Source organism: Ursus arctos, unplaced genomic scaffold (assembly GCF_023065955.2).
Source record: "Ursus arctos isolate Adak ecotype North America unplaced genomic scaffold, UrsArc2.0 scaffold_4, whole genome shotgun sequence".
NCBI classification, from domain to species: domain Eukaryota; kingdom Metazoa; phylum Chordata; class Mammalia; order Carnivora; family Ursidae; genus Ursus; species Ursus arctos.
The window spans coordinates 15271744-15557802 of record NW_026623056.1 but is presented as its reverse complement, the minus strand read 5'-3'; the positions used below and the strand labels follow the sequence as shown (position 1 = coordinate 15557802).

At 37.5% G+C, this 286059-nt stretch overlaps 2 protein-coding genes across 9 annotated transcripts; both read right to left on the bottom strand.

Annotated features, from left to right (window-relative positions):
* Nucleotides 1-47990: 47990 nt before the first annotated feature.
* ATP11B (ATPase phospholipid transporting 11B (putative)) lies at nucleotides 47991-162560 on the bottom strand. Of its 5 annotated transcripts, XM_057306639.1 has the most exons (31): nucleotides 162280-162560; nucleotides 138712-138828; nucleotides 133271-133360; nucleotides 131565-131645; nucleotides 127064-127171; nucleotides 126743-126871; nucleotides 125987-126090; nucleotides 122796-122843; nucleotides 120708-120772; nucleotides 117669-117750; nucleotides 111027-111177; nucleotides 109719-109916; nucleotides 103223-103462; nucleotides 102450-102625; nucleotides 101942-102010; nucleotides 100526-100599; nucleotides 100349-100452; nucleotides 97786-97967; nucleotides 96427-96630; nucleotides 91218-91371; nucleotides 89483-89585; nucleotides 85865-86010; nucleotides 84627-84686; nucleotides 82982-83109; nucleotides 81805-81943; nucleotides 70244-70309; nucleotides 69595-69698; nucleotides 69229-69394; nucleotides 66630-66715; nucleotides 63608-63733; nucleotides 55822-55879 (listed from the first exon to the last, which is right to left on the bottom strand). In XM_057306639.1, exons 1-30 carry the CDS (start codon nucleotides 162304-162306, stop codon nucleotides 63649-63651), a joined length of 3486 nt encoding a protein of 1161 aa, XP_057162622.1. In that variant the 5' UTR covers nucleotides 162307-162560; the 3' UTR covers nucleotides 55822-55879; nucleotides 63608-63648. The 5 variants fall into 5 exon arrangements, with proteins under 5 accessions (XP_048070778.1, XP_048070781.1, XP_048070780.1 ...); XM_048214821.2 differs by lacking the exons at nucleotides 63608-63733; nucleotides 66630-66715 and adding an exon at nucleotides 47991-51614 and having other exon boundaries at nucleotides 55746-55879; nucleotides 162280-162558; XM_048214823.2 differs by lacking the exon at nucleotides 63608-63733 and having other exon boundaries at nucleotides 52662-55879; nucleotides 162280-162559.
* An 8720-nt stretch (nucleotides 162561-171280) lies between these two features.
* On the bottom strand, nucleotides 171281-227541 carry LOC130542662 (uncharacterized). 4 transcript variants are annotated; one of them, XR_008957372.1, is made up of 7 exons: nucleotides 226857-227541; nucleotides 226180-226308; nucleotides 224376-224501; nucleotides 186241-186320; nucleotides 185732-185790; nucleotides 184908-184993; nucleotides 182589-183079 (listed from the first exon to the last, which is right to left on the bottom strand). XR_008957372.1 is itself a non-coding variant. In XM_057306831.1 (4 exons), the coding sequence occupies exons 1-3, from the start codon at nucleotides 227325-227327 to the stop codon at nucleotides 186285-186287; spliced, it is 636 nt and encodes a 211-aa protein (XP_057162814.1). In that variant the 5' UTR covers nucleotides 227328-227541; the 3' UTR covers nucleotides 171281-171511; nucleotides 186241-186284. The 4 variants fall into 4 exon arrangements, 2 of the variants coding, with proteins under 2 accessions (XP_057162814.1, XP_057162815.1); XR_008957371.1 differs by lacking the exon at nucleotides 224376-224501; XM_057306831.1 differs by lacking the exons at nucleotides 182589-183079; nucleotides 184908-184993; nucleotides 185732-185790; nucleotides 224376-224501 and adding an exon at nucleotides 171281-171511.
* Between the last annotated feature and the right edge of the window lie 58518 nt (nucleotides 227542-286059).

Below are 286059 nucleotides of genomic sequence, written 5' to 3'. Positions count from 1 at the left end.
CCATGACGTTGGGTCATGGAGGCAAGGTGCCTCTTCTTCCACTTTATCCATAGCTTCCTACTTTATCTCTTGTAGGTTAATGGCATTTCATATGAAATTTGGTTTGGGGAAAATGTTTGGTTAAAAGAATTTTTTTTTAAATGCCTGGCTTAAGCCAGAACATTACCACTTTGGCAGATTCTTCAGTGGCATGGAAAGAGATGGAGTTAGACCAGAATTAAAGCAGGTCTGATCATAGAAGACAGCAACTGCTTTGAAAGGAGAATCCATCAAATAATTTTAAAGCAAAGAAGAATTTTGAACCAAAGTAGTGAAAGCAAAGCTTGATTTGAAACAGTGAAGTTTGAAACTTGTCAGGGGCAGTATGTGAATGACTTAATGATGAAACAAAACAAAAAAGGATAATATTTTATATTTAAAATGTATATATTTAGAAGCATGTTCAATATAAATATTTAAAATTCTAGTTCAAGTGATGAAATATGCTGAGAAAACTTTGTTTTTAATGGAAAACTGGGGCAATACCAAACAAGATTTTTACAAAAAGTAATAGTGTTGGGCATACGTTTAGGGGGGAAATGGCTAAGAGAAAATGCTAGTGTAGGCTGTAGACAATGATTTGTCTTATAGTTAACATGGCACATAGCTAAAAGAGTAATACTTGATCGGTAAAGTTTAAAGATGTATGTACTTGGAATCCTTTAAAAATAGGTTTCAAGCAAATGCTAATGCTATTTTTAATCCTGGGAGTATGTTAGAACTCATTCTATTGAAATTATATGAAATGAATAGGCTGTCAGCCAGAGCTTTAAAATAGTCGTTCCTTAGACTTTGGTGTAATGGTACTTAAGAAAAAAAAAAGCTTTATTGAGATATAACTTACACATGATAGAATTCACTCATTGTAAATATAGTTTGATGGTTTTATAGAGTTGTGCAACCATCTCACAATCCAGTTTTAGAACATTTCCATCAGCCCATAAAAGTTCCCCTCATGGTCCTTTGCAGTTGATTCCCTCTCCTGCCCCCCAGCCCCAGGCAGCCACTTTCATCTGTTTCATGAATTTTCCCTTTCTGGAAATTACACATAAATAGAATCATACAATTTGAAGTCTTTTGCTTTCAGGTTCTCGGCATGATGTTTTTGGGGTTCTCTCATGTTGTAGCCTGTGTCTGTACTTTGTTCATTTAATTGCTACATAATCTCCCAGTGTATGGCTAGACTACATTTTGTTTATTCACCAGTTGATGGACATTTGGATTGTTCATATTTTTGGAGTATTATGAATAACGATGCTATGGACATTCTACATATTTGCCTTTGTGTGGACATACGTTTTCATTTCTCTTAGGTAGATTCCTAGGAGTGTAATTGTTGGGTTGGTTGGAAAATTTTTGTTGAATTTTCTAAAAAAATTGCCAAACTCTTTTCCAGAGTGGCTGTACTATTTAAAAATATTCCTGCCACAATGCATAAGCATTGCAGTTTCTTCACATCCTTGTGAATACTTGTCTTTTTATTATAGTCATTCTGGTGAGTATTTTAAGTGTGCAAATTATACCTCACAATCCTAACTCGTGTGTGCGTAGATTGGATATGCAGTTTGGGTGAGTATAAGGTGGCCTGAGGGATCACTGTAAAATTACTATAGACATATACTTAGTTGAAGGTAGTATTTTCTGTAGCCAGTGAGAAAAGTGACTGTAGCCTTCCAGGGGGAGTGCTCTGGTCGCTTAGAGCTCTGCTGAGGAGATCAAGTGTGTGGGTGAGTAGTGCTCGTGGCTGGTGCTTGGTGCTATCGTGTGGATCATAGTTGATAAAGCTGCTTAGTTAGCCTGTGACTGGTGGTAATACTTAGAACATTGTACAGACATTGCACTGCACAGATATGCCACAGTCTCTTTAAGTTTCCCAGAACTCTTTTGCTTTAAGATAACTGGGAATTTCTTAAATTTGTAAAAATTTAGTTGGTATCATTTAGTTGCCGCCAGCTACTGTGCTCTTATACATAGTGGACATTGGAGTAGAAAATTTCAGATATACACAAAAGTACAATAGTATAATGAACCTGCTTCAACATGATCAATTTATGACCAATCTTGATCTATCTATATGCCACCCATCTTTGCAACCCTGATTTATTTTGAAAGCAAGTACCACATAGCAAATAATTCCATTTATGTTTCAGTATTTATATCAAAGAGATAGGACGCTTAAATATAACTACAATACTATTATCACTCTTGAATGTTAACAATTTCTTAGTAATTATCCAGTCAGTATTTTAAATTATCTCATAATTCTTTTTCCAGTTCAAGTCAGAATTCAAATAAGGTCCATACATTTCATTAATCTCTGTAAGTCTTTCCACCTGCGGGTTCCGGTATACCTCCCCCCCCGCCCCCACTCCTTGGCTTGGAATACATATGTTTGAAAATGTTGTGGTTGCTTTAAATTTTTAAGTATCTATGCAATTTAAGGTGACATTTAATGTGCTTAAAGAATGTGTTCTAACTTGAAAATATTTTTGAAAGTTAATGAAGTGTGATATAAAAAGCTATAATAAATCAACAGATGTTTCCTTAATTTAAAAACATAATGGGTCTTGTATCCAGAATATATAAAAACCTCTTACAATTTAACAATAAAAAGACAACCATTTTACAAATGAGCAAAGAATCTGAATAGACATTTCTCCAAAAAAGATAGACAAATGGCCATTATGCACATGAAAAGATGCTGAACATTATTAGTCATTAGGGAAATGCAAATCAAAACCACAGTGACTTCACAGCCGCTAGGATTGCTTTACTCAAAATGATAGACAATAGCAAGTGTTGATGAAGATGTGGACAAACTGGAACCCTTGTATATTGGTGGGAATGTAAAGTGGAGCAGCTGGTTTGGAACACAGCTTGGCTGTTACTCAAAAAGTTAAACAGCATATGATCCAGCAATTCCACTTCTACCAATATAAGAGAATTAAAATATATATTCACACTCCAGCCCCTGGAAAGCACCTACTTTGTCTGAATTTGTTTACTTCAGATACCTCATGTAAGGGAATCACGTAATTTGTCTTGTGATCGTCTTTTATTTCACTTACCATAATGTCTTCAAGTGTCATCCATGTTGTAGCATGTGACAGGAATTCTTTTGTTTATCACTGAATAATATTGTAGGTATATACAACATTTTTTGTCAGTGGACATTTGGCTGTTGTGAATAATGCTGCTATGAACTTAAGTGCACACATATCTCTTCGAAACCCTACTTTCAGTTCTTTAGGATAAATACACAGAAGTGGGATTGCTGGATCATATGGTAGTTTTGTGTTTAACTTTTTGCAGACCCCCCCCATACTGTTTTCCATAGCAATTATACCATTTTACAACCCTACCGACAATGCACAAGGGTTCCAATTTCTCCACAGCCTCACTTTTTTCTGTATAGCAGCCATCCTAGTGGGTGCAAGGCAATATCTATGGTTTTGTTTTGCATGTCTCTAATCAGTGGTGTTGAACATCTCTTTATATACTTGCTGGCCATTTGTAAATCTTTGGAGAAATGTCTATTCAAGTTCTTTGCCCATTTTTGAATTGGGTTATTTGATTTTTTTGTTGTTGAGTTGTAGTTCTTTTGATATTCAAGATATTAACCATCTGGTCTAACATGTTAAGTCCATTGTTTCCTTATTGATTTCCTGCCTGGATGATTTACCCATTGATGAAAGGGGGATATTGAAATTCCCTACTATTATTGTATTGCTATCCATTTCTCCCTCTAAGTCTGTTAATATTTGCTTTTTAAAAAACTGTGGGCATCCTTGTGTTGTTTCTTTTCTTAGAGGAAAAGTTTTACATCTGTCACCATTGAATATAATGTTAGCTCTGGGTTTTTCAAATATGGTGTTTATTATGTTGAGATAGTTTCCTTCTATTTCTAGTGTGTTGAAGTTTTTTGTTTGTTTTAAATCAAGAAAGGGTGTTGAGTCCTGTCAACTGCTTTTCTGCATCAATTAGGATGATCATGTGTATCGTGTAACTTCGTTCAGTTAATGTGTATTAGAATGATTGAGTCTCATGTGTTGAACCATCCTTGCATTCCAGGAATAACTCCCACTTGTGGTGTATAATTCCTTGATGTGCTGTTGAATTTGCTTTGCTAATATTTTATTGAGGACTTCTGTATCAATATTCTTCAGGGATATTGGTCTGTAGACAGTCTTGCATTTCCTTGTTTGGCTTTAGTGTCAGCATTGCTAGCCTCACAGAATGAGTTTGGAAGGATTCCTTTTCTTCAATTTTTGGGAAGAGTTTGAGGAGGAGGATTATTGTTCTTTAAATGTTTAGTAGAGTTCTCCAGTGAAGCCATCTGGTATTGGGTTTTCTTTGTTAGGATGTTTTGATTACAGATTCAGTTTTCTTACCAGTTATTGGTCTGCTGAATTCAATTTTGGTTATGGTCGTATGCCCATTTTTATATTGAGTTCATATTATTGACGTGTAAGTGTTCTCTATATATTCAAACTGCTAGATCTTTACCAGATATATGATCTACAAATATTTTCCCTTTTTTTTTTTAAAGATTTTATTTATTTTTGGGGGAGAGAGAGCATGCAAGTGAGCACACAAGCAGGGGGAGAGGCAGAGGCAGAGGAAGAGGGAGAAGCAGACTCCCAGGTAAGCAGGAAGCCCGATGTGGGGCTTGATCCTGGGACCCTGAGATCATGACCTGAGCCAAAGGCAGATGCTTAAACTGACTGAGCCACCCAGGCGCCCCGCTGCAAATATTTTCTATTCTGTGGGTTGTCTTCACTTTTACAGTGCCTTGTGGCACAAAAGTTTAATAAGGTCCAGTTTATTTTTTTCTTTGCTTGAACTTTAGATATCAAATCTAAGAAACCATTGCCTAATCCAATGTCAGAAAATTTACATTTATGTTTTCTTGTAAGAGTTTTATGGTTTTAGTTCTTATCTTTATGTCTTTGACCTGTTTTGAGTTAATTTTTGTATGTTGTATGAGGTAGGGGGGCAGATTAATTCTTTTGCCTGTGAATATCCAGCTGTCTGCTTACCACTTGTTGAGAAGACTTTTCTTTATTTCCCCATTGAATGGTCTTGGCACCCTTTGTTGGAAACCAATTGCCCATAAATGTATGGGTGTGTTTCTGGATTCTTAATTCCCATCAGTCTGTATGTCCTTCCTTATGACAGAACCACATAGTCTTGATTCCTGTAACTTTGTAGTTAAGTTTTGGAATCAGGAAGTAGGACCCCTCCAAATTGTTTTTCAAAAAATATTTGGCTATTTTGGCCCCCTTTCATTTCCATACAAATATTAATATCAACTTGTCAATTTCTGCAAGAAAATGCAGCTGGGATTTGGATGGTTGTGTAGAATTTGTAGATCAATTTTGGAGCATTTATAAGTTTTGTGTCCATGTGATGTTCTTGATTCCCAGTGTCACTGTCTTTAAGTTTTCATCAGGGGATTGCCTAAGTTCCTGTGGCTTCCTATATACTTTTAGTCTGTTTTTCTTCCAATCACTTATTCTTGCTGTTATCAGGATGACTTACCTGAAAGGCTTAAGTTAAGCTCCTTTGGTGACTCCTCAGAGCTTTCAGAATTTATTCATTCATTCAAATAAATGTCTGTAATCCCTTAATGTGTCAGGCATTATCCTAAGAATACAGCAGTGAACAAAAGAAAAACAATTGCCCTCATGGAGCTTACATTCTAGTATAAAATATATATTGTGATATATAGTGAGAAGTGCTATGGAGGGGGAAAAAGGAGAGGACAGTGGAATGTGCCATTTTAAATAGGGCAGTCAAGGAGAGCTTCATTGAGATAGCTGAATACCTACAGAAATGAAGTCCTAAGCCATGCATAGATCTAGTGAAAGCCTGCAGTCATTGCAAGTATCAGCTATAAAGACTGAGCTGGCAGCACATTTGAGGAACATCGAGGAGGCTAGCTGGCTGGAGAGGAGGGTGTGAGGAGAATAATAGGAAATAAGATCAAAGATAACAGTAGTGTGGTGCCCGACTGGCTGAGTCAGTAGATTATGTAGTTCTTATTGCGGGGTTGTAAGTTTGAGCCCCATGTTGGGTGTAGAGATTATGTAAAAACTAAAAAAAAAAATTTTTTTTTAAAGATTTTATTTATTTGACAGAATACAAGCAGGGGGGCACCAGGCAGAGGGGGATAGAGAAGCAGGCTCCCTGCTGAGCAAGGAGCCTGATATGGGACTCAGTCCCAGAACCTTGGGATTATGACCTGAGCCGAAAGCAACTGAGCCACCCAGGAACCCCAAAAAATAAAATCTTAAAAAAAGATAACAGGTAGCAAATCTAGTGGGGCTGTGTGGGCCGTTGTTAGTGCTGTAGCTTTTACAGGGAGGTGGGAAGTCATTGGAGAGTCTGAGCTGAGTCATATCAGGCCAGTACTTGAGATTTAACAAAAGTGCCTTAGCTGGTGTGTTGGGAAAAGACTGTGTGTGTGTGTGGGGGGGGTGAGTGAAAGCAGGAGACCAGTTGTGGTAGGCAGCCTCTAAAACATCCCCAATGATCCCCTGCCTCATGAGCTTCACACCCTTCCACTTGAGTGTGGGCTGGACCTAGTGATTTCCTTCTAATGAATAGAGTATGGCAAAGTGATGGGATATTATTTCTGAGATTAGGTTATAGTCTCCATTTTGCATGTTCTCTCTTGCTCTCTCACTTGCTCGCTGTTGGAAGCCAGCTGCCATTTTGTGACCTTTTAGATAGACCCATGTGGCAAGAAACTGAAGGTGGCCTCTGGCCAACAGCTGGTGAGGACCCAAGGCTCTTGGCCCAACAACCCACGGAGAACTAAATCTTGCCCATAACCACGTCAGTAAGCTTGGAGGCTGATCCTCTCTCAGTTGCGCTTTCAGATGGGACTGCCATTCTAACAGCTTGACTGAAGCCTTGTGAGGGGCCTTAAATGTGAGGTACCCACATTGACTCTGCACTCAGATTCTGGATCGGTGGGTAATGTGGGTAATGCCTGTTGTTTTAAGATGATAACGTTTTGGGATAATTTGTTACACAGCAATAGATAATTAATATGTCAACCAAGAAGTTAATGCAAGTATCCTGATGACAGGTGATGGTGACTTAGGGCAGGGTGATAACAGTGGAGCTGTTACAAAATAGTAGTTACATTCTGGATATATTTTAAAGGTCGATCTAACTGGATTTTCTGAGAAACGAGGTGTAGGTGAAGGAAGGAGTGATGTCATAGAAGAGGAGATATTGTCACTGTATAGCAAGAAGGAACTCAAAGATTATTCTAAGGTTTTTGGCCCGAGAAGTTGGAGGGATGGAATCGTATTAAACAAGACTTAGAAGATATGAGAAAAACAGGTTTTGTAGGAAAAGATCAGGGGTGCGGTTCAGGGTACGTTTATGATGCTTATATGAGCCAGTGAAATTCGGAGTAGGTAGATGAGATCACCAAGAATGAATATGGACAGAAAAGAGAAGTTCAAGGTCTGAGCCCCGAGGCACCCCAATATTAAGAGATCGGGTGAGGGGTGCCTGGGTGGCTCAGTCAGTTAAGTGACGAACTCTTGATTTCAGCTCAAGTCATGATCTCAGGGTTGTGAGATTGAGCCCTGCGTCTGGCTCCTCACTCATCAGGGAGCCTGCTTGAGGTTCTCTCCCTCTCCCTCCTCCCTTCCCTACCATGTGCACTCTCTCTCTCAAGTAAATAAACCTAAAAAAAAAAAAAAAGAAAGAAAGAAAAGATCAGGTGAGTGTGGAGGAAATAGCAAAGGAAATGGATGAGCTACCAGTGATATAGGAGGAAAAACAGCAAAGCAGTGTAGGAGCCAAGTGAAGAGATTATTCTAAGGAGGAGGGAGTGATAAACTATGTCAAAGGCAGCAGATAGCTCAAGAAAAATAAGAATTGCAAATTGAGTATTGGATTTAGCAACATGAAAGCCATTCTTGACCTTGATGAATAGCTTCAGTGGAGTAATGGAAGGAGAATGCTTGACTGGAGTGGGTTCAAGAGAGAATCGGAGAAGAGGAGTTGGGATAACGGGTACCGACAACTCTCAAGTAGTTTTGTAGCAAAGGAGCGAAGAAACTGTGGTAGCTGGAAGGGGAAGAGTAGATTTTGTGGAGACGGGAGGAGAAACAAGATGGTTGTATGAGAAAGAAGCGCTAGGCAGAAGGATGGATGCTGTAGGAGAGGTTTGCGGTAAGTTGTCCTAGAGTAAGCACGATACAGTTCTGACTGTCCACCTTAATGTCCGACAGCCTCTGCCCACTACTCTCTGCCTGCCGCCCAGCTCGTATGTGCCATTTGTGTAGCTGGGTTTTGGAGGCTTTTCATGTTCTTTCCCCAGTGTGCAGTAGTTTCCACTTTCTATACTTTTTCCTTTAAATAATTCATATTGATTTTTAAAATAACGCAGGTTGAGTGTCATCACCCTGGGAGGCTTTCTCTGGTGCCTCAGTCTGATTTAGATGGTTTTCCTCTGTGCTCCTATACCCTTTCCCTGTATTTATTCTTTCTTTCTTTCTTTTTTTTTTTTTTAAGGGAGAGTGAAAGGGAGATGCAGATACCCTGCTGAGCAGGGAGCCCTACATGGGGCTAGATCCCAGGACCCTGAGATCATGACCGGAGCTGAAGGCAGATGCTTAACCGACTGAGCCACCCAGGTGTCCCTAAAGTGTCTTTAAAGAGAAACACAAAACAAGTTTATGTATTGATTGGTTGATGAAAATGTGACCAGAGGCTTGCAGGAACCTAACCCCGTTTTCTCTAGGAGCAATGGTTTAGTACTTGCAGCAACTTTATAACATAACTACTGTGAATGAGAATTGACTGCAGTTTGGCCTCATGCCAAAGTTGTGGGTCACAGTCTTCCCACTGCTCCCTACAGACGGGAAATAGGTGAGGTTTTATTAGTCATTTTTAAAAAAAATTTTAAGTTCAATCAATTAACATATAGTGCATTATTAGTTTCAGAGGTAGTAGGTAGTCATTTGTGAAGTAGCCCAATCAAAATGACTTTTCATTTAGAACTTTCTATCATGAAAATCTGGTCTGAAGCTACGGTACTCGGGCTGAGGGAGAAAGGCAGTGCAGTAATTCCAAAGAGATCTAATATCCTGGAGATACACGCGGTAGCCATGACGTTCTCTTATTACAGGCAGGTCAGACGTGAGTGCCTAAGACGTTCTCAAGTAAAGTTGCCCAGAGGCTGTGGTTATCTTTGGCTTCCCAGACTCTAGAGAATTGGAGTCATCACATGCCTGAAGAATGAATGACATTGGTAATTACTTTCACATAAAAAGAGAATTAGTATTAGTGTTGAGATTTTGAAAAACATTCCCAGCATTAAAAATACAGCTTTTCTGGTGAAGTGCCCCTCCTCTTTTGTGTTTCGCCTCCATTTTTTGAGCACTCACTAAGCTTCAGTTGTGCCGAGCGCTTTACTGACACTCTATTGTCCAGCCTTCACAACACTATGAAGTGCAGGTATTCTTCCCCCATCTTACAAGGAGAAAGAGGGGGCTCCAAAAGGTTAAGTAATTTATAACTAGCTATTAAATTGCGGAGCCAAGATCTGAACCTGGGCTTAATTCCAAAGCCTTTAAACATCGTCACAGTTTTCCAGTTTGTAAAACCTGATTTCTACCTTACAATCAGCACAGGAATGAAAAGTCCAAAAAGTCCTGAAAGAACCGGAACTCTACTGCAGAGGAACTATTTCACGCTGCATCTCGTAGACCATTTTAATTTTTGAATTACTAAATCCTCAGTACTTTTTTTCTTTTAAAGGAATGGTTGGATTTACTTTTTATCAGGAGGATTTTTATATACGGAATAGAGACATCATGGGATGATTTCAACTATTTTCCCTAAGCAGCTTCACAGGTGGTTATATGAATAATCATTTATTTAATGTGTACATCTGGATATTAGCTTAGCAGGGGTGGCAACTGTTGAGAATGTGGTTGTCTTTCCATGGTTACGTCCTGGCAAGTATCAGAGAAACAGATATGGCCTTGATTCCTCTACTGATCATTGTGACCTTGAGGGTAAGTGTGTTTCAACTGAATCTGTTTTCACATCTGTCAAACGAGGGTTCCTTCTCTATCAGTAGTCTCTGATTCCATGATGTCTTCACGTGAGACACATGTAGCAGACTATCTTCAATCTGTTGGATCATTCTCTGGTGGAAAGGATGTAATTGAGTAACTTGAAGTATTAAATAAAACCTAGTTCCAAAAACACTGTGACAAAGCCCATCCACATCAGTTCTTCTCTGCTTCCATAGTTAACTTGTAGCTGGTACATGGTTACCTGTCTGGGACATTGCTTGGTTCCTGCCTGTAGTTAGGTGGTAGTTATGTTGACTAAGTTCTTACCAATAGAATAATCAGATTTGATGTGTCTTCGTTCTGGATTAGTGCCTTAACCATCATTATTTTTCCACATATTCTCTTCCTGTCAATTAGAACCCATGTCAACACAACCCCACACATTCTGGTGGTGACAATGCCCTAGGATAGAAGATCTAAGGACAAAAAATGCAAATCCCTTGCCGGAACAGGGCTGGCCGCTGACTGGAAGTCTCCATGGATTGTAATCACAAAATGTTATACCTCTGCTCTCTAATCCTCTTTACTGTTGTTGGGTGTCTGTTGCAGCAATATGGCCTTATATAACCGCTACACGTGCTGAATGTGAAAGAAATTTTTCTAAGGGAAACAAGAAAAATTTTGAATTGGATACTCCTATGCTTTGTATTTCCAGATTTATTAACAAATCTGTAACTTGCTTATAGACATGAAGAAAAGAATGTTTAGCTCACTTGTTCACAAAATTCAGTGTATCAGAGTTATTTTAGCTTATTTATTTTTAATGTAATCACGTAGTCCTACTTCTAGAGATTCTGAATTGGTTCAGCAGAGCTGGAGCTCCAAACGGAAAGGACCTGGCCACATGAAGACCTAGCAGAGAACATTCCATGCAGAGAGAACAGGAATGCAAAATCCCTGAGGCATGAAAGGATTTGGTAAGTTTGAGGAGCAGAAAGGAAAGCAGCGAGGTGGAGCTCAGTGGGGGAGAGAGAGAGCGGCAGGAGATGAAATCGGAGGGGCAGGCAGGAGCCACATCAGAGATTATGATTTTGTGAGCCAAGGGGTCTGAGATTTTTTTTTTTTTGAGTCTGAATTTCTTTTTTTTTTTTAAAGATTTTATTTATTTGACAGAGATAGAGACAGCCAGCGAGAGAGGGAACACAAGCAGGGGGAGTGGGAGAGGAAGAAGCAGGCTCCCAGTGGAGGAGCCTGATGTGGTGCTCGATCCCAGAACGCCGGGATCACACCCTGAGCCGAAGGCAGACGCTTAACCACTGTGCCACCCAGGCGCCCCTGAGTCTGAATTTCTAAGTGTATTGGGATACCTTTTGGGATTGTGAAATAAGGAGCAAAATATTTGAGTTTTGCTTTTAAAGTATGACTCTAGAGGTGGCCTGGCCGGCTCCTCTAGAATGTGCCCACTCTGATCTTAGGGCCATGAGTTCAAGCCCCATGTTGGGTGTAGAGCATACTTAAATGAAAGAGGACGGACTCTTGCTGTGTGGAGAGTGGTTCCCCCGTAGATAAAGAGATTGGTGTCTAGACTAGAGGTGATGCTGGTTTGAACTGGTGACAGTGGTAGAAGAGAGGTGGGCAGATTAGGGATCTATTTTAAAGGTGGGATCAAAGAATGTGATGATGGATTGTATGTCAGGGGAGAGAAGGAAAGAAATTTTTAATTGGAACAGTTGTGTGAATGATGGTGTCATTTACTGTGATGGGAGAAAACTGGATTAGAAATGGGAAGAAAATCAAGAATTTTGTTAAGGTTAGACATGCATGTTTCTTATTCTTTTCTCAAAACAAACAAGTCAAAATAATGCCCCAAAGTACAGCCAGATCTTTTTAATGTTTCTTGTCTGGATGCTGTGAGCACTCTTGGACAGGACAATTTTTTTTTTTTTAAAGATTTTATTTATTTACTTGAGAGAGAGAGAGTGCAAGCAAGAGAGCACAAGCAGGGGGAGCGGGAGAAGCAGGCTCCTTGCTGAGCAGGGAGCCGGATGTGGGGCTCGATCCCAGGACCCTGGGATCATGACCTGAGCCGAAGGCAGATGCTTAACTGACTGAGCCACCCAGGTGCCCCTGGGCAGGACAATTCTGCACTGGATCTGAGTCCTGCATGTTTTACCCCCAGAAAATGAATTCCTAGTAGATTCCTTCCTTCCCAGTGTGACAATCCAAAATGCACATATTTATTTCATTTCATTTCATTTCATTTCATTTCATTTCATTTCATTTCATTTCATTTCATTTCAGTAGTTCTATGCCCAATGTGGGGCCTGAACTCAACAGCCCCAAGATCAAGAGTCTCGTGCTGTACTGACTGAGCCAGCCAGGCACCCCACAAAATGCACACATATTTTAAAATGCACTTGCAGGGTAGTTGTATTCCAGGTTTTAACTCTAGTGTACCTTTGCTAGCGCAAGGGGTCTTCATATTCCTTGATACCATAAATTCTGTAAATTTTTTTACATTAAACTTCTTTTGCATTATGCCTATGGGCACTTTGTCCAGGCCAGTTCATTCTATTATTGTAATCCTTAATTATCTGTCTTATGCCACCACAATTAATTATTCATTTTTACTAACAAATTTAAAGTATTAGAAAAGGAACCATGTAAGAATCACAATCTGTTGACATTTGTTAGTCTTTGAAAGTACAAATCTAGAAAGAATGAAGACTGTTGGAAATGGTTAATGTGGATAAATATAAAAGACTTCTTAAAATATTAATTTCTTAAATTGTTTAAAAGCAAAAAATGTTTTGTTGGGTTTATAAAATGTAAAAGTAAATATATATGACAATAATAGAAAGGATTGGAAGAGGGGTAAATGGAGTTATACTGTTGTAAGATTCTTACATTATAGATGGAGTGTTGTAATAAATCAAGATAGACTGGTTCAAAGTAAGGACGGTATGTTTAAATCCTAGGAGTGACCTCTGAAAATAGAGGCATAACAAGAAAGCCGAAAGAGGAGACTAAATGCCGAAAACTACTGAATCCAAATGAAGGTAGGAAAAGAATAAGAAAAGCCCAAAGTAGAGATGGAATAAATAACAAATAAGGAGCAAGATGGAAAGTTTAAAGACAAATATATCAATATTTATAGTGAACATCTATGGGCTAACCGCTCTAAAAGAGATTGTTGGAGTAGATACAAAGGAAGACCCACGCAAATGCTTTTATGTGAGGGTCGTGCTTAAATATAGAGACACAAATGGGTCAAAAGGATAGAAAAGGATGTACCATGTAAAGAATAAGCATAAGAAAAGTAGTGTGGCTATATTAATATCACTAATTAATAAAGTTAAAAAAGAACATTTCATAATGATAAAAGGAACAATTCATCGAAACATAACAATCCTAAATGTGTATGTACCTAATAACAGAGCTTCAAAATATATGAAGCAAAAACTGACAGAAATGGACAAATCCACAATTACACTTGGAGATTTTCTCATTCATCATGCAGAAATTGATAAAACTGACCAAAAACAAATCATAAAAATAAAACAACCAAAACAATAACAAAAAAAACTAGCATAAATTCAGAGCTGAAAATCACTGTTACTCAATAAAATCAAGTTTTTAAAAACGTTTCAAGTTTTTATTTAAATTCTGGTTAGTTAACATATAGTGTAATGCTAGTTTCAGGAGTGGAATTTGGTGATTCATCACTTACGTGTCACACCCAGTGCTCATCACAACAAGTGCCCACCTTAATGCCCATCACCCAATTAACCCATCACCACTCACATCCCTCCCATAACCCTCAGTTTTTCTTTAAGAGTCTACTTTATGGTTTGTCTCCCCCATCTTTTTTTTCTTTCCCCTATGTTCATCTGTTTTGTTTCTTAAATTCCACATAGGAGTGAAATCATATGGTATTTGTTTTTCTCTTGTTTTGCATAGCATACTACACTCCAGCTTCATCCATGTCATTGCAGATAGCAAGTTTTCATTCTTTTCTATGGCTGAGTAATATTCCATTGTATATATATAGTACATCTTCTTCTTCTTCTTCTTCTTCTTCTTCTTCTTCTTCTTCTTCTTCTTCTTCTTTTTTTTTTAAGATTTTATTTATTTATTTGACAGACAGCCAGCGAGAGAGGGAACACAAGCAGGGGGAATGGGAGAGGAAGAAGCAGGCTCCCAGCGGAGCAGGGAGCCTGATGCGGGGCTCGATCCCAGGACCCTGGGACCATGCCCTGAGCTGAAGGCAGACTAATGACTGAGCCACCCAGGCGCCCCTACACTACATCTTCTTTATCCGTTCATCAGTAGATGGACATTTGGGCTCTTTCTATAATTTGGCTGTTGTTGATAATGCTGCTATAAACCGTGGGATGCATGTGCCCCCTGGAATCAGTATTTTTGTATCCTTTTGGTAAATCCCTAGTCGTGCAATTGCTGAGTCATAGGGTAATTCTGTTGTTAAGTTTTTGAGGAGCCTCCATACTGCTTCCCAGAGTGGCTGCACCAGTTTGTCTTCCCTCCAACAGTGTAAGAGGGCTCCCCTTTCTCCACATCCTCCCCAATATCTGCTGTTTCCTGTGGTGTTAATTGTAGCCATTCTGACAGGTGTGAGGTGGTACCTCATTGGAGTTTTGATTTGCATTTCCTTGGTGATGAGTGATGTTGAGCATCCTTCCATGGGTCTGTTGGCCATCTGGATGTCTTCTTTGGAAAAATGACTCTTCATGTCTTCTGCCCATTTCTTAACTGGATTATTTGGTTTTGGGGTGTTGAGTTTGATAAGTTCTTTGTAGATCTTGGATACCAAACCTTTATCAGACACATCTTCTGCAAATATCTTCTCTCACTCCAGAGGTTGCCTTTTAGTTTTGTTAATTGTTTCCTTCACTGCGCAGAAACTTTTTATCTTGATGAAGTTCCAACAGTTCATTTTTGGTGTTGTTTCGCTTGCTTGCAGGGATGTATCTAGTAAGTTGCTCTGGCCAATGTCAAAGAGGTTTCTGCCTGTGTTCTCTATGACTTTGATGGTTTCCTGTCTCACATTTAGGTCTTTCATCCATTTTGAATTTATTTGTAAGAAAGTGGTCCGGTTTCAGTCTTCTGCATGTAGCTGTCCAGGTTTCCCAACGCCATTTGTTGAAGAGACTGTCTTTTTTCCATTGGATATTCTTTCTTGCTTTGTCAAAGATTAGTTGACCACATAGTTGTGGGTCCATTTCTGGGTTTTCTATTCTGTTCCATTGATCTGTGTGTCGATTTTTGTGCCAGTACCATACTGTCTTGATGACTACAGCTTTGTAATAGAGCTTGCAGTCGGAATTATGATGCCTCCAGCCTTGCTTTTCTTTTTCAAGATTGCTTTGGCTATTCGGGGTCTGTTGTGGTTCCATACAAATTTTAGAATTGTTTGTTCTAGTTCTGTGAAAAATGCTGATGGTATTTTGATAGGGATTGCATTAAATGTGGAGATTGCTTTGGGTAATACAGACATTTTAACAATATTTGTTTTTCCAATCCATGGGCATGGAATGTCTTTCCATTTCTTTGTGTGTCATCTTTAGTTTCTTTCATAACTGTGTAATTTTCAGAGTACAAATCTTTTACCTGTTTGGTTAGGTTTATTCCTAGGTATCTTATGGGTTTTGGTGCAATTATAAATGAGATTGATTCCTTGATTTCTCTTTCTCTTGCTTCATTTTTGGTGTATAGAAACACAACAGATTTCTGTACATTGATTTTGTATCCTACAACTTTACTGAATTTGTGTATCGGTTCTAGTAATTTTTTGGTGAAGTCTTTTGGGTTTTCTAGATAGAATATCATGTCATCTGTGAATAGGGAAAGTTTGACATCTTCTTTGCCAATTTGGATGCCTTTTATTTTCTTTTGTTGTCTGATTGCTGAGGCTGGGACTTCCAGTACTATGTTGAATAACAGTGGTGAGAGTGGACATCTTTGTCTTTTTTCTGACCGTAGAGGAAAAGCTCTCAGTTTTAACCCATTGAGGATGATGTTAGCTATGGGTCTTTTGTGTATGGCCTTCATGATATTGAGGTATGTTCCCTCTGTCCCTACTTTGTTGAGGGTTTTTATCAAGAATGGATGCTGTATTTTGTCAAATGTTTTTTCTGCATCTATTGAGAGGGTCATATGGTTCTTATCATTTTATTAATGTGGTGTATTACATTGATTGATTTGCAAATATTGAACCATCCTTGCAGCCCAGGAATAAATCCCTCTTGGTTGTGGTGAGTGATCAGTGTATTGTTGGATTTGATTTGCTAATATTTTGGTGAGAATTTTTGCATCCATGTTCATTAGGGATATTGGTTCGTAATTCTCTTTTTTAGTGGGGTCTTTGTCTGGTTTTTGGAATAAAGGTAATCGTGGTTTGAGGATGGGTTTGGAAATTTTCCTTCCATTTCTACTTTTTGGAACAGTTTCAGAAGAATAGGTATTAACTCTTCTTTAAATGTTTGGTAGAATTCCCCTGGGAAGCCATATGGCCCTGGACTTTTGTTTGTTGGGAGATTTTTGGTTACTGATTCAATTTCTTTGCTAGTTATGGATCTGTCAAATCTTCTATTCCTCCTATTTCAGTTTTGATAGTTTATATGTTTCTAGGAATTTATCCCTTTTTTCCAGATTGCCCGATTTGTTGGCATGTAATTTTTCATAATATTCTTATAATTTTTTTTATTTCTGTGGTGTTGGTTGGGATCTCTCCTCTTTCATTCATGATTTTGTTTTTTTGGGTCTTTTTTCTTTTTGATACATCTGGCTAGAGGTTTATCAATTTTATTCTTTCAAAGAACCAGCTCCTGTTTTCATTGATCTTTTTGTTATTGTTTCTATATCATTTATTGCTGCTCTAATCTTTATTATTTATCTTCTGCTGCTGGCTTTAGGCTTTATTTGCTGTTCCTTTTCTAGCTCCTGATGTGTAAGGTTAGATTATGTATTTGAGACTTTTCTTGCTTCTTGAGGTAGGCCTGTATTTTTATGTACTTCCTCCTTATAACTACTTCTGCTGCATCCCAAAGGTTTTGGAGTGTTATGTTTTCATTTTCATTTGCTTCCACGTATTTTTAAATTTCTTCTTTAATGTCCTGGTTCACCCATTCACTCTTCAGTAGGATGTTCTTTAACCTCCATGTATTTGTGGTCTTTCCAAATTTTTTCTTGCGGCTGACTTTAACTTTCATAGTGTTGTGGTCTGAAAATATGCACGGTATGATCTTAATCTTTTTGTATTTGTTGAGGCCTGATTTGTGACCCAGTGTGTGATCTGTTCTGGAGAATGTGCTGTGTGCCCTCAAAAAGAATGTGTATTCTACTGCCTTAGGATGAAATGTTCTGAATATATGTTAAGTCCATCCGGTCCAGTGTGTCATTCAAAGCCGTTTTTTGCTCATTTGATTTTCTGCTTAGATGATCTGTCCATTGCTGTAAGTGGGGTATTAAAGTCCTCTATTATTGTATTGTTATCAATGAGTTTCTTTCTGTTTGTTATTAGTTGAGGTATATATTTGGGTGCTCCCTAGTTGGGGGCATCAATATTTACAATTGTTAGATCTCCTTTTGGATAGCCTCTTTATTATGATACAGTGCCCTTCTTCATCTCTTGTTACAGTCTTTGTTTTAAAATCTAGTTTGTCTGATATAAGTATGGCTACTCCAGCTTTCTTTTGATGTCCATTAACATGATAAATGGTTCTCCATCCCCCCACTTTCAATCTGCAGGGGACTTCAAGTCTAAAATGAGTCTCTTGTAGGCAGCTCATAGATGGGTGTTTTTTTTTCTTTCTTTAATCCATTCTGATACCCTATGTCTTTTGATTGGAACATTTAGTCCACTTACATTTCAGAGTGATTATTGATAACATCAATGTTCATAGAACATTACATTCAACACCTGTAGAATACACAATCTGGTACATGTACACTCTACACATTCTATCATACTCGGTGCGATTCTGATTGGGATTGCACTGAATGTGTACATCAGTTTGGGAGGAACTGACATCTTGACAATATTTATTATTCCTATTAATAAACATGAAATATATCTCCAATCTATTTAGTTCTTCTTTGGTTTTGTTCGTTAGAGTTTTATAGTTTCCTCATTTAGGTCTTGTACATATTTTGTTAGATTTATTCCTAAGTACTCCATTTGTGTTAATGTAAATGGTATTGTGTTTTTAATTTCAAATTCCACTTGTTCATTGCTAGTAAGTAAGAAATTAATTGACTTTTGCATATTAATCTTGTATCCTGCAAGTTTACCATTACCACTTATTAGTTCCAGGTTTTTTTTTTTTTATGGATTTTCTTCATAAACAAAAATGTCATCTATTAACAAAGACAGTTTTATTTCTTTCTTAATGCGTTGCTGGAACTTCAGTACAATGTTGAAAGGGGTGGTGAGGGGAACGGCTTTGTCTTGTAACTGATATCAGTGGGAAAGCTTCTCCCATTCTGTAGGTTGCCTTTTCATTTTATTAATTGTATCCTCTGCTGTGCAGAGGCTTTTGCATTTGAAACAGTCCCATTTGTTGATTTTTGCTTTTGTTGCTTGTGCTTTTGGTGTCACGTCCAAAAAATCATTGCTAAGACCAATATTGATGAGCTGCTTCCTTACAGTTTTCTTCTAGGAGTTTTATAGTATCAGGCCTATGTTTAAGTTTTTGATTCATTTTAAGTTAATTTTTATGAGTGGTATGAGACAGTGGTTCAATTACATTGTTTTGCATGTGTTCTCCAGTTTTCCCAGCACCCTTTTTGAAGAGACTAATTTTTCCTCTGGTGTTCTTGATTTCCTTGTTGAATATTAGTTTACATGCTGAGATTTAATTCTGGGCTCTCTATTCTGTTCCATTGGTCAATGTGTCTGTTATTGTGCCAGTACTATAAATTTTTATTAGTATGGATTTGTAGTATGGTTTGAAATCTGGAAGTGTAATACCTCAGACTTTGTTCATTTCTTCAGGATTGCTTTAGCTATTTGGGGTCTTTTATGGTTCCACACACAATTTAGGATTGTTTCTTTTATTTCTGTGAAGAACGCCTTTGGTATTTTGATGGGGATTGCATTGAATCTGTGGATGACTTTGGGTGGAATAGACATTTTAACAATTTTTCTGATCCAAGCACACAGATGCCTATGCATTTGTTCGTGTCTTATTCCATTTCTTTCAGCAAAGTCTTGTAGTTTTCATCGTACAGATTTTTTACTTCCTTGGTTAACTTTAGTCCTAAATATTTTATCGTTTTTGATGCTGTTGTGAATGAGATAGTTTTCTTTATTTCTTTTTCAGTATTTCATCATTAGTTCAAAGGAATGCAACTGATTTCTGTATGCTGATTTTGTATCCTGTCACTTTACTAAAATCATTGATTAATTCCAACAGTTTTTGGACTAACTTTTTGGGATTTTCTATATATAAAATCATATTAGTAAATAGTGACAATTTTACTCCTTTTTCATTTGGATGTCTTTTATTTCTTTGTCTTGCCTAATTGCTCTAGCTAGTACTTTAGTACTACAATGAATAGGAATAGTGAGAGTAGGCATCCTGGTCTTGTTCCTGATCTTAGAGGAAACACTTTAGATTTTTCTCCATTGAGTATATGTTAGATGTATCTTTGTTGTATATAACCTTTATTATGTTGAGGTAAGTTCTTTCTATACCCAATCTGTTATGGGTTTTCAATCATGACTGGATGTTATATTTTGTCAAATGCTTTTTCTGTACTTATTGAAATGATCATGTGATTTTTGTCTTTCATTTTATATATGCGATACATTATACTTATTGATTTGCATATCTTGGACCATCCTTGCATCCCAGGGATAAATCCCACTCAGTAATGGTATATAATCCTTTTAATGTGTTCTTGAATTTGATTTGCTAATATTTGGTGAAAATTTTGCATCTATATTCACCGGGGATATTGGTCTGTACTTTTTTTGTGGCATCTTTATCTGGTTTTGGTATCAATATAATGCTGGCTTCATAGAATGAGTTTGGAAGTGTTCCCTCCTCCTTGATATTTTGGAAAAGTTCAAGGAACACTGGTGTTATTTCTTTAATAAATGTTTTGTAGAATTCTCTAGTGAAGCCTTCTGGTCCTGGAGTTTTCTGATTATAGATCCAATCTCTTTACTATTGGTCTGTTTTGTGTTTTTTTTATTTTTTATTTTTATTTCTTCCTGATTCAGTCTTGGTAGGTTATATGTCTGTAGAACTATATCAATTTCTTTGAGGTTATGTAATGTGCTGGCCTATAATTGTTCATAGTAATCTCTTATGATCCTTTGTATTTTTGTAGCACCGGTTGTAATGTCTCCTCTTTCATTTCTAATTTTGAGTCTTTTCTCTCCCTTTCTTAGTCTAGCTAAAGGTTTGTCAATTGTCTATCTTTTCAAAGTACCAGCTCTTAGTTGCATTGATCCTTTTCATTGTTTTTCTGGTCTCTATTTCATTTATTTCTATTCTGATCTTTATTATTTCCTTCCTTCTGTTAACTTTGAACTTAATCTATTCCTTTTATAGTTCCTCGCAGGTATAAAGTTATGTTAAGATCTTCCTAATTTCTTAATATATGTTTATTGCTCTGAAGTTTTAGTATTATTTTTATTGTATCCCATATTTGATGTTTTATTTCTATTTTCATTTGTTTAGTTATGGTTTTTTATTTCTTTTGTTTTCTTTTTTTAGTAGACTCCATATCCAGTGTGGGGCTTGAACTCACTACTTTGAGATCAAGAGTCATACGATCCACCAACTGGGCCAGCCAGGTGCCCCTCATTTCCCTTTTGATTTCTTCTTTGACTCATTGGCTATTTTGAATTGTGTTGTTTAGTTTGTACATATTTGTAGGTTTCACTTAACTTCTACTTTTATTGGTCAGAAAAGATAGTTATTATTGTTTCTATCTTCTTAAATTTCTTAAGAAATGTTTTGTGTCCTATCTGTCCTGGAGAATATTCTATGTGCCCTTGAGAAGAATGTGCATTCTGCTGCTGTTGGATGTAATGTTATGTATATATTTGTTAAGTCCATTTGTTTTAATGTGTGGTTCAATTCTAACATTTCCTTGTTGATGTTTGCTGCTTAATCTATCCATTGCTGATAGTGGGATATTGAATTCCCCTACCATTATTGTAATGTCGTATATTTCTCTCTTAAGAGCTGTTAGTATTTGCTCAATACTAAATATTTTGGTGCTTGGGTGTTGGGAATGTATATACTTATGATTGTTATATCTTCTTGATATGTATTGACCCCTTTATCATTATTTAATGACTTTGTTTTTTGTTACCCTTTTTTGCTGGAAGCCTATTTTGTCAAATATAAGTAAGATTATGCCCACCTTCTTTTGGTTTCCATTTGCTTGGAATATCATCTTTTATCCTTTCATTTTGAGCCTATCTGTGGTTTTAGAGCTAAAATGAGTCTCCATTAGACAGCATATAGTAGAGTCTTTTTTTTTTTTTTTTTAATCTGTCCAGCCACTCTGTTCGTTTTGATTGGTGAGTTCAATCCATTTACATTTTGGGAGATTATTGATTGGTAAGGATTTACTACTGCCATTTTATCTTTTGCCTTCTGGTTATTTTATTTCTCCATTGTTTTTTTCCCCTTGTTTCTACCTTTGTTAAGTTTGTGGCTTTCTATGGTAATTTGCTCAGACTCCCTTGTTTTGTTTTGTTTTGTTTTGTTTTGTTTTGTGTTTCTGCTCTAGAATTTTGCTATGTGGTTATCATAAGGTTTACATAAACCTTATCATAGATACAATAGCTCTTTTTTGGCTGATAGCAATTTATCTTCATTTGCCTTTTTCATCCTTTAACTCTTTATTTTTGGTGCCACCAATTGTCTCTTTTATGCTGTGATTTTATTCCTTATAGTAATGATAATTTAAATGTTCTTTTCCTTTTACCTTTGTGTTATAATTGTTTAATATACTATTCTTAAAAAGGACTATGGCTTTCTAATTCTATCACCTTAATCATCATTTCGTGTACTTTCTTCATTTCACCTTGAAGAGCTCCCTTCAATATTTCTTTAAGACAGGTGTAGTCATTGTGAGCCCCCTCAGCTTTTGTTTATCTGGGAAAGCCTTTATTTCTCCTTCAGGTATGAAGAATAACTTGCCAGATAGAGTCTTCTTGGCTGGAAATTTTTATTTTTTGGTACAGTGAATGTATCATTCTACTGTCACCTGGCCTGTAGCGTTTCTGCTGAGAAATCTGTTAATAGCCCAGTGGATTCCTTTGTAGGTTACTGTCTTTATTTCCGTGCCTGCTTTTCAAATTCTTTATCATGGACTTTTGATGGTTTTAACTTAATGTGTCTTAGAAGTCTTTTTGTGTTGAGATAAGGTGTCCTATTAGCTTCGTGGGCTTGTATATTCGGTTCCATCCCTAGGTTTGGAAAGTTCTCAGGTATTATTTCTTTAAATATGCTTTCTGCTTCTGTTTCCCTCTTTTCAAATCCTGATGTATCATTAATCTTGTATTGGCTCTTCTAATGGAGTTTGAACGTTTTCCTAGGGTTTCTTCATTAAAAAAATTTTTTTTTCTTCTCTTCCACCCAAAACATTTCTGTATTCCTATCTTTGAGCTCACTTATTCTCTTGTCCAACTGATCTACTCTATTTCCAACGCTTTCTAATGCATTCTTCATCTATTGAGTTCTTTAGCTCGGGATTTGATTTTTGTTTTTAGAATTTCAGTCTCTTTGGTGAAGTACTTCTTCTGTTCATTAATTGTATTCCCGAGATCATTTTACTGCCTTCTGAATTTTCTTGCATGTTATTGAATTTCTTGGTAACAGCTCTTTTGAATTCTTTATCAGATCACAGTATTCCATGTCTTTGGGTTTGGTTGCAGAAAAATTGTCATCTTCTTTTTGCGATACTATATTTCTGTGATTTTTCATGGTGTTTGATGAAAAGTGCCTCTATCGCCACGTCTGAAGTAGCACAAACACCGTTCATATTTAGGTAAGGCTCGGTTTACTTGGATTCTAACAGCTCAATAGGTCGGCAGTTAGGAGCCCTCCTTCTGTTTTCCAGAAGGTGGCATGATAGCACAAGTTTTCAGTTTCGTTTACCAGCGCTGACTCCTTGCTAAGGTTGGGAGCAGCATTCATATGTACTACATACATAAAGGGTGGCAACAGAGTCAGGGGAGGTAGGAGGTGTGTCTTTGATGTTTGGGGCTTTGAGTGTGCCCACAGCCCCACAGGGTACCCTCCAGTAGTGGGGACTCTCAGAGGTTCACAGGCAGTCTTCTTGCCATCATCCCAGGGCAGACAGCAGGAAATGCATTCCTTCAGTTCCCTTTGCCTTCTTCCTTTTCCCTACTCCTACCAACCCCAGTCACTGTAATCTCTCCTCAGAACAAGTTTCTCCAGCTGCAGCACGTGTGGCCACGTAGACCCCCCACTCACTACTTTCACCCTCCACATCCACTGCCAGAAAGGTTGTGCTAAGCCTGCTGCTGCCTACCACTCCCCTGGATCCTCAGTCTCCTCTAAGGTGCACAGGTTCACCTTAGGTGTCCCTTTTTTTGTATGCAGAGGCCCTGTTTTGGGGGTTATGGATGTGATTAGTTGTAAATTGAGGGGGAAAGAAAAAAGACACATGCTGCTATGACACTGACGTCACTCCTGATTTGCTAAAATTTTGATTTTTTCATGTATGTTCATAACAAATATTGTTCTGTAGCTTTTTTCTTTCTTTCTATGTTTTTGGTGTGGTATTTGGGTAATGCTAGGTTCATAGTATGAGTTAGGAAGTATTCCCTTTGCTTCCATCTTCTTCTTCTTCTTTTTTTTTTTTTTTACTTTTTTTTTTTTTAATGATTTTTTATTATATTATGTTAGTCACCATACAGTACATCCCCGGTTTCCGATGTAAGGCTCGATGATTCATTAGTTGCGTATAACACCCAGTGCACCATGCAATACGTGCCCTCCTTACTACCCATCACCGGTCTATCCCATTCCCCCACCCCCTCCCCTCTGAGGCCCTCAGTTTGTTTCTCATAGTCCATAGTCTCTCATGTTTCATTCCCCCTTCTGATTACCCCCCCTTTCTTTATCCCTTTCTTCCCCTACCGATCTTCCTAGTTCTTATGTTCCATAGATGAGAGAAATCATATGATAGTTGTCTTTCTCTGCTTGACTTATTTCACTTAGTATTATCTCCTCCAGTGCCATCCATGTTGCAGCAAATGTTGAGAACTCGTTCTTTCTGATAGCTGAGTAATATTCCATTGTATATATGGACCACAACTTCTTAATCCAGTCATCTGTTGAAGGGCATCTCGGCTCCTTCCACGATTTAGCTATTGTGGACATTGCTGCTATGAACATAGGGGTGCATATGGCCCTTCTCTTTACTACGTCTGTATCTTTGGGGTAAACACCCAGTAGTGCAATGGCTGGATCATAGGGTAGCTCAATTTTTAACTTTTTAAGGGACCTCCACACTGTTTTCCAGAGTGGCTGTACCAACTTGCATTCCCACCCACAATGTAGGAGGGATCCCCTTTCTCTACATCCTCTCTAACAATTGTTGTTTCTTGCCTTGTCTATTTTTGCCATTCTAACTGGCGTAAGGTGGTATCTCAGTGTGGTTTTGATTTGAATTTCCTTGATGGCTAATGATTTTGAACATTTTTTCATGTGTCTGTTAGCCATTTGTATGTCTTCATTGGAAAAGTGTCTGTTCATATCTTCTGCCTATTTTTTGATTTGTTTATTTGTTTCTCCTGTATTGAGTTTGAGAAGTTCTTTGTAGATCTTGGATACCAGTCCTTTATCTGTAGTGTCATTTACAAATATATTCTCCCATTCTGTGGGCTGCCTCTTAGTTTTTCTGACTGTTTCCTTGGCTGTGCAGCAAGTTTTAATCTTGATGAAGTCCCATAAATTCATTTTATCTTTTGTTTCTCTTGCCTTTGGGGATGTATCATGAAAAAGGTTGCTTTGGCCGATGTCGTAGAGGTTGCTGCCTATGTTCTCCTCTAGAATTTTGATGGATTCCTGTCTCACATCGAGGTCTTTCATCCATTTGAAGTTTATTTTTGTGTATGGTGTGAGAGAGTGGTCAAGTTTCATTCTTTTGCATGTAGCTGTCCAATTTTCCCAGCACCATTTATTGAAGAGACTGTCTTTTTCCCACCGGATGTAATTTTTCCTGCTTTATCAAAGATTAGTTGCCCAAAGAGCCGAGGGTCCATTTCTGGGCGCTCTATTCTGTTCCATTGGTCTATGTGTCTGTTTTTGTGCCAGTACCGTACTGTCTTTGTGATCACAGCTTTGTAGTACAGCTCGAAATCCGGCATTGTGATGCCCCCAGCTTTGTTTTTCCTTTTCAACAGTTCCTTGGAGATTCGGGGTCTTTTCTGGTTCCATACAAATTTAAGGACTATTTGTTCCAGTTCTTTGAAAAATGCCCTCGGTATTTTGATTGGGATAGCATTGAAAGTGTAGATTGCTCTGGGTAGCATGGACATTTTAACTATGTTAATTCTTCCGATCCATGAGCATGGAATATCTTTCCATCTTTTTATGTCTTCCTCAATGTCTTTCAATAGTGATTTATAGTTTCTAGAATATAGGTCCTTTACGTCTCTGGTTAAGTTAATTCCAAGGTAACGTATGGTTTTTGGTGCTATTGTAAATGGGATGGATTCCCTAATTTCTCTTTCTTCGGTCTCGTTATTCGTGTATAGAAATGCAACTGATTTCTGAGCATTGATTTTGTATCCCGCCACGTTACTGAATTGCTCTATAACTTCTAATAGTTTGGGAGTGGCTTCTTTTGGGTTTTCCATATAGAGTATCATGTCGTCTGCGAAGAGAGACATTTTGACTTCTTCTTTGCTGATTTGAATACCTTTGATCCCTTTTTGTCGTCTGATTGCTGTTGCAAGGACTTCTAGTACTATGTTGAATAATAGTGGCGAGAGTGGGCATCCTTGTCGAGTTCCTGATCTTCAGGGAAAGGCTTCCAGCTTTTCCCCATTGAGAATAATATTTGCAGTAGGCTTTTCATAGATGGCTTTTATGAGATTGAGAAATGTACCTTCTATTCCTACACTCTGAAGGGTTTTAATCAGGAAAGGATGCTGTATTTTGTCAAATGCTTTTTCGGCATCGATTGAGAGGATCATATGGTTCCTGAGTCTTTTCTTGTTGATATGATGTATCACGCTGATTGATTTGCGAATATTGAACCACGCTTGCATCCCAGGTATGAATCCCACTTGATCGTGATGGATAATCCTTTTAATGTACTGTTGGATTCTATTAGCAAGTATCTTGTTGAGGATTTTGGCGTCCATATTCATTAGGGAAATCGGTCTGTAATTCTCCTTTTTGAGGGGGTCTTTGCCTGGTTTGGCGATCAAGGTAATATTGGCCTCATAGAATGAGTTTGGTAGCTTTCCTTCTGTTTCTATTTTTTGAAATAGCTTTAGGAGAATAGGTATTATTTCTTCTTTGAATGTTTGGTAGAATTCCCCAGGAAAACCGTCCGGGCCTGGAGTTTTGTTATTTGGAATGTTGTTCATCACTGACTCAATTTCTTCATAATTAATTGGCCTGTTTAAGGAATCAATTTCTTCCGGTTTCAATCTTGGTAGTTTATAGGTTTCCAGGAAGGATTCCATCTCTTCAGATTGCTTAGTTTATTGGCATATAGCTGTTGATAAAAATTTCTAATAATCCTTCCAATTTCAATGGTGTTCGTCGTGACCTCTTCTTTTTCATTCATAATTTTAATAATCTGGGTCCTTTCTCTTTTCTTTTGGATAAGTGTTGCCAGTGGTCTGTCAATTTTATTGATTCTCTCAAAGAACCAGCTTCTAGTCCTGTTGATCTGCTCTACTGTACTTCTGGTTTCTGCTTGATTGATTTCAGCTCTAATTTTGGTCAACTGCTTCCTCATGCGTGGATTAGGCCTGTCCCTCTGTTGCTGTTCCAGCTTCTTGAGGTGAGAATATAAAAACTGCATTTTAGATTTTTCTATTCTTTTGAGTGAGGCTTGGATGGCTATGTCTTTCCCCCTTAGGACTGCCTTTGCAGTATCCCATAGGTTTTGGACTGTTGTATTTTCATTCTCATTGGTCTCCATAAATTGTTTAATTTGATTTTTGATTTCCTGGTTTATCGAGTCATTCCTGAGCAGGATGGTTCTTAGTCTCCAAGTGTTTGAGTTTCTTCCAAATTTTTCCTTGTGGTTGAGTTCCAATTTCAGAGCGTTGTGGTCTGAGAATATGCAGGGGATAATTTCAATCTTTTGGTATCGGTTGAGACCTGTTTTGTGTCCCAGAACATGGTCTATTCTTGAGAATGTTCCATGGGCATTAGAATAGAATGAGTATTCTTTTGTTCTGGGGTGTAGTGTTCTATATATATCTATGAGGTCCAACTCGTCGAGTATGGCATTCAAAGCCTTTGATTCTTTGCTTAGTTTTTGCCAGGGTGTTCTGTCTATTTCTGATAGTGGAGTGTTGAGGTCCCCTGCTATTAATGTATTTTTATTTATATGTCTCTTTATTCTGGTTAAGAGTTGGCTTGTGTATCTTGCTGCTCCCCTGTTGGGGGCATATATATTTATAATTGTCATATCCACTTGTTGAATACTTCCTTTAAGAATAATATAGTGCCCTTCTGCATCTCTATCTATAGTCTGTAGTTTAAAATCCAATTTATCTGATATGAGAATTGCTACCCCAGCTTTCTTTTGAGGTCCATTTGTGGGAAAGATGGTACTCCATCCCCTTACTCTCAGTCTGAATGCATCTTTGGGTTCGAAATGAGTCTCTTGTAGACAGCAAATGGATGGGTCATTTCTTTTTATCCAATCTGCAACCCTGTGGCGTTTATGGGCGCATTTAAGCCATTCACATTAAGACTGAGTACTGAGAGATATGATTTTAATGATGCCATGTTGCCAGTAAAGTCTTTGTTTGTATTGGCTGTGACTTTCTGTTCTGCATCACTCTTGGGGCCTTTTTACCTTTATAGAACCCCCCCTAAATATCTCCTGTAGGGCTGGTTTCATGGTTACGAAATTGGTTAATGACTGGCGATTCTGAAATGTCTTTATTTCTCCATCAATTCTGAATGACAGCCTTGCTAGATAAAGGATCCTTGGCTGCATGTTTTTCTCTGAAAGAGCTTTAAAAATGGCCCCCCAACCCTTTCTCTCATTCCAGGTCTGTGTAGACAGGTCTGACGTAATTCTGATGCCTTTGCCTTGGTACGTGAGAAATTTCTTTGCCCTGGCCACTTTCAATACTGTATCCTTGGATCTAATATTTGCGAAATGCACTATGACGTGACGTGGCGTAGGTTTGTCGTGGTTGAGCTTGGGAGGGGTCCTCTCTGCCTCTTGGACACGAATGTTTGTTTCCCTCGCTAGATTAGGGAAGTTTTCAGCTACAATTTGTTCAAATATCTCTTCTAGACCTTGTTTTTCTCCACCCCCTCGGGGATGCCGATGATTCTAACATTGGATCGTTTCATTGAGTCAGTAATCTCCCATAACCTACATTCGTGGGCTTGGATTTTTTTAAGAGCAGCTTCTATTTTCATTTTTTCCTCTATTAACCCATCCTCCAATTCACTAACCTGTTCCTCTGCTTCCGTGACCCTGGCCGTCAGAGCCTCTAGTTTTGCCTGCATTTGGCTCATAGAATTTTTAATTTCTGTCAGATTCGCTCTCATTTCTGTCCTTAGGGATTCTATATTCTCAGTAACCTTTTTGTTAATACTTTTTTCAATTCTACTCATCATTTTGACCATTATTACTCTGAATTCCATTTCTGATAATTTGGTTACATCGATATCCATTATTTCTGTGGCAGAGGCCACAGACTCCCTGTCTTTTCTTTGCTGGGGGGCGGGGGGGCTTCTCCTTCTTGTCATTCTGATGAGGAGAGGTTGCGGGGTTGTCCAGAGCCCAAATTATTGACTGGGTCCCAGGCCGTGCCCCTTGTTTTTTAGGGATCTTAGGGATGTGGGCTTCTTCTTTAAAGATTTTATTTATTTATTTATGTGGCAGCCAACCAGCGAGAGAGGGAACAGAAGCAGGGGAGTGGGAGTGGAAGAAGCAGGCTCCCAGCGGAGGAGCCCGATGAGGGACTCCTTTCCGGAACGCCGGGATCACGCCCTAAGCCGAAGGCAGGCGCTCAATGACTGCGCCACCCAGGCACCTGGGTTGTGGGCTTCTTGATTTTTCAGCCTGCCTTCTGGGGGAGGGGTCTGCCGCGCCGATACTCAGGCAGCCCTGTTTGGGTAGAGTCTCCGTGTCCCCTGCGAGGGGGGATGGGGATGGGCACTCCCTGAGCCGGTTTTTCCAGGCTTTTGTTCTCTGGCGGCTTTCCCTGGCGGTTTGCTGTGCCTCTTCTGAGAGTCAGAGCAGCAGCGGCCGAATTTCAGCCTCTGTCACAGAACAGAGGGATTGCGGCCCGTTCTCTACTAATGTTCTGGCCACTTTAACTCTGTTTCTGTTGGTGCTGCTCAACCCTGCAGCGTCCCGGGATGTGCGCCCCACACCCGGCGTCCCAGCCCTCACTTCCAGGGCCGGCGCGTCTCTGTCCTTTGTGTTTCTAATGCCGCCAGCCGCCAGCCGCCCCGCGCGCTCCTGGAGCTCCCGGTCTCAGTCTGGATCCAGTGAGCGCACCGGGATTCCGGGGTTCCGCGAGATGCCTGGTGGCGCGCGCACCCGGCTCACGGTCTCAGTCTGCTGTTTTGCGGGTGCCGTCCGCGAGCCCCGCCCGCTCTCCCGTGCAAGTGGCTACCGCTTCCCGGCGCCCGAACGCGGCGGCTCCCTCCCCCTTCCGTTTATCTTCCGATATCTGTGCACAGTTTCACGGCTCCCCGCTTCGTACCTCAATACTCAGCGCTGGAGATGTTCATTTGTAGAGATCCAGATGCGTCTTCCTGCGTCTCAGGCTGGTTCCGTGGGTGTTTAGGCTGGTCTGGTACCTATCCAGCTCGACTCGGGGGACCGGCTGAAAAAGGGGTCCCCTACTCCTCCGCCATCTTAACCTCCTTCCCTGCTTCCATCTTCTGAAAGAGATTGTAACGAATTGGTATAATTTCTTCCTTAAATGTTTGTTAGAATTCAGCTACCTGGGCCTATTGCTTTCTGTTTTGGAAGTTATTGATTGATCCCATTTCTTTAATGCATATATGTCTATGCAACTATTTCTTGTGTGAGTTTTGGCATATTGTGTCTTTCATGGATTTGGTCCATTCATAAAGGCTATCAAATTTGTGGGCATATAGTTGCTGATAATATTGCTTTGTCCTTTTAATATTTGGGTTCTATAGTAAATTCTCCTCTTTTATTTCTCATATTAGTAATTTGTATTCCCCCCCCCCCTTTAGCCAGGCTAGAAGCTTACCAATTACATTGATCTTTTTAAAGAACCATTTTTCTCTATTGATTTCCTGTTTTTAATTTTATTGATTTCTGCTCTAATTCTTATTATCTCTTTTCTTCTGCTTACCTTGGATTTAATTTGCTTTTCTTTTTCTAGTTTCCTAAAGTAGAAACTTAGATTATTGAATTTTTTAAAAAAAGATTTTATTTATTCATGAGAGAGAGAGAGAGAAAGAGAGGCAGAGGGAGAAGCAGGCTCCCCACAGGGCAGGGAGCCCAATGAGGGGCTCAATCCCAATCCTCAGACACTCAAGACTGAGCCACCCAGGCACCCCTAGATTATTGATTTTAGATATTTCTTTTCTAATATGCATCTAATGCTATTTCCTTCTAAGCACTGCTTTTGCTGCAGCTCACAAATTTTGATAAGTTGTTTTTCATTTAGCTCAAAATATTTTAAAATTTCTCTTGAGATTAACCCGTGTGTTATTTAGAAGTGTTGTTTAATCTCTATGTATTTTAGGATTTTTCCAGTTATCTTTCTGTTACTGATTTCTAGTTTAGATACGTTGTGGTCCAAGAGTAGACTTGTATGATTTATATTTTAAAATATTTGTTAAGTGTGTTTTAGGGCCAAGAATGTGGTCTGTCTTGGTGAATGTTCCATGTGAGCTTGGGAAGAATTTGTATTCTGCTGTCATTGATAAAGCAGTCCATGTATGTCCAATTATATTCAGTTGATTGATGGTGTTGTTTAGTTCAATTATATCCTTACTGATTTTCAGCCTGATCTGTCCATTTGATAGATTCGTCTCTTTCTTTTTGCAATACATAATTAATTTGATGCTCTGTTGTTAGATTAAGATTGTTATATCTTCTTGGAGAATTGACCCTTTCGTCATTATGTAATGTCCTTCTTTATCACTGATAACTTTCCTTACTTTGAAGTCTGTTCCTTTTGAAAATTAGCTACTCATGTTTTCTTTTGATTAGGATGGTATATTTTTCTCTAACCACTTGCTCTTAATCTATATGTGTCTTGATATTTAAGGTGGGTTTCTTGAACACAACATATAGTTGGGTCTTGTTTTTTGATCCACTCAATCTCTTAATTGGTATATTTAGACCAATGATATTCAGAGTGATTATTGATATAGTTGTATTCATATCAATCATATTTGTTACTGTTTTCTATTTGTTGCAATTGTTCTTTTTTCCTATTTTTGTCTTCCATTCTTTCTCTGGTTTTGTGTTTTAATTGAGCATTTTCTCTCCTTCCTTGCATATTGGTTATATTTCTTTTACAAATATATATTTTTAGTGGGTGTCCTAGAATTTACAATACATATTTGCAGCTAATCCAAGTCAACTTTCAAATAACACTTCACAGGTAGTGTGAGGACCTTATAATAACACAATAATCCTTCTTCCAGTCCCTTATGTCATTGCTGTCATTCATTGCACTTATGTATGTTTATATATAGCATACATAATCAAAGACATCGTTGGAATTTTGAAACAACTGTTAGATTAAGAATAAAATTTTATTTTACCTTTACTTATTCCTTCTTCATTGTTCTTTACTTTATGTAGATCTGAGTTTTGACTTGTATTATTTCCTTCTCTCTAAAGAAAAAATGTTAACACTTCTTGCAAAGGCAGCTCTACTGGCAACAAGTTCCATTAATATGTTTGTCTGAAAGTCTACTTCTCCTTTACATTTGAAGGACAGCTTTGCAGAGTACAGAATTCTAGGTTGGTAACTTTTTCCTCTCAACACTAAATAGTTCAATTTCTTCTTTGGTTTCTGAGTAGTTGGATGTAATCTATCTTTACCTTTGTTCCTCTGTAGTAAGAGGTCTTCCCCTCTGGCTTCTTTCAGGATTTTATCTTTGATATTCTGTAATCTGAAAATGATATACCTAGGTGTAGTTTTTCTGGCATTTATCTTCTTTGGTATTCTGAGTTTCCTGAATCTGTGAGTTGTCATCTGACATTAATTTGGGGGAAAATCTAAGTCATTATTGTTTCAAATTTCTCTTCCTTTCTTCTTTTGGCATTGCAATCACACATACGTCATACCTTTTGCAGTTGTCCCATAGTGCTGGGATATTGGGTTTTTTGTTGCTTAGTCTTTGTTCCCTTGCTTTTGAGTAGTCTATTGATATATCCTCTGGCTCAGAGATTCTTTCCTCAGCTGTGTCCAGTCTAATAAGCTGACCAAAGGCATTCTTCATTTCTGTTAGTGTTTTTTAACTCTAGAATTTTTTTGATTTTTTCCTAGGATTTCTCTCTGCTTATATTGCCTACATTTTCTTGCATGCTATCCATTAGAGCCCTAATCATATTAATTAGAGTTTAAAATTCCTAGTCTGATAATTCTAATACCCCACCATGTCTGGTTCTGATGGATGCTCTGTCTCTTCAGATTGTATATCTTTTGCCTTTTAGTATGGCTTATAATTTTTTGATAGCTGGACATGATGTACTGGACAAAACTGCTGTAAATAGGCCTTTAGTAATGTGGTAAGGAAGAAGTAGTCTACAGTCCTATGATTAGGTCTCAGTCTTTTAGTGAGCCTGTATCACAAGACTATCAACTTTACAAGTGTTTCTCAGTAGCCCCCTCCCTGCTTAGGTGGGACAGGATGGCTAGAGTGGGTTAGAGTTGGGTATGTCCCTTCCTCTGTGACAGGTTCTGGTTAACTGGTTTCCTTTGAGGGCAGGCCTTCTTAAAAAGAGTACTCTGGCATATTTCAAAGCTGTTCCATCCACCCCTCTCCCAACACACAAACCCCAACTGCTAGAAACACAACAGAGTTTTCCTCTTATATTTCCTGTGGGAACCTATCCAAGCCCCTGAAGGTAAATCTCACAATGTTTACAGAGCCCCAGCATGACTGGGTTCCTTGGAGTTTAATTCTCAGATTTGTCCATGCTGAGCCTCCAGCATTTTGCCAATCACAATTCAGGTTTTCTTACTCCAGCACTGGTTCCTCTGTTGGCTTCTGCTCCTGCATTTTTGCTTTCAATCTGTTCAGCATTTTACTGGTTGATAGGATGCGGTGGTGACTTCTAAGCTCTTTACATAAATGTGGAACCAGAGACAAACTCTACAGTGCATTTGGAACACTCACCAAGAAAGATCAAATGCTGGGTTTTTTTATATTCCCAAGGATTGAAATCATACAGAGGATGTTCCTGACTGTAAAAGAAAGAATTGTAACAGGTGAAAAAAAAAAAAAAGTCCCCCAAATATTTAAAAATCAATCACTAAAACACTGATAAAACATTCAAATTATTTAAAGCTTAATTAGTATAAAAATTAATACTTATAAGGTTAAAAGACAAAAGTAAAAAGGGATACACAAAAAGATACAAAAATTGACATCAAAAACAGAACATGGTAGGAAGAGAGTAAAAATGTAGAGCTTTAAGAATGCATTCAGGGGTGCCTGGGTGGCTCAGTTGGTTAGGTGTCTGCCTTAGACTTGGGTCATGATCTTGGGGTCCTGGGATCAAGCCCCACATTGGGCTCCCTGTTCAGCAAGGAGTCTGCTTCTCCCTCTGTGCCTCCTTCTGCTTGTGCTCTCTCTCTCAAAAAAAGAATGCACTCAAACTTAAGTTGTTATATGTAAGCCTCACAGTAACCACAAAACAAAAACCTATAGTAGATAAAAGAGAAAGGAACCTAAGTATACCACAGACACACTAAATCATCGATCAAATCACAAATGAGTACAAGAGAAGAACAAAGTAACTACAAAACAGCCAGAAAACAATTCACAAAATGATAAGGACATATCTATATCAATAATTACTTTTAATATAAATGGACTAAATTTCCCAAAAGACACAGTGGCTAAATGGATTAAAAAAACAAGATCCAGCTCTACAAGGCCCACAAGAAACTCACTTCAGATATAAGAACACACACAGACTGAAAGTGAAGGGATAGAAAAAGCTATTCCATGCAAATGGAAACCAAATGAAAGCCAACACTTATTATATTAGACAAAATAGACTTTAAGATGAAGAGCATTACATAATGATAAAGGGGCAATCCAATATGAGGATATGACATTTGTAAAGATTTGTAAATATGCACCCAATATAGGTACACTTAAATATATAAAGCAAGTATTAACAGATTTAAAGGGAGCAATTTACAGTAGCACAATAATAGGGGACTTTAATACCCCACTTTCATCAATGGATAGATATCTAGACAAAATCAATAAGGAAACATCGGCCTTGAGATATACAGGACTTTCACCTAAAAGTACAGAATACACATTCTTCTTAAGTGCACGTGGAACACTGTCCAGGATGGATCATGTTAGGCCACAAAAGTCTTAATAAATTTAAGAAGTTTGGAATCATATTGAGCATCTTTTTCAACCACAATGGTATGAAACTAAAAATCAATTACAAAAAGATAACTGGGAAAATCACAAATATGTGGAGATTAGACAACATGCTACCTAAAAATCAAAGGGTCAAAGAAATTGAGAAATCAAAAATACCTTGAGATGGATGGAAATGGAAATATGACACAGCCAAACCAGCTGTCAGATGGAAGTTCACAGTGATAATTATATTAAGAAGAAGAATTTCAAACAAGCAACCCAACTTTACACTCCAGTAGAAAATAAAGAAAAAAAATGAAGCCCCAAGTTAGTAGAAGGCAATAAAGATCAGAGTAGAAATAAATGAAACGGAGATTAAAAAGACAGTAGAAAAGATAAAAGATCAAAGAAAATAAGCAGATTCAATGAAAAGATAAAATTGACAAACCTTTAGCTAGACTCACCAAAAAACAAGAAAATAACCCTCAAAATCAGAAATGAAAGATATTACAATTGATAACATAAAAATACAAAGGATAAGATACTCTGAACAATTATATGCCAACAAACTGGACAACCTAGAAGAAATGGATGAATTCCTTGAAACATACAACCTACCAAGACTGAATTAGGAAGAAATAGAAAATCTAAACAGATGATTTATGGGTAACGACATTGAATCAGTAATCAAATATCTCCCAACAAACAAAGAGTCCGAGACTAGACGGCTTCACTGGTGAACTGTGCCAAACATTTAAAGAAGAATTAATACCAATCCCTCTCAAACTCTTTATGAGGCCAGCATTACCCTGATACCAAAACCAGACAAGGACACCACAGGAAAATAATTACAGGCCAATATCCTTAATGAAAATAGATGCAAAAATCCTTAACAAAATACTACCAGATTAAATTCAAGAATACATTAAAAGCATCACACACCATGATCAAGTAGAATTTATTCCACAAATGCAAAGATAGTTCAACATTTACAAATCAAACACCACGATACACCACACTAACAAAATTAAGGATAAAAACCATATCAATAGATACGGAAAAAATATTTAACAAAATCCAACATCCGTTTACAATAACAACTCTCAACAAAGTGGGTAAAGAGGGACTGTACCTAAACATAATATAGGCCATATATGACAAGCTCACGGCTAGTACCATATGCAATACTGAAATTCTGGAAGCTTTTCCTCTAACATCAGGAACAAGGCAAGGATGTCCACTCTCTCACCATTTCTATTCAACACAGTATTATAAGACCTCATTGTAACAATTAGGCACAAAGAAGAAAAGCCATCCAAGTCAGAAAGAAGTAAAATAACTATCTGTAGATGACATATTTTATACATAAAATCCTAAAGACTCCAGCCAAAAACTGTTACAACTAACATATGTAGTAAAGTTGTGGGATACAAAATCAATATTAAAAAAGTCTGTTGTACTCCTGTACACTAATAATAAACCAACATAAAGGGAAATTAACAAAAACTATCTCATTTACAACTGCAGCAGAAAGAATAAAATATCTAGAAGTAAATTTAACCATGAAGGTGAAAGACTGAAAACTATGACGTTGATGAAAGAAACTGAAGACACAAATACGTGGAAAGATACTCCATGTTCATGGATTAGAAGAATTAATATTGTTAAAATGCCCAAACTAACCAAAGCAATCTACAGTTTCAGTGCAATCACTATCCAAATTCCAATGACATTTTTAATTTTTAAATTCAATTAACATATAGTACATTATTTGTTTCAAAGGTAGAGTTCAGTGATTCATCAGTTGTATATAACACCCAGTGCTCATTCCATCACATGCCCTCCTTAATGCCCATCATCCAGTTACCCCATCCCTCCACTCCTCTCCCCTCCAGCAACCTTCAGTTTGGACTTAAGGTTTATGGTTTGTCTCCCTCTCTGATTACATCTTGTTTTATTTTTCCCTCCCTTCCTCTATGCTCCTGTTTTGTTTCTTAAATTCCAAATATGAGTGAAATCATATAATTGTCCTTCTCTGATTTTGCTTAGCATAATGCCCCTAGTTCCATCCAACCAAATTCCAATGATATTTTCACAGAAGTAGAATAATCCTAAAATTTGTATGGAACCACAAAAGACCCTGAATAACAAAAGCAATCTTGACAAAGAAAAAAGCTAGAGGCATCACATGCCCTGACTTCAAGCTATATTACAAAGCTATAGTAATCAAAACAGTATGGTATTAATGGGACAGAGTAGAGTACCCAGAAATAAACCCATGCATATATATGGTCAATTAATTTACAGCAAAGGCGACAAGAACATACAATGGGGGAAGGACAGTCTCAAATCATGTAGGGAAAACAGAACCACTATCTTACACCATACATGAAACTAACTCAAGATGGATAGAAGTCTTGAATGTAAAACCTGAGATCACTGTAAACCTCCTAGAAGGAAAAAAAAGGCAGTTAAGTTCCCTGACATCAGTTTTAGCATTGAAGTTTTGGATTTGATCCCCAAACCAAAGGCAACAAAAGCAAAAATAAACAATGGGACTTACATCAAACTAAAAAGCTTCTCTATAGCCAAGGAAATGAACAAAATGAAATCAACAAAATGAAAAGGCAACTTACTGAATGGGGAGAAAATATTTGCAAATCATACATATGATAAAGGGTTGATATCCAAAATATGTAAGGAACTCCTACAACTCAATAGCAAATAAACAATGTGATTAAAAAAGGGGCAGAGGATCTGAGTAGACATTTTCCCAAAGAGGTTGACACATGGCCAACAGGCACATAAAAAGATGCTCAACATCACTCTCTGGGAAATGCAAGTCAGAACCACAATGAGATGTCGCTTCACACCTGGTAGAATGGCTAGTGTCAAAAAGACAAGAAGTAACAAGTGTTGGTAAGGATGTGTAGTAAAGGGAACCCTTGTGCATTGTTGGTGAAAATGTAAATTAGTGCAGATACTGTGGAAAACAGTATACAGGTTCCTCAAAAAATTAAAAATAGAACTACCATATGATTCGGCAAGTCCACTTCAGAGTATTAGAAGAAAACAAAAACACTGACTTTTGGGGAAGATGGCAGAGTAGGAGGACCCTAAGCTCATCTCGTCCCATAGATACAAATAGATAATATTCCTGTCAGTGTAAATAACCCAGAAAAACGACTGGAAGACTGGCAGAACAGACTCTTCAAGCTATATAGAGAGAAGAGGTCCCATGAAAGAGGGTAGGAAGGGCGGAGATGCAGTTGGGAGCTAATGGGACCTATGTGACTGTCAGCTCCTGCTGACACTGTAGGCTGGAAAAGAGTGAAACAGACTTGCACCAGGGGACCCACAGAGGAAAGATGAATCCTCGTAACACTTGGGTTTGAAAACCAAAGAGGCTCAACTTCATAAATTCTTACAGTCAGCAGGACTTAAAATCTAGAACTTTAAAAATCTGTGCACTTGGCTCTGAGAGAGCCAGGAGGGCAGGAGGAAACGGAATCCCTGCCCTTAAAGAGACAGCACAACAGCTTTGCAGAGATGCAGCGTAGAAACAGCAGTTTGAAAAATGCCTGGAGTATACTGGAAGGAAGATTTGTTTACTAATTTCAAAGCATGTGCTAGAGGGGCAGTGATCATTGGGAGACTTCTCCAGGAAAAAAAAAACCTGGCAGGCACGATTCCTCCCCACCTCCCAGCCAGCATAAACACACAGCCACCTGTGGGAACCAAGCAGTACCAATACTCCGTACCTAACTTGCTAACAGTGCACCCCATCCCACTCTCTCCTGTGGAAACGCCTCCTCCAGACAGGCCTCTGCTCCAGATCTCCCACAGCAGACCCACACAGAACTTGCTAACGCCGCCGCACATCCGACCCCACGCACTTCTGATCTGCCCCCTCTAACATGCTCTTGTTTGGAGCCCATCCAAAGCAGTGCCACGAAGCTGTGCAAGCAGCCCTGATGGGGCCAGTACTACTCTAAAGTGACTCCTGCCCCAGAGAGTGGGAAAGATAACCACACACAACAATCAGACTGTGGCCCCAGCAGTGCACTGAGGGCAGATAGCTGGTCTGACTGCAGGCTCCGCCCATCAACAAAAGCTTCTCAGAGGACAAAACAGGGAAAGTGCCTTGCAGTTCAGTGCTACTTGCATCTCTGATGCAAGTAGCACTGAACTCTGATGCAAATGCCTGGTCTGACTCAAGTGAAGCCCAAAGGGGCCCCAGACTGACCCATTAATAACATAGGAATCAAAGCCTGCCCACAACAGGCAAAGAGAGCCACTGCAGACAACTGGACTGAAGGAAAAAGTGGCTAAGCCACAACAAACTGGACAACTTAGAAGAAATGGATAAATTCCTACAAACATACAATCTTGCCAAACAGAACCAGAAAGAAATAGAAAATCTGAACAGTTTACAAGTAATGAATTTTAATTAGTAATAAAAAACTACCAAAAAATAAAAGTCCAGGTCCACATGGATTCATAGGGGAATCCTACCAGATGTTTAAAGAGGTTAGTACCTATTCTCCTCAAACTATTCCAAAAAATAGAAGGGGAAGGAAAGCTTCAATACATCCTACAAGGCCAGCATTATCTTTATACCAAAACCAAAGACACCACAAAAAAGAACTACAGACTAATATCCCTGAGATCATAGATGCAAAAATCAACAAAATATTAGCAAACTGAATCCAACAATACATTAAAATACATGATCAGATGGGATTTATTCTGGGAATGCAAAGATGGTTTGATATTTGCAAATCAATCAACATACACCACATCAACAAAATGAAGGATAAAAATCATATGAGCATCTCAATAGCTACAGAAAAAGCACTGGAAAAGATTCAACATCCATTCATGATAAAAACCCTCACTACAGTGGGGTCAGAGGAAACATACCTCAATATAATAAGGACCATAGTACGAAAAACCCAAAGCTACCATCATATTCAATGGTGAAAAACTGAGAGATTTCCCTCTAAGGTCAGGAGCAAGACAAAGATGTCCACTCTTACCACTTTTATTCAACCTGGTATTGAAAGTCCTAGACACAGCAATTAGACATGAAATAAGAGTATTGGTAAAGAAGAAGTTAAACTGTCACTATTCACAGACAACATAATACTATATACAGAAAATCCTAAAGACTCTCCCAAAAAACTAATAGAAGTAATAAATTCAGTAGGGTGAGAGGACACAAAATTAATACCCAGAAATTGGTAGTGTTTCTATATACTAATAATGAAGTTGTAGAAACAGAAATTAAAAAAAACACCATTTACAATTGCACCAAAAAGATTAAAATATCTAAGAATAAACTTAAAGAGGTGAAAGACCTGTACTCCAAAACGATAAAACACTGATGAAAGAAATTAAATATGACACAAATGGAAAGATAATCAATGCTCGTGGATTGAAAGGACATTGTTAAAATGTCTGTATTACCCAAAGCAATCTCCACATTTAATGCAATCCCTATCAAAATACCATCAGCATTTTTCACAGAACTAGAACAAACAATTCTAAAATTTGTATGGAACCACAACAGACCCCGAATAGCCAAAGCAATCTTGAAAAAGAAAAGCAAGGCTGGAGGCATCATAATTCCGACTGCAAGCTCTATTACAAAGCTGTAGTCATCAAGACAGTATGGTACTGGCACAAAAATCGACACACAGATCAATGGAACAGAATAGAAAACCCAGAAATGGACCCACAACTATGTGGTCAACTAATCTTTGACAAAGCAAGAAAGAATATCCAATGGAAAAAAGACAGTCTCTTCAACAAATGGCGTTGGGAAACCTGGACAGCTACATGCAGAAGACTGAAACCGGACCACTTTCTTACAAATAAATTCAAAATGGATGAAAGACCTAAATGTGAGACAGGAAACCATCAAAGTCGTAGAGAACACAGGCAGAAACCTCTTTGACATTGGCCAGAGCAACTTACTAGATACATCCCTGCAAGCAAGCGAAACAACACCAAAAATGAACTGTTGGAACTTCATCAAGATAAAAAGTTTCTGCGCAGTGAAGGAAACAATTAACAAAACTAAAAGGCAACCTCTGGAGTGAGAGAAGATATTTGCAGAAGATGTGTCTGATAAAGGTTTGGTATCCAAGATCTACAAAGAACTTATCAAACTCAACACCCCAAAACCAAATAATCCAGTTAAGAAATGGGCAGAAGACATGAAGAGTCATTTTTCCAAAGAAGACATCCAGATGGCTAACAGACACATGGAAGGATGCTCAACATCACTCATCACCAAGGAAATGCAAATCAAAACTCCAATGAGGTACCACCTCACACCTGTCAGAATGGCTACAATTAACACCACAGGAAACAGCAGATATTGGGGAGGATGTGGAGAAAGGGGAGCCCTCTTACACTGTTGGAGGGAATACAAACTGGTGCAGCCACTCTGGGAAGCAGTATGGAGGCTCCTCAAAAACTTAACAACAGAATTACCCTATGACTCAGCAATTGCACGACTAGGGATTTACCAAAAGGATACAAAAATACTGATTCCAGGGGGCACATGCATCCCACAGTTTATAGCAGCATTATCAACAACAGCCAAATTATAGAAAGAGCCCAAATGTCCATCTACTGATGAACGGATAAAGAAGATGTAGTGTATATATACAATGGAATATTACTCAGCCATAGAAAACAATGAAATCTTGCTATCTGCAATGATGCGGATGAAGCCAGAGTGTAGCATGCTATGCAAAACAAGTCAGTTAGAGAAAAACAAATACCATATGATTTCACTCCTATGTGGAATTTAAGAAACAAAACTGATGAACATAGGGGAAAGAAAAAAAAGATGGGGGAGACAAACCATAAAGTACTCTTAGCTATAGAAAACACATTGAGGGTTGCGGGAAGGAAGTTGGGGGGGGGATGGGCTAAGTGGGTGATGGTGTATTTAGGAGGGAACTTGTGATGAGCAATAGGTATTTTATGTAAGTGATGAATCACCAAATTCCACTCCTGAAACCAATATTACACTTTGTTAACTAGAAGTTAAATAAAAATTTGAAACAAAAAACCACAACGAGAGATTACCCTACAGAAGTTAGAATAGCTAAAATAAAAAAGACAAGAAATAAGAGGTGTTGGCAAGAATCTGGGGAAAAAGGAACCCTTGTGCATTTTTGGTGGGAATGTAAATTGGTGCAGCCACTGTGGAAAACAGTATGGAGGTTCCTCAAAATTTAAAAATAGAAATACCATATGATCCAATAATTCCACTACTGGGTATTTACCCAACGAAAACAAATACACTAATTTAAAAGATATATGCACCCTATGTTTATTGCAACATTATTTACAACAGCCAAGATATGGAAGCAACCTAAGTGTCCATGAATAGATGGATGGACCCCCCCCCCCAAAATATCTTGCCATTTGTAATGACCTGGATGGAACTAGAGGGTATTACGCTAAGCAAAAGTAGTCAATCAGAGAAAGATGATTATCATATGATCTCACTTATATATGGAATTTAAGAAAAAAAACAGAGGATCATAGGGGAAAAGAAAGAACAAGATTAAATCAGAAAGGGAGACAAACCATAAAGAAACTCTTAATCATAGGAAACAAACTGAGGGTTGCTGGAGGGGAGAAAGGTGGGGGGATGGGGTAACTGCTGATGGACATTAAGGAGGCCATGTGATGTAATGAGCACTGGATATTATATAAGACTGATGAATCACTGACCTCTGCCTCAGAAACCAGTAATACATTATATATTGAATTTAAACTAAAAAAATGGGGAAAAAAAGGATGGATAAGGAAAATGTGGTAAGTACACACACACACACACACACACACACACACACACACACACACGCAAATGGAATATTATGCAGTCATGAAAGAGATAGTGCCATCTGAGACAACATGGATGGACATAGAGGGTATTGTGCTAAGTGAAATAAGTTAGACTGAGAAAGATGAATACCATATGATTCTACTCCATAAGTGTAATCTACTAAAGAAAATGGAATAAACAAACAAAAAGCACAATCAGACCAATAAAGACAGATAATTGATAGATGGGGAAGGGGGTGGGAGGTTTGGGCAAAATGGGTGAAGGGGAGTGGGAGAAACAGGCTTCCAAGTATGGAATGAATAAGTTATGGGAAGGAAAGTCACAGCATAAGGAATACGATGTAATGGGACAGATAGTAGCTACACTTGTGAACATGGCATAATGTATAAGCTTGTCAGATCACTAAGTTGTACACCTGAAACTAATGCACCACTGTGTGTCAACTACACTAAAAAAAAAAAAAATCTGTAAGCCTTAGAAGACAAATATGGTCCTGCTCTCACATCTTAATTTTATTCCAATGACACTTGTGTCAGACTTCTACAGAATTTGGGTTAATAAATTTGAGTTGTTTTAAGCTATTAAGTTTGTGGTAATCTGTTGCAGCAGCAATAAAAAGTAATACCTACTAAAAAATATTCCCACAAACAAAAAATTCTAGGCCCACATGACTTCAATATTAAGATATATTAATATTATTAATATTAAAATATTAAAAGAAATAATACCAACCTTACATAAACTCTTTCAAAAAAGAGGAGAGGAGGGCATACTTCCTAAATTGTTTTAAGAAGCCAGCATACCCCAAAACCAAAACCTAATAAAGACATTATAAGAAAATGAAATTACAGACCCTATATCCTTCATAAGCACAGATACAAAAGTCCCTAACACGATATTACTATGCCAAACAGCAATATATGAAAGAATAACATTTTATAACAAAGTGAAATTTATTTCAGGGATGTAAAGTTGGCTTAACATTTGAAAATAAACTGAGGTAATTTACCACAACCAAACTAAAACAAGCAAACAAAATATGATCATCTTGATAAATGGAGAAAAAGCATTTTCAAAGTTTAACACCTAGTCACAGTTCCCACCATGCCTATCTATTTATTTTTTTTAAAAAAAGATTTTATTATTTATGTGACAGAAAGACAGCCAGTGAGAGAGGGAACACAGCAGGGGGAGTGGGAGAGGAAGAAGCAGGCTCCCAGCGGAGGAGCCCGATGTGGGACTCAATCCCGGCACGCCAGGATCACACCCTGAGCCGAAGGCAGATGCTTTAAGGACTGCGCTACCCAGGCGCCCCCCACCATGCCTATTTAATTAACATTTCACAGGAAGTTCTAGCCAAAGCAGTAAGACAATAACAAGAGACAAAGAGCATGAAGATTGGAAAAAAACACTGAAACTGTCATGACATGACATGACTGTGTATGTGAAAACTGAAAAGAGTCTACACAAAATTAAAAAATCTAGAATTGAATGAATTGAGCAAGGTTGTAGGTTAGAGTCAAAAGTACAAAAATTAATTGTATTTCTGTATTCTAGTAATGAGTAATTTAAAAATAAATGAAAGAACAATTCCACTTACCATAGCATCAAATTCCACTTACCGTAGTATAAAAAAACATAAAAATTCTAGTTTAACAAAGGTTTGCCAGATGTCAGCATTGAAGACTATGAAACATTCCTGAGATAAATTAAAGACTGAAAATAAATGAGGAGATATATCATGTTTATGGATTAGAAGACTGAATATTGTTAAGATGTCACTTGTTTTCAAATTGAACTATACAAATCAAAATCATGATTTTAGTAATTGATCATCTGATTTCAAAATTTATATGGAGATTAAAGGACCTAGGATAGCCATAATAATCTTTTTTTTTTTTTTAAAGATTTTATTTATTTGACAGAGATAGAGACAGCCAGCGAGAGAGGGAACACAAGCAGGGGGAGTGGGAGAGGAAGAAGCAAGCTCATAGCGGAAGAGCCTGATGTGGGGCTCGATCCCATAACGCCGGGATCACGCCCTGAGCCGAAGGCAGACGCCTAACCGCTGTGCCACCCAGGCGCCCCAGCCATAACAATCTTGACAACAAAGTTGGAGAACTCTGATTACCTGATTTCAAAGTTCGGTATAAAATTGTAGTAATCAAAGAGCTCCTGGGTGGCTCAGGCAATTAAACATCTGCCTTCGTCTCAGGTCATGATCCCAGCATCCTGGGATGGAGCCCTGGTTGGACTTCCTGCTCGGTGGGGAGTCTGCATTTCTCTTTTCCTGCCCCTTCACCCTGCTCATGATCTATCTATCCCTCTCATTCATACGTACGTACGTACATACATACATACATACATACATACATACATAAAAAAAAATCTTTAAAAAACCCCGAAAACTATAGTAATCAAGATAGTGTGTTACTGGTGCAAGGATAAATGAATAGATCAGAGAGCCCAAAAGTAGATCCACGTTTATATAGTCAGTTAATTTGAAAGATTTTATTTATTTTATTTTAGAGCAAGAGAGAACGAGCGTGCAGGAGCAGGGGGAGGGGCAGAGAGGGAAAGAATCTCAAGCAGACTCAGTGCTAAGCACAGAACCCCACACAGGGCTCTATCTCACAACCCTGAGATCATGACCTTAGGGGGAACCAAGAGTTGGATGCTTAACCAACTGAGCCACCCAGGAACCCCTACAGTCAGTTAATTTTAAAAAGAGACACCAAATGAATTCAATGAAGACACAGAATATATTCAACAAATGGAGCTAAACCGAACAGCCTTATGGGGGTTAGGAGGAAGGAAGATCCTTAGTCTTTGCCTCACACTGTACACATAAATGAATTAGAGACAGATCATAGGCCTAAACATAAAAGTAAAACTGTAATGCTTTCAGAAGAAAACATAGGAAAATATTTTCATTACTTTGGGTTTGACAAGCATATTTTAGACAAGACATAAAAAACATGTAACCATAAAAAGAAAAAAAAAATGGACTTCATCAAAATACAGCACTTCTTCTGCAGCCCAAAGTCACCATGAAGAAAATACCCCATGAACAAACAGGGGTCAAGGGCACTGACCTCCTGTGCACTCGAATATCCACTTATAACTTTTGACTTCCCAAAGCTTAACTACTAACAGCCTAACTGTTGGATTGGACAGCTTTACTGATAACATAAAGTCAATTGACACATATTTTGTATATGTATTATATATAGTATTCTTACAATGTTAAGAAAATTGTCATAGAAAATACATTTACGGAACTGTGAAATACCCATATAAGGCGACTCATGCAGTTCAAACCCATGTTTTTCAGGGGTCAACTGTATATTGGCAAGCCACAGACGGGGGGGTGGGTGAGCAATACATTCTTATATAAAGGATTCTAGCCATTCTGTAATGAGACAAGCAGTCTAAATGAAAAAATGGTCAGAGACATGAACAGGCATTTCAGAAAAAAACCCCACAAAAAACAGAAAACCCAAACAAAAAGCTGCCAGTAAGCATAAGGAAAGGAGTTAAACATCATTAGTCATCACGCTACAGATATACTAGAATTGGAACTCTCATAATTGTATACAAATGCACATAAAATGGCATATACAATACCTCTGGAAAACTTTTCAGCAGTTTCTTATAAAATTACACATAAACCTTACCTTGTGACCCAGCAGTTCCAGTTATGTCAAAAGAGAAATGAAAACATGTTCAGAAAGAATGCTCATAACTTTATAATTACAGCAAACTGTTAATAACTCAAAGGTCCATAAATAAGAGAATGGATAAATTGCACAATGTTCATGAAATGGAATACTACTGAGCGGCAAAAAGAAACCAAGTATATATGCAACACTGATGAATCTCACTCATTTTGAGCAACAAGGCCTGATGTAAAACTGGACATGTATAATCCCACTTACATGAAATTCAAGAACACGTAAAACTACTCTATGACAATAAAACATAGAAAAATGGTTGCAAAGGAGAAAGGGAGGAATAAATTCATTGTTAAGTGGCATTAAGGAACTTCCTGAGATGGTGTAAAGTTCTTTATCTGGATTGGGGTAAGAATCACACAGATGCATAGATTTGTCAAAAGTGATAGAATTCTAAAATCTATGCACTCCACTCTCCACAAATTTTACTTGAAGACAAACCATTTCCCCTGATTTATCAGAGGGCCATCTACCACTTTCAAAAAGGTGTTCACAGAGACATATTTACTTATCTCCATTTACACAGCTTTGCCCTTGAGTCAGCTCTTCAAAAGAAAACTTGAATTGTTTCTGAATTTGCTAAATTTTCTGGTGAAATGTTGCCCATAAAGTTTTCTTTTTTGTCCTAAACCTCTAATTCAAAGAACATTACTCATCATATTGTACCACAGAAGTTAAACACCAAAGTTACCCTAAAGATAGCCCGAACCCTCAGCTACTTTTTATTTATTTTTAAAGATTTTATTTATTTGACAGAGCAAGAGAGCACAAGCAGGGGGAGCAGGAGGAGAAGGAGAAGCAGGCACCCGCTGAGCAGGGAGCCCAATATGGGGCTTGATCCCAGGACCCTGACATCACGACCTAAGCCAAAGGCAGACGCTTAACCATCTGAGCCACCCAGGCGCCCTGCTCAGCTATTTTTTAAAATAAAAACAGATACCTAAATTGATTTGTCCAGGATCATATTATTTCATTGCAGAAATAAAGAAATATATATCATACATTGTCACTCTTTGCATATACTAACATTTGGGCAAATATAACAGCTTAACTTATAATAAACGTATATTAAAGTTGTGTGTGCTTTAAATGGCAACAGAGGAAGCATAAGGAATTACGATTGCCATTAGGAGGTTAGAATATTTTATATACAAACAGACATTACAGCAGCTTTGCATTTTTTAAAGAGCACATATTTTCATTTCCACGTTCATATTGGCTGGCTTTTCATGAGTGATGCAATTTCTAGTCGAAGCGTGCTGTCTTTACAGCTGGGACATTTCTATCATGCCCCCTTTCAGGAGCTGTACTGATGTGCTATAAAATCTGGGCAAACCAAAAACTTAAGATTTTTGACACCGGAGTCAGTGAATGGCGTAAGAGCATTCCTGTACTATATGGAGGGTAAATGTAATAAAATGTCATCAAAAAAATTTTTGGCCGTGTTAGCTGTGACAAGCAGAGAGAGGCTTAAAACGCTTAAATAAAGAAAAAACACTTTTAATTATGTAGGAAAATTTTTATTCAATAAATATAATTTCATAAACTTTAAAAAATTACTGAGAGCTATACAATAAGTAACTACACTTAGTGACAATGCAGAGAAATTTCCAAGGGTTTTATTAGCCAGCCCCAGTGTCTGAGGTCCTCGATTTTAAAACTAAGTGTTGCTACAGTATTTACAGCTACTAATTCCCCATAAAAATCTAACAATCACCATTACTATAAACATACCATTAGGTGTGATCTACTTTTTGTAGGAAAATCATTCAAGTGTTCTCACATAAACAGCACTTTAATAATGTTCTATTTTTATGAAAATAGATGACTCATTTCAAGATAGAAATAAAAATGTCTCAGAAGTGGGACCAAAATTAATAAAACATGTTTTCATAACTCTTTGGTGTGTTTGTTTTACGAATACCTGCTTATATCATACCTCAATGTGATCTTTACAGGAAAACATAAGCATAGATGACTTTCCCTTTTCCCCTGCCCCCAATAACTTCTCAGAGTAGCATATTTAAAATTTTTTTTGGTATTACTATAAATTTTTTTAGTGGCTTTGACTTCTGCCTATCAGATAGGAGTTTCAAGCTTCTCACACAAACCCAATTCCACAATCCACAATCTTACAGCAGAAATGACCTGGTCTGAGTAAAGAAATTTCCTGATGTGGTGATTTGCCTCAGTTTAATCTCCTACTCAGGACACTGCCCGAGTTCGGATTAGGTCTGGGAAGACTTTGGACATCATGGAGATTGAGACCCAAGGAGGAGGGTAGTTAAGAGAAAGTCAAACTGTAAATTCTCCCCTTCTTTCTTCTCAACTCCATGGCAAGCTTGGTAGCTGTCGTTCTCCTGGCCATACTCTTAATCCTCCTAAGGTGAGCCTACTGCATGCTAAAGCTGAGGCAGGGTACTGAGCTATCTTTTAAAGCAGATGGGCAATTTTGAAAACCATCTTGGTGCCTGCTACTATCTTCAGGGCTACAGCCTTCAGACTGGGTAGGTAAAGGTAAGAAAGTGAGGCAAATAGATTTGAGACCATCAATTAGTAAAAACACACGTAGCACCTTACTCTGGTTTTGGCAGGTTTAAGAGTAAGTTAATTGCCAACATCATACTTTCCAAAGAATTTTAAAGAAATATGCAAAGGGGATTACTGGCCATGTAATAAGTTTTAAAATATGAGTATTAGCACTAGAAAACTATTTAAAGCTTGTAGACAACAGTTACTTTCTTAAATTGAAGACAGCTCTTTTCTTATAATTATAGTTTTCCCCTAAAAAGAGGTTTTCAACAGAGTAGAATGAGCATGTCGGTAGATGACATTTACTTTTTTTGATATGAAGTTCTTAAATAACTTGAAATAGTCAATGCAGACAACTGACACCAATCCCGCCTTCAGTACCATATAGGCTGGCTGACCCCCACTGCCGCAGCTGGTCAGAGACTGCTTGATGGCTTTGTGGTCCTTCTCTAGTGTCAGTATCAGTTTGGTTTATGGCAAACAAAACTGTAAACTGTTAAGGAAGATGTAATGCAGGACTATTACATGTCATTTTGTTATATAAATAGTTTATAAGACATTCTAAGAAAAAACAAAATCTGAGTTATCTTCCACTAAACTACCCTAACTGAATATTTTCTGAAATATTTCTTCTTTCGGAACATGAATTGGTAAGTGTATACGCTGTACACTGTATTATCCGCTTTAATGTATTTCCAGAATCACAGTATATTCCTAAACTCAAATTTGGAATATCTAAGTTAAAGAAGGGCTGGCTATTAATGAAAATTAATATTTAAGCTGAAATTCATCATCTAATATCCTTGCAATACTGAAACAAACGTTATATTAGCAAGAAAATAAAAACTGAAAAAAACAGTTTACCGGCAAACAAGGTGAAGTCTTAATTCTTACTCTACCATTCTTTCCCTATCAGCCCAATTGAAGTCTTATATTCACGAGATGGGTAAGAGGTGGAAAGTTGCAGAGTAAATCTACAGAAAGGAATTATATTCTCAAGAGAAAATTTTGGAAAACCTTATTTAAGTATTTCCATACAATTTTAAATGTATATGCACATAATCATATACTTAGAGCTTAGTAAGTTCTTTAACCAATAATCATTTCCAAATTTAAAAATAACATTACTTTTTATCAAAACAAATGACAACACTGATCATATGATAAACTGAGGATGGAATTAAGTAGTGAAGTACAGTGAGTCAATTGCAGCAATATGTACCTGATTAGTCATTCTTAGCATTTTAATTTATGCTGCCATTACCCCTTAAGAGTTACCATTTTAAACTTTGTTTCATTTTCCATCCTGTAGCCATGCCTGAAAATATACCTTGTAATGGGACACTGGACAGATTTCACTTTACTGTGGTGGTCTACTGTAACTTAGATAACATATACTAACCTAAAAATAACAGGATTCTTATCTGAATCCTTTATTCTAAACGCTAGCTTACTAAAGGCAAGAGCAATTCTAAATTAGCCACAGAAAGAGGCTCTTATCTTTTTGTTTTCATTACCCTAATATTTTGATTTATATGATTAAAAATATTTGCAATATTTAAATACTGTCCAAACTTGTTTTTTATTGATATGGTTGAACTTTACAACAGTGTCATAAAATACTTTATAAACAGAGCCTTAGGAGAGGGAAAAAAAGGCAAATTTAAATATATTAACCAGATTAAAGCATGCAAAAGATCCAATGATAAACACATTAAATAATAATATGCTAATGGTATGTAATTTACCCACTATAGGTTCTTTGTATTCTGTCACAAAAATATTGGTAAACATCAACTTCAAATTTGGTGAATGGACTTGATTCCTGATTTACATATATAATATACCCTTTGCAAGTATATGGTTAACTTTAGTGGCTGAATTACAGTATTTAGAGAAGTTTGGTATTGATATATATTTACTACCCACAATGCAGTAAATAATGGTGGGAAATGCATTCTCCTAATTTGCTCTGTGAACTTAGAAAGCACTAAAGAATTAACAACATGGGTCACTGAGAGACCAAAATTCCTTTCTATTCACATTAACTTTTCGCATGAAAAGCTTCAAATATAACTCTAATAAAAAAATAGAGTTTTCAAGGCAAACTTTTCAGCATAATTTACAGAAGCAGATTTGAATAGAAGACTCGATAACCAAGCTAATACTAAAAAATACAATTAACTAGGAATTACCTCCCTTTTCTACCTTGATATTAAAATATAGTGGCCTTAGCAAGAGGCTGAAATGCCACTTGGAGTACCCAGAGACAACCCAGGAGATGGAAAATGTCTCTTTCACAAATTCTAACATGTTCAGATTTAAATTAAAGGGATTGAAAGGGGTTTATGTTACTGCTTTTTATTTGTTTGCCATTATAACTCTGAGTGGGTATGAAATACTTGAGAAATTTCAGAAAGTAATTCTGCAGAACTAGTGTGGCCATTACCAGGATGATCACACTGAATTTTAGGAAAGGAGTTGAAATGGTTCCCATAAAGTACTACTGCCCCTTTAACAAGTAGATGAGTCCATTGTGGAGAGAGTCAAGATGCTCCTGTCGTTGGTATAGAAAGGATCCGATGCACTCCAAGATCTAAAGTAACAATAAGAGAAAAGTTTGGCTCACCAGGACCTATGTTTTAAGTGAGACAAAAATTTACTCTAAAACTTAGGATCAAAATGCAATTTGAAATTTAAAATAATCACTTATTGATTCATTTTTAAATGCTAAGAGAAGTTTTTCATACTAGCCTTGAATGACCAGTCTATTTATATAATACAAAAACTTGGAAAAAATAATGCTCTAGTCATTATATAAAATATTAGCCAAAATTCAGATATTCATTAGCATTAAAACAATTTCTGTAAGTAGTAAAGCATGAGATGCTCTTAAAATCTTAACAATACAATAAGAAATAAGTATGTTACTAAGAGTTATGCACAATCAGTTTTACTGAAAAGCAACTAGGCTGTATTTCGACATTACAGAGCAAACAGACATCCCACTTACCAAAAGCTTTGGAATGAAATAGTGATATGTTCATATTATACTATTTCTTTTCAGCTATCAATTCTATTCTAAAGAGTAGCACAACTAGCTTGAATGCAGTACATGGCTTATTCAATAAGGTATCAAAGACAGCTGTGACTCAGTAGGGCCTTCACGTAACTGAGAACAAATAAATCTCTAATGGTCTGGAAAATTTAACTACTGTCTGAATAATAAGGCCTATAAGCAATTAATTACATAATGCTTTATTTGCAGCTCTATTAATTTAACCTAAAATAACTCAAGACCAGAAATAGCCTTCCATGCTTAAAATAGCCTAATCCATTTCAAGGACAGTATCAGGATTACCAACTCAAAGGTGGCTTTTCTTAGAAGACTAAAAGCACTAAACAATAAATACCCCTTAGGTAACTTTTCCCAGGGTTCCCACTTTCCTAAACAAAGATGTTAGAGGAAGAGACTAGCATTTAAAATGGCTTTTAAATTCACTCATCAAATATCCACTGTTTCCTTGGGATTCTGTATATAGTTTAAATCAATTAAGTAGGCACAGTGATAATGAAGTTTGGAACCTAGAAATTTTACAAAGTTGGTAAAGAGGAACACAAATAAGCTACAACCTGACTGGTAGTTTACAAATTCTCTAATTTTATTAGTTTTCGGAAAACCTTGAACACTTTGTTTGAGGAAGGGCCTGTACACTACCATCTCTCTCTAGTACCTAGAACTGCACCTAGTACACAGCAGGCGGTATTTGTAAAATAAATGAATGAAATGAGTCTATGAACATTTCTTAAAAGTATCCAAGAAAAGGTAGCTTAGATACATATGACAAAACATAACTCCCAACACCCTAATTATTGGGAGTCAAGTTTCCGTTCCCAAATTGCCAATGTTTTATGTCAGTTTTTCCTCTTTTCCAACCATTGGTTACATAGAAGAATTTTATTAGGTAAGGTTTCCTTTGTTTTTGATCTTTCCAAAGCACACCATGTGCACTCATATGTTAAATATCATATTTGACAGAACATTAAATACTAGAACTATATATTAAGTCCTTTCTATTTAGAAAATAGGTTTGATTAGAATAAAGTAGCTGTTGGTAAATGCATAAAGAAAATAATTTATTGCTGAAGTACAGCCCTTTAGTGTACAACATGGCATATCCCTCATATAGCACCATGACGCTACATTTGAAACCAAGCCTGCAATATGGCATATTCCTTTGAAAACATCAATTAATAAAATATAAGAATTTTTGTGCCCGGACATTTTAATCAGCAGAATAATGTGCATATGAAAGCACCAGTTGTATTTCCCAAGTGATGCTCATTACCTTTTATGTTTAATAGGTTAATAGAACAAATATCCAAGGGCTTCTACATCTTGTAACAGAAGGATTAGTCTTGCTTCACCTTTTAAGTTAGAACATGAAATAGAAATGTGGAATAAGGCTGTTCCAAAATCAGAACAGAAATGCCAAATGTCTTTCACTAATACAATTACATGTACAAAAGAAAAAAGCCAAAACTACATATCAAAATGACTTCCGAAGTTTAAATATAATGTTAATGGATCTCTGGCAATTTCCATGTAGCCCTTTCAAAAGCACCAAGTGGTTTTTCATACTGTATGATTTTTATCCACTAGGAAAAAACTGAACAGATCTTAAAAGACTTTTTAGATTATTCATTTGAAGAAAAAAGGAGGATAATGACAGTACCAACCAATAACATAACTTGAGATGTTGGACAAAACTGTTATAGTCTGTCAAATAAGATATTACTGTTAAACATTTTATTAGGAAAATAAAAAAATAAAATCTTACAAAAGAAAATATTATGATACAATTTTAAGTGAAAAAAAGTACAGATAATAACAGCCACCTTCAGGAGAATGTGCTGAAATAAATCCCCTATTTTCCAGGGGCAGGTTCAAAGGGGTAAGGTAGTATAAAAATGGCTACGTAAAGAAAAATGGGGGCATATTACCTGAATAATGGATACAAACAATGAGAATATGTATAAAGGAAAAATATTTTTGGCTTATTTAAAATTGATTACAGTTTTTTAATAGTTAGTGAAGATGTATACTGCCATTAAAGAGAACTTCCTGGTGAAGCAGAAATTTCAAAAATCCTGTGGAAGTTCTATAGTAGTCTCTTAGGCTAACTCCCACCCTTAGTTCTATACAGTAAAGTTGTCTTAATAAGTAAAATAATACTATAAAGTGGGTCCTTTTGGAACTTCTTTTGGAAAACTTGGTGGCTTGGGTACATGACAGAGCTGCTTTCTAATAATTCATTTTATAATACAATTGTGTAAGTCAAAAGACGTAAGTCCCAATAAATTTAACTGCTCATAGAAATTCTTTTATGTAGAATAAAATAACTACAAAATGATACCACAGCATTATGGAAATATTTCTGATCACATGTTATAATCAATCAATGGAGACGGAAAACACAGACGTTTTAAGAATGCTATTTATAAATGCAACTGTACTATAAAGACATGGCCATAACTAAAGGCAAAGTGGGAACTAGTAAGTTGGCCAGTAAATGTTACCTGACTTTTATGATACATGAATGATAATTACTCATCATTTTTAAAACAGAAAGCTAAGCAAATATTAAAAATTATCAGCAGATAATAGTGCCTCCTCCACCCTCTCTTCCCTGCCCCTGGGGTATTTTCCAGCCTTTTCCATGCCATGGCACATGTAGAAAGTTTATTCACGTGGTACGTGGTGGACAATGGAAATCACCATCTACCTATCCCTGCGCATCTGTAACTCTTCACGCACCCCAGTGCACTGCTGCTCTCATTTTAGGAATATGATATAATTCACCTCGAGAACACCAAAGCATGAAAAAAATTATTTCTACTTCTTAATGTCCCCTGAATAATAATAATATGTCTCTTGGGGAAATACATGAAGAAATGAATCCATTTCACTTTTAAATAAATTTAAGAGACATTTACCAAAGCACGGTATTTTCTGTTATGACCCACAAAGGCAAGCACTGATAAATCTAATTCAGGAAACAGATTTGGTAGGGGACAGAAATGCTAAGATTCTCCTAAACCATAATTTAACGTGCCTGTTCTAACTTATAAACTTTTAATTAGACCATGAGTACCAAGTAAAAAAAAAAATCACAACTGATTTTAAATACCTCATTACAGAGTAAAATGGTGTAGGAGAGCAGAAATACAGCCTTTTGTGTTTATAAATACCTCAGAGTCTCAAATGACTGACCAGAAAATATACATGAAGAGTAAGAGAAGCAAAATCCTTTGATTTTACTACTATGTGTAGACTATTTTGTAAATACAAAAAGCAAACAAAAAAAATACAGGAAATAAAACAGTAATATAGGGTATAATCAAAAAAAGAAAGTTATAAAAACCAAACAAGTATCATATACACACTCCTATTCACCACATTTTAGAAAGACTGTGAAGCAAAATTTTTGTTCATTAGATAAAGTCTCTTCAAAGGCGCTTTCTCTTCCTTTGTTAGTGAAAGAGCCCCTACCCCCAAGCCATAAAGTGAAATCTACCATCAAAGGGTGCCAATAAACAGCACACCTCCCGCTTCAGTTGGTAAAACCAGCTGCTGATTTATCAGGTATCTAGAGATGCAGGTTCCTCCTGTTCCAGTTTATAGGACACTCATCTGCAGCAAAGGCTACTTAGAGAAATTTCACACCTGCTGACACGGGTTGGACTACATCTTCCTACTACTCGTTCCAGCATTCTTCCAACAGATGCGCACGCTGTTTCTCCTTCTGAGAAACAGCACATGGAGTCCAAGCACTTGATACCTGAATTTGTTTCAGTAAGCTGAAGGGGTTGAAGCAGAAAAAAATTAGTTATTTACGGATCTGGATTTCCAAAAAGCATTAAAAAAAAACCACAACAAGCACTTTAAAACCAAAAATAATGTATATAAATAGGTTTTTTATAATATGAAAATGTATGGAAGGCTTTAAGACTAATATACAAAAATATTTAAAAGGCACTGTGTCCTAAATTAGAAGATGAATAAAATAAATATATAAAAATAAGTAACTGGTTATTATTTAAATCTGCAAAGATTTTGGATTTTAATGTCTTATTTTAACAATTTATCATAGCCAAGATGATTTTCATCAACCAAATTGAATGAATTCTAATTCTTCTTTGAGTTTTTGTTTAGGTGAAATGCTCCTGCAATTTCAGTGAAAAACAGCAATTGAGAAAAACAGAGTGTGAACCATTCTGAAGACTGGGAAATAATAACCAGGCAGGACGTAACCCCAATCTTCAACAACAACAACAACAACAGCAGCAGCAGCAAATACTTATGTAATGTTTTCTATGTGCCGGGTTCTAAGCACTCTACATATATCCACTGAAATAATCCTTGAAAATTTATTATAATTTTATAATTATCCTTGAAAAAAGCATCATTTATCTTAAATTTGCTAAGCAACTATTGTCAATTATGCCCATAATCAGCTTATCTTGCCTTTTAAAAATTTACTGATTAAATTAATTTACTGTATTAAAATCTACTAAACAAATGACTTGTACTACTTTTATTAATTTCTGAAGGTATGCAAGATTTATACTGATTCAGGCATAAATAACCCAGCAAAATAACTTAAAGCCATTACTACTAATAATTTTAATCCTGTTAAAATGAGGGGAAGAAATGGTATGATCACATAGCCCAATGAATCCCAACCCTGGTTTTGACACGGTAAAATTTCTCAGGGGGTATCATTTTAAACAAACTTTTTCATTCACTTTCCTTTATATAACATACTGTATAACAAATCTTTGGAAGTATAGAGAAAGGAGAACAAAAATAGATTCATTAGAGTGTTGCAATTCACAAAGGTTGGGAATCACCAAGTGCTGAGTGTAGGCATGGCAACAGGGACATTTGTGGAGACACACACAACGGACAGAAGACGGATATGATGGAACATAAATAACCTGCAGCTCGGAAGATAAGGAATGGGCGAGGTCCTGCAAAATCCCTGCTCAGAGTAATCCTGCCAAATACCAAGCAGTGCGAGACAACATGGTTCCTGTCTGGCAATTACCTAATTGCACCAATGTCCTAGGGTCTGGTAAGCTCTAAGAAATAGCCAAATTTTACTTGTTTTTTCATTACAATACTCTTGTTTATGGTACTGTTTCTTAAACTGTGTTTTGAGAGATATTTACAGATGTCTCATGAAAAAAGGTTCTGTGGCCAATTAAGTTTGGGAAACACAATTCAATGACGGTCTAAACAGACTTTCTGAGTAAGTCAGGATACATGGTCAGTCTCCAGGGGGAGAGCTGGACATAGTGCAATTCCCAAACTGGTTTGTTTTTTTTTTTCCTTCTTCAGTAAAATCTTCCTCCCTACCCCCACTACCCCCGGGAGTCAATTAACACTAGGAAGAACATTAATATCCAGAGGAATAGTTTAGGAAATGCTGGTTTAAGTAACAGGATTTTATGGGTCTCCCAGTCTCCTCCTTGGGTCCTTGGGCTCCAGTTTCTTCCATCTCAAAATCACCCTCTACAGGAAGCAGGATTCAAAAGCTCCCACATGCTCAAAGGTGAAAGTACAATACCACAAGGAGGCCTTAAGGCCCTTTATAACCTGACCTTGGGCTGCCTTTCTTACTCAACTTCCCAATGCTCTTTTACAGTCTTATACAGCCAACCAGTGCAGTGTTCCTTGCCTTCAGGCATATGTCAGGGCCTGTCACCAATTATGGTCAGAATGCTGACCCCTAGTTTCAATAGCATCATCTCCATGAAACCTCCCTCACCTCTCCAACTATCAGTAATCTCTCTCTGGATTTGATTCCACTGCTTGTTTGCATAACTTAAATGGTACAAGCACTTAAATTCAACTTGGATTTATTGAGCAAGGCACTGTGCTGGTTCCCAGAGGGGATGGCAATCTAATGAGTTAATAAGGATAAAGAAAGGATGGGAGATAAGTCAGGAACAAATAATGGCAGTTACATTAATGGAATGCTTCCTATGTATGTGCCAGTTCCTATGTAAGATGCTTCTCATGGATTATTCTCATTTAAAATTTATAACAAACTTTTGGGATAAGCACCATATTCAGAAATATTTTACAGATGAGGAAACAGAGACATTGAGAATTTGTTCAAGATCACCCTGCTGAGGCTTGAGCCTTGGTTTCTTTAATTCCAGAGCTCAAACCTCTTTATCATGCCATTATACTGCCTTCTTATAATTATGGTAATGAGGCTGACTACAAATATTAAAAAAGAGGAGGGAAGGCTCAAACCCAGCTGTTGTTGTTGGTATTGGTGGGAGGGCATGAAAGAGTTTATGAAGAAGACAGAATATGAAACACATTTTAAAAACTGGGTGGGATTTCAGTAGCTGGAGATGGGAGAGAAAGAGCATTCTAGGCTAAGCAAAGAGAATGAGTAATTATGTGTGGGTAGAAAAGTATGATGTCTATTCAGCACATGGTTAGCCTAAGTGTAAGAAAGTAGTTGTTACACCTGCCCCTTGCAAAAAGACCAGAGCGACTCAAAGTGTGATCCATGGATCAGTGTTGGTCCGAAAACATTTTTTACTGGCCTATGAGGAGATAAGCATTTCTGGTGTGTACGAATAAGAGGTTAGAAAATTCTATGGCAGTTTGACAAACTACTTTTATCACTGCTGAATCTAATAATAATTTAAAATCAGGGCTTATTTTATATATCTTTTAAATTTCATTTTCTAGTACACAGTTTGACCCTTAAACAAGGTGGGTTTGGATTGCACAGGTCCACTTACACATACATTTTTTTCAATAAATACTCATAGAGTACTATAAATATATTCTCTTTTCCTTTTGATTTTTTTTCTCTAGCTTACTTTATTGTGAGAACAGAGCATATAATACCTATAAGATACAAAATATGTGTTAATTGGCACTTTTATGTTTTCGATAAGGGTCCCAGTCAACATAGGCTATAGGTTTTTGGGGAGTCAAAAGTTATACCTGGATTTTTTACTGCATGAAGGGTCAGTGCCCCTAGCCCCCACATGGTTCAAGGGTCACTGTAACTCATTTTCATTGTATTTTACCAAAGCATTGGTCCGTGATGGACTGGAAATTAAAAACAACGAAACAAAACAAGAAAACAACAAACTGGTCTTTCACATTTGGCTGAGGAACACTAAACTAGACCAGAAACTAGAGAGAGCAAGGAGTTTGCCTGGTACTTCTTAATTTAACAACTTGTGCTTTGCTTATATAGCTGGTGCTCAACTTTCGAGGAGTCACTGAAGATGAAATCCATAAGGTCAGCAGCATTTAAGTGACCACATATGCACAGAACACTGCTTAGGTCTGGATCTGACTTTAGGTAATGTTGCTTTGCACTCATTACCTCTCACTTTAAAATCTAAGGACAGGTATTAATACATGGACAATCCCAGAGACAGTAAACATCTCGAAATATCAAAAATATTATAAAGAAATGACTTAAGATCACCTTTTGAACTAAGCAAAAATATGTTTCCTTTTTTTCTCTAAAGGGAAAGAAAAAACCAAAAAACCAGCTGCTTTAAAAATGCTGAATGCTGGTTAACTGTGCTTCTGTAAAGCTGCTATTTATATAAAAAAAAATACACTGTTCTCCAGCAAACTTCCAAGCTCTACCACTTTCCCATATACATATCTTTGATCTCATATTCAGGGACTGGGAGACCAGCCAGATACATGTAGCCACAGCTGCCAATTAAGTGGGAGTAGGAAAAGGGTGGAACATTTAGATCCCATTTCACTCAAAGTAAGGAGAGGGAATCATTCCTTTTGTGCGGGGTTTTTTTTTTTTTTTTGGATTGCTCATAAATACTAGACAAGAAAAAAAAGCAAAGTAATGGGAGTGAGACCCTACCTGGTGGCACTTTAACTTACCAGAAATTTTGGTTCATTGGTAAGACCCTCTACCACATTTTCTCCCCAGGAATAACCACATACCTTAAAGCTGAAAGGGCTGCCAAGCAAAACAACTACAGAGATTCAACATAACTATGTATGCCTGATAAAAATTTTCATCTTTATAGAACTTGCCATTTGAAATAAATTCTCACTGCTCTTGTTTCCATTATTTTCATTTAAATGATAGTAAACATCTGAAAGTTTCTCCTAATGATTCTACTTCTTTCTTGAATCTTCTAGATGTAAGAAAATTGTCATACATCTCTAAATTTAGTCTTTCCTATGACATCTTGCCTATCAAATCAAATAAAGTCTTTTTAAGTTTAGATAAGAATTATCATACTATTAACCATATTTGTTCTTTTGTCTTTAAAACAGTTTTATAATAAATATATAATCAAAGTGAGAATCTTGTACAGCCTTAAAGGAGATCTGGAAACTGTAGTTATGGGAAAAAAACGGTTGTATTCAAGGAAATGTTCTTCTTTTTAATGTGAAATCAAAAGCCATCAAATAGTACTGATTTCCAAATTTGGTTAAGAATAATAAAACCCTTAAAACAAGTAATGGCTTCAACTCATTATTCCGAAATGCAAGAGGTAGCTGTTCAGTGATGGCATTTAGAAGACTGCTGTCCCATTTCTTCAAAATATGCCTAAAAGCTCACATTCACTTCTCTACATTCTCTTCCTTCTTTCCTTGATTCCTCAAGGCAAATAAACAACTTTGGAAGATAGTTATAAATATAAATACCTCCATACTATCTTTTGGGGATCTCCAGAGAGGAGGAGATTTCTGTATGTTTTGCCTAAATTTAACAATGAAAATAAGCATACCATAATAATTACATTTATCAGGTATGGTTATTTTAATAATTTGGTTTATTCTTGTTTCAGAAATAACTGAGGCCCCTTTATTTTAATGATGTGGTTACATAAATAACAAAATCTGACTAGGAATTTGAAGTTTAGGTTAAGAAGAGTATCACTATCTGTAAAAAATGATAAAATCACCAATTTTAATGGAGTGGGTAAATCAGAATAACACTAATTAATGAACTAAACCATGGTACAGCTGATGTTAGGAATTCAGTTATCTAAAAAAAAAAAATTGTTTTCTAAGTATGAACCGTTCAAAGAATGTCAGAGGGTAATTGTTTCATATTAATAATGTCAACACTAATATTTTTCTTCATTTCAACCCCCAGATGAAAAAGCTGCTCAAATGAGTCAGCACAGATTTGAAAATAACGTCAGTTTTATAAAGCGTTGTATTTGTCAGGTGTGCATGCAGGTCTTGCTACTAGTGGCAGCCTTACGACTATTAGCTTTTTTAAATTTTCAGTTCTGTTTGCTCACAGAATTTTACTCAGCAAAGTATAGCTTTTACTGGCAAACAACTGAATCCAGGCCACTAAAGTTTTCTGCTCCTTTTGTAGTTCAATACTTTGTTAAATGAGACAGTAGATGTATCTTTGTCACAGAAGAGGAAGGTGACTTGTAGTTGGTTGAAACTACTCAAAATTGTTGTTGTTGTTGTGGGTGGTGGCAGGTTTCAGGTCTGGGGCTTAGCATCCAGGTCCACAATGAGAAAGGTCAACGGCCCTAACATCCTGTTGACACCCCTATAGTTGCTAGGTATAACTGAAAAGAGAACATCCAGAGCAGGCCAGGAATCTAGGGACAGAGAAATGACAAAACAGTGGAGGCCAAAGAGGCCAGTCAGTGGAGGGAGATGACTAGAAGGTGCTTGCCCACGACAACATTTAGGGCTCAACATCGTCCTCTGCCTGATTTGGCAAGGCTGACCATATTTCGATTAGGGAAAAACAACTGCCATGTCAAGACAGGAAAAATACAAGAGGGATATTATATAACGCTTATTTTTTTGAAGTGATTTTTATTTCAAAATATATGCCAAAGGCAGAGATATATAAGGGAAATAGTCAAGGTATACTTCACTCAACCAATGAAAATTTAGTGATAAGCAGAAAAAACTGGCAATTTTACTAAAACCATATTCATGGTTTCGGGGTTCTTCTAACTTTCCGTTTATAGGAAGAAAGATCAACTATCACAGGATAATGAGAAAATTCACTCATCTCCCTTTTGTAAAAGTAACATAACAAGGCCCCTGTTATTAGGAGCATTCTAAGAACCCATCTCTCAACTATGTTATACATTTTAATAGACATATTAGAGCAAAGCAGTACCAGATCCATGTTTTATGAAATATCCACTTGAACTTGAACCCTTGGGGAACTTCTATCACAGAGGACATAGTTCTATAGCTTTAGTCTAGTCAGGTCCCAAGTGGATTATCTGCTTTGGGGATTATCCAGGGCATAACATAAATCCGGGCCAGCTCCCCATCTTTACTCAGTGAGCTCTTCAGCTGAATTTTCTTTGCAGCTCAATTAGGGCATATTTTAAGAACTAAAAATTTTTCTATATTTATCAAAGCAAAATACAGGAAAAATATACAGTAAAAATAATCATACAGAGCATCCCAAAACAAAAGTTCAGAGTTCTTTTGAATTTCTTTTCAATTAATAATAATAATGAGTTGATCTTCAACATTTTTCAACATAGTTAATCTTCAACATTTTTCATTTAGGGCAGTTCACTAAAGGAATCTAATTTAACACTACATCAAAAACTAATGATGTACTCCTGTATGGTGACTAACATATCGTAAAAAAAATTTATGTCTTCCAGAATTCAGGTTTTTCAAATTACTGTCCCTGTTCTATGGTCTGATTCCATGGTAGAGTTAAGATTTATAATTTTCAAGTAGTTTTGTTTGCAAGTTTCACCATTTATGACGTTTTATCTCAAATGAGACAGTAGCACTTATTGACCAGTAATTATAAAAATGGCAAATAATCCAAGTAAAAATATAATTATTAGCAGTAAGAATTTTTATCCTCCATAATTATTACCAATCAAAATATTTTGCATATTCCAATAAGGTCTAAGTGGTTGTTAGGGTTTACTCCTCAAGAGGTGAGTGAATCAAGTCCTCATCAATTCATACTTTTCTTTATTACAAAGATCTAACTATGAAAGTTTATGAAAAGTAAAAAGTGAGAGTCTGATGAATATCAGTCAACAGAAAATTATTCAGTACCACATCTAAGCACTCATTCATTGGATCATTCAACTCAAGAGCTAAACTTAGATAAGTAATTTGGCATCTAACTACATTAAGATGTATAAAATGATACACAACTACCACTTCAAATGGGAAAACTGACTTCAGAAATAATAGAAATAGCATGGCATATTTTCAAAAGAAGTGAAAAGGAATAATTTCTTGAATATAAACAACAGGTTGTGAGAATACCTTACTAGGTTAGAATTTGAGGTGAAGTATGATTTAACACTGTAACTCCAAAGGAAGACTAATAAAATATTCAGGGATGGACATATAAAAAATGTAAAGATCACAAAAAAGGAAGACAAGTAAACAAAAACAGTAAACATATGAGGAACGATGACGGATTAGTAAAGTAAAAGCTGAAAGTCAGGCCAGTTCTCCCAGAGCATGCCCCAAGCATGAGAACTTAGCAGATATGTCCCCAGGAAGGTCCAGCGCAGTACTACCTAGTGCACGTAAGAACTGTCCTGCTGGCTGCAAGCCTCAGCTAGCAGGTGCCTACTGTCCTCCCCTCTGTGCTTGCTTTCAGCAAATTCATATGCTGAGCTGACTGAACCCTTATCTTCTTCCATCTGGAAGGACAGAAAAGCAATAAGTCTCATATTACAGAACAATACTCTCACTGTAAAAGAGGTTTAGAATCAAAACAGCAAGTTGGGGTCCACAATCTGCGAGGCACAAATGAATGTTCATACAACACCACATTCATTTACTGTCACAAAGGAGAGCTAACAGCAGCTTCTTAAGGGGAATACAACAAAGCACACAAAATTAAGCCATGATTTTCCAGTGCACAGAGTTAGATTAAAACCAGATTTCCTTCAATAAAATTCAATTTCTTCTATTAAATTCCTTGCCACCGAGATTTAGGATTCTTATTGCAAAAGTATGCATGCCCTTTTTCACAACTCTCATGCTCCCTTCTCAAAAGACTACTCTAAGTGAACTTTAGCAGAGCAGAAGGGTCACTCACATGGCCTTTCAAATGCTAGACATGTCGGTAAGGGGGGGCCTTGACTTATTTAACAAAATTAATTTAATCTTTAACTTGAAATATATCTTTTTAGTGAGTGCTAATTTACACAAATTTTTATTCTTTGCTTTTTATTTTCTTCTAGGGAGTATGTTCCGATAGCCATGCTAATGTGAAACTTTTTTAAATTATAAGAAAATGTCCTCAATGAATAAAAAACAAATTTTTCCTCATTATGTGTTTTCTCAGTCTTAGGACTGACCAATAATTATTTCTATTAAAAAAAATGCTATGGCAAATGTCTTACATGTATAAAAAATATAGTAGAAGTCCTTGGTTTCAAGAGTACAATAAGCTTATGTGAAGATAGCTTATTATTATTATTATTATTATAACTCTGCCTATAAGACAGGGGATGGAAAAATACTCAAAATGAATTTTCTTTCATGAAAAAAATTAATAGTTTTATGTTACTGGTTCTTAAGAAGTACTAACCTGATTAAAGATTTGAAAACTCTTAAAGATATTTTATATCTGTATAATTTTCCTCTGTCAAAAGAGTACACAATTAAGCTACCATGGATCACACCCAGGAATACTGTTTAATGCAATTCAAAAAAAAGATGTATTCAAAATTCACAGGATGCATCAGCAGATAGATGTACATGAGCACTTGTTCTTCACGCAGCCATGAGCAAATGCCCACCCAGTGGTCACTCACTGCTCATTTAAACAACTCGTATTTCTGCCTGGCCTTTGGTTGAGCATAATATTTTTTCTTTCTGTTCTCTGATGCTGACAATAAGTAAACAGACCACAGTACGTAAAATGATCACCTGATAGGTGAAGAACCTGGAGGCTCAGAGAGGTGAACTGATTTGGTTAGGACACACAAGCTGTGGTACCAAGGGCATCACTAACACCCAGGTTAGTGTTACTGCTGTCTCCCCAACAGGGCTCTTCTCCTTTTGCTACCCTATCTGATTGGAGAGTGGCTTGCAGCAAGGGCTACCTGACAAGTAGACCCTGCTGTCATTGTGTTTTTTTCACAGATGAATGTTAGGCTTGCTACCTTATCACACTGTTACAGAAACTGGGATCTCTCTAATTTATGATATCCTTACCTCATTTTTTTTTAGTCTATTATTGCTCAAAAAACCCCCACATGGCCTGATTTAAGCCAACATGATATGTGAAAATATGATTTCATAAAAACAGCAAGATTATTCACAATGCAAAAATTATCTTCACTTGACCAAAGAGTTTGCCAGATGTTCTTTTAAATAACAAATTCTCCTACTGTCTTAGAGTTAAATAATTAGATGTTCAAAGGCACGTATGGATAAAATGTGCTATACACATTTGACTCAACCATAGGTAGAAGGCAAATCCTCAAGTTTGTTTTGATTGTAGTTATTTTAAACATAAAATTTAGTTGACTACCACTTAAACACCCATTTTTATATTCATGTACAATTATTACACTTTTGTAATTCAAAGTAGAATATTTCAAAAATCTGGAAGATAATAAAATCGAAAGGTCTGATAAAACTTTAGAACAGCTCAAAATTGTGAACTCACAGAGTTCCATAAGACATTATTTAAGCAATGTTTTGTCAAGGTCATTTGCTTGATCAAATGAACACAGATCAGAAACCTTGAGAATAAAAAAAAAAATTAAAAAAAATATAATTGAGAATACACAAGATACTGACAAGGCGAGAAACTGAAGAGTGCCAAAAGTTAAAAAAAAAATTTTTTTTAAGTTATATTACTTTTCCTCTTCAAATCAGACTGGAGTTAAACTTAATAAATAATTCTGGTATCTTAAAATCAAATGTTTCAGGATTTAAGCTTTCATTCTCTTCCATTAAAAGACAGCTCTATACTATTATTTTTGTGGAAGCTGACAGAATGGATCTGTCTGTGGAGATAAAGATATATGTTTGAGAGATACAAAATATATTGTGCAATTTACAGATGCACTAAACAGTAGCAAGGATACGAAATGCTTCAGCAGCCATTACAGTGTACAAAGACAAATACACACATGTACTTACAGCACAGAGTAAGGCAAGATAAAAAATGGGCAACTCTCACTTCCAAGTAACTGAAACTTAAAACTTTAAACTTTATGATGAATTTCTGTAGCTTAAGTTACTCAACATGCAGGAGCATCCTTAATTATGACAATTATATGACAAGCAGAAGCATTAGAATTGTACTATAAAAGGTAGTTAAGGTGTAAAATATGTAATAAGATACAGATCTCTGTCCTGTTATGCTGAATTTTCATCTGAATTTTCTTCTCCAAGAAGAAATGGATATATATTTTAAGTTTTAATATACATATTAATAAAGGTCAAATTAGAGACAGAGCTGTGCTAACAAAAATGCCCCACTCTTAATTCATGCCTCTGCCCATCTTTTGAATATTGTTTCATTGACCTTTAGCATGCAGAAGAGTTAACAAGGTTCTACTCCTCCTACTCTACCTAAGTTTGCTCAGCTGATTCCTTGCCCTCGACAATGGCTGCAGTGCGATGAACTCGTCACTTAAAGCAACTGTGTTGGAGTACATCTATAAGTGGACAGAAAAGGGATGGTACATATAACAAGTCAGTGAGCTGTATTCATCACCTAAGAGACAGACACAGGACAAACTTTGTAAAGACATCAGTTCCTCCAAGAATAGGAAATATCATACATGGTACACATACATGACTGACATTTGTAGGGCTGTTGGCTTTGCTGTCAAAATAATTTATGCTTCACTCTTAATACCACATGGCTATTCTGGAGAAAAACAAAGCTAAAATAAATGCTGACAACTCTTTTTTTGATGTTTTTTTCTTGCTACTTTAGGTAAACAATGAAGTACCGGATAACTTCCTAACCATTTCTTCATCATTTGAAATCAGTGGCAATAGTATGTAAGTCTGAAGTAATAAAGATTACTGCATGTAGCAAAGGAATAATGTCACACGTAGGTTGTGAATGAACCATATTCTGTTTCAGCAAAAAAGAAAAAAACCCAAAAAACCCTTCTAGCAGGCTAGAAGATCTCTGAGTGGGAGTAGAGATTTCCTCCTTGGATCAGACCACAATAGAACATCGGTCAAGTCATTTAAAAGCGAGTTTAGTGGGCCAAAAGGGAGATTAGCTGTCACACCCAGATAAAATGATTAGTTTACCACACATTTTATTTTTAATCAATTTTAACCTATGGTAAAAGAACCAAAATATACAGAAAGTACTTTTAACTTTTTCTCGTCTAAGGGTCCACTTTAAGGTAACAAATATCTCCTATGTAATCCTTTAAAAAGAAGCTATAGAAAAGGTAGCAAGAATGAATATCACTTTTTTTTATCATTAAGAAAGCTCTACAAATACACATAAGTTTGCAAGTGCTGTTACGTAGATTTCTAAAGATAAATGTAAATAAATCTGATTATTCACTTTTATAAAGAATTAAGTTTTCAAAAGTGATGTTGTTAATATATTTTGGTGAAATAAAACTTTATATAGGCCAAGAGGGGAAGACAAATATGTTATCTCTAAAGGTCTAAAAAAAGTATAAGAGACAATGTATTAAAAATAGTACTCTCTTACTGTAAATATTTATGTCTGAAGATTAGAAAAAAGATAGGCAAAACTTTCTGATATATATTTAAGCAATACATTGCAAAGTAGAAAAGTTAGTAGCATACTGATATAAATATATGCATAGGCAGACAGAGTAATCAATTATACACATTTCTCCAGCCCCATTTGGAGATCAGTATCATAGAGCAACATCCTCGTTGTCCTTATAGTTATGATGCTTCTACTGAGGCCTTACTACATACAGGCCCAGGTTTGGGTGCTTTATATTCATTACCTCAATGATCACCTAAGGTAGTAATTACTATTCTGATTTTATAGAAGAGGAAACTGGGGCTGAGGGATGTAACCATTATACAAATGGTTAAAATATTATTTGAATTAAGTTTTTCAGGCTTCAAGAGGCCTACGCTGCTTCAGTGGTGTTAAAATGTATATTGGCTAGTATTGAGTTACGAAGGCAAATAAATGCTAAAGAAATACTGACATGATCAATGAAATTAAAGTCAATACATTGTTTAGGAAGCCTAACTCAGACCGCTAAATACTTAAGGAACAGTTATTCTATTTTTGAATATGCAACTAAATTTTCAAAATTTAAACAAAATTTGCTTGGCATGTAGCAAACATGCAGAAAAAAATCTCAACCTAGTACCAGTCAAAAAATCTCAACTATGTACAAGTCAAATACACAAAATGGCACATTCAACCAGTTACCATTCTTGAGCATCTACTTATTATTAACACTATTTCATTTAACCCTCATTACAAAGGTAATAAAATAGATACTTCTATCATAATTTTACTGCTCCTGAGGAAACTGAGACTTAAATTTACAGAGCTACCAAGTGGTAGAACTGGGTTTTTGAACTGAGAATTGTCAGGCCCTAAAGCCTGTATTCTTACACACTATGTAACATACTGTTAATATTTGCTGTAGCTTAATATTTATTGATTAATGTTGAGTAAGAAAATATATTTTACAAAAATCCATTCTGTAAAAATTATTTAGGTTAAAGTACTTATTTCATACTCTTGTTGAAAACAATGTAACCTGAAAAAGTATTACTAGAATTCCAATGTTTCTAAAGATATAGATATATATCCCAATTATATACCTCTGATTGAATGCTGTGATAATGTTACTTAAAACATATTTACTACCATTATCTGGATATAACTTGGTAGTCTTTTTTTTTTTCTTTTTTCTTTTTTCTTTACTCGATAGTCTTATATTTAAAAATCTGGAGTTCCGTGAATAACAATTAAAAAATTTTTTATTTTGTCAGGAGTCAAAATTAATAGAAATAAGAAACAACTAAAAAAATACCATATTTACCAATATTTGTTTTGCAAAATACTTGATACAAGAATGGATAATTATCTACTCTGTGATATAAGCAAATTATAATGACAGTTGTTCATTGTTACAGAACTGTTGTTACAGAACAGTTCTAATTTAAAAAGGTATTATATATAAACAGTGGGTACCTGTGCCTTTTCAGTATTTGTAGGATGGATCTGTTGGTCAAATATTTTCTTCACAATATCAAGAAATAGACACATAACAACCATGAGTATTATGGCAAACCAAGCAGAACCACTTGATAGGAGCTGAATAAATACAAAGTACATATTCTGGGAGCCCAAAAATGGCCTGCAAAGAAAGAAGGTAGAACATAGAAGATACTCAGTAATTGTTAATTTTTCTTCTCCGTATCAGTAAGATCAACCGAAAGAAGTAAATTTATCATCAGATAGGGTCTCAAAATTATTCTGAGTGGAATTTGTTCACAATATAATCTATTACAATAAACAGCTGAATCAATATAATTAAAATATAATATAATCACTTACCAGAGAATGCCTCCATAAAACAAAGAAAATATAAAATAGAATATAATAGATCCCCAGGTAACAAGATGGTTGATCCAGGTCCAAAAATGAGTTTCCAAAGCCATCTAAAAAAAATTTTTTTTAAATCCTTAATACAAGATAATAAATATTTACTTAAATTAAACCTCTCAGATAAAATTCAAGAGCAAAATGTAGAATTCTAAGTGCTTAAAGTTCCTATGGCAAAGTCCCTCAGAAGGTAAATACTAATGAAAGGGTTCAGTATGGAATTGAACAATTTCAAATTTATAATGTTTTTCTTCTATGAGGAAGCAGCATTGAAATTTTCATGAGTACTTTATTCTCTACTCCATGGCCTAAACAACCCATGTTGTCTAGCTTTATATACAGAGAAGTAAAATTTCAGAGATGAATATTGTGGGGTTAACCTTTATTGACCATAAAAATCAGCTGAGGCTCTCCAAAATAATGAACTTAATTTTTTTTTACGAAACTAATTATTAAAATAGCAATCAATGAAATTATTCATGACTGAAAAAGGAAAAGTAAAAAGGGAAAAATGTCTACATACAGTTAAAGAAACAAAGAAAATTAACTATGCATTGTACAGATGCAAACTGTGTCCGTGTTTCTAATTTCTGCATCATACCTTTACTGTGACTGTAATAACCATGACTGTGAAAACCAAGGTGCCAAATGTCCAGTTTCCAAACATCTAAACAGAAAAAAAAACCAAACAAACCAAACCCATTACTGCATTATGTGTTAACCTGATGCTAAATTAGATGTAAGGCAAAAAGTACGAAAAAGCACTTGCATTATTTAAGCCAATTACATTTGAAATCTATGACATTAGTACAGTTAAAGCAGTATGAAAAAAACCACCATAAAGCATTATTATGTTTATCATTATCACTTAAAATGATCCTTTGGATAACATTATCAGATTGGAAACCCAAAGATGGCTTTGAGACTGTGTGACACAGAATGTTTTTAGTTAGAATGATGTAATTGTTAGTGACCGCTTTTATTCCTGTCACACGACAAAAATGATAATTCTTCAATCACAGTTATTTTCTGAAACCACTCCAACCAGAAGTTACGACAGATCACTTGACACCATATTTCCGGTCACAGTGTAAGCAGAGCAGGAGAAAAGAAATTTACACACAAAACCAATACCTGAAAGGAAAAATAACGGCCAATGGAATTATTCCTCAAAGGATTCTATGTAAAAATGCAGTTAATGCCAGTCAAGGTATTCTTCTGGGATTTATAGACAAAACTTTACTTAAAGGTTTATTAAAAATGCTGAATCCCCAAAGAATCTCAGGATTTAATTTCCACAAATAAGAACAGAACCAGAAGTTTATGTTAATTAAGTGTACAAAGTAGCCAGTTTTTATCACTGGTTTAAAAAATTATTTAAAAGGTTATGTTTCTTTTTATTACTGACGTCTAACAAAAGGGAATAACGTTTCTTTTTATTACTGATGTCTGAAAAATTACTTAACCTCTCTGCATCTGACTTTTTTACTTGTAAAATGGGGGAAGAACTTTACAGGTTTCTATAAGATTTAGGATAAATAAAAATGACAGGATGCCTGGTATATAATAAGCAAACAATAAATAATAGTTACCATCAACAATGAAACATCGATGAGTAATCTTTCATTTGAGGGTATATTGGGAGTTGATTTTCAAGAGTAAAGGAATGGAAAAGTCATATTAAACCCCTCATTTTCCTGTTTTTATCATCTCTAGAAATGACCTGAAAAATCAATTGGTCTCACTCAACTTTGCTCTTGGAGGAATGCCTGCTACCTCTTTCAGGTTTGTTTTCTATCACTTCTTCCAGCTGAATTTGTTACCTAATTATTTAATAAAGCCAAATTTGTATTCCAAACTAAAAAGGATCATTCATTATATATTTGTATACTCAACAAATAGTAGCTGAGCATCTATGACATACCAAGTACCATTCCAGGCCTTGGGAACAAAGCAGTGCTAAGAAAAAGTTCCTGACCTCATGAAGCTTACACATAGTGGAGGAGACATATAATAAACAAACCTAAAAATATATACTTTCAGGTAGAGATTAGTGCTATGAAGAAAAATAAATGTAGGGGAGGTGGGTGTCAAGAAGTGATGGAAGATTGAGGGAGATAACATTTTACTGGAGGGGAGTCAGTCACATGCCCATGTGAGAGAAAAGCATCCAGGTAGAAAAACAGCAAATGCGGAGGTCCTAAGGCAGGAACAAATTGATCTACTAAAGGAACAAGACAACTAGTATGACTAGAGTGAATAAAAGAAAGGTGGTAGGAAATACAGTCCAATAGGCAGACGGCGTAGGGATGGATGAGATGTTTTTATACTGTAATTAGTCACTGGATGTTTTGTGCAGGTCATTAGATATACGATCAAATTTTCATTTTTAAAAGACCACCTGGGCTGCTGTGTGGAGAACAGAAAGTAGAAAAGGGAATAATAAAAGCAGGAGCAGGCAGAGGCAGTTACTACAGTCCAGAAAGAGATGGTGAGATCTGGACTGTGGGGAGAGAAGTGGAAACATTCAAGATATATGTGACACTAGAACCAATATGACTGCGTATCAGTTGTGAGAGAAGGGAAATAAAAAATAATTCCTGGACTTGCCTGAGCAGTTGGGTAAAAAGTGGAAGGGAAATGGGTTTACAGAAGATATAAAATTCTGCTTAGCTGTGTAAATTCTGAGAGTTCTCTGTGATTTGTTCAGTGGAGAAGGTAGTTATTTGAATCTGAGGAGAGACTGGCAGAGATGTAAATTTAGGAGTTCTCAGCATATAAGCAGTATTTAAATGCTGGGAAAAATGAGCTAACCCTATACATGGATAAAGAAGAAAAAACGTCATAGCACTGAGCTCTAGGCCACTACTCCATTTAGAAGAGTGGTTCTCCAGTAGGGGTGATTTCTCCTCCCAAGGCACATTTGGCTGGGTCTGGAGACATTTTTGATTGTCATAAATGGGGAGGGCATGCATGTACACTACTTGTATCTAGTGGATAGAGGCTAAGTATGCTGTTTAACATCCTACAATTCATAGGATGAATCCCAACAATAAAAAATTATTTGGCTCAAAATATCATTAGTGCAGAGGGTGGGAAACTCTGATCCTGAGAAGATAGTAAGAAAGAGAAGACTGAAAAGATAATAAGAAAGCCAAAGTAACTAACAGAAGCTGAGAGAAGATAACGTGGCAGGTAGGAAGGCTTTGTAAATTGTGCCCAGTGGTTGAGTTCATAAGGGTTGAGACATGCTTTTGGATTGAACAATGTGGAGGTAGCTGGTGACCATAAGGAACATGGTTTTGATGGAGTGCTGGGAGTGAAAGCCTCATAGGAGTATGTTCAGGGGAGAAGGGAAGGCAGAAAGTAGAAAGAGCAAAAAACAGTAACTTCTTCAAATTTTGCTCTAAAGATACACAAATAAAAATACAGCCAAAGCAGTGCAGCAAAGCAGTAGGTCAAGGAACTGTGGTTTTTATTAGAAGATGGGAGATACTGGAACATGTCTGTATGTGACTGGTTTGATCTAATAGAGGACAACAGGTTAATGATGAAGGAAAGAGAAAACATAATTGCAGAAGTAAAGTCCCAGGTTAGGCAAGAAGGAGTTTAAGAATAAACAAGATGAAAATTTTTTCTATATTAGATTCAACTTAACTATACAGTGATCTATAAATGAATTAGCTTCCTTATAATTAATCAGTTGTTTAGTTCTCCAGCACAAACTCTCTTTATTATAGATTTTAAACATCTGACCAATTGCTGGGTGATACCACAAGAAGAAAGGTATATTTTTCTGTTCTCTAATGTATACTACATTTCATTTTCTATCAATTGCCTGGAATATTACTAGTTCTTTAAATATTTGTGTCATGAATAAGTGAACATACTGGGAAATTCTATAATGAACTATGATAAAGTTATATTCATCATATAATCTTTTATTCAAAGAAATCTGTATTTACTCATAGGAATTAAATTGCATACATGTTCTTGAATGACCTGACGGGTAGTAACAGTGGTTAAATCATTTACACTGAAATAAAAGATACTGTATTCTCTCGGGAATATAGATACAAAATGGTATATTTCTAGTCTTAATACAGACCTCTTGCCGTTTGATCCTAAGTTAGGTTTCAACAGCTGATAACATGTATAGCATGAAAAAGAAGTTAATTAAGGACAGGAAATAAGGGGGAAAATCACTATAATTTCAAGAAAAAAATAGTAAATGGTATAAAAAGGTTTATTTTTCTTTCTCTCAAAAGGACAACCTGAAATTTCATCTGCTCATTCTACCTAGTGTTGCTAGTTAATCTGGCAAACGGTCCAGACCTAGAAGGTTTGATGAAGGGGTGAATTACTTTTCTTCCTTAATCCTTTCTATCTCATTAAATATTTAATGAGGGGAACAGTATACAATATATATTTTAGAAGGGTACTATGGCTCTAACAATTCCAACATCTCCACTGGAGAAGTCTAACTGGAATTAGAATATTCTAATAGCTTTTCCCCTTTTCTTTTTTTTTTTTTTTAAGATTTTATTTATTTATTTGACAGAGAGAGAGACAGCCAGTGAGAGAGGGAACACAAGCAGGGGGAGTGGGAGAGGAAGAAGCAGGCTCCCAGCGGAGGAGCCTGACGTGGGGCTCGATCCCAGAATGTCGGGATTACGCCCTGAGCTGAAGGCAGACGCTTAACGACTGAGCCACCCAGGCGCCCCAGCTTTTCCCCTTTTCTCCCAATCCTATGTTTTTGGAATTTCAATTACTTTAGTTTTTCAAATTGGGTATAATTTCATAAGGAGCAAAAATCATTTATGGTAGACATTTTCCTTTGAGTTCCTACACACATCATAGTACAAAAACAAAATGAACAAGCAAATAAAAAAAAAAAACCCTTATTTGGGCCAAATATCATTTTAAATAGTAGTTACATACTTTGTAGTTTTCACATCAGACCACTGAGAATGAGTGCAGTAGATATTAGAATTTGAGTTCCTGAGGTAACAGGAACTGTTTTTCTTTAATCCTCCTCCTTGTGAAGCCTTTGGCTGAAACCACCAGAGAAGCAGAAAATCATGTAGGGTTGGGATGGGAACTCAGCTAACTCTGAAACTCTTCTGATATTTTCCTCCCTACATCATAGTTTTCCCCTTTCACCATGCTTACAATTCCCTCCTTTCTGTTTACTTCATTATAGGGTTTTACTCTTCTAATACACTCTTATGCAAGCCGGTATGCCTTCCTTTGCATCCTATAGAAGGCTGCTTTAACTGGAGGTGAAGTCTTTGAATCTGAATTGTTTCTCCACCTTCTTTTCCTTTCTATAATCTTAAGTAGCATCTTCCCCATCTGAAATTTTAATAGCTTTTTCCCTGAGAAAGTTAGCTTATATTGTCTTTCTGTGATCTCAGCAAGGTATTTCCAAAAATACTCTGAACAGCAACATTGTCAGAGCATGTGTGTCCCAAGATGAGGTGACTTACTCTGCACAGATCAACAGAGGAGATAAAGTCTTCTTTAAAAAAAAAAAACAAAACAAAACACAGTCATTTGTTTTAATACCTCTTAATTTACTCAAATAAACATTCTTCACTGGTGTTTACCTCCCAGTTATTTAGCTCTTTTAAAAAAGTCATTTCATAGGTAGTCAAATTCATAGAAACAGAAAGTAGAATGGTGATTTCCAGGGGCAGGGAAGAAGGGGAAATGGGTAGTTGTTTATAGAGTTTCAGTTTTTCAAGATGAAAAAATTCTGAAGATCTGTTGCATAACAATATGAATATACTTAGCACTACTGAACTGTACTCCTAAAAATGCTAAGACGGGTAAACAAAAAAGCATTGGATTCTTCTATAAAGCAGGAAAGAATATCCAATGGGAAAAAGACTGTTTCTTCAACAAATGGTGCTGGGAAAACTTGGACAGCAACATTCAACATAAACAAACTAGACCACTTCCTTATACCACACACAAACGTAAATTCAAAATGGATGAAAGACCTAAATATGAGACCTGAAACCATAAAAATCCTAGAAGAGAACACAGGCAGTAACTTCTTTGACATTAGCCTTAGCAGCTTTTTTCTATGTATGTCTCCTGAGGTATGGGAAACCAAAGCAAAAATAAACTGTGGGGACTACATCAAAATAAAAAGCTTCTGCCTAGAAATGGAAACAATCAGCAAACCTAAAAGGCAACCGATGGAATGGGAGAAGATATTTGCAAATGACAAAGTCAATAAAGTGTTAGCATCCGAAATATGTAAAGAACTTATAAAACTCAACACCCAAAAAACAAACAACCCAGTTAAAAATGGGAAGAAGACATGAACAGATATTTCTCCAAAGAAGACATCTAAAGGGCCAAGAAGACACATGAAAAGATGCTCAGCATCACTTACCATCAGGGAAATACAAATCAAAACTACAATGAGGTATCACCTCACACCTGTCAGAATGGCTAAAATCAACAACACAAGAAACAACAGGTGTTGGTGAGGATGTGGAGAAAAAGGAACCCTTGTGCACTGTTGGTGGGAATGCAAACTGGAGCAGCCACTGTGAGAAACAGCATGGAGTTTCCTCAAAAAGTTAAAAATAGGACTACCTTATGATCCAGGAATTTGCACTACTGGGTATTTACAAAGAATTAAACTAATTCAAAGGGATACATGCACCCCTATGTTTATAACAGCATTATTTACAACAGCCAAATTATGGAAGCAGCCTAAGTGTCCACTGATTGATGAATGGATAAAGAGGAGGTACATATATACAGTGAACTATTATTCAGCCATAAAAAAAGAATGAAATCTTGCCATTTACAATAACATGGATGGAACTAGAGAGTATAATGCTAAGTGAAATAAGTTAGAGAAAGACAAATACCATACAATTTCACTCACGTGGAATTTAAGAAAACAAAACAAAGAAGGGAAAAAAAAGAGAGACAAAAACAAGAAACAGACTCTTAATTACAGAGAATAAATTGATGGTTACCGGAGAGGAGATGGGTGGGGGGATGGGTGATATCGGTGATGGGGATTAAGGAGTGCACTTGTTGTGATGAGCACTGGGTTTTGTATGGAATTGCTGAATCACTATATTGTACACCTGAAACTAATATAATACTGTATGTTAACTGGAATTAAAAACCTTTTAAAAAGTATCAAATTATATATATGTATATATATATAATTTTTTTTAAGAGAGAGAACACATTATGCACATGCAAGTGCATGAGCCAGGGTGAGGGGAACTGGGGGGAAGGGCAGAAGGAGGGGGAGAGAGAGAATCTTAAGCAGGCTCCAAGCCCAGCATGGAGCTAGACCACGGACTCAGTCTCATGACCCTGAGATTATGACCTGAGCTGAAATCAAGAGTTGGATGCTTAACCAACTGAGCCACCCAGGCATCCCTCAAATTATATATTTTTAAATACGTGCAGTTCACTGTATATCAAATGAAACTCAATCAAACTTTTATTTTTTATTTATTTTCTAAAAAGATTTTATTTATTTATTTGTCAGAGAGAGAGAGGGAGCACAAGTGGGGGGCAGGCAGAGGGAGAAGCAGGCTCCCTGCTGAGCAAGGAGCCCAAGGCAGGACTCAATCCCAGGACCCTGGGATCATGACCTGAGCCAAAGGCAGATGCTTAACCAACTGAGCCGCCCAGGTGTTCCTCAATCAAGCTGTTTTTTAAAAAAATGCTTTCATGGAAGTCAGTTTTTCTATTATTTTTAGAGTACTTAAAATATTTTTTAATTAATTTTTTCATATTTTTAAGTAATCTCTACACCCAATGTGGGGCTTGAACTTATGATCCTGAGATTGAGAGTCAGATGCTCTACTGGCTGGGCCTCCAAGGGCCCCTGGAGGACTTAAAAATTTTTTAAGTTATATCAAGATCTGACTGACTCACTCATTTGTGCAATTTAAGAAAAAAAAACAAGCAAAGGGGAAAAAGAGAGAGAAAAGCCAAGAAACAGATTCTTAACTATAGAGAACAAACTGATGGTTACCAGAAGGGAGAGGGGTGGGAGGATGGGTTAAATAGGTGACGGGGATTAAGGAGAGCACTTGTGGTGATGAGCCCTGGGTGATACATGAAGTGCTGAATCACCGTATTGTACACCAGAAACTAATATAACACTGTATGTTAACTAATGGGAATCAAAGTAAAAACTTAAAAAAATAAAATAAAACCAAAGTTTTTGTCAAAAACAAAGTAACATCAAGATCTCTAACAAATATTTTATAACAGTTTTACCTTTTGTCAAAATTCTTTAAGTAAAAAGAAATGGTGATCCTGTTGGATCACAGAAATAATTTAAATTTTTATGTTAAGCTCATTTTTAGCTTTGAAAATAAAATGAGATTACCCACATGATATATTGACCAAATTACTAATCTGTAACTTTTGCACAAATATTTGTGATAAAATGACACTACTGCATTTTAAGAGAAGCCCAGGTTTTAACTCATATTCCAAACACTATAAGTATCTTAAGCCTGCATAAGGCTAGGCAAATTTTACATGAATTTAATTCTTCTACTATTTTGGAGAAAAACAATTAAAAATTAGTCACTATGTCTTTTTTAAATGGTGCTCTGAAGGTAAAGATCTGTCCACAGGAAAGCACCTTTTTAGACACACACACACTGAGCCATGTCATATGCATTCTTCCAGTCTTTCCAAATCCCAGAGAAAATTTATCAGGATTTTTGTATTTTACTAAGGGAAAGGAAGACCTGTTAAAAAAGATCTGAGAATATATGAAGAATGAGTAGTTCTTTCCTAAGTTAAAAAGAAATTAAGAATGAGGGAATACTTCAAAAATACTTTTTGAAAATTCACACCTATAGTAGTTATGATACTGCTAGGCCCTCATACAAAAAAAATGGGAGTAGAACTTAACTTCCCCTGAACTGTCCTACCCTACCTGGACTCCAAACTATTTCAACTCTTTCCTGCTCCTCTCAGGATCACTTATTTGCATCAACTTCATCTTTACCTTGAGCCACTCCTCTCCCAGTACTTCCCCCTAACAATGTTTTCTATTTCAGGCTTTCAACTGTAGATTTCTTGGGCATACAAGAATAATTACTGGAAAACAGAAAGTAGTGAACACATTCAGTGCTGAACAATGGGATATGGGATAGATGTTTAAAAAGATTTTCCAGACCAGAATGAGGTAAGAGGAGCAAAAGGGCAGAGCTCTATGGGCTCAACCCTGAAGAACTGACGGTCATAACAGAGACTTTTGGAAAAAGAGGAAAGACACCCTAGAGGAAATGCAACAATGGCTTGGAACTAGAAACCACAGCAGCATGTTCTGAGAAAGCCAGCACGGACAGTTTAACTTACACACTGAAAGAGGAAAGATTCTGGGGGAAGTAGATCAGAAGGGAATGGGAAGGACAGGGTCTTCAAAATAATGACTGGATGGTAAAAAAAACAACTAACACTGCCAAGACTTATCGAGTACTTCTATATGGTAGCCACTATGCCTGATGCTCTACATATACCATTTCATCCTCATAGCAAACCTATAAAGTAAGGATTATGCTCCTATAATTTTGCAGGTGAGGAAACTGAGTCTTAGGTTAACTAACATCTCAAATCATTCAAATAACTTCAGGTGTCAGGATGTGGATTTGATGCACCTGATTCCAATGTGGGCTTCTTTTCCACCTAGCATTGGTGGCAGGGAGTAGTAGATTAATTTCTAGTGGTATATAGCAGAGTGGTAGAACTGGTAGGCTAAAAGGGAAAAGAAGTCAATGATTTACAATTTGAGTTAAAAGAAAAAAAAAAAAGGAAACTGATAATACGTGGTAAAGAGAAAAAACTTTTGTACCAGAGGCCAAACAATTTACCTTCATAAAGATTTTCTCTTTGGGGGCACCTGGGTGACTTAGTCTGACTCTTGATTTTGGCTCAGGTCATGATCTCAGGGTCTTGAGATCAAGCCCAGAACTGGGCTTTGCACTGGGTGTGGAGCCTGCTTGAGATTCTCTCTCTCCCCCTCAGCTCTGCCAGCTCCCCCCACCCCGGTGCTCTCTCTCAAATTAAAAAAAAATTATCTTCTGTATACAGTATGCTGAAGATTTAATTTTAGAAGAGTCACTAAACACAAGAAACAAATTTAAATTCTCGAATTAAGGGAATACTTAATTATGTAATAGAATATTATGCAGCCATGAAAAAATATTTTTGAAGTATTTTTAATAACATGGAAAATCACTTAGGCTATAATGGGATAATTATAAGGCTATCATTGAGAAATAAGGGGATATAAATTATGAGGTTAATGGAAAATAGCAAAAAATAAAAAAGAATGGGTGAAACATGTTAAAATCATAGAGGTAATTATACTTAGGTAGAAGGACAACAGGTGATTTAATTTTCTTTATATTTTTTCCCATATATTTCAAATTTACTACAATGGACACATACTACTTTTAAAATCAGGAAAAAAGTAGTAACTAGCAACAAAAAATTTAATTTCCTTTCGTGGATGACATGTTCCTTCTTCCTCTTTTTCCCTTTGTCCAGTTTTCATCCTAATATTTCAGGTGGAAATGGGCATACTTACTCATCTAAGTTTGATGATCCTTGAATAGGTGGCACTTTTATGCAGAAAAGCACTGGGCTAATAACTTGTTTCTCAAAGGAACTTAGGATCATGGCTAAGCACACAGGCTTTGAAGTCACACAGATCTGAACTGGAATTCCATTCTTGTAATTTACTTATTGTGTGACCTAAGGCAAATTTTTTAACCTCTCTCAGGTTAATTTTCTAATACGCCAAAAGTACTGATGATATTTTCCTTACAGAAGGTTATTATAATTTAATAAGCTACCACATACACTTGACACAAAGAAACAACTCAATAAAAGGTAGTTAGTATTTGAGAAGTGCTGTAATCTCTATGCTGCACAAACTAGGATCATATTTTTGTCCAAAACAGGCTAAAAAGATCCTCAAAAGTGAAGTGGTAGCACTATGTATGTTCTTGCGCTACATCCTAAAGGGATTTGCATGGTTAAAATCTCTACAATTGAAATCTATTTCCATCATTCTGCTTGCTGTATTTTGTTATTATTTCATTTGCTTATTTTTTGTATCTCACACAAGATTAAGCTCCATGACTGTGTTATATATCCAGAGCCTAGTATAATAACACACATGCATGGCTTGTCCTCAGTAAATGTTTGTCAAACAGATAAAACTTCATATTCTCCCAATTGCAAATCTTGTATCTCTGTGTCTCAAATTATTTTCCAATACTTAAGTACTGGAAAACGGAAACTTAAGGCGACAAGCATTTCCAACCTACCATGGTACCACTGCTATCACTTCCTTTCCTCCTAACTCATGCAGCTAAGCCCAGAGAGCCCTAATTCCGCCAGGAGTCAATATGAGCTCTCCAATCAGGACACAGTAACAATGTACTGTGTACACTCTTTCTCAATTTCACATTTCAGAAACGTGGCCATTCTAAATAGTAACTTACAACATTCTCAGAATTGCTGTACTGAAGAGTAAGGCAGTACTTCCTAAGCATACCAAAAAAAAAAAAATTCACATAATTAAAAGCAAATACTAAGTCCTCATTTCTCATATGAAAAACAGAGGTCATAATTTCTCTCCAACAGGATTACTGAGGATTAATGGAGATGGACCATATTAAGCACTTAGCAAAATATTAAGCACTAAGTAGACAATAATTATTATTAAAATACTATCTTGAAATGAAGAGCATTCAGAGGTATATTCCCTTGTGTGAATTAATTTTTTTTAAAGATTTATTTATTTGAGAGAGAGAGAATGCGTGCATGTACGGGGAGGGGAAGAGGGAGAGAATCTTTAAGGAGACTCCCCACCAAGCACAGGACCCCGAGATCATGACCTAAGCTGAAACCAAGAGTCGGATGCTTAACTGACTGAGCCACCCAGGCATCCCTGAATTAATTTATGAATATCAAAACTGCTTAGTAACTTGAGTTTCTTATTAAGATTACATTGTATTGCCTTTAACTTTTATTTGAAATCTTTTAATAAGTGCATTTTACTTTTTTTAATGAAAGTTATGAAAAATCAAACTAAATCAGGTTATTAACAAATATTCTTTAAAAAATGATATACTTTACCTGGCCATTTCCAAGCAGAGACATATCTTTTCCTATTAGAAAATAGGATCCAAAAAAGAAAATAAAGGCATGACTGAAACCCAGGATGGTCCAATAAAGAAATGTTTTAATGCTTAGTTGACGGTTTTTACTAATGTCTCTGTATTAAAAAAAAAAATAAGAGAAAAAGGAGCATATTAGGATTCATATTTATTATTTACCTACTAAATGAGTATTACAATTTGATGGTTAAAAGACAAGATGGATTTTTAATTTAAAATTGCTTGAAAATATTAGCAGAAAAAATAAACCCGAATTTACAAATCACTGTTTATAATAAACATCTGTGTAACAGTTTACAGTTCACTTATTGTATTCAAATACCTTTTCTCAATTAAGAAAGGAACATAATATAGGCACAATAGTTCAGTTTAGTTGTGAAAAGTTGATCTATCTGTATTATATTGTTGTAAACTCTAAGACTGTCTCTTTTTAGTGGAGTCACTTGAGTTTGGTTTAGCACTGAGGCTCCTAATCAATTTCATGTCCTCAACAGCTATTATGGGAAGAACAGCCTACTCATCTGAGGCCAAGCCCAGTTCTAGGTATCCTGGGAAATGAAGGTGAGTTACTGCCATTTCTGGATGACTGAATACCTTTATAAGAGGGGACATTAGGTTAATGAGGGAACCATAAGCAAGCTGGTCCTGAGGAACAATTCCACAACTCTGTGATTACTTACTTGGTTCTGAAGAAGCAGGGATAACCCAGAAGATCTGGAATGGGAATTAATGTCCTAAACCCCACATTTTGCATTGATTATGACTCATTAATTTGCTAGAATATGAACTAATTTTTTAGAAATTCTAGAGACAACCAATTACTGAATAACTTTTGTGCACAAAAAATGAATATTACTGGTTTTCAACAGTAAATGTAAATTACACAATTGCCCAACTCATTCCTATTATGAAAGTGTTCATTCCTAAAACCCCGAGAAAAGTTATTCAAATTTTTTCTTTGATGTTCAACAATCATAAACCATAAACTAAAGTACCTCCCTTAGTAAAGTATTAATCACCAAGACACTACCTAATATATTTGCTTATTTATAAGGTGCTTTCAAAAATTGCTAATTATGTAATATATTATTTGCAATCAAAAGTGTTATGGACATTTAATACTGGAAAATACTTACCGATAGAGGGTGGGCTTGCTCTGTAATACATGAGGATCTATATGCTGTTCCAACAGACTATATATCAGAATAGGTAGGGAAGTAAAACAAATATTGTATAAAGTCAGGTACACGCTGTCATATAGTGTCTAGAAAGAGAAATTGGTAGGAATTTTGAGATTCTAAACTATGCATTACTGTTACGTATAATATCACAAAGAAGTATATTAAAAATAAGCATCAGAATTATATAGCTTTTTCAACTTACACAAAAATCCATTTTAATAATTCCAATTTGTTTCTTATATAAACATATAATATTCAGATTTATATTCTTGTGGGAATTGGAGTATTTTGTTATGTCAAGTGATCCGTATTTATTGTGACTTGGACCTACATTTCAAGATTCTTCACAATTTGGTCACTGTGATGTAATTTTACACAATTCTCCTACGTGCATCCTAGGCTTTTTATTATTCCTTTGGTATGCTACACATATAGCTTTTGCTTTTATGGCTCTGTCTTCTTATCTACGTCCTACATTTCCTTTAAGGCATGATCCAATGCCCAAGCAGATATGTGGAATTTAGAGTTACAGGCTGTAAACAGAAGTGAAAACAGTGATTAAGGATAGAGACAACCAGGTTAGAAAAACCTAAGATAATTAAAAGCTCTTCCTTTTTTTTTTTTTTTTTAAGATTTTATTTATTTGAGAGAGTGTGAGAAAGCAAGAGTGGGAGAGGGGCAAAGGGAGAGGAGAAGCAGACTCCCCGCTGAGCAGGGAGCCTGACACAAGGCTTGATCCCAGGACCCTGGGATCATGACAGATGCTTAATTGACTGTGCCACCCAGGTGCCCAAAGCTCTTATTATTTCAATTAATTAGAACAAAAGTCTTGATCAATTAGAGATGTACAGTGTGGTATGTGAAAAGGATGCTCAATTAGTCAAAAGCTGTAGGTCCTAGTATGGTATAGTTATTAACTTAGCTATGTGATCTTGGGCAAGTTACTTAATTTCTGTGGATTTCCATTTCATTTTCTATAAAGTAAGACAGAGTAGATCACGAATGGCAAATATGTGACACATGTACAACCAAAGACCCACATATGCTCATTATAGGTTACGACTAACCAATTACAGGGTTTTCTCTCTGAGCCTATAGCTTTAGAACCCTTTTCAATGTAGCATTCCTGGTGGTCTCTATCAATTATTTAGAATTAGCTTCTGAGATAAAGCCTATATGTCATTCCTGGACTCAGTCACTAAGCTTTCTTCCCAACCCAAAAAAATGCTGTCAAAAAATAAATGAGGTAATCTCCCTATTAGTTACCCTGACATGGCTTGATACAGAGTTTACAGATATATTATACATAAGTTGAAAAAAGTTACCCAAATTTTCTCATAAGCTGTTTACAGTTAATATCTATTTTTAAGAAAGCATCCAGAATTAAAATATATTTTGGTATTAATATTCACTTCAACTTGAAAATCAGAATAAATATTGTCAATGTTATACTGATCAAATGCACGGATTAGGAAGTTTTACTTATTTATCTGCAGGAACAGGAAAAATGTTAAAAAAAATCCCTCCAACTATCTATCAAAAATTGAATACATATACCTTATTCTAAAAGGATAAATCAAAAGCTTCTATTTTTACTTACTTGTTGAGAAAACAAACAGTAGAACTGATATAAAAATTGGGGTGTTATAAAGCACACATTCTGAAAAACAAGATTAAAAAGAAATAATTGAAATATTTGGGTCTAAAAGAGAAATGATTTTTAAAAATGGTTATTAAAGAGTCCAGAAACACAATCCCATTTGATATGGTAAGAAGAAGATTTGCTCATAAGAACTTGTGCCATTATTTTAAAATGTCTAAAAGAATTCTAAGCAGCACCTCATATGTCAGAAGGAAAATACCTTGGACTCTTATTGCTAAGCAATGCCATAATTTTGAATTTACAACTTTCCAGCTATTATTTAATACTTTTCATATACAATATAATAGTATAGTTTATTTATTAACTTTAGGCTATAATAGCTTTAAAATAAAAAATATTTAAAACAATAAATGGAACTAGGATAACGTCTTTCCATTTCAATATACTTATATCACAGCAAAAGCTAATAAGGTAGAGAAAAACTGCCATCATCATTTATTAGCAATATGCAATCTACCTGTACCTGTGTTCTTTCATTGGCTTTTGGCTACTATTTATAGACTATATGCAACATAGGATATTCTGGTGTACTAAATGTCTTGGTACTCAGGAGCTCCTAACATGGGTTCTGCTGAAGTTCACCTTCCCCAAAAGGGTTAAGAGATAAAACAGTATTTCAACATAATTAGTTTCCTTGTAATCCTATGTATTTTACTTTATGCATTTAAAACCTCTTTAATAAGTAGTTTCTATATCTCACTAGACTACCAAAAGGTCACTCATGGCCCAAAAAAGATGAAGAACCTCTGCTTGAAACCACTGTATTGGACTTAAATTAAAACTTATTACTGGTTCAGGACAAAATAACACGAAAGAAATAAAATTAATTACATTCTAATTTGCATAGGATAAAATGTATCAATTTTAAGTGAATTATGATGCTGACAAATGTATATACGTATGTAACCACCCCCACAATCAAATCAGAGAACTTCTCTATCATGCAAAGTTCTCTTATATTCCTTTCCAGTTGGTGCTATTACCTGAACCCTTGGCCTCAGGCAACCACTGATTTGCTTTCTGTCAGTAAACATTAGATTTATGACAGAAATCTTGATATATTCCATAAACAGTTATTTTACTTATAGAAACAATTTTTAAAAAAATAATTTGAATGGTGATCGCATCTCCTAAATTGAATGTAAATGATTGTAAAATATCTCCATGAAACTCACCTTATAAAAAAAATACTGTACAAGGGTAGCTATTCTAATATAATAAAAATGACCATGAACAAAAAGCAATTTGGAAAGGAATTTAAATCTAGCTATTGCATAGTCACTGTTTCTTGCAGCTTGTCTTCCTTCTTTACCCATGATTCCTGTAATAAGACAGAACGACAAGGTCATTGGTAACTGTTAAGTATGATATTCATGATTTATCTGCAATATTTTAATTATCTATAGCAGCTGAATCTGGACTTAGGATCACTATATCCTAAGTAGTAGAGTAGATTCCCAAAAGGTGGTTCAACTTGAATCAAATAGGTAATTAATACAAAGCTACAATATATACCAGGCATGTAACATTGAGTTTCAAAGACTCAGGGTATAATAAAATACAATTAATATAAAAATAATATTCAAAGTTCAGGATCTAATAAGAACATCAAGTTTTACACTAATAGACGCAGAGTACTAGTTAATAGATTTCTAATGATAAAACAGCTTGAACTTTGTTATTTCCAATGAACATAAAAAATATCCAAATTGAATGATTTGAACCTAGCAAAAATGAGCATGTTTAATGGTTTTAAAACTTTGACACACAAGTCAAACAAAATGTGCTCTTTATTTATTTATTGAATTTATTTAAAAAGGAACCCCTGATTTTATTATTGGATTCAACAGGCACAAAATATTTCAATAAATATAACTGGAACAGACCTTATATATAGCAAACAAGAAGACTTACAAAAATTGTACGTAAGGTTTGCTAAAAATTCTTGCATAATTAATAGTGAGAAAAGCTATCACACTCATAACTTTTTATCTTTCCACAATTGTACCTAAAGAAAAAGTTACACGTGAAGTAGCAATCCACCATATTAAATGTCTATGTGCACATTTTGAACAAATGCCAAGTATATAAATATTTTAAATGTTTAAAATTGCTACCTACTTGTTATTTTATCTAATCGAGGCTTGACAAAATGTGCTTTTTAAAAGTGCACAGAATCCTTGAAATCAGTACATAATTTTATCTGATAAATAGGACTACATTTTTAAGGTTACAGTAATCCTTTAGGTTTCAAAAGAGTTATTGCCAAGTTTGTTTTCTGAATCTGGAAACAGCTTTGAAAAATTATTTTTTTAAATTATAATTTTTTATTTTTGTCATAAAGGATTAAAATTTCCCAAATGTATAGGTAAAGATAATTACATTTATAACACACCTAGAGAAGACCACTATTTTCAGTCTATATTCTTTTAAAATTTTTCCTTCTGCATTTTTTGGTGTTTAATATATATATACACAAACAAGTGTACCAAATGAGATTATTTGTTTTATAATCTGCTGTTGTCATTTAATACGTTATGGACATTGTTTATAACATGTGTTTTGTCAACATATTCACTTATTTTCTTAAAAAAAAATCCCTGGACACATAATTGCCAGGTCAACAGGCACACATTTAAAATTCTGTTATACATAATAGTGCAGTTTATATCAATTTACACTCCCACTAATATTGTATATAAGGATTTGCTAATTCTAAATACCTTTGCCAATTCCAGGTTTATCATTTTTTGTAATTTTTGCCAATCTGATAGGCAATTTTAACTTGCGTTTTTTGATCATTAGTGAGATTGAACACTTTTTTCATGCATTTAGTATTCATTTTAGATATCTTCTTTTGTGACAACTGATGACTCACATCCTTCCACATATTTTACCAAAGTGTTTTTCTTATACTCCTTAATTTGTTAAGACCTCATATACCAGAAATATTAAGACTTTGTCATCTATTTTGCAAATGTTCTTTATTAGTTTCATGTTTAAAATTTGCATTTGGGGGTTTTACTTCTGCCACACATACTGATCTCTTCCCTTACAATGCCTTGCTTTCTTTGATATTTTTAATAAAAAGAGCCTTCCATGCCCAAATTACAAGATTACTCATTAAATCTTTTCTATTACTTTTTGTGGTCTTTAAAGTTTTTTTTTTTTTTTTTTTAAGATTTATTTATTTGTGAGATTGAGAGAGAAAGAGAGAGAGCATGTGAGCAGAGGAGGCGCAGAGGGAGAGGAAGAGAATCCCAGGCAGATTCCCTGCTGAGCGCAAGTGCAGGCTCAATCTCACAGAGCCTGACATCATGACCTGAGCCAAACCAAGAATCCGATCCTCAACTGACTGAGCCACCCAGGCGCTCCTCTTTAAAGTTTTTTTAAATCTTTAATCCATCTAGAATTTGTTTAGCTATAAGCAATGGAAATGAATCCAACTTCTTTTTTCCCCCAAATAACCAGTTATATTAATATTTTAATATTAATTATAATTATATATATATTTTTATAATATATATTTTATTATAAATATATATAATATTTTTAATCAAATAATTGATTACTTATTTGAAACATCTCCTTTGTTATGAACTAAATTTCCAGATGTTTGAATCTATTCTGTTCACTGGTCTGTTACCATACTAGAATCAAACTGTTATAAATACTGTAGCTTTTTATGTTTTAATGTATGGTATAAGAAATTATCATCAAATTGTTAGGTTTATGGGAAACAAGAGTATACAAGTTAGAAAGAAAATTAAGTTATCATAATGAAGAGTTAATTAGCCCAGAGTAAGGAATTGATTTGAGGGCTACACTGGAAATATCAGACCTGAGAACTACTTCACAGGACATTACAGACGTGATTCCAGAACAGGGATTAGCCTCTTTTCTAACTCTAAAACTTTATCCTTCATTAAAAAAACCTCAATACTTTTCACCTTTGCTTCTGTATATCTATAATAAAGTTATTTAGGAAGACAGGTCAGAATATGTTTTAAATATGAAATGACTGATAAACATAATAAAATGATATTAGTATTATAAATCCAACAAAAATTTTAGGCAAAAACAGAAATTAGAATAAAGGTTATTAAATTAGAAAATTATTTGAAATTTTGTATTTATTATTATAGTTTAGTATAATTTCTTGTTTCTAAAATTGTCATTAGAATGAGTTGCAGAATCTTTAGATTGAAAAAGAGTTAATAATAACACTCTAAAAAAATGGAAACCATGAGAACTATGTAAATCACAAATTTAGAGTTTAAAAATGATAAAGTAATGTGAGAAAGTAACTTTAAAAGGTACAAAATGGCAAGTAAAAATAAAATTATTTGTTATGAAGGAGAATCGGTAAAGATAAAATTCACTAACATGGTATTTATTTCCTTGAAAATCTGTAATTAAAATATCTTAGGGATGCCTGGGTGGCTTAGTTGATTAAGCATCTGCCTTCAGCTCAGGTCATAATTCCAGGGTCCTGGGATCAAGTTCTGTATCAGGCTCCTTGCTCAGCTGGGAGCCTGCTTCTCCCTCTGCCTGCCACTCCCCCTGCTTGTGCTCTCATTCTCTCTCTCTGACAAATAAATGAATAATCTAAAAAAAAAAAAAATCCTAAAAATGGGGCTTAAGTATAATGGGTTTCTAAAGGGGATACACTGATAAAATACTACATTGCCTTCATATATTTGATACTGCACTTTAGTCCACAAAAGGAAAATTCAAAATCACCAAATAATTATACCAACTTTAAAAATTCAGGAAAAAAAAAAATCAATCACCTATGCCAACATGTGCTTCTTGTATCATGCTTACATCATTAGCACCATCACCAACAGCCAATGTTATAGGTTTCTCAGGTGAGATTTTTATCAGTCTTATTACCTGAAAGACATACAACTAATTAGTTATTTATCATAAAATTTCAATTCTCTTATATAGTCATTTATCTGAAATGACTGTTATAACAACAGTTGAAGATCGCTAGGAGAAGAAAGGGAAGAAGAAGGGGGGGTAAACAGAAGGGGGAATGAACCATGAGAGACTATGGACTCTGGGAAACAAACTGAGGACTTCAGAGGGGAGAGGGCTAGGGGAACGGGGTAGGCTGCTGATGGGTAGTAAGGAGGGCATGTATCGCATGGTGCACTGGGTGTTATACGCAAGTAATGAATCATGGAACTTTACATCAAAAACTAGGGATGTACTGTATGGTGACTAACATAATAAAAAAATATTAAACAAACAGTTGAATAATGAAAAAAATTAATTTTGTACTAGACAATAATATGCACTGGGGTTCATTTTCTGAGGAGATGTTAGGAATGTCTTTCAGAAATGTCATAGCAAAAGAGAATATCATCTTTGAATTTTATGATGGGAAGCAAGAATCTTAAATACAGCTTAAATGTGTAAAAAACTCAATAATAATTGTGTTAGAAAATAATTACACATAATTGAACTTTGTCAGGCAAATTTTCTCAGGAAATCATTCTTTTCATTTGAAGTAGAGGGAGGATAATTATTTTCTCTTGTCATAAAATTTAAGAAATTTAAAAAAGCAACTGAGATTAAATTCAATAAAATCAAAAGAAAGGTTTCTTCGGAATTCTTGAACATACTTAAAGAACCTAGGCATTAGCTCTCTTTGGTCTCCAGTTTTAGTCTCCACAGACTGGGGTACATGGATTATAACAATACAGGCATTTTAACAAAATCCCATTAAGACAAAAAAAAATGTTGATGTCTAATTTATTAGACCCATATGAGAAACAAGCAGTGTGCACATGTGGATTTCAAAGGATACTTGTGAAAGATACAGTATAAGACCCAAATTTTAAAGCAAGAGCTATAAAAAATATTTTTATAGGCTTTCACTTGAATCACAGCTGAAATTTAAATATTTCTTGTATATACCTTCAAATCACAAGAACTGACTTTTCAAGTTTTTACTAAAGTTTCATCACTTAAGAGCCACTTTTAAACAAAGAATTATCATTTATGAGAATGCAAGAATAAGCAGAGATCCACAGAACAACCTGAAGTGGCAGAACTGAAGTCTAACAGGCTTCCTCACTAGCTAAATAACTTAGGAAACTGTAGTTATCATAGTTCAATTTGTGTCTCAGCAAAATCATAAACTGATACCCATCAAAGACTTTGTAGGTCACTATGAATAGTTGAAACTAACGGTCACTCTGAAAATTCCAAAGGTCTAATGTACTTGGTTAACATTCAAAATGTGAGAAGTGACTGACTTAGAAATATTCATATACTGCATACTACCAAATAGGTCGAGATAAGGCATTAACCTTAAAGAATACTTTTACTTCTTTTTTTTAAGTAGGCTCCATGCCCAGCATGGAGCCCAATGTGGGGCTTGAACTCACGACCCTGAGATCAAGACCCGAGCAGATGTCGAGAGTTAGATGCCCGACCAACTGAGCCACCCAGGAGGCCCCAAGAATACTTTTAAATCTAAATATCTTTCTGGAATGTTTTATAACACAAACATACCTTTGCTTTTTGCAGTGGTGCCATACGACAGCACAATACAGCTGAACAATTTCTGCAAACTTCCATAAATAGTTTTTCATGCTCCCTGAGTGCAAGAGACAGGCTGGTCCCATCCACCACCAGCCCATGCTGAATCACATGATCCTCTTTAATTCTAAGAGAAAATAGTTATATCCTCTGTTAGATACATTGAAGCCATATTATTTATACTCATTTAGAAAACAAAAAATTCTTACAAAAAGATGGACCATTTACCCATAGGCTTTATTGTTACAAAACTGATATGCCAGGGAAGAAACTGAGTTATGATTACCTGAAAGCTGAGATTAAGCAGAACTAAGAGTGACTGATATCAATGATGAGTAAAATAAATGATATTCAGTTTTACAATGAACTGATACAGATACAGTAACTATACTAAAATGTGAATTATAACACATAATCAGAGGGTAGTCTTCCTAATTTTAGTATGAAAAACCTTATAAAAATAAGAACATTATTAGCTATACATTTTAGAAATCCTAATTTTAAAAAATTAAATGCAATCAACAATGTTCAGGAAAATTCATGAGCTAGATTCACCATGTGAGCAGGAAGGAATGAAGGAATCAAAATTGTCTTTTGATATTAACCCCTTCTATGTAACGCCAGATATTACTATGGTGGAACATGGATAACATCTCTCTGTGGGCATATGCTATATGAGTACCACTCAAAGTATGATCTGATTACGGACAGCTGGGCAAACTGCTGCCAGGAAGAGGCAAAAAGCTTGCATCAGTATGTGAATCTACTACAATACTGGGCACACTATTTCATTCAACTCTTTCTCCCCATTCTCCCTTAGTAAAAAGACTTTTATGATAAAAAGCAGCAGTGTCTAGATCTATATTCTGCAGCAAACTCCTTTATGTAGTTGAACGCTAGCACTCAAAGTAGCACTGTGCTACATCCATATGGAAAATACTATAGTTCACCACTGGGTTCACAGTATATCAGTCTGTTACTGAGAAATATCCCTCTATTTTTTTTTTTTCCCACTTGGTGCCTTGTTTTAATTTTTATTTAAATTCAATTAATTAACATATAATGTATTATTAGTTTCAGAGGTAGAGGTCAGTGATTCAGCAGTTTTATATAATACCCAGTGCTCATTACATCACATGCCCTCCTTAATGTCCATCACCTGGTTACTCCATCCCTCCACCTCCCTCCCCTCCAGCAACCTTTAGTTTGTTTCCTATGCTTAAGAGTCTCTTACGGTTTTTCTCCTTCTCTGATTTTGTCTCGTTTTATTTTTTCCTCCCTTCCCCTATGACCCTGTTTTGTTTCTTAAATTCCGCATATGAGTGAGATCATATGATAATGTCTTTCTCTGACTGAATTATTTCGCTTAGCATAATACCCTCTAATTCCATCCACATCATTGCAAATGGCAAGATTTTATTTTTTTGATGGCTGAGTAGTATTCCATTATATATACCACATCTTCTTTACCCATTCATCTGTCGATGGATATATCCCTTCATTTTTATTTCATTTTTCCCAGCTTTGTGGAGATACAGTTGACATATAACTTTATTTAAGGCATGCAATGTGATGATTTGCTACCCATATATATTGCAAAATGATTACCACAATTAGTTTAGTTAACACCTCCATCCCCTCATGTAATTACCATTTTTTTGGTGTGGTGATAAATTTAAGATCTACTCTGTTAATAATTAAATATATAATACAGTACTGTTAATTGTTATCATGCTGTACATTAGAATCCCGGGACTTACTCATTTTATATATAAGCTACAAGTTTATACTCTTTAACCATCATCTCTCCATTTTCCCCATACACTGGCCTCAGAAACTACCATTCTACTCTCTGCTTCCATGAGTTCAGGTTTTTAGATTCCACATGTATGTGTCTTTCTTGGTCTAACTTATTTCACTTAGCATACTGCCCTCAAGGTCCATTCATGTTGTCACAAAAAAAATTTGCTTTTTTTTATAGCTGAATAATATTCCTGTGTGTGTTTACGTGTGCGTGCACACACACACACACAAACACACACTCTTTTCTTTATCCATTCACCCAACAACAGATACTTAGGTTGTTTCCATTCTTGGCTATTGTGAATAATGCTGCAATGAACATGATGGGGGTGCAAAAACCTCTTGAGACAGTGACTGCATTTTCCTTGGATATATATTCAGAGGTGGGACTGCTGGATCACACAGTTCTATTTGTAGTTTTTTGAGAAACCTCCATATTGTTTTCCATAGTGGCTATTCCTTCCATTTTTAAAACAAAAGTGAGAACATTATCAAATGAGCAACAAGCTTATTATAAAAACTAAATATATATCAACGGATTTTAGTCTTATAAAAAATATGTTGAGTTAAAATAATGTCTTTCACAGTATGCCTAATCACTATTGTGTGGCACTGTAACTAATAAGTGGTCAACAATTATCTTTTACAATGTAAAATTTTTAAAAATGTATTTTTCTTCTATTAATTGCCTAGTATCTGAGAGTAACACCACACTGACTGTTCTTCCTCCCTATCGGCTAAACTTTACTTAGCAACCTGTGCTCCCTCCAATGTGCTCAGTCTAAGCACTGCCTGAGTACATGTCTCAGAAGAAGGGGGTAGCAAGCAGCCAAGAGTGGGAGAGATCAGATCAGTTTTCCTCTGGAAACTTCCCAAGGCACACTAAATTATGTTCTCTCTGGACAGGCTTTATAGGTCATCATATTATTTTACTATCCACGAGATATTTATGAAACATGGGAAAGTATCTCACAGTTCTGGCACATAGTAGGCAGCACCTGTTCATCTCTGTGGCTTCACGTCTCCGTACTTCCCATACCCTCTTTCCATCTATTGTGTTCTCTGGCCATACTCAACTACAATCACCTCTCTCTCAGCTCTGGAAAGTTACATATGCTGCCGCTTTTGCTTTTTCATGTCACTCTCTGACCAGTTAACATTTCTTTTGGGAGAAAACACAGTCTTGAGTTTTTCCATAGAGCTCTGTTGCCTAGGCTAAGCTTCCCTCTTCTATTCACCCACAGCTTTCTGTTCTTGCCTGTTACAATCCCGTTGTGATAGGTCTAGGACAGTAAATCTACTTCAGTTTTTCCTACAAACTTGAAGTATCCTGAGTAAACAATACCAGTTATATGACTCTCTATTCCAAATTCTAGATACCAGACCAACAATATATGTTTGTGAAGGAAAGGTATATAAACTAAAACTTCCAAAAGTATGTAATTTGTTCTACCCAAGACTTTTAGAATAGACGTTTCCTGGAAGCCTGTAAATCAAAATCCTATTGACTTATCTGGTTATTTCAGGAAACATATTCTACCAAAAAGATGGTATCTCTAAAAATGTAATATAAACTTCATATAGCAAGCCTAAAAAAAGACTTTATAATATAGTTTTTGTACGAACAGGGAAATAAATGATATTCATTATCTTAACAGATTCACTAAAAGCACATATATAGAAGAAGACTTAAAGAAAACATTCTAAAATACAATAATTATCTTTAGATGGCTGTATTATGTTATGTTCCATCATATCTTCTTTATCATCTTCAGTATCTTTTAAGTGGCCACTTATTACTTTAAAAATTTTAGAAAGCATATATAAAGTAAATGATTCTGAGCAATTAATTTCTATGTTTTAGGGAGTTCTTGTTGACATTATGGTACTTAAATGTTTAAGCAGCCACAATGGTGTTGTCACTACTTCCAAGCTATAGTATAATTACCTAGATCAATCCCCTTTTTAAACTCAAGCAAAGAACTTTCTGAGAGTTGTATTCTTTAAAACATTCCTTAAATAAATTTTCCTTTGATGAAATTGAGTTTAGTACCACATCAATGCCTGCATAACAAATGTGAATAAAGCTCTGAAAACACACTGATAACTGGCACTCTTTCCACATTTGTTTTTCTGTATCAGCATCACAAGACTACAAATGACAGGCACCTGTAGGAGACTTAAGATGCCGACATATGAGCAACCCTGATGCTTACACTGAAGCACTCCTTAATCTACTGTGAAAAATCAGAATGTTAAAGGGAGGTTCTAAATAAAATTGATCTATTAAAAAAAGACTTAGAAAAAAAGAGAATGAATTCAGAGTATAAATACTTGGGTAATTATCTTTGAACAATAAAATGCAGATTAGTTTCCCAGTTTAGTTTTATAAACTAGATCAGGGTTTGGCAAGTGTCTTCTGTAAAGAGACAGAAGTACATATTTCAATTTTTGGTTTTGTGCGTCAAGAGGCTAAACTGGGGATATAATATAGGTACTTATATTAAAAGAGAGACCACAGATTTTGACAAAAATTTTAATTGACTGAGTAAAAATGTAGTAATAGTAATTGAGCACAATTTTTTAAGTAACATAAATCTACCAATGAGAAGAATGGAAATCTTTTCTTTGGGGGCGGGAGGATAACCTTTTGCTTAACTGGGGTTTAAAGTTACTGTTCTCTATCATCAAAATCAATTGCAAATGTTCACCTTTTAATGCTAACCTATATGAGATTTACATTTTAACACAATAGAACTATCTTTAATAAGATTTTGTATTTCATCTTTGAATATGTCTTTTCAATAGTATATTAAAGTGTCACTGATTAATAAATACAATGCCATCTAATTTGATAATAATATAATCAACACTCCACTGTGCATTAAAAGTATGATATTAAAAGTCCATTTTTCTTTTGTTTGGCTATGATAATAAAATACTACTAATAAAAATACAGTAAAATGTCATAGGGCAATATGGGTGGCACTCAAAATACTATTGATTTAGAATAGTGTCACTGTAATCTGTAGTATATCAAGCAGCAGTGAGAAATCATAAAAGTGCTTCCTAAGGTCTCTGTCACAACTATCCAACCAGACTACTGTAGTGCGAAATCTTTTACTGATGATATGTAAATGAATGAATGTGCCTGTGTTTCAATAAAACTTTATTTACAGATTTAAAGGTAAATTTAAATGTAAATTTCATAGGTTTTCACATCACAAAGTATCACTGTTCTTTGGATTCTTTCTCTTCCATTAAACAATGTAAAAATTATTTTGAGCTCATGGGCTATAAAAAACAGGCAATGGGCCATCTTTGACCCATGAGCCATAGTTTGCTGACCCCTGAACTCATGAGATAATTACATTCTTACCTTCTGGCAAGCTGCCTTAATTGTTCAGCACATTCGCTGTCTGATTTCTGGTTTATAAGTTCAAGGATGTTCATGGTTCTGTGAAAATGTCCACATGATAAACTCACACTAACAGCTGTTTCATGTTTATCACCAGTCAATACCCATACTTTGATACCAGCCATTCTCAACGCTTCAATAGTTTCTCGAACTCTATCTTGTAGCCTGAAAATAAAAGAAACATTAGCAGTAGAGAATACTTCTTTGACTATTTTAAATATAAACCAGATAGTACATGTAGGGTAAATCCTAGACTCCCTGACTTAAAAATATTATAGTATAGTGATATAACTGAATTTTTTCCCATTAGGGAAGAAACAGGAGTAATCAAATTAGTGATCATCTGGTTAACGTAACATCTAGAACTTTATATTTTAAGAATATATCTTCAAAGTTGATTTTTATAGAACCAAACTAAATATATGGTCTTCATAAACTCCTATTTCATTTAGAAAGACTTAAATTTGAAATCAGAAGATTTTTCTCACTTTTCATAAGAAAATTTCTCATATCAGTAGTTTAACAATCAAATTATGCACAATAAAGGATGATGTAATTTCAGGTGAGTCTGAGAAATCTCATGAGGACAACTGAAAGGTAAATGAAAACCTTAATTTAAAAAAATGCAAACACTCTTAGAGACAGATGGTGGGGAACAAAGACAAAATGGACCTCAAGGAATTCACAAACTAATAGTGGAGAAAGTCTTTAAAAAAATAATTGTAATATACTGCCACAAAAACAACACAGAACTACCTACAAAACTAATACTTCTCAAAAAAGAGAATTTTTAATCCTATTGGGGTAAGGAAAGGTCTTACTGGAGTGGGGGTACTATCTGAGCTATACTTTGTAAAGACATTCACAAATGGGTAAAGGAAAAATTATCCAGACAGAAGGCACAGCCTCGCCAAAGAACAAAGGCACAAAATAGAATAGTTTTAACTATAGTTGTTCAGAGAACTACATACAGTTTGGTATGGGTGAAACAGAAAGTGGAAGTAGGCAGTGGTGGGAAATGAGGCTGGAGAATTAAGCAGATGCTTAAAGCCTTTGTATGGCACACTGAGGAGTATTCTAAAAATCCAAGCCTACAGGCAAAACTATACATAGCAGAATTCTTTCATCTATTTAAGACCTCTGGCTAGAATAAAAATTGTATATACTGAACAGGAAAAATTAAGGCTTTAACTCTATATTTTGATTTAAAATACATTATTATAGGATGTTAATAAATGGAATTTGTCATAAATTAGAAACACTTGGCTAAGAAAACTCTTACAAGAGAAAAAGGATATTGCCTGTTTGTCTGATGCTTACCTGTCTTCCACTGCTGTAGCTCCAAGTAACATCAGGTCTTTCTCTATGAACTGGAAGACATCTGCCAATTTCTCTTCCCGTTGTTGCAAAGCAGTCCTGGCTTCAAACAGACGTCTATCTATTTCTTCATACTCTTTAGATGTCAACTGTTTATAGGCCATACACAGAGTTCTTAGCCCTTTCTAAAACAGAAAAATTAAAGACAAAAATTGAACAAAAATAATTAAAGAGAAATTAAGAAGTCACTGAAATAAACTGAGGATGCCTTACCAAAAATCAATTATAAATAATTTAAAAAGTACTATCATTTAGCAATAGGAAATAAATGAAGTGTCACAAAGCCCTCATGACCTGAGTTATGGGACACATATTATCATAGCTCTTATAATTTCTGATGAGTTCTTAAAAAGTTGCTAAAAATAATTAAAGTTTTTAAATTGTAGAATATTAGAGCCTAGACAGGATCATAAAGATTATCTTACTGTGGTTTTAAAACTGTTTTTCCTGGAAAGTCAGAAAGTTCTATAGGGGTAACTTCAAGACTGTCAAGAGAGAGGCAGCTCCAGGTTCAACTCTCTTGTTTTAACACTTACAAATCCACTCTTACGTACTTTGTAAGAAATTTTTTTAAGCAAAGGGGACCATAATTTCCTGAGAGTTCATGGTATGATGAATTTACAGTTCAAATAACCAGGTCTGTAAGGTGGCCCTTATCAAATAAACAATACTTTCTATAGTCACCAAGTGATTTTAAACTCTACCATTACATAACTTCACTGGTGAAATGGAATTACACAACACTTAGGAATATATATTTGATTATCTGGTTCTCCTGGGCACAAATTTTTCTTACGGTGTTACTATTTGAAAGTTGGCGTCTACATTTAAAAGTTACACAAGTTCCTTCTCTTGCTGTATTCTCCCCAGAAAAACCCAAAATAAATATATTTCTTAAAGATTGTATTTATTTATTTCACAGAGAGAGAGAGAAAGAAAGAGAGATAGTGAGAGACAGCACAAGCAGGGGGAGCAGCAAGCAGAGGGAGCAAGGAGCCCAACTCAGGGCTCGATTCCAGGACCCAGGGATCATGACCTGAGCCGAAAGCAGATGCTTAACTAACTGAGCCATCCAGGCACCTCCCAAAATAAATATTCTAATAACAGAACTTGGAAAGGGTACATTTTAAAATACTACATGACACTATTCAGATTTCTAAATATTGATGCTCGTTGATTCATAAATGACCCACACCTATAAATAACTTTTTCTTAAACAACAGTTAAGGAACCATGAGAGTTATTAATATATGAAACTAATTCATTTTACCACAAATATTTACTGAATGCCAACTATGTGCCAGTATGGTTCTGAATTAAAATGAGTGTAAGGTAGAACAATGTCTTTGTTCTCATGGATGTTACCTTGTGATAGATGAACTAGATCATAAACAATTAGGAAACAAGTAATGGGAGAAAATAAACCAATGTAAGTAAAGGAGGCAGGTGAGCAGAGATGAGTATAGAGTAATCATTTATAGAAATGCAGAAATGACAGATCATGAGTTCTTAAGACTGAGAGCTGCCTAAAAATTTTCCTCTTCACATGAATTTTAGCACTTTGTTTTCGTAAGATTCTCCGACATTTTTCTAGTGAGAGAACTAATTCACTAAACCATAAAATTCACTCCTTTAAAGTGTACAATTCAGTGGTTTTTTAGTGTACTCACAGAGTTGTACTATTACTATCTAATTACAGAACATTTTCATCATCCCCAAGAGGAATCCCACATCCATTAGCAGACACTCCCCTTTTACCCCTCTATCTAGCCCCTGCCAACCACTAATGTGCTTTTTGTCTCTATAAATTCCACTATTCTGGATATTTCGTAAAAATGGAACACGTGACCTTTGTAACTAGCTTCTTTCACTACGCATAGGAAGTTTTCAAGGTTCACCCATGTTATAGTACATGAGTACTTCATTTAATGGTCAAACAACATTCCATTATATGAATATGACACACTGTTTAATCAATGCATCAGCTGATGGACATTCGGATGTTTCTACCTTCTGCCTATTTAGGAATAATGCTAAATTTCTGTGTGAACATATGTTTTCAGTTCTCTTGGGTGTATAACTAGCAGTGAACTCCTGGGTTATATAGTAACTATATTATTCTATGTTCTATGAGAAACTGTTAAACTACTTTCTAAAGTGTTTGTATCATTTATAATCCCACCATCAATGTATGAAGGTTCCAGTATCTCCGCATCCTTGGGATTCTCCTATATTCTTTAACTAAACTCCTCTTCTTAATATGTTAATTTGAATGATCTTTGCAGCCAACCAAAAAAAGCTGACTGTTATAGGTTCAAAGAGAAGACTTGTATTTTAGCAGGTTGAAAGTCAATTTTTCATCAAAGAATGTGGAAGCCAACACATAATGTAACAGAGCTGCAGAGTTTCTATACTTTTTGATAAACTACTAATGCAAAAATGAAGCCTTAATTCTTTTGTATGTTTATCTTTTAGAGTTTTATATATCTTAGAAATTTACACTCACCAAAGCAAATTCATCTACATGAATTCTGGTTTTTTCTATTTCTCCACCTATACATTTAGGAAGAATTGATGATTCAGCTCCTTTAGCAAATAAAAGCTTCTCACCTAAAAAGAAAAATCAGTTATCAAACTCTTAACATTAGATAAATAAAAATTCATAAAAGTTTAGGTAGGTTACCTGAAGGTGACTGAACAATTACACTCATTCTCCTACGATCTGAATCAAATTCGAGAATATGAAGCAGTTTGTACCTAAAGAAGAAAAATAAGAAAGACCAAAAGTTTACTTTTTTTGGAATAATATTAAGTGAATATTTGAAAAGAATTCCTATAAAAGATAAGATTTAGAACAAGAAATTAATCTCAACTACATTTTCAAGATGATGGGTTATGAATCATTAATAACAACATAAGATAGAAATAGAAGAAACTGACATTTATTGAGTACTTACCAAATGCCATGTATTTTACATACCTTATGTCATTTAATACCCATGAGAACCAAAGAAGGTAGGTCTTATCTCACTTTACAGATGAGGACTATTAAACTCAGAAAGATTAAGTAATTTTCCTAAAGTCAAATAAGCTTGTGAGTGGCACAGCAAGGATTGGAATCCAGATCTGCCCAGCTTCACGTTTTTCTCACTAAAAAAGGTAATTGATTCTCAACCCTCTTTTCTGCCCAAACATACCTGAGAAATACAACACACTCACATTAGTAACAGAGGATCATTAAAGCAGTGATTCTGAACCTGACAGTGGATGTATGTACAAGTGGGGGGAACAAATGCCTTTATCAGCAGTAGTAAAAGAATTTGTGTGGTTAGGTCAGGTGTGGCTTGATGTTTTCTGGATGGATTTGCATAGTGATATACATATGGAATGATGTGTACATCTCAAAAAACAAAACAAAACAAAACAAACCAGAGTGGGATGATGGTTCATAAGTTGATGAAACGAGCTAGACAGGATTGTACATGAAAAGAGACAAAGAATGGCCTCTATTTTAGTTTGGAAAAGCATAGTTGGGAAAAGGACAGTTGGAGTTGAGATATGACTGGAATTGGTATGACTATGAAAGGTATGAACAGAACAGGAATGGACTAATTTATCAAGCAGTGTAAATATTGGAAATAGGCAGTTGTTCCTTAATGTTTGAAAAATAAAATCATAGGAAATATAAAGAAGTTTTTCTTTATTTAGTGAGAACTCATGAAACTCATTACCCCAGGAGTATAAAAGAATAAACATATGAGTAAATTCAAGAAACATTAAGCTAAAACACAAATGAAAGATTCAGAGTAGGATACTGTTACCACCGTGATGAAGTACGACATAGCATTACATCATTCTAGAGCAGGGGTCAGTAAACTTTTTCTATAAAGGTCCAGATAGTAAATATTTTAGGCTTTGCAGGCCATATAGAGTCTCTGTTGCATTAAAAAAACAAAAAAACCCACAAACCCTTAAACAATGTAATGAGGTTTGCAGGCTGTATAAGCCAGCTGTAGGCCAGATATGATCTACGGGCCATAATTTACAGATTCCTGTTCTATATTAAATACAAAGAATACTACAGTATAAAAAAAATTACCGTTCCAGTTTTCCAAGTATTTTAATTTCCATAGTTTCTTCAGAATTGCCAATAAATACAATGCCAATTCTAGGGATTAAAAGATAAAGAAATATAAAATTTAAGGATGATATTTCATGTTTTATTTCCTTATAACTTAGAAAGAATAAAAACATTTAAAGTATACATTTAAGATGTATTTAAAAATATTTCTTTGAATATGGCATTGTTTCTAACAACGTGAAGAATCACAGTAGGTCCAAAACAACACATACGCAAGTATTTCTCACAAATTATATTATTCATATGTCATAGTAACCAGACTTCTAAAGATCTCTTCAAAATATGATTCAATGCAAGCTTGACAACAAAATTAATGACACATAAAATTCTCATTTACAATTTAAAGTGCACTTCTACTTTTATGTGTTTATGAATTTTGTCAAACAATTTAAAGTAATTTTCTAGTATTTACACATTCGTATTTAAAAGGTGTTTTTCTGAAGATTTGGAAATTAGATCAAACTACCTTGCAGCAGCTTCCACTAGAGCCTTTTCATCTGGTGAAGATGCATAGTATTCCAACTGGGAGGGTGCAAAGTTGGATTGCCAGGGACCATCACCAATGCCATCGGTCTGAACATTGCTAATCTGTACAGTGTGACAGAGACTAACTGCTTTAAAGAAGAGATCGTGTTCTTTAATCTGTAGAAAGGTAATATTCTCAATAAAAATACCATTCCCAAGTAACATTTAGAAACTGTAAGCAGGATTCAAAAAAAAAAGTCAATAAATACAGTTAATAATTTGGCTCTCTTAGATCTACAAGAGAAATGTTACAATCCTGAACTGCCTGAATGCTAGCTGGTTGCTTCTGACTCCAAAGAGTAAAATGTCACATTTGCTCATGACCCTTCAACACAAAAGTGTCTTTTTAGGAAACACAGCCAAACTGTAAGTAAAGATGAAAACTCTTTTGTGGAAAAAGTGAGATCTCAAAAAGTATTAAATACATTTAAGCTCTATTTCTTAGCAAAGTCTTCTTTTCTTCTTCACTTCAAGGCAGTAAGCGTTCTCCACTTAGTCTCATTTAAATACTCAGAGAAGTAAGGCAGACACATATTAATTTGCAAGTTAAACTGGATTGTGACTACAAATTCTCAGTGCTAAATCAAAGGATATACATTTCAAATATATATTGCTTGCCCCACTAACACTTAAACTTTTCTCCCACAATCCAGCAACTACCAAAGAGAATTATTGCAAATGAAATTTCGATTTATTAATTTAAAAGTTGCTTACTAGTTCAGTTTCATTTTCAGGACTGGTTCTGAAAGAACTGGTTGTAAGATGGGATAAGTTGTTAAGATGGGATAAACTATTAAGATAAGATAAGCTTCCTTCTGGAGAGTCTGGTGTTGGTCCTTCAGATACAAGTCTACCGTTGATTTCTTGGTATTTTATGCCATTAATTGAACATTCCCGAAACTGCATCTCATTTTCTGTCAGTGTACCAGTTTTATCTGTAAACACATACTCCACCTAGGGATGCAAGATAAAAGAAAACAAACTTTTGTGCTTATTGTCCTACATTAAACAAAAAAACCTTGTCCTCCTCTGTCTCCTGAAGTCAAGCTTACCTATTAACATTAGTATACTGATGCTGAGATTTTTTATAATCTAAGCACAAATAAAGATGCACAGAAACAAAACAGGGTAACATAAAACATTTCAAATCTATATAAACTTTGAAGTTTGTGGCATTTTTAGGTCCATGTTCATCTGCAGAGTTGACGGATAATGTGGGATTAATACTTTTTTCCATCTCCTGAGTAAGGTGTTTTGAAGTAGTAGGACGAAGAATGATCTTTGAGCAAGGGTGGAAGGGATGCTTACTAACCTAGAGTGTGAAAGGGTATGTGGTCCAGAAGAAATGGTACAGAACTGGGAACAGGAACACAAAGTCATAGCAACACAAGAAGTCAGAGATGGAAAGTTGTCTAAAATATAAGATAGATGGAGGAAATTGAAACCAAGGGTAGGAAACAAACTCAGTGAAAAGGAAAGTGTTTAAATGAAAAAAATACATATGTGTGTGTGTGTGTGTATATATATATATATATATATACTGTATTATAATATTATAATTATAAAATATTATATATTATATATATTTCATATATATTTTATTTATTTGAGACAGAGAGAGAGAGCAAGCGCACAAGTGAGGAGGAGGGATGGAGAGATAGGGAGAAGCAGACTCCCCACTGAGCAGGGAGCCTGATGAGGGGCTCCATCTTGGGACCCTGTGATCATGACCTGAGTGGAAGGCAGATGCTTAACCGACTGAGCCACTTAAGTGCCCCCAAATGAAAATATTTTTAAAAGTAGATAAGACAATTTTATTACTCTTTTGAGACTAATTCTGGAAAATTAACCCTATAAGAAGGAAGGTCCAAAAAAGAGAAGGATGAAATAGTCAAGTCTTGCTACAACCAGGATTATGGTGAGGATGTGATGAATGCAATAGAGATCTGAGAAAGTTGTTATTTAAAAAGGGAGGTACACATCACAAGGAAAAACAACTATAGATCAATATCCCATATGAAAATAAACACAAACCAAATCTAGAAACATATAAAAAAAGATATACACCATGAATATGTGGGGTTTATCCCTGGAATGCAGGATTGGTTCAACATAAATCAGTCAATGAAACCCACCACAATAATGAATTGGGACTTATTTATTCTATTATTAAAACGATCATCCTGACAGATGCAAGAAAAGTATTTAAGAAAATCCAATCCTCTTTCATGATAAAAATATTCAACAAATTAGGGATAGAAGGCTATTTTTTCAACCTGATAAAATGTATCTACAAAACCCCATAATTAGCATCCTATTTAATAAAGACTGAATGCTTTCCCCTAAACTAAGTTCAGGAATAAAGGAAAGATGTTTGTTCTTGCCACTTTTATTCAGCATTGTACTGAAGGTTCTAGACTGGGTAATCAGGGAAGAAAAAAGAACTAAATGTATTCAGATTGGAAAAGAGGTAAAGCCATTTGTAGATGACATGACCTTGGATATAGAAAACCCTAAGGAATCCACTAAAAAACTACTAGAACTAATAAACGAGTTCAGCAAGATTGCAGAATAAAAAAACCAACATTCAAAAAGGGAGGCAGAGTTAAAGCTGGAAAAAATTGTTTGGACCAAGAAATAAAGTGAGAAAATATAGCTTAAAGTTCATTTTCTTGCAAATAGTAAAGATAACTACAACATCTGAGATGTAGGAATTCTGCTATGTAAAGTAATAACAATAAAAGCCAATAATTGTACAGCAATCACTATGTTGCCAGCACTACTAAGTGTTCCAACTCATTTAATCCTCTCAACAATTCCATGACGTAGGTGCCTATTATTATGTATATTTTACAGAAAAAGAAACAAAGGAAGAGTTAGGTTAAATAACTTACCCAGTCATAGAGCTAGCAGATGGTGAAATTAGAAATAAAGGATGAAATATTTTATCTTTGCTATGTGATATTGAAGACTGCCCACCACTTACAGCAAATGTTGAATTATAAAGATGGATACAGAGAGATGTGACTTACCTATACAAGTTAATAAAAAACTTTTAGATCAGGAAGAATAATAAGGTATAAAAAATTACGATATAAAATATGTCAGCAGTCAAACAGAAATAATATTACAAAGATGATTAGAACAGACAGACCTATCAGTCATGGAGGAGTCTTCAGAATTTAGATGACGTGAGATAAATAAAAGAAATTAACATTGCTTTTTAAAGATATATTGGGGTGCCTGGGTGGCTCAGTGGGTTAAGCATCTATTTGCCTTCGGCTCAAGTCATGAACCCAGGGTCCTGGGATTGAGTCCCACATCAGGCTCCCTGCTAAACAGGGAACCTGCTTCTCCCTCTCCCACTGCCTGCCGCTCCGCCTTCTTGTGTTCTCTGTCAAATAAATAAAATCTTAAAAAATAAATAAATAAAAATAAAAACATATAAAATCAAGAAGTTTTAACTTTAGTTATAGAGAGGGCACTGACACCATCATAAGAGCAGATAGTACAGAAATGAAAGGACACAGAATATGACAAAGTAGATTTCATCGGCATAAAAACAGATAAAAGAATAGAGGCGATAAACATATTATGAAATACTTGCAGGCTTAAAAGTAAAAAGACTTAGAATTAGAAATTTTAAAAAGTTATCACTTAAAGTTTCTTAAAGAGAAAGCAAGTAGGGGTATGCGTAAACAGTGTGAGGTTCTAGAAAAACAGTATTCTAACATGAAGAAGAGGAAGAGGGGAAAACTGGGATAAAAAAGGTCAAAGGAAAGAAAAAAATGGGAAAAAAACGTGTTCAAAGAAGCAGTAAAAACAGCCTATGCTTTTAGGTCTTGAATATGTGATACATAATTAAAGACATGTGACATGAATTAATATTTAGCATAAATTACTAAAATCTCTTAAATGCTAAAAATAAATGGATCAACTTCTGGTTTAAAATAGTAGGCTGAGCAAATACAATTATCTCTGTTCCTATTGAGACTTGACTAAAATGAGAGTAAAGGAAAAAAAAAACAAAAATAAATGGCAGATGAGACAACATGAAAAGGGAGATATGACAAGTTTGGAAGATGGAAAGGAGATGAATGAGTGGTAAGTGACTTAACAAAGAATATGAAACTTAAGCAATGGGGGAAACCCTTTCCCAAAAACTCGCAGGAAGTAGATGTACCAACTACTACTGAACGTGAAATTATAGGATGACGCTGAAAATGGAAGTACCAGAAACAGTCTGAAACCTGAAATCCCCTCATAACTTGCAAACCTGAGACTGCCCTTCTTCTATCTGAGTCATAGTTGGAAGGTTTATTCTCTAAGAAGGGGACTGAACCAGAGAGAATCTGACCCCATGGAAAGCTGAAAACAGGTGTGAGACAGCTGAAAACATAAGTGTGACAGTACGCTAAAAACAGGGAGACTTCTACTGGATGGCTCTAACAATCACAAGCAGCAGAAATACTAACTGTAGTAATTCTCTTTGGGGAAACTGAGGAAAGACCAGTACTGACACTAGGGAATATGTCAAAAAACAGCAGGACGGCTAGGCTTTTCTAGGGAAAACTTTTAAGCTTGTAAGGAAAACCACAGATTAGCATTCGAGGATCACTCCTTAAAAGAAAGGTAGAGTCTAAAACAAATTACAGTCAGTTCTGCTATAATACTGTCTTATAGATGAATCTACATCAATGTAACTGATATATAAGGGAACTTGAGCATAACGTGGACTTTGCACTTGGTTATGCACAATTTCCTCTGTGAGAAACACCAGCAAATTGCACAAGGAACACATGAAATGTACACATCTCAAACAGCTATCGGCCTCCTCAGGTCACCGTAGGTGTTATAAGCCACACCCATCTACTTCTATTTTCAGATAACCTTCCTTTCAATACTTCACAATGACACACAGGTTGCAACACTTCTCTGGATGGTCACTTCCACAATTAACCTTCTGGTCTTTTTCAAGACAAAATGCCACATATATTATAGTACTTATGTATTTTTTTTAATTAATTTATTTATTTGAGAGAGAGTGAGCATGCAAGGGGGAAGGGTTAGCATGTGAATGGGGAGGGTGGGGCAGAGAGGGAGGGAAATAGAGAATCCTCAAGCAGACTTGCCACCAGCATTGGAGCCCCACGTGGGGCCTGATCCCAGGGCCCAGAGATCATGACCTGAGCAGAAATCAAGAGTCAGACACCCAACCGACCAAGCCACCCAGGTACCCCAGTATTTATGTATTTAAAATTTATTTTAAATGTGTTATTAACAAAAATTTTTGTTGCACTCCTAATCTCATTAGCCCTGTGGTTTTTTCTGAGTAATTTTACACAGCACAGTCATTTTTAGGAATACTTTGTCACATTGTAGCAGAATTGACTGTATTGAAAAAGGAACCAGGAGCGAACAGAAAATGCAGGGAACAGAAGACTTTAAATACCCATCATGAGAGACTGTGGACTCTGGGAAACAAACTTAGGGCTTCAGAGGGGAGGGGGGTGGGGGATTAGGATAGGCTGGTGACGGGTATTAAGGAGGGCACATATTGCATGGTGCACTGGGTGTTATATGCAAGTAATGAATCATGGAACATTGCATCAAGAACTGGGGATGTACTGTATAGTGACTAATATAACAAAATAAATTTTATTAAAAATAAATAAATAACCATCATTAATATCCTCAGAGAGCTAAAAGAATAGATCATATTCAAGAAAAGGAATAAGATGCAATTAAAAGAAGACTATTCAGATATACTGGAATATTATAAATTAAAAATATTATAACAGAAAGAGACCAAAAGATGGGTAGAAAGATAAAGTTGACAAATTCTCCCAGAATTATAAAAACAAACAAGTAAATGAAAATTGAAAGTCAAAGAAAGAATTAGAGAATCAAGATAAATGGTCTGAGATAGCCAAATGCTAAATTTAAAAAAAGACATGTTATCAAAGAAATAAAAATTCCTAGAATTGAAGTACATGTATTTCTAGACTGAAAGGGCTCACAGAGTTCATTGTCCAATGAAAGGAAAAAACAAAACAAAACAAAACAAAACTCACACCGAGGTACATCATCATGAGATTTCAGAATTATCACATAAAGAGAAGATCTTAAACACTTCCAGAGATAAAATAACAGATCACACATAAAGAACTGGGAATCAGAATGGCACTGGATTTCTCAACAGCAACATTGGAAACTAGAAAAAAAATGGAGAAATGCTCTTAAAATTTGGAGGAAAACTAATTTCCAACCTGGGATGCATTACACAGCTAAATTATCAATCAAGTGCAAAAAAGGAATAAAGAAAAAAAGGGAATAAAGATATTTTCAGCCATGCAAAAAAGCCTCAAAATATTTTCCTCTCATGCATTCTTTTCCAGGAAGTTATTAGAAGATGTATTCCACCAAAATGAGAGAATAAGCCACAGGTGGGCCAACACAGGACCCAGGAGATCCAAAACAGGAGAGAGGCAAAGGAATTTCTAGGGTGATGGTAAAGGGAAGTCCTTGGGTGACAAGTGAGAAGCATGCCCAGACATAAGTCCATACTGAAGAAGACAAAAGTCTCCAAAAAAAGCTGCCACCAGAAAAAGAAAAAGAGAGAAAAAGAAAGGAAATCCTAGATTACTTGATGTGTTTGAATATGTAGAGAGATGTTTCATATATTCATCAGAAACTTGTTTGTGGTATACAGAAATTAAGCAAATGAAAAAACAGAACAATTAATTCTAGGGAAAATAATATATAAAAAAGAAAATGTAATTATAGTATCATAGAGCACACTTAACTAGAAATTAGTGAGCAAAGCTAAAAGAGTCAAAATAATGTCAATAAATAAATATTTATTAAATCCCTAATTGTGATATAAAAACATCAGGGGGCTATGAGGAGGCAAAGTAGTATACATCTGGGTATGTACATATAAAACAGTACCATAAGATTATATCTTTATATTCCATAATAAATGTCTAAAATTTAAAAATCAAGAAAGAATACTATACAGTGCTAACTAATGGAAGGAACGATTTCAGGTTTAAAAGTGGGAAAGAAGAGTTAGGTGTGGAGGAAAGCAGAGCTATTTTTTGGTACAACCCTCATAACGTTTTTCTTTCTATATAATATTAGCCTTGGTACATGTACTGTTTCAAGAAAAATAACAAATTAGAAAAACACAATAAATGGATCTTTTTACCTGTCCAAGCTCTTCATTCAGATCAGAAGTATTGACTTGAGCTTTCTGATCTGATTCTTCATGATAGAGATCAAGATCCCAGCCAATAAAAAAGGATCCAAGAAATTTCTGCATTTCGACTGTCACATATAATGAAATTGGAATGATGAAATTGTAGAGTACCAAGAAAGCAAGGAAGTCTGAAATGAATCTCAGAATCTAGGGAGAAAAATGATTGTTTGATAAGAGAAAACAGATGAGAATTTCCTTAGTAATACTGAAGAAAATTATCAGAAAGTTTCATATCTAAACAGACCATCAACTATATTCTGAAGCAGAAATGTCATGAACTGAAATTCACTTTTTGAATTGTTTAATACATTTCTTTTGGTTGTTTTATTGTTCATTAGAACCTTGAACAAAGTGAAAGAAGAAAAGGTTAAATTTGAACTACTTGTTACTTTTTAGAGGCTACCAAAAAGCCTGGTGTGACTGAAACAACCTTTAGCAAAACTGTAATTGTAATCCCTGGAATATACTTACATTCCACTTCCACCCTTCAAAATCACAGATAACTAAAACTTTACTGCAATTTAAAAAAACTATTTTAGAACTGCTAGGCCAGAACTACTGGAAATGAAAACACTTACAGATTATATAGTAAGAGCTTATTTCAATAGCATAGCAGTATCACATTTTAACATGTATTCTGTGAAAGGTAAAAAACCTAATTATGAATGATATGGAAGATATGTTCTGTGATCTGCTTTATGGTTTCTTGAGATCCACATCTGTCTTCCAATATTTGTATTTTAATCTAATGTGAAATCTGGAGAATAATTATTTACCAAAATTGCAGGTAAAATTTTCTTGGTAGTTTATATTCATTCAGTTTCAAACTTTGTATGGCATATTTTGTGTTATTCATACCATCAACAGACTGACAGTAAGACTCCTTGAATTATTCTGACAGAACTGAAAATCAACTTACTTTTTCATTCACTTATAACATACAGTAAATGGAATAAAAAACTGAATTTGTAGTACTGAAGGGGAATGCCATTACAGATGATTTAAATTTTTGTGATCTCTTGTAACTATTCAAGTCATGCCACAGGGAATACAATTGCTTATGCCCTAAAATGCAAAAAGCATACCAGTATAAACATGCTGGCCACTCTTCACTTACACTGTCTTTTTGTCACCCTTCAGTAGTAATGGTTTTAGGAGATCACAGTGGTCACTCCTATCAGAAGTCACTACCAAATCAGTAACTGTGCCAAAGAATAAAGTTTCCTTTACAGCAGAGTCAAGAATACCATAAGATACCTTACTACTATTTCTTTGATGTTCTGTTTTTTGGTTATACCAAGGTTCATCCCATTTTTCTTCAGCTTGCCATGTGTATTTCAAGATAGTACTGATGATGGCTTCAGAAATAAGGATTATTAGATAAATTATCAAAAATGTATTCATTGACCTGCAATGAGAAAAAAAAGAATACAAAACATGTCAATTATGTGTTACTATATTCATCTGCCTGGAAATTTTATACTGGTATTAAATAAGATATAAAAATATATAAGATATCATGGTAGCTATTTGAAGGGAACAGCCTTTGTATTTTAAGATATGACCATTCAATAGAATCTATTTACCAATGATAAAATAACCAATATATAAGATTATAAGCCTATTTAAATTAGTTTTACTGTTCAAAATGCTTACAGTAAATGACAGCTTTGGCCAGTTATTCTCACCATAAGTAACTATTCTAAAATTTTTTACATTTTCAGGATCTAATTTTTTTTTTTAAAGATTTTATTTATTTATTTGACAGAGATAGAGACAGCCAGCGAGAGAGGGAACACAAGCAGGGGGAGTGGGAGAGGAAGAAGCAGGCTCACAGCGGAGGAGCCCGATGTGGGGCTCTATCCCATAACGCCGGGATCACGCCCCGAGCTGAAGGCAGACGCTTAACCGCTGTGCCACCCAGGTGCCCCTCAGGATCTAATTTTAAGTGTAAATATAACTAACATTTGTGTAGCATTAAGATTTTACAAAACTTTGTTACATCCACTAACTTGTCTAATCTTTGTAAAACCTCTGTGAGGAGATCACATCCTTTTTAATGATGAAGATCAAAGCCCAAAAATCATTCTATAAATTAACCCAAATCACACAAGTCAGGATTAACCTTAGAATCCCTGTTCTTTTCACCAGGCGAGCCTGTTATTATAATATTTCACTAGGCAAGCTTAACATTACTGATCTTTCATCAGCATTTTGTAATTTTCAGATCGTGTATACATTTTGTTAGATACACAACTAGGTGTTTCCTTTTTTGAGAATGACTGCAAATGGTATTGCTTTTAAACTCAGTTTCTGTCCTTGGTGTTTCTTTTCATTTTTTTCTTTAAGATTTATTTATTTATTTTAGAGAGAGAGCAAGCACGAGCAGCAGGAGGGGCAAAGGGAGAGAATCCTCAAGCAGACTCCCTGCTGAGCACAGAGCCTGACGTGGGGCTTAATCCCAGAACCCCGAGATCATGAACTGAGCTGAAATCAAGAGTCAGATGTTTAACAGACTGAGCCACCCAGACACCTCTGGTGTTTCTTTTCTAATATAAGTATTTAGTTCTGTGATAGTTAATCTTATGTGTCAAGCTGACTGGGCTAAGCAATGTCCAGATAGCTGGTAAAATATTATTTTTGGGTGTGTCTGTGAGGGTGTTTCTGAAACAGATTAGTATTTGATTCAACACACTTAGTAGAAAGATATGCCCTCACCACTGAGGACCCAAATGAAATAAAAAAGGCAAAGGACAATTTTCTTCTCTTTTCTTGAGCTAGGACATCAGAGCTCCAGGTTTTTTATCAGCGGCCAGCTCCCTGGTTCTCAGGCCTTTGGATGCTGACTGCATTATACCATCAGCTTTCCTGGTTCTCCAGCTTGCAGATGGCAGACTGTGGAACTTCATGGCCTCTACAACCACGTGAGCCAATTCCTATAATAAATCTCCTCTTTTATATACCTATATATATATCCTACTGGTTCTGGAAAACCCTAACTAATACAAGTGCTATAAATCTCCTTGTCAGCATTGCTTTATCTTATAAAATTTGATACTGTATTTCCATTAACTTCTGGATATTTTAAAAAATGTTCTTTGAGATTTCCTTTGATCCTTGATTATTCAGAATTAAGAGTTCCAGCTGCTCCATGTCCTTGCCAATACTTGGAACTTTTAGGCTTTTTAATTTTTGCCATTCCACTAAGTATACATTGGTATGTATCTCTTTGTAGTTTTAATTTGTATCTCTCTCTTGACTAATGATGTTGTACACTTTTTCTATGTTTATTTGCCATTTGTCTTTTTCTTTGTGAAAATTTCTCTGCTCCAGTCTTATATCCATTTTTTACATTGTACCGTTTTTCTTTTTATTATAGACATATTATAGACACATGAGCTTATTATACATTCTGGATACAAATTCTTTGTCAGATATATGTTTTATGAATATAGTCTCTCAGTTTGTGGCTTCCTTGTTCATTTCCTTAATTGTGTAGTGTGAGAAGTTTTTAATTTTGAGGAAGTTCAGTTAACCAATTTTTTCTTTTGTGGTTATTGGTTTTCTGTCCTAAGAACTATTAACCAGGTTGTGAAGATATCTTCCTAAGTTTTCTTCTAAAAGTTTTATAGTTTTAGCCTTTATATTTAAGTATATGACCTATCTTCAAAAACCTTTTAGTGTATGATATGAGGTAGGAATTGAGATTTATAATTTGTTTCCCATATGGATATCCAATTGTTGATGCATTATTTATTGAAAAGACTATCATTTTCTTCATTGAAGTTACTTAATGCTTTGGCTGAAAATCAACTCACCATATATAATGGATCTATTTCTCAACTCTCTATTTTATTCCACTGAAAAAATGTTTCAGTGTAGCTTTATATTACTGTAGCTTTATATTAAGTCTTAAAGTCAGATAATATAAATTCTCCCACTCTCTTAAAAGACTGTTTTCTTTATTCATTCTATATGCGCTTTTGGCTACTGCCATTTCAATATGCATTTTATTTATTTAAATACTTTATTTATTTTAGGAGGGAGAGAGCACAAGTGGGAGGGGCAGAGGCAGAGAGCACACTCCGTGCCAACCACAGAGCCTGAGGCAGGACTTGATCCCACCACCTTGAGACCATGACCCAAGCCAAAATCAAGAGTCAGAAGTCTAACTGACTGAGCCGCCTAGGCATCCCCAACATGCATTTTGGAATCATCTTGTCCATTACTACAAAAAAGCTTGCCGGGATCTTAATTAGTATTGAAAGACTCTACACACACAAATCAACTGACAGCTTAACAGCACTGAGCCTGCCAATCTATTCATGTGATTTCTCCATTAAATAAACATCTCTCACCATGTTTTGTAGTTTTGACCTTGCTAAAACTCACTTATTAATCCCAATGGTTTGGTTGTTGAATGTGTACAACTGTCTATGTGAAAATCATGTGTCCTCCCGTAAGAACAATTTTATGCATTTATTTCTTCGTCTTGTGGCATTGAAAAAGGCTTCTAGGGGGCGCCTGGGTGGCGCAGTCGTTAAGCGTCTGCCTTCGGCTCAGGGTGTAATCCCAGCATTCTGGGATCGAGCCCCACATCAGGCTCCTCTGCTAGGAGCCTGCTTCTTATTCTCCCACTTCCCCTGCTTGTGTTCCCTCTCTCGCTGGCTGTCTAATAAATAAATAAAATCTTTGAAAAAAAAAAAAAAAGAAGAAAAAGGCTTCTAGGATAATGTTTAAAAGAAGTGGTGAAAATGCATGCCTATTCTGGATACGAGTCCTTACAAAATATGTGCTTTGTAAATATTTTTCCTAATGTGTGGCTTCTCTTTTCATTTTTTTTTTAACAGTGTCTTTTGGAAATGTAGAAGTTTTATTATTATTATTTGTAACAGTAACATATGGTGTTATATTAGCTTCAGGTATGCTGAAGTTTTAATTTTGATTAAGTTTATCAATTTTTTGTTTTGTTTTTGATTCCTGTTTTGTATGTTTCCTATCTAAAAAAATCTTTCCTTAACCCAAGGTCACCAATATTTTCTCCCACGTTTTATAAAGTTCTTATGTTTAGATCTTACATTTTGAGCTAGTTTTTTGTTTGTTTTTTAAGATTTATTTATCTTAAATAAATAAGAGAACGAGCAGTGGGGAGAGGGAGAGAGTCTCAAGCGGGCTCCATACTCAGCATGAGGGGCTTGATCTCATGACTCTGAGATCATGACCTTAGCTGAAACCAAGAATCGAACACTTAACCGACTGAGCCACCCAGGCGCCACTAAGTTTTTGTATATGGTGGGAGGTAAGGGCTAAAGTTTGGTTTCTAGCATATGGACATCCAATCATTCCAGCACTGTGTGTTAAAAAGACTATCCTTTGGTGTGGACCTATTTTTTTAAATAATGAATTAAATCTCTTTGATAGATAATAGGGCTATCTAGACTTTCTGTTTCATCCTGTGTCAATTGTTGTAAGTTATATTTTCAAAGAATTTATCCATTTCATCTAAGTTGAAAAATGAAGTTACATAAAGTTGTTCATAATATTTATCTGTGGATAAAGTGACCACAGTAGATAGGATCTGTACTGATACCCTCTCTTTCATCCCTGATGTTGGTAATTTTGTAGTTTTCTCTCCTACCACTTCTTTTTTCCCCTTAATCCCTCAATCTAGGTAGAGATTTATCAATTTTGTTAATATTTCTGAAGAACTAAGTTTTGGCTTTGTTAATTTTGTCTACTATTTGTTTTCTATTTTTTTAGTTTCAGCTCACATCTTTAATATTGTTCTCTCTCTTCTCTGACTGGGTCAAATTGCTCCTCTCTCTCTAGCTTCCTAAGGCAGAAACTTAGATGACTGATTTTAAGCTTTCCTTTCTGTCTTTTATAAACATTTATAGCTAGAAATTTCTCAACTTAGGCTTTGCCTTGAACTCACAAATTTTGATTTGTTGGATTTAAATGTTTTTTCCTCAAATTTTAGAAATTTTCCATTATTTTTTTCAAATATTTTTATTCTGCTCCTTTTGCTCTTTCGTCTTTTGGATTCAATTAGATAGTTTAGTATTGTCTCACATGGCTCTGAAACTATGTTCATTTTTCTTCAATCGTTTTTCTCCCTGTTCTTCAGACTGAATAACTTCTATTGCTTTTTTTTTAATTCACCAACAATTTCTTCTGCTGTCCTCCATCTGCTGTTGGGCCCATCTAATGGCACTTACATTTCAGTAATTATATTTTCAACTCAAGAATATCCAGTGAATTCTTTTTTATAGTTCCATTTCTTCCCCCAAGTTTTTATTTAAATTCTAGTTAGTTAACATCAGTGCAACACTAGCTTCAGGGGTAGAATTTAGTGATTCATCACCTGCATATAACACTCAATGCTCACCACCAGTGCCCTCCTTAATTGCCATCACCTATTTAACCCATCCCCTGCCCACCTCCCCTCTGGTAACCATTAGTTTGTTCTCTATAGTTAAGAGTCTGTTTCTTGGTTTGCCTCTTGCCCACCTCCCTGCCCCACCCCCATGTTCATTTGTTTTGTTTTTTAAATTCCACAGGAGTGAAATCATGTGGTATTTGTCTTTCTCTGACTTATTTCGCTTAGCATATTACTCTCTAGCTCCATCCACATCGCTGCAAATGGCAAGTTTCATTCTTTTTATGGCTGAGTAATATTCCATTGTGTATCTATACCACTTCTTCTTTACCCATCCAGCAGCTGATGGACATTTGGGCTCTCTCTGTAATTTGGCTTATTGTTGATAATGCTACTATAAACATGGGGGTGTATGTATCCCTTCATATCGGTAATTTCGTAACCTTTGGGTAAATACCTAGTAGTGCAACTCCTGGGCAGTTCTATTTTTAACTTTTTGCGGAAATTTCATAATGTTTTCTATAGTTTCCATTTCTTTGCTGATATCTTACATGTTTATTCACATCTTCCTTTAGGTCCTTGAAAATACTTAAAATATCTGCTCTAAAGACCTTGCCTGCCAACTGCAAGATACAGAACATTATGGTGACAGTTTCTATTGAATGCTTTTTCTCTTAAATACAAGTTACATTTTCTTCACATGTCTACTTATTTTTTATTACATTGGATTTTATAAATAATTGGTTGTACAGATTCTGTACTCTTTTATGTTCCTTACAAGAATGATTTTCATTTTAGCAAGAAGTTCACTTGACTAGGCTCAAATATCAAAGTCTGTGTCCACTGCAACAGGCAACAACAAAATTCTCTGTTCTGTTCTTTCAGCTTCCTGATACTGTTTTTCTGCCAAGCCCACTGGGGTCTCCTCTGCACATGTATAGTTCTAACAGTCAGCCAAAGATTTGGGCATAATTTATGTACAGGTTTTGGAGTTCATTCCCCTCTGTGGCTCCCTCCCATACCTGCTTTTCCTCATCTAGCTGTTCTTCCAGCTTTAAACCTTGTCCTCTAACACTTAAATCTTGTAAAGCTCAGGCTCTCTGATGCCCTACGCAGCACATAAATTGGGGAATGCCTTCAGGCAAAATCTACACTCTTAAATCTTTCCCCTTGCTGCTGCCACCTTTCAGGAGTTGACTCTGTCATTTTCTGTCTGTTTTGTGTCACTCTCTTGTATTTTCAAATACTTATGTAAAAAAAATTTTATCTAAATTTTATAACTGCTACCTGCAGGGGGTTAGTTGATCAAATGATTCATTATCCAACAGTATTTATTTTAAAGTCATAACGTAACACCTACTGTATGCCAAACATTGTGCAAAATGCTACATGCATACATCCCTATCCTCAAGGATACCATCTTTTGTTGACTGACATACATTTTTATATAGTATTTTTAAACATATATGAATAATACAAAGACGTATTCATGTGTAAATAAATGAAAATAGTTTTCTTACTTTTCTACTGCAGATCGTTTCTGTGACTTGCTCTTGTAATTTAATGCCATCTTAGTCTCCATTCCAGTGTAGATAGCAACTCCTGCAAAACAAAACAGTTCTTTAAAATAATCCACTGGCATATTTCAAAAGAGAGATGTACTCACTAGCACGAAAGGAAATGTATTATCTGATCATTGTTACAATTTGCCTTTAAGTCTTTTTGGAGTTTTTAAAAGGCTTTCCAAGCCCAATTTTGGGGAACTCCAGTCGTTCAACCTGCTGGATGGGGAAGGCATGAGGGTTCTGTTTCTGAGTTATAATAATATATCTGAATGAAAGAGATATTATTAGAGTTGAAACTGATAGAGGAAAAGGATTTGGATAAAGATAGTAGGGAAGGCCATTATAAACAGAGTAAACATTGTTAACAAAGACAGAAATGGAAAAGCACTTTGAACAATGGAATGCAGTCAGAGTTTGAAAGGCCCTGAATGCCAAAATCTGGGGTTGAGACATAATTTTCTACCACTGGAGAGATAATATGGAATCTGTCAGAGTAAATGAAGTAAACAAAAGGAAAGTGCTATTTTAAAAATGTGTGCCTATGTGAATGACTGAGATGAGCAAGAATGACAGTAATAATGGCCTAAAATTGGGGACTGAATGAAATTAGGTAAGACCAGCTTTATAAAAAAACATTGGAGTTAGACCTCAGTTTGAGTGCTACCTCTGCCACTTATTAGTTCTGCGTCCTTGGGCAAGTTATTTAATCTAAGTCTCAATTTCCCCATCTTTAAATAGGAAAAAATACCTCAGAATTGTTGTGAGATTTGTATGACAAAATAGCAAAATGCCTAGAAACAGAGAGATAATCAATAAATATTCACACCCATCCTTAAATAGTGAAATCTGAGAAGCAGTGCAGGATTCATCATACTCTCTTTCTAAAGATTGGTCCTGGAATTTTCACCAGTATTCTTTAGCGGCAGGGATTATAACTCAGATGACAAAGGGCACTGAAATTACAGAAATGTGAGAAATCAGCCAGAATGATATGCAATAGAGAGGTGGTGCTGAGGCAGACAACAGCAGAACCAAGCTAAAGGTATTCAAATATACATTTTATTTTAAGAATGTGAAAGGTGTTCTTGCTAGAGAGATGAGTTAAAATACAGCATTACATGAGAGGGTCTGAAAGCCCTGGGGATGTTCTCTGGCTTTGGCCATCAGAACATGATTATGGTTTTCTTTTTTTTTTAAACTATAATAAAATATACAGTACATACAGTTTACCATTTTATTCATCTTAAAGGGTACAATTTGGTGGCCCTTAGTACAATCACAATGTTGTGCAACCCTAACTTGATAACATTTTTATCATCTTCAAAGAAAACCCTGTACCCATTAAGTAATCATTCCCCATTCCCCTCCACTCCCCACCCCCTGGGAACCATAAATCTACTTTCTGTCTCTATGAATTTGCCTATTCTGGGTATTTCAGGTAAATGGAATCATACAATATATAGTTTTTTGGGTCTGGCTTCTTTTACTCAGTATGTTTTCAATGTTTATCCATGTTACAGCATACATCAGTACTTCATTTTTTATGGGTGAATAATATTTCATTATATGGGTATCCTACACTTTGTTTATCCATTCATTAGTTGATGGATATTTGGGCAGTGTCTACCCTTTGGTTATTGAATAGTGCTGCTATGAACATCCTGTACAAGTCTTTGTGTGAACATTTACTTTCAATTCTTTTAGGTATATATCTAGGAGTAGAACTGCTGGATCATATATAGAATTGGTGGGTCATACAACAATTCTAGGTTTAACTTTTTGAGGAACTGCCGCACTATTGTTCACAGCGGCTGTGACATTTTATACTCCCACCAGCACTGTATGAGGGTTCCAAGTTCTCTACAATCACATCAACACTTGTTGTTTTCTGTTTTTTTTTTTTTAAGGATATACATATCTTTATCAGAGAGGCTCATATTGAGAGATAAAATATAGCACAGTTAATAGGAAAGAAGAGAATGAAAAGAACCTCAAACGCTGTAACCATTCAGTGAATAACACAGGCTGGGCAGTATATGGAGGCCATTTCTAAAATGGGAGGAGCTAGCTGACAGCTAAAGGTTATCTGCACTTCACAATACGCTTAGAGTTGACTCAGAACATGTGAGTTAATTTAGATCTCCAACACTAGACCACTATCTATTCATCCTTTTGATCCAGTCAGTCTACATTCCAGTAATATTTGCCATATAGTCAGAGATCAGTAAGAATTTGTTGAATGAAAGGATGAAAGAGTGAGGCAGTGGTTTTATTAATCCAATCTAACCATGTTGCCAGATTATATTGGTTCTCAACCACCATTAAAATCAGAGTTATCTTCTTAGCAGTGTTTCACAAGTATCCACAAACAGAAGACCAAGGTTCTAGTCTACTTTTAAAAAAACAGAGATTAACAGCAAAAAAACACAGTACAAAATTTTATTAACAAAGTCTTTGTAAGAAAATTATTATGGACAACATTTGACTAAGTAAATTATTCAACCAAAAGACCACAAATGCTATGCTTTAAAAAATACTTTATATAGGGGTGCCCAGGTGGCTCAGTCAGCTGAGTGTCCAACTCTTGCTTTCAGCTCAGGTCATGATCTCAGGGTTGTGAGATCAAGCCCAATGTCAGGCTCTGTGCTGGGCATGGAGCCTGCTTAAGATTCTCTCCCTCTCCTTCTGCCTACCCCCACTTGTGTGCGCTCTCTCTCTTTCAAAAAGAAATACTTTATATAAAGCATCAACATGAATCTATAATTAAAAATTTTCAATATAGGGCACTGGCTGGCTCAGTCGGTTAAGCGACTGCCTTTGGCTCAGGTCATGATCCCAGGGTCCTGGGACTGAGTCCCATGTTGGGCTCCCTGCCCAGCGGGGAGTCTGCTTCTCCCTCTCCTCTCCCCCTCCCCTGCAAGAGCTCTCTCTCTCTTTCTCTCTCTCAAATAAATAAAATCTTAAAAAAAATTTTTTTTTTCAATATATACAAACCAAAAATTTCTTTTGTGTTTTTTAACCTGGCTCCACGAAGCAAGAGACTCTCCGGCCCCAGAGGTCTAAGGAAAAAAAAAAAAAGCATTGAATATATTAAAAATTCAATTAAATTCTAAAATGGCATCTTCAGCAGAAAATCCCTGAGCTATAGGTACAACACTGCTTCCATATAAAACCAAAATCTTCGTTACTATAAAGCTGTTTTAGGTCAATTATGATGTTTGTGACCGTAACAACAAATTTGTTGTTAGCATTTCAGGCACTTTCAGATCAGTGGCTCAGAAATAAGATTATACCTATAAATAAACTCACAAAGCCATCAGTTTTAAGATTTTTAAACATAAAACACAACAAAAGATTAACCAATGATTTAAAAATGTTTGACATAATGAAATTTAAAAATTCTGTGCAAAATTGAAGTTTTTAAATGGAAAATACAGAATTAAATGCAATGTAAACATGAATTGTGGTATGAGTTGTATATAAATGCACCAATTCTCCATAATTAAAATTACACTGGATAATAAAACATAATGTAGTGAGTGAGTTAGTACTTTCTCTAGGCAAGATCGACACTACAACTTGACTACTTGCATTGCATACTTGGAGCATGGGTCTTCTTGCTGTTTGAATTTCTCTCCATAAAGGGGATATAAAATGAGAAGGAATAACTAGAAAGGAAACTGTATTTTCTTAGTGATAGCAAAATGATAAGACTGTTATGGATAAGTAAAAAAAAAAAACCCTTAATTTTGTTGCTATTCCTTATGTTTTTCTGAAACATACATATACAGTTACCTAAATCAAACAGAATCTGAACCAATTCTGAAGACATCTGCAAATCCAAACACTAAAAAATCCAATGAAGGAAGGAGGATCAAGTGTTTGGGACACGGTTAACAAGCATGGTTTTATAGTCATATTTAGAGCACACTCCATGGATATTCCAAAATCAATTATTCAGGAGGCATAAATTTTTCAATTGGTGTTGGTTCCAACAATGAGCAGAAAAACTCTGAGCTCACATTAATGTATAAAATTGGGATATAATGATAGAAAGCTTCAAATTAAAAGATAATTCATCAGTTCACTCAGGCTGCTTTAACAAAGAACATGGCTAACCTTTTTAACCATTTTAGGTGCTGGGTAACATAACTGATCTTTTGCTTTACCAGCCACAATATCTTAGTGAAATTCCGATTATGTATCCACATTTTTTCCCACTATATCACTCTTGAAATCAAAATAAAATCTAGTCATAGTTAGTCAGCAGGGGGTCCTATACTTACAAAGACTTTGTTAAGGAGTTTACTGAATGTGTTCCTATGTTAATGTTTATTAAAAATGTGAATTGGTACTGAAGTATCATGGTATTTTTGGAGGTTTTTTTGAGGTCTTCATTTAGAAAATGTTTGACTCTTCATGTTAGCGACTTATTTCATGCAGCCAATATTAACTAAACACATCTCCAGAAAAGTGGTGGAATGTTAATTGGACTAGAAGTTCAAGGGCTGATTCCAAGATATATTCTCAATTTGGCTTTGTGGTCATGAGTAACAATATAATTTCATCATATCAACACATTTCTGAAATAACTCAAAGCCTTTCATGCAGGAGCCAGAAATTAACCTGAATATTGAGGGCAAACACACCAGAACAACCAACTAAACAAAAAACCAATCAGAAGAGTAAATAAGAGGTTCTAGATTGGCCACTAAATATGACATTTATACTTGTCACACATTATATAAAACATTTTTTGTATTCTAAACTTTAAGTTGGTGGTTTAAATGGGTAAGAACTTGAATAAGAATGGCTTTTATGTTACTACCTAATACTACCAGAAAAAGAAATACAAGTATACAAATAATCTTACTAAACTATTTTGATATCATTTCATGGGATTTTTTTTTGTCCTTATTCATTGCTCTACAAATTATTAGAAGATGAAATGTTAAACGCTTTTAAATTAATGCTTTTCCATGATGCGCTGCTTACTTACCTAATCTCCCTTTAACTGGATTTTAGTCCCTCCCCAATACAATTCTCACATAATAGTAATTGGACAATGCAAATTATTCTTACCTTACAATTTCTTCCATTTGTTGAGTTATTATCATTCGTCCCATGAATCTATCAAAGAATTCACCATGTTACCAAAAGTGCAATGATTCTTTTTCGGACATCAATGGGTGAAAATTTTTTGATAGTTTTGGCGCTTTTCTTATACATGAAACAAAACTAACCTTTTGTATTTGGAATGGTCCATTTTTTATGCTAGAAGTTACATAAGTAAATGCTTATCAATCATTAAGCTTTAAAAAACTCATATTCTTGCCATCTCCACTCCAGCTATGAATGAGGTAATAAATGAAAAAATGTTTTCAAAATGGCAATGAAGATGTCATCTTATTATTAGTTTAGTCGTAATTCATAATTTCTACACAAAGCTGCATATATTTTTAGCCAACAATGGATGCTCACACATACCATAGTTTATTAAGTAAAGTCTCATACGTTCACTAATGACTCATGCATGAATTCATAAATATTCACTGAATGACGACCGTGTGAGTTAAGTGGTGGGGATAGAGTAGTAAGCAAAAACCAATCAGTGAACTCCAGAGCTTCTTTAACTTTTGGTTGCCTGACATCTAGAGTAAGTGGCCTGTTAGCATAATGGATTTTCACAGCCTAGCCTTTTGGTTCCAACTTCCACAACCAGAACAGCTCCATAGCACAGAGTCAATTCAAGTGTACAATCACTTTCTACCATAGTGAGGTAAATTCTAAGTTGAAGCAAACTCTTGACAGAACTTTCACGTTAATCATTTCACTAAGCAAAGAAATAAGCATTCCTTTCTAAATGTCCCTATTATCCCTTGTTTTCAGGTCACAGATGCTTATAGACTTTGGCTTCATTGTTTCTTGCTAATCTACTTCTACTTCCTTCAACTCCCTGTATCAGTGAGCAGCACTGAAATTTTTTTATTATCTCCACTTAATGGAATTTTATGCAGTCCTGATTGCAGCCTCAACTTTGGATTTAGATTCAAAGAACCAATTCAGCTGCTATTTCCCTGGGTATCTTTTGGAGATGATGTGTGATCACAGTCTTTCAATTTCCCCGAGCTAAATTCCAACAAGAGACCTATTTTCCTTCATTTCATCTGTCCTGTCATCCTTGATTCTAAGGTACTCCTATTCTTTTTTTTTTTTTTTAAGATTTTATTTTATTTATTCGACAGAGATAGAGACAGCCAGCGAGAGAGGGAACATAAGCAGAGGGAGTGGGAGAGGAAGAAGCAGGCTCATAGCAGAGGAGCCTGATGTGGGGCTCGATCCCAGAATGCCAGGATCCCGCCCTGAGCTGAAGGCAGACGCTTAACCGCTGTGCCACCCAGGCGCCCCATAAGGTACTCCTATTCTAAGGTACTCCTAAGTCCTGTTAATATTTTGGAGTATTTTTCCAGATTTTTTTTCCTGTATATATCTTAAAAACAAAATGGAATCATGCCATAAATACCGTTGGTAACATTTCCCCTCATTTAACATGTCCTGTCAAAAACACAGATCTACATCATTATTTTTAACGGCCACACACAGCATTGCATTTTGGAGGTTACTGCATAATTTAAATAATTCACCACTGATGGAAGTGGGTTTTTTCCCACCTTACTGATAAACAATGTAGCCCTGAACAACCTTGTATATGTATCTTTTCATGTTTTCATTAGATACATTCCTAGGAGAATTTCATTATTTCATTAGAAAAAATTTCTAGAAGTGCAGGTGCTGAATCAGAGTTTAAAAAATTAAGAGTTGTAAAAACAGAACTAAAGGAGCAAAGGAGCCCATCCCCCTCCCAACTCACCTCTGACAACCACCAGTTTGTTCTCTGTACCTAAGAGTCTGGTTTTGTTTGTTTTGTTATATTCCATATATAAGTAAAATTATACAATAGTTGTCTTTCACTGGCTTATTTCATTTGCTCTAATGCCTCTAGAGGTCCATCCATGTCGTTGCAAATGGAAAGATCTCATTCTTTTTTATAGCTGAGTGATATTTTACTGTATACATAACACTGTATCTTCTTTATCCATTCACCTATCAATAGATACTTAGGTTGCTATAAATGATACTTCATCTATTCATCTATCAGTACATCTTGGCTACTGATAATAATCATGTCATATATCTTTCAAATTAGTGTTTTCATTTTCTTTAAATACCCAGGAGTGGAATTACTGGATCATATAGTATTCCTATTTTTAATTTTTTGAGGAATTTCCATACTGTTTCCACAGTGGTTGCACCAGTTTATATTCCTACCAACAGTGCACGAGGGGGTTCCCCTTCTCTTTACATCCTTGCCAACACTTGTTATGCCTTGCCTTTTTGATACCAGCCATTCTGCCTGGTGTGACATGATACCTCACTGCGGTTTTGATCTGCATTCACTCGTGATTAGTGATGTTGAGCATTTTTTCATGTGCCTGTTGTCCATATGTATGTCTTCTTTGGAAAAATGTCTACTCAGGTCCTCTACCCGTTTTGTTTTGTTTTTTAAAGACTCACTTATTTGAGAGAAAGAGTGCACTCACGTGGAGGGAAGGGCAGAGGGAGAGGGGGAGAGAGAATCTCAGATGACATCCCCTCCACCCACTCTGGGCTGAGCAGGGATGGGCCTCGATCCCACAACCCATGAGATCATGACCTGAGCTGAAATCAGGAGTCAGTGCTTAACCGACTGAGCCACCCAGGGGTACCCCTCTTCTACCTGTTTTTTAATTTTTTTTTTTTTTTTTTTTGGTGTTGAGGTGAATTAAGTTCTTCATATATTTGGATATTAACCACTTATCAAGTATATCATTTGCAAATATCTTCTCCATTCACTAGGCTCCCTTTTGTTTTGTTGATGGTTTCCTTTGTTGTGCAAAAGTTCTTTATTTTGGTGTAGTCCCAACAGTCTATTTTTGCTTTTGTTTCCCTTGCCTGAGGAGACATATCTATAAATACGTTGATAGAGGTGATGTCCATGAGATTACTGCTTATATTTTCTTTTAGGAGTTTTATGGTTTCAGGTCTCACATTTAGGTCTTTAATCCATTTTATTTTTGTGTGTGTGGTGTAAGAGTGGTCCCATCCTAAACTTATACTTTGTTCATGGCAATAAAAATTAGTCCAATGTTTTTGTAATGTGTCAAAGGCCACAGATTAATTCTACTTCTGCAGCTCTGTCTTTTCTTAGGAAATAATCCACTACTATACCATACCTGTACAAGTCTGCTTCTGGTTGCTGACATTCTATCACAGCTATGAGAGTGTCCAAACTGGCAACTGTTTGTAATACTGCTGTTTCTGGAACTGCCACGTGTGTCTGGGAAAATTGAAAAAAAAAAAAAAAAAAAAAGAAAAAAGGATTACACTGCAGTTTCAAGTTCCAAATGGGACTTTAGGTATCATCTATTTCCAATCTCTTTTCAGATGAAATCGTAGTACACTGTACTTGAGATCACTTAGCTAGATAGCAGAGAGGAGAAAGATTACAAAATAACGAATAGAAAAAGGACCTACCTACTATGATTACCTGTCTAGACAAGCCATTTGCACATAAAAAGATTAAGTCTATATTAACAGTCACGATTTGCTCAGTCTATTATACAGCAATTTATTAGGAAAAAATATGAATTTTCACTTTCATATTCTGAAAACTGAGAACAATTTAAAGGTGTCCTTTATCTAAAAAAGCATCAAAATATTAAAGGATTACATTTTTCCTAAAAACACTTTCCATTTTTCTTTAACTTGATTAAACCACATGAAGCTGTCCTTGAAATAAATATATAACATAATTTCTTTTAAAAAAGTTATAATTTTTTTTTAAAAAAGTTATAATTTTTAAAAGCTTCAGTGATTTAAAAAATTCCTTCCTTAGCAAGTCAAACAAAGGAAAATATCACTTATAACCGACAACGTTTTGTTCACCTGGAGCAACACTAATACTCACATACAAACACACATGTACAAACCTTCAGGTTAGTTTCTCCATCCAAACTAGCAGTTGTAACGTGACAAGAACCATCAAGTCGATCTGAGGACAGAAGTACCAAATCTGCAGGAAAAATTTCATCTTTGGCTATTCGAACAATATCACCCACCTATAAGGAATCATGGGAGAAAAGTAAATATACAGATTTTATGAGGCAGAGATTTATTTTTACTGAGTTCTAAACAGGTGACCTATTATAATATTTTAATGTAGGAAAGTATGCTTTTAACTAAAATATAATCAAGATTAGAATTTGTGATACCAAAATATAATTGATTTCCATTATTTACTAAATGCATACCCGAATGTTTTTTGATCTAGTTTTTACAAGGCCACCACTTCGAACAACATAAACAGGAGCTCCATTTACTTCATTATCTGAGTTGTGTCGTAACCAATCTTCATATCCCTGTAAGTATCGAAAGAACAAAAAAAATACTCTTTTTAATGTAATTAGAAGATACTTTTATTGCATGAGAAAAAGAAAGAAAAACACTTCCTCAAAACATTTCATTTACCAGAATTATATTAGGCTAGTTTGATGCATATAACTCATGGTATTTGACATTCATTTCTACTAGAAACACTCTCTTCTCTTGGTGTCATTACACTGATATTCCTGGTTTTCATAGTACCCCTCTAGTTACTCCTCAATTTCCTTACAGGAGACTCCTTCCATGCCACCTTTATGGGCCCCCTTTTCACCCTTCTCTTTCTCACTATAAGATTTCTTCTATTCCCGTGTCTTCAAAAAGTCCTGAAATTTGTATCTCTAGCCCATATCTCTCTTTTGGACTCTAAATTTGAATATCCAACTGCATTCTTATATCTCCATTTTGATGTGTCATAGCAAACATTTCAAAACTAAATTGATGATGTTATCCTTCGAAATCTGTTGCATTTCCAATGTTTCCCATCTTGATAAATGATATCAACGTCTACTGAATTGCTCTTAGCAGAAATCTGGGGAGTCATTCTTGATTCTTATCTTTTCCTAACACCTATTCAATCTATAAGTTCTATTGCTTCTATGTAAAAATGATATTTTAATCATAAAATATAAATTCACAGAGCATTATTAGAAACAATAGCCAAAAAAAGGAATGGATTTTGAAACTGGGTTGAGTTTTTTCACTTTCTTAAACAACTGGCCAACAGAACTAATTATAATACGTACTTCAAACAAATATGGTAGGCTACATGCATCATCATTAAAAGGAGGCACAGATCAGCATTTCAGAAAGAAACCTTTGATTAAATGTTTAAGGAGTTGCAATTTTTTTTAAAGTGGAAAAGGCTTTTTGTGTTATTTTATTTTATTTTTACAGATTTTATTTATTTGACAGAGCGAGAGAGGGAGAGAGAGAACACAAGCAAGGGGAGGGGTAGAGGGAGAGGGAGAAGCAGTCTCCCCACTGAGCAGGGAGCTCGATGTGGGACTCAATCCCAGGACCCTGGGTTCATGACCTGAGCCGAAGGCAGACAGACACTTAACCGACTTAGCCACCTAGGCACCCCTTCTCATGTTATTTTAGAGAAAATTCAAGAACTCAGGGGGATAGCATAAGTACAGATAATGGAATAATATCCAAGAGATAGCATTAAGTGATAAAAATGAGGTACAGAATGTGTGTGTCCTATGCTATCATATATGAAAAAAAAGATATGCCTGCCCATGTGAACATTCTGCATAGATATCAGGACTGATGTACAAATATATCAGGAGAGGAAAACAGGGGACTGGGGGGTTAGGAATATAAAAAACTTTTACTATATGCTATTTTGTACTATATCTGTTTTTGAAAAATATGTGCATCTATTACCAAAAAATATAACACTATAAAATATAAAGCAAATATTAAGGATTGCTTTGAAGGTCTATTTTTTTTTTTCAAGGAGAAACCTTTTGGGAAACCATTCTTAAGATACTTAAATTACACTGACCTCATTTAAGATGTGGTATGTCAATTTCAGAGAAATTTAACTGAGAGTCAAAATATCTTTTCTGAAACTATCAAAAAGCACAATTCCTTTTATAGTCAGATGACATTAATAGCTGAGCAAAGACGATAAAAACATTATCTTTTAAAAAACAAATTCACAAATTCTAATCCACCCCATATACTGCCAGATTAATGTTTCCAAAACATGGTTTTAATTCACGATCTTGCTCAAAACCCCCTCAATAACTCTCAATGCTTACAACAAAGAATCTTCCAGCCTCTTTAATTTAGTATCAACCTACATTTCCAGTATTATCTTTTAATACTTTCTTCTACAGGGTCAAACATTTAGTCAGACATGTCATTCCCCAAAATAGGTCTTGGCTTTTCCTGCATTTAGCCTTTGCCCGAGTTGTTCGTGTCTATCTCACCTTCTTCACCAACTGTCCTTTTACCAATATTCCAAGTTTCATTTCTATTATTTATTCCACAAAACCTCCCTGATTATCAGATGAAGTGTTCCATCCTTTCTCTGAATATCTACAGCTCATTGGCTCTTATTAGTATCTTATTAAACTGTAATTATTATTGTATTTGGTCTTACCTTCCCTACTTCATAGGGTTTAAGTGCACAGAAGCAAAGACTTTGATACTTACGAGAGCACTATATCTTACATTATGCAACCAGAGAGAAGACTTAATATGTAAGCATGATTGGAAGCAGTTAAAAAACAAAATAACAACTTCATTCATATTAAAGTGTAAATAACTGATAATAAAGCTTTTCCTCTTTTGATAAAAGTGCAAAGGCAGACTAAAAGGGGAGAAGACAAGGGAGGAAGAGTGGAACATGGCAACTTTCACTTTTATAATTTTTCTAAAACTTGTTCCACTAATCTATAGTGATGGATATATAAAGCTGAACAGTACACACTCTGGTATGAGTGTGTTTATTGGATGAACAAAACTTAGGAACAGTTACTGCATTAAGAGAAAACTCTAAGTTCTCAAACTGTTCCTGAACAAGGGAGAAAATCCTTACAGATCAAATTTTCTCTCTGAAAATTATGACCTTTCATATTTCTTCTTTTGCCTTAGTTGTCAAGAAACTCTCAAGTAAATTTAGTACTCAACTGCAATAACCATACTAACACAGGTTTGAGGTATAATCTTCCTACTTCCTAACTTTAGATTTTATGTGTTTTACTTAACTCATTTGGAGAAAGACAGGCTGTCAATTGTTATTATCATATTAAACTCTTTCATTTTGCAGATGTAAATTCACCACTATTTCTCAATTCAGTTAATGACATCACATTTCAATTAAACTCAGTCTATATTTGGCCAAATATATTGGGAAATCAGGGCTTCACAACTTTTTACATTGCTTTAAAAAATATTCAATAGATTTATTCATTCATTTATTCATCTATCAAACAAATATTTCTTGAAGGCCCAATATGTGCATGACTTTGTTCTGGTCACTGGAAATAATCCAGTATATAAAACAAAGTCTCTGCGCTCATAGAGCTCAACATTCTAATGAAGATAAGAGACAAACTAATAAACATTTATTCAACAGAACAGGTGGTGACAAACGATTAGGAAGAAAAAGACCAGATCAGGAAATGCGAGAGTGACATGGTGGTCAGGAAAAGCCTAAGATACCCATGTGGAAATGTTGCACAAGCATTTGTATATATGTGTCTGGAGTTCAGGGAATAGTTTTAGGATACATATTGATTTGAGAACCATCAACATATAAATGGTAAATAATTCACTAGACTAAATGAAGTTACCTAAGAAGGAAAGTATTTATAGAAAAGAGGTCCAAAGAACAAATATATGTTACTTCAATGAAATAAATGACATCTACAAAACCAAGTAAATATGTAACTTTATGAAATGATTTGGATACTTACTGAGTTGCACAAATTCTAGCCTCCAATAAAAGAGTAAAAGCAAACCTAATGAAAGCAGTACCATGATATTCTGACACACCAGATTTATAATGTAACTGTTAATCCATATAATGTAACTGTTAATCCTTGTATCCTTCTATGTAAGTAATAAAGAATATACTACAGCTCAGAATTACAGAATATTTGTCAATTTTATTTCCATGTCTATTTAAATCTTATCCCTAAATCTTATAAGATGGAAACTTATCATATTTACAATTATAATTTAATTAACTCTCTTTCAGGTGGAAGGATCATCTATTTAACTGGGCTCCTGACAAGATTTTTTGAGAAGTGATAGCTATACAGATAGGACATTTCTATGACTTACTTTATTTCTTACTCAGCATGTATATCTAATAATCTAGCTTTTCTATACCCACATTTTAATATCAATTCAAGATTTGGTTGAAGCTGTTTCCCCTAGGGTATTTACTTTATATAAAAATCAACATCATCAGGGAAAGTTGTAGAAAGTAGGAAAACACTATACAATTTTTATTCAAAATGGTCGTGCCAAAAGTACAAGCTTCACTCCCTAGAAATATATCCCTTTTGAATTGTACTTCCTTTAAATATTGCCAAACCTACCAAGATGATTATAATAATTAATCTGTTTCATATATAAATTGGTTTGTACATATAAAATGCTTGTTTTTGGATACTTCCTAGGTGTGTCAAGGGAACAACATATTTTAACAATGGTAATCATTCCATGAATTCCTAGTACCTGAAATATAAAAGTGGCTTAACTCAGTTTAATTTTACCATATGAAATATCAAATTTGTTGCTTTCTTATGGAAATTATTTTCATAACAATAAATGTTAGTTTGAGGTAGAAATACTTAGCAACTTCTAAATAACTTCGGGCGGGGGGAATAGAAAGTATTTTCATACCTGCTTTATGGCGGTTACTGTTATCACAAAGAATAACGGAAGCCCACTGGTAATTGGACTGGTAGGTGTATCAATCATAAGCTAGATTTATAACAACAAAAAAGAATGCAGAATATTAATATTTTTATACTGTACACGTCACACCTATAACATGTAAAATCTCATACTTATTGGGAATTCTGAGAACACTATAAAAAGTGTTTATCATGGTCCAGAGTGAAAAATAATAGGAGATATCCACAGAGTTTAGTCCGCAGTTTCACCAAGTTCATTTTGTCAGCTGTTATATGAAGTTAATCGAGTATCTAAATCTATTGCATACCCACAAATATTGCTAGAATGAACTCAGTCACTCTGCCTTTTAGCACAGAGTACTTAAGGTCTTCCTCCTCAGTATTTGCCTAGAAGCAGAGCTACAGCTGCTCAGAATCTCATTTTACATTTTTTTGCCCATCCTGGTAAATGCTGAAAAGTTCGTCAGCAATTTTTACGCTGGAATTCAGAATAAATTCACCACTTACAAGAGAGAACAAGGAATGGGACTAGGAAAAGGATTTTTTTCTACAGTGATTTTGTTACATCTACAGAGCCAGAGGGGTAAAGCTCAGAAAATGATGCCATAATTATGATCTAAATCATACAACTGAGGTTTCAATAAATTGCTGGAGAAGTAATTTTTGCAGTAATTATGTTCGGTTAGTTAAAAAATGGATCTAATGGTTTATTAATGTTCCTTTACCCTGAATAGGCCAATTAAATTGTTCTATTCCACAGACAAGCTGGATTCCTGATCTTAGCTAGTAATTTCACAAATGCATGTGTTATGTGGACATGGTTAATATAAATTCTCACTTTTCCAAGAAAACCAAGCTGATGTTCTATTGACAGAAAATCAGAAGTTCCTTCTCTGTTCATGAAGGAAAGCAATTTTTTAAAAAAGTAAATGTTTCCTCAAGCTTTGAAGTAATCACTTGACAAGTTTTTTTTCCTTCTGAAATTCCAGGTTCTATGAGAGTAAAGTTCAGTTTATACAAAAATTCAATGCCACACTGAGATTGCTAACATCATCAGAAAAGAATAACCCATTTAAAAGAAAATGGCAATCACTCTTTTTAAATCTTTACTTATACTCAAGTTTTATAAGCTGTTCTCTTGACACTTTGATATTAGAAAAAGAAAGCATAATGTGAAAATTAAGAAACTGTGAAAGAGTTTATAATGAATACAGATTTAAGAAAATGGTCCCCATAATAAAAATCCATACTCGTGGGGATTCTTAAAAATTAAAATTAAAAAAAAAACTTAAAAGTAAAATTTACAATGAAAACAAAGGAAAAGCCAAAAAAAGATTTTCATGGACAAAGATAGTTCCATAGGCAGAAATGTGCCAAAAACACGTGCTGTATATTAAAAGCCAAAATATTTATGTTCTGAAGGCAGAGCAACTGAAATGTAAAATTGGCTTCGATTATGGTTATCTACACCACAGCATATCAGTTATGAAACAAAATAAAATTAGTATTAAAAATTCACAGGCTAATTTTTAGAAATCTGTATGTGGTTTAAATCACAACATTCACTGATTACAACGGGGAAGCTCTGCAGAAAAAAAAAAAATGGTCCCATAGTAGAATGCAATGTAACTTTTCCCTGAAGACATAATTTTAGCAATCATTCTATAAACTTTATTGAGTGATAAAGCTTACCTGAACCAAAAATATAATAAGAAAATAAAAGTTTGCCACTCTTCTGAATTGTTCAAATAAATTTTTTGGAACAAAATTCCACACAGTATACTAAAAAAAAAAGAGAGAGAGAGAGATAAATTAATATATAAAGGAATATACACTATATTGATGTAATAATAAGAAAAGTAAAATCAGATTTACTAAGCCCTTAGACAAATTATGTAAATCCTGATGCTACAAAAGCTATCTGGCTTTTAAGAGTTTCAGAACTTTTATTCTATTCTTTTGTATTTCTTATACTATTTATTGGCAATTTTAGTGTAATTTAAAAAGATGAGATAAACTGGAACCTATCAGTCTTGCTATTAAATTCTTGATTTTTTAGAAGTTGGAGATGACAGATCTAAAACAACATTTAAAAATTTATTTTGGACTCTGGTTACACAAAACTAAACTAATGTTAAAAAAAATAAGAGCTGGGGCGCCTGGTGGCACAGCGGTTAAGCGTCTGCCTTCGGCTCAGGGCGTGATCCCGGCGTTATGGGATCGAGCCCCACATCAGGCTCCTCTGCTATGAGCCTGCTTCTTCCTCTCCCACTCCCCCTGCTTGTGTTCCCTCTCTCGCTGGCTGTCTCTATCTCTGTCAAATAAATAAATAAAATCTTTAAAAAAAAAAAATAAGAGCTGATAAAAATGCTGACACTAGATACAATTTATTTTCTATTTTATGGAGCTCAGTGTCTGAAATAAAGGAAATAGTATAATTATTTGATTATTCTTTGTTAAGTACAGAATATGGAAAAATAACCTAGAATGTGAAAAAGATTAAAAAATACTTTATATAAGTGATCACTGGTATAACCATCAAGAAAATATCTCATAAAGGCATGAAAATCTGTCACAGTGTCAATTTTTAAAGTAAGACACTTAAATGACCTTGGACTAATCTCTCTGCACCCACTTTGTGCCTCTATAAAATGAGGACCATAATAACCATAGTGTATAGGGCTGTTATAAGGTTTACATGAGCTAATAAATTTATGAAGCACTTAGGACAGAAACTGGCTCATATTAACTGCTATGTGTCTCTTATATTATTAATCAGCATACAGCCTATAATGCTATGTTACAGGGGTAGGGTAAAACAGTACAAATTTTATGTGCATCACTAACTATTCACAACACAACTTCATATATGAAACAGGAAAACACTTTGTAGTACTGTTACTTTATCCTATATACATTCTCTCAGTAGAATATAAGATCCTTGAGGCTAGGGACATTGTTTTATTTACTACTCTATCTCCAGCACTTACCACTACTACTCAGCACATAGTTGAAGATCAAAACTGTAGCAGAACAGATGAATACACACATACATACATACATAAGGTTGAAATGAATTTTTTTTCAGATAACTATCCTGATGTCAGGCAATGAAGCCTTAATGGTTATTGACCATTTCGAGATTTCTAAGGAGGCAGTTTACCTAATTTCCTCCGGTGCAATGTAAGATGGTTCTAATTTCTGAATTTTCTTATTTCAAAAATTCACTTCTTCATAAGTTGTTTGAGACCTGAAATGTCCTTTCCCATATGAACAATTTTATAAATAGGGTTAGGTTCCCAGAAGAGCCCACAAAAGCCTGTTTGACCCAAGGATATATAAGCAGTACAATACCTAACAACATTTCTCTCAGGTGAAATTATATTTTCAGTTCATATCTGAAATATCTGAAACATATTTTCCTGTGGTAGGGGTACCACTGTGGTTCCAGAATCTGGGAGTGGGGATTATGTTCAGGGTTCTGGAGAGAAGAGAGGCAGATGCTTTTTATTCACCGCTCTATGTGTACATATGAGATGGTAACTTTGGGTCATATCATCTCCAGCTGATCTTAACTGGGAATAAAAAAACAGCTGTCCCTATAGGGGTCAGAGTATTCCAGGTAACTCCCTTAGTTACCAAATCAAATATATAAACCTGCATAGGAATCAAGTTGGCAACGTCCTAAGTTTACATCAATCTATTTAAATCATTAACAGTGACAATATATTTTGTCTTCCAAAATCTTGAAAAAAACAATTACATAAATTGGAAGTAAGGTAATTGGTTTCAGGATATTTTCTTTGGCTAGTTCAATAACACATGGAAAAACTCAGAATAAATAAAAATTTATTAGGAAAACTAGCTTACAAATATTAGGAATTTTTGTTTCCAGGTCTTCTAAAATATAAATAAATTAATAGACTGAATGAGCCTAAATTCTGTGCTTATTCTATCATATGTAGAGGAGGAACTATAGAATATTAAGCAATATAAAAATATTCTAAGAAAAAGAATGATTTATTATGCTTTAAAATTATTTTAGTTATTATGTAATAATGGTCAATAAAAATAAATTAGAAGTATAACTTCTTTAGAGCTATGTATATGACTATACAATTGACCTTTTTCCTCAAATTCTGACCTTAGTAAGAAAACCAAGACGTAGTTATGAAATTAAATCTTTTGAAAGAAGTTGAAATTTAAGATAGTTACTATGGTAAATTAAACGGAAATATCACGTATCTACAATGTGCAAGACACTTGCACTGTGAGAGGAACAAAGAAGTTTTAATATTAGAGGAAATTAAGAACAAAATATCAATAGCTATATTCAAAGATAAAGTAAATGGAGGAATATATAAAGAACTAAAATGAAAAGCAGTCAGAAAGAAAAATTTAATGAAGAAGGTCATATTTGACATGGCTTAAAGAGGGGAATATTCAATAGGCCGAAAATAGGGGACAATTAAAGGGAGACCATTTCAGGAAAAAAAAGACAGCATGTACACAGGCAGAGAGGAGGAAAGTTCATCGTGACTTTGTGGGATAGAAAATAATACAGTGTGGAAGAGTTTAAGGGAATAATAAGGGAGTAGAAAGGTAGTTAAAAGGGAATTTAGAAAAAGCCCCATTTATGGTCAGGAAAAAAATGGACACTGTCTATATAAATACCCACATTCCTGAATCTGTGGTCAAAAACATGAATTTTACATTTCCATAAAAACATGAAATCTACAATCTCTGCAGAAACATAAAATGTACATTTAAAAAAACATGGTATCAACAGCACAGCAAAGGCACAGTAGTAGGGAAGTTCAACATGGGTTTATGGAATAGCAGGTAATCTGGTTTGTAAGGAGTATGAGAAAGCAGTAGTGGAATAATTAGGGAGTAATGAGAGAAAGAGTCCTCATATGCTTAAAAAAAAAAGCAATGTTTATTTAAATATCTACATTTTTTTTTAAAGATTTTATTTATTTATTTGACAGAGAGAGAGAGACAGCCAGGGAGAGAGGGAATACAAGCAGGGGGAGTGGGAGAGGAAGAAACAGGCTCCCAGCAGAGGAGCCTGATGTGGGGCTCGATCCCATAACGCTGGGATGACGCCCTGAGCCGAAGGCAGACGCTTAACGACTGCGCCACCCAGGCGCCCCTAAATATCTACATTTTTTTTTTTAATGTACATTTTTGAAACTGTGGTCAAAAACAATAAACCTAACACTGCTGCATATGAATACAATCATATAAAGATATTTAATACCAGTTTTCCAGGACACTCAGCTTTCAATACTGGCAGAGGACTAAAGTGGTCCTATAACTCCTAGCAGATAAGAATTACAAAAACTAGATTTTAAAAATGGATCCTGGAAAGTATCCAAAATATAGATAGAAACTGGAAGAGAGTTTAATTTTAAAAAAACATAAATGGAGGGAATATGAATTGTGAACTATGGCTTCTTAGCCTGTAGACACTATCCAACTCTCACACCTATGGCAGCAAACAGTAGGGGAAAACTACAACCTTATCACAAAATATGACATAGATTTGAGTTCAGGGCCAGAAAAGTACATGGAAATTTAGGGGGAAATACTGGTAGTGAAAGAACCATGCAAGGAAAATGACTCATATTCAGAATGTAAACTATCCAAACCCAGGCTAACAGCTAAACTCTGCACCAAAAAAGGAATGAACTACTGATACATGCAACAACAAAGATGAATTTCAAGATTATTGTTACATCAAAAGAAGTCAGACACAGAAGACTCATACTATATGACTGTATTTATATGAAATTCAGATAAAACTATAGTTATAGAAAGCAGATCAGTGATTGCTAGTGCTAGAGGTGAAGAGGACTGGCTGCTAATTCTTTAGTGATGGATTTTTCTATATTTTGATTTGTGATGGTCACATGTTGTTATACATTTGTCGAAACTCATCAAAATTAGCAAATTTTAGTGTGTTTCAATTATACCCAAATTTTTAAAAAACCTTAAAATTTTCAAAAGGACTTTTAAAAAAGATTTTAATAACTTTTATTATTTATTTGAGAGAGTGTGTGTGTGTAATACAAAGATGCTTCTTAAGGTGGTCTATTAAGCAACAGCAATGATCTGAGGAGAACTTTACCCTTAGTCTCTCTGATTCACATCCTAACTACACTGTCCAATAGGTAAGCACTAGTTGCATATGACTGACATTTAATTTAAAATAAATTAAAATTTAAAAATTAGGTTCTTCCATGGCATTAGCCACATTTCAAGGCCTAACTGGCCCTATATAGCTACTGGCTATTAGAGCAGACAGCACAGAAAACATTTCCTCCATCATGAGAGAAAAGTCTATTAGGACAGCGTGACCCTGTAATCTTCAAATTCAAGATAAACTAAGACATCTTAAAAATGTCATAGAAAGGGGCGCCTGGGTGGCTCAGTCAGTTAAGCATTTGCCTTTGGCTCAGGTTATGATCTTGGGGTCCTGGGATCCAGCCCCGCATCAGGCTCTCTGCTCAGTGGCGAGTCTGCTTCTCCCTCTCCCTCTGTGATCTCTTCTCACTTTCGCTCTTTTTCAAATAAATAAAATCTTTAAAAAAATGTCATAGAAAAAAAAATGAAACAAGGAAGAATATGTGAGTGAAGCAGTACCTTGGTACTATAAAATGTTTACAGAAGAGTGGCAAAATTGGAGGAAGAGAGGCTTTAAAGTCACACAGAACTGAGTTCAAACTCCAATCTTGTCATTTACACTGTGCGCAACCTAGGTAATTTATTTCCCAATGCTTTAATTGAAGAAACAAATATAAAATGAGCATAATACTTTATAAAAGCTACCTCAGAGTTCTAAGAATTAAATGATATGAGATGTACCTAACATAGTGCCTGGCACACAGTATAAATATTAGTTCCTCAGTTTAATTTCAACTAAGGATAATTTTTGGTGTGTTAGTTACCTGGTATTAGCAACTGGCAACTCCTTTTACTTTACAGTTCACAATTCTGGTTAAGATAAATTTGCCAACCACCATTTCCTTGAATTTTTAAGGATACAAATATATACTAGAAAACACAAATCACTTTTCAAAACAAAATGGAACATATCTATAGTTTTAATATTAAGTGTTAATGCTTACCTTAGATGAAATGATCCGGTTATCTATAAATTTCTGAGGTGTATAGAGGCCATTCTGAGGAAACCTGTTGGCTATGTAAATAGTTCTTGTGTCACTTTGATGTGGTGGGTCAAAACCCTAAGACCAAGAAAAGAAAAATAATGATCAACAAGGTTAGTTGTCATGATTCTTTACCGTTGGTTTTATTTAATCAGATTGTACATATTATTACTAGACTTGAATTGCATATAGGCTCAATCTACGTAATTATTAGCAGAGTTAAACCATATATTTTTTTCTTTCCCAGGTAAACTAGTATATTATCTTCAAATATAAACTAACTAGGTAACACATCTGGTAATGAAAAATAATCCATACTCTGTTAGAAATGCTACCATAAGGGGAAAAAATCATATAGAAGATCTACAGAAGCATCCGAGGAAAAGATTTCTTTCCTTCCCTTTCATTCCTGTGGGTTCCTTGCCTTTCTTCTTAATATGGATTCCTACTAGTGATGTGGAAATCCTGTGTAGTGATGGCCTAGCCAGCACCTACCACATCTGATGACAAAGATTTATTATTTTATTTCTTCCACACCAAGATCAACTTGGTTTCCAAGAGCTTTGATCCCACAGGCCTCACAATGCATTGGGTAGGGTCTTGCCCAGATTCATTCCACATAATCATCTCTTTGTGCTAGTTATGTTATCAATCAAATCCCTGAAATATGGATATATAATTCTGGCCTGAGAATTAGGAAACCATCTCTCAAGGTACATTTAGTAATGATCTCCAGTGTAAAAGTTTTCTCTGGAACAAGAATACTGATATTTTATCTCCACAGTATTTTACTATTTTCCTAGGTGGCAAGTAAATCTTCAATACTCTTTTGGCAGATCTCGGGGATCCTTTGACAGGCTGAAAGCAACCACCAAAAGCAAGGCCTTTTGGGGGGGTTCTATCTGGCAATGATCTGAAATTTCTCAGATTTTCATGGTGGTCAAAAGGCTCTTTACTACTGCTACTAAGTTACTAAAAAGTTAACTAAAGTTGGTATTCTTAACTATATGTGCGTACCTACTTGTAGGTAATAAGGACTCTAATTTAGTAATCTACTAAGTAAGTGATGTGGCTGCCATTCAACACTTCGCATCCCTGTAAAATTTCCATTAAGCAGATACATACACAGTGGAAATTCCCATATTACCTAAAGATATATTTTGTTTAGTACATCAGAATATCAACAGTGCTATGTATAGGTTTCAACTGCTGTTATTCTTAGTTTTAAAAAATTTATTCTGTGATCTTAGAAACAGCTAGTACAAGACTGTGAAAATTAAATGCATTTGTATGCTCCATAAAAAAACCATGAAGTTTCATTTTATTTGTTTATGCTATTTATAGCGATGACCACATTTTGTGGATGTTAATGTGCCATTATGTGTCTGATTTCAAAATCAGTTTCTTCAAAGATAAAATGTGGCATGCATATTTATCTTCCTCATAAATTTTCCGTTAAACATTTCATAATTGTTTCCTATAATAACTCATTGGGGGAAAAGGCAGGTCTCAAAACTGGAGTTGGAACTCACTGCTCTATCTAGAATACTGCAATCACCTTAAAGATATACGCCATTTATCCATTCGACAAATATTTATTGAGTTTTAGTACCATGTTAATCCATGTAGGATTATGTGATTTGTTAATTACTCAAGCTAATCACAATATGCTCCGTCTCAATAAATCAAAATGAATGAACAAAGAGTCTGCATGCTACTGCTGTAATCTATGGCCGTATTTCTCAAAGGGGGCTCACATGAGGTTTGCCAGTAAAGTTCATAAAGTTACTAGAGGGACAGACACACAGGTAACTGGAACATTAGACCGCGTGAAGCACATTTATTCCACATCCCTCTGTAACCATGTAAAAATAATAGTGTTACATACCTTGTATGTAAGCTTTAGGGATAAATTAAATTAAAAAAAGTATATTTGTGTTCTGAAAGAATATATAAATCTTTTTTTTTTTTTTTGAGAGAGAGAGAGCATGCGTGCATGTGCGTTCACGTGAAAGGGCCGCAGAGGAAGAGGGAGAAAGAGAATCTTAAGCAGGCTCCATGCTCTGTGTGGAGCCCGATACAGAGCTCGATCTCATGACCCTAAGATCATGACCTGAGCTGAAATCAAGAGTCAGATGACTGACTGACTGAGCCACCCAGGCACTCTAAAAATACATAAATCTTTAAGAAGATGTCAAGACAATTGAGACTGAGAACCACTAATGTAGAATTTTATTTTTCACTAAATTCCACCAAGACTGCAATGTATTACTATGTACATCTAAAGTTACAAAACAAAAAGCAAAACAAAGACTCCCCCAAATTACATATGTTACTTATATATGTTACTATTCTAACACTTATTCATGACTTTCCAGGAAGCAAATACTCATCCTTCTCCATTCATCTCCACTGGCTGTACCAGTAATCACATACTAAAGTTTTGAAACTCCTTAGATTTCTATAGTCATTTCGAGGGGAAATATTGAAATGTTTTAAAAAGAAAATCAATTTCAAATTAAGCTAAATTTTAAATGCAGAATCACTATATTCTAAAATATCATAATTTAACGTAATTCCAAAAGGAGAATGATGAGTTTTTCGTTATTCTATAATATCCACGTATACATTTTCAATTTTTTCAGTTGTAATTAATTCACATGATCTCACTCATTTTATAATCAATGGCATGCCTATATGTGTGGGTATTTTTTTTCCCACGAAATAATTAAATTTTATATTCATGACTGTATAAATTTTATATTTGGGAAAGCCAGATGTCCCTTATGGAAAAAAACCTTTAACTTCAGTTCATTAGCATCACCTTCTCTGCAACAAATGAAGTCAGTTACAAGCAATAAAAAGAATAAAGCTGTCCAAAAATAAAGAAAGTGGCTTAGAGCAGGATCCATAAATGGGCTTCGGATCTGTGAATCTCTGAAACTGTATGCAAATTTGCATAACATGTGCACTTTTCTGATGAGAGTGAGCACAGGTCATTGGTTTTTCACGATATAAAGAAGCTTAAAACCACTTACCTAAAGTCTTGCTTTATAATCAGTTCTCCATCTCAATATGGCAGATTTTAAAAATACCAGATAATCTATGCTTCAATAACACCTCTACCCTTTTTAAAAGGAGTCAAAACAAACATGTTATCAAAATTAACTGTATAACTATACTGTTAGTGTGAGGTTCAAGTATTCCACGCTATTCTAGCAAGCATTAACCGCAATTCATGGCAGTGAGAAAGAAATACAGTCTGAACTTCCTAATCACTAGGTTAAGGCTACATGCCAGAGTTGGCACACATGACATTTTCTGTTGTCATCTCAGACTACCCATTCACACCTTTAACGCCTTGGTGGTGCTAGCCTGCTTCGTTCTCCTCTGATTTCATCTTGCTCTGGGTAAAGAAACTGAGATAGATTAATGCTATTCTAGTCACCCTGATTCTATTTTAATTCCTGCTAAAAAGTAGTGTTTTGGAAGCACACAAATTTAAACTATTTAAAAATAAAAAACTCTCATATTCTATAAAAGTATGAAATTCAAAACCTCTTTTCAGTCTGGATTTGTGAGCATATGTTAAAGTCACAGGTATTTAAAAAAAAGTGGGTAAGGTGGAAAAAATCTCTGGATGGGTTCTTGGGGAAGAACTGATAACCCACAGGACTGGTTTGAAAAAAGAGACTCCTTTTATAACCACAAACTGATGAGACCTAGGGAAACCAAACTAGTAAACAACTTTGTAATTTTTAGAAGTTAGTTTTTGACACACAGCAGGGTTTGGAAATGAATCACAACATTTTACATTTTCATACCAACTATACCAGCCTCTCCATAATCTCAAAATCTCAAAAGATTTTATGAAAAATACAAACATTACAAATAAAAGCACTAACAAGAGACTAAAACCAAAGTCCTATAATTAAAATTGTTACACTTCTTCAACATAACTAAGAAAACATCATCTTTAGGGTTCACAGTGATCAAAGTAAATTTGTGCTTCTTATTCTTATGTGATTTATTTCCTCTAAAATATAAAGAAAAAAGCTTCAAAACAAACCATACACCAAAAAACCCATCAAAACTCAAAAAACAAAGAAGCTTCAGAGTCAAAACTGCAATACCACTGTTATTAAAAGAAATGAACAAAAGCTTTATTTACATCACACACTTTATTATATGACAAAGTAATTTTTGTTGACTGTATGCTCCAGTGTACACAGGCATATGAAAATGGCCTAGCAAAAATATGATACTGGGGCAGAATGATTTAGTGTATTTTACCAAATCTATACACTTAATTGGGAATTATTGTTTACTGGACGTAGACCTAATGAAGGTACTGGAAGGGCAAGATAATTTTACACTGTTAACAGAAGGAAGGTGATAGAAAATAACTTAAAATGCCTGTGATATAAACAAGTGCAATAATTAAACTTTCTGTTTCATGTTACGTAATTTTCATTTTAGGACTTTAGGTTGTTTGCCATCTATCAAACCAGTCTGAGATTCTAGGAATTTTGGCTTACTGCAGGGGTGGATTAGGACTGGCTTTCTAACTATATGATATAAAATTCAGAGGGATCTTTGACTCTAAAGTTCTTAAATCATCTGTCAGTGCTTTACTACAAGAAGCTCATCTCTGATAGGCTATGATATTACTTCCCAAACTTGATTTCCTATTCCAACATACACCTCCAGCAAAAGCCTTTCATCCTTCAAGTTTCAGCTTAAGAGTGGAGCTATCAGTTCTTCCCCAAAAGGTAAAGCTCTCAGTGGAGCTTTACCTGACACTCCTTTTTCCCCAGAAACAAAGGAAGGCACCTGTTATTTATTATGCTCACCAAACCTTTTACACACTTTCATCATGGATTTCATTACATGGAATAGTAATTGCTTGTCTGTATATCCATCTTCCCTTCCAGGCTAAAAATTCTTAAAGGCAGCATGTACCTATTAATTATTTAATGAATATTTACTGAATGGGCTAAATTCTCTAGTTTCTAGGTTCCAGGCTTAGTTTTTAAATATCCTTAACAGTAACTTTTCTACCAAATTGAATTTAAGTTCGATGATATTTAAATGAAAACGGAAAAACTTTAAAAGTGATTCTGCACAGTGAAATCTACCATTACCAGTAAAAGAGAGGCTAAGAAGCTTTTCATTCTGCTGTTCCTAGATTTATCTTATTCTCATCAAAGCCATTTGTTAAAGCTTTACAGTTGGTGGGGGTTTGTTCTGTCTGTCAAAGAAACCAACTTCTATTAGGGAAATGCAAATCAAAACCACAATGAGATACCGCCTACCACCCATCAGGATGGCTACTATCAGAAAAAAAACCAAACCAAAACAAAACAGAAAACAGTACTGGCAAGAATGTGGAGAAACTGGAATCCCTGTGTACTGCCAGGAGTGATGTAAAGTGGTACAGCCTCAATGGAAATACGGAAACTCTTCAAAAAAAGTAAACACAGAATAATCATATGATTCATCAATTCCACTTCTGGGTACATACTCAAAAGACATGAAAGCAGAGATGAACAGATATTTGTATACCCATGTTCAAGGCAGTATTACTCGCAATAGCCAAAAGGCGGAAGCAACACAAGTGTGCATCAACAGGTGAATGGATAAACAACTTATGGTACACACATACAATGAGGTACTGTTCACCCTTAAAAAAGGAAATTCTGACACACGCTACAACATGAATATACCTGAAAGACATAATGGTAAGTGAAATAAGCCTGTCACGAAAGAAAAATATTGTATGATTCCTCTTTTTTTTTTTTAAGATTTATTTATTTGAGAGAGAGAGAGAGTGTATGCACGCACATGAGTAGGGGGAGGGGCTGAGGGAGAGAGAGAACCTCCCACAGACTCCCTGCTTAGTAGGGAGCCCAATGCAAGGCTTGATTCCACGACCCTGAGATCATGACTTGAGCTGAAACTAAGAGTCAGACACTTAACCGACTGAGCCACCCAGGTGCCCCTGTATGATTCTTCTTATACAAGAAATCAGCCAAATTCAGTTTGCCAGACGTTTAGTGAATGAGGGAACAGGGAGTTTGTGTTTAAAGGTTACAGCGTTTCAGTGTGGGAAGATAAAAAAGTTCAGGACGTGGATGGTGGTGAGGGCTGCACAACAATGTGAATGTACCTAATGCTACAGAACTGCAGACTTAAAAATGTTAAAATGACGAATTTTATGTTATATGTACATATATATATACATATATATATAACACACCACAATTAAAGTATCAATTTAAATAAATCAGTTTCATCCATTTGAAATTTTCTGATGGATTAAAAGAGTCTATTTGGTCATAATTCAACCATTATAATAATGAATGCCTTTTGTTTGTTAGACTGGTGATTTCCACGTATGGCAACAGAGACATTTATCATAAAAATGTGTGAGGCTGTTTTAGACCAAATTTAAAAATCATAGACTAAAAAGCCTAAATTTGATTTTTTGTTGTTGTTCTGCCTATCAGGTTGAACACTGACGAGCCAAGAAGTGAAACCGGTAAATCTTCTAGCTGTGGTATCCAAATTAGAGACAGAGGGGTAAAAAGAAATAGTTTTTTTTTTTTTTAGGGCGAGAGAGAGCGAGCGCACACACATGCAAGCAAGGGGAGGGGCAGAGAGAGAGATTCTTAGGCAGGCTCCACGCTTTTGGAGCCTGATGTGGGGCTCTATCTCAATACCCTGAGATCATGACCTGAGCCGAGATCAAGAGTCCGATGCTTAACCGACTAAGCCACCCAGGCGCCCCTAAAAAGAAATTTCTACCCAGGTTTCTCAAATACTTCTGAGCCTTCTCCTTCTCCCCTCAATCATACACAGTAGTCGCAATGAAGATGGTTTATAGGTCCTCCTCAGAATATCAGAAGCAATGAGTTATAACTGAGACAGGCTGGAGACATGTAGCCAATCAAAAACAGACCTTTTACATAGATATTCAATGTTTAATATTTAAAGATATCAAGCACAAAGATACAACCCCAAATTCTAAACAACAACATGAAAAAGCATGTTGAAGTCAAAGAACAGAGACACAGGGTGAATCCTATTGAGTTATTTAGGAAAGAAAGAACTGGCACAGCCACCCCAACTTCTAGCAACCATCACCCTCATCAGTCAGCAGCCATCAACATCCAGGTAAGACCCTCCACCAGCAAAAAGATTCTGACTTGCTGAAAGCTGAGATTATGGTTAGCATTTTTTAGTAATCAAGTATTTTTAAACAGAAGTATGTACATAGCTTTTTTAGGCCTATACTGCTGCACACTTAACACAGTATAGTATAAACATCAATTTTATAAGCACTAGGAAACCAAAAAATTCATCTGACTTGCTGTATTGTGATACTCACTTCATTGTGCGCAGTGTTCTGAAACTGAACCCACAATACCTCCGAGGTTTGCCTGTGCGCTACACTTTCAGCAGTTTGCATTAGTGGCCATGGATTCACAGTGATTATACCATCTAATTATGTCTACTGACATCATGACTGTACATTTACATACTGAAATAGATATAATTTAAGTGTATTTCTTTCTTTTTCCTTCATACAACAACTTTAAGTTTTGATGTTGATTTTTTAAAGAAGTTATTAAGTAGTCAGGTTACATATTTAAATTTTATCACAGGATAAGAAGGGATGAAGCATTTATAAAATATTTGTTAGGGTCTGGTAGGGTGGAAAAGCAGCTAGGTACTCGGAAGACCAATATATAAGTTATAAGTATTCACTGTTGTGGGTCTCTAACAGAATCCCTTAAGTTAGGAGCTGCTGTTTTTACCATGAGCAGTATAGTATAGCCAGTATTCAAACCAGGAAACCACAACAAATAATTCCAAGTACAGATTTAAACAGGGTGATGTATTAGGTAAAAAATTATAAACAATAACAACATAAAAATATATTGAAGTTAAAGAATAGAGACGCGAAGTGAATCCTACTAAGCTATTTAGACAAGAATTGAAACAAAGGATAGAAAACAGCAGGGTAGAAAAGCAATAATTACCTTATTAATTTTATATGCTGGGAACCTGAGAAACATGCAGAAGAAAATAAAACATGTCCATACAAGGTTAAGCAAATAGGACCCAGCAAATCTTAAAACTGTCGCTACAAATATTTGAAAATTAAATTTTAAGCAGAGAAATTATTATTTAGCAACACTGGGTCCAAATGACATAATTCTAAAAATTCATTTTTAAAAAAACACACAAGAGTATTTTAGCTTATTTTCAGTTCTTCCAGGGAGCAAGCAGTTCATTTACCTTGCATAATGACTATTAAAATTGTAGTGCTGATCTGCAATTCTTGACTTCTGCATGTAATGAAAAGAATTTACTTTAGCATTCAGAGTATTTATTGAGTACTTCCTATGTGCTCTATAGTAAGCTAAGGACCATGGGTGATAAAAATAGATGACTTAGTTCCTGCGCACTTGGAGTTGATAAAACCTTAGTGATTTAGGCCTTAATTACCTTAGATATCATCTAACTTCCTATTTCTACTCACGTATTTAAGATCAGACTAGAATTATTTTCTGATTTCAACGTGGGACTTCCTGCATAGACATCTAGAAAGCAACTGGATATTTCTGTTTAGATGTTAGGAAAGAGGGTTGGACTTGAGATTGGAACCCAGTAAGCATAATGATGATAGTTAAAATTAAAAACATGTATGAGACTGCCTATTATGAGTGTACAGAGGAAGAAGAGAATAAGAGCAAGAATGGAATTGTCAAGACTATCATTTAAGATACACGTGGGAGAGAAGGAATAAGCAAAGGGGAAAGATCACCAGACAGGAAGGAAAACAGAAAAGTGGTATGGCAGAAACACAAGAAGAAGTTGCAAGAAGGAATTATTTCATATGCTGTAAAGAGAAATGAGAACTCAAAGAGTGGCGAATTTAATAATTAGGAAATCACGGGTGGCTTTTGTCAAAACAGTCTGGATGAAGTTAAAAGGGCTACAATGGACTGACTGAATTGGGATGAAGAAGAAAGCGGGGAAGTGGGGATAGTGATAACAGCTGGATCAAATGAAAGATTTTTTTTTTTTTTTAGTGTAAACGAATCATATATTCAGGTCTGAAATGAAGGATCTGATAAAGAGGGAGAAAAATAAAGCTATGAGAAAGAAAACAATTATTGAAGGATCAAGGAATTACTAAATATAGTATGTTATCCCAGATGAGATGGGATTTTGAAGCAAAAGAAAGAATATTAGTGAAAAAATAACAACATCTGAATAAAGTATGGAGTTTAACTAATAATAATGTATTAGCATTGGTTCATTAGTGTAACAAGTGTAGTCTAGTAATATAAGATGTTAACAATAAGAGAAACTGGGTGTGGGGTGTCTGGATGGCTCAGTAAGTTGAGCATTCCGCTCTTGATTTCAGGCAGGTCATGATCTCAGGAGCCTGAGATTGAGCCTGAGATTCGAGCCCTGCTTCTGTCAGGCTTGGCACTCAGGAGGGAGTCTGCTTCTCTCCCTCTCCTTCTCCCTCTGCCCCTGCCCTTGCCCCTGCCACAGCTCACAGGCTCTCTCACAAGCGCTCTGTCTCTCTCTCTAAAATAAATAAATAAAATCTTATTTTAAAAAAAGAGAGAGAGAAAATGGGTGAAGGGAATCTACAGAAATTCTCAGTATTTTTGCAACCTTTCTCTAAATCTGAAACTATTCTAAGATAAAAAAGTTTATTTTTTACAAGTTAAAAAATACAGTTCTCAAAGACAAGTACATCTACAAATTTAAGCAAACACACACACACACACACACACACACACACACACACACACACACAGAGCCATAGGTGCATTACACTAACTTAGTCTTTCTCATTTTGCATAGATCACTGACAAGTGTATCTCAATCTATAGGAAACATCATCATTAGGGAACTCATGGTCTAGGAGACATTTTTAAAGATTCCTAAAAGCATATCTGATTACTTAAGAACTTTGACTTTCATTGTCTCCTAATAAATTCTTAAGTTTCTTTTTTTTTTCCCCCCCAAGTTCTGCAAATATATGCTGGAAAAGGGGCTGATCACACTGGCAGGTAGGCACTGCACCAATTTCCTTTAAAGTTGCATAAAGAGTTGGAGCCACAAAGTCAGAGGGTCTCCTGAATATCTAGATAGAGGCCAGTGCCTTTACATTTAAATTTCAATAGGAAAACACACATTAGAGAACCACTTACCTGTCTTTCAATAGTAAAGAATCAAGTCCACCTTCGCATCTTTGTTAGCATTTTTCAAATTTGTATATTAAAGAGCTCAGTGGAGAACTAAGATAAGCAAGAAAATCTATATTCCCTTTGTAGTTCAGGAGATCCAAGAGTGAAGAAACAATTTCCTAGGTAACAGATGATTAAGACCTGAACCGACTATATATTACTTAAGCTTTATCTACGAATTACACTCATCGCAAAGGACTCTTCAAAGCAAAATCTTAGCATACAAGTATATAATACAAGTATTTATTGGGAAAAATGTGCTTGATACTATATGAGGCACTGTACCAAATTTCAGTAAAAATATCTGAACATTCTGAAATAGCAAGCTACTTAGTATATCATTTATTAAGTTATCCTATAATTTAATTTTTAAAAATTCTATTTATAAATAATGAGCATTGACTGTATACTAGGTATTATGTTTGGCACAGTGGAAATACCGAAACAGAAGTCAGGGCCTCTGTTCTGGATAAACTTCATTTAGAAAAAAATAAGGCCTCTTAATAAGCACAAAAAAAGAGAAACAAAATATCAAGTAAAATTATTAAAATTTTGACTGAAATAGTAACTCATTAGATGACTCACTTTTTTCCCTATAGAAAAGTATCAAATACATCCTTCTGAATAGAGTTAAATCTATGACATAATTTCATTACAGATATAAGTTAATAAAAATAGAATATATTTTTTTCAACATTTCCAATTTCTATTTCAACACCACAAACTTGTCAAACTTCAAAATAAATTTTTGAGTTCCTATGGTTCAAGACAAAAAGGAAATTAAAACTTTGAAAAACTTTCAAAAAATTTGCCATGCTGTTCAAAATCAATTTATATGTATTGTATTTTAGGGCAGATAACATTTTCAAGAGGACATATACATTAAGGTATAAGCAAGTCCCAACTTGTTCTGGCACCTAAAGTATTACAGCAACTTGAGAATGGCCATTGCTGAGTAACTAAAAGAACTCTCCATCACTTTTCTCCTTTTCCTCTACAAACTTGTCACTCCAGGATACCACTGCCACCTAGAAATTTCCCCTAACTCATTCTCTAGCCTTGCCTCACTGTTGAACAGATTTAAGATGGCAGGATTGGGAATAAGAGACGGAAAACTGCTGCTGTTGCTAATACTCTTCCACACTGCTAAATCCCCTGGAAAAACTCTCTGGGTTCAAGTCCTGCTGCTGGTATTAATTAGCTACTGACCTTGGAAAAGTCCGCACTTAGAGTCCCTTTCCTTCACAAAAGCAAACATGGATAAAATATCTTTTTTTCTTTAATTAAGAAGACTTAGCTAGGCTTAAAATAAGATAACCATTTCTGTAATCAGGGGCTGAGCCTTTGGGACTATGTGTATGGAAATAAGCAGTCTGAAGTGCAGCTCCTATGGCACAATAAGGATTAATAATAGCACCCCTTTGTAGCTGGGTCCGAGGGTCAGGTTCAATTGAAAGGAAGGTGAAAAAAGCTGTGTACCTTTAAATATGTATAAAACCTCCAAAGAGATAATAACAGCTCCTTTTTTAAAAAAGAAAATATTCTGAGAAAAACCAAGCAGATATGCATCAAGAACAGATGGAATTGGGAGATCCAATAAATTCTGGAAATAAAAAAGTGATTTAAATTAAAAATTCGGAGTACAGGATGAACTCTAGACTGGACACAGGTGAGAGAATTAGTGAACTGGAAGCTAGAAGTAAGGAATTCACAGTGAAAGCAGCACAGAGAGAAAATGGATGAAAAATATGAAAAAGAAGTTAAGAGCCATAGGAGACAGATCAGTATCAAGCAAGAGTTCTAGATTGAGAAAATTAAAGGCTGAGAAGCAATATTTAAAAAAAAAAATGGCTGAAAAATTTTCTGAAACATGGTAATAAGAACCTTCAGACTGAAGGCAAACACAAGTGCAGAGCAGGAAAAACATGAAAAAATATGAAAGATACAGCAAAATAAAATTGCAAAATATTGACAAAGAGATAATCTTAAAATCAACACGACACAGATTACCAACAGTAATGGCAATTAGATTAAAAACATATTTTATACCAGCAATTACAAATGTCAGAAAGCAATGGAATAAGTAGTATCTTCAATATGTTGAGTGAAAGTAAATGTTAATCTAGAATTCTGTATCTACCTAAATTAGTGTTCAATAATTATGAAATAAAGACATAAAAACTAAAACAGATCACCCCTCCAAACCTTTGCTTAAAAATTCCTCAAGGATGGGGCGCCTGGGTGGCACAGCGGTTAAGCGTCTGCCTTCGGCTCAGGGCGTGATCCCGGCGTTATGGGATCGAGCCCCACATCAGGCTCTTCCACTATGAGCCTGCTTCTTCCTCTCCCACTCCCCCTGCTTGTGTTCCCTTTCTCGCTGGCTGTCTCTATCTCTGTCGAATAAATAAATAAAATCTTTAAAAAAAAAATTCCTCAAGGATGTATTTCATTTAAAAAGTGAACCCAGAGAGATGAGGTGGTATGCAAGAAACAATGGTAAGTAAAACAAATCACTAAGTCTTTGTAGAAAATAAAAATGAGTAACTGCCAAAAATTAAGAAAATGTTTTGAGAAGAAGAACTAGAACACACATTATAGGAAAAAATACTTTCAAGTCATGTATCTGTTAAGGGTCTTGTATCCAGAATATAAAAAAACTTAATTAAAAAAATTTTTTTTAATGGACAAAAAGATCTGAATAGGCATTTCAGGCTAACAAGGACATGAGAAGATGTTTGAAATCATTAGTTATTAGCAAAATTTAAATCAAAACCACAATGAGGCTCATTCCCACCACGATAGCTATAATTAAAAGGAGACAAAAAAATCAAGTGTTGACAAGGATATGAAGACATTGGAACCCTTATACATTGCTGATGGGAATGTAAAATGGTACAGCCACTTTGGAAAACAATTTGGTAATTCTTCACAAAGTTAAAAAGAGTTACCATATGACCCAGGAATTCCACTCTTTAGGTATACACACACAAGAGAAATGAAAATACACATGGACACAAAGACTTGTACATCAGTGGTCAAAGCAGTGTTACTTCTAATAGTCAAAAGGTGGAAACAAACTAAGTGCCCACTAACTGATGAACACATAAACAAAATGTGGTATATCCATACAATGGATTATTTGACAATAAAAAGGATGAATTACTAATATATGCTACGACATGGATGACCCTTGAAAACATTCTGCTAAGTGAAATATTATGCTAGAAAATAGTCACAAAATACCAAATACTATATGATACTATATCTATGAAATTTCCATAGTTGGCAAATTGAGAGAGGTGGAAAGTAGATTAGTGATTGAATAGGGCTGGGGGCTAGCAGTTTGGGGGAATGGAAAGTGGGAATTAATTGGCAGGGAGTTTCTTTTAGGGGGTATAAAGCATTGGACTGTGGTGATGGCTGCACAATTCTATGAATACACTAAAAAATTGAATATTTTAAATGGGTAAACCATATGATATGTGAGTTAAGTCTTAATAAAGTTGATAAAAGGAAAAAAGTAGAACTAAACTATTACATAATAGTAATGTGGAAGGTGAGAGAAGAAATACTGGAGTTAAATCCCTATATTATTTGTATGTGGACAGAGATACTCAATATACAGGTATAGGTAGAAAATAATGAAATACAATCCATAGCTTCTACCTCATCAAAGAAAAAAATATGAAGAGAAACTTACCAAATTCAATACAAAGCCAATCAAAATCCTAGAAAGATTCTCCCCAGAATTAGACAAACTGATTAAAAATAGCATATGGAATAGTAAAGATCAATGCAATTCTGAAAGAAAAAAAAGGACTGGCAGTTCTGCTCAGCCAGACATCAAGACTTATAAAAATACTATAATTAAGACAGTGCATAACACTCCACTTAACATGAATGGATAGATGATCCAAACAGAAAATCAACAAGGAAACTTGTTGGCTTTGAATGACACACTGGACCAGGTGGATCTAACATATATTCAGAACATTCCATCCTAAAACAGCAGAATACACATTCGTTTCAAGTGCACATGGAACATTCTCCAGAACAGATCACATAATAGGCCACAAAACAAGTCTCAACAAATTCCGAAAGATCAAAGTAATACCATGCATCTTTTCTGACCATAATGCTATGAAACTAGAAATCAACCACAAGAAAAAACCTAGAAAGCACACAAATACATGGAGGTTAAATAACATGCTACTAAACAATGAATGGGTCAACCAAGAAATCAAAGAGAAAATAAAAAAATACATGGAGACAAATGAAAATGACAACACCAATGTCCAAAATCTTTGGGATGCAGCAAAAGCTTTCTAAGAGGGAAGTTTATAGCAATACAGGCCTACCTAAAGAAGTAAGCAAAATCCCAAATAGCCTAATCTTACACCTAAAGGATCCAAAAAAATAAAAACAAAACCCAAAATTAGTAGAAGGAAGGAAATAATAAAGATCAGCGCAGAAATAAGTGAAATAGAAACTAAAAAAAAAATAATAATAGATCAACGAAACCAGGAACTAGTTCTTTGAAAAGATCAAAAAAATTGATAAACCTTTAGCCAGGTTCACAAAAAAAGACAGAGAGAGAGAGGGCACACAAATAAATAAAATCGGAAAGGAAACGGGAGAAATAACAGCCAACACCACAGAAATATACGACTGTAACAGAATATTAGGAAAAATTATATGCCAACAAATTGGACAACCTAGAAGAAATGGATAAATCCCTGGAAACATAACCTCCCAAAATTGATTCAGGAAGAGATAGAAAACTTGGATAGATTACCAGCAGTGAAATTGAATTAATAATCAAAAAACTCCCAACAAACAAAAGTCCAGGACCAGATGGCTTCACAGATAAATTCTACCAAACATTTAAGGAAGAGATAATAACTATTCTTCTCAAACTAGTCCAAAAAAATACAAGAGGAAGGAAAACTTAATTCACTCTATGAAGCCACCATTACCCTAATACCAAAACCAGATAAAGACACTACAGAAAAAGAGAACTATAGGCCAATATCTCTGGTCAACATAGATGCAAAAATGCTCAACAAACTATTAGCAAACCAAATCCAATGATACATTAAAAAAATGATTCATCACAATCAGTGGGACTTATCCCTGGGATGCAAGGGTGGTTCAATATCCACAAGTCAATCAATGTAATACATCATTTCAATAAAAGAAGGGATAAAAACCATAGGATCATTTCAATAGATGCAGAAAAAGCATTTGACAAAGAACGACATCCATTCATGGTAAAAACCTGCAACAAAGTAGGGTTAGAGGGAACATACCTTACCATAATAAAGTCCAATATAAAACCCCACAGCTAACATCATACTCAATGGGGAAAAACTGAGAATGTTTCTCCTAGGATTAGGAACAAGACAGGAATGTCCACTCTCACCACTGTTATTTAACACTATACTGGATTTAACATAGAACTGGAAGTCCTAGCCACAGAAATCAGACAAGAGGAAAGAATAAAAGGCATCCAAATTGGTAAGGAAAGTAAAACTTTCACTATTTGCAGAAGACACTATATTATATATAAAAAAACCTTAAAAGACTCCACCAAAAAAGAACTAGAACTGATAAATGAATTCAGTAAGGTCACAGGTTACAAATCAATGTACAGAAATTTCTGGCACTTTTAAACACTAATAATGAAGCAAAAGAAAGAGAAATTAAAGTAATCCCATTTACAATTGCACCAAAGATAATAAAATACCTAGGAATAAATGTAACCAAAGAGGTGAAAGCCTACTTTGAAAACTATAAAACACTGAAGAAAGGTGTTGAGGACAACACAAACAAGTGGAAAAATATTCCATGCTTTTGGATTGGAAGCACAAATACTGTTAAAATGTCCATACTACCCAAAACAACCTACAGATTTAATGTATTCCCATCAAAATACCAATAACATTTTTCACAGAACTAGAACAAATAATCCTAAAATATGCATGGAACCACAGAAGACTCGGAACAGCCAAAACAATCTTACAAAATCAAAATGGATTAAGGACCTAAATGTGACACTGGAAACTATAAACATCCTAGAAGAGAGAAAAGGCAGTAATTTCTCCAACACTGGAGGTAGCAGTTTTCTTCTAGGTATGTCTCCAAAGGCAAGGGAAATAAAAACAAAAATAAACTATTGGGGCTACATCAAAATGAAAAGCTTCTGCACAGCAAAGAAAACAATCAACAAAACTAAGACAACCTACTGAACGGGAGAAGATATTTGCAAATGACATATCCGTTTAAAGGCTTAGTATCCAAAGTATATAAGGAACTTACACAACTCAATACCCATAAAACAAATGACCCAATTTAAAAATGGGGAGAAGACATGAATAGATATTTCTCCAAAGAAGAAATACAGATGGTCAACAGACACATGAAAAGATGCTTAACATCACTTGTCATCAGGGAAATGCAAATCAAAACCACAACGTGATATCACCTCACACCTGTGAGAATGGCTAAAATCAAAAATACAAGAAACAACTGTTGCAGAGGATGTGGAGAAATAGGAACCCTTGTGCACCACTGGTAGGAGAGCAAAGTGGTGCACCCACTATGGAAAACAGGATGGAGATTCCTCAGAAAGTTAAAAATGGAACTATCCTATGATCCAGTAATCGTACTACTGTGTATTTACCCCCAAAATACAAAAACTTTAATTCAAAGGGATACACGCACCCCTATGTTTATAGCAGCATTATTTACAATAGCGAAATTATGGAAGCAGCCCAAGTGTCCACCAATAGATAAATGGATAAAGAAGATGTGTTACATATACACAACGGAATATCACTCAGCCATAAAAAAGAATGACATCTTGCCGTGTGCAACAAGTATAATTCAAGTATAACATTAGCAAGTATAATACTAAGCGAAATAAGCCAGTCATAGAAAGACAAATACCATATGATCTCACTTAAGAAACAAAACAAATGAGCAAAGAGAAAAAAAAGGAGAAAGAGCCTAACTAAGAAACAGACTCTTAACTATAGAGAACAAACTGATGGTTACCAGAGGGGGAGGGGTGGGAGGATGGGTGAAATAAGTGAGGGGGATTAAGAGTACACTTACTATGATGAGCCCTGAGTAATGTATACAATTGCTGAAACGCTATATTATACACCCGAAATTCATATAACACTGTATGCTAACTACACTGGAATTAAAATTAAAAACTTAACAAAAAAGACAGTGCATTATTGGTGCACCAGATCAACAGGTGAATGCAACTAAACAGACAATCTAGGAAGAGAACATGATATTTGCAAGAGAATGCTGGCATATAACAGAGAAAGCAAACAACATCCATTAGTGGGGAAAAGATAGCTCATTCAATAAAAAGTACTGGGACAAATAACTTTCCACGTGGGAGAAAGTATATTCTCTTTTCCATACATAAAAATCAATTCCAGATATACTAGACACCTAAATGTTGAAAAACTAAATTTTAAGACAATTTGAAGAAAACACTAGAAAAACAGCTCTATGATGCTGGTATAGGAAAGGAATATCTAAACAACTAATAAAAACCAAAATCATTAGTCCTAGTAAATTTACCTACAAATAAATTTAAAATTTCTCTATCAAAAAAAGACACCATCAACAAAGTTAAATACATACAAGGGGTGAACTGGAAGAAAATATTTACAACCACAACAAAGAATTAGAATACAGACTACAGAAAGAACTAATAGGGAAAAGACAAACTATCCAATAGAAAAATGAGCAATCTGTTCATGTGAATGAAATACAGGACACTTGAATCTCACTAGCAATCAGGAAAATGCAAATTAGAACAAAATAAATTACAATTCACACCCATCCAGATTGGTAAATTTCTTCAAGTTTGACAGTACAAAGTGTTCACCAAGAGGTAGGGAAAGGGGAACTCTCATGTTTTGGAAAATAATTTGGCAATACATGTAATAGTTATAATGTACACACCCCATTACAGCAATTCCACTTCTAAGTGTTTCAATTTAAAAAACCCCAAAAACATAGACATAAGAATGGCCACTGCAACATATTTTGTAATAGGAAAAAATCACAACAATCCAAATATCCATTTGGGATGAAGAGATCTTAGAAGACCAAGTAGGACAAGTCTGCTTTATTTTGTGTTTGAGAGCCCAGCAACATGCTATCACAGAGTAGCTGTTCAGAAAATGTTCGAGTGAATGAGTAAATAAATGAACTAAAACTAGACAAAAATCCTTGCCTTCACGAGGTAAAGGAGACAAGTACATTATAGAGTATGTTAAATAGTGTTAAGTACTTACAGAAATAAAAAGCAGGTAAGAGGGATAGGGAAGTACTGGGAAGGGTTACAGTTTAATATTGAATGTCCAAAAAAGGCCTCATTGATAAGTAACAATTGAACAAAGACTTGAAGGGAGTAAAGGAACCAGCAGATAAGGGGGTGGGGGAAGTTGGGGAGGGTGGCATTCCAGGCAGAGGTAACAGCCAGGGTGAAGATCCTGAGATTGAAGTATGCCTAACACTTTTGATGAATTGCAATGCAGCCAGTGTGAAAAAAGCAAAGTGAGGGAAGAGTGGTAGGAGAGGACAAGTGATTGGGGGGGGGGGTCAACATGGGGGGACGGTACACAAGAGATACAGATCAAGCGCAGACCTTTTTACTCTGAGCAAGAAAGCAAATCCTTAGAAGGTTTTAACCGCAAGAATTACATGATCCAACTTGTGTTTTTAATAAGATCACTGTGGCTGCTATGTTGAACACAGACTGCAGGGATTGAAGGGATATTTAATGACAATAATAGCAATCATAAGGTTCTTTTGGAGGATCTAAGCAAGGTCCCTATTTCAGTGCTGTTGGGATACTTGGGATTCCTTTAATGCTTGACCTCCCTATTAAATGAAAAAGTGGATATCTAAGAATATGTGTCTAAAGATAGAGATAAATGGAGCAAATATTCAAAGATCTAGATTCTTAAACATTAATTCCTGAGGTTAAAATTTACTTAGCTACACCAAAATAATACTACCATAGGCCTGTGCCTCCTTTTCCTACTCTTGAGAGAAAAGCAAAGAACAAAGGTACTTCTAAACTGACGCTGAAATAAATATGATACTCATTCATTAATTCAACCAACATTTGGTGGGTGGGTACCTACAATGAACGGGCCAGCTGCTGTCCTGAGTACAAGGGATATAAAGATGAACAAGACAAACATATTTACAGTCTAGTGAGTGAGATACCTAGACTTATATTGTGTGCTATACAGAAACACGAACACACTTTTAATGTTACGCAGCACCACTAACAGAAATATAACATGTCACAAATGCAAGTCACATATATAATTTTAAAATTTCTAGTAACCGCATTAGAAAAATAAATAAAAAGAAACAGGAAAAATTAATTGAATATTACTTTGCCCAATATATCCTAAATATTATTTTAACATGTAACCAACATAAAAATTGAGATATTTTACATTATTTTTTGTACTGTTTTTGAAACCCGTGTGTATTTTATACTTAAGAATATCTTTATTCAAACTAGCCACATTTCAAGTGTACTGGACAGCACAATTACACAGATCTATTTTCTAGAAAACTGAAAAGAATTTGAGAGCTACTAGTACAGGGCAAAGTAAAATAGTAGAGGGAGGCTTGAACATGTTCACATGTTGAAGGAAAAGACTAGGGTAAACATACTATAGATAACTGATAGGGGGTATGGAGAGCAGGATGAAAGAACAAGATTAAGAGCACGAGTGGACTGGTTAGTTTGGAAAAGAGGACAGTCACACCCTTTTTTGTGACAGGTGGAAAGGGAAGAATTAAATACAGATATAAACAAGTTTGGTAAGTGTGAGAGAACAGAAAGTTGAAAGTTTAGGTTAACAGCTTGCCATCTTTCTAAGCGAATCAGAAGACAATCTCACCAGCCCTTTCGCTATTGCCAATACAAATCTGAAGGCACTACTTTACAGAACAATTTAAGAAACAGCATCCTGGTATGGCAAGATTAAGTCGTATTTTTATAAAATTACAGTACTTTTCTAGCTTTCTTCTGGAGTGGTCAATCTTGAATTTTGTCATTTTTATCTCTAAACACAGAAGAAATACTATGGATTCATTCTTTCTTCCCTTACCTATTCATTTAGTCAGCATACATGTACCCAATGTCTACTCTATGTCAAGTACACTGAGACACTGAACACACAGAGATGAATAAGGCCTACATTAATATCTCCAGTATTTAGCATTATAATGTCTGCACACAGTAAATGCTTTAAAAGCACAGCATTATACTGTCCTGTAAAGAAATATTACACGTCAACTAAAATACACATTACCAAAGACTTTCATTTAAAAGTCTAAAGAAGTGGGGCGCTTGGGTGGCTTAGTTGGTTAAGCATCCAACTCTTAATCTCAGCTCAGGTTTTGATCTCAGGGTCGTGACTTCAAGCCCATGCCCAGCGTGGAGCCTACTTTAAAATAAAAAAAGTCTAAAGAAGTGCTGTCCAACAGAATTTTCTGTGATAATAGAAAATGTTCTACTCTGAACTGTCCAATATGGTAGCTAATAAGCACATGAATTTCTAATTTAATTTTAATAGCTGATGTGGTTAATGGCTACCATACAAATCCAAATATTAGAATATAGTGAGTAGCTAATAGCATTACCACTACTATAATCAAGGTGTTGTCATCTCTAAGGGATTAACAGACATAATATGCTGTCAGAAATGAGTATACTATGAATACTAACTGTACCAGAAAAACATCATAAGAAATTTTGCTTAGAATTTTCTTAAACTAACTTTAGCACTGTAAGCCAAAAAAAGAACAAAAGATAAACAAAAAAGGATATGCCAATCTTTTCTTTCCACTCCGCTTTCCCAAGCTGAAGAACATCAACCTTTTGAGTTTTCTCACTGTGTCAAGAAATGAAAATACTTTGTGGAGATAAGGAGTCAAAGTGTTTTTAAATTACAAATTACTAGAGCATAGGAATTATTTTTGTAATAAAATGACAAAAAACTTTTTTTGGCAAGACAACCTAAGCTGTTAAAAATCAGGATTCATATAATGAATAAAGTGTTTATAATTTTAAAAAAAATCTGTCCCTGCAATTTAATTTCCCCAAATTTGTCCCACTTAACCTGAATTTTTAAAATGAATCTTTAAGAATGTTAAAAGACATGGTGACAAAATCCATTGAGCAAATGGAAGTATAATCTAAACTAACTTTGAGTTGAATAATTCCTGGTGTAGTAACTAAAATAGCCATTTATGCCCAAGATAGCAAAATATACTTTCATTACTCTTTGTACCCACTATCCATATATATAATTTAAGTGACTGTACAAACTTAATCAGAGATACAAAGTCCTACATTGGCACAGATCTGATTACATACTTAGGAGATCTGATAACTTAAAAGTAAAACCACCGAGGTGAGCAGCGAAATGTCAGAGATAGCATTTTTTATGCACAGCAACTTGTTCAACTTGTTAATCACCCAGTAAGGCAGGTGTCTTGTAAATTAACCATACAACTTCCTGCCCTTCCTTTTAGTTGTGTTCATTTGAAGCCATTTTAAAAAACATTACCAGATTGCCTGTCTTGAAGATGAGAGTGGTTATACAATCGAGATTTTATTCAGGTTAGCGGAAATACCTAACACTTAGAAGCGGTGTCTTCATCTACTAGGAAAAGCTTTAAGGAAACCATTTTAGAATGATCTTCCTACCACACAAAAACAGTATTAGATAAATAAATCTTCTCCACATGAAGACCGGCAAATCAAAAGCATGAGATCAGACCTGTAATAATTAACTTTCAGAGTCAAGTTGTGCTATGGCTTATAGCAACAAGGCCAAGGTATTACAGTATGGTATTATAATGACATCATTAGCTTAATTTCCTAATAAGGCCTGTGTGTGTGTGTGTGTGTGTGTGTGTGTGATACCTGAATTTACAATTAGCTAAAAATAGGAAGCCAACATTTGTTTGAGCGGCAGGCAGTTTCAGTTTTATCTATAAGATACTTTCCTGAGTGATGCCCTTTACAAAATGAATTAACAGAAGGCTGGCTCTGAAACAGATTAAACATTAAAATGCTGTTCGAGAGCAGGGAAAAAGAGGTATCAATGCATTGGTCCCACAAAATCTTTAAAGTGCCACAAAAACCGTTTTTGCTGCATTGCCTTTCGAATCAGGAAATGAGAACACTGAACCGTAGAAGAATTAATTAATGCGATTTAGAAATTAAGCAGCAACCAGCAAAAGACCTCATCATGGAGATAAGGTTAGGCTTCTTCAGCTAAGAACAATTTCTGTCCTCATTGTCACTGTCGCGTTAGTGCTGTATTTTCTCGGCCGTAGTTGCCAGGAGGCAGGAAAGATTTTTCTCTCTGAATTAATTCTGGGAAAGGTGGCGCTTTTTATGTGCCTTAAATCACCCTTTTCTAAGGTTTTTTTTCCTCCAGATGTTCCAGTAAAACTCAGAAGTTAACCACCGGTTCCAAACCTGTGTCGTTCAAACTGCCTTGAGAGAGTGGGAAAAAGTAGGGTTCACATCCAAAAGTTTGACTGGGGTGGGGTGAGGACAAGATAAAAGGGTAAAACAGTCCTTCATAACTTTGGTACACCTCTTTTCCGAAAGCAGACGCGGTGCTGGAATATTTTCTCTTTCCCTCACTTAGAGCTTGAGTAAAATTTCTTTTGAGGCGAATGGTTACATTAGATAAGGTACCCTCCTCCTTGATAACTAACGCAACATGAATCGTGACACCCTAACTGAAAACAGTGACAAGAGGGAGCTGAAGATAAGTCCTCCCCTTCCCCCAAACGTGTCCCAAATTGTTAGGGGCAGGAAACAGAAGCCTCTCGTCTCTCCCCAAAACCTACTCTTTCCGTTCCCTCGCCCTGTTTCCTCTGGAGGACGCCGAGCCCGCTCGGGACCCCCGCTCGCGGCCGCGGCGCCCAGGAGCGGCGAGAACCGGGGAAACCAGAAGCGCGGGCAGGAAGCAGCCGCCTCCCGCCGGCCTCGGCGTCCCCGGCTCGGAGGCGAGATTCGTGCGGGAGCTGTGCGCCCCGCGCCCGCTTTCGCCGCGGCCTAGCCCGGCGCCCGCGCCCGGGCCTCTCGGCTCCGCGCCGCCGGCCCTTCCCCGCCGCCCGGGCCCGAGAAGCCGCGCGGCGGCGGACGTCCGGGAGGAGAGGAGGCACTTACCAGCTGCTGCCGGACCCAGCGCCACATGCCCCCGCCGTCGCCGTCCCGGTCCCGCGGGACGCGGGGGCCGAGGGGCTGCAGGTGGAAGCTGACGAGCCAGAGGGGGAAGCGGGAGTGCCCCTCTGGCAGAAGTTCCGCTCGCCGCCGCCGCCACCTCACTCCCCGCGCCGGGTCCCCATCTCGCCGCGCCGGCCCCGAGGTCCTACAGGCGCGGCCCCGGCGCCGCCCCCGCCCGGCGCAGCTGAGCCTGCCGCCGCGCCGCAGCCACCTTCATTATTGACCGTTGTCACCCGAAGCACCACCACAACCCCACCCCCGCCCAGCCCGGCCCCACAGCCCCACCCGAGCCCGCCCCCGGCGCCCTGGCCCGCCCCCGGACGTGACGAAAGGGGCTGTGCGGACCGAGGGGCCCAGCGTGCCCAGGAGCCGTCAGGAGCTGGGGGTCAGCCGGGTGGGCGGGGCCGCCAGCGGGCCTGGCGAGGTGCGGCTTCTCGAACGCGTCTTCTTCCCTTTGCCCCCCTTTCCCCCAGTCCAGGGGTAGGATTAAATCGCGTCTGTCTCCGCCTCTTGCCGACTCCTCTGTTTCTACCTCCTGTTGCAGGTCTGTGGCTGTCTGCCTTCTTTGGTCCCCCGGTCCCCCAACACGCATACGCACATTCTAGAGTGTAGTGACTGAAAGTTAATCTCCAGAGGTCTCCTGTTTGGGTTCAGTTAAATTGTCAAAAGTCTTTTTCTCAATGCATAACGCAGCCCTCTTCTTAAGCAAATGACTGAGCTGGAGCTAGGGGAATCTTGATCACTGCCTCTTAAATAATTTTGAGAAGGGTTGCAACTACCCTGTGCTTGATCCAGTCTGGGCCACCGTTTCCGGGAGAAAGGACGAGATACTCTGTTTTGCTGTGCTAAATTGAACAGGTTGCGGGGGGGGCGGGGGGGAGCAATGTTTTGTACGGAAATGTAGTTGTTTACTGTTAACTGTCAAACTCCTGCAATCAAAAACACTCTAGAAGTAGCAAGACCTAGGTAACATAAGGGTGTGGGTAAATAAAGGTAAGGAGGAAGGTGAAAGCAACTAGAACAAGGCTTTGACTTGGAAGGCTGAAACGAAGAGCTTGAGCTCCGTCTTGTTCAAAAGCAGCTCCACGTACATCTTGAGTGTTATATACGTATCGTGTGCAGTGTTTTTGCTGAATTAAAGAACACTTCAACATACAGGTGTTTGTGGTCAAAACAATTTTCTTTTTAATTAAGAGAAAACAGGAATGAGAATAAATGACCAGGCAAGTTATTGCATATATACATAATCTTTTAGTTTCACTAAACATTCCATATGATTATCCAGTGCCACAAATAGAGCCTTTCCTTAGGGATATTTATGTTTATAAAACTAGCAGTGGAATTTTATGTTATAAATAATCCAACTACAGAAATTAGCTAGATATTTAAAGAAAAAAGAAGTCTTACTTTTGTTCTTATGATTGAACCTTGCTTTATGACCCTAAAAGGATGTTTGAGATATATTTACTTATGGTAATAAAATATCACTACCATTCATGGAGCACTTCTGTGTCCGGGGCCCTGTACTAAGCTCTTTACTTGCATGGTCTAATTTAGGCCCTCAAACCCTTTGAAGTTGAAATTATTATTTTGCAATGTATGGATACAGGAACGGAGGCCCGGGTTAAATAACTTACTCAGCTTAAGTAATTTGGCAAAGCTGGGATTTGGATCCCTGATGATCAAGCAACAAAGCTCATGTTCTTAAGGTATGTAAAGAAACAAAAATATGACCATACCTACTTAGCCTAACTACTTTTCATCTGCAAGTGGTCTGATTAAAATTAGGCCTGGAAATTTTTATTTATATGCCACTAACATTTATCAAGACAACATAAGAAATAGAAATCTAGAGGATACTTTGTGATTATTTAACTGTGTCCTGAATTTCAAAAGATAGAAGTGGGAAGAGGACTTGATTCTAAGTGCTATGGTGCGATATGGTAAGAAGTGATCTCTAGATAGCTGTAAAGATCATACCTGTAGCTCAGACTGTCAGGAACAGAACACTCAAAGACTGTTTTGTTCTCAAAGCACTTGTCAAGAGCAGTATCACATATTAATCCAAGGAGCATAGAGTACTTTTATACTGTAGATTATAACCCATTAACAGTAATGAAATCAATTTAGTGTGTCATAATTGGTATTTTAAAAATAGAACAGAAAACATCAGAATGTATCGCACAGCGTAATATGTATTGTTTTGTGAAACTTTTGTACAGACATACACACACACATGCATAGCAGGTCACAATATAAAAAGAATTTCTTCCTATCGGTTGCAGTTGTAAAGGTTTAAAAAGCATTGACATGGGAATAACAGAACTTAAGGCAGGCACCAGCTGTAAAAGAAAATGTGTTTAGAGTCATTTATTCATTTCACAGTTATTTCTTAAGTATGGAGAGTTTCTGATTAGTCACAAGAGTTCACTGGAGGTGGGCAATTCCTGGAATTTTCTGAACAAGGAAATGATGAGATGAAATCAGAATGCTATTCCATGATACTATATATGATAGGAGAGAGAAGAAAGGTCAGAGAAATTATTGCTAGAGTGGAGTACTGAGTTCAAAAGTGCTGGACTGGCAAAGAGCCAGAAGTAAATAAAGCATGTTGTAGGAAGTTGTGCTCTGGTGACAGACTAGGAAACCTGAAACTTCAGTCATTCCAAGTGAGGTGACAGACCTTCCAAGAGAGTAAGTTTACCAGCATCAAACAGTCACTGAATTAATGGTAAATATGGTTCTTTTTCTTGAGTCGACCTGTTAATATAATTCTGTGCTAGTTATACTTGTGAGGTATGTTTAATCCCAGGAAAAAATGATATCTCCTGGTTTGGTGGAATAGGTATAACAGGGACAAAACAAAGGAGAATATTTTTCTTGATTAGAACATGTTGGACTATCAATAGAAAGCACAGGTTATGAGCTTGTTAAGGTCAAAATTGCTGGGCTCATTCATTTTGGTACCCATGGTGTCTTAAGGGTACTCAATAAATGACTGTTAAATAAGTAATTAATATCAATAAATGAGTAGTTAAGGAAAAAATACCTGCTTCAGGTATATCAAAGTAATATAAAGCAGAGCACAATGCATTATTTCAGTAGATCCCAGGCTATGCAGTAAGACCAGTGGTCCCCATCCCTTGGACTCAAGGTGCTCTCAGAACTCTTCAAGGGTCAGTCTGGTCTGACAGGAGGACACTGAGCCTTGCCAGTCTTTGCCTTAATGCCTTAATTATTTCTTTAGCAATACAAGCGATCAGATGAGCCCTAGAATCTGCTGTATCTCATTTCTTAAAAGGGCACTTTCCACTTTTCTCAAAATGATAAATTTAGTGGATTACACATTGTTCCACTTAAAAAGTGATTATCACTTCTAATAATTATCTGATTAATTATCATTCCAGAATTTCTAGACCAGACTTCAGGCAGAAAGAAAACAGACTTCAGACAAGATTTCCAGTACTGACCAGGATTATACATTTATCACCTTATGAAAAAATTCATTAGGAACAATATCACATTACATATTTGCAGCTTTTCTTGAAAATTTCTCAAAACAGATAGCGGTTGTAGACTGAGTTACATAAACACAGTCTTAATTTTTGGCTGTTTATGCTTATATAGAACTGAATCTCAAAACCCCAGTGAGAGTTAGGATCCATAAAAATGACCTCTTTCTTGAAAATCTTAAGTATACAAAACAGAAATGTGTTCTGCACCTTTCTCCTTCCTTATCTTTTTTAAAGATTTATTTATTTACTTTGAGAAAGAGAAGGAGAGAATGGGGGGGGGTTGCAAAGGAAGAGAGAGAATCTCAAGCAGACTCCCCACTAAGCATGGGGCTGGATCCCGGGACTCTGAGATCATGACCTGAGTCAAAATCAAGAATCAGCCGCTTAACGGGCTGAGCCATCCAGGCACCCCCTTTCTTCCTTATTTTTAAGTTGCCCTTTAATAACTCAATGCTACTTTTGTGTGAACTAGATGTAGCATTCTATCACTTCTCTTGTAAAAAAAAAAAATAGAAAGATGAACCTGTGTACCCTTTGGACTTAGTTTTATTTGTCGTAAGAGGGGAGGCACTCAGATAGACAAGCACCTGTGATTGAATTACCGACAGTGACGGCCTCAGATCAGCTGCAGCAACACCAAAGCCGCTGTTGTTAATTACCAGTCTCCAAACCTAACCAACTTTTTCACTTACTTGTGCCACGTAATAGATCAAATTATTTAGCCATCTAGAGGCATTAGTTTTTATAGTGTTTTAACTTCTGGACATCACGAGGAAGTTTCACTGCTTGATGTTAGGTATTTTATGAGTGTTTTTCTTTCTGATTAAAATGACTGCATTAGGTCAAACTCAGAGAAGGTGGAATGGTGGTTGCTAGGGGCTGGGGAGAGGGGAGAAAGGGGGAAGTCTTGTTTAATGGCTACAGAGTTTTAGTGTTATAGGATGAAAAGAGTAAAAGAAAATTTTTTTGAAGATGAAAAGAGTTATGAAGATGGATGTTGGTGATGGTTGTACATTATGAATATATTTAATACCACTGAACTGTACACTTAAAATGGTTAAGATGATGGGGCGCCTGGGGGGCTTAGTCGTTAAGCATCTGCCTTCAGCTTGGGCGTGATCCCGGCGTTCTGGGATCGAGCCCCACATCAGGCTCCTCTGCTGGGAGCCTGCTTCTTCCTCTCCCACTCCCCCTGCTTGTCTCTCTCTCACTGGCTGTTTCTCTCACTGGCTGTCTCGGTGTCAAATAAATAAATAAATCTTTTAAAAAAATGGTTAAGATGATACATTTTATAGGTCTGTTTTACCACAATAAAAAAATGGGGAAAATTGACTGCAGAGGTAGGTGTTTGCTAGCAGCTGCTTCATAGATTTTTGTAAGCTAAACCATCACAGTTGTTTTCAATGGTAGAATCTTGGCATTTGCCCTCTTATGTATATGAGAATAGATCCACAGTTGTTTTCTGAGGAAAATCTTGGCTTCGTTCACAAATATTACCTCAGCTCTCCTCTCTTTCCTTAAACTTTTCAAAAACAATGTTAGTCCTATCCCCAATTCTGCCTGGTCCTAATGGAAATGAATATGCCCTAAATTGCCAGTGCGTCTCTGTGCTTTGCAGGGATGACCAGAAATGCTCAGTTGGCAGAGGCAGTGTTAACGGAGAATTTCCTGAAGACCGTTCACTCTTTTTGGGTGATCTGAATTTTGTCTTTAAAAGAAAAGTGATGAGAAATCTGTGGAAAGTCTTGTTTTGGCTCCTCCAGTGATGACTTTTACTGAACTGCAGTTTGGGGCCCACGAACAGCTCACGTCTGGGGGCGAGAGAGATGCAGCCTGAGGAATCCCACAACTGTTCTTACCGCGGAGGTGCAGCTGAGAACTGCTGTCGTGTTCTCTTAACAAGAGCCCGCAGACATTCGTTGCCCCAAATGACGGTGCTTCTCTTGAGCAGCTAGTTTTGTTTTCTAATCTGAGCCTTTCGAATTACGTAGTAGAAGCTGCTTCCTCCCATCATGTGTCGGTACTTCAAAAATTTGGAGGCTTACTTATGGCAAGTGCCCAGACTCTACACTGTACATTTTGTGAATTACTTTCACCCTGAGTTCTTACTTGTCTGCTCTTAGTTTCCCTTTGGTTAGTTACTCCACCTCCTTACCATCTTATTGTACTGTATGTATCTCGTAAGATATCGTCAGTCTTTTCTGAATAAAAGGGATAAAGGAAAATATGACATAACCATTCATTCTTATAAGTCATAAACATTAGTTTTTTGGGTTTTTTGTTTTTATTTTGTTTATTTTAGAGATGGGGAAGGGGCGCACGGGGGGCTCTCTTAATCGGATTCTGCGCTGAGCACAGAGTCCAACATGGGGCGGGCTTGCTCTCAGGACTCTGAAATCATGGCCTGAGCTGAAACCGAGAGTCGCCCCTCAACCAGCTGTGCTACCCAGGCACCCCTGTTTGTTTGTTTGTGTTTTCTATAAAGATAAGTTTGTTTTTTTTTTTAAAGATTTTATTTATTTATTCGACAGAGATAGAGACAGCCAGCGAGAGAGGGAACACAAGCAGGGGGAGTGGGAGAGGAAGAAGCAGGCTCACAGCAGAGGAGCCCGATGCGGGGCTCGATCCCAGAACGCCGGGATCACGCCCTGAGCCAAAGGCAGACGCTTAACCGCTGTGCCACCCAGGCGCCCCTATAAAGATAAGTTTTAAAATGAGACAATGAATCCCAAATAATTTAATCTGAAGATTATGTAATTTCCTTTACCTCCACAACAATTACATATGTATTTTCACTACTTTCCAGTGACTATAAATGCTAATTTGTGTGAGTAGCAGATTGACTGGAAGCAATGAGTAAACGTTCAATGAGCAAAAACTGAAGCTAGGTAAGGCAGTGTAGGAAAGGAGGGAAAAAAATGTGAGCAAGAAGAAAACATGCTGAGTCAAAGTGAAATCAAGAGCGATGTTCGTTAAGATTGCAACGAGTAGGATGGTTTGGAAGTTGAGCATTGAGAAATGCTAGTTCGAAGAGACTTCTGTATGGGAGACAGGATGAAGGTGGCTACTTGTCGGAAGGGCTAGCTTGAACGTCTGATTTTGATAATAGCTGACCACTAAGGAAGGGTGTAAGAAATTCACGTTAAGGCAAAACCCTGTCGTATCGTTAGTGCTCAGGCTGGCTAAGCAGAGGGGCTCTGGGTTGGACTGAAGACAGGAGCTGGGTTGGTTTGGAAATGATGGGAGATAGGATGCTGGGGCAGAAGCAAAATGTAATCAGGAGAAGCCACATTTCTCAGGGAATCAGGTGAGAGGAAGATCCGAGCCAGGGAGAGCTGAGACCCAGCAGAAGATCCACAATAACCTAGAGCCGCAGAAACCCTTGGGCATCTCCAGCGCTTAACCTAAGGCCTGGCACATAGTATGCATTCAACATTTTTTGTCATGTCAATAAAGCTGGACCAGATTGGATCCTGTATCTGCGTTGTTGTCATTGCTCGCTTGCCTGTGGTTAATGTCCCAACACGGTTCCAGTGGCAAGCAGGCCTTCCCTTGTGCATCTATAACAGTATCTGGGTGAGTCTGCCTGAAGTGACTCCCTAGGGAGCAGAGGAACTAGATGAATGGGGTCAAGACTGTGGTCTGAGCCACCTTCGGTCATTTCACACGCTGCATGTACCATCTGGAAATCCCTTCTGACATCTTCTACCTTCTTCTTAGCTAATTCTTCATCATTTAAATCTTAATGTAAAAGTTACCCTTCAGAGGTTAGGTCCCCTTGCAGAGCTGGGAACATTTATATAAACCCTAAACACTTAAAAGATTTTGTTGGCTCCCCCCACCCCTAAATATGAATTCAAACTCAAAATAAAAGGGTGAAACATTTACTTTTTTTGTGAAATGACATACAACAAAATGTATACATATTCTGAACCTCTTTCTAGATTTTCTTCTGATTCAAATTATCTCCCTCTTGGGGCGCCCGGGTGGCACGGCAGTTGGGCGTCTGCCTTCGGCTCAGGGTGTGATTCTGGTGTTCTGGGATCGAGTCCCACATCGGGCTCCTCTGCTGGGAGCCTGCTTCTTCCTCTCCCACTCCCCTGCTTGTGTTCCCTCTCTCGTTGGCTGTCTCTCTCCCTGTCGAATAAATAAATAGAATCTTTTAAAAAAAAATTATCTCCCTCTTTCTCTCTCTCACAAATACACCCCTACACACGCTCAGGCTCCCCCGCTTTCTCTCTCTCCCTCTTTCACTCTTTCTTGAGCCTTTGCTGGTGCCTCACGCAAGTGCAGAGTCAGCTATCCAGGTAATTCTGCACACTCCCCATTAAGTATTCCCATGGTGTCCTGCAAGTACTCTGCACACTGGTAATCATGTAATTTTTTTGCTGCAATCTGCTTAATGTCTGTCTTCCCTATTACACTGTATTCTTCTGTTGGCCAGGGACTGGCTTTGTGAAGTTCAATAATTCGAATATTAAGTTGCTTGACCACTTAGTTGGTAAAATGTTAACAACTTCTAAGTGACCAGTGAAGAAATCAGTGAATCTTCTCGAATGGTGAATTGGACTTTTTGAGTAGAAGGGCAATGAAATAAGATGACTTACTAGGTGAGAAGGACAAATGAAATAAGAGGCATTCTGCACAATATTGACTTAATCAAAGACTTCACAGACTATTGTTGCTATTCTAGTGAAGCAAATTGATTTCCTCTAGATAATTCCTAGGCAAATAGGTCATAAATCTGTCATTACAATCAGTCTGTTGTTGACATTTTATAAGACCCATTCACAAAACCATACTAAGGGCTTTCCTATTCTGATCCAGATGCTAGATTCTGGCTCTCTTCCTCCACCCTCACCTCCTCTGTCATCACTCAGTTATTCAACAAATATTTGTTGAGTGTTCAGCGAATGGTCGTCATTATGCCAGGTGCCTGGGCTAACAGTTCTACAGACTTTGCCCTCAAGGAGTTCGCAGTATAAGACCTGGGGTACTGTTTTAGGATTAAGTTATTCATAAGACAATTTTATGTTTGTTATCTGGAATATAATGAAAATATATGTGAAAGTATTGAGAAATGTACTAACTGTACCTAGGTAGGAAATGACAGGTACGTAGAGGAAAGAGTCCACAGGAAGATAAAGTTTAGAAATTTCTCAGTTCTGTGACCTCCAGCTTAAGACCTGCTTGTTCACCGACCGGATAGCTCCTCAATAATTCAACTGAGACATGGTAACTTTTCTAGATGGAGCAATATTTCTTGCCAATCAGCACATGCACACTCAGTGACCTTGCGTGAAGAAACATCCTGTCTGTAGAAAAGGAGATTGCGTCTCATCTACACAACGCAGGAGTGATGGTGTTGTCAGTGTGTGTGTGTGTGTATTTACGCATGCATAAGAAGACATGGAGAGGTGATATGTGTATGTTTTATTAGCTTACTTGATTTTTACCCAGAATGACTAATGAATATAGAATTGTAGTCTCAACCCTCAGAGGTGGTTGTTAGCTTTACACAGGGGAAAACTTGTCCCATACCATAGCTTGCACTTGCAGCCGCAAGGTAGGACAAGAAAGAGCAGGTAACTCAGTGGAATCATGAGCATGAGATGACCAGAAATTCAGTTCGAACATATAATGGTGGATCAATATTATCCCTGTAAATAAAGAGGAAGAGATTACTGTTAGATGCATCACTCTGACTTTCCACTGTCCTGTGGAGAAAAAAGAAAAAAAAACCCCTCAGAATCACAATAGGAAAAGTAAACAAACACACATATATGTGCATATTTCCCTCAGTATTATTTTCTATATGTTGTTTTTGTTTATTTATACCTGTACAGAAAGATGCAACTATAATTTAACCTTGAAAAATATGACTGTGAATTCTGATAGGCATTAGTCCAACTCAGTGATTAACGGCAACGCCAGCAAATACGGGAGCTCCACGAGGTTGCATGAGAATTCTGAATGGCCTCTTGTTTTAACTTCATTGATTTGTTTTGATATGTTGAACAAGAAAATGCAACTTTTCTCTGAGTTAATTAATTAAATAGTGTGTCGGGAGAGACGCCAGTTTTTTAGGTGGATCCATCAGTTTAGCTCCATCTGCTGTGTTTTGTCAAGTCGCTATTTAAACTCTGATACAGTAGTTAGTTTGTGGTTTTAAGATTGTCTTGTAGCTTCTCTAAAATGATTACTCCATTACTAACCCCTAAACATGTTCTTACGCTTCTCAGCATTGGAGTGGGCGTGCTGGTCCAGTACCAGAAAGAACCTATTCTTATTTGAGGCCAGATCAGAGTCTTCCAAGTGTCTCAGAGCCTTAACAGTTCTCACTGGGGCTCTTTGTCGAACATATAGATGGAATTTGTCTCCAGTTGAAGCTGAAATTCTCTTTTTCCTGTATTTCCTTTCTTCCTCTTGCCCTTTTGCTCTTCCTCAGAATCCTAGCTCCCAGCTGCTCCCTAGCCCTTGAGTCAGAGTCTGAGGAGACACATCACTGAATCCAGTGTGGGAGAATGACAGAAAGTACTCACATTCTTCAAAGTGGGGCATTTGCTGCTATTAATCACCTGTTTTAATAGAACTTTGATGATTTTTAAATATTAATATTTTATTTAATAATATTAGTAATAATTCTCAGAGGTGAGCAAATGTAGCCTGCTCTTTAATTCCTCTTTATTCACCTGGCTTGAATTTCTATTGATTGAATGTTAGAGTGAGAGTAAAAGTATATTTAATTAAATTACCTTTGGCTACTTACAGAAATATGCAATTTAACTGTGATGCAATAATCACACTATTAAATGCTATACATTCTTGTAAATAATGCATAAGTTTTCTTCATAACCAATTTAAATATTAATAAATAGGGGGATCTCTCCAATATGGTGCTCAGAGAAAATAATTGTGGAATGAAAGATATCTTTTGTGGATACACAGTGCAGGGGAGGGGGGTTCAAAGTCAGTGTTACTTCTCTATACTTTTCTCTCCAACAATATCATCTCTGTGGGTAATAGGGATCTTCAATACCTTGCTCTTACCTATCTTTTTTCCTCTGTATCCCCTATTGGTTTCAGGTCCTTCTTTGCAAGCAATTGTCTTTATTTCATCATTCAGATAGAGTGAGCCTTTTGAAAGTTAGTGAGTCAACAGAAGCCCGAAAATTATATATGCACACTGTTTGTTTAATAATGGTGTGCAATCTGATTACTGTGAGTACAATCTGACAAAATTTTCTATTTAAACAGAGTTCGTGTGATGGCAACCTCTGTTCTCTCAGGATTACTTAAATGGAAAAATCCCTTTAAGGCTAGAGCAGAACTTGTGGTACGATATTGAGTAATCAGGAATGTGAATTAGCTTTGAGCTTACCATCAAAATGTGAAAAAAATAAATTTGAATCAAAATAGAGATTATGACCCTCAGTTGTGGCTCTGGGTTTCCTTATGTGGTTGACCTTCCCAGACAAACCTCCTTCAGAACAGCGGTGAAGATTGTTAACTTACAGAGTTAAAAAATAATTTGTTGACCTTTATGTCATACTGAAATAAAGTCACTGAGAAGAAAATACTGTTCACTTCAGCTGTAGGTAAGTTCAATAGAGTTTCACTTCCTTTCACCCACAGTTTCCAAACCACTAGACCACTAACTGCTCAGTGGAGTCTTTTAGGTCATCGTAAAATGAGATAGCAATTTGATAATTAATTGATTTAATACTGAGTGCCAAGACACAATGGAGGCTCAAAACCCACAAACCCCAAGTCTATTAAATTATCCTGTTTTGAATGTCTATTTTAGGAAGAATAAGCAGATGATTTTAAAGTAGCTATTTCATTTTGTATAACTGCAGTCTGAGGAACTGTTAAATCACATAGTCTGAGAAAGCTTTCAGAAGGCTCTCAAGATTTGAGCTGATGTATTTCATTAAGGAAAAATCATTACCTGCCTGCTAATTTAGCCAAAAATATGATTTATCTCTGATATAAACTTCCAGAAATGAAAACAATATATCACTGAATTTTAAATTATCGATAACAATCAAGATTCAAGTTGCTTCGAGGATGCTAGAATTGATTTGGTCATTTTGCTACTTCCTTTATATGGTGCCTTCTCTGGGTTTATGGTCAATAATTTGTCAGATGCAATTATGTTTATGAGTTTAATTTTCCTTTGCCCTATTTGACAAACTATATTCTCATAAGATATTTTGTAGGAATTACTCTTTTTTTTTCTTAAAATTATTCACCAGTTTTTCATATTATTTCCCACAATGTTACCACATGAGTGCAGTCATCGATTTACTAGCTAGAAAAGCTTTGATATGTGCAATATTTGATTGGTCTTTTAACCCACTGCAAACAGTTTAATCCCCACACCAGGCATTACTTAATAATAATAATAGTAATAATAATAATAACAATAATAATGCCTACTATGTGTTAAGCACTTACTAGGAGCCAAGACTTGAACTAAATGACATGTTTTCTTATTTAATCCTCACTGTAATCATGAGATTGGTATTATTTTATTCCTATTATGATACTATTATTTTTATTTTTATTGTTGTTTATATTATTATTATTATTATTGCTACCATGTACTGAACTTAATATGTGCTGAGTACATTACTCTTATTATATGATTTAATCCTCACATTAACTCTGCATAATGAAGTTACACAGCAGTATGGCCAAGCACTGTCGTTAAACCACTGAAATACTTTCATCATGGGCAGTGAAGAGGTGCTGCCCTCAGTTCCCCAAGTGCCCTTTCAACCCCGTTTCTCTGGTTGCCCAGCTCTTCTGGGGCCACTCAACCTTGTCCTTCTCAAATCTAGAAACTGAAGAGGTAACACTGGGCACAGGAGCCCTTTAGGACCTTGCTCCAGGGCCAAAGCCAGAGTCTATTCTGACAGCCTGGTGCCCAAGCTGTACCAGTTGTTAAGTATTGTGGCTGTTAGCAGGGATGGATGTATCATCATTTCCATTTTGCAGGTGGGAAAATTCACATAAGTCCATAAAAGTTAAGCAACTGGCCCAAGATCACCCACCTAGGGAGTATCAGAGTGAGGATTCAAACCCAGGTCCTCCGCAAGCTACAAGCCCTGTTCTTAGCTACTGCAGTGTACTAAAAGATGGAGAAATCCAGCTGACGTTTGATGCTGACTTTCCAGTGTGAATGGCTTTGGAACTCTGTACACTGTGTCTGACTACAGGTATAGTGAAGTTTAAGTTTCACAATATTTTTAATGTTTACCTTGAAGCTGTGAGAATATTGTTCTCCTAAGTGATTCCCAGCTATAATAATGAGCATGTAAGTACTAAGACGACGGGTATTACTCTGCGTCATTCTGCCAACAAGTCCATATCCACCGATTTAGCGGATGTATTTGCAGTAATCTCCCCATAGGTAGAAATTATTTTATTCATTTTATTACTGGGTCCCCAATATAGCAACATTGGTATTCAGCCTAACCAAGAATTAAAAGTTACAGAAATGACATTTTTATATACTTTTAAACTATACGCTTTACTTTTATTATATTATTTTAGTGCCCAAAGTCCTACTACCAAAGGCTGAAAAGCCTCGGCGTTATACTTTGCTTCTCTACTTCTGTGTCTCGTCTATCACGGCTTTCTCCATTTCTGATGAAGAGTTAGCCTCCATTGTAGCATCCGTGAATGTCCCCATTGCTCCTACAACCCCATGGCTAGTTTAAAGGAGATGTGCTGCTGTTATCACACAGCTATATGTCTTTTAAAGGCAGTTACTCAGCATCGGCACATGAATCAACAATCTGCCAACTACAAAGTTTACTTTTATTTAATGAAACACGATAATCCTTCCAGAATTGGATATGCCACATCCACACACCAAAATAAAACTTTGACTTGCAGAAAGCGGAAATACTCTGGATGCGGTGGGAGAAGTATATTTTATCCATATGTAGCATTTGGAGAGGGAATAAGCAGGAAAAGCTTTTGGCAGGTATGTTTGGCATCGGGGGCAGGGCCAAGAAGTTTTCTTAATCCACAGTGGGGCTTTTGGTTCCATTTGAAACCCCTGGGAGCAGTGGAGAAGTAGCCTGCAGCAGCACCAAGCAACCTCCCCCCAAAGCAGCAGCGGGAATGACATACCCATCTGTTATCTCTCCTGGGCCCTAAGCAACACCTGGGGCCCTAAGGCTGTGGCCAGCTCTCTGGCAATGGTTAATTCTGGAACTTTTGGTAGCATTTAAGAAGGGGTGCAGCCTGCCATATGGTCATGTTTTCAAAGGTTCAAGGTGGCTGCAGCTCAGAGAGTTGTAGGAACACACCTGACGCTGGAGTTATTCTTCACCACTCAGGGAAACTGGGATTGGTGGGGAGCAGCCAAAGGAGGAGCTATTGTGATGGCGGAGGACTAGAGCAAGGAGGGCGTGGGAATCCCGTGGGCCCCTAGTGGAAGACAGAAGGGACCTGGAAGAGGAGGGCCGAATCTCTAGCGAGTACCCTGGAGAGGGCCTGAACTGGTGATGATGCTGTTATCTTCATTTCTTTCAATTGTTTTATTTTATTTTTTTTTCCTGGGACCTGGAGAGTGTCTGTAAAAAAAAAAACCAGGGGCGCCTGGGTGGCACAGCGGTTAAGCGTCTGCCTTCGGCTCAGGGCGTGATCCCGGCGTTATGGGATCGAGCCCCACATCAGGCTCCTCTGCTATGAGCCTGCTTCTTCCTCTCCCACTCCCCCTGCTTGTGTTCCCTCTCTCGCTGGCTGTCTCTATCTCTGTCGAATAAATAAATAAAATCTTTAAAAAACAAAAAAACAAAAAAACAAAACAAAAAAAACCCAAACCACCCAAGTTGCAGTCACTTCTGTTGTCTTCAGGGCCACACTGTGAGACTAAATGTTCCGTTCACGCATAGTCATGAAAACGCTCCGAGAATGGCAAGCTTCCTCTTATCCTTTGTGAGAGCATCAACACACACAAGAGCAACCATCATTTCCACACATGTTATTGAGGCCCTACTATGTGCTGGGAGCTCTATTTGCCACTGTATAGTTCAAAGGAGATGGGGCAATTGAAGTCTGTTTCACCTGAAGGAAACGGAAAAAAATAGCTTCTGGATGTCATCCCTGTGCACCCACCATTATGTTTATATTCTGTGGCTGAAGTGCGGCCTGGAGTGCACCATGCTCAGTGGTAGGGGTATAGACATTTTGGAATAGAAACGGTTTCCTTGGCATTCATCGATGTGGAGGGGATTACCTGGGGAAGACTTGGAGAACTAACTGTTCCATAAAGTCTGCTCTAAATATCACAGATTAGAAAATGTTTCATCAATATTTTGAAATTGATCAAACTGGGGATGTTCAATCTAGCAAACCTCCCAAAGGACCAACATATGAAACCAGAAAGGTATTTTATTAACTTACAATGAGAAATAAAACCTTTAGGGATCAGGGAGCCTACTGTTTCATTTTTCTTCCACTCATTCTCTGAACTGAAACCCCAGAAGAATCTAAACTATTAGCTGATACCTTGAGGGGTGTAAGCTTAGAAGACGAGGTACTTAAGAGACACTTATATTTAATGGCATTACATTAAGAGAGCCCAAGCCTACACTGCTGCTCTAAGAAAATACCTACCAGGGAGAGCAGGTACTTAGTAGAAGCTGGCTTGGTTCCCTTTCCTTAAGACACAAATTAACTGGGCTCTGCAAATGTTACACTGTGAATCTCGTTTTCCTATATTTTGTGGCAGATCATGTCTCTCTACTATTCTCCTCTTCACTATATTAATTAGGTAGCAGACTATTTTCTGTAAGGTGCATCTCAGTGCTGATTTTGGGTTTAACACCCAGAGGGCAATCTTATTTCCATTTCCTTTTCTTCGAGAATATCTCCTTACCCATGTGCTATTTATAAGAGTGATGACGGAACTTCTAGCTGTTATTTATTTTGACATCATCTCCAGTTTCACACTGATTTCAGAAATGGAAGAAATAGAAAGCATGGAGATAGATAGAGTGCATCATTAACAGGCTAGGTTTGAAATTAGGATTTCCTAATGCTGAACCCTTTGATAAATTCAGTAGTTTTCAAAAGTTAATTATATGTTATTATTGCTATCCTAATTAGTATGCTTATCTAATTGGGCACTAAGGTGCCAATTAAAAGAAGAAAAGTCTATCGTAAAGTAGGGAAAACAATTGATGTAAATTTCCTAGAAGTAAAATCCACGGGAGATATAAAATCTTCTGTAAAATCACTCTCACTGTGTGTCTCTGGTTCAAAAGATTGCTACACCATTCAAAATGGAGAAGCAAAAATCCCTGTCGGTTTTCCATCAACTCTAGTCAATTTGATTGCTTGAAACCGAGAAACCTGAGTGCACAAGGTCTACCCTACAGCCAGGTCCAGCCAGCTGCTCCGTGAATGCATTCTTCAGAGCCTCCTCCTCTCCTTGCTTCTCTGGACTAGACCAGAACCACGGTTCAGCTTGGAAAGTCAGCTTCGCAGGAAAGCAGGCCTTACAGTGACTTGTTTCTGGATGTCCACATGTTTGGTTGTTAAATCCTCTGGGTTTTCTGATGGAAACCAAAACCAAAACCAAAACCAAATACAAAACCAGGGGGGATGTCATCATATATTCAAACCCTCAGGGAAGCTTCTTTCTCCAAACAGTACTCCTTTCTCCCATCCTCAAGAAACCTAACTAAATAGATTTTAAAAACCAGAAGAACTGGTTTTTAAAGAACTTTTAACTTATATCTACACTATTTTTTTTTCCTAAATAGGAATGTATAAAGGCAAATAGTTTTGTTATTCAGAGCAAAGTTCAGTGATATAATTGAGTGTACTAAGATTCAGGATTATTCTTGGATTAACATTTCTTTTTGTAGTGTTAAATTCATATGTTAAAGTCATACTGTTTAAAAATACTAAAAATAATGATTGGATACTCTTTTTTTTCATAAGATTTAACGTATGTAAACTCACTGAATTTTCTGAACAACCTTCTGTGTGGTTAAAGTGTAATCAGTCCAGCTTTACAAAGAAGCAAATTAAAATTAGAAATATTTATATCTACTTCCAGGAAGCCAGTGAAAAGTGAAAATTCACCAGATTCTGAAATTCCCTGCTCCTGTTGTTCAGACATGCCTTTTAAAAGTTTGAGAAAAATATCTCTTCTACCCAAGAGGAACTACAGTTAGTAAACAAATACATAGGAAATAACGTTCATCCTTGATAGTAATTAAAAAAATGCCAGTGAAAGCAACTTTAAAATAGTATTTTACATCTACTAAAATAGCAAAAAAGTATAGCCTTTTATTATAACAATTGTTAATGTTGAAGTGAAATTATGTACTCATCATTGATGGCCCTGTTACTGCAATCCTTTTAGAAAGGAGTCTGGCAAACAAGAACAGTTGACACAAATATAATTAAGCCCTTTGTTCCACTGAGGAATTTATCCCAAGAAAATAATTTAAAAGAAATAAAAAGATGAGTACATTCATTATCTCTTTAATCACAATAAAACGTTGTTACAAAGTAAATAATCAATATTAGGGGTATAGATTAAAATTTTGGTGGATTGTCTTTAAAAACTAGGGAGCATATTTTTTCATCAACCTTAATTGAAAATGAGTATCTATTTCATGATATAAATGTGTAATACACAGACTGCAGGCATAATCCAGCAGCTGATGGTGGTGAGAAATGACTGATTCTGCAATAATGTCAAACTTAAAAATTTAATTATTAAAATTTTAATGAAAATATAGTCTCAATAATTGATGGTCCTGTTATGACCTGTATATCTCAGAATGACCAACAGTAATGACAGAAGGTTTCTCTTTTATAATATGATAGCCAAAAAATTAGGAAGAAATAGTAGAATTAAAATATCACTGTAGAGGCATTGCTCAGTAATGGCTGCCTGCACCCCAGGGAGACAACCGGACACATGCTTTCTGATGGTACTATACAAATACCTGTGAGATGGTTTTGTCCTCCACCGACAATAAATTGATAAATAAAGAAATTTAAAAAATGATCATCTTAGATTTTAACTTATAGAAAATACACAGGCTAGAAGAATGTGTTCAATGAGTTCGTGGATATTCAGTCAGCAAAATCTAGACGGTGGGGCCATTTGTGGGACCATGACTTTTCTTCAACAATAAAATGCAAGGAGAAAAAAAAGATCCAGGGGGACATTTATAGATTAAAGAAACAAGCCCCCGAGATATATAGCAATTAATAACAATATAGGGACCCTGTTTGCATCTGGATTTGAACAAACTGTTTTTATTTTTATTTATTTATTTTTTTAAAGATTTTATTTATTTATTTGGCAGAGAGAGAGAGACAGCCAGCAAGAAAGGGAACACAAGCAGGGGGAGTGGAAGAGGAAGAAGCAGGCTCCCAGCGGAGCAGGGAGCCAGATGCGGGGCTCGATCGCAGGACCCCAGGATCATGCCCTGAGCCGAAAGCAGACACTTAACAACTGAGCCACCCAGATGCCTCTGAACAAACTGTTTTTCAAAAGGCTTTAGGGGCGCCTCGGTGGCTCAGTCAGTTAACCATCTGCCTCCGGCTCAGATCATGACCCCGAGGTCCTAGAATCCAGCCCCACATCAAGTTCCCCACTGGGTGGAGAGTCTGCTTCTGCCTCTCCCTCTGCTGCTCCCCGCTGCTCGTTCTCTCTCTCTCTCTCTCTCTCAAATAAATAAATAAAATCTTAAAAAAAATAAAAATGCCTTTTAAAAAGGAAAATATGAGCACTGGCTATTAATAGTATTAAGGTTTTTTTTTTTTCTGATTTGGGAGGGACTGATAGTACCGAGGCTATTTTAAAAGGGAAGTCTTTTTTTTTTTAAAGATGCATATTGAAATATATGTAGAAGAAATGATATGGTATCTTGGATTTGCTTCAAAATAATCCAGAGTTTCTTCAAATAGAGCTCACATCAGTTTAGTTATGTGCCTGAAGCCTGTGGAATGGTGCACATGTGCTCCAGACCTTTCCATTTATAAATATATTCATTCCTTTGAAGGACCTTATCTTTCTTCACCAGGGCTTATTGAGAGCTTATTTCTGCTTCATGGATTTTGTCTAGCTTCCCTACTACTTCAGCAACGCATGAACTATTTTCCACATTTGTTTCTTTAAACAAACAAACAAACAAACAAAACACCTGAACACAAATTCTGTTACTAAAATGTAGTCCTGCCCCGGGCATTCTCATCATAAAAAGGCACATCACAGAATCTGAGACCAATTAAACCCATTAATACTTATCAGATGTATATGATGGCATAAGCATGGAGTGTGATTGAGAGAGATTAAAAATAAATTCTCTGTCTTGAGAAATTGATCCTTCAGTTGGGGGAGAACATCATGTGGAAATCACTATAACAATAATGAACATTTATTGACTTCTTACTCTCTGCCCAGTACTGAGCTAAGTGCTTTACATGCATTTAATGTTAATCCTTACAATGACTTCATGAAGGAGCTACTACTATTATTATTATTATTCTTTCTTTTTTTATTTCTAATATACAAATGAGGAAACGGAAGTGTGTGCAATCACAAGATAACATACTCAGCGTCACCCAGCTGGATTAGCATAAAAGGGCCTGAACCCCAGGTCTCTGTGAGGCAGAAGCCCGTGCTATGCACAATTGCACAAAACTAGCAGTAGTCTATTCAGTGACATTTACTCCAAACCTTCACCGTGCAGAAGAACGTATAGTGAGCTGTGCCTGTATAGACAATGCCACATTCATGGTATGATGGTGAATCTTATGTGTCAACTTGACTGGGCCATGGGATGACCAGATATTTGGTCAAACATTATTCTGGGTGTTTCTGGAGGGTGTTTTTGGATGCGATTAACATTTTTCATCAGTAGAGAAGATTGTTCTCCATAATAGGAGTGGGCCTCATCCAATTTGTTGAAGGCCTGATAGAGCAAAGACTGACCCTTCCCCAGATCAGAGGGAATTCTTCAGCAGACTAGCTTTGGACTTCATCTGCACAATCAGCTCCCCTGGGTCTCTCTACCTGCGGCCCACATTGCAGATTTCGATTTGCCAATCTTCATAATCACATGAGCCAATTTCTTGTAAGTCTCTTTCTTTCTGGAGAATCCTGACTAATAAAAATATATTTCAAAAAACCCAAATAGAAAGAAGCAGTGTTTAAACTGCCACCAGATTTTGTAACACTGACACCATGGTTTTATATGGAAGTGGTCTTTTCTTCCAGTGAATTATGTTCCTGAAAATGTGCTTCTAAAAGTGATCCTACTTGCTATATTTGATTCTTTCTTAGAGAAAGGACTACAGGAAAAAAATTTTAGTTTTATCATCACCATTTTTCCCCCAAATTGTTCCATTGGTAGAAATGTTGACCTTATATTGGTCTTGGACTTCTAATTTGTGGAATAATGTTATTAAGTAATTCGATACATATTGACCACTCCCATGCCCGGCACTGAAAATCCAGAGATAAAATAGTCCCTGATCCCAAGTAGTTTATAGTCTTAATAAGGAGCCAGATAAGCTAAAACCATTACACTATGATGATAACAACTGTATTGGAGATGTGTCCCAAAAGCAATGGCTGCAAAAAAGCAGTGCCTAAATGTTCAAGAGACTCAAGAAAACATTGCAGAATAATCATTTTCATAATTAAAAATGTATTTTGTTAGGTCATCACAGACTGATTCCCCTTTCAGATCTTTATTTAAGTCAAGATCCACATTATAGCAACGTAAAAGGACTGCTGATCCTACTTTTTTTCTTTCTGGATGTCCTTCTGAACCTAGTTCTACAGTTATTAAGGAGTCTAACTTAATACCTGCAAGGGAGTCACGTTTTCCCACTCAATTTCACTTTTTTCTCTTTCTGTCTCCTAGAGCATCCTGGAGTATGGGTTTCAGAGCAGCATTATGCTAACTGAAATTATGCATGTCCAAAATGGAGTTGCAACCCTTTTTCTCTCGTATGCTCCAGATCAATAATGTCACTCCTTGACTTCACTAGCAGAAAGAATGATGCAGGAGCACCTGGGTGGCTCAGTCGTTAAGCGTCTGCCTTCGGCCCAGGGTGTGATCTTGGCGTTCAGGGATCGAGCCCCACATCAGGCTCCTCTGCTGGGACCCTGCTTCTTCCTCTCCCACTCCCTCTGCTTGTGTTCGCTCTCTCGCTGGCTGTCTCTCTCTCTGTCAAATAAATAAATAAAATCTTAAAAAAATAAAAAGGAATGATTCATTTCCCCATTGGTTTTCTACTCTCAAATGCAATTAAGGATTTTGAAATTGTTTAAAATAATAATAAACTCTATTTTCCTTCCTTCACTGGATTAGTTTTCCTTGTGAGCCATCCCTGGGAATTCATACTTAAGAGCTGGATCTTCGTTGACGAGACAAATATTAGTTTATAAGCAACCCTTTATGTCTATTTGTTCAATCAAAACTAATTTAATTATGGCATTGCATGCTGCAACTTAGACAATGCTCTCAAATTAGACCCTTTTGCCAACACCTTTCTTGATCTAATTAGAATCTTTACATTAAAATACAATTTCACATCTATTGACAAGAGAGTAGAAACTAATGGTCAGATTTTAGGCATACTGCTACGATTTAAAACTGACCTAGTTTTATATATTTATATATAGGTAAAATCTAGAGAGGTTAGGTTGGGTGTATTTCATTATCATAGATGGGTTTCTGTCCCTTGCTCCCTCTCCTTCCCTCACAGAATGGCATTCTGAAGGGTAACGCTAAGAAAGGAGGAAACATTTTGAGCTGAGACAGATTTGTGACTTCCTGGCAAGGTATATACCAACTAGGAAGCATATGTGGTGTTTCGCTCAGTGGAAGGCATAATGGCTTGGGAATATCTTGTTGAGGGTGGAGCAGTGGCCTGAAGCAAAGTTCAGGTTTGTTTCATGCAAGCATTGTGGCCAAACGGGATCTGATTTGAAGGGGAAGAGCAAGAAGCTCTAGTTCTAGATGTTCTGGGGCCTAAGACTGTAAAGCAGAGAGGTGCGTTTGTGATAAGGTGAAGCGTACCATGGGCCAGCCCTGGAAACAGAGCCTGAAGCAGCCAGGAGATAGTGAACTCCCCAGCCAGCTTGCTGAGGTCCAGGGCTGGGCTCCAATCCCGCAGGGGTTCAGGAGGGAGGTGTGATCAGGCACCAAGGACCAGCTGGAACCTTGGCTGGTTTTGGTGAAGCTAGATAGGAATAGAGGGTCCTTGCAGCTCACGTGGCGTCCAGGATTCACTTTCATCATGGGGAGCTCAGAGGAGCAGATGAGCATTGTCCCCAGGGGAAGAACAGGTAGGGATTAAGCTGAGGAAGGGTAAAGGTTTCAACTAGTTGTGAGGGAGTTCACAGCTGGAGTCCAGGCCTACCGGGAGTGGCCTGACCAATAAGAACCAGGGACTCAGAAAGGGAGGCCAATGAGTCAGGATTACCACGCTGGAGAGATGCCTATCAATACCTCCCAAAGTCCCACAGAACTTTCCACTTTCCTCTCATTGTCCAGAATTTAGGCATGTGCCCACATCAGCTACAAAAAGTTGGGAAACAGTCTTTTATTCCAAATAACAGTGCTCCCAGGTAAAAATTGAGATTGTGAAGGAAGAAGAGAATTGATATAGGGAGGCAATCACCGCTTTCTACCACAATCCCCACATCCTCTGCAAGAGCATGTCTTTTTCTTTTAAAATCTGGACTCTGCTTTTTGCCAGTAGTGCGACCAAGAGCAAGTTAATGAATTTATCTAAATCTCTTTATTTTTAATTTTTTAATTTCTAAAAATTTATCTCAGTCTCAGTCCTACTATCTATAAAATGGGCACATCACCTTGTTCACAGGTTTGTGAAGATGAAATAAAATTAACATATGTAGATGGTACTGAATAGACGCCAGTTTCCCTTGTCATAAAGCTGGTTCTGCTTTTCTCTTGACCATTTCCCTTTACCATTTTCCTGGTATTATTTTGATTCCTTGCTCAAGATTGGCCTGGGGGATCATCTTACCCAGATCTTATCCATGGAGACAAGGAAGCCGACCCATCTAATGCAATTCCTCTCAGGTTCTATACCCTCCGGCAAGGGAGTCGGTACTATAATAAAACACATCATTGGAATTTTTGCCATTTAACAATAATAGGTTTCATGAAAACTTAAAGAAATTGGCCAATTTGGGTCTATTTGGGTTAGAGTTTATCTAAAATAGTTCTATTTTTTGTGTCTGTACTGAGTGAGGTCCACAGTTTATAAAACCTAAACACTTTGATACTTGCTGCCTTTCAATAAGACATTTATGGCAGTACATTTTTCTTGTCATATGACTGTCACCTGTTAGACCTCATTATAATCATAGACTCATTCTTTGGCTCCAGCTCTTGTTTGCTAGGGCAATGTGAACTTTAGATTAGATATGAACTCTCCGCTAAACTCGGTGGTTGAAAAAGTCCCTTCAGAAATGCAGTCCTTGATTGTCCTCCTTTTGACCTCATTGCATTTCCTTTCTTATCTTGGTAACCATGGAAATAACTAGGAGAGGTGAAGTTGGTCCAGATCCACGCCTGTATTGCATGGAAGGCGATAGTTGCACTAGTGCTTTGTCAATGATTTGACAGAAAAGGTGAAGGGCTGAATCTTGAACAGCCGCTTTTCTGGCTTTTGAGGGCGTATGGGAGACAGTGGGAAAGTGAAGGGCTTACTGTACCTGCCCTCTTATCTCTGCTCTCACCATGAAATGCACTCCCAAATCCCAGGGGATTCACTTTTCCCTCTATAGGCCCCTGACGCCGCCGCCCCCCCCCCCCCCCCGTTTGGGTGGACTCTCGTGTCCTTACCTCTTTCTGTTGATCTGTCTGCTCGTCTGTCCTCTCTCACGGTGTAGAGTCAATGTGAGCTTTGGAATTGCAAAATCTCTTATGAACCGGTGTACCTGATCCTGGATTTCCTGCTCTGTCAAATGGTAATAAAACCTGCTTCTCAGAGTTATTTTGAGGATTAAAAAAAAGATGTATCTACTGTATACATTTCTAAGCCTAAAGCAGGAATTTTGTAAATGTTGGTTTATTTCCCTACATATTAATATTATTCCTTTGACCATGTCCATGTTCTTTTTACCTCTAAAACATTACTTCTCAAAATGTGGTCCCAGGACCAGCAATATTGGAAATGCCAAATCTTAAGCCCCACCCCAGACATATGAATCAGACTCCGCATTTTCACAACATTCTTAAATGTTTCATATACACGATAAAGTTTGAGAAGCACCGCCCTAAAACAAAGACTCCTCTTTTCATCTTTTTTCCAAAGGGGAAAGAATAATGTGCACCCCCGGTTTCATGCCTACCCTGTGTCAGGTGCTGGTTTTTTTGACTGCTGTTTCCCTCTTCATCACTCTGTGAGGTTGGCACTGTCATCTCCCCTGACCTGTGAGGAGATAGAGATGAAGGGAATTTAACTTCCCAGCTCAAGAGCAACAAGGAATGGCGCAGGTGAGACTCAGACTCAAGTCTTTTTGCCCATTTTGCACTACTTCAAAACCACACAAGCCTACTGGAGGAGAAGACAAAGGTGGGGGGGGAGTAGAAAATGAAAACAAAACAAAATGAGAGACATGAAAACATTAAAGTTAACCTTGAGGTTTTTTGTTTTTTTTGTTTTTTTTTTTTTGAGAGTGAGCACAAGTGGAGGGAGGGGCAGAGGGCGAGGTAGAGGTAGACTCCTCACCGAGCACGGAGCCCAGTGATGCACGGCTAGAGCCCGGTGATGCACGGCTAGAGCCCAGTGATGCACAGCTAGAGCCCAGTGATGCACAGAGCCCAGTGATGCACGGCTAGAGCCCGGTGATGCACGGCTAGATCCCAGTGATGCACGGAGCCCAGTGATGCACGGCTAGAGCCCAGTGATGCACGGCTAGAGCCCGGTGATGCACGGAGCCCGGTGATGCACGGTTAGAGCCCGGTGATGCACGGCTAGATCCCGGTGATGCACGGCTAGATCCCGGTGATGCACGGCTAGAGCCCGGTGATGCACGGCTAGAGCCCAGTGATGCACGGAGCCCAGTGATGCACGGCTAGAGCCCGGTGATGCACGGCTAGATCCCAATGATGCACGGCTAGAGCCCGGTGATGCGCGGCTAGAGCCCGGTGATGCACGGCTAGAGCCCGGTGACGCACGGCTAGATCCCGGTGATGCACGGCTAGAGCCCGGTGATGCACGGCTAGAGCCCGGTGATGCGCGGCTAGAGCCCGGTGATGCACGGCTAGAGCCCAGTGATGCACGGGTAGATCCCAGGACCCTGAGATCATGAACTGAGCCAGAATCAAGAGTCAAACACTTAACCAACTGAGCCACCCAGGTGCCCCTAAACATAACCTTGAGTTTTGACGAAATCGGTAGAGAACTACTTCCTGGATGACCTGTTCCAGCTGTCCTCAATTCTTTTCCTTATCCTTGATTTGATGTTGACATACATTTTGGCACCTGATTAAGGCTGATAAAATATCCCATGAAAGTGAAGTGGTTATTTATTTTTCAGCCTGTTTAATGAAAGAATGTATCGGCTGACCGTGGGATCAAACCCAGCATGTGACTGGTCTACGAGTTTTATTTTCAGATGTGTTTTTTTCTCCCAACTAGACTGTGGGATTGTTAGGGTAGGACAACCTGCCCCTTCCTTCCTCCTTCTCTCCTTTCGTTCCTTTTACCCTTCCCTTCCTCCCTCTCTTCCTTCCATCATTCCTTCTTTCCTTTCTTTCTTCCTTCTTAATGGCAAAATTACCATAGTATTTATGTTTCTGGAATGAGAGATGAAATTTAATTTCAGGTTATTTAATAGTTTTAGTCTATCTGCAATTGACAGATTATGTGTTATTATTAATGCTTCTTTTGATTTGAGCAAGGAATCCATGCTGATCAATATTATTTTATATCAAGAGACAGTATCTCATATCTGGTCTTATGCACTAATCTTGATGTCTTAAATTTCTTGTTATGTTAATAAACTCCCTAACTATGACTTCTGAAATTTAAAAAGGCATGAAAACATTAACTAACTGAAATATTTGATTTTCCAATGTGGATTTTAATAACTCACCCATGATTCCATATGGGTCAAAATAAATAAAATATAAAAATTGACCTAATGTAGAATATACCTTACATTCTTTTGTAATGTTACTAAGCAAAAAGAGGTATGTTGGAAACACAAACTGGATTTTTAATCTTTTGGAAAGATCTCTCTTAGAAGCCAATATTTTACCTTTATAACAGTCTTAAATAAGTCTCTTGAAAAGCCCATGATATATACTGCCAATCCATATTTGAGCTATCAAAGTTAATAAACTATATCAATTTACCAATTTCTCCATACTTTGAAGTTTAATTCACTAGCCAACATTCCCCAACAGTCAGAACTGAAATGATAACTGCTCCCAGTAATTGTTTTTTTTTAAGATTTTATTTATTTATTTGACAGGAGAGAGTGAACACAAGTAAGGGGAACAGCAGGCAGAGGGAGAGGGAGAAGCAGGCTCCCCGATGTGGGGCATGATTCCAGGACCCTGGGATCATGACCTGAGCTGAAGGCAGATGCTTAACTGACTGAGCCACCCAGGCAACCCTCCCAGTAATTTTTAAAAACCTCTCCACTCTACTTATTTATTTAAACTTGTTAAGATATAATTCTGTAAGAGGGGATGGTTATCTGAAATTCTTTAAAAAAAAAAAGATTTTATTTATTTTGAGAGACAGAGAGAGCAGGAGCGGAGTAGGAGCAGAAGGAGAGGAAGAAGCAGACTCCCCTCTGAGCAAGAAGCCAGACAGGGGACTCAATTCCAGGATCCTGAGGTCATGACCTGAGCCAAAGGCAGACGTTTAACTGACTGAACCACCCAGGCGCCCCTGAATTTACTTCTTCTGGCCACCAAAACTGTCTGTGAAAGTCAGGTGACGCTATCCATCCCTTCCAGATGCCTATCTGTTACGGGAAGGAATTTCAGGTCACAAACAGCTGTGCAGGAAATATCACATTTCTTTATTTTCCCTAAACCAACTGAAATCTGACTCTTTGCCCACATCCCGCAGAACAGGCAGAGAATTCACTCGCTGTCTTTTTGGCTCTGGCCACAGGACTGTGCCAAGTTTCTGGGGAGACACTGGCTGTCTGATCAGTGACCAATGGCCCACCCTGGTTTCTGGGGGCATGGCCTGTGTCTCGTCAGCATGGTCTGAGGGCTTAGGTGCTTCTGGACCATGCCTGGGGAAGCAGAATTTTGGGGGACTCTTCTGGCCCCTGTGCATAGGGTCTGTCCTCCTCAGGAGCACTAGAAATCTTTCCCTCGGAGGTCTTGCTTCGTCCTACGGACTAGGCCTTCAAGATGTGCCACAAGTCTCGGGAACTCCACAGAACACACTGACCTCTGTCCCCTGCCTAATCGCTCAGAATCTCAGCTCGCTGTCTCTTTTCTGACTTTAAAAATGCTTCTCTCTCTCTTCTTCCCCTCCAAGACATCCAGGGTAATGTCTTCTATGGACTTAGGTTTTTCAAAAGACCAGAAGAGCTTCTGACTTCCTATTTACATGTTTGCAGCTTGGTAAAAATTCCCGAAGCAGGAAGTTACAAAGGACTCCTTCTTACTTGAAACTGAAAGAGGAGAGAACAGGAACAATGGAGAAATTATAATAAAAAAAATTATCATGACACAGATCTATACCGGTCCCTCAAAGAGGTTTTTACCTTGGGAATTTCGTGAAGGCAATAAAGGCATTTATCTTTGATTAAATCCACTCTGGAATGAAAGTTCTATATAGTTCACTGTAAACTACATTAAAGATAAATACCCAATTCTGGTATAAATTTCCAGTGCTTCCTGGAGCTGGGAAGAGCCTGAGATCAGGTTTAGGTCTGCTCAGTGCTGCTTCGTGGAATTTTCTCTTTTACTTCAGCTCCTGGAGGCATTTCAAACTTCATACACACACACACACATCTTGTTTTTGTTTCATGGATTCAATATTTTATCTTATTTCTTTGAAGGTACAAATCATAGTCTTTTTGAAATTTGTTTGTACCTTGCAGGATTCTCTAGCGCAGGAAACTATGTTTAACAGATATGCATATCCAAATAGATGATTATATTTTGGGGTTTGGATTTTACATTTTATTTTTGGTTTGTATTTTAAGTATATTAAGTAAATATCAATGTATAGTTTGATTTAAAGGTATTTAACTAGATAACTTGTAGGTAAAAATTCATCTTAAAAGGAGAATAATATGCTATTTTCCCAGAGTGAACTAATGAAAAATAATTTTATGCAAATGATGTGCTCCTCAGATACGTGATATAGAATTTTATAAATTATATTTTAGAAGTATTAGGATATGAAGGTAAAACCATTCCTGGAAACTCATTTTGGAAAGTGAAGAGTTGACTGAAAAGTTATCTCTTTACACCATGACGAGATGGTTAATAACATGGGCTTAGAAATTACACTACAGGGACGCCTGGGTGGCTCAGTCGGTTAAATGGCTGCTTTTGGCTCAGGTCATGATCCCAGGGTCCTGGGATCAAGTCCTGCATCGGGCTCTTTGCTCAGCAGGGAGCCTGCTTCTCCCTCTGCCTCCTCTGCCTGCCATTCCTCCTGCTTGTGCTCTCTGACGAATAAAATCTTAAAAAAAAAAAAAAAAGAAAAGAAAAAGAAATCGCACTACAGTCTTTGAATCCTGCCTTCACAACTTCTGTGGGACGTTGAACAAATTACTTAATCTCTCTGAACTTCCATAAAATGAGGATAATAATAGTGTCTACTTCACAGAGTTGTTGTGGGGATAGAATGAAAAAATACATGTAGAGTACATAGAACTCTGCCTGACATATTCAGTACTCAGTAAATGTTAGCTATTATTACTATTTTTTATAAAGAAAGAGGTACCACTGTAAATGATTACGGTATGTAATCCATCCTATCAATTATTTATGGATAACTATTACTTATTCTTTTGTTAAAAAGTATTGTATATGCTATTTTTGACATATTTGCTTCTCATCATACCGAGACTTCAGAAAATTCACCATGTGTTACACAGTGTGATTGCCTTGAAGAGCTGCTAAGTGTGATCTCAATCATCAGAGTGGAAAAGCCTTACTATAGAATCCCGTGGAACTCTGCTACGAGACTCCGATGCACAGCCACCCCCTAAACACCCTCACACTCACTCGTATCTAGCAAAAGGTACTGCTGGCCTCGATGCTTGCATGCAAGAGCAAACAAGAAATCTCTGTCTCTGAAATAAAATGTTAACTCTTCCTGCCAACATAGGTACTTACTTTGGGGGAGAACACCATTTGGTAAGTGGGCATTAGAATTTTCTAGTTGGTTCCTGAAGGTCCTGTATTTTAACTCAGCATCCATCAATCTTTGTGATGTATTTTCTTCCTTCTTTAGTATATGTACTAGTAACAATGGTACCTAACTACTAATTAAGTACTATCTGACTAACTACTACAAGCCTGTGCTTTCTTTAACTGGCAACAACCCTAAGAGCTGGACACATTCCCATCTTAGAGGTGAGGCACAGAAGTGTGAGTAACTTGCATAAAGTTAATAGCTAGTGAGTGGTGGATCCAGGATTGAACCAGACAATTAGCTCTAACACCAACTCATTTTACTACCATTTGCTAATTCCATTCTATACACTAAGATATGTATCTGTGAGTTAAATGTGTAACATTCTACAAAATGCCTCAATAGGGTTTGCGTTTGCCATGGATTTGATTTTAAATCAAGTGAAAATCAGAAGTGTGACTCTGAGACTATGTTACAATGAACTTCTATAACATTTTTATAAAATATTTTATATAGCAATATACTTTATCCAGTTAACATAGGTTTTGTTCTTTAAGCTCTAAGTTGGTTCTTTAAAGTGAGAAAAAAAAGTTTCTATAATGAAGTTCACTTTGTCAAGGAAGGTGTTGAATGAGACTGTGAAAATAATAAAATGGCACCTTATACTTGTCTCGTGTTTTATTTTTAAAATGTTTATAGGTGTTGAATTTGCTATTACAGGAGGAGCAATTATTTACTTCACAAAAAAGATCCAGCATTTTCTAAGAATTACATTATCACATTCATTTAACTAATGAATTCCCTAAAGCTTTACAAATATTATCCACTCTCCTCTGACAGCAGAAGGGGGACAAATGTCCCTGAGTTACTGGCTTCAGGAATGTTGGGCTGATAGGGAAAGTTTACTCTCTTGTTAATTTCAAGGAGCTTTTAAAAACAAATGGTGTGGATGTCACTTTTTGATTTATATAGGAATTAGTCTTATCCTTTGCTTCATGAATCAGAACTCCGTTTGGTGGAAAACTGTCCTGGGAGGCTGAGGCCTGATGAAAGGTCCCCATGGTGCTCGCTTTGACACCTCGAGCCATCTGTAGACTGGAGACGGTAAAACATCTCTTTATTCGATGCCTGAGTTTCCTTTACAATTATCCTTGTTAGAGGTCTGTATTGCTGTGCTGTCCTTTCTAGAATAGCCCCACAAACATGTGGGTGCTCATTATTTCTCAAGGCATCCCCTAAATCCTTCCTCTGTTCTTCCTCTCTCCCTCTCCCCCTCACTTCTTCCTTCTTCTTCTTCTTCTTCTTTTTTTTTTTACCAGCACCTGTAACATCCACCTATTGTTTTTTATCCTTTCTTCAGGACCACACAAAACAAGACCACCCCCTCCTCAGACTGATAGTCTTACAAGTAACTAGAGGCAATTATTACCTTTATTCACATCCCTCCACCCAAAATCAAAGAATCTCTTTAAAGTGGACAGATCCTTTCAAGCATTCTTTAGAAACCAATATTAGTTAAAATTTACTGAGTGACTACTGTGTGCCAAGTACAATGTGTTTCTAATCCTCGAGAGCTTGTTTGGAGGTTCTAGCAGGGGAGTGCAGCTACTCGTATACCCTTGACCAAAGAACGATGAAGAACGGTCCTCCTCTATCAGGGAAGGCCGTCCTCTTCCATCAAGCGCGCAGGTTTGGAAGGGACGCATATGGAGCCATGAGGGAGGAAGGGGACACCTACCTAGCCAGCCAGATCAGCCGAATCAACCCTGGCAATCAATAAGGTGACATACATCCAGCCAGATCGCCTTCACAGTGTGTTTCTAATCCTTACAACCTAGTCAAGTGAGTTAATGATAACTAATACTCACACAGCCTCTACCATCAACTCATCTAGCTATGGTGGACCCAAGGAAAGCCCTTACAATAGTGGTTGGTTGACACATAGTAACATTCAATAAATGTTACCTGTTTTTATCTTCTTGTACTTCTGCAAGCTTCTGGAGAATTTTTGACTCAACTACAGTATGCTACATTTCTCTTTTTTCCCTTCTTTTTTTCCCTCTGCATTCTAAACCTGGAAAAATTAAGGAGGAAATATTAGGCTCCTTTTATGAGTTCACGATTTCTCCTGGCTTTGTATTAACCACATATTTTGATCCTTAAAGTCATTCAAAGGGATGATCAAGGATCAAGGATGGAAGCCTGCAGTTTTCAAAACCTTCAGGTTATTCTAGGCCAGGCCTTCCTTTGCACAGTTCTTGGAGGTCTGGTTCTTCTGCAGAAGAACTATCCCACATAAGGAGAATGACACCTAAAAGTTGAGTTTCAGCTCTAATAGGAGAACACTAAAAACACACCTCTGGCTTGCTTTTCATATATTAAAATTCATTTTGGAAAAAAAAAAGCCACCTTTTTTTCAGCTTACTGAAAGGGAAGGGGAGTTGATGGCCTTGGTGATCAAGTGTGGGGTGCGTATTGGTGTCAGCTGCCACTGCGGCCTGAGAACTGGTTTATATAGGCATAGGATACTCTATTTTAACACAGCATTACCCTTTTGCCCCTATAAGCAACAGCTCAGATATTCTGGCCAATCTCCTTGAGCTCACACTTCTTTGAACTGGGAAGGGCTCATGGAAAAAGTCTAGGTGATTAGACAAAACCTTGGCAGTGGGACACCCGTAGCTGTTGCTCTGGAATTCTCCCTTTTGGGACAGGAGGTGCTCTGCAATGAAGAGTACGTGGTAAGGTTTAGGGAGTATGAGAAGGAACCTGCTGGAAGGAGACCTGGGATTTGATTTCTGGGGGATATGCCCCTCACCCCCTGCAATCTCAGGTGGGGTTGGAAGCTTTTCTTACCCCGAATATGACTGGATCAGTTTCCCAGCTCCTGCTTTTCTTTTTGGCTTTTCCACCTTATAACTTCAGCCTGACATAGAGTGGGTTAAGCTGCTTTCCAAAGCACACAAGTTTACCCCTATTCACAAAATGTCAGAGCCAGAAGCAGTGCTGGAAACATATTTAGTGAAGATTTTAGTAAGTTATATTTAGATGGTTCACTGTCACCTCCATGGGTAAAGTTATTGCTAGCCATTCCAGTGTAGGAAATGAAGATGCTTCTAAGCATATTCCTACTAATCTCTGTGCTGACTCACACCCAGAGCTCTCCACCTGGAAGTACAGGGCCAGATTCTCATCACAAGGTGTGTGCACTGCACAGAGACCAGTACCATAGGCAGTGTGTTATGGAGGAGCAACAAGTTTTGTAAAATATAAAGAGCAAGAAGCTAGTCTGTGGAAAAAATTTTCTGAATATTATACATCACAAATAGAAAAATATTTGATGATAGGGCTTTCCCCAAGTTTAACAGCATCTGAAATATTTACATGACATTACCAAAGATGAGCTGCAAAGCTGAAAGCAGTGTTGCAATGTATCAATGATAAAAAGCAAAAAGCCCCAGAAAGCCTAGGAAATACTGAATTGTCATTCTATTTTTTAATAGGAAATGTTACAAAATAATTGTCAAATGAAGAGCTGATTGAAGAGTACACAGCCAAAAATGTACCACACAAGTATTATAGAGAGTTGCCAGGTGGTTGGTTAATTAACATATTGTTGCTCTTGGGATCTTGTGATTTTGTGATATGTCAACTTTTCAAAATTTGTAATTAGTTGTAATTTATCTTCTCATTTTAAATATTTATATTCACAGCTGCTTTTTCCATCTTTACCAATCTTTTGGTTAAGTGTCCACAATCTGACAATAGACACTGTCTCCTACTTCTGATTTTTGGGTGATACTCTATTTGGTCAGGCTTATAGTCAGTAAGTGTTATTTGAGTGAGTAAAATAATAGATCACTGCAATCTGGGTGGTTAGGTGGATCAAAAAAAGGTAGACTAATCTTGGGTAGAATTTGAAGAGATGATGGGGTAGTGGCATTAGTAAAAATATAGAGATAGGAAGACTATGGAGATATCAGAAGATGATGAATAGTTAAGATTGGTTCAAAAAAATTGTAACTATATGAAGTAATGGATATGTTAATTAACCTTATTGTGGTAATCATTTTGCAATATATACTTGTATAAAATCACTATGTTGTACACCTTAAATTTATGTAGTGGTGTATGTCAATTATATCTCAATAAAGCTGGAAAAAAAGATTGGCTCAAGGGAAAGGCTTGTGTTGAATAAGGGGTGAAAAAATAAGAAAGGAAGTTTTAAGCCACATTAAGGGACAAGAATCTAGAATGTCAGATTCAGGGAATTTTACTTTATTATACAGTCATGAGAGCATATTGGACACCTGCTGCCTTTGCCCACTGAAAACCCATCACCTCATCTTGCAGTAGCAACCTTATTTTTCTCCCTTTCTTTCTTTTTCCTTCTTTCTTTTTCTTTCTTTCTTTCTTTCTTTCTTTCTTTCTTTCTTTCTTTCTTTCTTTCTCTCTAGAGAGAGAGGGGGGAGGGACAGAGGGAGAGGGAGAGAGAGAATCCCAAGCAGGCTCCATCTCAGCACAGAGCCTGACACAGGGCTCCATCTCATAACCCTGAGATCATGACCTGAGATGAAACCAATTTGGACACTCAACCAACTGAGCCACCCAGGCACCCATTAGCACCCTTATTTTCTATAGGAACCTTGCTTTTCCCACTCTGAATCTATAGAGGTTGGGTGGCTTGACATCACCCTGGGCTCTGTTGGAGAATTGAGAAAGCCTACTCCCTTTCTGCTAATGATGCTACATTTCTTCAGTAGAAGCCTACAGGAGGTGGTGGCTATTTTGTCACATTTTGGGAGACTGTGCTCACAAGTGCAGCCAACCCATAGCCAAGAGATGAAGGTAGAAAGATTCCTAATGACAATGCTTGAGTACCTAGATTCAACCACGCTTGAAAGTAGAGACCCTTGGCCTTTTTGGTTAGATGTGCGCCAATACATTTCTTTTTTAATTTGTCAGTTTGAACTGCGTTTGTTACTTGCAACTGAAAGGCAACAAATGTTTGTGAACGGGGCATGCAGATTTGTCTATTAGCAGATGGGGGTAAAGATGTCAAAGATGCTGGAACTGGAAGTAGAAAGGAAAGGAATGAGGAGTATGGAGGAATAATTAAGAGGACTTGGTAACTACAGCAGGAAAAGGAAGCAAAAATGACTGGAAATTTAAGTGATGATACCATGGACAGCAATTTGTGAGTCAGAAAGAAAACCATACTCCCTCAACTCCCCCAGGGGTAAATACATTTATTCCTAGGCGTTGAGTTAGAGCTGATGATAGAAAAATTAAGGGGAAATATTTAGGAGGTAGTTAAAAGGTAGAATTAAATTAAATGTCAGGAGAAAACTCAGGATCCAAGATCTAAGAAGTAAATGTGCTGCCCAAATGGAACCGGGTGATAAGCTGCAGGGGGAGGTAAGTCTGAAACAGTAGAATGAGCAACTGGCTGATGGACAGCGAAGTCAAGGGGAACAGGGCTAGGAATGAATCAGGCCTTTTTCCCCTGCCAGACATTTAGTCTCCACCTGTGGAAGTTCAGGAAGCGAAGTTTGTGAAACGGGGACATGCTACTTGGGTAGGCATAGCTGCTAACGTTTACAAGTGCCTTGCAAGGCTAGGATTGAGCAGTGGAAGACCTGAGGGTGTGGGTGAGATTTTGGGGGGTGTGGCTCAAGGGACAAAATTAGTGAAGAACAAGGAAAATAGAGACAAAAGGACTGATTAGAAAACTGTCTTGGGATGAAAAGAGAACCTCCGCAAAAGGGGATAGTGAGCAGTGGAGAACTGCAGAGCCGAGGTGAACATCACTGGAGAATGTAGATTCACAGGAGCTTGGGAGGCGGAACTAGATTAAAGTGAGTGGATGATACAAAAGTGGAGGCAATGGCTGGAGACCAGAAGTCTGGCAGGGAAGGAAGTTTAGGAGCAGGGTAGTTTACTAACAGAGCAGCTGAGCCAAGGGTTTTTGTTTGCTTTGTTTTATGACTAGGACAGAGGAGGCTTGTTTCAGAGGACAGACAGAAGAGAAGGGCCAGCGAATTTGAAGGGAGTGAAGATGCCAGAGAGAGAGAGAGGGTTCAATTGAAGATCGACAGTGGCAGAGAGAGCAGATGGGAAAGGAAGCAATACGTCCCCCGTCTGAGACTGGGGGAGAGGTTGAAAGGAAAGGTGTAAAGAGATGCTTGCAGGCAGAATGCAGAGGAGATGAGGCATCTATCATGGGTTTCCAGAATCGATACCATGGGAACATGAGGTGTCTGCTGCGTTCAACAGGGGCTGCGAATCAAGTTACAGTGAGGATGTCCAAACTGCTTCTCTCCCCATGAGACTTCACAGAAGATTATGTTACTGTAAACTGATGTTTGAGCTAGGAAAAAAAAAATAAAAGGATACACAGTCTGCCACATACCTTAGCTTTGTAGCTTTCAGTGAAAATGGGGCAACTGTCTGTCTTGTCATGACAAGAGGTAGATAATGCAATCTCATCATGGCGTGATACATACCACTTGTCATCACTTATGTGAAGTAAAAGTACAGATGTAATTGGAGGTGACAGACATTTCACAACTGTGTGCAGTGGAATATCTCCTTTCTCTGGGAGGATCCCAGAGAAGCCAATTTTCAAGTTTGGTGGCTGTGGCTTACTTTGGTGCGTAATAATCCTTGACAATAAGAAGAAAGACCTGCTATGAATCAGAGGCAGAGCTGGGAGGTAGTCTGTCCTTGATTCTTACTATCAGATCAAACTTCCCAACACCAGAAGAACCGGTGAAACCTGCTGGGCAGGAGCCAGTCATTGTGTCTTGTCTGATAAAAGTTGCTGCATTCCCATCCCCCTGCCTCCACCATCTCCCTCTGACAAAATCAGGCTATTCTTCAAGGCATTGCCCTCTGCCCTGAAAAGGTAGCTTGTGCCAATCATGTGATGGTGGTGATAGCCCCTACCCAAGTTCTCTTTTTTAGAACCAGTCATTTGTCATGCGAGCTCCTCTAACCCCGTCCCTTCCTGCCACCTGCTGTGCTCCTGGACACACCCCTCCTTGAATCTATGTAAGAAAATAAAAAGCACGGGTGGTGGCAGGACTGGGCGAGCTGGTGAGCAAAGCAGGGCAGGACTCTCTTATTAAGACTTGCTTACTTAATGTGAGTTACTTCAAAGAAGCGTGAGCCCAAGGAAATTGGCTACGAAGTCCAAGGTGATGCTTGTAGGGTAAAAGAGTGTGGGAAAACATAATTTTTTCTTGCAAAATAAGTAGCTGGAACCACATCAGTATCATGGACTCTTGACGATGTAAGGGAGTTGGATCATATGACTAAGATAGCGAGATTCCCCAGAGTCAGGGAACCTAATAAATGTACAACTTGTGGATCTCTGGTGGGATGAGGCAACACTCATGGGTGTTTGGGAATGTGAAGGGGTGTTTTTGGTTGTCACAATGATTGGGTGTGCTACTGTTGTTTAGTGAGGGTGGGGAGCAGGGATGCTGTATGTCCTGTGCTGACTGCACGGACCGTAAAACACAAAGAATGATCTCACCAAACATGCTGATATCACCTCGTTGAAACACCGAGTCACAGATACCAGAGAATGCTCAATCATGGCATTAGACGTCATGGCTTTTAATTTAATGAATCAAGATTCTTTGAAAACAGAATCCAATTAAGTTGGGTGTTTCAGACATTGATTAATTTCAGTGCCATTTTCAAATATGAAGGATGAGTACCAAGGGATGGCCCCTCAGTCTGTGGAGAATGAATAAAGTTGTTTGGATCTTCAAAATAAGATATGAATGGAAAGAGGGGTGGGGAATTAGTGTTTCACGGGTACAGAGTTCAATTTCCCAAGATGAAAAAGTTCTAGAGATCTGTGACAAAACAGTGTGAGCCTACTTAACACTTCAAAATAGTTGAACTATACACTTAAAAAAGGTTAAGATGGTAAACTTTATGTTTTTTCTTTCATAAGAAAGAACATCAGCAAAATAATGGGGGAAAAGATATAAATGGTTTGGAAATTGATCAGGCCCCTCATTTCAAGCCTTTGAAACAGAACTTCCATGTAGCAGGGTGAGACGTGGGCAAGTCGAGGAGCAGGAGAAGTTTGTGTTCAGGGTCTTGAGCAACAACCTCTCCCTCTTTCCCATCGGGAATCTTCCGTACTATAGTTCCTTAGTCATAGTTCCTCAGCTTGGTACAGTGTTCATAGTTGAGCAATCCTTTGCATTTACATCGTCTCATTTGTCACCCTTGACTCCTCCCTTCCCTTTGTGTGGCACCTCTCCTCTACCATCCAGCCTCACCCAAGTCTAAGCCATCATCATTTCTCTGTTGACTTCAACAATAGCCTTTAATCTAGTCTCCCGGGGCCCTGCTGCCTCTTTTCTCCACCCTGATCCATTCTCCACAAACCAGCCATAAAGATCTCTTTTGACAATTATTCAGATCATGTCACTCCTTTAGCTTGAGACCCTCTACTACTCCCCCGCCCCCCGCCCTTTGCATTCAAAATTAAAACCACTTTACGTGCCTCTCTCCTTCCTTGTTTCTACCTCTTGACACTTGCCCACTGTGCTCCAGCAGCATTGGCCTTCCTTCGTTTCCTCGGACATGCTCAGTTCATTTCTATCTTAGGACATTTGTACATACTGTTCCCTTTGCCTGGAAGGCTTAAATGGTTGTTTCTCATACTTTAGATTTCTTTTTTTTTTTTTAAAGATTTTATTTATTTATTCGACAGAGATAGAGACAGCCAGCGAGAGAGGGAACACAAGCAGGGGGAGTGGGAGAGGAAGAAGCAGGCTCATAGCGGAAGAGGCTGATGTGGGGCTCGATCCCATAACGCCGGGATCACGCCCTGAGCCGAAGGCAGGCGCTTAACTGCTGTGCCACACAGGCGCCCCCATACTTTAGATTTCTGATTGAATGTCGCCTTTTCCAGATTCCTTCCTGGTTCCCTTCCCCCATCCTCATCTAAAATAGCCTCCCTCCTTCTAGTCACTCTGTTTACTTAATGACAGTTACTTGCTTACTTAATGACGGTTACTTCAAAGAAGTGTGAGTCCAAGGAAGTTGGCTACAAAGTCCAAGGTGATGCTTGTAGGGCAAAAGAGTGTGGGAAAACATAATTTTTTTCTTGCAAAATAAGTAGCTGGAACCATGTCAGTATCATGGACTATTGACGACATAATGGAGTTGGATCATATGAGGTAAGTTACAAGACTTACCTCAGTCGGAAATTACCCTGCTTATTTGTTCACATTTTATTTTTTGTTTTCTTCTATTAGAATATAACCTTTGTGAGGGCAGAGTCTTATCTATGTAGTTCACCATTTTATTACTAGCATTCAGAATAGTACCATTCACATGTTATACCTTCCACAATTATCTGTTCAACGGATGAATAAATGGCTGAATAAATTTTCATAACAATCCTGTGAAGGCAGAGGAAATACTCTCAGTTTTTATTTTATGAGTATATTCTTTTTTAAAAATATTTTTAAAATATTTTATTTATTTATTTGACAGAGAGAGACAGCAAGAGAGGGAACACAAGCAGGGGGAGTGTGAGAGGGAGAAGCAGGCTCCCCGCCAAGCAGGGAGCCCGATGCGGGGCTCGATCCCAGGACCCTGGGAACATGACCTGAGCCGAAGGCAGATGCTTAACAGCTGAGCCACCCAGGTGCCCCTATTTTATGAGTATATTTCACAGAGTATCTGTACTTGCAAAGGTCACAACAGTGGTGGGGCCAGGATAGAGTCCGGGTCTTTCTAAGTCCCCTGTGCTGCATCCTTTCTGGTAGTTCATGAGCAGTTAATCCTAGCCATCTTAGAGGATGGAAGAAGGAGGAAGTGGGCACTTGGAAACATTACAAATCACACTAAATGTATATTCCTATTTACAAACTTGTAGCCACAGGTAGGAAAGTGGGAGGGCTCCCTGCCAGCACGTTCCATCTCTCCCATCTCCATACTGAACCATACATAGCATGGCTGGAGGAGCAGGAGAGTGTGGTGGTCCACAGCAGGGGCTTTGGAGGGAGGTAAACTTGAGTTCCACTCCTAATTCTACTACTTACCAGCTGTGTCTTTAGACAAATCAGTTATCCTTTCTGAGACTTCATTTTTCTTGGAAAGTGGAGTAACACCAGTGACCTTTTAAAATACTTTAGGGGATTAAATGAGAGAATGTCTGATGTTTGGTATGTAGTAAGTACCGAATAAAGGGTATGGTGTGAGGATGTTATGAAGATAGGATTGAAAAGGCTTACAAGAAATTTAGCTTTCCAACACCTCTTTCCTCCACCTGTGAACATGGAGGGGAAGTTAATTCCTACTGCTTAGAACTGACAAGCTCTCAATGATCATTCAGTCAAACTACTTAATTTGTACTTTGAGGAACTCAAGACCAGAGAAGGTGGTGACTTGTCTAGGTTCCCTTGGGCAGTAGAGGTGGGATTAGAAATGGAAATGGAACCTAAATGGACTGACTTTTGTTTGTGACCCTTTCTATTCACCATGACATCACCAGGCATGGAAATCTCAGATTTCCACCTGCTCCTTTCCTTGGCCAAAGCATACGACAGAGGTCAGGAGGTTTCCCTGTGGCAGATGGGATTGCACAGATAGGGACAGGGCCTGAGGCACCCTGGTGCCCTCCCACATCCCGTTACTGGCTTTATGACTTGGGCCAGTCACTTCCTCTCACTGAGTCTTAGTTCCACCACCTAGAACATGGGGATGGTAATAGTACCTACCTCTTAAGGTTGCCATAAAGATCAAATAAAGTAACCCACATAAGATTGTCTGCAAAGTAGGAAACAAAATAGATCTATTTCTAAATTTGTATTAAAAGTGATTTGAATATATGCACCCATATGTTTGTTGCAATAGCCAAGATATGGAGGTGACCCAAGTGTCCATCCATAGATGAATGGGTAAGGAAGTGTACATGTGCACAGACACAGACACACACACACACACACACACACACACACACACACACACAGAGGAATATTATGCAGCCATAATAAATGAGATCACCATTTGTGACAATGCGGATAGAGGATATAATGCTAAACGAAATAAGTAAGACTAAGAAAGACAAATATCATATGCTTTCACTCATATGTGGAATCTAAAAAAACAAATGAATAAATAAGCAAAACCAGAACCAGACCTGTAAATACAGAGAACAAACTGGTGGTTGCCAGAGGGAAAGAAGATGGGCAGATGGGCAAAATGGGTGAAGGGGAGTGGGCGATACAGGTTTCCAGTGATGACATGAATCAGTCATGGGAATGAAAGGTGCAGCATAAGGAATGTGCTCAGTGATACTAGCATAGCATTGTATGGTGGCAAATGGTAGTTACACGTGTGGTGAGCACAGCATAAGGTATAAACTTGTCAAATCACGATGTTGTACACCTGCAACTAATGTAACATTGTGTGTCAAGTATACTCAAACTTTAAAAAAAGTGATTTAAAAGTGGCTTTTAGAAATATAAAATACAAGGGAAATAATAGTTTTTAAAATATAATACGGCATATAATGTATGCTACTACTAACATTGCAAAAATATAAAATGTATAGTTCTAAAGAAATATATTAATTACCATTGAATACTGGTACTTGGAAGAGAATAAAACATCACAAATTGACTGGTAAATTAAGTTCCCTACCCTACATGTCATATTGTAACAGCAGATAATGAGGCTGTATTTTATTAAGTCCTAGTACTAAAAAGTGAGTTATAATAAGAAATATATTAGAATAAATTTCTGCATAGTGTATGCAGACAGATTAAATGTATCACTAAAAATGGGCACAAAGTAAGTACCAACATAACATACATTTGAATAAATTTCTATATAGGGAGTCACAACACATATAGCCAAACAAATATTTCAGGAAAAACTAGCACAAAATACAGGAGCAAATCATTGCATTGGAAGGAATGCCAATATCATAGTCACGTGAGCAGTTAAATCACTTCACAACGATGTGTTCACTATCAACTCGGTGCTTCTCTTTTTGTTTTCAAGTCTTTATAATTTTCTTGGTTGTTGCAACATCTGACCCATCTGTGGTCCAGGAGAAAGAAATCCCTGTTAGTGGGGCGACACTGCCAGGCCAGCCTCTCTCCTTAGCTCAGACAAGCCATGGAGAAGGGGTAACTTAAAAAACATTACAAAGCCTTCTCACTTGGGGAGGAGGACTTTGGACATCCCAAAGACCAGACAAACCCGAGTTGCTTATTCCTGACAGAAAACATAAATTAGACTCAATGAGGGTAAAAGGTGGATGCTCTTCGGTGACTGAGTAGTTTTCTACAATATAGAAATTAAGATTTGACCTACTCCCCACCCCAAATTCAGGACACATTCTTCATGACCAAAGTTGAAACAAAAGTCTGAATTTCTGTGGTTTATTCCTCACTTCAGGATCTTTTCTGCACACATTAACCATGGAAATCAGAACATTTAGGGAGGAGCTAGGTAAACATGCTCTGGGACCAAAGAAAGGCTCGGGCATGAAGGGATCTGGGAGGCTTCTCTTTAGTCCCATGGAAGATGCCATAGAGTCATCTCAGATTTCTGGCTACAGAAGTAGTCATCTTTTACTACCTTAAGGCTTTTCCAGCCATTGCTGTGGTTTCTTAGATGTCAGTGAATAAGTCTTGGTCTGTAACAGTGGGTTTGTATCTCAATAGTTATTGTGCACGACAGTTTTCTGGGTGGGCTTCAGTTCCGACAGCAATGATGCAAGCTGACCCATTTGAATATGGAAAGAAAATATTAAAACTCCTTTTAGAGGGTCGCCTGGGTGGCTCAGTCGTTAAGCGGCTGCCTTCGGCTCAGGGCGTGATCCCAGCGTTCTGGGATGGAGCTCTGCATTGGGCTCCCTGCTCCACTGGGAGCCTGCTTCTTCCTCTCCCACTACCCCTGCTTGTGTTCCCTCTCTCGCTCACTGTCTCTCTCTGTCAAATGAATAAATAAAATCTTAAAAAACAAAACAAACAAAAAAATCAAAAACTCCTTTTAGAGAGCCACAACCAATGCCAGCCCCTAGTTGGGTGCTCTTTCCACTTCTAAACCCTCTGACATCTGTTCCTTGTGATAATGAATTAATTTCTCACACCCATTGCTTCCTGCTGCACCACTGCAGGCCAAACCCTTGAAACCCTAAGGCCAAGTTACTAAGGGAGTCTGTTTCTCCCATTTTGATCCTCTATCATGCGTTTATCCTACCTTCCACACTGTGTCTCCTTGCTGTTTATTACTCAAACTTTTAGGACTGGCTTTCAAACCCTCCAAAATCTGTACTAATAGCTACAATTTAGCAGCTGCTTTCTGGTTGTTAAGTGCCACAGCAAGAGCTTTATACACAGTAATTCATTGACTATACTTATCAATTCTATACAGATTGCTATTACTATGATCATTCCTACTTTACAGAGGGGGACAGAGGGGAACATGAAGTAATTTGCAAAGCTAGTCACATACCTAGTGAGTGGCAGAGCCAGGGTTTGAACCCATGCAGTCTGCCTCTGGAACTCTACAGGTTCCATAATCTCCCTTTGGTATGACTTCCATCTGTTAAAGCCCATCATATAACATCCTCACTACCTCCACCCTAGCCTAAAATCCAGATGGAATCACAAAAAGCAAATCGCTCAGTTTTTCTCTCATTACTTTGCTACATCTTAGGCATCCAATAATTCGTGTGGGTGCCAAAGACTAATCTAGGACATTTTCAGTTTTTGCTTATCGTTTGACTTCCTGAAGAAGTGCTCAGGGTTGCTTGGACCTTGTTGTCAAGTCATTGGAGAAGTTGACATTGAAGTTGAAGGTCTACTCTTAACCTCTACATCTATCTAGCTCTCTTGTTATGCTTAGTGCTAGGCACGGTATACGCTCCTTGGAACATGTGCCCAATGAGTCCCCAAGTCACAAGGTTTCTATTTATTTCCTTAGCATGAGCTTGCTTATTGGCCCATTTTGCACCACCTCTCATTACAAGGACAAGACCACTTAAATTAATTTGAACTAAATGCACCAAAATGTTCACGGTTAAATGTTTTTCTTTCTTTCTTTTCTTTTCTTTTCTTTTCTCTTTTCTTTCTTTCTCTTTCTTTCTTTCTTTCTTTCTTTCTTTCTTTCTTTCTTTCTTTCCTGGTTTCTTTTCTTTTCCTTTTTATAAATTAAAAAAATTGAGGTGTGATAAAAAAATACACATAACATAAAATTTACCATCTAAACCATTTTTTAAATGTACAGCTTTAGTAGTGTTAAGTATATTCACAGTGTTGTGCAACAGATTTCCAATAGCTAAACACTGTTGAAAAAAAATAAAGCTCTGGGTAGATAGTACTGTTTTTGTTAGGGAAGAATAAAACACCTCAAATATTGTGAATTTAGCCACTGGAGAATATTGGTACTTCTGACAGAAAGAGGGAGTTTGGGAGGTTGGCATATTGGAGAGGGGTAAGTGGTTATCCCTGGGCTGTGGTATCATGCATGATTATCTTCTTTTGTATTTAAAATTTGATGGCTTTCCTACAGTGTGTATGTGTCACTTTTGTTTACTAGAAATGAAGCAAACAAACAATAAAACAAGGGGAAAATAGCACAGCTTCCTAGCAGGTGTCAAACATGCATGCTCTGGTTTAATACTATCAGTACAACCAAAGGTTGCTTTTAGGCACACTTTTGTAGAACTTCCCTGGTCTTACCCAAGATGAAACAATTTCAGAAGTTTGGGCACAGAAGGTTTCAGGAAGCTGCTGATAGCTAAGACTCCCTGGGGGATGCCCAAATTAACTTGGAAGCTTTCTATATACCCAGACTTTCTCGCTGGGCTGAGCACCTTGTCCCATGCATAGAACCACAGATTAAAACATCCTTTGGCGCCACCTTATGCTAAGTGATTGGATTGCACCTGCTTGGAGTGATTTCAAGATACTAGACTTAGTAGTTAGAATTCTCCATGAATTAGAGAGATAAGGAACCTATTTTTGTAATCATACACTATTAATTTCTTTCCTTTAAAAAAATTTACTGTTACATAATGTGATACTTGAATTGTTTGATACTAGGATTCACGATTCAGTTAAACACTTGTTTGGACAAATATTTTTGTGGAAGGTATTTACATTTGTATCAGGTTATTCTTTTTGTATCACAGCGATGTCCTAAGACTTGCTTAAGATGACCCAATGAGAACACTTTGTATATGACATGATTGCCAGGAGAGGACAGAGCGAGGGAATCATGGCTAAATTGAAGGAGGAAAGTGCTTTATAATAATGGTATGGCCAGTCATTAATAACAATGGCAGTTGACACTTATTGGTGCTTACTATGTGCCAGGCCTGATCTAAGCACTTTTTATGCATTAACTCATTTAAGCCTCCCACAACCCTATGAGGGAGGTACAATCACTATCTCCATTTTATTTTTTATTTTTAAAAATATTTATTTGTGAGAGTGAGAGAGCGCTAATGTGGTGGCAAAGGGCAAAGGGAGAGGGAGAGAGAGTTTTAAGCAGACTGCAGGCAGGGCGTGGAGCCTGATACAGGGTTCCATCTCAGGACCCTGAGATCATTACATGAACTAAAACCAAGAGTCAGATACTTAACCCACTGCGCCACCCAGGTGCCCCACTATCTCCATTTTAAAGACCAGGAAATGGGGGGGGGGGAGGGTGCCGGGGTGGCATAGTGGGTTAAGCATCTGACTCTTGGTTTCAGCTCCGGTCATGATCTTGGGTGGAGGGATCAAGCCCTGCCTTGGGCTCAACGCAGGAAGTCTGCTTGAGATTCTCTCCCTCTTCCTCCTTCTCCCTCTCCTTTCCCTCCTGCTCTTACCCCAGCTCGAGTGCTCTCTCTCTCTCTCAAATAAATAAATAAGATCTTAAAGACCAGGAAATGGGGGCACAGGGAGATTCAAGTTAACTCACCACAGTAAGTAGCCAAACGAAGATCTGAAGTTTGAATCTATGCATTTTGGCTCCAGAGTCCATAGTCATTAGACAATTCTGTCTCCAGCATTGAGATAGTAGAAGTAATGGTTTCCATTTCCTGAACAATTACTGTGGGGCTAAGTGCCCGACATGTTTGATCTTATTTCATCCGCGTGCTAACTCTATGAGGTGCTACTCATCTCCTTTTAGAGATCTGGGACCTAGGTTTAGGGTAGTGACGTAACTTGTTTAAAGTCATCCAGCTCTGGGGCACCTGGGTGGCTCAGTCAGTTAAACGCCTGCCTTCAGCTCAGGTCATGATCCCAGCATCCTTGGATTGAGTCCTGCACTGGGCTTCTTGCTCGGCAGGGAGCCTGCTTCTCCCTCTCCCTCTGCCTGCCCTTCCCCTGCTTGTGCTATTTCTCTGTCAAATAAATAAATAAAAGCTTAAAAAAAACAGTCATCCAGCTCTTAAATAGCTGAGTCCAGACCCATCTGATTTTAGAGCTCCAGTTCATAACTACATAGCCATATGGTTTCTGAGAGTGCCATCTAATCACCATGTGCAGAGTTGAAGTGAAAAATTACTACAATAAAATAGTGGTTTGAAATAGGTGAGTTACACTCCCAAGTGCCCTCAGTTTTCAAACTGACTCTTGACTATGTTTTAGTGGGACTCTTTTTGTAGTGTAATACACATTTCTTGCCCTTTTCGAGAAAACAATTTAACTCTCCATCTGTAAGGGAAATCATTATGCACTTCAGCTGTTGTATGATGCTATAATGCCATCATTCAAAATTGTAGCGCCATTTGCCCATAAACGAAATGCAACCAAACCGCCATATTTTTTGAGATAGTACACCTGTATTTTCAAATTTTTACTCTGCTCTCTTGATGTCAGACTTGTTTCTGGTTATTTCCTATGTATTCCATACGGTAGCCCATTTCTCACCTGTAATATCAGTATGCTGTGTATAACGAAGAGGTAAAAAGAATAAAGAGAAAAGAGAGCCAAGAAAAATGTGAACAAACTAGGAGAGAGGAATCACTAACAGAGGGTCCTGGGGCTCACTCATGAAGAAAAGATATGGGTGAGAACAAACCGTGTTCAATCTATTTGAGTTCTTTGGATCATTTTCATCTGCTGCCTTTCTCCCGCTGCATGCTGGGCTCCTGGGGTAGCTAGATAGCTGGACTCTGAAGAGGTGAAATGTTACCACACGTGAGACTAAAATGGCTATTTCGACTTCATGGCCCATCTTGGATATGCCACAGTGAGCGCCTGTTCATACACGTAATCTAGGAATGGGGCACCATTTTCTTTAGTTTTTGCCATGAGCATTGGCTTTCCTACTTGTGCCATCGTTGCTTTACTCCTACTCCATTTTTCAAGAGTGGTCAGAAAACTGCTCTGTGAAGGTTGTGCCATCTATTCGTTTGTGGTCTCCACGGCAGTAAGAGTGACCAGGCGTCCAGCTCCTACTCAGTGGTTATCTACTTCGTGCCACCTGTAACTCTTTTATCTTTGCTTGATCTCTTTCCATTCTGAGAACACCTCGAGTGACAGAGGGGACCTCAACTGAAAAAGTGGGTGGCAGCCTCCTCTGGGGATGAAGGAGGGAGGAATCGGGACTGGCTATCTGAAAACAGGACCTTGACTGTTTCAGGGGAGTGACTGGCTCCTAGAACAGCATGGGGCTGGGGCAGCAGGACTTTTCTCAGCTCTCTTGCTGTAGGTGTGGCTGCGTCACATAAGCAGCAGCCCCCTTGGGGGGCCAGACCCAGGAGAGCAGGGCTTGAGTTCTACATACCCAGGGCAGCTAGTTTCCTAGCCTGGAACTGAATAAAGGTCTCCACTGTCTTTCACCAACTCGAATGAAATAGCTCACGAGGCTCTGGCGTCCCCCGGCCAGGTACGTTACTTAGGTTTGGTTTGGTTTTATGACTGTAGCAAATTTCAGAGGGAAAAGGAATTTATTGGAGTGTGTTAAATCAGAATCAGAGAAAAGATCTACAGGCTATTTTCCATAACGCGGCCAGAGCCATTTAATACAAATACGAGTCATTTCAAGTTTCTCTCTTGCTCAAAATCTACCAAGAGCTTTTCATTACATCTAGACCAAAACCTTACTAGGCCCTATGCCGTCTTGCTTTGGCTACCCTGACATCATACATTTACTCCCTTTGCTCCAGGAACACTGCCCTCCTCCCTGCTGTTAATTCTAAGTACCTAGCTCTCTCCTGTTTTGGAGCCTTTGAACTTGTTTCAACTGCTGAAGAAACTTCCTCAGGATTTTATATAGTCCATTCCTTCATTATAGTCAATTATGTTTACTTGTTTATCATCTTTTTCCCCAACTAGAATGTCAACTTTTTGAGAACAAGGCTTTCCTGCTGAGTTTTGAGAGCAAGGCTTTACTTTTGATCCAGGCACATAGCAGGCTCTCAATAAGTACTGGTTAAATGGGTAACCAGGTTATAAGTAGCTCCAGGAACCTCAGTGACGGGAACTGAGGGATAATCTCTAAGGCTCAGGAATGAAAGAGCTGAATGGAATATACGAAACTTTTTTTTTTCCTAAAAAGCATGGAAGAGCAAACATAGTGAATCATTACTGGACTGAGATCCGGCAGAGGATGGGAGCTCAGAATGTGAATACATTACTTGACCACTTTTGCTGATGATTCAGAAGAGGCAGCCATGAGGCTGAGCTGAGGTCTTACTGAGCTAGTGATGGTGGAACTATAATCCAGGACATACAAAGAGTGTGTGTCCCGATAAATAACACCCTACCCCTACTCCTTGGACTGGAAAGATAACAGTAGAAGTGAACTGGAAATAAGTCAGATCTTGTATGGGCTATCTCCTTCCAGTCACATAGGCAGCCCAGATGATCCCAGGCAAGGTGACCCTAGCTGTTACTGCCTCCAGATACCTGAATGAAGCAAATAAAAACAACACCTCAGAGATTATAATCTTGGCCTTAAATTATTTCTACAGATGATTTTTCTTTTTTTTTTAATTTTTCAAATTATATCTGACTTTATAAGTTTAATCCATTTTGTAAGTTCTAGGGGAATCACTAAAAAACAAAAGTAAAATGAGTGTAGGTATTTCAAACTAATAGGGAAAGTAGCACACACAGAAAAAATCACTACACAAGAAGACAAGGGAACAGAGGGAAAAAAAGCAACATAGAGTTGGTAGACAAATGGAATGCATGCAGTGAGATAGTAAATATAACCCCAAAGACAATAGTAATTACATTGAATGTAAATCGACTATATGCTCCAGTTAAAGAATTATGTGTATGACTGAATACATGTAAACTTTTTTCAAGCAATATAACTCAATGATAAAGATGATAAGGATAAAGAAAGACAGGAAGTCAAATATTAAATCCCCTTGCCCAGTTTATTTTAAAACTGGAACAGCAACATTAATATCAGACAAAACAGACTTTAGGTAAAAAGTATTACTAGAATTAAAGGGCTCTGCTTCATAATGATGAAAGGTCCAACTCACCAGGGAGATATGACAATTTTATATTTGCATGCTCTGAATATAACAACATCAACATATATAGAGCAAACCCAGGTAGAAGGAGAAACAAATTCACCATAACAGCAAAGATCTGAAGACATCTTTTTTACTCTTTGATAAAGCAAAGAGATAATAAAAAATTATATTCAGGAAGGATAGAAATGACTTGGACAATATGATTAATACATTTGACCAATCATATACAGTTAGCTGCACATTGCACACTTTCCAAAGTCATACAGAATATTTACAAAAATTGACACTGGGGAACTTGGGTGGCTCAGTTGATTTTGATTTTGGCTCAGGTCTGGATCTCAAATTGAGCCCCATGTCAGGCCCATGCTCGGCATGGAGCCTACTTAATATTTTCTCTCTCCCTCTCCCTCTGCTCCTTCCCATTGCTTGTGCTCCCGCTGTTTCTTTAAAAAAAAAAATTGACACTATACTGAGGTGTAAAGAAAGTCTTAACAAATTGAAAAGAACTGAAATCGGGGTGCCTGGGTAGCTCGGTCGGTTAAGCATCTGCCTTTGGCTCAGGTCATGATCCCGGGGTCCTGGGATGGAGCCCGCATTGGGTTCCCTGCTCAGCGGGGAGCCTGCTTCTCCATATCCCTCTGCTGCTCCCTGCTTGTGCTCTCTCTCTAATAAATAAATGAATAAATAAAATCTTAAAAAAATAAAAGAACTGAAATTATACAAAACATGTTCTCTAACACAGTGTGTTTATGCTAGAAATCAATAACAAACAGAAATAAAAATCCTCATATGCTTAGAATTTCATCATTATGGATTGAAACAATCCATAGGTCTAAAAAGAAATCACAACAGAGATTAGAGCATATTTTTACCTGAATAATAGTGAAGGTGCTACACATTCAATATTTTAAGATAGAGTTATATCAGTACTTAGCAGAAAATTTATTGCCTTAAATGTGTATATTAAGGGGCACCTGGGTGGCTCAGTCAGTTGAGCAGCCAACTCTTGATTTTGGTTCAGGTCATGATCTCAGGGTCCTGGGATAAGCCCCCACCTTGGGCTCTGTGCTCAGCAGGGAGTCTGCTTGAGATTCTCTCCCTTTCTCTTCCTCTACCCCACCCCCACTTGTGTGCGTGCACTCTTTCTCTCTCTAAAATAAATAAATAAATCTTTTAAAAAATTGTATATATTAAGAAGGAAAAAAGGCTGAAAACTATTTAGCCATACATCAATCTCAAGAAGTTACAAAATAACAGTAAAGTGAATCCACAGAAATTAGAAGGCAGAAAATAAACTACATATAAACATATGAACTAATGAAATAAAAAACAGTCAACAGAAAAAATAAACAAGGTCAAAATGCAGTTATTTGAAAAGACAAATAAAATCTATTAACTTCTGGTAGGACTTATCAAGAAAGAAATAGAGAAGAAATAAATAATCTCTAATTAATATATAAAAAGATTATAAGAGTATATGAACAACCTTATGTCAAAAATTGAAAAATGTGTGGAATCCTAGGAAAGTAGCAAACTTAACAAAACTGACACAAGCTTACCAACTTACTAAAACTGACACAAGAAAATATGGAAAACCTAAATACTTCTAGAACTACTAAGGAAAGAAAGTCCCTAATTAAAGCTCAGCCTGCAAAGAAGATCCTATGCCTGATTAACTTAATGGGAGAGTTCTACCTAACAAGGGAAAAAATGTCAACATTCCATGGGTGGTTTCTCAGTATAAAAGAAAAAGATACATTTTTCAGCTAATTTCAGGAAGCTAGCTAGCATAATCCTGTACTGATAGCCAATAAGGACTGTGCACACAAAGATCAAAATAAAGACCAATTTCACTTATGAATATAGTTGTAAAAAATTTAGCAAAGTATTATTAACAAACCAAATCCAAAAATACATAAAAATGAAGGCATCATGACCAAATTGGGTTTATTCTAGGAAATAAAATATACCTTAACATCAAAAGTTCAATAAATGTAAATGTTTATACTGACAGATTATATGAGGAAAGTCATATAACCATCTCAACTGATTCAGGAAAAACATTTGATAAAATTCAATGTCTGTTCATAATGTGGAAAAAATAATGTTGGCAAACTAGGAATAAAAAAGAACTTTTTAAGTATAAAGGATAAAGAATATCAAAAACAAAACAAAAACAGAACTAATTGAATGTTGGAATCTTTCTCTTTAAGATCAGTGTATTGATCATGTTTAAAATTTTCTGTATCTTATGATGTTTTTACATCTTAAATATCTTGCTGGTCAAAGAGAGGCTGGCCCCCTGGGGCCAGCTAATTCCTAAAATCAGTAAGTAATTTACTTGGGAGCCAGCCTACGTGTGCACGCTAACCACCTCCTTTACCTAACTCACTAACACTCAGCCAGTATTTCTCTTGGCTGAACACATCCCCGGGCCAAGTATGAGGAAGCAGGAGGCCAAGCCTGTGTACCAAAGCCCACCATTTATTATTTAAACGAGCCAGTCCTAAACTGCTTATTCTGCCCTGTCTTTTCCATGGAAACTCCAATAAAGGTTTTGGGCATAGGCTTTTCCCTCCCTTCTATCTGCCTCCTGACCACACGTGGTGGTCCCTGTGTGGTCCTGTATGATGTGGTGGAGCCCCTTCTTTTAGGAAATACAAGTACTAAGTTCTTCCATCAATGGCATTAACCTCTCTGTGTCATCACTTGGTCACCTCCATAAATTAACATCTTCAGGTACAAATGAGAGAATTAGGAAAAGTACAAGGATGCCCATTATTACTATATCCATTCAGAATTTTAGCTCAGCCCCAGTAAGAGCAGGTAGATGAGAAAAGGAAATAAGAATTATATGGACTGGAAAGGGAAGAAACAAATTGTCATTATTCAAAGATGATATGATTATGACATAGAAAATCCAAAAGGACCTATGAATACATTATTAAAATTACAATTATTTTAATTCTATAAATTATTATTAATAAATAATTATACATTATTAAACTTATTACCAAATTGAATGGTGTGTACAAAATCAATATAAAAATTAACTGCATTTCTGTATGCCAATAATCAATATTTAGAAAGGAAATCAAAGATATCATTTAAAATAGCATAAGAAGTCATGTACCCATGGAAAAAAACATGCAAGACTTTTGTGAAGAAAATTACAAAACTTAATAAAAGAAAATAAAAGCCACTTAAATAAATGTACAATGTTTATGAATTTGATGACTTAATATTTTAAAAAAGGCAGATTCAATGTAATCCCAATCAAAATAGCAACATTTGTTTTCTCTCTCTCATTTTCTCCTCCCCTCCTCAATCTGTGTGTGTGTGTGTGTGTGTGTGTGTGTGTGTGTGTGTGTAAAACTTGACAAGCTAGTCCCAAGATGATATGGAAATGCACAGAGTAAAAAATAGCTAGGATAATCTAGAGGAAGAAGACCAACATGAGAAGACTTGCTCTACTTGGTATTAAGACTTAAAACCATTAGTAATTAAGAGGCATCATTTTGGTTCAAGGATAGACCAAGACAAATAAACATAAATGAATATAATAATTTAAAACCCATACATATATTTATGAATTAGTCATATTATTTCAAGGAAGGCAATACAGAATAGTAGGGAAAGGACTATCTTTTCCATAAAAGGTGTTGAGACAAATGAGCCATAAATGCAAAGAGAAGGAGAAGGAGAAAAGAAAGAAATTGGACTTATAATTAACACCATTACAAAAGTAAATTTTAGGTGGAAAGTAGATCTCTAACATCAAATGCAAAACAAAGCGCTTTGAAGATAATCTGGGAGAATATCTTCATGCTTATGGGCTAGGAAAAGATATTTTTAAATAAGGCATGGAAAAAGATTGCTAAATTTTACTACATGTGTCAGAAGACACATTCAAGACACATTAGGAAAAGGAAAGTCACTAAAAGGAGAAAATGCTTGCAACACATCTAACATATACACATAAAACATATACGTCTAACATCTATGTATAAACATTGCCTATAATTCTTTCAATTTCCACTAAGGACAAAACTGAACAGCACAACAGAAAAATGTGAAAGACTCAAACAGATAATTCACAATAGAGGATGTCCAAATGGCCCATAAATATATGTAAAGGCATTCAGACTCATAAATAAGGTCATGTGAGTTAAAACTACAATGAAGTGCAATTACATACCCACCAGATTGTGTGAAATTAAAATTCTAACCCTGAGAACTGTTGGCAAAGAAGTAGAACAATAGCAACTTTCAGACACTGTGGGTGTTGTGGAGGCTGGTACACTGAGTCAGCCATTCCAGAAAACTGTTTGACATCATCCTGTAAAGTTGTAGGTTTGCATAGCCTAGAACCCAGGAATTCCTCTCCTAAGTATACACCCTAAAGAAATGCGTGCTTATGTTCATCAGGATACATGCACACGAATGTTCATAGAGCATTAATCAAAATAGCCCCGAACTGGAAACAACTCAAAACACATTAACAACAGAAGGGTTAAATAAATTATAGTATCATGAAATGAAATACTATACTGTAAGACGAACACGAAGGAACAACAACACACAAATGCCTGGATGAATTTTATGTACATAATTTTGAGTCAAAGAAGCTAGATGCAAAAACAATACACACTTTATAAATAGTCTATTTAAACAAAGTTCAAAAGGTGCCCAAACTAAATTATATTGGTTAGGAATTTGTACTTGGGTAGTAAACTATAAAGTAAAGCAGAGAGGTAATCACTATAAAATTCAAGAGGATTGTTTGGTTCTGGGCATTCTTAGGATTTGCCCAAGGTCAAGAGGGTATTGAGCTGCTAAATTCATTTGAATCCAAGCAATGTAACACCTCTGAAGGGTATGGGGTGGAATTCTCTTTTACTATGCAGATTTGGAGTAAAACCCTGAGGCAATGAGAGTCAGGATAAGTGAGGCAGGAAGGAGGAATGGTACAGGCAGGAGTCCTCTTGGAAGGGTAGAGGGCGCTGAAGGGGCTCTGTCCAGTTAAAGAATCCCATGAGGGTCTTGGATGGATACAAGAATGGGAGTTTCGATGTCGGTACTGAATACAACATTACGCATTTCACAATTTGTCTTTGGACTCATCTTATGCAGGAGTTAACTGTACAACCTAGATGATTTTAGGAGACTTCTATATTCCGTATGTTACCTGAAACAGATATATTGCTCACTGAATTACGCACAGTTGACCCCTGACAACGTGGGTTTGAACTGCATGGGTCCACTTATATGTGGATTCTTTTTTTTCTAATAAATACAGCACAGTGCTGTAAGTATATTTTCTCTTAAGATTTTCTGAATTGCATTTTCTTCTCTATAGCTTACTTTATCGTAAGAATACAGTAGATAATACGTACAGCATACAAAACGTGTTAATCAACTGTATGTGTTATTACTAAGGCTTCTGGTCAACAGTAGGCTTTTAGTAGTTAAGTTTTGGGGGAGTCAAAAGTTATACGGGAATTTTTGACTACACTGTGAGGGATGCTTGGGCACCCTGTAATGCCCTTATTATTCAAATTTTACTGTATTTATTTTTACATGTTTTTTATTTCTCTTCATATAATTTATAGTTATACTGATTCATTAAGTGTATACATAAAGCCCTTAAATAATTTCCAAATAAATCAATTCACACTTGAGAGGAAATTTTTTAAGAGATCAGGCATTCTGATTGGTGGGTCAGGGACTTTGAGCAGCTGTCATCACAGCGCCGAGATCAAGACTCTGGTCTCCTCACGCAGAGCCATTTCCTCAGTGGTGTAGCTGGGGTACAGCTGGAGGTCTTCCCAGCCACAGGAGCGTGGAAGTTCATGCACATGAAATTCTGGGAACTGCAACTCTGCCGTTTATAACCTAAGACTCAGTGGAAGGGTTAAACTGAAGCCGACGCCAGCCGGTATGGTAAATGACCATTTCAGAGACCTTTTTGGTTGTTAAGTTTTGTAGAAGACATCTCATCTGTGTTGCTAAAATAACTGGCATTTTTTTTCTATTCATTTTTCTCCTTAGTTTCCTCAAGGCCCATAAGTTCCCCTGTGGGCTTCAAAACGAGTTTAAGAAACAATCTGGTGTCACTTGGGCGGGTGGACGGTGATGGGTGGTGCAGATGTGAGAGTGAAGAAGAAAACGCTCACCTTGGTATGGCTGTTGCTGTAGCTCAACTCGGAAACCATGACAGAAATAATGAGGAAAATAATAGTGGCTTTAGCAATGATTTGGCAGCAATTCTCTTTGTTGTACAATAAAATGGCTGGCCTGTGGCTGTATGTGTAGAGTTGGGAGTGAACTTTCAAAGCGTGCTCAGGAGGCATGCATGGTAATCCTATTATCTGATAACAGGATTTGCGCACACACCTCCCACGTGCAGCATCAGTCACCCACCCTTTTAGTATCGCTGTGAAATGCAATTTGTGAGCAGATGAAAAGTTTACAGCACATGGGCCTGTGCCATGAAGCTCAACAAAGCCAGCGCACTGTGTGGCAAGGTTTCTGAACCCGACCCCTGTTGCTCCCGCTGTCTCCCGCCTTATTGATTTCTGTCCCTTGGCCAAGCGGGCTTTGTGGTCGTCTGCATCGACGCAGAAACTTGCAAAATGAGCTAATCAAATAGGTGCAGCAGAAACCAACCTTGAATTTCTAGGACGCTTTGGAGACGTGCCACACACAGGAGGTGGAGACATGATTGTGCCAAACAAATGGTGGTAGAATGTAAGGGGTGAAGAGGCCAAATGGCATGAATTTTGGCTAATTATTTTACAGAAACATCGTAGATACAGGGGAAGCAGGCCCTAGAGGCACATGCTCGATGGACGATGTCTCAGTCCTCCAGGGCTGCCCTGACAAAATACCACAGACCAGATGGGCTTAAACACCACGAGTCTATTTCTTTACGGTTCTGGAGGCTTGAAGTCCAAGATCAAGGTGTCACCAGGGTGGTTTCTCTTGAGGCCTCTCTCTCCTTGGCTTACAGATGGACACCTTCTCACTTTGTCCTTCCGTGGACTTTCCCCACCAGACCCCCTGCTGTTGTTTCTTCTTCTTATGACACCAGACATATTAAATTTGGACCCCACTTTATGACGTCATTTAAATTCAACCTGAATTACCTATCTCCAAGTATAGTTATACTGAGGTTAGGGCTTCCACCCATGACTTTTGGGGGAACACAGTTCAGTCCATAACAGAAAACGACACAGGTAGCGCTTTAAAAATAAGGTCTTGCTATTCACATTGTAAGGTTTTTGTTTACACATGGTCTACCTAGCTTCCTTTTTGATAGAGCTTATAATAACTGATGTCCACATAAACATCATATGAAAAGCAGATGTTAGTGACAGAAGCTGCTGTGAGAAACATGGAAAACAATATATTCATTACTTCCATTGTTTATGAGTGAGGAAGTATAGATTCATGCTTTTATTTTTTTTCTTTTCTGAGATTCTATTTATTTACTTAAGAGAGAGAGAGAGAGGGAGAGAGGGTGAGCATGAGCAGGGGGGAGGGGCAGAAGCAGGGAGCCTGACGAAGGACTTGATCCCAGGACCCTGGGATCATGACCTGAGCCGAAGACAGACACTTAACCCCCTGAGCCACCCAGACGCCTCTGCATGCTCTTATTTTCTAGAAAAAGGGTTATATGGTAAGTTCACACACTGATACATGAATTTCTTGATTCTTTCCAACAAATCAATCAAGATGGGAAAATTATTTTGATAGAATTTATTTGTGTTGACCGCTGCTCTTAATAAAATGTGATTGTATGTGGTTTAAAGAATGTGCAACTGTTCAATGTGCAATACATATAGCAATGAGTGTACAGGACAAACAGATTTGGTTAGGGGAAAACTCTAAACCATAACATAGTATGAAACTTGGGTATACGGACTCTGTTGGCGGCTGACGTGGAAATAGGTTGTTCTAGGTCTTTTTCTTTTTCATATAAATGTTGGAATCAGCTCGATTATTTCTACAAAATGTATGCTGAGGTATTGATTGGGAATGTGTTGAATCTGTAGATCTCTTTGGGAAGAATTGATATCTTCACAATATTGAGCATTCTGATTCTGTGAGATTTAGTACATTTATTCAGTTCTTTACTTATTCTTTACACTGCTTTATACTTTTCAGCGTACAGCTTTTGCACTATTTTGTTAGATTTATCCCTGAGCATTTCATGTGTTTTGATGCTATTGTAAATAATTCTGCCTTTAAATTTCAATTTCCAATTATTTATTAATAGTATATAGAATTATAATTCATATTTTTTATACTGACTGTATATCCTGCAATCTTGCTAAACTTAGAGTTTAGTCTTTTTCAAAAAAATATTCTTTGGGATTTTCTACCTAGAAAATTAGGTCTTCTACAAATAGAGGCAGGCTTATGTATTTCCAATATGTATGCCTTTTATTTATTTTTTCTTGTTCTATTCCATTGGATCTCTATTATGATGTAGAATAGCGGCATTGAGGTGGACACCCTTGTCTTCTTCCTAATCTTAGAGGGAAAGCATTCAGTCTTTTATCATTAAGTATGATATTAAATATGTTTTTCTATAGGTGCCCTTTATTGACTTCTACCTTAAGAAACTAGAAAAAGAAGAAAAAAATGAAGTCCAAAGTAAGCAGAATAAGGGGAAAAAATAAAGATAGCAATCAGTGAAACAGGAAACAGAAAACCATAGAGAAAAATCAATGAAACAAAAAACTGGTTATTTGAAGAGGTTAGTAAAATTGATAAACCTCCAGTTAGAGAAGAAAAGAAAGAAGACATAAGTTAACCAACGTCGGGCATGGAAAAGGGGACATAACTACCAAGCTTATAGTGCTTCCCCAAGAGATAACAGTGTGTTACTTGAATCATTAAATTTCTATGCAAATTAGGATCATTGCTATTTCCTAGGCCAGTGATTCTCAAACTTAAGCATCCACCAGAATTGCCTTCAGGGTTTAAATCTGTTAAAACACAGATTGCGAGGTTCTGGGTTTCTGACTTGGGAGTTTTGGGGTGAGGCCTGAGAATTTGTATTTCTAACAATTTATTAAGTGATGCTAATGATGCGGACCTGGGGACTCCACTTTGAGAGCCACTGTGTTAGCTACAAAGACTTTGGGACACTTTGACTCTACTTACTTCTCTCTTGACTTCTGTGTTATCACTATAATACATACATTTAATTCCCCATAAGGCAATAGTGTTCCTGTTTATATAATAAATGTTAATTTATATTTACCCACATATTATCCTCTCTATTGTTCTTCATCTTTGAGCTTCTATCTGAAGTTATCTGCCTTTCTGCCTGAAGAACACCCTTCAGCATTTCCTTTGATGGATGTCTGCTAGGGATAAATTCACCCAATTTTTGTGTCTGAATCTATCTTTATTTTGCTTTTAACTTTGAAGACTATTTTTGGTGAATATGAAACTTTAGGTTCCTGTTATTCTCTTTTAGAACATTGTCTTTTGACTTTCATAATTTCTATTGAGAAGATGGCTATTCATCTTACTGTTGTCCCTTTGAAGGTAATGTCTGTTCTTTCTGACTGCTTTTAAGATGTGTTCCTTGTCTTTGGTTTCCAGCTCTTTTCCTCTGATGTGCTGGTTATGCTTTTCTTTGTAGTTATCCTGATTAAGAGTCATAGGACTTCTTGAATGTATGGCTTGAAGTCTTCCATCAAGTTTGTGTTATTGTCCCTTAACTTTCAACTACATTGTTGCCAAAGAATATGGTCTTTATGATACTGATTCTTTGAGATGTGTTGATACTTGATTTATGGCTAAGTGGTTGAGTTTTGGAAATATTGCTTGTAAGCTTGAGAAGAATGTGTATTCTCTAGCTGTCAGATGTGTACTTTTAAATATGTTAATTATAGCAATTTTGTGATATATATTCTTTAAATAGTCTTTATCTATATTATTTTATTATTTTATATTATTTTATATATTATTTTATATTATTTTATATTATTATTATATTATATTATTTTTTCTTACCATCAGTAATTACTAAAGGTGTGCTAAAATATCCTATGATGATTTTGAAACAATTTTATTATGTGCTTCCAAGTTTGAAATTGTTAGAGTTACATAGTGAACTGAAAACTTTTTATCAGTATAGGGTGACTTTCTCTATTCCCAGTAATGCTCTTTGTCTTATATTCTATTTTAACTAATATTAATGTAGTGATCTCTGCATCATTTGGTATTTGTCTGGTATTTATTTTTTAATCTTTATATTTTTAAACTTTCTATATCTTTATATTTTAGATATGACTATTATAACACTATTTTTTTTAAACTTGTGCTTAATCCACTTACATTTACTGTTATTATTGTTATATTTGGACTTGGTTCTATCAATGTAAATTTTCCTGTTTCACTCTTGCTTCTGTCCTCCCCTTGCCCTTTTAAAATTAATTCAGTTTTTTAGTTAATTTTCTTAAACCAAATTTTCCCCCTCTACTAAAGTAATACATTATTTTCTTTTAGTAACTGACACTGAAATTTTGTCATACATATTAAATTTAAGTAAGTTTCAGTTAAGTTAGTATATTAAATGTGCTCCTGAAAAATACAAGTAACTTAGAACACTTTCCATCAGCTACTCACTTCTGATTTAGAGATTACTGAAGGACAGAATTTTAGTTCTATGCTCTATTTCCTTTTTTCTTTTTTTTTTTTAGATTTATTTATTTATTTGAGAGAGAGAGCGTGAATGTGTGAGCAGCGGGGAGGTGCAGAGGAAAAGGGAGAGAGAGAATCTCTAGCAGACTCCCGGCTGAGTGCAGAGCCCCAAGCGGGGCTTGATCTTACGACCCTGAGATCATGACCTGAGCTGAAATCAAAAGTCAGATGCTTAACTGAGCTACCCAGGAACGCCATATGCTCTATTTTCTAAACATGGTCAATTAGTTCTCCTCCTTCTCTGCCCCCTTTCTCCTCTCCTCTTCTTGTCTTCTTCTTTCTCTTTTTCATACATATGATATCATTTTAAATTTATCCACATCTTAACCAATTTATTCACTATTCTTTTTGCATTTCAGACTTTTCCTTAGCAATAATTTTCTTTTTTACTGAAGCACATTCTTTAGAAGTTCCTATAGTGAAGATCTGTTGGTGGCAAACTCTCTAGGTTTTTGCTTAACTAAAAATGTCCTTATATTCTCAGTATTTCTGAAAAGATAGTTTTGATGAATATATAATTTTAAGTTGATAGTTAATTGCTCTTGATATTTTGAAGTTAATATTCCCTTTTCTTTTGCTCTCTGTTTTCACTGTTGAGAGTCTAAACATCATTCCTTTCCTCTCACATTGCTTTGTCTTTTGTGGCTTGTAATTTCACTGCAGTGTGTATCTTTGTGGATTTCTTTTTATTTATCATTTGTGTATCTCATCAGTTCTGGAAAGTTCTTAGTCATTTTCTCTTCAGATACTGCAGCTACTCCATTCTCTCTATTCTCTTCTCTAGGACTCTGACTGGATGTATATTAAAGTCTTTTATTTTATCCTCCACATCTTTCAATAGCTATCTTAATGTTTATCATCTTTTTTTCTTTATACTGGGTCCTGGTTATCTCTTTCAGATATATTGTCCAATTTACCAATTCTTCCTCTATTAACATCTAATGTGCAATCTAAACCATCCATTAAGTTTTCTTTCTCAACTGTTATATGTTTTATTTGCAAAAGTTTTCTGTTTTTATTTTCAAATCTTCAGAAGAGTTTTGACAGTCTCTTAACAATTACTCATTTTTTGGGATATCTTTATTTAAACAGTTTATATATAGCAATTTTATATTCTGTATCTGACAATTTCAAAGTGTGACTTCCTTGGGGACTTGAATCCGTTTCTCACTACTGATGATTTGCAGTAGCAGTGTCTTTTATGTGTATTTTCTGATCTTGGTTTTAAACTTGTATTTGCTTGCTCTGAATCTGTGGGGAATCTTGTGGGAATGCAGCGGGGATGGTATTCCCCAGGAAACATCTATTTTTGCTTTTGCTAGGAAACAGGGAGACTACTGACCTGCAGCGTTTTAGTTCCTTTTGAGAATATCAGCTTAATGTGGGGCTCTCAAGCTCAACTCTTGTAGTTGATTCTAGCCCAAGACTTAATCCAACTTTCACAGCTCTGATACTGGCAAATTTGCCTTCAGGACACAATCTACCTTTCTCTATCCGTTCCTGCTTACCATCCTGCACTTTTAAAATTTGTTTTTGGAAAGAGTATCCTGAAGATTTTTCCTCTTCCTTACAAATTCAGAAATGCAATACAGGATGGTTTATCCAGGATCTACTTTATTTATGGTCGGAAGACCTTTCACAATACTTAGTTCTTTTTATTGCCAGAAGCGGAAATCTGAGGCCTTTTTTGTTCAAGTGCCTCTTTAATAAGGTTTAAAATATTTACAACTAGTTCTGCAGCTGAGTTTTAAAAAGGTAATTCAGACACCGAAACCTATCTTACTCATCATGATCAAGCAGTGCTCCTTATAGCTCCAGTTTTATGATCTTCCCATTTACTTTGTCTTGCATGTGGAATGTAAACTTGCCATGGAAGGCTAGATTTAGAATGTTCAAATGAGCAATTATCTTTTAACACCAACACAAGTCATGCATACAATTTGGCAGATTGAAGATTACATACAGAAGAGACTTGAAGTTTCTTGCAAAACAAATAGAGGAGTGAGAACATTACTGAGTGAAAGCCGATGAGCTCCGTCTCTTTAAAAAGTTAAATAAAACTTTTTCTTTTTTTTACAATTCAATGGCTTGACATTAATAAGGTCGACAGTCTTTAAAAATTTATAAAAATTTTCTCTTCAACTGTCATACATATCCAGAGTATTCACAGATTTTCCGTGAATGCAGCAGTGTGTAAATTTGCTTTCAAGGATAAGGTTGGCTATGTAGAAGATTCATAGGCCTTTCTGAATCCTATACTTAAAACCCCGATAGTGTAAGGAGGAATACCACCAACACATCAACTGTAATCTCATCCTAAACAATAATCTTCGTGAAATCATGAGCTTGATATACTAGTTGTATTTTCCTACAACATACCACGTGTTCTTTGCCATAGGTGTGTCTCAGTTCAGAAAACACCATATTCAAGCAAGAGGAAGCTGTGGGTAACAGAACAAAGTAAGCTCACTGTCTGAAACTGCACCAGAGTCTTCACTGGGAGGCCTGGTTGGTTTGGAGTGGTTGAAGTTCTGTGTAAGACTCTGATTTGGAAGTGGTGTTTTTTTTTTCACAAATAAACAAGTCTGGGCATGCAAACATTTACATTTTAAAGTGTCTTTTCAGTTCTCATGAAATGAAGTTCATGTTCACTCCCATCTCTGGGTCTTAGTTACTCCCCAGTACATTACAGAGGCAGAACCAATTGTTCTTTAAGGATTCTCCTCGCACACTGGTCTCACGCAACATGTGAGGCCTGGGGGACGTGCTGGCATTCACCAGAGCCTCCTCTTACTACCACACTAAATACTGTAACACACCGAAAGAGAGAACAGCTTCCTCCACTGTGAACCTCAGCAGGCTCACAACAAGGATGGTTTTTTTCCCCTTCAAATATTGTTTAATCTACAGATTATTTCATGAAAAAATACCTTGGTTCGAATGACTCAGTCACTTTCATCTGTTATTTCTTCCTGGAGAACATTCAGTTACCACCTTCATACAGCTATGATAGTCTTGGTGATTTCATTCATTTACCCTTAGGGTGAAGCCAATATCTGGAAAGACGGAGTAGAGAAATGGGAAATGGGAAGAAACTAACACTTTTGGTGATACTATTGAAGCCGCTAGATCAACCTCTGCTTGAAATTTTAGCTGGAATCTTCAGTTATATAAGGCTGTGCATTATCTTTTTTTTTTTTTTTAATATTTTATTTATTTATTTGTTGGAGAGAAAGACAGAGAGAGAGAGAGAGCACAAGCAGGCGGAATGGCAGGCAAGGAGCCCTATGCTGGACTCGATCCTGGGGTCCTGGGATCATGACCTGAGCTGAAGGCAGATGCTTAACCAACTGAGCCACCCAGGCGTCCCACATTATCTTCATTATAGACCTTCCTTGGTTTACGATGGTGTTACATCCTGATAAACCCGCTGAAAGTTGAAAATATAACTTGAACATGCAATTGAATACACCTAACCTACCAAACATCCTAGCTTAGCCTGGCCTACTTTAAACGTGCCCAACAGTTATGCTAGCCTACTGTTGGACAAAATGTATACTTTTTCAGGGACATATCTTTTGCATAAAATGGAAGCATACCTGTTCTGGGCTCCTGGGTACTTAAATGTCTTCTCTGTGCTCAACTTCAGAGGGTCTAGTAGTAGGCAACCTCTATGAGTATTAGCTAAGTTTCCTCCAGGAGTTGGTGGGAAGCTTGCAGAGTCTGGGATTTGCAGTCAGACATATCTGCTGTCCAGCAAAGAGTGAATTGAACATACTGTTTGTAAAGAACATTTATGGAGGGGAATTCACGAACATGTGAGATTAGCAGGTATGTGGTCCCTCAGCTGCTCAGTGTATTCCAGGAGCACACAGTGCCCTTGCCCTGGAACTTGAGGGTTTGCAAGTAGGGTGACCACATGCTCCGGTTGTCCCAGAAGAGCCCCAGTTTATGCCACCATAATTATTAATTACCCCCTCTGTTCGTTCCTGCTTATAAGCTGCATGGTTGGGGTAGCACTAGCACACAGAGGTGCCCAGATCAAAAGTAAGTTTGGGGAACAGGACAGCATAAGGTTGGGCTGGGTCAGCATTCGGAGAAACAGGGTAGAGGCTACAGCAATGATTTATTATCACATAAATAAGAGTGGGATTTATTGTGAGGCACAGTGAAAGGGATACGATCAGTACACTGTTTTGACTTTTGAGATGAAACAAAGACTGAAATAAATTAAACAAACTCGGTGACAACTAGCCAATGGCTAGCACTATTACACGTGAATAACAGCTTTCTGCTCCTCGGGCACTGGGTGATTAAATGCCTTTCTGCACCCTGCTTACTCATCACATCAACCCTGCCTTCTGAGCCCAAACCTGGCCTCGATATCCTTGTGTGGCAGCGACTGCCAGTGCTGAGGGCTGGCACATGAGATAACACCTATTTGTGCTTGTCACTTCATTCTATCTGCTCCAAAATGTCAGAATGGGGACTATCACAGCTATGGGTTTTGCGAGAAAACAAATGTTCTTGGGTTTTATCAGCTGGAAAGCTTTGTAAGGAAACAAAAGGATTCACTCATTCGTTATTTTCAACAAATATTTGTTTCCATGGAAGAAAAGGAGTGAGATTCAACTCACAGACGTTTGTTAACGGAAAAGTAACAACCGACCTCATGGTGTGCAGAGGTCAAGAACCACAAGGTTTCCAAGATCGCAGCAGCAACCGCGGACTCACCTGTAAGGAGGCAATTGCAGTGCTCATCTCCTTCCACAGGGGGGCACTCCAAGCTCGTCGCTGAAAACGCCCGCTAGTGGTGTTGACTGAGCGGTTGGAGAAGGAGCGCGGGCAATCTTTTCTCCATACCTAGGGGTTATGAAGTGGGTAGAATTAAAAGTACACTGGCCGAGCTGTGTGAATGAGGCAACGCCGTCTGAAGGTCAATCCCTATGGTGTTAGCAACCTATTCTAAATTCATTCACAACTAAACACGGAACAGAAATGTACTAAATTTCACTTAAGATCTGTTTTGGTCTCCACTATACGACGCTGAACTCATTATATAAAAGATGGAATAATTTCGGGGCAATGTAATTCTCAGTATAGCTACAGTACGGCTTATCAGAAAAATGTACACAGCTCTACGTCAAACGCTCATGCCTTCATCCGAATGGACAATACAGAATTCAAATTACATCTTGGATACACAGAATTTTAGGTATAACTTAAGTCCCAACACGTATTCACTATCTTCATCCCTGTGTCTGGGCCAAAAATCTTGTAACATTTCCAAAGGCCCGACAGCTTTTCCAAATCAGCAGTGGACGAGGGACGCGGATACAAGAGGATGGGGGTGGCCCTTATAATTTGTTTTTCACGTTCTTAAATGAAACCTTCCAAGGGGCCACTCTTACCTTTCCTAGTGAAAAGAAAGACTGCGAAGACCAAAGCCGAGAACGCTGGCGCCCTTCCGCCGAGCCGAGGCGCGGCCGCAGCGAGCGCAGCGCCCGGAGCCCACGCGTTTCCGCCCGCGAGCAGCGCGCCGGCCGCCGTTCGCTCTCCCCCGCTCGCCCGCGCGCGCGGAAAGGGCTGACGGCTTTGCAGCCGCGCAGCCAGCTTAGAAGGAAGCCCGGAAAGCCCAAGGGAGCGCAGCCCAGATTGCGGAGCAGGGGGACCCGGGGGCCGTGGGGGTCCCCGGGGCGAGAGGGGGAAGGGGCGGCTCGCCCGGCCGTGGGCAGATGGAAGGGGGCTCGCGCAGCAGCATCTTCCCGCTCGGTTCGAGTTGATTCCGGGCCGCGGCGAGCTGGCCCAGGAAAGGCTCGGGCTTTCGGGTCCGTTTGGCACCTCCCGGCGAGCGCGGAGGAGTCGGTTGACTTGCGCCGCATTTGAACTTCACCATTGATTATTAGAGAAGTGGCACTGATTAGTTCTGAATCCTCAGAGAGCTAAATAAATATTTACTAAATAAGAACATTCGGCCGGAAGGGAATGGCTCGAACAGGTTTGTGAAAGCCCGGCGAGGGCCCGAAGTGCCGCCCCCAGGCGGGAAGCGGAGTTGCGGGGCTTCTGGCCGGAGGCAGCCATCTGCAGACCGCAGGTCCGAGGGGACCTCTGTGAATCTGGGCGAACCCGGGAAGATTCCAGGCCTCAGGCCTGAGTCAAACTCGGTGGTGTGGGGTTGTCAGTGATTCCACTGGCTGTGTTTCCCTTATAAAAGGCCGAGGTGAACACGTCAAGCTAAACTTTGAACCTTCCTTTACAAACAGTTTAAACAATAAAGTAGCATTTTATTGCTCAAGTAATAAAGAGGACTGATCTGTATTGCTTTCAACTTTAAGAAGAGTTTCGTAGGCCTAGTATGCTCCGGAATGTATCCAAACCGTGAGCTTTCAAAGGAGGGTGTTTAGACGGCTTATTTGGCAATTAAATTACTTGATGGCACGGTTGTCAAAAGCATTCATGTTGGTTATTTTAAAAGCTTTTTTCTTAATCATTAGACAGTGTAACTGTAGAAAATGTATATATAGATAGATACACTATCTGTCTATCTATCTATCTCCACACATCCCTATCATGCTCTATCTCCAGTTCTGTATCATTGATTTTTTTCAACCACATTTTTTTGGTGAGAATTTTCCAATGATACTAAATATTTTAGAAAAAATTTTCAGTTGTGGAGCGTTGAGGTGATTTCAGCTTCCAGTACTATAAACAGGCCAATTAACATCCTTGTTCAAAAATCTTTTTGCATCTTTCTGATGCAAAATACCCAGGTATGGAATTACCAGGACAAAGCGTATGAAAAATTTTAAGCTTCTTAGTGTATCTTGCCAAATTTATAGAATGTAAATTGAAGGCATTCAATAGGTAAAACACTATATTAATTTGAATTTCTGTGATTATGAGTCGGTTAATATTATACTAAGAGCTCTTTCAGAGCAGGGCCATTTTTTTACTCATCGCCATCTAGTCCTGGTGTCTTATGTAACAGCAGGCACATACTTGGCACTCAATAAATATTTGCTGATTGAATGAATAAAAGAATGACTAAGTGTTAGTGAGATATTTGAATTTCTTGTTTTGTCAATTGCTTTTTTGTATTGTTCGTTTATTGTGGTGACAGTTGTCTTTCCTATTAGTTCGCAAACCGCTTTGCATAATAAGGATTTAAACTTTTGTCACGTCGGTGGCAAACCCCCCTCCCCTTTACGATGTATAAGTGTGTGCTTCTGTGTGTGTAAGTACTTTTTGATTTTCAGGAGTTAAAAAAAAATTATTTCGAAGTATGCATTTGTGACACTAGCACACACACAAATGAATTTGCCATAGCGAACATTCTGCAATCGAAGATTTGAGGCAGTTTCACTATTTTAGCTCATTTTCTTTCTTATTTACCAAGTTTTTCCTTGGCCTTGAAGTTTTTTCTTTTTTAGGACATAATGTGTCGGGTAAAAAGGTATCACAATCTTTGTCTTAGCCTGACAAACACCCGGCTCAAGACCTGTTGTTATACTGGGGGAGGATCTGTCAACTCCTTAGTTCCCAAACAACTATTTAGTAAATGCTTCTTGCTGGTCTTCCATTTGCCTCTTTCTTGTCTTGTTCATTATTATTAAAGACGTGAATAGAAAAAGGGATCTCTGCTTCTTAAGGGGTTTTCTGCACGGATCTCATCCCCACTGAACACATAATCCCTTTTGGTATCCCACCTGGTTGTGGTTGAAATGACATAGTGTTAGAGACCATGGGATGGAAGTGGAGTCCATTATTTGAAGTAGTAATGGTATACAGTGTTGGGAGTATGGATATCTAATGGAGAGAAAGATTAAGCCTTAACTTTCTTTTCTTTGTGTAAGTATTCCCAGAAATAAAAGCATGATACAAAAGCCAAAAACTTGTCTGAGGCAAACACGACAGCATTTAAGTCACAAAAGCTAAGATCGTACATTCCATATACTTTTGTTAAGTTAGGCTTGTGGCTCAGAGATGGGAAAGTTGCTTGTGTGGAGTAGATTATTTTTTTCTTCTTACCTCCATACGGTTTGGTTTACCTGCAGCCCTGCTTCATTTTGTCTTTACTCTAGACATAGAGCAGCCTCTATCTGGGACACGGCTGGTCTAAACTAGAAAAGCCTCTGGGAACCCTACACTGGCCCTTACTGCTCCTGCTCAGGTGTAAAACACATCACATTGAAATGTTTAAAAATAAAGTCATTCAATTCAATAAGCACGTAGCATTGTTTTCTGGATTACTTGCTTGACTTTTGCAGATGCCAAGGGAGGTAGGCGTTACCAGTGAGAAAAACAGTGAACAGAGTTAGCCCATTCAGATTCTGAGCGGATTACTGGTGTTTGTCCTTCGAGGCCCATTGAGTTTCTGGAGTCTTCTTAGATAATTCTAGTCAACACTGACACGCTCCTTCATTTACTCATTCCATAACTATTTATTGAAGCCAAGTACAGGTAGTGGACAATACAGGCATAGTTTGTGTTTTCATGGAGTTGACTTTCTAGTAGGAGGAAACAGATAATAAGTAAGGGCACGAGTCAGTATGGCAATTTCAGATGGTGAAAAGTGTGGCGGAGAAAATGCATGCCAGAGAGTGTTGCAGGTGGGGTGTGGTGCTGGCTGATGCTGGATGGTTAGGGAAGACCTTTCTCAGGGGTTAATACAGGACCCGAGATCTTACTGAAAACAACCAGCCAGCTGTATCAGGGGAAGGACTGGCCAGTACAGAGGTGAAAGCTTGGCAGCGTGTCTGATGCTGATGAGAGTGGAGATGTACGGTAGGAGATGGGGGTCTCAGAAATCAGCAGGGCCCAGGACATGTAAGCCTTTGTGGCACTTGGTGAGGAGTATACTACCCCCCCCCCTTGCCAGTAAGTGAAACAAGAAGTCATGAGAAGATTTCCAACTCCTCAGCACGAGCTCTGATTTGTGTTTATAAGCAATCACTCGGATTGCTGTCTGAAGAACGGACAGAGACCAGCGAGCACTGGAGGCAAAGGCACCAATTGAGATCTTGGCACTTGCTCATTTCCGAACTAAGGTTCTGAGGGTTCCCTAGTACTGATGACAAGCACCTGGAGGACAGGAGCGTGCAGTCTTCTCCTCTACTTTCTCTTCTCCTTCCTCTCATCCTTTCTTTTTTTCTTTGGTACTCCTACAGGCTCAAACAGTGTTACATCATAATGGGCTCAATCACTTGCTGTGACTTGGAGGACCCTCCGAGAATTTCTGGATGTAGAATTGGCCCAGCATTTTTGCCGTTTGCCTTGAATGTGTGGACTCAAATTCTTTTAGTGATTTCAGCTCCTTGGAAGAAGATTACTGAGTAATGAAGAGGTGGTCTTTTTATTTTTGTCTTCAGTTTTATTGAGGTATAATTGACAAAATTGTAATATTTTTAAAGTGTACAATGCGATGATTTGATACAGGTATACATTGTAAAAGGATTCCCGCCTCACTTCATATTACCTTTTTTTCTTTTTTGGTGAGACCACTTAAATTCTACTGTCTTTGCAAATTTCCATTATACGATATAAATCTAGTTAATAATATTATTAACTATAGTTATCATGTAATACATTAGATCCTCAGAACTTTTCATCTTATAACTGAAAGTTTGTACCCTTTTACCAGCCCGTCTCTATTTCCCACTTTTCAAACCCTGACAACCACCATTCTACTCTCTGTTTCTATGAATTCAACTTATTTTTAATTCCACATATAAGTGGTATCATTCAGTATTTGTCTTTCTCTGTCTGGCTTATTTCACTTAGCATAATGCCCCCTAAGTTCATCTGTGTTGTCACAAATAGCACAATTTCCTTCTTTTTTTAAGGCTGAATAATACACCATTTGTGTGTGTGTATCATATTTTCTTTATCCATTCATTTGTCGATGGCCACTAAACTTGTTTCCATATCTTGGCTGTTGCCAATAATGGTGCAATGAGCAGACATCTCTTCCAGCTAGTGATTTCATTTCCTTTGGCTATATACCCAGATATGGGATTGTTGGATCATACGGCAGTTATATTTTTAGCTTCCCGAGGAGCCTCCATATTGGTTTACATAGTGGCTGTACCAGTTTACATTCCCAACAGTGTACAAAGGTTTCCTTTTCTGCACATCCCCGCCAGCATGTGTTATCTTGTCTTTTTGATAATAGATATCCTAACAAGTGTGAGGTGATATCTCATTGTGGTTTTGATTTACATTTCCCTGATCATTAGTGGTGTTGAGCACCTTATCCTGCACCTGTGGGCCATCTGTGAATCTTCTTTGGAAAAATGCCTATTCAGGTCTTTTGACCATTTTTAAATTGAGTTATTTGGTTTTTTGCTATTGGGTTATATGAGTTCCTTTGTAAATTAACAAAATATGTAATTTGTAGTAGTAATGAAAATATCATACAATATGTAGTCATGTAGGGTACGAAGTTTGAAAATATTGTCTCCTACTCCATAGGTTGCTTTTTCATTTTGTTGATGGCTTCCTTTGCTGTGCAGAAGCTTTTTAGTCTGAGGTAGTCCCACTTGTTTATCTTTGCTTTTATTGGCTTTGTTTTTGGTGTTGAATCCAAAAAATCATCGCCAACTGATGTTAAGTAAGGATCTTGTTCCCTACATTTTCTTGTAGAGGTTTCATGGTTTCAGGTCTTATGCTCAAGTCAAATATATTTTCAGTTGATTTTTTTGTGTGTATGGTATAAGATAAGATCCAGTCTCATTCTTCTATATGAAGATATCCAGTTTTCTCAGCACCATTTATTGAAGAGACTATCTTTTACCCATTGTATATTCATGTTCCTTTCATCACAAATTAATTGGCTATAGATGCATGAATTTATTTCTGGTTCTCTATTCTGTTACATTGATCTGTGTTCCTATTTTTAAGCCAGTACCATACTGATTCAATTACTATAGCTTTGTAATATCATTTGAACATGGGAAATGTGATGTGTCCAACTTTGCTCTTCTTAAGATTGGTTTGGCTATTTGTGGGCTTTTGTGGTTCCATACAAACGTTAGAATTATTTGTTCTATTTCTGTGAAAAATGTCATTGGGGTTTTGATAGGCATTGTATCAAATCTGTAGATTGCTTTGGGCAGCATGGATGTTTTAGCAATATTAATTCTTCCAGTCTATGAGCAACGTATATCTCTCCATTTATTTGCATTGTCTTCAAATTCTTTCATTAATGTCTTATAGTTTTCCGTGTCTTTCACCTCCTTGGTTAAATTTATTCTTAGGTGCTTTATTCCTTTTGATGCAATTATAAATGAGATTGTTTTATTAATTTCTCTTTCTGATAGTTATTAGTGTATAGAAATGTAACTGATTTTCGTATATTGAGTTTGTATCCTGCAACTTTGATGAATTTGTTTATTAGTTCTAACAGTTTTCTGGTGGAGTCTTTAGAATTTTTTATACGTAACAAACATGAGAAAATTTTACTTCTTCCTTTCTGAATTGGATACTTTTTATTTCTCTTTCTTACCTGATTGCTCTGGCCAGGATTTCCAATACTATGTTCAATAGAAGTGGCAAGATTGGGCATCCTTATTCCTGCTCTCAGAGGAAAAGCTTTCAGCTTTTCATCATTGGATATGATGTTAGCTATGGGCTTGTCATATATGGCCTTTATTTTGTTGATATACTTTTCTCCTATACACAGTTTATTAAAAGTTTTTATCATAAAAAGATGTTAATTTTGTCAAATGCTCCTTATACATCTATTGAGATGATCATATGATTTTTATCTTTCATTTTGTTAATGTGGTATATCACATGTATTGATTTGTGGATGTTGAACCATGCTTGCATCCCTAGAATAAATCCCATTTGATCATGGTATATGATCCTTTTAATGCACTATTGAATTCATTTTGCTAATATTTTACCAGTATGTTCCCTGCGGTTATTGGCCTGTCATTTTCTTTTTTTGTAGTGTCCTTCTCTGGCTTTAGTAGCAGGGTAATGCTGGCCTCATAAATTGAGTTTGGAAATGTTCCCTTACTGTCTGTTTTTTGGAACAGTTTGAGAAGGATTGCTATTAATTCTTTAAATGGTTAGTAGAATTCACCAGTGAAGCCATCTGGTCTTGGACTTTTCTGTGTTGGCAGCTTTTTGATTACTTATTCAATCTCCTTACTAGTAATTGGTCTGTTTAGATTTTCTATTTCTTCATGAGTTAGTCTTTGTAAGTTGTATATTTCTAGGAATTTATTCATTTTCTAGGTTACCTAATTTTTTTTTTACATATAATTATTCCTAGTAGTTTCTCATGATCTCTGCTATTTCTGCGTTCTCAGCTGTAATGTTTCCTCTCTCATTTATGATTTTATCTCTTTGAGCCTTTTCTGTTTTTCTTAATCTAGCTAAGGGTTTGTCAATTTTGTTTATCTTTTCAAGGAACCAGTTTAGTTTCATTATCTTTCCTCTTGTCTTTTTAGTCTCTTTTTTGTTCATTTCTACTCTGATCTTTTTTATTTCCTACCTTCTACTAACTTTGGGCTTATTTTGCTCTTTTTTCTGGTTCTTTGAACTGTAAAATTAGGTTTTCTTTAAGATTATTCTTTTTCCTTAATATAGGCACTTACCATTATAAACTCCACTCTTAGAATTACTTATTTTGCTGCACCCCGTAAGTTTTGTATGTTATGTTTCCATTTTCATTTGTCTCAAGATATTTTCTTATTTCCATGCTTATTTCTTCTTTGACCCATGGTTCTTCAGGAGTATGTTGTTTAATCTCCACATATTTGTGAATTTTCCAGTTTTCTTCTTGTAATTGATTTCTGGTTTTATACCATCATGGTTGAAAAAGATGCTTGATGTAATTTCAAACTTGAGTATACTAAGACTTATTTTGGGGCTTAACACATGCTCTATCCTGAAGAATGTTCCATGTATACTGAAGAAGAATGTGTATTTTGTTGTAGTTGTATGAAATATTCTGTATGTGTCTTTTAGGTCCATTTGGTTTAATGTGTTAAGTCCAATGTCTCCTTATTGATTTTCTTTTTTTTAAAGATTTTATTTATTTATTTGACAGAAAGAGAGACAGCCAGCGAGAGAGGGAACCCAAGCAGGGGGAGAGGGAGAGGAAGAAGCAGGCTCCCAGCGGAGCAGGGAGCCTGATGTGGGGCTCAATCTCAGGACTCCGGGATCATGCCGTGTGCTGAAGGCAGACCCTTAATGACTGAGCCACCCAGGTGCCCCCCCTTATTGATTTTCTGTCTAAATTATCTATCAATTGATGAAAATGGAATATTGAAATTTTCAACTATTACTGTATTGCTGTCTATTTCTCCTTTCAAATCTGTTAATATTTGTTTGATATATTTAGGGGCTTTGATATGGGTGCATAAATATAATTGTTATATTCTTGATGAATTGACTTCTTTATAATTATATAATGATCTTCTTTGCCTCTTATTACAGTTTTTGACTAAAGCCTTTTCTTTGTGATATAAGTATAGCTACCCTTTCTCTTTTCTAAATTTCCATTTGCATAGACCATCTTTTTCTATCCCTTCACTTTCAGTCTGTGTGTGTTTTTAAATCTGAAGTGAGTCTCTTATAGGCAGCATATAATTGGGTCTTGTTTTGTTGTTTTTAAAATCAATTTAGCCACTCTATGTCTTTTAATTGGAGAATTTAGTCCATTTACATTTAACATAGCTATTGATAAGTATAGACTTATTATTGTCGTTTGGAGAATTGTTCCTTAGTAGTTTTGTAATTCCTTTGTTCACTTTTTCCTCTCTTGCTCTCTTCCTTTGTGATTTAATGTATTTCTGTAGTAGCGTGTTTTTATTCTTTTTCTTTATTTTGTATTTTGGCTATAGGTTTTTGCTTTGTGGTTACCATGAGGCATACACAAAACATTTTACAGTTGTGCCAGTCTATTTTAAGCTAATAACAATGTAATTTCAAATGCATATGAAACTTCTAGATTTTTACACCCTCCCCCATACCCCCATTTTATGTTTCTGGTATTATAATTTACATCTTTTAATATTGTGTATCCATTAACCAGTTATTGTATAGTTATTTTTAATGTATTTGTCTTTCAAACTTTATACTCAAATTATAGGTAACTTACCTACCACCATTATAATATGAGTGTATTCTGGATTTAACTATGTATTTACCTTTACCAGTTAGATTTATATTTCTGCATGTTTTGATGTTACTAAGTAACATGCTTTCATTTCGGCTTGAAGAACTCCCTTTTACATTTCTTGTGAAGATGGTCTAGTGTTGATGAACTCCTTCAGCTTTTATTTGTCTGAAAAATTCTTTATCTCTCCTTCAATTCTGAAGTGAAGGATAACTTTGCCAAGTAAGGTTTTCTTGGTTGGTAGCTTTTTAATTTCAGCACTTTAAATATATCATCCCACTCCCTACTTGTCACAAAGTCTCTGCTGAAAATCTGCTCAAAGACTTATGGGGCCTCCCTTGTAATTAGTACATGTGGATTTCTTTAGGTTCATCTTCTTTAGTACTCCTTATGCTTCCTGAATCTGTATGTCTGTTTCTTTCCTCACATTTGGGAATTTTTTTAAGCTATTATTTTTTCAAATGAACTTTCTGCCCCTTTCTCTCTCTCTCTCTTCTCCCTCTGAGACCTCTATAATGAATATATAGGTCTGCTTGATGTTGTCTTATAGGTCCCTTATACTACCTTCAGTTTTTTCCATTCTTTTTTATCTTGTTCCTCTGATTGGATGAATTTCATTGCCCTGTCTTTGAGTTCATTGATCCTTTCTGCCAATTGATCTAGTCTGCTGTTGAACCCCTCGACTGAATTTTATAATTTACTTATTACTTTCTTTAGCTCTGTGATTTCTGTTTGGTACTTTAAAATATTTTCTATCTCTTTGTTGAAATTCTCTCTTTGTTCATGCACTGCTCTCCTGATCTTGGTGAACATCTTTATGACCATTATTTGAACTCTCTATTGGGTAAATCACTTGCCTTCATTTCATAAGGTCAGTTCTAAAGATTTATCTTGTTCTTCTGTTTGGAACACATTCCCATATTTCTCTATTTTCCTTGGCTCTCTGTCTTGGTTTCTCTACATTATATAAATCAGTCACCTCTCCCATTCTTTTTTTTTTTTTTTAAGTTTTATTTATTTATTTGAGAAAAAGAGAGAGCACAAGCAGGCGGAAGGGCAGAGGAAGAGGGAGAGAGAGAATCTCAGTCAGTCTCTGAGCTGAGTCTGGAGCTCAATGCAGGGCTCTATCTCATGACCCTGAGATCATGTCAGATCATGACCTGAGCTGAAACCAAGAGTCTGATACTTAATGGACTGTACCACGCAGGCACCCCTCATTTCTCCCATAATAGACTGATGTCATGTAGAAGATAAGCCTTGTGAATTAGCCCAGCCTGAGCTCCTGGTTGTTTCTCAAACTTTTGTGATTGTCCAGCCACCATCTTTGTTCTTTGCAGCACCCAATAGTTGAGGGTGTGTCAAGATCCATCAGTGTCCTGAAGGAGGGGATTGCAGTCAACACCTAGAAACAGTCTGATTAGAAGCCAGTCCCTCAAGCAGTAGCTGGAAAAAAAAGTATTTAAGCCAAGGGGAAACTTCCAGGAAAAACTGGAAAGAAGAGTTTTTGCCTGCTCCCTCTGCACTGAGGCCTGGGCTTGGGTGTCTGTGTGGGGTGGAGGTGGTGTACATATGGTGAGTGTTGTGATCTTGTTAAGAACTATTTCTTTGTTTGCTATAGTGTTGTAGGTCTTGTGGCTCCAAGCCCTGTTGGCTTTCAGAACTAGGCATTTTGATGGCCCATACCTCAGGTGGGATCCTTAAACGATAGGGTGCAAGATGTGCAGTCAAATCTCTTTGCTCCTCAGGGAGAAGCTGGGAGTTGAGGATTCCCTCCTGATGGTATGGTGCCATGCTGGGGGTGGGATGGATGGCAAGAGCATATCTGTCTTTCTTACTTATTTTGATGTAGTTATTTTTTTTATTCATATGATGTGTAGAAGTCAGTTAGTTTCTGGAATACTCTCAGAGAGAAGTGCTCCATGTATAGCTGTAGATGCAGGGTGTCTGTGGGGGGAGGGACGTTCAGGAGCCTCCTTTGTCACTATCTTGGTACCTCCCTCAAAGTGGTGTTTTCTTAACCTGAATTCACTACAATGAATATTTTGTCCTTTTTGAAACTAGTCATTGTTTCTTACTTAATATAGTAACTGAAATGTTGGAGACCTTTTGTAGTTATATAAAAACAGATTAGTCACTTCATCTTGTGAACTTTTCTTCACTCTTTGGTAGGTTTGCTTACCTATTACCAATTACCCACTTTTGCTAAGTTTCTGCTGGCTGATGACAGAGTTCTCCATCTTCAGTTGGTACCTTATAAATAATCTTCATTTTTGCATGTCCTGCTTGTATGGTTGTAATTCTGGAGTCTCCTAATTCATTAGCCTTAACCACAGAAGTGCTTGGGTAGATCCTGAGATGTAAGTAATTGCTTATGATATTGGCCCTAGCTAACACTAGGTGAAGGTCAGGGGTGACAGAAGAAGCTGGTGCTTTGAAAGGTGAGGAAAGGAGGTTAGGGACTTATAGTAGCTGTTAAAAGAGTTGAAGGGGGAGCAGTTACATGGAAATTCAGAATTAGAAATTTCTGATCCCTTTTCTGGTTGGCTGTGAGGGTGTGTCTGCTTTGGGTCGTAAAAGAGAGGAGACTAATTCACTTCTTATCTCTCCTATCCCTATAATAACTAAGAGCACCGAATTTGGTCTCAGAGATAACTGGGTTCCAGTCAGGACTTTTCCATTTACTGTGGGACCTTGGACAAATTCTTAAGCTCGTTAAGCCTCAATTTCCAAAGCAGCAATATGGGATAATCATAGTTCATAGCTACTATGGACTGAATGTTTGTGTTCCCTCAAAACACATATGTTGAAACCTGATCTCCAATGTGATGGCATTTGGAGGTGGGGCCTTTGGGAGGTGATTAAGTCATGAGGATGAAGGTCATGAATGGGATTCATGTCTTTATAAAAGGCACCCCAGAGAGCTCCCTGTCCCCTTTAGTCATGTGAGGACTCAGTGAGAAGACGGTGTCTATTAACCAGGAAGCAGGCTCTTACCAGACCAAATCTGTTGTCACCATAATATTGGACTTTCCAGCCTCCAGACCTGTGAGAAATAAATTTCTGTTATTTGTAAGCCACCCAGTCTATGGTGTTTTTGTTGTCACAACCAAAACTGACTAAAACAATACCTTGTAGTGCCTCTTTGAGAACTGAATCAGATTGTGCATATAAAGTATTTGGTATAGTGCAAATGCTCAGTAGATGTCAACTATTGTCTTTAGCAACACTTTCTTACTATAATAGTGATACCTATTTGTTATAACCAACAAGAAAATGCAGTCAAACAAAAGGAAGTAAAATCATGCATAATTCCTTCATCCTGAGATAAAAGGAGATATCTACTCCCAATCATTTTCTCTGCATATATTGTTATCTTACAAAATTTAATTTTATTATATAGTGTCTATTAACAACTTTGTACATCATTATCTATTCTTTTAAAATATTATCATGACTAGATGAATAAAATTCCATTATATAGGTGTACTGTCCTATAGTTTATCCTCCCAAATCTTTCTTGTTTGACGTTTATTATTGTTTCCAATATTTCTGTTATTGCAGTGAGTGATGCAATAAACATTCTTATACAGGGGCGCCTGGGTGGCACAGTTGTTAAGCGTCTGCCTTTGGCTCAGGGCGTGATCCCGGTGTTCCGGGATCGAGCCCCACATCAGGCTCCTCCGCTGGAAGCCTGCTTCTTCCTCTCCCTCTCCCCCTGCTTGTGTTCTCTCTCGCTGGCTGTCTGTCTCTGTCAAATAAATAAATAAAATCTTTAAAAAAAAATAAAAATAAACATTCTTATACAAATGTTTTCTTTGGCTCAGTATAAAGCTATAGTTACTGGGTTGAATAATAGCAATGTTTTTGGAGTTTTGGATCCTTACTGCCCAACGAGCCACCAGAAAGCTGTTAACATTTGTATTTTAATCAGCAGAATATGAGAGTAACTTTTTCCCTTTACCCTCACTGACACTGGACATTAGCTTTTGAAAAAAAAATTTTTTTTTACTCATTTCCCTAAAACTTTTTGAGTGCCTATTGCAGATCAGGCACTATTCTAGGCATGAGGGTATAACAGTGAACAAAACAAATAAAAATCTCCCTGCTCATAAAGCTAAAATGGAGTATGTTAGATGATGCAGTTGCTACAGAGGGGCAGGAAGATACAGTGTCTGGTTGCGGAGTAGGGAGAAGGTAAGGTGCAATTTCATATAGGGCATTAAGTAAGGTCCCATGAGAAGGTAAATTTGGGCAAGGACCTTAAGAAGAGAGAAAGTGGTCCTTGAGGATATCTAGGGGTGAAATTTCCTTGCTGAGGGAAGAGCAAGTGCAAAGATCCTGAGGCAGAAGCATTCTTGGCATGTTTAAGAAATAACAAGACCAGTATAGCTGGAGTGAGATGCACATAGAGGAGAACAGAGGGCAATGAGGTCAGAAAGATAAATGGGCTCAGATCATGGAGGGAATACCACACCATTGTAAGGATGCCAACTTTCACTCTGCATGAGACGAGGAGTCATACAAGGTTTTGAGCAGAGGAGACGCATCATCTAACTCACATTTAAAAGGATTGCTCCAGCTGCTGTGTTGAGAATAGACTGAAGGGCGACAAGGGCAGAAGGAAGAGGGAGGCTGACTAGGAGGCTAGTGCAATAATTTAAATGTGGGGGATGGTAGCTTAAACCAGCAGTACGGTTGATGAATAGAAGTCCAAAAGTAGGTGCAGTGAAATAACAGGATTTGCTGATGAGAAAAAAAGAGGAATCAAGGTTTTTGATCCAAGAAGCTAGAAGGATGAAGTTATCATTTACCAGGATGAGGAAGATACCACAAAGGACTGGTCTGGGGAAAGATTAGGAGCTCAGTGTGAGATGACTTTCAGACATCCAGGTAGAGGTGTTACATGGGATGTTGAAGACATGAATCCGAAGTTCAGTGAGAAGTTCAGTGTGGAGGGAATAGTGGGTGGGTGAGATTTAAAGAGAATTTTCTTTTAATTGTATAATAGATTATAATGTATTTGTTGGTGGGGTTGACCCAATAGGGAAGGAAAAACTGGTGATGCTGAAGAGAAGAGAATCATTGAAGCAATGTCATCCAAGAGGTAAGAAAGATGGGATCTAGAAGACAAAGGGGAGGGTTGCCTTTACATAGGCACAGAAACAGTTCATCTAGAATAACAAGAAAAAAGCCAGAATGGGTGAGTGTGGACACAGGTATGTGGCTAGATGTGGTGACAGAACATTGCAGAAGTTCTCTTTAATTTGCTTCTATTTTCTCAGTGAAATAAGAAATAGGTTTATCTACTGAGAATGAAGGGTCTTGGATAGACTCACTGTGATGTATTTAAGGCATATCATTCTTGTGGCAGTGTGGGGGATGGGCTGGATGGGGCAATGTCAACCTGAAGAGACCATGGCAGTCATTCTCAGCAAGAGATGCTGAGCACCTGGATAGGGAGGTGGTGCTACATCCGGAAAGAAAGCATAAATATCACATGTTTTGGAGATAGGGCATTCAGAACTTGCTGATGGATTGGGAGTAGGTGTGAGGGAAAGGGAGGAGGGATCAAACATAATACTGCTTTGAAAAGCACCCTAAAAAGGCAATAAATTATGATGGCTTCAGCTATATGGAAATGAAGGCCTGAGAGCTCTTACTATTTTGGCTCACACACTGGAGTACACCAGAGCTCTTTCCCTCTCTAAAAATTGGTCCTAACATTCTGGTAATCTTTGATTTTTAACAAAATATGGTTAAAAAATAGCACACATGATTTAGAGAAGTTTTGGCATTCATTGGGCTCTGTGAGTGGGAAGTATATCCTCATTTTTCAGATGAAAGGACAAGGCGCACAAAGGTCAATGGAGGTAATTACAAATGTTGGGGGGGGGAATCAACCCAAAACCTCTTTATTAATTTAGAATAATGAGAAGTACTTTACATCTTAGATTGCAGATCATTAACTACATGCTTGTTTTGTATAATGTCTAGGACAGAATCTCATGCAAATAAATGCTTAAGAAATGTATTTGACAATGATTCTGCATAATGCATTAATTGCCATCAATTGCCTAAAAAACCCTTTTAAATATGTATAAAGGTACTCATAATATTGGCAGCCTCTTACATTAGGGTTATGATACCCCAGGTCTTTTGGAAGCAAGAACCAGGTCTTTTGGTCCTACAGGTAAAATATTCTTCGTTAGATAAAAAATGTGAAACAGTATTTGTCATGTCCTGAATCTCTCTGCCTTTATCAGAAAAAGAAAAAGCAGGAAAGAACTTTAAAACACTGATTTATTAAAGTTTCACATAGGATCTTTTTTTTGTTTTTGTTTTTGGGTTATGCCTAAGTGTGTTTAATATGGGTGTTTCATTACTATGTTAAAAAACAACAACAACAAACTTTTGCTATGCCAGTCACCCTTGTTCTGAAATATGGTAACTTCCCCTAAAATGTAAACAGTAGCAAAGTACTACAGTATAGTTTAGTTCGTATTTTTTTATTCATTGCCTTAGAGCTTGTTCCTTCATTGTTAACTTCAAATTAAGCACTTTCTAAATGTCCAGATTATTTCTAGGAAGGCTTTATGTTTGTAACTCGAATACCAACTCTTTGAGGGCAGGAAAGAGTCTCTATTTTTGAACATGCTTCACACAATATAATATATAGTAGCTATTTATGAATGTTACTTGACTAAAAAATAATTGAAATCCTTGAACTTTGGTTTCTTTTCATTTAGTAGGTACACTTTAAAATGTCACGTTTCCCTCTGTACAAACATGAATGTACGGAAGCACATTGTCTTTGGATTCGTGTACCTCTTACAATTAACTATCTAATTAATTAATCATCTGATAATTAAAATGACCTCCTTTGGGCTGATACTGGATCCCAAGAAAGGTTCAAAAGAAACTTGACACATCATGTTGTGTAATGTTCCATTGTGAGACTCCACTGCTGTTTATCACATTACGTCATATCTGATCACATGGTGGCAATAAGTTGAACAAAACCTGTTGACATATCAGGAAAAAAATCCAGTACATTAGATTTATATAAAGCCATCTAGTCTTCGCTCTTTCAAAATGGTACAGTCACTGGGCAAAGCTGGGAAATACAGCATCTTTTAACCACCAACAAATTAAGGACTCTATTCATCAAGTAAATCCATACATTGGACTTAGTCCTTCCCTTAATTTCTGCCTTGAGATTTTGGTTAAGGCCCTTTGGACAACACGTGGGCTTATGTCGTTTATAGTTCTTGCATAATCCTGTACTTTTGTCTACCCAATTCTTAAGTCAGCATTAGTTTTCACAGAGGAACACATGTAGAACACAGAGCTTTTTATTACATTTGAGACACACTATTTTTCCTCCTCTTTCTTGAAAAAACTGATTACAAAGAATTAGAACTGAAATGGAAACTCTTCAAGAATATAAAAATTTCATAGACCTCATTTGGCATTCTTTATTTGTGGCAGCCTCAGTCATGCCAATGTTAACGCCTTTATATTTTTGGAGACATTTCTGCTTCCAAGATGGTGCACTGATTTCCAAAATGAAACTAGGATTCCACGGCTCTGTGGAATACAGTGACTCCATGGAAGTAGAATACATTTTAACATTGTATGTTAGATTGTTTAACATATAGTATGCATAAGCCTTAACTTAAAACTCTAATTTTCACTTCCTGTGATTAGTGCATGATGTTATTACGGAGTAATATGGAATTCAGGGAGGACTTCCACAGTAAAGGTGACCTATGGCTGACACACTGTATCTTTAATAAGCTACAGATGACATGGGTCTCTTCTCAAAAGGGATATTGGCTTTCTGTATATAATTAATAACAAGAAAACTGTATCCTGACTTTAAGGTCTGCAGTAGTATCCTGGAACAAAAAGGGCCATAAATTAACATCAATTATGTATTAAAGTTCCAATTAACCTGGCTGACACTGATATACTTTAACAAGGCCCATTTAGATAAAAGAAGAAACTCTCTAATTACTTGGAACAGGACCTTATGACCCATTCTGCTCTTTTATCCCAATTCCAACCTAATGAAGAATGAAGTGAGGGAGAGAAAGTTCCACACAAAGTGACAATGCAGCACCAGAAGATATCCCCTGGGATACCCTTTTACCATGAAAAACTCTCCACAATGAATATTTTATTGTACTTGGCTTCTTAAAAACAAATACACCCACTGAAGGAAAAGGGTTATTTTAAGGTTGAAAATCATGGCTTCCTTTGAGATTTCCCACTGGAACTGGTTGAGCGTACTATAGCCATGTATGGGAACACCCACGCCCCCTTTGCGCCTGAACTTGCTTCAGATACATTCTCTAGGAAAGGAGCTCATTGGTCATGATTCCCTCTGCATTGTCTACTCTCCCTGCCCCCCAAATCTTTGGACAGCCTTCCTGTTTTCCGTTTGATTTGGGAAGAGCATTCTGGTCTCCGGTTCCCATCTGTTCTCCAGGTGGCTCTTTGGATTTTGTTCATCTTCGTCTTCTGTCCACTGCCTGGGCATCCTGCCTACTTAGATTTCTAGGTCTTCGTGTCCCTCCTGGTGTCTCTTGGTCAGTTAACTTCATCCACAATTGCACACGCATCTTCTAGGCTGCACATTACGTGCACCGAAGTGTTTCTTCAAATGAAAACACAGAAATAGCACATGAAGATGTTCATGGAACGAATGAGAGAGAAAATGTGATTGTGGGTGACAGGGAAGGAGTGGGAGCAAGACAAATCTCAATCGCAGAGGAAACGGAGGAGGGAAGGACACACAGAATACATTCAGAAATTATTTGTCTTTATTGCACTTTTATTTTTCTGTGACTCATTATCAAACGTTATTATTTGTTTTCCTGCAGTGATCTCCCATTCGGTGCCTGCTCATTTCTTGACATCGGTCCTAAAACCACTGCTCTACGGTGCACAGTAGATGGAGGAGCCTTGTCTCACCCCGTATTCAATCAGGCTTCCCTGCTCATCCGCTCCACTCCTCCCACCAAATAGCCCAAGGCATAAATACTTCTTCAAGGCTCTTCCCTGCCTACATCCAAAATGAGACTAGCTTTTTATAGATATGGACTCAGCTTTTAGCCAAATATGAAATTAAAAAAAATCAAGAAATGCATCTAAATAAAGCAGAATTTCTACTTATACATTTGAATAAATATCCCAGTTCTTTTAAGGCCACAGATATGTGTGAATAGATACTTAGATCTATCTAAGTACTAAGTAAGTATCTAGAACAGATGCTTATGAATAGAGATGAAAGTAGACATACAGAAATTAAATGTTGGCAACATATGTGGCCAATGAAATATTTCCAAATTTAATTCTGACCATGTTTTTTCTTGTGGCAAAGTAAAGCGATAGTAAAAGCATGGGAATGGAAGTCAGCTCAGCTTGGCCACTGGAATCTAAGGTTAATTAGTTTGAGGCCAGTGGGGGGGAAGGGCGGTTACCCTGCAGCCAAGTAAGGAAGGTCCCAGGAAGGGCTTTCTTTGAAAGCTGACTTGCTGGCCTTAACCCATTTGCCTATGTGCTAGGGCCCAGGGCTTCCAATAGTTTCCTTGTCCCCAGCTTTGTGGTGTTCTGACCTTGATTTGACAACCCAACTTTATCCTTTGGTACACCACTTAATATGTCTTTTGTCTGCTTCATTGGAAATCTTAGTTCAAGGATAAGTAGGAAAGTCTTAAGAACTTCCAAACAGAGCAAGTTATATAAAAAAGTAAACACACTCCCACTGGCCTTGTTCTTTCCCTTTGAAACATGAACGCTAAAAGAATATAGCATTGGAATATAGCATTTACAGAAGACAGAGATAAAATTATTGTCATCTAATTCATGTGAGAGAAAAAAGAAAAAACCCTGTGAACTTTTGTTCCAAACAGCTGGTTTAAGCCACCCAGGTCCCTCACCTGGATTATTGCCAACAGCCTACCATAGAGTCTGTTCTCCACACAATGGCCAGAAGGCTCCTTTTAAAAAGATTGGTCAGGTTGCATCACTTCCGTGCTCAACTCCTTGTAGTTCCGGTTTCCGAAGCCCTCTCCTTTCTTCTCTCACTTCATCTATGACTCCTCGCCCCTTGCCCACACCTCTCAAGTACAATGGCCTCCTTGCAGTTGGCCTGGAATTCACTTCAGTGGACTCTCATATGTCTCCTTCCCTTCCTCCATGTCTTTGTTCTATTACTGTCTTATTGAGGAAGCCTTCTCCAATTCTTGAATTTAAAAAAAGAGACCCCCCCCCATCATTCTCTGTCTTCCTTACTCTGTTTTATTCCCTACGTAGCACTCATCATTATCTGCTTTACTATGTGTTTATTGTATCTTTTCTCGCACTAGAATATGAGCTCCGTGGTGAGAGAGGATTTGTATGTCACTGTTATCATCTAGAATAGGCCCTTACAAGCTCTCTCCGTTTGTCTAATGAAGGGAAAGGGTCCTATACCCAGCCAAGATATTCTCCTTATGAAGGAAAAAAAAGACATTTGTTGATATGCGAGGACCCAGACACCAGGTTACCAGCAAACACCAATTCTTAAGAGAGACCTTGGAATTGTCCAGAATGCTTTTTAAAAAAGAGTAGATTCTCAGGCCCCAACCCAGATCAAGAGAATCATGATTTCCTGGGGGAAAAGACCTAGAATCCGAGTATTTCAAACTATTAAATAGAAGATTTCTGAAGGGCCTTATGTAACTATTGTCATAAGAAAGTTTGGATCCTCATAAAGCCAAATGCACAACACTGACTCATCATAAATGTGGTGCTGCTATTCGACAAACCAGTTTTAGCAGGGATAGCAGTATTCTTATAGCTGTTTGTGATGATGCCAGTATTTGGCTCTGGGACCGACTTCGATAAAATGGTTTTTCTTAATCAAAATTCGAGTGTGTTTTCTGTGTATCATAGAATTACTGTATCTTGCTAGTAAGGGCACACAGAGCATTTGGAGTTGTCTTTCCGCATTCAGTCAGGCTGAGCTGAATGTAGTGATGTTTACATTGTTTACATTCGTTGTACTGTCTCCTGCTCAGACTCTACTGCTTTTAATACAAATTTATTTTTGTAAAAAAAAAAAGAAAAAGTTTGGAAAACTCAAGAGTCTTATCCTACTACAAATGAATGTGAATAAACTTTTAGTAGCAGTAAACTTTGCAGTGTATGTGTCTGAGTGGATATAAGATACAATGCTCGCTCTATCATCTATCTATCTATCTATCTATCTATCTATCTATCTATCTATCATCTATCATCTATCTATCTATCATCTATCCATCTATCATCTATCTATCTATCATCTATCTATCTATCTATCTATCTATCTATCATCTATCTATCTATCATCTATCTATCTATCTATCTATCTATCTATCTATCTATCATCTGTCATCTATCTATCTATTCATCCGTCCATACTGGACAGTTTAGCTAGAAATTTTCAATATAAATCCTATATAAGGATTCTTGAAATAGAATGCATTTTTGTTATCTGACCCATTCTTTAAATCACTCATTTTTCATTACAGTTTCGAATATAGTTAGCCCAGCGGTAGTGTTTCAGTACTCAGTCCCTGTCATCAACAGACAGCTAGAAATGCATAGACATGATACTCATACTTATTAAAATGAGCTCACCTGTCCATTTTAATATGGGGGAGAGAAGAGAAATTAGATATATGAGTCTCAATGGTAATACTTACTGTAAGACACACTAAGATTCTGTGGCTGACATTTGGTTTCAGGGCAGATTCTTCTATTCCCCAATATTCTCTGAGAATATGACTATGTTACAGCCCTGTATCATACCTGATATTCAGACTGACAATACGTATTAGAGAAAAAGTTAATTATGCTCATAATACTCAATTTAAAAGGTAGGGAATTGTTAAAAGAACTGAACACGGTTAACACAGAATACTGTTTGATAATTAAAGCAAACAATTGTTTGGAAAATGCAATTATGGCAAAAACTAATTCCTGGGTACCAGATAAGTAAGGTACTATTGCATAAAATGAGATCCTTGAGCACAGAGTGCTTATAATCTTAGTGAAGAGACAAAGCATGTAGAGACAGGAAATAATTAAAGGGTAATGAAACAGTGCTCTTGTACACGTTACATAATCGTTCTGGATCACACAGTATCCTCATCAACGGAGTGGATAAAATAATGTAAGTCTCCCAGGGAGGTGTGAGGATTAAAGGAGATAATTCACACCCTTGGTAAGTGGCATAGAATGCCACTAACTGAGGAATGCCTACGGGAAGATGTGATGGCTAAAGATCAACACAGTCAGGGAAGCCTTTATGGAGACGGAGAGATTGAGACCTGCTCTTGGAGGAAAAGGAGATGAGAATTCTAAGTAGGGGGAGAAGCATCAGCAAAGGTGTGGAGGAGGGAAAGATCATGGTACTTTGGAGGGACAACGAGCAGACCATCCGACTGAAGGTGTAGGTCATAAAAGGCAAGGCTGTCCAGGTAGATACACTTCTTCAAAGAGAGAAACAGACATACACAGAGGAGAGAAAGTAACAATATCCCCTATGATTCTACCTCCCAGAGATAACTACCTTGCAGTACTCCCTTCTAAGTTTTTTCCTATGCAAAAGTTTCCTTTTATATTTAAAACATATGATGTGATAGATATACTTTTGTAACTTGCTTTTAACATTACACTCTCTGCATTTTTGCACGCCATTACCTATTTTTTTTGAAGCATGATTTCTGATGGTCAAATAATACGACACTTTGTGATCTTGCTGTAAGTTAATCAGTCTATTATTATTAGACTTGTAGGCTGTGGTATTTTGTTCTCTTCTAAGACATAATAGTACCATGAGATGACTTAAAAAATACTGTGGGGTGGGGCGCCTGGGTGGCACAACGGTTAGGCGTCTGCCTTTGGCTCAGGGCGTGATCCCGGCATTGTGGGATCGAGCCCCACATCAGGCTCTTCCGCTATGAGCCTGCTTCTTCCTCTCCCACTCCCCCTGCTTGTGTTCCCTCTTTTGCTGGCTGTCTCTATCTCTGTTGAATGAATAAATAAAATCTTAAAAAAAAAATACTGTGGGGTGCCTGGGTGGCTCAGTCGGTTGAGTGTCTGACTCTTGGTTTGGGCTCAGGTCACGATCTCATGGGTCATGGGATCGAGTCCTGCAGTGGCTCCTGGCTCAGCGGGGAGTCTGCTTGAAAGATTCTCTCCGTCTGCCCCTCCCCACTTCTATCTTTCTAAAAATAAATAAATAAATCTTTAAAAAAATACTCTGATTTTTTTTTCTCCATAGGAGGAATTACTACAAGGAACATATCTTGGTAGAACTTATATGAGTATTTTAATGTTATTGAAATATTTTGTTAAATTACTGAAAGCTTGTGCCAATATATATTTTCACTGACAGAATATGAGAGCATGAATTTCATTCTTCTCTTGGCAGAGAAATTTGGACTCAGTGGGTTCTTGATCAGAGGGAGAGCAATCTGGCAGCAGTAGGTGGTGGGACGGGAGGAAGGGATGCCGGAGCCATGCTTCAGTGCTGAGGTGCCACGATTAGCTACTGCCCTTCAATGATCCAAGTGAGAATAGAGGGGATGAAATCAATCGAAGATATTCTCCCTCCTTTATTTCCTCTTCTTGCCTCCCCTCTCTTCCTCATTTCCTTCCTTCCTAATAACTTGCTTTCCCCCTTTATTAAAAAACATACATATCATAGAATATTTGTAAAATGTAGAAATGTAAAAGTTATATTTTATATCTTTTCAGTCTTTTCAATATATCAATCAATATACTTCAGCATTTTCACATATTAAATATTCTTTGCAAAAACAAAAGCCCTTTCTTTCACAGATATAATGACTTACTTATTCATTTGCTATTGATGGCTATATATGCGTCAGAGATTTTCTATGAATTTTTGCTATTATGTATAACGCTGCTATAAATATCCTTGTCCATATCATTGCCTTTATTTCTGATTTTCCTCTAGCAGAAGGGAATTACTGAGTAAACTGTATAGATACATTTCAGATAAAGACGCGTTTTCAAGCATCAGTAACAGGATTCATTACACACATGCACACAACTAGGACAAATAAAAAATCGTCCTTATGTTTCCACACTTCAAGAATGAAGCCCGATACAGAAATTCCACATAGTTGGTTTGGGAGGGTAGTTGACAAGTTCCGTTTTGAACACAAATTGAATGAAAGGAATCTATTCACAGCCCCCGACCCAGCCTCATTTGCAGACAAAACTCATGCGCGTCTGCATTTGGCCCTAACGCTTTGTTTTTCTAGGTCATGGTGCCCTCCAGTCTCAGAAAGTAGACCCCAACTACAAAACAATATTCTTGTCTCATCTGACCACAACCCACATCCCAGATGAGCCCCGGGGGGCAGAGGCCCTTGAAAAACCTGACACGTCCTGCTCTACCTGGCCAAGAGTTGACCCGCTCGCTCCCCACACCCCTGCCATGGGCACAGCTGCAACCCTCTCACATCCTTTAAAACCTCTTAAAAGGCCCAGGCTGACAGACTTGGGGCTGACATTTCTCTAGATGTCTGGCCCCTCTCCTCCCTTGAAGACTGAATAAACTCTGTCCTGCTTTTTGCTCCCCTTGTAAATTCTTTGCCACTCCACGTCACCGGCCACCTTAACAATGAACAAATAAACATATATAAACGAAAGTGAAAATGAGGATAGAAGTTGTTTCAAGAAGTCAATATAGTCAATAAATGCTATTGCTGTTTTTGACATTTTGTATCTTATAGTATATTAACCACAATCGTAAGAACATTATAGAGATATCCAGGGTGCTATTTTATATTTTCCACAGTGAAACATTACTTTTGTAAATAGATCTCAGCAGAGAAATTGAAGAACAATACTTGCGTTTTCATCTCCCTTATAATCTTATGCTCATCCTAATGTTCAGCCCTTCTTATATGCAATCATTACGTAATCATCACTCGGGGAACATACACCCATGTGATCCCTTTTTGTTTGTGAATGGAGGAATAACTATCTTCTTCTTATGTATTTATTTATTAATTTTTAATTTTCATTTTTTTAAGTAGGCTCCATGCCCTGGGCAGAGGCTAATGTGGGGCTTGAACCTACAACCCTGAGATCAAGGCCCGAGCCGAGATGAAGAGTCAGGTCCCCAACTGATTTAGCCACCCAAGCGCCCTGTAACTATTTTTTCTATATAATGTATCCAGTTAGGAAGACTTTTCCCAACCAAGAAAAAAATGATGAAACTGGTCCATCCTTTCCAAAGACTCCCAAGTGAGCTGAGGCAAGCTTCAGTTTACTCTGTCTTCGTGTAACTTAGTTAACCCCATTTTGTGCAAGACCGTCTTGACTTTCTTTTTCTTTCTTCTTACCCTGTGTACTTTTTTTTAAACATAAAAAAAAAATGCTTTCTCCAGAAGAAAGAAAGAAGAAAAATGTAAAATGTTCCCAGTAGTATCTTCTAGCATATAGAATCACCTTTCTTGCATCAGTGGTGGTGTTACTATGATTGTTTGGTTGCCACAACAAAGCTTATAAATAGATTCGCCTCCTCACTAGGACCTGTTCCTTTTGAAGGACTAAGTTTCAGTCAAAGAGTGGATGATAGCTTTAGCTAAAATACATGATCTCTTCCCTCCCCAGAGTGTTTGCCTGCTGTGCCAGGTGAAGATGTCTCAGTGTTTTCATCCTAATGTGTTTCGAAAGTGTACTTTGATCCGGCAGAGAATTAAAAAAAAAAAAAAGGAAAAATTTTTCCCTTTGTTTATTACGAGTTGATGGTACAGTCATTTTGCTTCATGGTTTTGAAACGAAACTTGTTTGAGTTGATGATTGTTTTCTGGTGCAGCGTAAGCTTTGAGTAAGCTAGCAGGGGCTGAACTTCTGTCTCTCACTTGCTCCGAATGCTATGAATGTATCCATTAAGAAACATTTTTTGGAGGCCTTCCATGTACCAGACACTCTGTTAAGTGTTAGGCATGTGGCATTGAAAAAAAAACCAGACTTGGCTCTGGTCTTCACGGAGCTTATAGTTTATGGGAGAGAGAGACAGTAAAGTAAGGAGTACAGAAATCAACATACACTTACAAAGTGTTATGAATACTATAAATTATAAGCACAATGAAAGAAAACAGGGTGCTAACTGAAGCCCTGAATGATAGATTGAGAGCGAGAGACGTGGGGAGTACGGTTAGGCTGGTGTGGCAGCATCCAGGTTAGTGATCTAAACTGCTGTTGAAAATTACCTTTCATACAAGGTCTTTATATACAAGATGGAGTAGGTTATTTACATTTTAAATTTTCATTCCAATTTTGGATATGTTTGGCATTCTGTATCCATATTGGAAAAACGTGTACCACTTTTCTGACATACTCTGCCACTGTGTGATAATGAGCCAGGGTGTTTGTCCTCTCCAGAGTAACTAATTGTATTGACCATTTGTATAGGGCAGTTTTTAAAACCAGAATCTCTTGAATTGGTAATTACAGTTGACCCTTGAACAATGTAGGGGTTAAGGGTACCCCACACAGTCAAAAATCTATGTATAACTTGACTTTCCTGAAATTTAACTACGAAGAGCCTGCTCTAGCCTGAAAGCCTTACCGATAGCATAAACGGTTGATTAACACACATTTTATATGTTATATGTATTACGTACTGTGTTCTTACAGTAAAGAAAGAAAAGGAGAAAAAAAGAAAATGTTATTAAGAAAGCCATAAGGAAAACACATTTATAGGATTGCATATAAAAAATACCGCATTTATATGGACAGTACAGTTCAAACCTGTGTTGTTCAAGGGTTAATTGTACTTCTGAATATGCCATAGGTGTGCTAATTTCTCCATACAGTTCTATTAATATTTGTTCTATATATTTTGAGGCTATTTTATTGGGTGCATGTAAGTTTTAGATTATTATACTATTCTGAATATTTAGACATTTTATCATTACTTAGCAACTTCTGATCTCTAATTATGCTTGTCAAATTCTATTTTGGTTAATGATAAAGCAGCTCCAGGTTTCTGTTTTCCAGGGACAATAGATTTCTACTTTGTTTTTAGTGTGTCTACTGTAAACAGCATATATCTGGATCTTTGTATTTTTGTCCAATGTATCAATGTTTGTTTTTTGTTCTTAAATTGGTAAGTTTGGTCTACTGATGTTTTTATTTTTTAATTATTGATATATTTGGGTTTGTTTCCATCTTTCTTTGGCTTCTGTTTTCCTGCTTTGGTCCTTTACACTACCCTATGTGTGCAATTCTATCCAGTGTTATTCTATACCAAACCTCTATCAATTAGAATCACCTGGGAGATTTAAAAAAATATTAATATTCGGACTCCACCCTTAGGGATTCTATTTAAGGTCCGGATGGGGCCTGGACAGTGGTATTTTTGAAAAGTTCCCCAGGCAATAAAGTCTAGGTACTTCTGTAATTCAGAATTTCCCATCTCCATCTAACATCACATCATAACCACGTACAGTGCATGGAGAAGCTACCTTTATTTATTCGTTCTAGTGGAATTCTTGGAACAATCTGGCCTGGGATTGGTATTCACACTATTTCCTCCTTGTTCTCTAGGAACTGTCTCCGAAACTTGATTTCCATTCCCCACTGTCTCATAGCTCCTTGAACCCACATCCAATCCGCATCTTGACAGAGTCAGGTATTTCAGGTGTTAAGAGGTATAGTTCAGATCTTGTCTTCTGGCTGTGAAACCCTCTGACAGCTTCAGTTATAGTGCTGACTTGATCCTGTTAGTTTCTTGTGGATTCTTTTCTTTACCCCTCAGCAGATTCACCATTTGCTTAAATCTGGTCTACCAGCCTGTTGCTGAAGATGCCCAAAAACAACGTTATGGAAATAGTCACTGAAACTATTTGATGGAAATATTCAACCATAGATTGTGGTAGTTCTGAGAGGTAGAATTTCTTCTGTTAAAGCTAAAAGTGAGCAATAATGTCCTCTAATCCAGTGGCTTTCAAAGTGCCGATCCTGGACTAGCAGCATCAACCTCAACTGAGAACTTGTTAGAAATACAAATTCTCTGGTCCGACCCTAAACCTCATCAATCAGAAATACTGGGTGGCAGCACCCAGCAATCTATGTTTTAATAGATCCGCCAGCTTATTCTGCGGCTCAGTTTAGTCGGAGAGCCACAGCTCTAATTCAGGAGGTTTTTCAATATTCAGTTTAATTAGGAAGACAGGGACATTTTCTTTGTAGTGGCAACCAGTTAATTAACTAGGAAATCAAGAATGGCGAAACTTAAAAACAAAACAAACTATTCAGTGGGTAGTACTATATTGTATAATTTTATATTTTAATTTACGTTGAACATTACTCCAGTATTTAGGCTCATCTTCACGTTAATCTGTTTTTCTTGAAATTGAAAGTTACTACGTGTATTAAGTCAAGTGAGAGGGTCAAGGCAAAAATTGTGAGTGAATTAACTAAGTGAAAGATGGACTACTGTACCAAATTACTCCCATCTAACCCTCCTGTACAGAAATAAGTATAATGATCTTTTAAAATTTAATATGGAGTCAAATGTTTTTGTTTGTACTTTTTTAAAAAAGATTTTATGTATTTATTTGACACAGAGAGAGAGCGCGCAAGCTCACACACAAATAGAGCAGCAGGCAGAGGAGAGAGAAGGAAGCTCCTCACTGAGCCGAGAGTCGGATAGGGGGCTCAGTCCCAGGACCCCGGGATCATAGCCTGAGCCGAAGGCAGATGCTTAATTGACTGAGCCACCCAGGAGTCCTCTTTTGTTTCTACTTCTATGGACTGTGGTTTCCACAACAAGAATAACAAAACTCTGTTATTTATCCCTATGTTATGCTCACGGGCACTTGCTAGGTACACGCCCGCACACAGAATGCTATGAATAACTAGGCCCCAATGAAGAAAAGATGCACAGTCAAGCCTGTCTTTGTAAAATTTGGTCCTAGAAAAAAAGTAATTTGGGGCTGGAAAAAAAATAGAGTTTAACATCTAGAATCTTAAGCATCCTACACTAGTTTTATCTCTGAATTTATTTTAAAAATTCATTTTTGTCCTGTTTACTAGTTTCTGAACTCATTTTTCTTTCCTTAAAGTAGAGTACCCTTAACCTATCCAGATGGCTTTTAATGGAAAATATTCTTTCACTAGCAGTAAACTGTGGGGAAAGAATATAATTAAACCATTGAAATTTTTTCTTTAAAATCTAGTTTTCATATTTATAATAGTGTATTATCATACTTAAGGAAAAATAGCTCAGATAATGTACTTATAGACTAATGAGCCTTAACAGGGCCCTTGGATTGTTAGTGGTGGGACTGCAGGCTGTGTGGAGGAAGCATCCTGGCTCTATAGCCACAGGGTGATGGGGGGTAGGGATGGGAGTTGGGAGGGAGACATGTGATACCCTCCATGGCAACAGTGTGGCAGGACACAAACTGGGGAAATCCGGGAGAGCCCCATGAACCCAAACAAGCATTTACAGAGCCTGTAAACATGCACATTGGCCATTTCAGGGACGGCAAGTGTCTTTGTGGTGGGTATTTTGCAAACATTACTGGGGAAAGTAAAAATTTCTTTAGAGATATATCTGATTACGACTCTGTAATTAAACAGCAGGTTAAGGGACCAGGGACTCCTGTGATGAGTGCTGGGTGTTGTATGTAAGTGTTGAATCACTCAATTGAAACTAATGTTACACTGTATGTTAACTGACTGGAATTTAAACAAAAACTTAAAAAAAAAGAAAAGAATAATTTGACTGTTAGACTTCCTTAGATCTGGAGTGGCCTTCCAGTTCAGACCTTGCCCTGAGCCTGGTGGTTTAATTTTCCTAGGTTCTCAGGAGGTCTAGCCAGGTGACAAACTTTTTTATTTTCCATTTTCCTCCACTATGTATGAATGCAAGTGAAATGAGAAACTATTGTTCTTACCTCCAAAGTCCTATAACCTTGGTGCGGATGAAGCCTACCAAACTAAGAAATATCCTTAAATCCTCAAATGCGTCTCCTGGCAAACTGGGAGTCTGGTAGATAGATGTTCTCTGTAGGTCAGGACTAATGTCTTCACGTTGGAGGCTTGTCCTTTCCATGTATGGTGTGCTCTGCTTTTTCCTATCTCCCCTTACTTCCCCAGAGCCTCATACCCTCGGGCCTCTACAGCAAATTTATCCAGTAACCTGTCAAATCATCTCAATCTCATCCTTGAGAGGTCTCCTAGGCTGTGGTTTCCTGTTTATACTACTCATTAAATCATCCTAGTCAGGGCCTTCTGGAATGCCCAGTACTGTCACGGTATCATCCTGAATATACTAGCAACAAGTCACAGGGTCTTTCAGGCTCCATGTTGTCTGTATAAATAAACCCATGACTTTTCTCCATTTTCCACCACTTCCTTGTGAAATATACTTACACGGTGTGTAAATGGAATTAATGGGGACATATGTATTAATTTCTTTGGTTTATGTGCATCTAATTGTTTCTGTGCCACTTGGTTTAGTTGTGTTAGAGTTGTCTTTGACTGTAAGGGTCTGGAGTTCAGGAGGTGTGTTCTTCTTGGCCTGAATATTGCTCATCTAGGGCTACATGCAGCTGGGTGCTTTATAACGATGGGAGGAAGAACATTCTGCCTCTGGGTCTGACTTGTCCTAAAAGGCTGAAGTCCAGCCCCATAGATTTGTGGACATATCTATTTTGGTCCAACACAATAGCTGGTTATCAAATCCCTTTCTACAGTTTATAGAATTTATACATTGGTTTAGGTCTCTAACATTCAATTTCGGGTTTGTAAAATGGTATCATTCCACTACAGAACCCTGCACGAATGGTAATATTCTTCTGTTCTGACTGATGACAAAATCTGCCACCATTGCCACTCAAGCATATTCAAAATGAGAAAGGAAATGCCTCTCTTTATATAATAAGGATTTTAGCTTACATTTCAACACCATGGAAACTAGGCACTGGGATAGGATCTTTTCTGTCTAAATATATCCTTGGCTTTCAATTATATTTTCTATTTCACCAAAATGGCTTTTAAAATTCCTCCATGTTCACACGATTTTCCTTTATTTTGGGTTGGCAGGATCACCTTGAGCCCATCCCTCAACTTTTATCAGCAAATATTATCACTTCAAGAGGAGCATAAATTGAGGGCAATCTGAGTACAAAGGAGTCTCTCTGAGAGGCTATTCTGGTACCACAGGAATGTGGAATAAGATTAAAGCGTGTCTCAGATTAGGGGTAGCCACTTTCAACTCCTTAAATTTAATTCTTTTAGCTTCCATAGGAGATAGAATCCTGTAATAAGGAATAAAGACCTTCCTTTAAGGCTGGAGAATCAGCCTTGCCTCCCAGAACCACCAGCAAGATGTCGTGGAAGCACAGTGGTTAGATTGCCAGATACTTGGGACTTTGGGAAATTGTTTTGCTCCTCTGGCTTTCAGTTTCCCTCTGAGTGAAATGAAGTGTTTGTGTAGAGATTTTCTAAGATTCTTTCAAGCTCCACTTATTTGTCAACAAATATTTATGAGCACCCACTAAGTTCCAGGCACTAGGGATGAAGTGATAAACCAGAGAGATGGAGTCGCCAGCGTTCCAGGACTCAGACATAGTCTCCTATTTAATAGTCTGTCTATGGAAGGAAAATTGCCAATTACATTTAGTAAGGATTTTAGCTTAATATTAGCCTTTGGATTGTCCCGTCTTATTTTAAGTTGTGCTTCTTTTGGCCCTTTTATATTTGTTGGTCTTCCTCAATCATTCCTGGAGAAATCCAGTGCCATGGCACTGAATCAAATACTTGTCTTATAAGATGTATTGAGAAAATGCCAAATATATTCTGTTGGTCAGAATTTGTTTTGATGAATTTTGGTTGATACCACCTGCATTCATGGGTGTGATTTAGGGAGGGAGGGAGGACAGATATTATGACCACATTTGGGTCTCACTGCTGTATCCTAATTATATGGTTGTATGGATAAAATGCCATTCGAAATAAAATGGTTGAAAAAAACCCCTTTCTGTAGAATCAGTTTGTTAGATTACTCCTACATAGATAGATCTATTGCATTTAGGAGTGGGTTTATATTTTTGAGTGCCAATGTGTGTTATTTTCCTATGCTTAAACAAACAGCTGTGCTTAAAGCTTAATGAAGTAGGAAAGGCATTCAGGAAGAGCTAGAGCCAACATCTTGTATATTTGAACCTGTCTGTTCTGCCAGTGACCCATGGAGTGAAGAGCTGTGTCAGCTAATCATTCAGTTGACCATTGCTGACAGACAAATACCTTGTGCTGAGCTTGGAGGGAATGTCACAAAAACATCAGAAGTCAACAAGGTGACACGATCTCTGTGGGGTCCTATACGTATTTTTCCCATTGCTTGGAGCTGAGCTATCACACATACAAATGCATCTTATCTTCAGATAACTTACACATTTTAAGAGTTTAAAGTACTTTGTTTTCAGAAGGTGTTTTCAAAAACTAGTTGGACACATATTTTTTCCAATGATGATAATTAGCTGATTAATAATATCATAGTCATCAAAAGAGATAGCATGTTTTCAAAATCATGCAACAATAGATGAGCCCTTACATGGTTTTAATTGGAACACCTAATAATTATAACCTTGTAGATGCAAGGGAAGATGTTTTCAAATGTAAACACAAACACAGAAAACAAAACACAAATTTGTCAGCAGAAGACCGCCTGCTTGTGTGACTACTACACCAGAAAACAGCTGTTTCATTTAATGCATTGTTTCAGGGGACATAGGACTAAAGCGAAGTCATTGAAGTAGTGGTTTCCAACATTGTTTGTAGTGAAGTCCTATTATCCACCTGCCCCATGATCTGCAAATTTTAAAAGATTTTTTCCCTATCCAATTGTATTTATTAATTGCCAGTGTTCCTATTTTAGTAAACAAAGACGATTGTAGCTATGAGTTAACTATTGTGACAAATGTGAAACAATGGATATTCAACACTGAATTGCTATCATTTCCACCCAAATCAAACCAATTTGTTAGAAATGTCTTAGACTCCCTTATGGTGACCAAGTATGTGATTTCCTTTAGACACTTAACATTCTTGAAAATGGCACACGAAACCCTTTGCTACTTTTTAGGAAGTTCTAGAGTTTCAGAGATATCTTATGAGGAAACTCATTGATGCATGAAAATTATATGTGTGAATTTAGTCGTCTTTCATGAACTTGGGAGTTGAAGAAGTTTTTATTGCAACTCTTTGTTCCAAATGTTTTTCTAAGAATGTGAAGAACCAAGCTATATTTTCTTAGCAGAAGCAAACAAACCCTCTCTTCCATTGCAAGAAAAATTTGATAGGTCCCTTATGAGCTGAGTCTTTTGGTAATTATCAAAAGATGTATGGCTCAACAATGGGACCATTTATTGTTCTTGGCAGACCTGAGGGGGTACAATTTAAAATAGGCTGGGTTGCAAAGAGCAAAAGAAACTAACTAAAAAGAAGTGTTCTTCATAAAAATGTGAACCACCAATTGCATTGTGATGTGGTTGATATTGAAAGATGTGGAGGAAGTTAGGAAAATATGTTTTTCTCCTTAAATAACCTTTCAGGTTATTTATACTGTTTCTGAGAATTAATGTTTGTCCTTGGGAAATGTGTGTGTGTGTGTGTGTGTGTGTGTGTGTGTGTGTGTGTGTGTTCCAACAGCTATCTACTGAACAGATTGGATATGTGATATCAAAAGAGAACTACTTGGAATGCTTAGGCCCATTCTGAACTGCATTGTGATTTTTGAGCCTTAAAGCTATATCTGCACCCCCACCCCAACTTCACACTGTTTCCTAGGGCCAAATGTGTCAAACACTACCCAGTCTGCTTCCTGGAGTCCTGGGAATGTTCTTCTCTAGATTGAAAACCTTTGGTTCAGGGAATGATATTGCTGGGGGAAAGAGGAAAGATATTTGAGGTGAGGTTCTCTCTAGAAGGTTAAAAGTATGGAAGGAAGGATTTGCTAAGGATGGGAGGAAGTTTCCATTACAGAGATTCTCTATGAGAGAGGAAAGGTTGTAAGTATGGGGGAGCAGGGTTAGGAGCTAGGATGCATGTGACTATGAGAGTCCTCCTTCCACCATAAAGTGTTTTCTTAAATGGTCTACCCCTGAATGTGAGAAAAGTCATATAAAATTTTATGTCCATCGATCAACCCTCTGCCCACTCTACCGCCCTGTGTTTTATTACTTTTAGTTATCTCAACCATTCAGTTAAGTTTGATGTATCTGAATAGGCTTGTGTGTTGGTGTTATGAAGGACAAAGAAAGATAAAGCAAAAGGACAAATGGTCTTCATTTCAAATCAATTAGTTGTGGAGGAGGATGATATTTACTTCAAGGTGGATAGGCTGACATTTGAGCTTCACCTACACATTGCCTCCTACAGTGTTCCCCAAACAGTGTCTCAAACCATATTAATCATTGTTCCATCCCAAGAAAGTGTTCTATGGCCAAATAAGTTTGAGATATGTTGTATACCATGGAAAATCCGCAAAATACATTAACAGGCTAAGAAAATCTGAGGAGTCCTACAGTAAAGACAATTATTTAACTTTGCTTAATCCAGTATTTCCCGATGGATTTGACTATAGACTCATTTTTTCCCAATTTTTTCCCAAGGACATATTTTTCATAAAACAAGATTGACATATGGAGAACACTGCTGCATCTTCTTTCTTGAAACATTTGCTTCCTTTACTTCTATGACATTATACTTTTGGTTTTCCTCGTATCTTACTGAGCACTTTTTCTGCCTCCGTTGCTGGTTCATTGTCTTCCACTTGGTCATTGGGTATTAGATTTCCTCAAGGTTTGGCCTTAGGCTTTCTCCTCTTTTCATTCTTTATTCTCTTCTCTCACCATACCCATAGCATTAATGAGTTTCATGGAGATGTCTCACAGATGTCTAGCTCCAATCTAGACCTCTTCTCTGGGCCTCAGCCCAGTGTATCCACCAGTTTATTTGACATCTCTACTTGGATGTCCAACTCATGTTAAATCAAGATCATTGTCTTCCTGACTTTGTCTCGTTTTCTTGCTCTATTCCTTTTTTCAGCAGATGGCATTGCAATACTTTCTGTTATGCAACTCAGGACACCGGAGTCATCTTTGACACTACACTACATCACACTATCGAGTCCTATAGATGTTACTTCCTAAGAACCTTAAATCCACCACTTCTCTCCATCTCCCTTTCTGCCTCTTTGGTCCAGGTTACCAACTTCCATACTTGGGGTCCTACAAAGGCTGATCTAGGCTTGTAGCATCCACTCTTGCCCTCTTTAATCCATTATCCACGATACAGCCTGATTATTCTTAGAATAAGGACCAAATCCTCAAGTCAAAAAGACTGTGAGATCAGGCCCCTGTCTCTTGTTTCCAGCCTCATTTTGCATTATACTATCTGTAACCCTCTTTGCTTCTGTGGTTCTGACTTACTTTATAAAAAAATTGAGATATCATTCACTCTTTTTGGTATGTTATACCATAAAATTCGCCCTCTTAAGGTGTACAGTTTAGTCATTTGAGTATATTTTCCAGGTTGTGGAACAATCACCACTATGTAATTCCAGAGTATTTCATCACCCCTAAAAGAAATCCATTAGTGGTCACTATCCATTTCCTGATACCCCAGTCCCTGGCAACCACTAATCTATATTCTTCCTCTATGGATTTGCCTATTCTGGACATTTCGTAGAAGTGGAATCATGTAAATGGAATGCGGTCTTTTGTGTCTGGCTTTCTTTAACTTGGCATATTGTTTTCAGGGTTCATGCATGTTGTAGCATGTATTAGCACTTTTTTCCTTTTTATTGCCAAATTGCATGAATATAGCACATTTTGTTTATCCACTCATCAGTTGGTGGACGTTTGGGTTGTTCCCACTTTTTGGTTATTGGGAATAATGCTTCCATGAACACTCCTACAAAATTGGTGTGAACATATTCTTTTGGGCATATACATTAGGGTAGAATTGCTCGGTCATGTGGTCATTCTATGTTTAACTTTTGAGGATCTGCCAAGTTGTCTTCAAAGTGGCTCTACTACTTTACATTCCCACCAGCAATGTACAAAGGTTCTAGTTTCTTTACATCTTTACTTACTCGCTGTTGTCCATCTTTTTTATTAAAGCCATATTAATCGTTATGAAGTAGTATCTCGTTGTGGGTTTGATTTGCATTTCCCTAGTGATTAATGAAGTTCCTGGTTTACTTTGAATTTTTGAAACGCATCATATTTCCTATTGCCACAGGGTCTTTGCATGTACAGTTCCCTTTCCCCCAATCCTTTCACTTTTAACTTGAATCTACCTTCTGCTCTCTTTATACTGATAGCAATTATCGTTTCCTTAGGAAGTATTCTTTAATATCTCTAGGTCAAATCTGTTGACTCAAAGCTTTCATTGGGGTGCATAATTCTCACTCATAACACTTACCATAATTGTAACTCCATATTTATTTGTGTGATTTTTTGATTAGTGCCTCTCTATCAACAGATTACATGTTTCATGAAGGTAGGAAATCTGTTTATATTACTTCCCATTGTATTCTCAGCACAGACAATGCCTGGGCACAGTAGTCAGTCAAATATTTTCTGAGTGAATGAAAGAATAAATAGATTGCTCCTGGATTAAAGAAATAGCTTTAATAAGTAAAGGCATTCAGTGCCACTATGTACTCCTATGGGATTTCTCAGAAGACACCTTGGGGTCACAAATCCTCTCTCTATATGAATAATTATATACTTTGGTGAGTTAGAAAAGATAAATGGGAGGAGAAAATCAGGGCAGAGAGAAATATCTGTAGGGATGAAGGATAGACACTTTTCATCATATTACTTTCGCATACCCTCACAAATTAAAAAGTGGTGCATTTTTATTATTTTGGACAGCTTGTAGGAATCAACTCATTTGTCTTTAATTTCTTCATGAATTAATTTCCTTAAACTTACTAAAATGAAAATTCAGTTTTCTTGCAGTGCACTGGCCTTTCTTTGACTAGTCACTTTACATTGGCATATAGCACTATTTGCCATGCTTTAGACTTCTAAAAGAAAGTAAAATGGAAGAACTCTAGCAACCTTTATCCGCTGACACAAGTTATCTCCATTGGTCATTTCTGTCTGAAACCCAAGATTCTTATTCATTTCAGTTGCATGCTTTTGCTAAGCATTAGATGACATTTACTTGTACAAATGAAAGCTAGAATTTCAGGAAAATCTATTCTAACATCCTCCCACATTTATCATTTCAAGTGACCCACGCTAAGGAGCAGCATGCATACCCTTGTACTCCGACACTCCATGGGGATATCAGCCAGCAGTTAGGACCCTTTGCTCAAATGCCCTGTGTATAGCAAAGGAAGATAGTATCCAGTACTCCATACCTATCAACAAACAACAATGTCCTGAAGCATAATGACTATGACCATGGTAGCCCCCACCTCACCTGTAGTCAGCTGTAGCCTTGGGTAATAAAGATGGAAAACAGCAATACTAAAGAAAACATGCCTGTAAAGGGGGCTTTTACTAAATTGCTGAAGATGTCAAGCTTCTTTTCCTTCTCCATGTTAGTAAACTTTTCATGGTTGAAGGCATGGAGGCCTAATGACAGGAGATGGACATGCCACAGACAGAAGTGGCCCTCAGACCCTGGGGGTCACTGTGTGACGGTGTGTGTGAAGGAATGTGCATCCTTTTTACGTCTTTGTTCCAGTGGACATGGTCCACTGGCAAATCCTGTTGCACTAAGATCGGAGGCTGCAGATAACCTAAACATAATCCAGACATGTGGGCATTGTTCCTGTGACATAGCGTTACGATTCCAAAGTGCACCAGCCCTCTCAAAAAACAAACAAGACTGGCTTCTTCCTGCATAGAACTCTAGATCTATGTCTCTCTCTTTCTCAATCTCTAATGCTTTTTCTGTCCTTGTTGCTGTCAGTCTCCTTCTCTTTGTCTTTCTCTCTTCTTATGTTTTCATCATTTAAATACTTACACTTATAGATTGTTATGTGTATATTTCTTAGATATTGTGTGTACATTACCCATAGATACAGTTGACTAATATACATAAAACATGTAGAATATACATACATATTCAAAATATTTATAACCCCCAAGTAAAAAGAAAACTCTCAACTTAATCTGTCATTGAATGGGCAAACATAAATTACTTTATATACCTTTTATAGGAGAAGACAATACTAGTTTTATCAGAAATAGTGTGAGGATGAATTGGAGTTTATAAATGGTTACCCAAACAGACTCAATACCCTTATCTGGGCTTCTTTGCCCATGGGCTCAGCCAAAGTCACTTTATCAACAACTTGGGTTCTTGTATCAGCTCTTGGGTTCTATCTGGACTTTGCCTTTGGAAACTTTTCTTTAGTAGTCTTGTTATTTATTGTTAGTTTTGCACTGTACCCACTTACCTGGACCTGGCTCTTTGTATCTGCCTTGCCTTCCAGATCTGTCTTCTGCTGGGAACTGACCTCAATGCCCTGAAGCCACAGAAAATCAATGTCAGGCAGTTATTTCTAGAAACCCCGATATTTCCAAGGACCTACCCTGTCCTCCAGTGGCAGCAGATTTGGGGAGATCATAGAGCCCTTCTTGGGTGGCTCCACAGAAGGACATACCATGCTGGCAGTGAGTCCCATGCCTCCTGTTCATGATGAACCAAGAGAGTTCATATTCCAGTGCATAGCCCAGGACACGTGGTTCTAATGGCATTCCTGCTGCCCCAATCCTGTAACAGCTGCACTGGAAGCAATTTACTTGAAACTCAAAGACATTACTTTATCTTGCAGGTGCAATTTATCAGGAAAAACGTGAAACATGCAGACGTATGGTCCCAGAGGGGTTATATGATTTGCCTTATATTTGGTAAAAGAAGCTTAGAGTTATATAGAACTTTTCTTCTAGATGAATAAGCCTCCATTAGAGGACTACCTGAAACTTCTAGCACCATTAAAGCATAAATTTGGGGCTGTAGTTTGTGTAAGTTGGTCTCTGTATTATGTTGGTTTTGCCTAGAGATGGGAAAATGGCCAGCTACACCACATTGTTTCAGAATGGAATGACCAAGTCTTAGGACTTAATTATAGGAAGAACTAAGGGGATTTTTTTTTTAATAAACTGGAATGAGTCCTTCTTCTTCCCTTATTCTAATCACTGACCAACCCCTCTACATTGACTGAACCCTGTGAGGTAGGGGATGTTCTCACCAAGATTGCATTCGTCTCCCTGTACTGCCCAGACCTGGCTCCCGTCTTTACCCAGCCTAGCTTGGAGGGCAGGTTCTGGATTCAGACAGAATAGATTCAAGTCCTACCTAGTGTGTTTACTCATTGTGTGTGCTTGTGCAAGTCACTTTACTTCTATGCCTCAGTTTCTACATCTATAAAATGGTAGCAATAACATTAGGTACTACAGGCTATAGAGCGGTGCCTGCAACATGGAGAGCCTAAAAATATTAGCTATTGCTATCATCATTGTCCTCATGACAAGTCTGCCTGATGGATCACCCAGAGTTCTAATGTGTGACATGACTTTCACTGGTCCAGACCCTCACAATCTTTCTATCTTGTATAAATGACGCTGATGTTAAATAAAGCTGCCATGGAGAGTTCTAAGAGGACCCACCTTGATATATCTCTACAGATCTACCTTGCCACACGGCAAGTCATATGCAAGGAAATCTCACCAAATAAGAACTAAACTATTAGAACATCTGAGTTTGGAACAATCATGGCATTTACCTGTGCTCCCTCTGGGCACTCCGCACTATTCCTGCAGTGTCCTCAAGGCCCTACAGGTAGCCAGTGCCTGATATATTTTATGGATCTTCAGGATGCTTGCTGGCCTGCCAAAGCCAAGGCCTGAGGCATGCTCTCTAGCACCGGGAGCTTCAGAACACCATCTGAGAACAAAAGTATGCCTGATTCCTCCCTTAGTGTACATACACCAAGAAGCTGGGGGACAACTTCTGGGGCCTTTCAGGTAGATGGTGACCACTAGAAGTTGTCCTCGTCTTTCATTGCCTTCAAATGGAGCAGTATTTGAACCAGCAGGACCAGATTTCCACCTGTGTTCTGGTGACTTGTCCCAGCAGCCTCACACAAGGTATGAGGAGGGTCGTGTAGAAAATGTTGAACTTACAATGATACCAGAATCAGCTGCTGTATCTAGTCCACTAGGAGATGGTAACCAAAAGCACTGTCACAGAAACTCACCTCCCATCTTTGAAGAACTTAAACTTACCACCAATCAAATCTGACGATCTCTTTGATCTATGAGTTAATGCCGGGAAGGAAACTGAATGGATAGTGCAACTGATATTTTCAGTGTGATTTTTGCTGGTTTGAACCCAGATGGTTCAGACTCCGAAGCCTAGAACTCTCTGTTGCACCTCACTTTCTGAGGATCCAACTGATTCCCTCTCTTAAAGAGAAGCATCTCCTAAAAGAACGTAAGAGAGAATTTCACTTACACCGGTACAGCACTTGAGCTGGTCTTTAACAAGTAGGTGGAAGGCAGTCATGAGGAAATGGGACAAGGATAGGACATCTCAGGCAGAAAGAACACAGTGAAGGTAGGCTGAGGTGGGACGCTGAAGAGCATGTCTGGGGAACATCTGTGTGAGTGGGGTGTGGGCCCATGAGAAGGAGCTATACTTCCCTGAGATGTCGTGTGTGTGTGTGTGTGTGTGTGTGTGTGTGTGTGTGTGTGTGTAGTGTGAACTAGAACAAAGGCTGGGAATAAAATACCCATACAGTGATAGTGATTGTGCATTACAGATGGACTATAGGTATTTTTTTCTTCTTTTCTCTAATTTTCCTGTGTAACCTGCATGTCCTCTGGCCTTGCTTATGAATCAGTCCCCTGTGTCTCATAGCGCCTTTGTGTCATTGCTGCTGCTCTCCTCTGGGTCGTGCCTCATGACCCCTCTGTGCTGCTGACATCATTGGCCTACAAGCCATGCTTTTGTGTGCCCTAACCAGGCTCCCACTCCAGAACCGAGCCGTATCATATTCATTAGGCCTCTGCCAACCCAGGAACCCTGCTCCCTGCGCCATTCTCTTCATTGTTTGGGCCCCCATCAGCTCCTCACACACTTCTCCCCCTCTTGCCACCACATCGCCTGCTATCTGGCCATTGCAACCAGCTCCATGTATTCTCTTCGGAGTAATCCCAGACCCAGCTGCTTGGGGCCTGAGGTAATACAGCTCTTCCCGTGTTACCCATGGTCAGCTTCCCTCCAGGGCATGTACTCACCATTAGGGTGGCTGAGTTGGGTGGTTCCAGTGCTGGCATGTGTCTGGCTGCTCTTCCAGATGCTGGGGCCCACGACCACCAGACAATCCAAGTCCCACTCTCACGGAGCTCACCTGGCAGTGGAGGAGACTGCCCACAAACAGGTCAACCAACCAACAAAAGCGCTGCAATTTCACGTGGTGGTAAGTGCTGTGAAGTACGTCCGGAAGGTTTGGACAGTTGATGGCTAACACAAATATTGTGAGGGGAGGGACGCCAGCTTCATACTCCCACCGCTAGCCAAAGGGGACTTCTTTGATAAAAAGGTAATGAAAAAAGTTTTTATGTTGCAATTGGTAGTTTATCAGGTCATCTTTGTGGAATCGAAGGTGAAGTGTTGCAAATATTGGTTCTACTTTGACGTAAGTACCCTTCTTGGGAAAATTTAATGTCAGTTCCTTACAGGTTATGATCTGGCAACTTAGACATAGACATATATATTATAAGGTTATTGCCTTGGAATCATTTTAAAAGGTAATTTTCTGCTGGAATTCCAGATGCACAGTGTCACTCTCAGAGCGGAGCTGCGTGCTTTGCGGGCCTGGCTCATTACCGTGCGTTCCCCTTTGTGTTAATGATTGTGCTAATTGCCTGCAGGTGTCTTTATGTCCCCTTTCAAGGAACAGGGTTTCATCTGGCTTAATTCCAATTAAGGTATGTTCGCCGTGCAAATTCTCCCTGCAACCGGAAGTATTCAAATAAATTTTGCCTCAGTTTACGATTGTGCTGCTAAGATAATATTTAGATTGGGGAGATAGTTTTTGCTACCTGTTGTTTTGCATTTTTGTGCAGGAGGGGAACAAACCTAGTTTCAAGATGATTTGTATTTAAACTTAAAAAAACAATAGTATGATGATGATGATAATGAGAAATATTGGTACAGCGCTTTTTAGTTAGAAACTTCCAAACAAAAAATACAATTCAAAAGTTTATCCTTATGACATATTCTCCTCCATCACTGATAGTTATCTATAAACATTTCTCTTTCTAATTGCATTTTTAAAAAAAATTTTTTTAAAGACTTTATTTATTGGAGAGAGAGAGAGTGAGAGAAAGAGAGAGAGCACAAGCAGGGGGGAGGCATGAAGAGAGAGGGAGATGCAGACTCCTTGCAGAGCAGGGAGCTCAATGTGGGGCTCGATCCCAGGACCCTGGGATCATGACCTGAGCCGAAGGCAGATGCTCAACTCACTGAGCCACCCAGGTGCCCCAAACTGCATTTTCTTAACATGGCTTGTCTGTAATGGGATTATAACCAATTTAGGGCCATACTTATAAAAAATTGAGATAAAGATCATATACAGGTCTTAAGTATAATATTCAATGAATTTTGATAAATATATTCACCTAGGTAACCACCACCCCAATCAAGATATAGAACATTTCCATCATTCCAGAAAGTTCCCACATGTAGGGGGCATAGTTTGAAGTATGCAGACAGTATTTTATTATAAAAACAATTGCAGTCAGAAATCTGCATGCCAATAACCTTTTAACAGATAGGCACCATTAATATACTTTACCAGTTTCTTGAGCTGCCTGGGTGGCTCAGTCGATTAAGTGTCGGTCTCTTGATTTTGGCTCAGGTCATGATGTCAGGGTTGTGAGATCGAACCTGGCATCGGGCTCCAGGCTGGGCCATGGAGACTGCTCAAGATTCTCACTCTCTCTCTCTCTCTCTCTCTCTCCCTCCCTCCGCCTCTCCCTCCTGCTCTCTCTCTGCCTGCCTCTCTCTCAAACAAACAAATAAATAAATAAATAAAAATAAAGATTCATTAAAAAAGATATTTTACTGGCTTCTTAACCAAACAACTAATTTTCTTTAACATTTGCTGGCAGTTAAATATTGCCCATTGCCCATGGGCTTATCAGCAGTGTCAAAATCATTTGGGAAAAACTTTACTCCTGAGGTTGCAAAAGCTTGCTGATTAATTTAACAATGAGCTAATTATAATAACTTCTTATAATTAGTCCAAGGCAGGAGGTTTTGTTTCATTTGCATCAGACGTGTCCATCATTGGTATCTTTTGGGCCCAGAAAGCAATATCCGTTTTTCTGTTGAAGTGACCTGTGCCACACCAGGGGACATGGGCTGAAGGAAGAACTGCATAGATTTTATTTTTAGGCATTCAACAGATGAAACCCTTACTATGTGCCAGGAACTGTTAACTATTGGGGTTGCAGCATTGAGCAAAATAAAAAAAAATCCCTCTGTTCACAGAGGAATGGGACTAAAACCATGCCCCCTTAAAAAAAAGAAACACCTCCTACTTTATTCTTTGGAATCTAGCTCACCGCCAGGGAAAGAAGGGTGATGGGAATTAAGCTTCTTTGGAGTGTTTTAAGCAGAGGAGTAACATCACCCTATTTATGCTTTGAAAGGGTCACTCCGTGCAGAGCAGGCTGTAGGGGGCAAGAGCAGAAGAAGGGAGATGAGGCAGCATCAGGTGAGGGATGGCAGCTGAGACTAGAAGAAGAGTTGTGGAAGTGATGAGAGTCGTTGAAATAAGCAGCCTATGGGTCTATGTTGTCTTTCTGCCTTTACCACCATGAGGGCGACCGCCATTGGTAATGATAAACATTATCCTGTTTGACCAATCACAGCATCACTTCCTGGAAGGATGGTGCTCTCCTTTTATAGTTGTTGGGTATTATAATTATTGCTCATTTATTTGTTTGCATTCTCAAAGTAAAACCAACTGGTTCCTTAAGCGCTACAAATGTCACAGACCTTAAAGAGAGAGAATTATTAACATAAAAATTAAGGTAACGTAGGCTGGGGAAGCTAATTTCTTCAGAACATCCTATGTGGTAGGCTCCATTTTAGGTGCTTTGTATTTGCTGTGAGTATGAGTTTCAAGGCCCACAAAAACCCAAGAACAGAGCTATCTTAATTTTTCTACAAGGCACTTAAATTTTTTCTTAAGTTTTCATTTCTTTTTCTGCTGTAAAAATCTTACTCCAGTTACATTTATATTAATTTAGTCCCTTGAGTGATTATATTAGTCATTTCATATTTAAACCCATACAAATCTGGACTTTCCCTCTTCTTCCTCTCCTTCATCCTGATATTGAGCCTCAGGATGGCAGAGATTTGTAAATATGCTACTGGAGATGTGGAGGCAGGGCTGGCGTATCGTTCTTGATCCTGATCCATTGAGATCTTGTGCTGTTTTCCATAAGGTAGAGCTGGTTGGTTTGGTCTTTGGGCATGTCCTTCTCCACACTGGCAATCTCCCGAGAAATAACTGTATTCTCAGAAGCTCCCCCAAGGGAGTGTACATGCTGTATCCTTCCTGCAGGGTCTCCTCATTCAGCCTTGAGAGCCCTTCTAGGGCTACCTGTAGCCTCTCTCAGAGCAAGTGGGATTCAAGTCCTGTCTCCAGGGATCCTCCACCCAGAAATGTTCTATCGTGTCTCTCCTCCAACAGTGCCTCTGCTTACTGGGACTTGACCTAGGGTGCAGGATGTTGGCCTCTAAATCAGCACCATTAACTTGTTCTCTTCACTTCTCCCTGCTTGCTGACAGCTCTTATTTCTGAAGGGCTTGGAGACAGAAGTAGAAGACCTGGAAGAGGGACCCACTCAGCCTGTAGTCTTCCCAAATCTATTGCTTTTAGGAGCTGGGCCTTTGGAAAAATAAAATTAAAGAATTTACTTATTTTGTGTGTCCTAGGGTAGTGGGAATTGGGAGGCTGCAGTAGAGGCTGTGATACAGTAGAGGCCAGGGTCTCATTTGAAGAGCTGGGTAGAAAAGTGCAGGAGTAGAAAGCCAACTGGAGAGCAATGCGTGGGCTGACATTTCATCGATTGCCTATCACATGATGATTTCATTTGCTCTTTATATTGGTTCTGTGAGTCTCATCTTCTTATTGCCATTTTTTTTCAAAATGAAAATAGTTAAGAGAAGTTACAAAAAATCATCCAAGCTTGTACAGTTAGTGTGTGTTGGTAGAACCAGAAATCAAAAGCAGATCTGTTCTGACACCAAAGCTCATGTTTTGCTCATTGTAGCTCATAGTCAAACTCGGATACTAACATTTCCTTCCGCGTGAATGACCAGAAGCATTCCAGGGAAAGCGATGAATGGGCACGGACTATGGATAGGAACTATTGAGGGCAACTACCTGGTTAGTCGGTGTAACATCTCTCTTTCTTTTCAAATTTCAGCCTTCAGCCAGGAAGTATTGAATGGCCCTGGCGGGGTGCAGGGATACAATAGTGAACAAGCTAGTTCTTGATCTTATGGAAGTTAGAGCTAGGGAGAGATGAGAGACACATCGAGAGATACTTAAAATACAGCACAGTGAAGGCCGCTCAAGAAGTGAAACAGCTTACTCTGAGACACGTGAAGGAACGCTGGTTCTGCCCTGGGGGATCCAGAAGAACTTCCTAGAAAGGAAGGGATTTAAAGCACAGCGCCATAGAAGAGGCTCTGAGATGTGGGTACTAGAGGATAGAATGTGATAGCCCACTGCCAACTTTCCAGATCTTTTTGTAAGTCATGTTCTCTTCCTCCTCCTTCAAAGCAGAGTGAACTGAGCTCCAGTTGAGACACAGACATCCATTCTTGGGCCCACCCTCTAAGATAATGCAGACCTTATCTGTAACCCGAGGTGGGCTGTTTCTTGTGCTTGCTCTAACCACCGCCCAGTGAACACCACAGTAGCCAAGGCTTCCACGACTTCTTATTGATTACCTCTGAGAAGGCGCCCACTGCTTGGCATCCTGCCTGCTCACCTTCTAGTTGGTGGGGTTCTTCTTGGCTTTGCCCCCCTCTGGCCTGAACGAGGCTGCATGTGGGAGGTAATCAGCACCAGGGCAATCAACCACCGTGGAGATGCCGTAGAAAGAGGCTGCGCAAACTCCTCCACTGCTTCCTCCCTAGACTTAGAGGCCCTGGAAAGAGCCGAGGGGAGGGTCCGCTGGAGCCTGTGTATTCTTGCTTGAACAGGCAGTGTTGAAAAGAAAAGAAAAGAAATGTGGTTATTTTTGAAATGAGGCCTTTCCTCTCCATCCGCTCCCTGCTGCAGGCTTCCATTCAAAGACTCATTTTCTTCCTCAGACGTTGCAGCTTCTGAATTTATTTCACACAGAAAGCATGACATCTGTTTTCTTTCTTATATGTTTTTTAAGGCGACAGTGAGTTTCCCCAATTCCCAGCACTTTCTGCTGGTTGCTTCTGCAGGGGAACACAGAACCTACTTCCAGCAGCCGCGGCCGCCAGCACGAAGCCCAAGGGCTCGTGGCAGGATTCGGATGCTTGTCCCCAGGGGTTGAAATGCTCTGCTGGAGCGTCTTACCCCGATGTGCAGCCTTTTATGTTTCTGGGGACAGTGGAGTCCCCGGGACCTGGGGAGGAAGAGTGTCATCCCGTGGTCTGCATGCTGGGCAGGGCTTCAGGAAGGCAAGGATGTGGCGGTGCTTTGGGAAGGGGTCCCGGAGCGAGTCCTTTCCTCTTGGGCTGTTTCTGGTCATGGCAGTTGGAGCCAGCCACAATGACTTTGTGGCCTTCAGAAATGTGGTGGGGAATCCGTGCCCTCCACCCTCCCACCTGCACATTTCCCCGAGGTTATACTTTCAGAGATGTACCTTAAGAAAATCCCAAACACGGGCACCTGCGTGACTCGGTTGAGCATCGAACTCTTGATTTTGGCTCAGGTCATGCTCTCAGGGTCATGAGATTGAGCCGCACGTTGGGCTCTGCACTCAGCGGGGAGTCTGCTTGAGGATTCTCTCTTTCCCTCTGCCCCTCCCCACCTTGTATACGCTCTCTCTCTCTCAAATAAATGAGCAAATCTTAAAAAAAAAAAAAAGGAAAAGTAAAGAAAATTCCAAACAGAAAATTGGGATTTGTGAAATGATGGTGGGGAGAGGAAGGGGGGATGTTGAATATTCATGCTATCACATTTGCTCCTTTATATAACAACATCTAGACCATGATTTAATGTAAAAAATGAATGTGACATATACATCTTTATCTGCACATACATGTAGTTGACAGAAGGGAGACACAGAATTTGTTGAGGGACCTTTGTCCCCTGCTACTCACTGAGTCTTCACGACAACTCTGTATTATAGATAGTATTATTTCTATTTTTGAGGTGAAGAAATCGAGGCAGAGAGGTGATATAATGAGCAAATTAAGTAGCTTCTCATGGGCTAAGCTGAGATTCCAACCCAAGGCCAGGGCAGGTGGTATGAGCCTCCTTAGGGCCTCTCCGTGAGCCGGTACTGGGCTTCCCTGCTAATGCCCTCAGCAGTCCCTTCCCTCCTCAGAGTGTGACTCTCAGGATAATCTTGTCTCTCTGGCTTCACAGAGTTGTTTTGATAGCCACGATCGCCAGACAACATGGGGAAGTGCTTCGTAAATGACAACACCTTAGAGAAATACCAGAAGGAGTCATTATTACTTCGTTGCTGCTGAGTGAGGCACACCTGCTGATGGATAACTGAAGAATTTAGCTAGGGGACTTGCTGTGCAGTTTTGTCTCCTATAGCAGAATACTGGCGGAGGCGCATTCCTCATGCGGGTTTGCTTGTTTCACGCCGATGCCAAGTGCAGGACGTCTGTGGACACTTAATGTCCATGAAGAGGGTGTGCGGGAGTAATCCTTAAGGGCAAGCCTGCTGGAGACATACTGCTTGCCTCTGCCACTTGCCAGCTCTGTGACTTTGGGCAAGTGACTTAACTTCTCTGTGTCCCAGCTTTCCAATCAATAAAACGAGATTAAGCAGAGTATTTATCTCAGATGATTATTATGAAGATTAAATGAGTCAGTTCATGCACAGCTCTTAGCACAATGCCTGGAACATAGGAAGTACTGGTTGGCACTACCCTTGCTAGTTGATTTTGGCCAACCTTGGTAGAATTTGCAGGAGCCACTCATTGGTGGCAGCCGTAAGCTCTGTGGTAGAGTGCTGCAATGACGAAAGCTCGAGATCCGTGGCCTTCTCTACAAATAGCATTCCTTATGGCTCTCAAAGACACGGCTTCTGGGACTGACATTTCCTGTGTGGGGTAAGTGCTATGTCAGGCCTGGTAAGGAGCTAAGTGACACCCTGTCAGATCTGCTATATGGTCCTGGAACTCCACTTCCACCCACACTGGGCCCTTTTAGGTCTTAGGATGTGACATGCTCTCTTCCCTTTCAAACACATGATTCCTTCTTCTTGGGATGCTCTTTCCTTGCCACCATAGTCCCAGGCCCACCAGTCAGCTGGCTCACAGCTGTCTACATATCCCTTAGATCTCAGTTTAGGTGTCATTTCCTGGGGAGGTTTGTCCTGATGCCCTCAAGACTGTTTTGGAAAAAAAGTGTTAAAATGCAGTACAGTCTTTAATGATGACTGAAATAAAAATTGTTACCCTGAAAACTCTATAATGGTATTTGCTTAACCAATTGCACGTTTGTTGTGTGTAAACAATATGTTATTTTTTTTATGTCAACTGAAAGTAATATATGCATTATATTCTTTGCTTAGTCAAGGTAGTTTACTCAGTTTCTGAATTATACAAAGTTCTTTTCTTTCTGGCTACTTATTCCCTTGTGCCAGCTCTTGACAAAATCAGAATCGACTCCTTTTTTTTTAAGAAACAATGAGTTGAAACTTTCATGCCATTGAAAAATTTAGAAAATGTCAAATAGCTTCTACTTTTCTTTTTAAAATTTTTCTGAAACAGTATTGTCCAACATTTACATAATGCTCACTGATTTTAGCCCTCCTCATTTTGTAAAAAAAAAAAAATTAGAAAAAAGACAGAAACCTTTATACCTCAGCCAAGTAGTGTTACCTGTGAGAGGTAGGTGAAAGTGAATTTTATTTTACTCCTTTTCCTTCCTGTGTGTTCTCTAAATTTTCTACAACTAACACACTTTGTAATAATAAAAAATTATTAAAATTTTATAAAGGAAACAAGAACAACTTCAATGTTCTCTGAATTTAACAAGATTCAACAAGCAATGTGGGTTGGGAAGAAGGAGAATTCGAAAAGAGTAGACCATTTCCTGTCTGCAAGGAGATGGACATCCAGAAGATGCTTCCCTTTTGAACCTTTTTTCTCTCTTTTCTTCACTTACCATACCTGCCTTCCTGACCATTGTCTCAGTTATACCTCCTTTTCCAGCTCTACCTCCTTCAGATGAGACTGTTCCCCTTCTTCCTTCCTTTTTTCTCTGTATTCCACTCACCAGTGGCGGACAAGGAAAGCACATGGCATTGAATTTCAAGATATTCAGGAATGCCTTTTTAGTTAGTGCTTAGAAAGTTTCCTAAACAAAACTCTTCATAAGCCTCAAAATGGAGTTTTAAATGTGTGTGCATTTTTAAAAAATTCTATCTTATGAGAATATAGAAGAGAAATTAGCTATTTGGAATCGTGTTTCTGAAGACCATTGGCTAGATTTCTTGTCACAGGCCAAAGGGGCCCTGTCCCTTACCACACATTTAATGATATCTACCTCTCTCTTGCTGGAAACAGTGAGCTCTGACTCTTACGTGGTCTCACCAAGATCTGTCTGCACCTTTCTCAGAATAATCTATTTTACATTTCAGCAAATAAAACACGTAAGGCATGTGAAGTCCTTGCAAGAAATCTCTGTGCAAAAATGGTGCCAGCTTCCTTTTTAATGCTACAACTAAAGATCCGAAGAGGGTCTGCCCACTGTACTCGTGTCAAATGAGTAATCATGCTATGATTGAACTTCCCCGCTGCCAAGTGTTTCCATCTAAAGAGAGATCGGAAAGGGGGTCACGGTGCCCCTATCCTCTGAGGCGAACACCCATGAAACACAGTGAGTATTGTCCCACAAAAAAAAATGGGGATCCACATCTGTAAGGATAATTGATTTAAAAAAAAAGTTGAAACCAGTATTATAAGTGCAACATACTATTTGTTGTTTTAACTGGCATTTCTTGTGAGTCTGAACATTTTCCCATATGTTTATTAGTTTTTTATACATATAGATATGTGTATCTATCTGTATCTTATTTTGAAGATTTTCTATTCATGCCCTTTGCATTCTTTTCTATTACTATGATTGTCTTTACATTGATTTAGATGAACGTTTCATATATTAAGACACTTTTTGTCCCATGTTTTAAACATTACCATTTCCCAATGTATTTGCCTTTTAGTTTTCTTATATGAATACTAAAAATGTGTGCAGTCGAATCTTTCAATCTTTCCCTTTTAAAAATGTGTTTTTATATTACTTCTTTATTATTCTTGTTTCCAACACACGAGAGAGAGAGAGAGGAGAGAATCCAGAGTTTTCAGTGAGTTAATAATCAACCTCTAAGTGTTATTGAGTCTGAGAGTTTGGAAATAATTATGTCCCATTTACTTTTTTAGAAAAAGGAGGAGGGGAGGAAACATAAATTGGAATTAATTCTGAAGTTGAGCGGCTCTGGCTATGCTCCCCCCACTTTCCCGCGTCAGAATGGAAAGGAATCTTAGGTGTCAGAGGTTGTTATCTCTTTCAGCCCCTTCCCCTTGCCCAAAGCAGGAATCCTGCCCCTACTATTGCCACCATCCCCTTGACAACTGCCAGGATAGCTCAGTCTCCTGCCACAACTCTGGATGTCAGCAGGACCTACCTTTCCTATGTTACACTGAAACTTGCCAAGCCTAGATCTGCCCTTTGGAGCCACACAGACAAAGTTGGTCTAGCTAGGAAACCTTCAACAACTCAGAGAAAGCTGACATAGCATATCCAAGACATTTCTTTTCCAGGACAAATACCTTAAAATCTTTTCTCTCTTCTTCCTCCCACGTGGTGTTGAGATTTACCACTATCCTGTTTGCCGTCTCCTGGACACCTCCCAGTGTCTGTCTCTTCTCTTGCATGGGCCCAACCCTGAGCTCAGAATTCTGTGTGCACCTGATGGGGCAGAACTGGCACAAAAATGGCATGCTCAAGTCCTTCTCACTGCCTAGACCCGTGCCCACTCAGTCTCCCTTTTCTGCTTTTCACTTTCTCAGCCACTGCCTCTGTGTCTCAGGAACCCTAGAGCTAGTGGCCTGGGCACCTGGAGTTGTCTTTACTCCATCCCACCCTTATGTGGAAGCTTGAGTTTGGTTTTGTTTGTTGGGCTTGCTGTTGCCACAAACCTTGGTAAACCTCTTACACAGCTGCTTGGCAAGAGCTGGCTGGAGACTGTTTATTTGTGTTCACTTCCCTTTCTCCTACTTTTAAAGACATTATTTGGTGGGGGGAGGGACGCAGAAGGAGAGGGACAAAACTCAAGCAGATTCCCACTGATCATGGAGCCCCTGCAGAGCTCTGTCCCATGACCCTGGGATCATGACCTGAGCCCAAAATCGAGAGTCAGATGCTTAACCGACTGAGCCACCCAAGTGCCCCCCTTTCTCCTAGTTTTAAACCCCTGCCTTTTGCTGATGATGGCAGCAGTTTTCAACCTCTGTTTGTGGGTCAAGGTTTTGGTTCTGGATCTTGGCCTCACTATCCTGTTAGACCATGGCTCAGGCCTGGCTGTTCAAGGGCCTCCCACAGAGACTTGGCGGCTGGGGAGGGCAGGGCAGGGCAGGGCTGGGGTAAAGTGAAGGTGGGGCTCATAGAGCTGGGTGGGGCTAGGCTGCATGGGAGACAGACTTGTTTCTCTACATCAGCTGGGCCTGGCGATGGCACAGTTGGTAGGTGGGCCACTGGCAGTGGCAGTGGGGGCATTGGACTTAACTGAGTCGTAGTCCTAGCTAACCAGCTGGGAAACCCCGGTCATCTCCCAAAGGATGACCCTGGAAAGCACTGCCCTCTGCCACCATATATCAAGGACTGGTTTGGGGCCTGTGCCACTCACAGGGTCACAGGCATCATCCCATTTGATTATAGCAGCAAACTCATGACAAAGGTCCTATCCCTCCTCTCATTTTACAGATGAAGAGAGAGTAGGTTAAATAATTTGTCCAAGGTCAAAGTGTTCGTAAGTAGCTGAGCTGGGATATGAATCCAAGTGGTGTGAGTGCCTCTGCTCCTAGCCACAACGCCCCTGCTTCCCCCACCCCCAATTCTGGTCAGTTCTATGGCCCATCACAATTCGGCAGGAGCTCTAGGTCTGAGGAGGACCATGTTCAGGCCATTTGTCAGTAGGATGCCAGCAGCAACCCGGAGGCCTCTGAGCTAAGGCCACCTACACTCCGCTAGCCTGTACGAAGCAGCCAGCAAACACTTGGGTACTGAGAGTAAATTTCTACCAGCAACGGCTTTCCGTCACTTTTGCTGCCACCATCTCCACATTGAGGGATAAAAACCCAGAAACAGAACAAAGCATGAGTTTCCCTTGAGTGGGAGGCCTGTCTAAAATATTATTATTAATAATTCATGTTGGCTGAGGCTGTTTACTTAAAATCTTTTTTTCTTCTTGTAGACATAAAAAAATTAATTGCTCTGGCCTTTTCTCTGTGATTTCCTGATGTCTTGGCATGCCAATGCCTGAGAAAACTTAACCCACAGAATGAGTAATACTCTGTAGCTAGGAGCTGGTATTTCAATTGCCCAAGGTTGTGGAAATCTTACTGCAAGATGGGAGTCAGCTCCTTAGAAAGCAAGCCAGCCAGCCAGGCTGCCATCCTCTACTGAAAAAAGCCTGCCCTCTTTAAGGATTTTAATTTGCCTTCCTTCGACACAACATAATATTGTAGTTATTACCTCCTTGGCTTTACACATTAGTTCAATAGGGCCCAGTGATTCTTGGTTTGTGTAGTGCCTTCCTGAGGACAGAACCTTTTCATATTTATTATCACAACGTGTGTGTGTGTGTGTGTGTGTGTGTGTGTGTGTGTGTGTGTGTATGGGAGACTGAGACAGAGTGCGAGTGAGCCCTAATTAGAGAAATGTTTTTACATTGAAAGAGAACAGATCTGATGCACCAGGAACTGCCAGTAAACCCATGAGGGGCAGGAGGAGAAACCAAGAGCCTTATTTCTATAGATTCATGTACTTTGGGTCTTAGAGCAAAGCTCAGCCTTCCAAGAAAAACACTGAAAATATTGACATAAACACTACATGGCGCTTAGTAGGTATACTCAGTATGCGGCAGTTATATTCTTCCTCTGCAATGATGTGATCCTGGTTACCATACACGTGCCACTTCCTTGACAACCGAAATCGGCGCTGTCACATAGAAGTCATTTCGGTGTCTCTGTAGTTGTTTATCAAGTTTATCTTGAGCCCAGTTACATCGCGAGGAACCCTCCGCTGCCATTTACCTAAATACGGTTCCAGCTTATATGGCTGGCTCCTGCTACGTTCTCTCTCATCCTTGTACTGCCCGTATAACTTAATCTTCTGCCTTTTTGTTTTCTTTCTGCTCAAGTGAAAAACAAGAATGCCGAGGTTGCTCCAGGACACACCTGTGCACGGTTGCAGAGCAGCCGGGCTTGAGGGAAGGCTGGTTTTGCCACACAGGTGGTGACTGGGAGGCCTCAACAAGCCTCCAAATAAAAAGGGGAAAAAAACCAAAGCCAGTGGATGTTGAGGTGGGGGCTGGGATGGGGGAAGGAAATACCTTTGACTGGGCATTTAGCAGATGTTGCTTAATTACTCTGAGTACCAAAGTGTAATTAGAAAGCCCGATGTCGGGCCCCTAAGCGTCTGCCTTCGGCTCAGGGCGTGATCCCGGCGTTCTGGGATCGAGCCCCACATCAGGCTCCTCCGCTATGAGCCTGCTTCTTCCTCTCCCACTCCCCCTGCTTGTGTTCCCTCTCTCGCTGGCTGTCTCTCTCTCTGTCGAATAAATAAATAAAATCTTTAAAAAAAAAAAAAAGCCCGATGTCACAGAGAGGTAGAGTTTTCACCTGTGCGCATGCACACACGGACCTGCCTACTCCCTCCCCATAACCCCGCCCCCCGCCAGGTGCACGTTTTCTTTCTACATTTTCTTTCTCGGTAGTTCCTCTTCCTTGACCTCATGACAGAACATTCAAAATTGAGAGACTCCATCCAGTCAATGCCGCTCGTTGTGACAGCCAGTGTTCAGAGGGAGGTTCCCCTAAACGTAGCTGACTTTTCACCGGGGTGGAATCGCTTCTTTTTTCTCAACACTGAAGAGAATCTGTCCCCAAATTTCCACCACACGCTAAAGAAGAACCGAACGTGGCATACAGTTACTAGCATGTTGGGTGCTGGTACAGCAGGCAACACGAGGGATCTGGACTTTGGAGTTCCGCAACACAAGCTCAAATGCTTGTCAGTTAGGTTGTTTTTTTGTTACAGAGGCAGTTGGACTTTATATGACTTGGGTTAGAATGGAGATAAATGTGAGTCATTTAATATTTCTGCTTTCCACTTCCTGTCTAGAGAACAGAGCATGCCCCACCCATGGTTTTGTTTTCCTTCAGAAATAGCATTAGCGTTAGGAGCCTGGTCAACTATTTGCTCTCTTAGCCATTTACCGAAATTTTTTCCGTCTCACCTTCTTCGATTACAAAATGGAAATCACTCTTTCATGTTGTGATAAATGAATAGTAGCCAGTAAAAAAAAGGGGGTACTTTCAATCTGTAAAATACCATGTGAAGAATTTTAACCTTAAAAAACTAGATTTCTTTACAATATTAATGAAACAGTCATTTGAAGACATTGTTTCACTAACAAAGAAATGCATCTGAAAGAAAAATGATGTTATATTTGATCATTATCAGAATGGTAAACATAAAAAATATTGATGATATGTAGTGTTTGTGAGAATGTGGGTATGTTGAATCAATTTTTCTGCAAGGTATATCGTCATTATATTTCAAAATTTAAAATGATCATGCCTTTGATGAAAAGACACCTCTTCTAGAAATTTATTCTAAGGAGAAAATCAGAAAGGTATGTAAAGATATACTTATAAGCTTGTTTATCTCAGCTTCCTTAAAAAGACTGAAAAATGGGAAAGAAGATACACGCCCACTAATAGGAAATTATTAAATGAATTATGGTATACCCCAAATGGAATAAATACTCTGTTCAAAAGGAGGACGTAACTCTGCTGATATGGAAAGATACCTAGAATATATTGCTAAGTAGAAAGTAAATTATAGAACTATATGTTTAATATTATTCCATTCAGATGGATGGGCTTATATTTATCCCTATATTTATATTTATATACATGAAGAATATTTTTGTCTCTCGTCTTGGTAAAGGAGGTTATTGGAAAAGGACTTTCACTTTGTACTTTATACACTTTTGACTTGCCTAGACTTTTTTTTTTATAGTGAATGGTGTTATGTTGTATAATCAGCCAACACAATAATAATAAAGAAGAAAAAGAGAACCCAAGGGACACTGAAGTGAAAAAAACCTCTGAATTCTACTGCTTCTACTAATTTCTCTCATTTGTAATATGACCATTGAATTGGATACACTTAACTTCTGATCAGCCAAGTAGGGACACGGGCCTAGGCTATTTACAATGGACTAAAGAAATAGTAACAGATAAACAAGTATGAGATAAACAGTGTGAAGATATGATATAAATTGGTGGGGACGGCCATAAATAACACACTAATCTATTTAATGAAATAATATATGACGGGCACCCCATGAGCTTGTGAATTGAATATCATGTGAAAATAAGGTCGTTGAATTTAGCGTAAGTGATAGCGGCCACCGCCGCGGGATGATAGGCGCTGCATTCAATGCTGTGGGAAGCATGATTCTCTCTCCAACCTCTTTTCTTTCTGAGAGACCCGGTGGTGGGCATTAGAGACTTTCAGTCTACTTTGCCTTTATTTTGGACTGAGACCTAGATGCTATCATGTAAAAATATCCCTGCTAATGCATATTAAGATGTGACATGCTTCCTTTTTTTATTTTGTAGGCCTTTGTATCATTAACCTGAGAGGGGAAAAAAAAAAAAAAAAAAAAGAACCCATATCCCGACGTGTAACTAAAAACCTCCCGGTGGGATTTGTTTAGTGTGAGAGAGTGATTAGTAATTTTTAGTGATTAGTAATTTTCTCCCTCAGGTGGTTTTTCTGCATTCCTGTAGAGATCGTGTACACAACAGGGCTGCCGAGTGAGAAGGAAAGACTCAGGCAGAAAATATCATGCTTTAGAAAACAGTATGTGTGCGTGCGCGTGCGTGTGCGTGTGTGTTTTAAACAACTATTTTAGTTGCTTTGACAAATATAGTGCTTTGATTTGGAATCATTGCTTTTATGTCTTATGTAATCTCTGGTCTTGCAAAAAGTTCCATTATGCAACAATTTTATACAAAGGAATTATATCTGTGTTCCCATCCACTCATAACCCTTCTCCCCCACACCCTTTCTATCCCCCCATTGGGTTTTGGAAAGCAAACCAATTCTAAATATCTTAGCTTAACAAGGCCCCAGGGCTTTATTTTCACGTTTTTTAGGACCCACTGTGGAAATCATAGGATTGAAACAGAAGGAATTTGGTTTTTCAATTAAAAAAAAAAAAAAAAAAGACTGCAGAGGTCTATAATGAGAGAGTTCCATGAAAGAGGGCTATGTTTTTAGTGTCTCGCTTAGTCAACCCTATCTGCTTCCCAATAAAGGGGGCTTTCACACAAACTCTTGCACCCACACAGACGAATTGCTGGCCAGAGTGTGTAGTTGTTTCTCTTCTTGCTACTCCCTGAGGCTGGAAATCATGTAGCACAAAGATGAAGCAAGCGTGTGGCCTCAGGATTCTCCCACTTGTACATTTCGTAATTATTTATGCAAATCCAAGGGGCACCTGCACTGAGTCCAGTGACCTCCTTAATCCCAAGGGCTAGCTCCTCAGAATGTTGCTGTATGAACCAGAGGATGATACACTGTTTCTTTGGTTCCTCTGGTTTCCAAGACTGAAGTTGGTGCTTAGGACAGTACCTGAAGTAAGCTTTAAATCTGAAAGTTAAGGCACTTAACGCTGACAAATTCGAACAGTTTGCTGACCAGCCTTTCCCAGTCGACGGGTTTTAGTCCTGTCCCCCATTATCATTGTCATTATCAGCAGCAGCAGCAGCAATATAGAGCTCTGGCCCTTTGCCGTTGTAAGTGGTTTCTCATGCATTGTCTGATTTGGTAATCACGGCAGTTCTTTGAGGTCCAGGAGGGTGTTTCTCTTCTCACCATGTTAGATGTAAAGATGCTAAGGCTCTAAAACCACGTGTTTAGCATCAGAGCAAGGAAGAATCCAGACTTTCTAATTCTGGGCTCTGTATTCTCTCTGAAACACCCGGGGGTGGGGGTGGGGGGCTCTGGGACGGGGACACCAACCACTCTAACTCTGGGCTGAGAGCCTAGCCTGCCTTGAATTCTGATCTTGAGCAAAGGCTGAGGTTACTTTAGAATACGAGTGATGGCTTCGAAGTGGATAGCTTAGTCATTCTGCAAGTTCAGGGTAATGATCTAAGAAAACATGATTTCCTTTCTCTTTGGTGAATTGGCCACATGGTGGTGCAAGGAGGTGTTCTGACAAGCCTGAGGTGTCACCTTGTGAGGTCCTCCCAGAGACAGCTTTAGGCTACCTGTTCCACGAGGTGGGTGAACCGCTCCCCCAGCCCTATCTCCATGGATACAAACAGAACTTGCTCTCTTCAGTTCTCTGAGTGTGAATGGGAATCCCAAATTGGCTCTCCTAAGCCAATCAGGGCAGCAGGAAGCATTTAAATGTTCAACATGTTAAATTTTTCAACAGAAAATATAGGTGAGCAAGACTGACTTGTGCTGGGGAAGAGGCAGCGGTGGACGGCTTTCCATTGCCCTGGCCGGAGACCAAGGATGGGCCTAAATGCATCTCCCCTCCCACCCTGGCCATCACCTGTTGATGCACCAGGATTGTAAGCTGTTACAAGCTGTGGAGAGAAGAAAGGGAGCTGGGGCTGCGGTGGGGGCTCCGAACAAAAGCTGGAGCCAGGGAGCACATAGAAGTTCCGCAAGACAATGCAGAGGGTTTCTAGATTGTGACCAACTCTAATGTTAGGGAGAAACATTCTATTTATTCTTCTATTTTTAAAACTGAGTGCTGGGCTAGGCACACAGTAGTAGTTGCTCAATAAATATTTGTTGAAGGAATGATAATAAACCAGTATGGACTTTCAGTAATCCCACCTGCTTGTTTCCTCCGTGGATCAAGCACCCAGTTTAAATTGCTGGCCTAGCCTGGTGGCTGCCCCTAGAATTGCCACTTCTGATCTTGCTCCCATTTGTGGACCTTCGGGCTTTGCCTGTCTTTGGGGGCCTGTGTAGTGGCCCCAGCCTGGCCTCTGTTTCTGCTTCCTGCACTGACCTCTGATGGAATCGTTGTCAGGTAGCCTGTTTCCAAAATTCTCAGCTTTCCATTTAGTTACGATGGAACCCCAAATGATTCTGGAAAAAATGTAGCCCTTTTAGAAAACCAGTTGTGAAACAAATGATTTTTGTCACAATATGAGATTCCACATGTACAGTGGTGGTTTTACCAAAATTTTAGGTCTCATAAGTCCTGGCTAAAGAAGTAAAAGTCTGCTTTTGGGAGGCTACTTGGCTGGGTCTATCAAACTTTCAAAAAAGTATAAACATTTTGATCTAGCAATTTCGTTCCAGAAATCCACCTTTCAAGAAATATGTAAGTGTGTGTGAATATAACTACAAAGATACTGGATGACACATTATTTGTGATTGTAAAAATCAGAAGTCATTGTAAATCCGTTAACAAGGAAATTGGTAAATAAATTATGTCCACACAAAAGAATATTATTCACCAAGGAAAAGGAATCAGGGAAATCAGGATTTATTTTTATATTTAATATGCAAGAGCCTGAATAATTTGCATAATATGATCACATTCTTTAAGCTATATATGTGTGTATATATGCAAATATATCTGTGTATAACATATACATACACACTTCCATATGTATTTTTTATCATGTATTCTTATATGTATGTATTCCTGTTTGTGAATATATGCATAGAGAAAAGTCTGGAAGGACACACACTGAATAATTAAGAATGGATATCCATGAAGAGAAGAAGTGGAATAGGATGGTTATATCCTTAGTTGATTGTCTACTGTTCTGATATCTTTTCTTTCCTTCTGCCATTTTGGACCCTGCATCTTCTAGGAAGATTAAGTGAAATAATGGTTGACTCAGTTCTGTATTTACTAGTGTTTGTGCCTATGCCTCTTTTCTCTCCTACGGCCTGTGTGTATGTGTCTGTCTGTGTCTGTGAGTAAACTGAAATCATTGGGAAGCTATTGGCGAATTTGAGCTTGTGGGTTAGTGTCAGAGTTCCTGTATCTCTTTCATTCTTGCTTCTCATGATCATTGATCATAGATAATATCTACCACCAGTAGATGAAAGATATTTATAAATGTGAGTAATGGACAATTACCTGGGGCTTTATGTTAGAATGCAGATGACTCCTTTCTCAAATTCAAAGAAAGCCTTGAACAAAATGACAAGAAAGATTTTTGTTTGGTGTCTCCCCTTTCAGTGCCCATGCTCTCTTGTTGTCTCGAATGGCCAATATTTTCGAGAAGATAGTAGGTATGAAGCTCAGGTCCATCAGTCACCAACCATGTAGACGGGGGCCACTCATTTAGTCTTGCAAAGCTTTAGTTTTCTCCTAAGTGACACAATAGTATCTGTCTAGTAGGTCTTTCGTGAGGATGAGGTCAGATACCACGTGGGAAAATGCCTAGTATACATTGTAGATGCTCAATGACTATTTTCTCCCTTCTGATTCTTATTTTAAGGCTTCTCTCAAATAAGCTGCCGAGCTTTGCTGTTCTCAGAGCGCTTTCATCTTCAGTAGCACCCAGTGGTTTCAGAACATCTGCAGTTATGTCACGTCTTTCCCTTCTGCCACCGTGACTCTGTGTCCCTTCTTTGCTGCCTTGACAAACTAGAAGAAGCAGGAGAACCCTCTGCTCCATTCTTCTCTCCTCAAGCACTTCCTCTTGCCTTTGGCTCTTCCTCCCTATTTCCAGTTCCACCTTTTCTCATTCCATACCTGCACACCTTCTACTTCTCTATTCAATTCCTAGGACCCCTGGGGGAGAGACACATGGTTCACAGAGAAAGAGAAAGAAACACAGAGTGTAGTAAGGGAATGAAACCAACTATTCCTTCTTTACAACTG

Bases quoted from the DNA above. Each gene is read 5' to 3' on its own strand.
- ATP11B (XM_048214821.2), bottom strand. From the start codon at position 162,306: ATGTGGCGCTGGGTCCGGCAGCAGCTG. The intron at 109,917-111,026 runs GTATCTTATGGT...TTTTCTCCCTAG, and splicing joins ATCAAAGAAATAGTAGTAAG to ATTCTGAGATTCATTTCAGA. The intron at 97,968-100,348 runs GTGAGTGTAAAT...TTTCTGTTTTAG, and splicing joins ATGTAGATGAATTTGCTTTG to AAAGGGCTAAGAACTCTGTG.
- LOC130542662 (XM_057306831.1), bottom strand. From the start codon at position 227,327: ATGCGGCGCAAGTCAACCGACTCCTCCGCGCTCGCCGGGAGGTGCCAA. The intron at 226,309-226,856 runs GTAAGAGTGGCC...CATAACCCCTAG, and splicing joins CTTTCTTTTCACTAGGAAAG to GTATGGAGAAAAGATTGCCC. The intron at 186,321-226,179 runs GTGAGTCCGCGG...ATCTCCTCACAG, and splicing joins CTGCAATTGCCTCCTTACAG to GTCAGGGGAGATGACAGTGC.